Here is a 285,801-nt window from a genome sequence, read left to right as displayed (position 1 = left end):
AGGGAGTGTTGAAGTGTTGGGAGAGGCAGGATGAGAAAGCAGCTATGGTGCTTAGGCGGTTGTTCTTAGAAAAGCATCGTTGGCAAACTAGCACAATAATTTTTCAAAAGAAAAAATTTCTTGCCCAGGAAGGAGAATTTTGCTGACATGGTGTTAAGAAAAGGAATATCTGCTTTTATTTCATTCTGTTCTCTAAAGGGATTTAGCATTTTGCTGTGTAGCTCTTTCACACCAAACTAACTTTCAAATTAAACCCGGTTTCTCTGCCAACATACTTTTTAAAGGTGCAACACAACTCTCTTTTCAGAACTCCATCTTGTTTGAAATATGTTGAATTTGTTGTTTTTTCTGGCTTAAAGTGAGAGACTGAGCTTTAGGGGCTCCTACAGGAGTCAACTGTGGACAGAAGTTGCTAACATTAGGTTGTGTGTGGCTTCCCCCAGGATCAGAAGAGACATCGCACATGGTTTCCTTAATACTGCTTGGAGGCTGATCTCCGTGCTCATCCCTCTATGCCAGAGGCACAGTCACTGGGCAGCGTTGGGGAGTGTGGACTCTCACTTCTAGTGCTCCAACTGGATCATTGGCGTCAGGATTTTAAGGCGTATTATGGCAGTGCTAAAAACCAGCATTATTGGATTACTGAAGTGCTTGGATTCAGCTCGTTGGTGTGGCCTTTCAGTAAATTTGGAATGGGAATAGAAAAGAAGAAAATAGTTTTGGCCTGTCTTTCTCCTGAATTGTCTGTCACCATTAAGAGCCTGTCCCGCTGATGTGAGCATCTGTCTCATGGGGGCCGAGAAGGGTGTTTTTTGTATTCAGCTTGTATGGACATCGGAGCACTTGTAGTTATTCCCCCATCAAGACACACTAAGTAGGGATGCCTCACAAGATGATATAAGCGCTGTATTTTATGACCTGAATGCAAAACCTGTATTAGTTTCAACCTGTTTCTGGTAACATGTGTCTAATGCTAAATTACCTCTTTTATGTGGTTTGTGTATTACACGCTAACCTCAGATTGCTTTCATGTGTTCAACTTTCAGGAGTTCAAGAGTTTTGCAGGAAGAGCAGCAAAATGTGTTTTTGTCAATCTCTTCGGTTTTTGGGCCAAGCTGGGCTTCTAATGGGCAATTTGAACAGCAATGACTGCCTGGAAAAGCAGGCGTAAGCAGCTTGCGTGGTGCAGACACGTGTGAGTTCATGTGCATGGGAGGCAACTACCAGAGGAACCCATTTGGGAAGAACTGTAATGGTGTGGGTCAAAGCCTAGGCAAGCGACAAGCAGAACAGGATGGATTGGGAAGTTGCATTACAGAGTCCTCATTTTCTTAAGCAGCCGTGCTTCTAGAGTTGTAGATGTGAGCACGTAAATGATAGACCTAGCCATGGCAATGCTGTGCCGCAGTGGGGGTCTGGACTGACAGCTCTAGGGCTGCTGTGCTTACTTCCTGCTGAGCTGCCTGAGCCTGAATCAGGTTTTTAGAATAAAACTAGCGTTTTCTAAACTAGTTTTAGAGGACTTGGGAAATGTTTTTGGATGGCTGACCCCATGGCTGGTTATTGAGATAGGGTTAGTACCAGCATGGCAATAGTCACGGGGACTTCGTGCTTGTCATGGTGCCATGTGGATTTCCTAATGTCGTGCCTTTAAAGCCAAATATCCACAGTCCTTTATGCTACCTGGGCCCATAGTGGTCTTCCAGAGACTACCCATATGGAGGATGAAGCGAGCAGTTACAGGGGTTTGTATTAATGCCCATGGTGAGGCAGGAGAAAGGAGACTGCATTATGGTGGGGCAGCACAGTGGTTACAGCAAGACCTGGGGAGAGGAGCAGAGGCATGCCAGCGTGTCGGGGCTGCATGCAGGGGATATTCCTCCCATGCTGCCCGTGGCCAAGGGCTGTCACTAATGATGAATGCCATAGAGTGGGATGGCAGACAGCATGTTCCCTATGGCCTGTCTCCCTCTCTACAGCACAAAACGGGGATCCAAGAAATGAGGCAGCGGGAAGCCCCGAACATCCCCGCTTGCAGCACCTGCTTTGCTCCTCCATGCCGCGAGCCGACCCCGGAGGAAGAGGTGGGACTGCTCTTTCTCTCTCTTCCTGAGTGGGATGATCTCAGCATGAGTCACTTGCGGCACGATATGGACCCAGTTTCTTTGGAAACGGCGCTCAACTAGCAGCTGCATGGCTCAGCACATCTCTGACGCAGCTTCTGGAATAGGGCAGGGCACCTTCCTAACTGAAGCATTCAAGGGCAAGGCTTGAGTGTGCTCCAATTTTGCGAATGGTTCTCGCCTGAGAGCAGGATGCAATGAGTAGAAGAGGGTGGGGATGCTGTGGATCCATTTCCCTCATTCTTGGTGTACACTTGGTGCCTACAAAGTGTTCGCTTGTGAGCCTACAGGCTCTCTACTGGAGCTATTAGCTGTAATACAAAGGGAGATCTTGGTTTGTTGGTCACTGATGTCTCAGCGGTGTTTCAACGGCTGAGGATTATTCCTGAAATCTCCACTTGACTCCCATCCTTTTTGCTGTGGGAAGCTGCCTTGCTCCTGCTTGAGTCTTCTTCTCTGGTCTTCTTTTTTAATGTATCTCATGAGATTCTGAAATATCTCCTAGACCAACACCTTCCTTTCCTCACAGAGGTCTACCCTTCCCTTGAATTGTTGGAAAACACTACCCCAAAGCCATTTGCTTGGGCTGAGTGACATGCTGGGCAGTTAATGAACCAGCACAGCTGTGTTGAAGCATCTCAACAATGAATACAGGCTAAAATAGAAGCCACAAGCGGGAAACATGCAAACCCTTCCTGTGCCAGAGACAAAATCCAGGGAATGCTGGGCCGGATTGCTGGCTTTTCACGCCTCTCACTAATTAAATCCTAGTCTGTAGTCTGCTTGTCCGCTCCGTCCGAGTTGGTGTCTTCTTAAAAGCTTTATGGAGGTATTTCCATTGGGGCATCTTCCAGTAACAACAGAAACCCTCATGCATCACCTTTAAGGCAGACACACGTAATTAGGTTGTTTTTTTGGAAGGTTGGTTTGCTACAGGCAAATGGCCCATCACAGAGTTTAAATGGCCAGCTTGTCCAGTTTTTAACCTCACAAAGATTTTGTTACAGTTAATCCTTTCCTGATGGTTCCTGCACCCTGTTCCAAGTAACTTAAATGATACAGCTTAAGTCTATTTAAAAGGAGGGGTGGAGTGCTTGTCCCGCTCATTCCAGCAAAGATACAAACCCAGGCCAGTCTAAAAGTTCAAGTAAGATTGGGTGATACTCGAAATATGAAGATATTTGGGTTGTTTAACAATCCAAATGTGGTGAGTGGAAGAAAGTTGTCTAGTTTTTAATCAACATTTGTGTAATGCTGCATGCAGAAGCGGGAGTAGTAGTTACTATGTAGCCAGTTCTCATAATTTTATCCTGAATTTTGCAATGTGATGCTTTTGGAAAAAATAATCTGTAATTATCTAAGAAATTACGTTCTCATTAAAAAAAAACCCAAAAAACAAAGAAAAGCCAAAAAAAAACCCCGGGCCCCAACATCCAAAATCTGTTTCTGGCCCTTACGCTTATGTAGAATATGACCCAAGTACACGCCAAAGTAAAACAAAACAAAAAAACTTGACCAAACCTCATGGTTTTGTAGTCAACCCCTGTACGCTCATTTTGCATTTGGCTTTTTTTGTTGTTGGCATTTCTGCAGCTATAAGTCAATGGATGCCCTGAAGCAAAGATTTGATCTTTCTTGCTTGAGCTTGCCCTGCAAAAGGCTATCGGCACTAAATATTATCCCAAGTGACTGTGGTGTAAGTAATGGCATTCCTTACTCAAAGATCACCCCAAAAAAATCACTCTCTGTTCGCCTCGGGAAATATTCACGACGTGCGAATGACCCTCTTCTCTGCTCTTGGTGTCAGATACAGCTCACCTCTGCAATAAGGACCGTGTTGATCTAGAAGGTTCTGAGCAATCTCTAGTTACTGACCTCTTCCTCTGTTTTGCTGGTGAAGCCCACATCTGAGGCTGTGCTCAGACCACCTTCTTCCTTTCCTACAAGCAAGTACTGAAATGGCAGCTCCCTTCCCAAGGGGGAGCACATGGTACTTTCCCTTCATTTGGCCTGGCAGCTCAGGCCAGCTGTGCGCAGCTGTGCACTGTCCCAGCAGCAGAAAGGCCAAGTTCACTCTTCCTAAGCAAAGACTGATGCCTTGGGCCTGAGCCTGGCCGACAGCCAGCAAAATGGAGAGGCACGGAGGGCACCAGACCCTGTGTTTAAGCCCAGCCTTGGACCCACGTTTTCATCAGCACCATCACTCCAGCATTGAACTGGAGAGGTTTCCACGCAGACTAAACTGTAAGGTAAGCCCAGGCACTCCCCCCTTCATGGCCCATGAAAGATGTCACTGGTGATCCTATAAGGAAAGAATGAATCTCCTCTTTTAGTACTCTTTTTCTTTCCTCTATTGTTTTCAAATATACGTGTGAGAGGGTGGGAGGACTTGGAAATACACTGGTCCATCTGTATTTTTAACTAAGTGCTTTGCATTTTAGGCTTCCTTGTAAAATATAATGATAGATTTCTTCAGTAATAATTACAGTGGGAAAAAAGCTTTGTCCAAGTTGCGTAAGAGTAGCTTTATCCAGGCATGTGGTTTTATAAGAGTTTAATTGTTGATTATCTAAGAAAGGCCACAAGCTTTTGTTTAGTGATAAGGAGGGTCAAAAAAAAATTTAAGGAAACCCAAACCATAAAGGTTTTTTTGTTCCACCACAGTACACTAGTGATTCTCAGTGGAATCAGTGTGTGGTTCTCTTATCTTGTGGTGGGAAGACAGATAGTCCCTGGGGAAAGCAGTAAGCTGCCTGAGACTTTGAGTCAAGTGATGGAAAACATGGAGTATGATTTTCAGAATCTGTATCCATAATCCATCCTTAAATGTTCCCATAGTTCTGTGCAGTTTGAATTCCCTTAATTGCATGATGGATTTACAGTTGAACATTTCAGATGTAATTACCTCTATTATCAAAAACAAAGGAGACACGTGCCAGTCTGAAACAGTAAAGACATAGCCTCAAGGAAAGGGATTAGTTTGTCTTGTCTCTTCCCCTCACACATGCACATGCAGATATTTCTGCACAAATCCCTGTCTACCTACTTGTCAGTGCATTCATTGTCCCTTGACTTCCAGGGCTGCCCTTTCTTCGTGCCTTTGGGAAGGCTCCTAGTGGTTGAAAAGTCCTTTGATTAAGTTCATGGTCATCATCACACGCCCAGTTACCAAAAGAGGTGCAGCTATTTGACCTTTTCTATATGTGGCACGAGCAAAATAAGCTGCTTAACAGTGCTTCCCAAAGTCTGGAGAACTGGCAACCTACAGGCCATCAGACAAGAGCACCAGGGCACTCAGTGAAATCACTGTATCTGGTTCATAGAGAATAAAGTTCTTCATGTGAATGCCCACTGTGAGAGGCAGTTCATTAGATCCTCTCTCTGGAGTCCTTGTTGCATTTGGGACAGGCAACTTGTCTGCAGGATCTTACAGACCTCACTTGTTCTCTCACTGGAGATGTCTCCAGAGTTACTACTGGGACCTGTCTGCTCAAGATGATGACTGCAAATGGAAGCAGGATAGGACTCCAAATTTCTGTTTGCATTTAGATGTTTTTATGAAAACTATTCACTTACGACTGTTCAGTCCCAAGCTATTTGAACCCACTCCCAAAGACAAACATGATGAGTATCACTCTTTGCTATGCATGGCCATCATTAGGATTGGACCATGAGTAGCAAGAACAAAACAAAATAAATATTCTGGTGACTTGGAATGTGCTAGATACAGATTTTGGTCTTTCTTAACTCATTTTAAGGTAAATAGTGCTGGTACAACTGAGTGGTATTGTGACAAAGGACAGTGAGGTGTATTTGTGTGTCTGTATATATATGTGTCTAGACACATAGCTTTTGAGAATGACACTGGAGAATTAGAGAGATTATAGCAGGGTGGTGTCATTTTTCATCTCTCTGCACCCCATGCCAGGAATAAAAGTTTGTGATGATATTCAGTGGCACACAAGCAGCTACCTGACGGTCCTGTTGTGTATACACCCGCAGATGTTGCTCTGGAGACCATGCGGCGGCGAGGGTGGCATGCCTGTTTGCATCCAGATGCTGAGGGTTGCTTGGAGAAGCCCATCCATCAGGCAGGTTAATTGGGAGCTTCGTCAACGCCTGTCCCCCTCACTGCGCCGCTCCTTGCTGTCTCTGCAGAGCTCCAAGAAGGGAGCAGCAGAGTTGCCAAAACACACCGGGAGCAGAAGAGAACTGGGGTTTGGGCACTGGTTTTTGCATGCAGCCCATGCATGACTGTGCAAGTCAGCCAGGAGTGAGGCCACTAAATCCCCATGGGGGTCTAGACCTCCTTTACCTGTTTGTAGCACTCTGCCCTGCTTCTTGAGGTGGTGTCAGAGGGCCTCCTTGGCACAGCACGTGGTTCTGTGAGGGGGATTCATCCCACCAAATGTGGACACGGCAACGCCTACACCCAAGCTGTCTAGACATCCCTTCTAACAAGCAGAGAGCAAGAGATGTGTCTAGGGGCTGAGTCATCTTAACCTCATAGCCCAAACAAGCCTGGCTAATTTCCCCTAAAAATATGCCTACTTTTCTCCAGCAGCTATGACATGAGCCCAGAGTGCTCAGGTCGGATGGAGATACCTGCACTGTAAGGTAAGCTGAATCCCTCTCCCTGTTCACCAGGGTGGTGAGACACTGGAACAGGTTGCCCAGAGAGGTGGTGGAAGCCCCATCCCTGGAAATTTTTAAGGCCAGGCTGGACGGGGCTCTGAGCAACCTGATCTAGTGGGAGGTGTCCCTGCCCATGGCAGGGGGGTTGGAACTAGATGATCTTTAAGGTCCCTTCCAACCCTAACAATTCTATGATTCTATGATTCTTATGTTGATTGTGGCCATGTAAGCATTAACAGAGGAGAAATCTAATCATTCTGCCCTTGTCCAGGTCTTCTACTGTCTCTGGGGATGAGAATGGAACAGCCAGTGTCCCATCTTGAATTTTTATATCTCCGTCTTTGTCTTATAATGAACTAGACGTGTGGGGTGTGCCTCAATGATTAGTGCAACCAGCTGGGAACAGTGCTGATTGTCTTTCCTCTTTCTAGGATGTCAGACTCTACTGAGAGCTACCATCAATTACACACAAAGTCCTCAAATCTCTTGGTATCTCCTTTGCTCAAGTATAAGACTATGCTACAACCTATTGTGCTGGGGGGATGTTGGGTCCCGTGGTGAAGAAAAACCCATAGCACCAGGCGTCAGTCACAGAGGGGGAGTTTTACGTGACTTTTAAGTGTGTGCCCAGGGGGCTGCCAGCTGTTCTCCAGCTCTGTGCCACTTCCAGACCCTGGTGACAGACATAGGCATTCAGCAGAGACTCTACCAGCCAGTCCGTCAGAGCAGTGGTGCACGGGCCAGGGGATGGATGCAAGAAGTCATCAAGGGTGAGGAGCTGGCTTTAGTGATTATGGTTGCACACATCTGAAACCTGGCCACTGTCCGTGATGCTAAGCCGTTTTCTGTGCTTCTCATTGTGTTGTGCTCTTTCTGCCCATAATGTTTGTATAAAGTATAAGCCTTTGGGGCAGGACTTTTGTTCCTTTGACACTCCTAACTCATTGTTGCAAGCTTACATTTGTTGTTGTTGTTGCTGCTGCTGTTGTTGTTGTTGTTAAGTAACCAGTAATAAATAATGTTTTGGTCAAGGCTCTTAAAATGTGTAGCCGAACCTCAAAGCATCTCTGAGTTGTCTGTATCATGAGTACCATTGCTTGTGATTTACGATTAGGGGAAGCATGGCATAGACAGGGCACCTTAAAGTGAGGCAAAAAATGAGAATTTGTGCTGTATTGTATTCAGGGGAATGACACATTCCCCTCCAGAAACCCTGCACACCTGGAGGTAGACAAATGAAGAAATGCCTGAACAGACTAAAATAAAACACCTCCTTCATCTAGAAAATGTGTTTAGGAAAGGAGATTTTTACCTTGTGCCCCTTGTTTTAGGTTAGAGTTGAGCAAGCATTTTCCTTCCAGAGACACAGGGTTCCTGTAAGTGGCAGAACAAAAAATATTGCAGGGAAAAAAACCCTTGAATTCCAAAAATACCGTCTCCTTTCAAAGTAAGATTTATATGCAAGAAGACAATTTCTCTTACAGAGTTTTTCCTGTCGCTCGGAGTCCGCTCACTGGAAACAAGCACACGATTTAAAAAGATATTGGAAGAACAGCTTGGACACAGAGAAAGGAATGACCTGGAGTCTTAAAAAACAGACAAGCTTTTCAGTAGCTTGGAGCTTGGAACAAGAAGCTAAAAGTCATGTAAGGCCAGTAAAGTTTGGGGCGTTCTTGTTACCTAAAAAATAACCATTCTTGGCTTCCCTCATTAGTGCTCAGGGATTAAGTTAACTGTTTTGCGGGGAAGCTGGATGCAAATCTGCAGCTGTGGTGGTGAGTTTTCTTGAATGTGTGAAGGGTCGGGATGAGTGGTTAGGTTATTTGAGGGCTGGTGTTCCTGAGCCCTTTTTGTCTGGTATCCAGACGAGCCTTCCTGTTGAGAAACACTGGCCTATTTCTTCAGTGCAAGACAAACAACATACCAGCTCCTACTCTAGCGGGGCAGTGGAAGTAGCGAGCTATTTCCATTTAATGCTACAAGCATGTAGCGGCTTCTGGAGGTATCTAAACAGAAGTAGCACAGCTCCTCTCTCTCTCTCTCTCTCTCTCTCTCGGTCCTTCGTTTTATTAAGACAGTTCTGGCTCTTGAAAAATGTTAGGAGATGATGTGGGGCCCTTGTTGCAAGGAAAAGGTTTGGTTTTGCTCTCATACTGTGGCTCCTGAGGATTAAGTATGCCCTGGTCAGAGCTAGGGATGCCCATGTGGGAACCTGTGTACCTCCAGGATGGAGACGATGGGCACCACCAGCTGTGTTCAGGGACACAGCTTCATCTGCAGCGTGAGCAGAAGGCATGTGGGAACGCTTATTAGCATTTCCTAAACAAACCAAACCCCCAAACTGCCCCCTGACCCCCCACTCCAACAATAAAAAAACCCCAAGCCCCACATGGAGGCATATGTGCTTTAAAACAAACAGTCACAGATAAAAACTATCGTTTTGGAACAGAATAGACCAACGACTTGTTTGTTATGCAATATGGCATCGCAGCAATGCATGGAAATGATTTTGCTGCTTTGACGTGCTGGTAAGAATCTAAGCTGTGCTCTGAGGAGCACTTTCTTTGCTGTGTCCCGTAGGAGGCACTGTCTAGGAAATGGGGAAAGGGATACAGAAGACGTTTTGTGACACTTTTGATACTGGTCATTTGTGGCTGTAACTTGGGCTGCTTTTTTGCAACTTTGTCCGAGTGGTCATGGGGCTGCTTAAGAAACCTGAAGATCCCATAGTACGAACTACTACAATGGCTCTCCCCCGTTCCACCACAGATTCCCTGCAAAGGGAGAAAGATGGAGAGAATGTTTTCGGTAGTGTTTGGTTTTATTCTTTTGGGTTGTCTTCTTTATGGTATTTGAATGGGATAGTCCTTTCATGTCCTGCCTCTTATACACCCTTGCGACGGTTTAAAGGGATCAACAAACTGCCTGTATAAGAACATGTGTGCACACAGAGCCCATATATTCTATTGATGACTACATAGGCTATTACATATTTAATAATTGCATCACATGTCTAGTTTTCTGTATATGAAAAGCATAGAGGTGCCTATCAACAGATATAAATGCATACTAAAACTCTGTGATGTGGTAGAAGGGCTCTTAGCAGGAGATGTGTGGGAAGCGCTCTTTGTTATGGCTGTACCAACCTTGACTAGCCCAACTGTGATGAACCCAACTGAAGAAACCTTTGTACCACACAGTATTTTCCAGTTAATTATATATATTTGTACATCTGGGCGTGTATGTGTGGACAAGTGAGATCATCCGTTCCTTTGAGACTTTTTTTTATCCTATCCAGAGCATTTTTCCTTTCCAGGAGCTCAACAACAACAATAGAGCCAAGAGCATTCCCTCTCATCTGGTGTCTGCAGTCCTGTGTCTGCTCCGAGGCGTGGGCTCCAGGCACTCTGGTGGTGTCAACTCCAAGGACTGGTCCAGCTTGAGTCTGCTGCATTTCCAAGCTCAGATAACATGGGATGTTTTCAGGACAGCCTGGCTGCTGGCCAGGTTCTTGCCAGAACTGGGAAATGGGAACCAGCAAAACAAATGTTTTTAATATTATTTTTTTTCTTTGTACGTGTCTGAATATGAGAGAAACATAACAAAGAAAAACTCTAGGTTTTGACCTATTCAGCATCCATTAGTGGTGTGCATTCAAGGGTCTAGCTCACCTTTAATTCAAAAAGATTTGTTCTATAGTTGTATTTGAAAAAATCTATTTTAGTACTTGCTAGAAGTTTTGGGGTTAGTTTTGGTTGCCTTTTATAGAGGTGAGTTGGTTTGTGTAGGGTTGGTTGGTGTTTTGGTTTGTGTTTTGTTTTTTTTTTTTCAAATGTCATTATTGTTTTTCCCTTCCCGTATTTTCTTGGATCAGAAGGTTCACTGAGATGCCAAACTATGGCTGGCTACAGCTCCAGTACATCTTGTAACAATGCAGGCCATGACATGCCAGAGTGATGGAGCGTGGTATGTACAGTCCAGGAAAGATGTGACAGATTAACATTGCTGATAATGTTTCCTGCTCCAGATCTTCTACTAAAATCCCCTTCTTCCAGGTAGTTTAACCCTTGAGACACTGATATAGTGAGTACCTAAAGAAAAGAGATTCCTGCAGACAACCACGGCAGTGGTGGACAGTTGGAGTATTTTGTGCTCCATCACAACAATATTTCTTCATTGTAGAGCTGGGCAACAGTAGAAATGTGGGTTATTCTTTACTAGCAAGGGAACTGTAATTTCTGCTTAATTTCTGTGTAATTTCAGGCAGTGTGCTGGCTGGGATCTGCATCCTGCCCCTGCTTCCACAAGGAGTACGAGGAATGCTAAGCAGCACCCACCACGGCATGCTCCTCTGCAGAGTAAAGTGTGACGGCCCCAAAATACAACCTTGGTCAGAAAGGTCATGTTGGGGAGGAGGGTTGTAGGAGTATGAAGAAAGAAAACAATCAATGTGAGGGGGGAAAAACCCCTTTTCTTCCTCTTCCCATTCATCTTCTCCCACTTTCCCCACCTAGAAGGCACAAAGTGGTGTGCAACACCTGCAAAACTTATGTAGCAATAGGCCAGGTTTTGCAAAGGTACTCTAATTAATCCTGGGTTTTGGGATATAAACAGGTTACAGTTTTGCTTTGGGTGAGGTGCTCAGGAACCAGTGAGAGTCCTACAGCCCTGACCTACAGGCCAGCCCACAAAGGAAGGTGACAAGCCTGGATTACAGGTTCATTAGTTCTTAACCTGAAACAAGAGGGATGTGCAGGACGAACAGATGTCAGTGTTTCTGAAGGAAGCTGCACTCTCACGTGATGAAGTCTTAACCTGGTGGGAGGCAATGAAAGTTGATTGCTGTACTCACCAGGCTCATGGTTTCCTTTGTAGTCTCTTTCTTTCACTCCCTAAAGGTTTATAACATCTATCTATCTAACTAACACCATAACTATCTAACATGGATAGAAGAAGAGACTGTAGAGATGGTTTGAATATCAGGATTGCTCACCTGCCCCCAAGGGCGGGTCTGGAGCACTTGGAAGCTTCCTCCTGCTCATCTGAGCAGTAGCAGGGCTTTCTTGGTGAAGCTCCATTCCATTTTTTACGACAGGAGGTATAAGCAGTTTCCAAAATTTGGAGAGGAAATACACGTACAGCTCTCCCCTCATTACAACAGTGAGTGGGAGGAAAGAAAGAAAAATCCTGCAATGATCATTATTGAGTTGAAAAGAAAAATCTCCAGGCTGCAGGCTGCCCTAGCCACTGGGGTTAGGCAGACAATGATTTTCCACCTAGCATTGGGCAGGCTCAGGACAGGCTCTGGGCTGAATCCTTGATTTGGGATGATTCTTTGATTTGGGATAAGGAGCCCTGTTGTCCTGGATTTAAATAATTTATTGGGAACACACTTTTCAACAATTACATCCAGAAATTCTGGTCTTATTAAAGTCACAAGTGGAACTCGATGAATTTTGCCTGGCAGGATCCAGAGATGGAAAAGAAAGGGAAGATCACCAGAAGCAGTCTTAATTCAAATAGTTGTGTTTTTCTGGAAGAGAGAGGAGAGAAGGAAACTCTTGGTAGTTAGTCATTTTTCCCTACCTCTTCAACAGAGCCGCTAGTATAGGGAAACTGGTGCCCAAACATTATTATTTGCAAGCATTTATTAATATTTGTATTTATTGTTTTCATGAAGCAGAATCTCCGCATTAGGTTCCATCCCTTTCCATTTAGCTTCTTGATTATCTAATTGTGTCCATGACTAATGACTATGGCATCGACTGCTGCACATAGTCCATCCATCCTTGCATCTATGCTGGAGAACAAAGTTACTGAAAGGTCAGTTACTGCACAGATTTATTGCACTTTATCTGTTCTGCTGTACCTAGCCACACGCATGCCCTCAGCCAGCAGCCCTCAAAGGGCAGCCTGGGCCATGTTCAGCAAGGACGTAGCTGCCTCCTCTGGTCCCAGGACAAGAGCTGGCAAATGGGAAGTTACCTTATTGTAAGTGGTGTGCTCTAAAATTACACCCTAGCTTACCTTGCGGTAACTTGCTCGTGTAGTCATGGCCTTAAGGTTTTTCTTTAGTATCCATGGCCACAACATCTAAGCATTTTATGGTACAGCATACACTAAACATTAATTTCAAATTATTGAGAATATTTTCATGACTCAACAACTTTCTAATGACCGTGTACCTTATTAAAGTCTTGCAGCCCTTTAATAACAAAGTTTTCCCTGATCCCTTGGCATTTAAACACCCTGTATAGCTGAAATTAAATGCATAGCTGAAGTGTTTTTTTAGGACACTCGATTTAAAGTGAGCCCAAAGCAGCAAAGGACTCTTTGAACATCTCTAGAGTGGACGCTCCCAGAGCTGTCTGTATACAGTTTGAATTAATTATTCCCTTCATGGAAATTGTACAAGATGTCCCCCAGGCTCTTTTTGACTGCCTTGCTGCCCTTTTGTGATAATCCCTTGCTATCCTCTGGGCTTTCTGCGGTCCTAAACTTAACATATAAAGCTATTTTTATCTAGGGGCTAGGGTGTGAATAAATGCAGAGAATGTCTCTGAACATGACTTTGTGTTTGTGAGCCTTCCTTCAGCTTGATTAGAAACGCTCAAACTTTCTTGCAAGCTGCCTTTGAGCATCCTCCGGTGAAATAGCTGTAGTTAAGAAGGATATCTTCTCTCCTGGGTCACATGAGGCAGCAATCAGCCAGGAGCAAAAGGGAAGCTTGGAGGCAGACTGGAGGCTTAGGAGGTGAGGCCTCTGGTCTCTATTCTTCCGTGCACCACTGCTGCATGAAATGACCTTGGACATGTCTCCTCGACACTCTTGGGTAAAGTAGGTGTGACTCAGGCAATCATCCCGCAGCTACGCCAGCACCCCACTGTGTGTCTTTGCTGGGCTCAGCTCAACTCATTTAGCTGGGGTTACAATAGCACCTTAGGGAGATGGGTTCCCAACCCTCCATTAATTTTAAATGGTGACACAGGTGCCTCAAGGGTTCTTAAAAAATCCAGCCCTTAATGTTTTATGGAAAGGATATAATGTGCCAGGAGAAAAGAAGGATTTTGTTCTTGTCATTAGTTGTGATGAGTCCTTAGGGTGGAGGCAAATAACTTCGCGGCATTGCAGAGATCCTTACAACAAGCCCCACAACCTCTTATCTTTAATGACCACCAGCAGAGAGAGCACACAGAACAACTGCTTTGTACCAAAATACCAGCTCAGTCAGCCAGCAGCTAGCCACAGGTTACCTGCCCCGCCAAGAGCCTTGCCGAGCTCCTCCTGGCAGCAGAGCTGCTTCTGAGATTTTAAAAAGTGTCCAAGTCTACTTGTTCCATCATTTAAACATCAGTTGAGAAATTTCTGATACACTTAAAAAAAAAGAAAAAAAAGAAAAGAAAACACAAAAAAAATCCCCCAAAAGCCAAACCCACCAAACCACTGTATGCAGCTTGGGACCCAACCATGGCAGGGCTGCTGCTTGGGGTCAGCCGGATGGGTGTCCTCAGGCACTGTCAGCTGTGCTCCATCTGTGCTGGAGACTGCACTGGCAGGTTTGCTGGCCCAGCTGAGCCCGGTCTTGATACTGTCTCGTACCCGCCTGGCCCAAGGCTTGCACAGGGGTACTACAGAGACCTGCTAAAAGCTAGACTGGGGTAAAGGCTAGCTTAGAGCCAATGTCAGCTAGCTCGTGAAAGGGACAAAACACCTACAAGCTCCACAGAGCACCAGGAAGAACCCTACATGCATTCAGAGAAATGGTGGTCTGAGATGTTCTGGGCCCACGGGAGCTGCGCTCGGTCAGTTTGGGTCACAGGTAACGTGACCAGCGTTCTTTCAGGCCATCATCCTTCTTATTTCAATGTAAACACTTCCCACCTGTTCCAAATATGCATGCCATTCTCCAAGACTTTCCAGCATTGCTTACATTTGCAGAACTTTATTCCCCGCTCCCTGTGCCGCATCTGTTCCCATCACAGCTGTGGCCACCCTGTTCTGTCTGGCTGACACCCCCGGCCCCCCCTTCCCCTCCAAACCACCTCCCCCTCCGAGATCAAAATACTCTGTTTTTATTTATTTACCCTGCAGCTGTCAGTGTTGTGTCTGGGTCAGTGCACTGCAACGTGGAGGGACACACGATAGGTGGAAAATCCTTAAAACTGCCAATCCTGGTAGTAACCAACATACACACCATCAACAAATATATCCCTTAGCCCTTTGCTCCTTTGAAAACAACAGGTCCAGGCAATGGAAGAAATGACGTTGTTGGAGGCTGGTACAGACATCCTGGCCTGAACCAGCACCGCGTTTGCATGTGGTGAGGGAGAAGAGGCAGGGCTGAAGATAGGGGCTAGCCCAGGGCTGCCCACCACGATGTTTTTTGGCCCTGCCCAGAAATGCGCAAGGCAGAGACAGGGCTGTGAGACGTCAGCCAATGGCTCTGCTGTTGGCTGCCCCACACACTGCTTTTTAAGATGAAGGGCAATGCTGTAAGTGTTGCAAAATGGAAGATGCTGTTGAGGAACAGGAAGCATCCAGGATGGCACATGGTGGCAGAGGCAGGCAGAGCAAGGAATGAGTCTGATTTTCTTCTTTTTCGCTGCTGAATTAGAAGCTCAGTATCCAGACACCAGCTTCAGTGGGGGTGAGGCCTCAGCTCTGTTCAGCCACAACATCCTGTAAAGACAGACTGGTATACGTGTGCTCACCAGTGGACCTCTCATTCCTACATTAGTGCAAATCTTGCCCCTGGTGTAAAGACAAAAGTCTTTACCTGTGTAAAGCAATGAGTATGACTGTGATTTAGGGTTGGAGAGAAAAAGGAAGAATTTTTAAGTAGACAGTGCCTAGTAATATAGGTGCTTGCTGCTGACCACTGTTAACTGATACAACACACTTTCTGTGTTTTCAGGAGGGCTTGCACAGTGGCTGGATGAATAGACTTGATCAAAATTCCCTGCTGTGCTGGTGATACAGAACTGCAGTGGATCTACTTCATGTTGCCCACCCCGTGCGGCCCAGCAGCCACAAGTGAGACCATGTTGTGCAGGTGCTTGTGTTTCTTCATGGAACGGACCTGCAGGACCAGATGCTGGCGGATGTGCAGGATGCTCAGTCTCCTCTGCTCAGGGTGTGAGATATGGAGTTGCTCTGCATGCAGACCCGTGAGTTCAAATTGTCCATCTCACCTGTAAGGAGATATTCAGAGGCCCTTCTCTCTTTGAGCAGCCTTTTGTTTCTGCACAGATGCACAAGGAAGATAAGTTAATGATCCAGTAAACTCCAGATGTTGTGTGGCATCCAGGACCCTACTGCGCTGCAGGCAGAACATTTCATTGATTGTTTTGGGAGGCTGTTGTGGCCGCATGGCTGTTGGGAGCCAGGGATGGATTGACTGGCTCAGGGCTACTGTGTGTCAGCGGCGATCATTTTTTTCAGTATGCTGGACCCTGTTTTTTTAGGCAATCACTTCATATCCTCTACCCCACCAAAATGCAAATGCCTTCTAAAAAATAACTGTAGTCTCCCCACTGTGAGTGTCCCCAAAGACACTCACCTATGTTACAGCTACACCACTAAACCAGGGCTGTGGTTTCCTGAGCACTGGGTGCAGCTGAAGGCAGCGTTCCTCTGCAGATCCGGGTGTGCACTCCTGCTGGCAGCTGTGATTCAGGCTGAGGTAGGACGCACACCGCAGCAGCTGGGTGAGCGGCTGGAAACCGGGTCTTCTTCAACTGCCAGACACTGCCCCAGGCAGTGCTTGAGGCCACAAGAACTGCTCCCCTCTTTAGCTCCAGGATGACATTAAGAAAGGTTGGCATGGAGAAAAGGATTTCCTCCCCCCCGCCCTCATTCTCCTTCCCTAAGAACAGCCAGTTTGTAGGTCTGTCAAAAATTATAGCAGGAAGTAAACTAGAACCCAACTGAGGAAGGAGCTGGTAGCAGCACTGGGACCAGATCACAGGTGCCCTTGGCCAACCTCCTACTTGCTGAGCATCACCTGCCTTTTCACTGGCACCATCCCAAGTGCTGCAAGGCAACTAGCAGGTACCTCAACAAGAACCTTGCTGGAGTCTCTCCCTTAGACCTCCAGAAAGACGTGCTCTTGGTGCCCAGGGTCTTGGGATAGGGGACAGAGATGAGCGGGCAGGCTGTGGCAAATGGCTCCAGGTAGGTGTTATGGAAGCTGCAGGGTGCCTGGAGTCTGGCATCTAATGTGGGAGCAGGATTGGGAGCCTGAATTAAAGAGTGTGTTCAGCGGGGACATGCTAGCTGCAGGAACCAAACTTGCATTGTCATAGCCAATTGAGTTGTCACACTGCTATCTCTTCAACCAGGGGTGGGATGTGCAGGACCCTAAGGGCTTCAGAAGGCAGTGGGAGGACAGACCCTGTGTCATGCCGTGACTTCCATGCACGCCTCAATCTCTGCAGCTAACGCAACTCGAGAACCGCAGCCCAGACCACGACCGCCCGCCTCGCATCTCTGCCTTTTCCCTCCCAATCTGCAGGACTCATCTCCTTGCATTGCTGCCTCCTCTGCGAGCTGCAACCCCACATTTGGGGGCAGTGAGGAGAACAGAGAGACATGCAGGTGATGGGAGGTGGGAGAGAGGAGATTACTTTTTTCTGGCAATTCAACTCCTTTCCCACCTGCTCTTGGATCCTTTCTCAAAGGCATCCTTTGAGAAGGCATTACCTCTCCCAGGAGGTTGTGATCTACATTGATATTTATCTATTACTGGTCTATGGTGTATCTAAGTGATGAAAACAGCTACCGACAGCCTAGCACGTTGAGCAGAAAGAGATTGCCTGAAACTACAGGTTCACATCCCAGCAGTAATATTTCCAGTCCTTCAGATGCAGCCAGACTTGTAGCTAGCAGCTTGCTGGGTGTTCAGAGATTGACGTTAATGACATGCTATGCAAAAGTATCTCTTCCGGGACAGAACCTTATTCCTCCTAGTGCAGCACATGCAGTTATTGCTGTCTTCCACCCCAGAAGTGGCCACATGTCTGATTCTGGCTACGTATACAGCAGCTTGTGAAACATGCCAAGACTTTCCAGCATGCAAGGCATTAGAGAAATGTAAGACAGGATCTGAGCTATGACAAGCAGAGTGCATGGCATCATATTCCATTGTGCAGCAGGGGAAATAGGGATGCAAAATATGTTCTTGAGCTGAATAAGCCATTTGGACAAAAATAAGGACTGAGGTGAACTTTAGTCTCCAAATTTAAACCAAAACTGGATCACAAGTCTTTTCATGTTGGTGTGTCACAGTTACCTCATGAAATTACCCCACCTCCATTGCCATCAGCTGTTTTCTAGTGTAGGAGTTTAATTCACAGTTCCATTTGCTGAAAAACACCCAAAGATTGGGGCAGAGCAAACAGGAAATCTGGTAGCTCGACTATGGCAGGGTGAGTCATTTCAGTACCCTGTGTGCTGTAGAACCTCAGACCCTGACAATTACTTTTAATTTCTCTTTTGACCTCATGGGACTTTTTCTGTTTTTTGGGGGGGACCTGCTCTGTGAGAAAGCGTGTCAGATGTGAAATGTGATTTTTTTTTTTTAGGTCTTCTTGCTGCTCCACGATTTGTGGTTAACACAGTGCTCGGAGAAACCCAGCAAAAATCCCTCCGGTTAGCCCACTCTACCCTAATCTAGTCCAGCTGCAGCCCCTGCACACCCAATTGCAATATCTTAAGATTTTTCAGGCCAAGGACCGCCTCTTCCCATCCAGTTACCACCTCCACCTGGAGCAAAGGGAAGGGGGGAGCCCCACCAATGGGTGGATGATGTGTTTGGGCTTAGTTTGCGTTTGTGGGGCAGGGAGCCTGACTGCAAAGCAAGGGAAGTGACTCTCTCCGCTCTTAAATGGGAGCTGCAACAGTGTTACCCAGAGAACCTGAACTCTCCATCCCTTAGTGGCTACAGTGGGGAGGCCATGGAGCCGCATGCTTGCAGATACAGTTTAGCAGCAGGTATCTGCAATCTGCGTTTCTCTTTGCGGTGAGGAAGGCTTGGTGGGTCCGATGCTGGCCGTTTGGAAGGGCACGCAGAGGGCGACGGCATTACTGTGCCCTCTATTTACTGGGGCCCTCACCACAAAAAAGTCATTGAGGTGCTGGAGCATGTCCAGAGAAGGGTGATGAAGCTGGTGAAGGGTCTGGAGCACAAGTCTTATGAGGAACGGCTGAGGGAGCTGGGATAGTGTTCAGCCTGGGGAAAAGGAGGCTGAGGGGAGACCTTATCGCTCTCTGCAACTACCTGAAAGGAGGGTGTAGAGAGGTGGGGGTGGATCTCTTCTCTCAAATAATGGGTGATAGGATAAGACGAAATGGCATCAGGTTGCACCGGGGAGGTTTAGACTGGCTATTAGGAAAAAATTTTTACAGTGAAAGAGTTATTAAGCATTGGAACAAGCTGCCCAGTGAAGTGGTTGAGGGACCATCCCTGGAGGTATTTAAACGATGGGTAGACATATTGCTTAGAGATATAGTTTAAATTAGTGATGGTTTTTGTCAGAGTTAGGTTGGTGGTTGGACTGGATGATCTGAAAGGTCCCTTCCAACCTAGGCGATTCTATGCTTCTATGATAGGGTGGGTGTCATTCCTTAAAACCTCACAGGTAGCAGCACTGGCCTGCACCAGGGTTTCTGCTTGCATAGACTGGAGTTACCATCAGAGTAGCTGGCATAGGTGGTGCTGGATGTGCAGACGGGACAGCTGGCTTCATGTGTAGCAGTAACCCGGGAGTTCACCCAGCTTCTCAGGAAGGATTTGCTGAGCTCTCTGTTATGTGGCTGCCTGGCTAGACAGTTCAAAGCTGCTTTGGCTACCCGTGCATCAGCTGTGCTTGATGCCTAGAGTCACTTGGGGATGTTTGTTTGATTGTCAAAACATTTTGGTGTCAAGGGCCTCTCCACGCCCTCTGGTGCGATGTGATCCCTGATTAATAGACCGAGCTTGACTGTTTGGGAGCCCTTCCCCCCCCCCGCCCCGTGCACAGAGAAAGGATAAGATACCACTGCCTCGAAATGATAGCTGGTGATGCTATCATTGATGCTACGATGGGGTGAGCGGAGCCCTGGATATGCAAGTAATGAAGTAATGAGCAAGTATTTGAGCTCATTCATCTGCTGTGCCAAGTGATGGAGCTGAAAGCAAAATAACCCAGACCCACTTGTCCTACCAGGGCCTAGTGGTCTTGAAGATGACCAGAGTGACTGTTTCTTGTTTTGGGATGTTTTGTTTGGTGGTGGTGGGTGTTTGTTTGTGTTTTTGTTTTTTTGTTGTTTAGTTGTTTTTTGTTTTTTGTTTTTTTTGTTTTTTCTGGGGGAGGGGGATGTCCCTCTGCTTTAGTTCTTATAGAGTCTTGATCTGGCCTTTCCCAGAAGCTTAGCCACAGGCTTGGGTCCCTGGTGCTTGACCATGGCTCAATGTGCAAAGTTCAGCCGTTGTCATGCTGGGGTTGGGCACAGTTCAGCTCATTGTGTGCACTCTGGAGGAGGAACTCACGGTGGAGCAAAACCTGCTTCCTCATCCAGTTCCTGGGGGAAGAATGTGAAGCCCATGTGAGTAACAAGTGGCAAAAGCTGGCAGGTCTCAGGTGCTGGTGCTCTGTCCTCCCCAGCATCTGGTGCTGTGAAGGGGCACAGACACAGGCAGCAGCTGCTGACCTTCGAGGGTGCCCATCTCCATAACTAACCTGGCGATCTCCCTGCCGATCCCCACTCCGTGCTCACTGAGATGTCACAGATATCAGCAGCCCCAGCGACTGGTAGCAGCAGCCCGGTGACTCACCTGGCCTGGCCCTCCCTGCACTAAATCCTGCTATCGAGCTGATGATCTGCTGGTAATTTTGCTCCAGCTGAGTGCTGTAGACCTGCTCTCACGCATCCTGCTCTCCCTGTAGGCAGAAAGCTTCCCCCCAGATTTCCCCACCCTCGCTGGGTGTACCCACAGCCTCTGGCCATTCTCCAGAGCATTGTCTGTTTTAGAAACCAAAAACCTCTGCCCTAGTACCTAATTTCAGGAATTAGGCTCTGGAGGCCAGTGAGGTGCCATGGAGAGATGCGGGCAAGTGCATCTTTGTGGAGGTCGCAAGGCTGAGGCCATTCCTCATTAAGACAGGGAGGTGATGCCCACGCTGCCCTGCTGAGCACGGGCGTTCTAGTTAATACTGAGCAGCTTTTCTTTAAAAGCTCCCTCCTGACCCCATTGTGCCCAGGGAAGGACACGGCCCACCATGGTACGGCAGCAGGAGAGGGCCTTTAGAGCAGCTCCAGGGCACAGACTACAAGCTGTGAAATGCAGATGTGTATCACTGCGCTACTAATAAGCACCGGTCATGATCTTGCTTTGCTGTGCTGTCTTCTCTATTCCTCCTGTCGCCCATTTACCTCCACTTTCTTTTTCCCTTCTCTCCTCTCCTTCCTTGGTGATGTTATATGTGATTTAGGGGCTTTGTTCAAAGAGGATGCTATACTGCAGGGCTGGGCTGAGAACTCACCAGCCCATTTAATGCAGGACACTGAAAAACTGTCAGTCTACCCTGCTTGCGGACAGTAGAGGTGCAGAGAGATGCTTTAATAACTGATTTCTCTAGTCTGACTTTGGGATTCGGGGTCTTTGTGAAAAAAGGGCCAAGTGTTCATATATAGCTCCTACTGCACAACTAGTAGCATTTAAGAAAAAGGAGTAAGAAATGAAATGGCTCTGTTGCTTCTCCTGGTTCCCGCAAAGAGCTCCACAATGAGCACCTGAATGATTTATCAGTTTGGAGGGGGGACCCTTCATGTCCTTGGAAAGGGACTCCGGGTCATCTCCTCTGCTGGCATGGAGTAAAAAAGGAAGTGAACGATGCTGAAGGTAGAGAGCTGCGCCACCAGCCCCGAGGCCTGCAGTGCCATTTCCAGCGGGATGGTGGGAGCCTCACTGGAAGGGTTTCTGCAGGAGGTAGGCAGACATCTCTGTTCCCAGAGATGTCCCTTATCCGTAGGGACGTCAAAGCTATTAGCTATGCTGAAAGGCCTGATAAGTTATAAGAGAATCTTGGGGCTGGTTTAGAAGCTTCTGGGGTTTATCTTAGCTGGGATTGTGAGACTGCTTAATGACGTGTTTCTGTTTCACAGCTACTAGTAAAACAGGAAAGCAAATATCCCTTTCATATGTCAATACACAGGCCAGGAGTAAAGTTAAGGATTATATGAATGATGTCTTCTTGCATATCACCTTCCTGTGCCCCTCTTTGATTTAATTTATATTATTATTTGTTTCAGGGTGACTAGTGTTCCACCTTGCCAGGGAGATCAATCGAAGTTCAGCTGCCAACTTCATGAACAAGATTCCAACTCATGTCTGTGATTCGTGATGAAATGAAATCCACGGCTTGAAATCATTTATCCAGCATATCCGATCAAACACAAACATCCTCCGTGCTTTAAAATAAATGAGGGTTGGAGCCAGCTAGGCTGCTGCAGGGGTTTGTGATAGATTGATGAGCTGAGAACAAGCTGCCACCCTCCACCCCCACCATCAGTGACTTCCCAGCCTGGGGAAGGGGACGCTGAGGCTAGAGGTGAAGGATATACTTTCTGATAAGTGTTACAGTGGGAGGTGAGAAATATGAGCTCCCAGAGGCAGAGAAGAGGAAAGAGGCAGGCACCGTGCTCTGTTAAGCAGGGTACAGCTTAGACACAGCAGCTGCTTGACAGGCTTCTGGCACGAGGGTCAGGGCAGGAGCAGCCCTGTGCTTGCAGCACCTGTTATTGAATGCTACCCGTAGGTACCAGGGCAGTACAGCCCATGCTTTCTGGCTGATACAGTCTTTTTCCAGTCGTGTGTGAAGGTAAGGGGGCTGTGAGATGAAAGGAGAGAGCCGGTGAAACGGCTGACAAGGTCTGCCCTCCGTGAGATACAGTAACACCAGCAGCAACGCAGAAGGGCTTGCATCCAAGTGGCTTTTTGGTGTTAAAGCTGAAAATAAAGCCTGACTTTGAGTTCCAGTGTTGCTGTTCAGTGATTTTTAATTGGGGAATTCATGTTACTTGCCCTTTCCTTTTTCCCTCCATAGCATGGCAGCTCCAGAAGCACAGCAGAGGGTTCGGGCTCTCACAGTGACACGCTTCCCCTGCTGCAGAGTAGCTGCACCGTCGGCTGAATCGAGCTGTCATGGTCGGAGTGGGAGAGCTGTGAGCCTGTGGTTCTGCTGGGGAGCAGTTATGCATTAAGCCAGAGCCAGTCAGTCACTTGCACTTTTCTGCCCCCATCTCAGTGTTCATTAAGATCAAAGTGAATTTCTAGTCCCCACATGAGCAAAGGAAAGTTTGAAAGGATGAAGCATGTGTTGCATGAAAGTGAAGAAACTGGAAAGGAAACCTTTAACTGATGATTTTTGAGTACGCATTATTTGTGATTGATTTATTTTTTTATAACTGGGGCAAGCCATACTTCAGAGAGACTTTGTGATATGGGGTATTTTACAAATGATGAGCTAATGCTGTAGGTTTTACAATCAAAGAAGATGAAAGAGACTTCTCAGGGCTGAGAGCCTAGGTTGAGCTGGGTGCTTAGTGGGCGAGGGATTTCTGAATTCGGTGACACTCATGTGCCGTGTGCTTAAACACGAGAGTGCTGTGCTGGTGGACAGCTGGCAGGAGAAGCTGCTACCAAACACAGAGCCAGGGGAGCCTGCTAGGGCTGTGCCCTGACAGCACTGCATTGCAGGCTGTCTTCTAAAACATCCTCTATCAGCGTGTGCTGGAGATACACGACTGCAAAGGGCAGGGGAAAACGCTGTGCTGATCCTACTGAAAGGCACCGGTCACCATCTCCTGCCTGTAGACTCAGATGGAGAAAGGTGGCGTAGAGTTTTCTCTTCCTTCCAAAGGCAGCAGACAAATGAAGCTGATTTCATAATTTAAAACAGCTTCTGGAGCGCTCTAATTATGTATCTTCATAGGTGCTACCTCTGAAGCCCCAAAACCACACACTTTGAGTGATATGAGTAGCTCCTGCCATCTGCCAGGTGTTGCATCCTTTCACATCAGCCCCAGAATGTTCCTTGGGTGGGGTGGCTTGGCTTTGCCTTGCCTGCTGTAAGGTCTCTTCACAGCCAGAGGGTGAGAAGGAGGCACCCAAGAGACAGAACTGCATCTGCCACCAGGAGAAGGGCTTATTAGACCCGTGAGACTCGCTATGCAGAACCATGCAGAACCCCTTTGCTCGTTCCTTCAGCAGGAAGCAATGTAGGACCGCATGGCTTTGCTTCCTCAGTGCCAAATCAGCTCCACCGGCTGGCTGTACCTAGGGGAATTTTCTGGGAGATGTCTGAAGCTGCCGTACCAGTGACTGGCTGGAGTCTGGTAGCTGTGGGAAGCAGGTGCCTCTCCCGCTTCCTCGGACCAGTCTCTGGAAGCGCATCCCTGTGAGATGAAAAGAGCCTCATCGCTGGAGCCCAACTCTTGCTCAGGGGCATGGAAGAAACGTTGGCTCTCCTAAAGCACTGTCCCATAAGTTCCGTTGCAATGAAATGCAGAAGAGATTTATTTTTAACCCAAATCTAATTTAAAAAAAAAAAAAGACAAAAAGGAAGTGGTTAAAGGCATATTTTACTGTGCACTAATGAACTGTGAAGGATATAGAGTCTATATTTTTCAGACGTTTCGAAAGCAATCCCACAAAAAGCAAAAGCACTTCACAGAAATCTCTTTGATTTCTAAGTAGCTTCCTACATGTTGGTGCTAAACCAGATACTCCTTAAGCTGAGGATCTTTCCTTCTCCCCTTCCCCGCACCCCTCACTGCCTTCTAACCACTGACAGTGGGTAAAAATATTCATGTTTCAGTCCAGTACTTTTATGCGCGTCTCCCACTGGAGGTTTTTTTCCATTCCCCTGGGGTTGGGCAGGCCATGATTATCACTCTAATAGAGTTAATTAAGAGCCTTGAGGCCCTGGTGTTTTGTTTTCTTTGGGACCAGACCTATGGTTTGGGCCTCTGAGCTACCCACTCTGCCCCAACCCTTTCCCTGAAAAAACCAGGCAGGCAAAATTCAGGAGCCGCGTGCACTCTCCTGCCTTAGCGTGTGCTAGGGAAGCAGATGTAGATGTCTTCTCCTCCGTGGCATATAGCTGAGCTCCACTGGGTGCGGTGAGCTCCCTGGAAAGGGATAATGTGTGCTGATCTTTAACTGTGAATTGGGCTATAGCTCAAACAAATAAAAATAACCCTAGGAAATGAATCAGCGAGATAAGGCACGTTCCCAGGAAGTCCATCTCCAGGATAGGCTTGATGCTTGGGATGCTGGCAGAGCAGTGGTCTGTTCAGGGAGCAGGTGAAGGCCATCAGGTTGGGGCTGTAATCGCTTCTCATTAGCACCTGGGAGAGCCTTCCCCCAGAGTGAGGTTTCCTTCTTGTCGCAGCCTCACTCAACTCGACAGGAATCTCTGAGATCAGGTAAGGACTTTCCTTTTTAATAAACGCAGGAGCATAGGGTCGCTCCCACATGTGGAATAAAATAATAAAAGGCTTTTATGTGGGAATCTTGCTGTCCTCTGGAGAGTTATAAAGATCAAAGACTTAAAACAGTGGCTAATTGAAGGTGAGGTTACTACTGTGAAACAATTAGCCCATGTGCGCACCTGTGAAAATGGAGAGGTGTGTTGCTAGCAAACTGAAATGTCTGCTATAAAACTGTCCTCAATTTTAGGGGATGTTAACTATTCCCTTGCCAAGTTATGATTCTTATAAGTGAACCATTTGAGCCCACAAAACCTAGTAGCCCGCTAGATCCTGTCCCCTTCCTAGGCTTGTAAGTGGAATATGAGTCCAACGAGCAAGCACAGGACTTAAGAGATGGGGGGAAAATCCCAAGGAAAAACTGCCGTGGCATTCCGGAGAGGAAACTACGTTTAGTCCATCAGAGCTGTTAACGTGGCAGAGGAAAAAGGAGATTTGAAAAGTAGAACTGGGGGGGTCTCGAAGTCTTTGTCTCAAATCTTTACAGGGTCATTCAGTAACTTGAAGGATAAGAGTAAACTATCGCTATGATTTGAAACTGCCAAACCTACAAAACCAGGATGAGAACAGACAGTTTTCCATAAAGCTGGAGGCCCCCAAGGAGGTCTCTGAGCTGGGCAGTCAACCCTAGTTTGTTTACTAGTGCTGTGGAAACTATGATGAACTGTAGGAAAAAAAATGGCATTAAGAGTAGTGAAGAGGGGTTTCAAAGGGAGGGAGCTGAGCTGGTAATTGAACAACAAAACAGCCTTGGGAATTCATGCCTGAGAAATGTGAGTCTGGAAAGGATGACCAGAGCTGAACAGGCACAGCCCTCGGATCCAGGGTACCCGATGTTCAGGAGACAAGGCCTGGGGCTGGCTCTGTGGTGAGCTTTGTCTGCTCAGAGGAACAGACCAAACATTAACAGTGAGGGGTAGAAACCAAGACCTGATGTTTTCACAAGGGTCTTGGCCTGATCTGGGGTCCAGTGTTTCCCCCTCAGAGTCTGAAAAAGCCAGGGAGAAGGGATGGAGGCTTGGAGCACAGGGCGTAGTTCTGCGTCAAAGCAAAGGGAAAGACTCTGCTTATGAGAGTTACTGAGATAGTGCAGAGCATCGTGAAGAAGTGATGAAATGGCAGTTAACAAGGAAAATATGCCTATTTTCCCTTTGTTTTTCTTTCATGTGAGAAAAATGTTCAGTGAAGAGGTGAACGGCAAGCGGGTTTTCCACAAGCTTGAAAGTAACCAAAGAAAAGTCTTCTATTAGCTTGTTAGGCAGGTTTGGGGTTTTTTTTTGTTGTTTTTTTTTTTTGCTAGTGTCTGTGAACTCTCCAGACTGATAAACTACGAAAAGGCTACTGATATGCAGCCGAGCCTGGGGGGTGTTACAGACTTTTAAAGGTGGCACTAGTCACATTGTGCAGTCACTTGAGTTCTCTGTTCAGAGACAGGAAGAAAAAAATCTGTATCCTTGTTCCCTCCTGGGCTTTTCCAGTTCTGCTTCACATCCTTATAATGTCTGAGGCAAGACACCTGTCCTCTGAGCTTCGAAACATGGCTGTGGCTGCTACTTAACCCTTCTTTTCACAACAGGTATCTCCTCTCCTCCCTGCACCAATGGCCTAATTGCATGCGTGCATGTTGACACAGGGTGGAAAGAAGAAAGTCTTTAGTTAAGCAATTAGTTGCTGCCATTGCAGGCCCTGCCACAAGATAATTGAGTGCCATTAAGTAATGTTTGGTTCTGAAATGTAGCAATTATCTCGGTAATTGCAAGGACGTTCCTTGAATTCTAACCCATTTTTATTGACGTTTGTGTTGAGTGTTTCTGCTGCCCATCTAAGCTGCTGGAGTGCCTGTTGTGAGACAGCGGGGGAAGCAAGCAGGGAGGAGGAAGGAAGCATGTTCTCTTGGAGAGCCTGCCAAGAGCCCAAATTTGGTGGTGTTTTTTCTGTTGCAAGCACCTGATATCGAGCTAGCTTCACCCTGCTCTTGCCAAGGCCTCTCAGCCTGAGCAAGGGGTTCTTCTGCTTCCTAAGGCCAAAGCGGAGGCAGGGTGATGGAGCACACTCTGCCTGGGCTAACGCTTGACCTTGCTGGATCTCTGCCTCCTTTCAAATGTGCAAGTCATTCTTGCACAGCACCAAGCTGGTTTCTCGTCTTGAATGTTTGCAGTCCGACGCCTCTGCTCTGCCAGGAGCAATGACCTGAGCTTCAAGGGGATGGGATTGGCCACTAGAGGGTAGCACAATTAAAAGCATAAAGAAGTCTTGTTTCTTGAAGTCGGACTGGCTGTGCTGGGGGATGTGCAGCGGGGACGGTCAGACCTTGCAGACCCTGTGGACACACAGTGCCTCCAGGCCACCTGCTCCCTGATGGATGGGGGCAGTGCAGGAGCAGAAGCAAGCTCATGGTGAGGAGAGGACTTGCCATGGTGAAGCAGGAGTGTGTGGCAGCAGAAGCAGAGCAGGGGACCCAGTGCTGCTCCTCCTCTTTCTGGACACCATCCTCCCTGCTCCCTCCTCACCAGATTTCAGGGTCCCAAAAGAGCCTTTTGGCTTGGCTCTACTGTTGGCTTAATGTAATTTCTCGAGCCCTGTCTCTGAACCCAAGCTCAGAACTGGGATACCACCAGGCCAGATGGACAATACTAAGGTCTGTCTTTGTTTTCTGAGTTAGCATATCTATAAAAGACTTTTTAGGTTAAAAATACTAGAGCATGTACTGCTCTTCTGTTGGCCTCTGCTGGCACATACAGACTGCCATGCACACTAGCAGACGATAATGTGACCAGTTCTTAAAATCACACTATTGTATGAATGGAGAGAAATGAGTGCTGGGTCACACAAGAAGCAAGGTTTTAATTTTAAAGCGTGCCTCTGGAGCCAAAGGTCAGAGTGGAGCCATCCTCCCTTGAACAAAATCCCCACCACGACACTGTTAACATGATACTTAAAAATGCAGCTGTGCTCTCGGGTTAAAGTCCTGGCTCTGCAGAGAGCACACTCTGGCAGGATCAGTTTCGAGGATGGAGAAATGTGGTGTCTGACGCACACTAAAATGTCTGTCTCCTGATCCACTGCACAGTAATGCATCAAGCACGCCTTGAAACATGGGCCAGCACGCGCCAGGGACAGGGGGTTAGTTATGGTGTTAATGTAGTTAATTGGGGATATGGAGGAGCCTGTGAAGGAGAAGACAAATGCTTTTCTTACGGTTGTGTGGCTGATTAGAGCAATTGCATAGCACTGGCAGGGTGAAAGAGCTTTTTCTCTTCAAGGGTATTTGTAGCATGCATGAGGGTCACGATGATGTTTCCTCGCCGTGTTTTGGGCAGCACTGGGACACGAGCAGGTGCCCTGCAATAGCACAGTGCAGTGATATGACACTGTTGCGAAAGAATCCGAGTGACTCAAGGTAGAAATTTCTCATCACATTGAAAAGGGCCAACTTGAAACTGATCCTCACTAGCTGCGGGATGTCACCACTGTGGTGGCAAGACACAACAGCATGGATCGCAACCCATCAGGTTAATGTTGTTGCTGGTCAGCTGACACCAAGGACAGCTTAATCTGCTTTTCCCAGATTACCCTAATTGTGGGGTGACTCCCTGCCCACTCTTGCACATCAGTCGACATCCAGGAATCCTTGTAATATTTCATCTTTTGAATGCATTTTATACCATTTCCCTTCTCGGATACATAATCTAGGAGCAGCAGGGGAAGCCGCGTACACTTCCCACCTTCCAGGCTGCCAGGTGATCTGAGGCTCTTGAGTTTGTGCTCTGGAGAGGAGCGTGTGTGTCTGTGCAGGGTTACAGTCATGTCTACAGTGAGGTTCACTGTCTTCTGGAAGAAAGGTGTCCTTCCTAGGGACACGGGCAAGGAGGCAATGGCCCTTGAATGTACAAACTCCTTGGGAAGTAAGCTGCACATTCCTCTTGTGCCTTCCCTGGCAGCCTCCAGGTCCCCTATGCCTCCTGCTGCATTGCTCTGGGCTGACTCTACAGGGACAGGACTGCCCAGGGGTGCCGAGCAAAGACCAGGAGGCTCTGGAGTGCCTTGCTGAAAGAAATGACCGTTCACCAGCTGGCAGCATGGGTGTGAACCTCTCCCCTGGGGCATCTGAAGCACGAGTACAGTACAGTAGTGTGTTGAGTTGCGTGGGGTGGCTTTTTCCTTGTTGCCTTAGGGAACAAACAAGTCTCTCGTTAGCCCTCGGGTGGCCTGGTCTGAGCTCTGTATTCAGGGTGGCACACTGTTTCCCTGGCCTGACCCTGACCCTGGAGCGCAGCGGGAGGAAGATGACTGCGGGGGGGAGAGCATGGGGGCTATTTTTGCTCTCGTATCGCTATCTAGTTAGACTCCAAGATGCTGTCCTTCACTGCTGTCTGCCGCCTCGCTTGCACTGTGGCTCTCAAGTGTTTACCATTGACAGGCTGCGAGCAGATGGACTGGCAAGAAGAGATAAATTTGACTCAAGAAGATGTCATTTGAGGAACAGCTGAGGCTAGTGTTTCACCAGATGTCCCAGCTTTAACCCATTAGCAACTTCAAGGAACTCAGCATTGTCAATGGCTTAAACACACTGCGTTACCACACAGGCAGGGCACAAAGGCTATTGTTAAAATATGCCCAATAAGCAGATATTTCGGGTTTTCCAAGGGGGCTGCCATGAGTTCAAGCCCAATAGGGGGGTGCAGCAGTGGTGTGTACCATGGTTACATAGGTGTCCTCTGCAAGCTTGGCTCAAACAACTGGAGGTAGTCAAAATGTTACCCAATTAGTGCTAAATGAATCCGTTGGTGCATGAACCAGCAGATACTGTGTTATGACAATGCTGACAAATGCTCTCAAAGACATCCGCATGATTGGGGTAGCTGGTTTTCCCCTTAGCGATTCTGTCCGTATTGAGCATCCCAAGAGACAGTGCTGCTTCTGCTGCCACATTAAATGTGCTTGGTGGCTGTGTATCTCAAGCTGTGACAGTGTGGGCTGCTCCTCATCAGATCATGCCTAGAAAATATTGCACAGCGGCGGGTGAGCCCACATGAGCGGGTGGATATGCACACACAGCAACTGAGCGAGAAAGTTCACATGTAGCTGTACACAGCACTTTTCAGTGTCCTCGACTGAGAGCAAGCGTAGCACCAGAGCAGTGATGGCTCTGTATCTGCACCGACTGTTTCTGTAACTGCTCGTGTGGTCCTCCAGGAAGGGTTGTCATCTGGTGTTTAGATAGGTTTAATGAATCACATTGAAACTGGTAAAATGAAGTTGTGGCTGTAAGGTTATCCCTTAGTATAGAGATGTGGGATTTACGGGTATTTGAGCCAGTGAGACAAGCCAGCTGTGGCCTGATTGCGGGAGTACCTCCCACCATGGCATTATCTCCCACCTTCCACTGATGCCTCAATGATGGTGTTTGTTGGAGGTGACTTTACCGCTGGTTTCGTTGGTGTGGCAGCTCCTGCCCCGGGACAGTGTTGAGGGTAGGGGGAACGCAGGCAGGTGTCTGTGTGTTATTTGCCCATGCACCCTTTCTTCTGTCAGGGTTGTGAAGAGTGGAGCATCTTGGGGTTGTTTCATATGTGAAGTCTGAAAAAGACCAAGTTTTCAGTGTCTTGTGTTAAACCCCAGCTGGTCACCTTTACCTCCAAAGAATCCACCCGAGTACATGCTCCCAACTGACGTAGCCAGAAAGACCAGGGGAAACTGAGCACCTTCCCATTAGCTGGTGTTTGTTAATGGATGTGTTTTACCCCAGGCAAGTTTGAGCCTAATCAAATCGCTGTCTTCAAATTAATTGCCTTGTTCAAGGCTTGATCTGGGAGGTGGAAGAGCAACTTCTCTCCCTTTATCTGGGAGAGTGTGAGGCAGCGTTTGGCACTGTATGAGCCTATTTCAGATGCGGTACTTCTCTTGCTGGGCACGTACTGGGTAATTTTGGGGAAGCCACAGGTTCAAATTTGCCTGTGTTTTCTCTAAAGCCCTGGGCTGGAGCATCCCTCTTGGCAATGGATCACGTAGTTTTCTACTAATTTTTTTCCGATATTTAGGGCTGGATTTTCACCCAGTATAAATAGTGTCCCCAGGTCCCCATAAATCTGTCATATATTTCTTGACCTATTCCTGCTCGGTTGGGAGGATGTTAGCACTGAAGTCAGGGGGCAAAGAGTATCAGCAATGTCTTTCCTTTGCAGCCACTTTAATCTGTGCTGGTCTCTGGATTTTCAAGGAAACCACTCCTGAGCTCAACCGTGAAGCTAAGGGTTCCCTACTGCAAGGATTGCACCACAGACAATTTTTCCACTTGAGCAGGGCTCCGAATGCTCAGCCACAAATGCCAGCGCTTACAGAAGCTGCCCAGCTGCTTTGGGATGTGTGTGCTGTTTACATGCAGACTCCAGCTGGTTGCTACAGTAGGATTTAGCCAGGCAGGGTCTGTTGGGGAAAAGCTTCCCTCTGCTATAGAGATGAGGCAGCATCTGTGTTGGTAGTAGAGCAAGCTGGCTGATTTTATTACCCTGAGACAAGAAAAGCCACAAAAGCTGCCCCAGGAAGGAGAAGGAGTTAATGGTGTTAATCTACACAAGACATGCCGGCACTCCCAGTGCTGGGGTATTCAATGTCTTTGCCTTCCTTGAAGTGACAGCTCTGTTGTGACTGGGGAGGGCAAGTAAAAACTGAAGAACAGAAAGCAAGAAATCTGTCTTCCTGCCCTAGCAATTATGATTTTGGAAACAAAATGGGATCTTTTCCTATGAGAGCACCTCTTTCCCACACTCCCAGTCCCTTTGTGTGGCAGGATGGGAAGACAGAATAATGGGGACAGGCTTTATGTGAAATAGTGCTCAGCTGGGCAAAACCAGAAACTGTTGCATGCATTGGGCTGGGGAATCCAGCACCACCGTGGGACGACCTTCCCAGGCTGTCCAAATGTGAGTGAGTGTTTTAAATACCAACATTTTAATGGCATTTACTTCAGTGTTTTGTTCAAGAAGGATTTTCTATTCCTCCCGCTCCTCTCCCCCCTCTCCAGTGTGCTGGGAAGTTCATCCCAGAAAAAAAGCAAAACTGGAGAACGTGTGTCTCTTGGGGTTTTTTTGATAACTGATAAGAATTGTGGAAAGTCCCATAGGTGAGCATTTTCCTTCATTACTCAACAAGACTTGGCACTAATATTTCTTAGGAACCTGCCGCTCTCTGTGTCTCTTTTCACACAGCTTGATTGTTACAACATGTACAGTAGCTGAAATTTAAAATCCATTGAACTGGGGCCAACATCTTCTAAATAGCCACTGATTGGGAATTCTGTGATTTTTTGAGAAACCTGATGCGAATTGTTGACCCCTGCCTTTCCAGAGGAGCTGAACATTTGTGAGTGCTCTGAAACGGAGCATGCCGTGCTCTGAGGTTAGCAGTTTTAATGAGATCTGTGGAACAGCCCTGCTCTGCAATCTCGTTTATTCCACTGCCTGGTAATCGTTAATGGGAATTTTCTTTGCAGAGAAAGTGAATATTTTGTCAGAATAAAAATTGCTGGAGCTTATCAGCTTCTTTCTGACTGGCTTCATCAGTCAACATTTTCTGATTAGAAAAAGAATCTATTGAAAATGCCACATTTAGGAAAACTACTCTTGACAAGTGGAATTTTGGGAGCTTGCTGACATCTTTGCTTGACATATTTCTGCTGTGAGATGCAAATTGTTTTGTTTAAAAAATTGTATGAGAAATCTTGAGTTTGTTTTGTTGGGGATTTTTAATTACTTGTTTCGGGTGGGGTTTTTCAATCGAACGCAAAGCAAGAGAAAAAGATGCTTTCCCCCCTTGTACTGGACAGCAGTGTTGTGTGTTCAGTAGCTTAACTGTATAGCCCATACTAATCAGTAGAGCAACGTTTTCTTCTTGATGGGTAGTGGAAGTGAGAAGTCAATTAAGGCCAGACCCTGCAAGGGCAGAAGCACAGTAACCCCCTTGTGGCTTGTTGATGTCACACGTGCTGTATTTTGGGCAAGATGCCTCGCCCGCCCCTCAGCCCATGCTCTCCTTCGATGTACGTTGCACGAATGCAAACCCACATGTGGGCTGTGGCTTCAGGCGACCTTCTGGGAGCAGTGGGGAGAGAAATCAGTGCTCCATGCTGTCCCTTAGCATGCGCCATCCTGCAGTGCCAAGGGCACAGACAGGTTTTGTCTGACCTGGCTAGCCGTTGTACCTCCTCCCTGCTTGCAGCAGTCCCAGGTGATCAGAGAACTGTTCTTAGGAAGGTCCCCAAGAGCTGGTGGGGTTGGTGGTGCTCTCTGATCAAGCCTCCCCCAAGTGGTGTTGGACACTTGCTTGCAAGCCATGTGCAGCCCCTTGCCTCGCTGGGGACCACATGGTGTTTGGCCTGGCCTTGAGGGTAGCCCATGCCGAGAGTGGCAGGTGGTTTCCAGAGCAGCCCTTACGGGACATGCAGCTCAGGGAATGGCTGGGTTCACCTCCGGGACGGCTCTCGGGGGTTCACTGCGGGCCAGGCGGGAGGAAGTCACCGCCGCTGCCTGGCTTAGATCTTCCAAAACTGCTGAAGGCAGAAAGGCGAACAAGCAGCAGACAGCAAAGGAAAGATTAATTGGCTGGCTGCCTGAAGGGCTGGTTGGGGTTGTATTTCTTGTTCTTACCCTTGCAAATTTCTACAGGATTGTAAATCTTGAGCTGCTTCCCAAATGGGGAGACTTCAGGTGTGTTTTTCTAAATAAGAAAACCCGAGCATACTTAAGTTCTTTGACTCAACGCACAGGAATTCCCATTGGCTTTATTACACGCTGACAAGCGTGCTGGGGAAAGCAGAACAGATCAATGGCTGCGTTTGAAGCGGGCCATAAATCACTCATGACACCAGGCAGCAGATTGACTGACTAGCCTTGTTCCTCCTCCCCTCCCAGCACACCAGCACTGACCCCGGCTTGCCACCGAGGCGTCTGGGAGGGTTGCCTGTGATTAATGCTGCAAACGAAACCCCGGCCCGGTCGGCAGCAGGCAAGCTTGAGCCAAAGGTCTCCGGAGGGAGAGGTCAGAGCACGGCGTACGAGTTAGACAAAGAGTAAATGTAAATCGGTTAAGTCCTCCCCAGCTCCCAGCACCATTGCCCCATGCTGTATCTGCTCTTTTCTCAGTGCCCCTGTGAAATCCTTGCTTTACATGAATGTCTATCCCTGCCCCAAACACATTGTGTGAGTGTTTAATATCACAGGTTAAGCAACAACGACGTTAAAGCTGCAAAATGGAGAGGAGGGTTTCTGATGCCAGACGTGGGAACTGGGCCTCTGACGGGTTTTGACTTTTTGGAAGGAGCCAAGATGGGCAGATGGTTTTGAATTTAATATTTTCTTCGCTGGAAATTGTAGCCTTCGGGTGATAGAAAATCAGACGTAGCCCTGGTCTAGACAGGAGAGGGGTGTGAGAACCTCCAGAGTGCCAAGCACTCCCCTCCCCTGCCCCCGTGCGCCAGGGCTGGCGTGGGAAGGGAGGGACAATAAGGAAAACTGCTGGAAAAATTGCACCATTCTCATTTGAAGCTTTCAGACCGCTCTTTTGTTTCTACTGATAGGTTGAGATCAAAATTAGGGAAATTATAATTAAAAAATGAAAACAATAGAAAGCAAAGCCACTCATCCAGTTTGCTTGAAGCCCTTCATTTTGGTGGGAGGAGAGAATGAGCAAGATCTAGATTTTTCATCCAAATTGAAAAATAAACCCTCTTCCAATTCCAGCAGTAGCTTGTCACCTCCCTTTGGAGCTGTCTCTCTGAAGGAAACAGTTAAGCAACTAAAGAAACCCATCCCTGCTTGCTCCTTCCATGGGAGCACAGGATACTGGGAGTGCCTTGTGCTGGTAGATAAGAGTTGAGATGCCAGGGCTGTGGGTCTGCCCACAGGCAAGATCTTAATTAAAATTTATCTATATTATATCAAATATTTTTCTGAAATTTTTCAAAGTTGTTTCCATGTCTTGTGCTACAATGAAATTAAGGGAATATTTTACAGGATCTTGACCGTCGTACATTTTTTCATCTCAATGATATTTTTTTTTCTTCTAAAGAGGTTCAAGCCCTATACTGAGGCAGTGTTTGGTAAATAAGAAATCTCGCTAACATTGACAGCAATTTAAATTTCTTTTTCTTTTCTTTTCTTTTTTTTTTTTTAAAGTAATTTAAAGAATTGTACAAGAAGCAGGGAATGTTGTTAATGATAGCATCTTCAAGGCTTTCCTTTTTTTTTTTTTTTTCAAAAAGCAAACCTGTAGTGTACACCCAAGGGCCCTGACTCGCCTGTGCAAATAACCTCAAAATACAGTAGAAATCAGCCAACGTCAGGATGTGGCCCTTCCACCTTTTCAGGCAGCGCAATTGTGCAGTGTTAACACATTCCAGAGGATTTCTGCTGAATGGAGAAGAGGGAGTTTGATGTTCGTGGGCACTTTGGTTCCTCTGCTCCGGGAGTGGGCAGGCCTGGCCAGGTTGCTTTCTTTTGTGTTTTTTTTTTGGGGCAAAGTGAAGCATTCAGAAATGGAAACTCTCGGTGAGGAGATAGCTTTTCTTTCCCTGCCATCGTGCTCCTCTCAAGCACAGCTCAGTTTTACTTTACAGGGTTTCCCTTTCATCTGAAACCTTCCAATTTCAGGCAGGTTAACTTGCCAAGGTGCACCTTCCCTTTCATAAATATTGCAGTAGCTACAGGCTATGGAGAGTTAGCCAAGCAAGTTCTCTTCATCTATCATGATCTCACCCCTCCCTTAACCCCCTCCTCTCCCGCCCTCTCATTAAATAAGAACAAAAGGTAAACCGTAACCCTCTCACATGCCGCATTAATATATGGTATAATTTTCCAGTTCTGCCCAGTTCTGGTACGGCAGCTTTGTGGTTGTATAGAAAATGGGGCATCCCTTGTGTTGGGAACACTTGCCATCTCCTGTCCAAACTTGCTCCAAGCTGGAACATCCTGGGCTGCCCAAATGCTGCTGAAATAACCATGAGGTATCAGGCATTTTTTATGCCCCTGGGCATCAGAGGTTGAAGGACCCGTCCCTGCTCCCTAAGGAGCAGCTTCCCAAACTCCCGTTTCCCTGACCTTCAGCTCATCACGGGTTAGCAGAGCTGCTCTCTGTGGTGTTTCACGGGTCAGTCCTTTGGGGAGCTGTCACATGCCCTGCCCTTGCCCGTGTCTGAGGTTTCCTTCTCTCGGGGCTGGCTGTGCTGGTGGCCACCCTCTGCCTGCGCGGGGGCCACGGGGAGCTCTGCAGCTGCATCCCTGCCGGCAGCGAGGGCTGCTCTGCCTCCCACCTGGGTTGCAGGGGAGTTCAGCTTAGTTCTGCAAACAGAAATGACTTGAAATACAGGTTCCCAGCGCTCAGCTAAGTAGAGAATGCTTTTCTTTCCCTGTGGCCTTCTGGCACTGCTAACGCGGGGGAGAATGGGGTTTGTGTGCGTCCTCACTGCAGTTCTGTTTGAGGCTCTATACACATGCACGCGTGTGTGTACGTGAGTGCATAAAGGCACACTTTAAATCAATATTCTTTCACCATGCTTCAACGATACAATTGCTTCTGGTTAAAGAAGCCAAAGCCAAAGATAAATAACGAATGTATTAGCTCATGGAGCCATTCCTTTGTGCTAATGTCCCCAACAGAGGATACACCAGATGCTGAGCTCTGCATAGTCCTATCAGTGGCTGCATTCCAGCAGTGCCCAGGACCCAAGATGGTCCGACCGTGCTCAGTGCTCTGCGTAGTGAAGTTTACACATGTATGCAAGCCTGAGAACATAAGATGATGAAATGGGTGAAGGATCTGTAAGACGATACAAAGATGTTCTTCCTCTCAGTAATTTCAGGCACATGAGGAAGCACAATGAGGAAACAAATTCTCCTGTCTGCTTCAAATTTTTTGGGGAAAGTTGCTATAACTACTGTTTTCTTTTTCTTGGAAAGCACAAACAATTATACCGAAAACCAAAACTGTCATAAAATCTTAGAAATTCGCCAGAAGGTAAGCTCAGATCTTGCAGCTTACATGAGAAATACATTCCATGGAGGCACAGGGGTGATTGTGTGACAGCTTTGTCCCAAAAACCATGTTTCTCTTAGAAACTTTTTAGCAAGCTCTGATCATTCCTAGACTGAGCAAATTAGGTGGAGGCTGGTTTTGTGTGCTAACATGCTTTGCTGTTAGTACCGCTCTCCATTGCTCCCAGAGCAGAGATGCACTTGCTCCACATTTTCTCCAGCCCCTAATTCCCTTTTACTCCAAGTAGCTTGCATTTTTGTTCAGCGTTGAACCTTTCATCAGGGGGCTCTGCTGGACTCTTCGTTGCTGCCGAGAGCGGTTTTCCCTTCTTCCCTGTTTCTAAAATGCCTCCCCTCACAAGCCCATGCTTACATCTGTCAAGGACACCAACAGGTGACACCTTCCTCCTCCCCATAGCGTCAAGGCTAGAAAAGGCCGTGGCAAGGGGAGCACTTACAAATAAGGCCAGATTTGGTGACCGAGGTCCATGATGCATTTTTTTATTTATACCCATGCACGCACACTTGTGTGCATGTTACAATGACTTCAGGGGACTGGAGGGGACTTTCCGCAAGGATTAACTGAGTGTGCCTTCAACAAGGTAATACAACGAACTTGCTTCGGCTGCTGTGTGCTTAATTAGGGCTTTTCGTCATATAGAAACTGTTTTTTAAAAGAGCTTAGTGTGGTTAGCAAAAGATACCCTGTATTTGGAGTGGATCCTGCAGTCCTAATTTGGTGAAACTCTCCCTGGAAAACTAAGCAGGTTTGTAATGGGTCTTCACTCAAAATTGCTGCTGTATTCTATAACTGATAGTGCAGTACTACAGGGGTGGTGGCTGCTAGTTGCCATACGTATGTCATGGCTAGTTGCCATGAGTCCCTGCTCCAAAGAGTGCATGGATCCAGATGTTGGGTTCAATCTCATGGAGGGTGTAAAAGATCCAGAGACTGAAAAATATGCGGAATTTGTGTCAAATACACTTCTCTCCCTAAAGTCCAAAGTAACAAACATTATCGTAGAAACATCAAATGGTTAGAGTTGGAAGGGACCTTAAAGATCACCTAGTTCCAACCCTCCTACCATGGAACTGGGTCCTGAAAATAAATTAGGAGGGAAGACTGTGGGCTTTCCTTTTGCACTACACTTCCCCCTGCAAACACTCGATTCACCAGGTGCATATGTGCAAGAAGGTGACCAAGCAGTGGCCACCGATAATGCCGCTGGTGGCATAGTGGGGGGAAGAGCCCAGTGGTCGGTCCCTCAAACACTGAGAAGAGCTATCTGCCATCTTTTTAATGTCCATGGCGCTCTCTTGCTGTATCTAAACTTCAGTAGAGCATCTTCTGAAAAAACGTTTCTAGCCTATAGTAACTTCAAGGTGCACAGACTCTGCTCAGTACCTGCATTATCTATAAGCTACAGAGAACTGAGAGCACCACTTCTTGATGGTAAAGGCCACTTCTCTTCTGAGGCAGAGACTGAAATGAGAAAGAGGAGTTAGGAAGCTGTGAATAGCACTTATATATGCGTGCAGCAGTACATGTTCTCTCCCACATAACTAGCATTCGCCCATGGAAGAAGCAGGAAGTGCCCCTCAGACATTTGGGGTATAACAGGGGTGTTGAGCCGCTGAGACAGATTTCATGCCGTGGGTGGTACGCTTCCATTTGAAGGCTCAGGGTTCGGGGAGCCTTTATGAAGCCTGAGAATACTGCCACCGACATAATGGGGCCAAACTTCACTTTGATCCTGTATGCAGGCCTTTGAGTCTGAGCCATATGTTATGGAAAAAGCCAGTTTCCAAACCAGAGGTTTGGTGCTGACCTATCCCTGAAACCGTCACAGATGCGGGGTAGAGAGCTTGCTGGTTAGTAGTTTTGGGTGCAAGAAGAGGAGCCGGTTGTGTTGGTGCCCTAAATTGGGTTGAAAATGCTGTCAGAGCGGACTTCCTGAAAAAAAAAACACAAAGCCACAGCTAGGTCTCTGGAGTTTATGTTACAGTGCTGGAGAAGGACAGGGCTGATGCAAGTAGGAATCGAGAGAACTAGAGGGCGTGAATTTAGACTTTTCCAAAGCACAGTTTCATGTGCTGCAGTGACCTGGCGTAAGGGAACATTAGGGGTTGTTTTTATTCCATCCCCATCCACTCACTGATCCTTGACCTCATCTCTTTTGAGAGGTTGTCAGCTGTAAGGTAGGGAACTTCCCAGCAGGAGTGGGATTCCTGATGTGAGTTTTCTCCTCCACTCCGAGCATTAGTGCAGGAGTTGCTCCGCAACAAAAGACTTGCTGTGGTGCCTGTTAGACTAGCCACACTGCAATCATGGGAGTAAGAACCTCATCCTCTACTTCACCTGCTGTCTCCGCAGCTCCTTTCATGAGTTATGCACAAACTGCATTCACGAGCACGAGCACAGGCAGACAGTGGAGAAATAATTTAATAGGGTTACTTTAGACATCCTGACCCCAGCATGTTTCTGCTCATCCCTGGAGCCAGCTGGTATTGGTAAATTATGACTTGGACTAACCACATTCAGTTTAGTGTCTGCAGAAGCACTTGAGGCTCTGCAACAACTCATACTTGCAAGAAACACCTGCATAGGGTGGCCAGGAAAGGTGAACAGTGAGCACCTTATCCTGCCCTAAAACCCTGACGTGCCGGAGAGGAGTGACTCAGCAGAGCGGCTGCTGACTGCACCTACTCTGCAACGCTCAGCAGCCCTTTGCTCTCCTTCCTCCTCTTTCCCTGCCTGATGTTTAAGCTGTAGGACAGACGGGTAACATTTTCGAAGGCACATGGTCCCAATGGTGACATAAGGATTTTTTCGGCTGAAGGACATTCTTCATGGAGCAGTACAGTTTTAGGGTGGCTGAACCAGCTACTGCACTGTGGGGCTCAGGTTCCAGTACTTCATGGCCTGGCCAGGCCACTTCCAGTTGGTTATTTCAGGAACACTGAGATGTCTGTTCTATTAAGCTGCATCAAAGCTCTTTGCTTCTCAGTGGGAGATTAATGGAAGTTGGGCTCCTAAGGCCTCAAGGGTTCAGGGCGCAGCTCACTCCTCACTCTCCTGTCCAGCCTCATCTCCAAAGCTTGGGATGGTTGAGAGTGGTGGTTCCTGGTGACTGAGAACTTAATTGTACTCCTATGGACTGAGTATTGATGGGTGAACCTGAAAAGGCCTGGCTATCTTGCGTCAAGGAAGTATCAACCATTTGCAAAATTAGCATTCTTGGCAGTTTGGTCTTTTGATGTTTCTATGAACAGTATTGAATTGAAAGGGTTTTCTTGCTGGGTTTTTATTTTCTTCTTCTGTTGTCTCCTGCAGATGAGAAGAGGTAGAAATGAAATCTAACCTTTACAAGGTTCAATTCAGTGTTGGTAGGGCTGAGTCACATGCCTGTTCTGACCGATGCCATCACACCCATGAGACACATAACATGTTATTGCTCAGTGGCTTAGCAACATGCACCGTAGCCTGCCTTCTGCAAGCTTCTCACCTTTGCTTTCCCTTTCAGGGCTAGTATTTAGCAAACAGAATTTGCAGTGCCATGGTTACCAGCAAGCAGAGCTTGGGACCTTTGAGATATTTGCCAGTGTCTTGAGTGATATCATCAGCTTATAATATTGTAGCACCTTTTGCAAATTCAGCTTTTCATAGAATTAGAGCTGCTGGAGGGGAATAGAATATTGGGGGAGCTCTCAGGATTGTGTCATTTGGTCTCTCACTGAAATGACAGCCGAAGCTTTCACATGCTGAAACCCAAGAGAGAATCAGGGGATCTGTGTTTAAGCTTTCCATACTGTCTGCCAGCCCTGACCAGTGAACTATAATATCCAACATGTGTGCTTTAATACAATGAACATTTAGGCGGTGGAAGTGAAGCAGTTCCAGGAGGAGAACTCCAGGAGCCCCCAGGGCCACTAAGAAACGTCCGTACTGGCTAAGGATTTGTGTAGCTCAAACCCTGTCTCTGGCTGTACCCATTTATGGCTTGGAATAAGTCTGAAAACAAGACAAGTAGGGGTGCCTGCCCCAGGTGCTTTCCCAGACCATCCCGATACTTTCTTGATACTTAATAGCTGCAAATTCCATGAATGTGTTCAGTCACCCCTTCCACTGATGTTAGCTGTTAGTGACCGAACTGGCTTTCCTTGAGCTGACCCCGGCCTTGAGTGTCCAGCATTGCACACGACCACAGTGACATTGTGCTACAGGAGCTCACCTGCTTTTTTCTTAATATTCTCCTTCTTTTAGTTATCAGAAATCCCAGTTTGGATGTTAGAAACGTGTCCAACCCAAGGAAAGTTTCATGGAAGTTGGATTTTAATTGTGTGTAACATTTGGTAGAGAATGATAATATTCAGAAAAATAGAAAATCTTAAAGAAAACTCCAGGTTTGGGTGTAAGGGACAAATTATGTGCTGTTTTCTGCCTTGAACTTATTAATCTGTCAGGGGCATCAGGGCTGGACCCATGTTTTGAGGGTGAATTGGGAGCCTTAGAATCCTGTGGGAACTGGCCAGCTGTTAGCACAGGTCAGGGCCTCTGCGGGGCGAAAGGATTTTCTCCTCCTGGGCACGCCAACTCCTGTGCCCTCAGGCTCTGCCACTCAAGGCTCAGAGGCTCTCTTTTGTAGCCACTTTGCCATGGTAAGTGCCCTAAATCAGTCAACCTGAGGAGCACGGACGGAGGCGGCTGCATCCTACAGGAATGGATGTTGGATAAGCTCATCGCCGATGAGGGGACATGGCAATGCAGGACCATGACAGCCTGCACAGGGAATGTGGTGAAAGCAAAACAAATAGGCTACCCAAGGCCCTTTCCCTTCATGCTCGGGGTCTGGCAGCTGCTTGCCTTGACTGATGGATGGCAGCGTTGCCCAGGCACCTCCGCGTACCCTCCACTCCTTCCCTCTCATCTTTCACGCTGTGCTGTCATTCCCTCTGTTCCCTGGATGACCCTTTGCAGAAGCAGCCTTGTCAAAAAAGCTAATGAAGGCACTTACAGTCCCTTGGGGTGTTAACAGGCTTGCTGGCCCTCAGAGGCCTGCCACCCCCACAATTCAGGCTTGCTTGTGGGTTTGGGTTTTTTTTACAAGCTCAATAAAAGGTCCGGGAGACAGATTAGCAGGAAAGTGCGCTGATGCCCTTGGCACGGGACTGCTAGAAAAGCATGGCATTCATGTCTCCTGCTGGGTTGCTCTTCCAGCTGCCCCTCAGTGGCAATGTGTTTTCCTGCTGGTGGGTGGTAGGATTAACAAGTTTTCCTTGCATGTGGGTTTGCAGCTTGTCATCCTCCATGCTGGTATGAAGACATAACGGAGCTCATCTGCGAGGCTTCCTAGTTACCTGGTCAAAAGCAGCATGATTTGTAATGCTGGGAGCCTTCACCATGGCAGAGAGCCAGCCATGATGTCCCTAATGCAGGCCACCGGCCTTGCTCTGCAGGTTCAGGTGTGTTTACATAGAGTCCATGGATCTCCTTTCCTCTTATGCAGTGGCCAGTTTTTCTGGAAGGCAACCTGCTGCTACAGCTGACAAATGGGAATGTGTTCACGTGCTCATACTGGAGACACTATGTACTTTCCCTCCTTGCTGCTGGTGCTTTTGAGCAAGTGATAACTTCCATTTGTGGCGAGGAGGAGTTTTTAATGGGCTTTCTTATGTTTCTGTACATCCTTTTTCTTTTTTTTTTCCCTCAAAGGCAACCTATTTCTTTATTTTGGACGAGAAGGACGTTACTTTTTTTAAGGTGATGGTGAATTGTTTTCATACTGGGGAAGAAATCAAGCTAATAACTGCTTGGCAGGTGGTTTCTGAGAAATTTGCAACTAGTATCCAATCCTACGAAAGGAGTAACATCTGCCTCTCAGAGTTCGCAAAGTACGTAACAAGGAGGGAAAAATTGGTATGGTCTTCTGTAGTCCCACATTCAGACAGATGGAGGATAGGCAACACTGGAGATCAGAGCAGCAGTTGCCCCAAGCACAGAATTCAAACTGCTCTTCTGGAGGGGAGATTAGGGAAGTCTCTCTCTCTTTCTCGCATATGCATGTGCTCCTTTTTAATCACATGGAGAGGGTAAGAGGGGAAGGTGGAGATCCTCCTTCCTGCTTACGCCTTTTGCTTTGGAAGCATTGAATCTGGTGTGAAGACTTCCACTTCTTCGTGCAGAAGTCTTTGCTATCTGCCTCTTCTCTCCATCGGCTGCCTGTGGTCGCTCGTTTCTTCTCTTGCACCTTTAGTTGGGTTCGTAAGAAGTTACATTTTTCCTCTACTTATTTACTATCTAGCATAGTCCAAGTTTCTATAACAGCCAATCACCGAATCTGGCTACCAAGTTCGCATTGTCTATGTGGTTTTTGATTTGGTCCTTTCTGAGACAAGAATGAGCTGTGATCTTTGGATGAAGGTCCAAAATTTCCATGAAGCTCACAGCTGTCTGGGTCTGGTTGGGAGGAGTTCTCCATGTATTGCTTGGGGTATTTAAAGTGTGCTTGGTCCTGCTGTGACACTCAGGTAGTCCCCCACAGTAGTCAGTATGCTTAGGACATGCTGCAGGCGGTGTACCCCTGGAACATGGCCCTTACCTGATAGGCCATGGCCCTTTCCATCCCAATGGCAGTCAGAACTGGGCTAAGGTCAAGGTGTGTCAGGCTGGGGGCTCAGCAGAGGAAAAGGGGGGCCTCGACTAGAAAAGTGACTCTTACAAAACGTCTCCTTTTTGTCTCTGAAATCCAGTGCAACCATCACTTCTTACCTCAGCAGACAAAATTGATCACCAAGTTTTGTCCTTAAGTATGAGCTTATGTTGTGCAAACAGACAGTTTTACAAATTTGTTTGCGTGAAATTATTCACCCCGAGTTTGTTGGCCGTGTACCCACCCTGCTGGTTATTCAGACGCCCTTCACCGCAATGATTGCTCTGACTACACGCTAGTCATCAGATGATGTGAGGAGTGTCTCATCGGTCACCTGCCTGAAGAGCACAGCTTCCTCTCCACAGCTAGCTGAAACCCACAATGTTTTAATGATGCCCACACAAAACACTTTCAGGGAGAATGTGCCCCACTGAAGAGTGTTTGGGACCTTCCTTGTCTTTGTCCAAGGACCTTTCCAAATGAAAAGACACCCCCCTCCCCCTTTTTTTCTGTAAGGAAAAACGTCCTCCGTTGCACACAAAGTGAATGTACTTGAAGCAAAATTGTTCTGTGAAATTTAGTATTTATCCAAGTAAATGCACTTGAAGCAAAATTCTTCCATGAAATTTAGTGTTTATTCAAGACCACAGATGCAGGTATTTAAGCACCAAAGGTTTCATAGGGGCACCCAGAGGTGCCAGCCTTCAAACATTTCTTATTCTGCAACACCAGGGGTTTGTCAGTCAGGAGGGGTGAGATGGAGTTTGGAAGACAGACCAATTCTGAGATACTATTTAGTCCGTATTGTTCTCTGTAGCTAGAGTATTTTACAAACAAAAAGCTAAGAGTTTGTGATTTTAATGCCTCTGGGGAATTGCAGCTCAATCTTCTGTCTTGCTTTATGCATCATGTTTTCTATGTGGTCTTGCTTATGCTTTGCAGGATTTCATTTCTTTGATCAAAATCATGGAGCTTTAGCTCAGCTGAGACTGACAACAACTCATGAGACTGGCTCCCAGTGCTGAGCTTTAGACATTAGGCACTCGACCCTGTGATTGAGTTGCAGAGAGAAGAGGTGTCTAACTCAAAAAGATTTTTAATATACAAGCAGTTGTCAGGAGAGCTCTAGCTGGTTGCTTTTCTGATTTTCAGGACCTTTCCTTCCCCAAGTTGTACAAGTGATCTTCGCTCTTTTCAAGCTTTATTTTTCCCGTGGCAGTAACTGCTTTTTTTTTTTTTTTTTCCCAAATTCATCCTGTTTTACAAGACACACCATTTTACAGAGTTTTCATTCAAAAGGTTGATTTCTTGTTTACTGTGTCAAATGTAGCTCCTTAGGAAAGAAAGAAATAATTTTCAGCCAGTTCACCTCTTTACCTAATATAAATAGGAAGAAGAGAGGAGAAAGAAAAGAGAAACACAAGAATAAGCTATGCTATGTTCAGTATGGGAAGTTGTTTACAAACTATTAAGTACATAAGGCTTGTGCCTCACAGTGAATTGATCACCAGGTGGCATTTCTTGAAAAGCTTTTCTGGCCCCGTGAAATGCAGGTACTAACACCTTTTGTGTTCGTGCCCTTGACACAGGGACCCAGCTCCAGCAAAGCATGTGGCCACAAAAGCAGATTTATTGACTTCAGTTAGCCAGCTTGTACGTCAGCCAGCGTGTGCTTACGTGCTCTGTGAGGTCAAGCCTGCCTTCCTTTGTGCCAGGAAGGGCATAGGCACTGTTCACGTTACAGCAGCTCAACAATATCCATTGCCGTATGATAACAGCACACACAGGGACACCTACTTTGCAGCAAATTACATTTAACGTGTGAGGAAAGAGAGCCAAGCTTCATTTGCTGCAGGCAAAGACCAGGCCATAATCACTTGCACCATGTCAGATGATGTGCAATAGCTCATTGGGCAATAGCAACTTCATCATGCACTGGAGGCTTGCATCCTGACCAGCGTGGGAGGAGGACGGGAAGCAGACCGTCTAATTTCCTGGTATCCTTGTGTGGTTGTGTCACCATAGTAGCTGAAAATCTATCTTGAAGGTATTTTTCCTCAAAACTTTTCATTCTAGCACAAAACCAATGTTCATGCCTCTGGTTTGAAAGGAAGCCTGCCTCAAAGCCAGGACCTGAGCTCAGGTCTCCCAGAGTGACAATAAAAGTTCTCCAGACACCAGGACCCCTATCCAAAAAAGCCAAATGCTGTCGTACTGCCCTTGGAGGCACCGACCTGTGCTTTGGTCTTAACTTAGCATCCTCCCGAGGCGATGCAGAGGTCCACCTGTGCTCTTGTGTGCCCTTTGTGCTGGGATCACAGCATGGGATATTTTTGTAAATTATCTAATGACCAAACTGAAAAGATAGTCTTTCTAAGGTTACCGCCGAAGGGAGGACGTGACTCCAGAGCACAGTATCCAAGCATCTTTGCTTACTATGGGAGGGTGATTGGCTGCAGTTTTTTCCCTCTGCACCCAATGAGAAGGGCTGCAGGGCCCGAGTTAGCAGTATCTCGGTGATATGAGCCTCCATAGGGTTTATGTCATACCTATATTTCAGAAGTTACAGAACGTGAAAGATATTATTACCTAAGAAGCATGTTGCAGAGCCAGCTCCTCTAGCCTAACGACACCTTCTTTTTAAAGGTTTCTATGTAATGCAAATTTAAAATAAGGGTTGTGGAGTGGTTCTTTATTAGAAGTAAAATGAATTCCCCTTGTCCCATTACGTGGAGAACGGGATGGTTGTGTAGCCGTAAATTGACCTCAGGAGGAGTCCAACGTACAAAGCTGAGGTCTGGTTTGGGAGAACACAGTATTAGTGAGGACTGGTCTTGTGTTGGCAATTACGCTCTTGATTTCCCTTCTGTAATTGAAGTGAAACAAATTATTCCAGGACACGAATACTGTCATATTGATCCTACTGATGCATCTGTTAGCTAAACACCCTGTTCAGATATGATAGTGCTGGAAGTCTGGTATTTTTTAATGATTGAGAAGCCAGGCAAAATGTTTGCCCCTGTTGTTTAATGAAAAATTGTAGATTCTTTGGTTTGTGATATTAAATTCTACTGAATTCTTTCTTTTGTTTATTTTTGATTCCGTAAAATTAATAAGCTTGGAGTAGACCTAAATAAGGGGTTTAAAGTTCAGGGGGGGTTGGCTGAAAGAACAATTTTGTCTAACAATTTTCTTCTCACTTTAGTTTATACTGTAGAGTTTGAACTTTTGTATTCTTTTAAGCAATCTCTTGCTGGTTAACCAAAACATTTCGATCAGAAGCAAAGAGTTGCTCCCCATACCTGCTGCTCAATGACAACAGCGTGCTTCTGCCTGCATCCCAGCACAGCAGAAATCTCTTTATTTTGACTATCAAAATTGCCGGTGACCAGAAAGCAGTGGTTTTAGTAGTTCTGGGCCTTGGGCTGAGTGAGGGCTGCTGCCCCCTCCTGGAAGGAATGCCAGATATCTGGTCACACCTGAGACCGTCAGTTCCTGCATCTGGGACCAAACCCCTGATCATGGCTGGAGCATTTAAGACTAAGGCACGAAGCATGACAAATGTGGTCTCAGAAGTGTGTTTGCAAGCAGCAAATTGCAACCAAATATGGGACTGTGCACCAAAAACTAAGATAAGGAAATTCTATGACTGGCTCTAATGGCACAGCAACTCTATTCCCACTTTTTCTATAACTATATGTGCCCAAGTGGCAGCATCTTCTATTTTGGGGAGTGGAGAGGTCTGGAGGTGTATCTCATCTCCCAAGTGTGATGCCAAGAAATTGTTGCAGAATGATTCAGAAAGCCTATGATTGCCTGTGCATGGGCTAGTCCTCATTGTTCCCCTGGCCTTGGGAAGCCAGTGGAATGACTCACCATATCACCTCTTTGTAAAAAATGGGCTGCTGCAAAGGATGACCCCCCAAAAAAGTGCAGCAGAGAAGGAAATGAGGGAAAAGTTCTCAGTCATGGCTCTGAATTAGCAGAAACTTTCACTGTGTAAAGGTGGCAAGGCAAAGAAGCCAAAAGGCTCGTAAGTGTATGTGACCACTTGCCCCTAAAGCACTAAAGAAAGTTAAAGGTAGGATACCAGCGAGATCAGGTCATAAGAGAAGAGTCAAAGTTGGGGCATTATGAAAGTTTCACCTGAAGTTCATCTGGGAAACTGTTCGGCTTTTTGGGAGAAAGGGGCATACACAGATGCCTGTCCTTTGTAGGGATAGGGTTGTCCTCCTGCATGAGACATAAAACCTCTCTGGATGCTTAAGATGCCTTATTCGGTTTTAGAAAAAGAAAGGTGCTAAAACATTTTTCAGAGGACAGAAAATGAGGTAACATTGGACTTGGTCCACCTCCAGTCCTAATGCTCTCTACAGGTCTTTGCCTTTTTGACATTTTGTCTAGCCCTTTTCGTTTCCCCACACCATCTGTGAAACTGGTTGGACTATATCTCATCTAAGTGCCCGATTTTCTGTGCCTGACAGGCAATTCTACTTCTCCCTCCTCCCAAGAGTCATCAGGCCCAAGGGGATGGCAGGCAGGAGTGACTGTCTGCAGGATGACACCAACTGGAAGGTCCTGTGAGGGTCACCAGGTGTGACCTAAGGCTTTTGCGAAGTTTTGTAGGTTTTGAGGAACAAAACAATAGAAGCCCAAAGTGTGTTTTTTGCTTTCTCTCTCCCAACTTCATTTACTTGCTCATTAAATTCAGAAGCATGTAGCCACACCCATAGAAAATTACTGTATTTCGTAACCTTTAATTGATTTGTGTATTTATGGGGAAACTGGTATTTCGGGACTATCCAACTGTGCCATCGCTATCACCTTTTCATGGGTCTCTGTCTTTTTGGTTGCTGCAGAGAAGCCCTGATGTGTGTCTGCCTGGCATAGACCTGGCAGCTCCATAGGCTGAATTCTTCACTGCAGGTTACTAATACTGAAATCGTGAGAGCTCTTATTTGTAGATGGAGCAGATATTTGTTGCAGCATGCTCCACTCTGTTTGTTTGGCTGGGTGTTGGTATTCCAGCAAGATTTTGAAACACCTCAGTGTGCTGCATGCTGCTAATTTCTTTTTTATCCCATTAGGAAAGGAAGGGACGTTGTAGGGACAGAAGTACTTCAATCCACAGTTACTGACATGGGTGTAATTGCTCCCTACATCACTTCTCTCAGTCTCCTGGGATTTTCAGGCATTGTAAATTCAGGGATGCATGAAATGTCCATGTGGGCTGGGAAGGAGGTGAGGGTCTTCCCAACTCCTCGTCTGTCTCAACGTCACGATTGCTGAAAATCCAGTTCAGTGGCCCCAGCCTTTGCCTTGATGATCACAGCTGCGAGAAGGCAGTGCATGACAAGCAAATTCTGCTTCATTGGTCTATTGACCTCAGTTTTAACTTTTATTTCTAACTTCTGAGGTTGGAAAGCCTTGCAAATAAGACATTGGCCATGAAGAATGATCACTCCGTGTCCTTTCTATATCTAATGGCCCTGGTTTTGGAGTTGGTTATACTGCTATCACTGTTGGCATGAAAGGAGTTGCGTCAGGCTTGGATGTTACAAGAGTTTTGCCCTGAATAAATAATGATTGAGCTGCCCAAAATATCCCAGGACAAGAACCATCAAACCCACAGCATATGTATGATATGTCAGAACTGATGGTCAGCTTCAGCCCCAGCTGAGGGGTTTGCAGCTGCTCAAAGATGGTGGTGGGCACCTGACTCAGAAAAGCAAGCTGTCATCTCAGGGAGAACATAGTCACAGTGTCCTCTGCCCTGTCTCCAACAGGTATTTGGAAGACATGACCAGTGTGGGGACTTGCTATTGGGATGTATAGACCTTCTTGGTGAAGCTGCAGCCAGCATGAGGCAAACACAGGGTGTGCTGGGTGATAACAATGTAATGGTGGCAGGCCGAACCACTGCCTCTGCTGTTGGCTTTAGTAACTGATGCCCGGCCATGTTGCAGCATTGGCAGGAGGACAACCACAGGAGGCCAGAGGTTTGCCGGGGAGCTGAGGCCATGTGAGACAGCGGTGAGGAGAACCAGATGCAGCCCAGAGGCACCTGAGGTCACTCTGTGGCAGCTGAGATTTACTGAGGCTTTCAAACTAGGCTGGTTCACAGCAAGCTAAGGGCACTGAATGACCGTAACATGACCTGCCCTTCTTCTTAACCCAAGACCACGAATATTTATTGAATTTTCTATGTCTGGTGGGAAACACCACTCTTCAGGAACTAGAGCTGATGCAAAAATGCTTTGTGGAAGGTCATTGCACAAAGAGCTTTCAACTCTAAACCACCCTGCCCATGCAGTGGGACCCTGCAAAACTGTTAGCCCAGGGCTGCTTTGTAGCAGCAAACTAGAGCTCTCTGAGGGGAATGTGCTCACAAGTGCAAACCCAACAGAAATGCTTGAAAGCATTTCCAACACTTCAGTCTTCATCTTTTCTGTTCTTTTTTTTTTCTCCCTTGTTCCTCTCTTATCTCTACATCCATTTTCTCTTCCTTTTCTCAGTATGTCTCTCTCTTTCTTTGCTTTTTGGATGCAGAGCCATGTAAATTTGTCCAAGCGTTTCTGCACGCCCCAGTCTGAAATTAGGCATATTGCGTAAGAGCCTCTTTTCACTTCATCCAAACTATGGTCCTCAGAGAGGCTACAATGAATGAGGCCAGAGGAGCTGGTTCCTCCTTTGTTGCACCTGGCCCAATGTCTGGAGCTTATTGCTACATCAGAAGCCATCACATACACGCTCCCTTGAGAAAAATGACCTCAGGCCAAGCCACCATCTCCATGTTATCGCCCGCTAATTGCAGGACATCCTGGGGAAGATGGTGGCGTTTGCAGCTTTGATCCAAATGCTGCAAGGTTGGGTTGTCTCTTCTGCAGGCTCTGAGTGAGTGTAGGTGTTTGCTTTAGGCTACGATGACATGAGAAATACCTTCGTGAGGCGAGGCGTGGGTGTATTGGGGCGTGACTCAGAGGAAGTCAATGTACAGGGATTTGTTTTGTGTGCAAGAGATCTATTCACTTTAGTTACCAGCATGGGTGTAATTAACTTTTCTTTTTACATTTTATTATTTTGATTATTAATCATGGCTTAAGAATGGCTGAGCCAATGGATCTTTCATATGCAATTTCAAAAGTCCAAGATTTATAATACCAAGGGCTGTCTTGAGGGAGCCAGAGAATTTGATGACAGTTCACTAGATTCTGATGAGGAACCAGTGCAAATCAAAGTGGCTGGTAGCCTGGGGCAGGATATCTTGCTTTAGAAAGAGAGAATAGTGAAGGACATACTTAAAATTGGGCTTAGAGAAGTCTTACCAAGACAATTTAGGAGATGATCAGTATGAACACAGCAAGATGAAAAGAAAACGAAGCCGCTGTGTTTAACTAGTCCAGATTTCCTTGGCTTTGGAGCTGGACCTCTTTTTCTCTTATTTGTTTTAATTGACAATAGATGAGATTAGCTACAGTTCTTATGCAGGGTGAGGATCACTCTGAGGTTATTCAAGTTTGCAGTGCCTTTAACCTTGACTTAAGGCATGCAGAGTCAACATTTCCACAGCAGACAAGGCTGCATAGGTCAAAAGCTTGCCACAGTTTGGGACCCTATCCTGATTCTGCTTGTGTGCCAGTAGAGTTGCTGTGGTATGTATAAAACAAATCTAAGTGAGTTGAATGCACAAGGACCACATGGCTTTGCTGCAGGAAAGCTCTTCTTGTCCCCACCCTGCTGCATTCTGCAGTGAGATTGCTGTAGCAATAGAACAATTTATGCCAAAACAGCTCAGTGAGCAGGTTGCAATTCCCATAAAAGTTAACTTGAGAGAAATATGACTTCAAAGTAAATGACGATTCATTTTCCAAGAAGAGGAGGGTGGATTGAAGTGAGAGGCACATGAATCATGCTGCCTATATTTGACTTCTGCCCCAGTTTGAGACTAAAATCGATATGTTAGGAGGTGAGCCAAGGGAAGCAACTGGGGCATCTTGTGCTAATCAAAAGCAGAAAAGGTTCCTACAAACTCTGCATGCCTAAGATATTCTACTAGTCATGTTCAGAGCATTTTTTCATATAGGGCATTGACTGGATTCTTTTGTTTTCATCCCAGATTGCCATGTTGCTATTTTTAATGAGAAGCACCTTTTAACAAAGGTGCCCACTTTCCTAGTAAATAGTCAACTCCAGGCCCTAATATGCAGCCGACAGATTCAAGTGGCTAACAGAGCAGAACTGGAGAGGAAAGAATATTTCCACCCCTTGGGAAACTCTAAGGTGTGTTTGTATTAATCCTAAAAGGGAGAAATAGTGTCAAGATATTCAGGAAATAATGAGGGTTTTTTTGCAACCAAACACAGTATGTTGAGCTGGAAGTATTGAATAAAACTTCTATAATATATTTGATTGAAATTAAACATTTTTCTGTATCCACAGATATTAAGTATTCTAGAGCAGTTTAAAGTTGGTTTAAAATGAAAATGTTTTGGTTTGCTTAGAAATTTCAATTCAAATTACAGTTAAGCCAAGACAGGCAAGAGAAAGAGAGAGGAGAGGGGGACCAGGTGGTTTTGCCATGGTAGAGCATAAAATGGGGATCTGTCAACTGAAGATATGAGCCATAAGTAAGTTCAGGCTAGAAAAGTGCCATTTCAGCATGTTACTCATGTCCCGAAACAGTGATTGGGTTTGCACGATGGTGCCTGGAAATGTGGCCGGGACATTTCCAGACTCAATCTGGCTGAGTGCCATGAGCACAGAAGTATCTGTGATGCCCTCATCGATCCTGGCAATCCAAGGCCGCCATGTGCAGAGCCTGCTTGGTCATCTCTGCACCTATTGTGCTGACACATCTCTGTATCTATTGAGTTTTGGGGACTTGACAGTCTCATTGCAGCCTGGATGGTTGTAGGTCTCCTCCTAGAGAATCAGTTAATCTTCTTTCCTCTTCCATTTCCAATGTTTTCTCAAGTGAGGTGCCAGTGTTTTCCTTTTTAGTACTGAAAGAGTGAGTGTCACTGCTGGTGTTGGATACATTCCTGCAGAGGTATTCGCAGCCTATAATACAGAAGAGGAAAAAATGGCAAAACTCTCTTATCAGGGGCAGAAAGGGGAAAGAGACAGAAAGAGGACAGTGGTGGTCAATGTCAGGCACAGTGAAGACCAGGAAAACTTCCAAGCTCTTTCTTGCAGTTTGTCAAATCCCCAGTTGACTTCTCCACAACTCATACTTGTACCTTATAAATAATACTTAAGTCAACACAGACAATTGTGGCTACTGGTAAAAACCACAGAGAGCAGCTAAACACAATGGAAATGACTTATTCCACCATTTGTTTTTACTTTGGAACAAGCAAAAAACTTTTGAAAAGAAGTGAGTCATTTTTTTTCATCCATCTTGGCTTTTGTCTGCTCAACAACGTGTCCTTTTTGTGTGTAGTTGTGGTCTTCACATTTTTGTTGTTTTTTATTTATTTACTTTTTTTCCTGCTTCGCTTTCTTGGTTTAGGATTGTCTCCCAGTGACAACTGCTAGCACCACAGGGCTAGAACCTGGTAAAAGACAAAGCAAAACCACCATGCCTTTGGGGAAATGACTCTGCTACCCTGCCAAGAAACATGTTTGGCAGGTTTATAAGCCAAGGTGGAGTTGGAGTTCTCTGAGCCCTTCTGCCCTCCTTGAAAGATGTCAGGTGGGAACCTCAGCAAAGCTAATATCTTGAGTAGCATCTCCAGGGTTGGGCAAACTGGTTCAGGTAGAAGAAATTGCAGCTCAGACTGAACCTTTGCCCATTTCTTGATGGGCTGAGCCTGAATTTTGTCTTCTTCTACCTCACAAACCTAAACCTGGAACATGCCTGTCCTTAGAGCTGAACCTTCATAGACATTGTGAAAAGTATGGCTAATATCTTAAAATCTTTCTCCTGCACGTCTGCACCTCTACCCTCCCCTGAGGTTAATTATTTGAACATCAGCCAGTATTTACTCCATGCGCACTAATCCCAAACTGGTGTGGGCTTCAGGCCTCCGTTACAGATTTACTCCCCACAGGACCACAAACCAATGTGTCCCTTTGGCTTTGCCAAGAGTGTGTTAGAAAGTAGGGGCTGTGGGGATGCATGTGGTTAGCCTAAGCAGCCATTTGTCATTGTTGAAGCGTCTGTGTGGTTTTTATGAGGAAATGGATTGAATAGTCTTCCTCTGAGTTGACTCAAAAAAAAAAAAAAAAAGAGCAAGGGGCTGAGGGTAGAGATGGAGGGGTTTCTTTTTGCCCTTAAGGCAATCTTCGTAATTATAACTCCGCAAAGAATAGGTCTTTGTACAACAAAGGAGCTCTACCATTTTCAGTTGTATTAGCCCTAACTCGCTGCTGAAAGGGTTATCAGCTGCTCACCCAGCCCTTGTCACAGCCGCTCTAGGAAGAACAACTAGCTTGGTTTTGTAAAAGGACATTTGGCCTCTTAGGGAAAGCCTTTTTGAGAGGTACTTCCACAGGAGTAACTTGTTAAACCATCAGTCCCTCCCAGGCCATGTGGTATGCGGAGCAAAGGATGGCCCAGCGATACATAAAGAGCTACGCCCAAGGAAAGGACCCTCTGGGGAAGTAGCTGAAGGAGGATTTGTAGAATACGTGTGGAAGGAAGAGCTACAGGAGACAGAGCAGTGGGAGACGGCATAGAAGAGAGAAAAAGTTTCAGGCAGGATAATCTGAAGTATTTGTTGGCCCAGCATCTTCTGACGCTTATTACCCTCGGGTGAAAATGGTGAGTGACAAAGAGCAGGGATATGTACTATATCCCTGAAATCTGAGGTAGGCTCTAGACCAAGGATACCTGTGTCCATTATTGTCAGTAAGCCACAATGAGCAGGACAACGTCAAGGTTTTAAATCAAATTAGGCATTTTGGTTTAAAGTGTCTCAAAATCCAGACTGCCCTGGTTTTATTTGGTGATCTGGCAACTGCAGCTGAATTTGTAAACTTCTGCTGCCTCTGCCAAAGGGGCAGAGGCACTGCTTTCCAGTCGCTCAGGCCTATAACATCAGCAGCTCTTCTGAGCAGAAAAATCATTGGGATAGCAGAATAATGCTCCTCTGTCCTTAAACTCAGCTTGAAAGATGCTTATAGGGCTCCTCATGTAGCTGCTGCCCTGTTGCAAATCTTCACAAAGCAGAACGCCTTCTGTTTATATTTTTACTTGCAATTGGCAGGGGTTGGCAGGTTATCTGGATACTCTATCTCTGTCTGTATTTGCCTACTTCTAGATCTGTTGACAGTATAAGAGTGTCAATATTTTTTTCCTTGTAAGGCGATATAAGCAGCTGCCTAACTGTTGACTCAACTGAGGATTACTAATTTCAATAGCTAGTTAACAAATCAGCCTACGCTCCAGGTAGAAGTGCAGTGCCTGCTACTTCTGAAAGGGTCCTGGGAGGCTGACAGTGATCAGCTGCTTGGAGCCTGGGCTAAGCCAGGGTGGAGCACAGTGATGCTCCCTTGGGCAGGTGAACCACCTGCCCAACAGATAAGCTGGGCTGTGGGGGACACTCCATGGGATGTACTCTTTCAGGATGTCTCTTCCTCTGGCTCTTTGGATGGTGACTTCCTGAAATTTACTTTGCATTTAAATTGTGGCTGGTAACTGCTGGATTTCCTTTTCTCCTCTTAGCATGATTTTATAAAATTTACCCAGCTAACTTGGGTCTCTTTACACAGGGAGAATGGTAGGGCAGGCTGTTGTGAAGGTTTGTGAAAGTGTTTGCAGGGGGCTTGCTGGCCCTAATCCCAGCTGGCTGAGTCACAACCGGGGGTTTTTTGCCATGTGGCAGCTGTGGAGTGCATTTAAGAACTAGGTTAGTTCCATCTTGTGCCTGGCTCCACACATGCAGGCATTGACACTGAATGTGCACAGTGTATGCGAGACCTGTGCCCACTCAGCAGTGCTTCTACTGCAATTTTTATTTTTAGTCATCTTTGAGATACCAAGAAATGGCTCAGTAGAAATCTATCTACTCCATTTCCCTTTGCCTTAAAATGCTCTTGAGATGGTCATGAGAATGTAGCGCGGGCTGTCTGTGTTTGGTTGGCTCTGCCCTGCTTTCTATTTGTTCTGCAATTATCTTGTGAAATGCTGTGTTTATATTATATTTTTTTTTTCTTTCCATCTCTGCTCGTCCCTTTATTTTGCACACATGCATTTACAGTTCATTCTTTCTAATGGAAATAATGTCCCACAAAGGTCTGGGGTTGAGGGAAAAGGAGGAGCTGCATATGTGCTCTTTTCATTACATTAGAAATGAGTGTTGATCGAGTTCCTCTGGAGTGAATTTACTTGTATTTCCATGTAACAATAGCCTAGAAAAGACTTTTTGTCTTTTTTACAGTTCTACCACGTGTGTGGGTAAAACAAGCTCAGAATCAAAATAAAAGTTGTTGTGGTGTGGGGAGATGTCCATCTTCGTAGTTTGTGCACATGTCCACGTTGCTGTGTTGGTATTCAGCCTGACATACAGTGGCTCTAATTTAATGAATATTTTTATCAGCTTCTGTGGAAAATACCCCGAACTTATCAAACCTATTCTTATTCTCTGTCAATGCTGGGAGACACCCATTGTGCCTACAAAGCTTCTGTTTAAGGCATAGTTTAGTTACTGGTACCCATACGTTACGAAAAACTCTGGCTGCCTTGTTGTTTCACGGCATCTTTTACACGTAAAAGGACTTACCATCTAGATGGACAAGACAAACAGTGGGAGAAAGGAAATCTTGTCCCTGTGTTTCTGGTGGGGAAGCTATTGCCCAGACAGTATCAGCTATGCCGGGGTTGTGTGGGGAGTCTGTAGCCAGCTCTGAACTGCGTCACAGTAAGTGTGAGAACATCCCCCCTCTCCCTTCTGCAGGGCTGAGGACAGCCATGGTGGTGAGGTGACAGGGAGAACCACGCTCCAAGTCTGTGGACAGTCCTTGAAGGACAAAGCTTCTTGAGGGCCTCTAGGTCTGTCCAGAGATAAGAACCAGCATCTCCTGCTGACTTGCCCTAGGGCTATTTTGAGCACTGAAGACCTTGATAGTTTGGACCCGTAATTTCTCTTTCAGTGATTAAAAAGTTCCTCTCTAGGCTGGCTGGGGAGAGCGTGTGCTCTGTACCTTCTTGACAAGAGTAAGAATCTCCCTGCTTATCTCACTTGAAATCATCTATTTCACATTCATCATCTGAATTCAATTAAAAATAACCTGCAGCTGTAATTGTTAAGGGCTGTTTTTAACTGAACTCCCTTCATCCCAGAGTGTGTGGGATTTCCCCCTGCAGTTTCAAGAGCAGGTGGTCAGTGGGAAATTCCTACGAGCTCCTCAGTGTAGGGTTGCTCTTGGGGGCTAGTCACGGCATATCAGATGTGACTTTGCATTCATCTCTACAAAACAGAAGGCTGATTGCTTCCCCCACCCGCTTTCTATCAATACCTGACAGAAGCTATGTGAAGAGGGGGGGCAATGGGATGCAGATCTGTCCTTGAGTTTTTGCAGTCCGTGTGTAGGCTGTTTGTAATACCGAGCCAGAGCATCATCTCAAGATTGTCTTCCAACAAGTTTGTGCAGCATGCAGTACAGTGCAGGGACGAGATACACCGCAGAACCATTTGGGCTCATTTTGAACATATAGAATACAAGTTTCCCTGAAACACTTGTGTGACTAGCATGGTTTATATCATAAAACAATTATAAGTGAATGGGTTTGGAGAGCATTTAAGCATTCATTCGTCATTCTTCTCTTATTGTTAATGGGAAGCTTCCTGTTAAGAACTGGGTGAGGCACTGCCTTGCAGAAATGTTCACAAGCAGCGTGAGATTCTTGGTTTTGTCTCTACTGTGTGGGAGCTCTGTGAAGTCTGCAGCTCAGTCTGAACTTCTGCAAAATCCACACAGAGACATAACTCACTGTAGGAGAGAAGAGGACCCTGATTTGGCTCAAATTGTCTGAGCTTTTCTATCCTCTGTCCCTGTTTTCAGGCACCCTGGTAAAATTTCCTATGCATTTTTTTCTTTTTAATTAGGCTGAATTTTTGTGGAAGACTTAAGCCTCAGCGGTTTAACTCTCCTCTCTGACTAATAGCAGAGAAAAATGTTAAAACTTGTTACTCTTTCTTTTTACTCAACTTGGCACATGAGGAGCAATAGTTTACCCAGAGAAAATTTGGCAAAGAAACTATCTTGATTTCACACAAGGTCTTTGAGTGTTGTGGTGAAAATGGCTTTTGATTAGAGAAGTCAAAAGCCCTTGAAATCCTCATATGTACAATGTAAGAAGTGGAATCCTCTTGCAAGTTGTCATCGCTGCATAAATGTGAGCTCTGGCTACCCTTTGCATTGGCTTTGAAAAGGCTTTGGATCCAAGAGCTGCTCTTAGGGAAAAGGCTTCTGCTGTGTGCTGGTTTACATGGCAACGTGGCCTTTCTCTGACTCATGGGCCAAGACAGAAGTCCACTGTGCACCTCCCACCCCACTCCAATAGGAGCCTTCAGCGTGGAGCAATGCTCCCCCCAACCCACGCTGAATCTGGGATTGGCTTGCTGTACAATCCTTCATTTTGCAGCTTGAGAAGCTGCGTTTCTGCTTCAGCTGGGCAATTCAGTCTTCTCCTTCCCCTGCCTCCTTTTCTCTTAATGCAACACTAAGAAATGATACTAATTTAAAAAGATACTTGTCATCCCAAAATTACACACCCATACTGTAGCTCATCCAAATTTACATCTCCAAAGCAGCTAATCCTACAGCCCACTGATGATTCTTTTCAGTGACAGGGTGGGTGTCCTTGGGGCCCTGGGGTGCATCTTTGTGGTCATTCCCTGGACCACAGTGCAACGTTCAGCTGTGTGTCCCTCCAAAAGCTTGACTCTGGTAGGCAGTTTCATTGCTGTGATGGGGAAGCAGTTGCAATCAGAGCTGCAGAGCAGATAAAAACCACCTTGTGTCATTTGGGTTTTGCGGGACTTCCCCTGTATAGCCATATCTGCTTTGTGCATCACCAGGCCAGCTCTTTCGTTGCAGCATGGGTGCTGGGGTATGAGCCCAGAGTTGCTTCCTCCTGCAGAAAGACCACCAGCACCAGTTCCATCTCATGCAAGTGGGAAAGAAAAGCTTGTAAAATTAGCGCATTCCCAGGCTCTCTTCCTTCCCTGCTGGGACAGACCATGAAAACTTTAAATTTTAACGATAGCCAAATGGGTTCTGTGATTGGCATACAGTGAAGTCAGATTTCCTAGGGCTTTGTCGGGTGGTTAATGCAGGGTTGGTTGGTTTTGGTGGTTTTTTTGGTTTGTTTTGCCAGAACTTTCTTTCCCCTAATGCACCATATTGAGGTTGCGATGCAATAATAGGCATTAAAAATCCACAGCTGAGAGATCCCCTGATGGAGGAATGCTATCTAATAAAATAGTCTCCCCCACTGGTACTCCTACATCTTAGTTTTATAAATGTTCTCATTAAAATTGTCTTAAATCTGGTAAAAGCTGGACCACTTGCAGCATTCCCTTGAAAGAGCACAGGGCACTCGTGTTTTCTATCTACCTGGCCACCAGGTGGCATAAAATTTGTCAGAATTGAGTATTTTTCTAAACGTCTGTCAGCAGTGGTGGGAACTGGCCAGTTCCAAAAGCAAGGAGAGTATGGATGTTGTAGAGGGAGAAGAGGAAAAGCATGCTATCAACACCTTCTGCTGAAACCTTTGTAAGGAGAAATGGGAACACAGCATTCGGACACGTTACAGTGAGCCAGATCCTGAAGAAAGGCATCTGAACAGCTCTCTGGAGGTTTCTGTACACATGCTGTAGGGTTGCAAGTGGGAACACATACTTCTTTTTACTTATACTTGAGAAAACAGCTCAGTTATTGCAGGTCTGTCTCTCTTTAGTGGCTTATATTTCCTGACCCTTTCCCCATGTTCTCGCATTCCTAGCTAGCACCACCACGTACATAACTTATACAGAATGACTTCCACTCACTGATTCCCGATTCCCAGAAGGTCTTAACAAGTAAGAAGAGCCGCAGCATCTGGATGTGGTTGGCATACAGACCTTACCTGAGCCAAGGAGTGTCTCCCTACTACGGCTATTCTTTGCCCCTTTCCATCTCTGTCTGATACATCTTAAGGGATGTGTGTACATCTCCTAGTGCTGCTTGAATCCCAAGCTACAAGGCTTTACAAAACCATCCAAAGCAGTCCAGTAATGTCCCTTTACTCTGTGCTCATCACATGGCAATTTCAAATGACTTGAGCATTTCACATTTTTGTGTAATCTCCTTAATGTGGGGGCACTTTGGGAGCTCTCAGATTGCAGGGAGTTCAGGGTAATTTTAACTTGTTGGAGCACTACAAGTTTCCACAGATCTGAGCATGGAGGTTTGATGGGGTTTTGAGCTGCAGTACTTGCCTGGGAGATGAGTGGTGGGGGAGGCAGCAGGTCCAATTGCCTTTCTTCTAGAGCAGGCATCCACTACGTTGGTTGGCATCTAATAGCTGCCTGGGAGAAATAAAGGCGCAAGTGACCCAGGGAGATGGGCATGTGTTCATTTGCAAAGGTGACGTTTCAAATTGGACTGAATAGTGATGCTGTCCTTGAAAGTTGATGTAATTATTTTCTGGAATTTTGGACTTCATTTTACAAGGTTGCTATTCAGTCATGTTTTATTGGCAGCGTATTGACACACAGATGACTATGCAAACGCTCTGAAATGCTTATCTGTGGTTTGACACGGCTGATCTATAAACAGTTATAATCTCCCTGCCTCTATATCTTTTCCTTCTATTGGGATTCGTAAAATGTTTCAGGAGAAAAAGCTACTTTGGTGTGGCGGTTCCCTACCCTGAGTTCCTTGCACGTTGTATTTCCCAGTGATTTCTTTTTTAGGAAGCGTTTGTCTCTGGTAATCTGGTCAAACTTCAAAAGAATCAATGGATGTGCAAAGACATGAAGCAGTTCCGATAAACAGCTAAGCAGGTGAGGACTCCAGCCTCGCAAAAGCGAGGGAGAGGGGAACTATCTTAGGAGTCAACTTACTGGTGAGTGTCATGGAGAAGGTTATCTAGAATCTTCATACTTGCTTAATCTCAGTAGCTGGAGTATAAAACTGGACTGGCGGAGAGCAACCCAAAGGAGACAGGGCCTTTAACTTGCAGACAGGCAGGCTCTTTCCCCTCATCTAACTTGCTCTTCCTGGCACACTGCGCAGTTACACTGTGTAACTTGTTACCAGAGGTAGCTGTTGGTGCAAAAAGTTTCTTCCAGTTTAAAGTTAGATGAACTAATGAAAGATAAGTGACCGCGCTACTAAATGCAACATTAACGGCTCTGGCTTGGGGTCTCCCAGAGCTGGAAAACATTGAAGCCTGGTGAAGTGCTGCAGGCAGGGACCTGCTGAGCCTGGTGTGCTGTAACCCACTCCCTTAACCAAAGGGTAGACTAGGCCCCTCTCCCTTAAGCTTTTGCTCAGGGTCAAAAGGAAGAGTAGAAAATGTGGGAGGTGAGTTGTAATTGTCCTATTTCAGCTACAGGATAATGAGACTTGCAAGGCGCCAGCTCAGCAACAAAGGTATTGCTGTGACTGAGATCCCACCATCCTTGAGTGGCTGTGCAGAAGGGAACCCGTGTTGAAGGCTGGGTTGAGTCCCACAGGGCAGATCAGTGATGACAGGATGATGTAATAAACTTCTTCCCCTCCTCCCTTTTCCTAAGGAAGCTGTATTTGACTGGGCAGAACCTTCATGTACTCTTCCTCTAGCCAAAGTCCAGAGCATGGGGGTTTTTTCTTGCCCTTGGGATACCTTGAAGAGAAAAAATGCTGAGCCTGATTGAGTCTCCTCCAGCAGCCGGAGAAAGGGAGTTTGCAGGGGTATGTGGGACACCTGGGGCTGAACACAGCAGTGACAAAAAGCAGATCATGCTGAAATACAACGCTGAATGCACGTAATCTTGCTGCAAAGAAGTTAGTTCTCCCTGAGGCATTAGTTCTTGTGACAGAAGATCTGAAGTCCAGGAGGCTTCCTGCGTGCCAGCTGTTCCCGAGGCCTGTGGGCATCCTGATCACGCTCCATGCTCGACTGCAGGACACTGCCAGCATCCTTGCCTCTGCTGATGCCAGGGAGAGATGCAGGGAAGAGGAGCTAGTTACCTTCAGCTTACTGCTGCAGCTGATTGTCAAAGGCAGCCTAATTTAATTAGAGCTGAACTGGATCATTATTTAATGACAACTGAGACTAATTAATTTTTGGAGTCACAGTACGAAAGATGCTTTGTTCCTTTTGAATAGGTAATTAAGTGAGGCGTACGCAGACACCCTGCGCTGTGCTGCATTTGCAAAGGGTTTATTCTCTTTCTTATCTCCATCTAATTTCTATAAGACCTTTGGAATTAGGAATTAATTGTTTTGTTGCTAATGGTGTTGGGTATAATTATGTTGCTTTAGAAAGGCAGACTGTCCAAGTACCAGGGGTTTTGCCTACCAGAGGACAATGACCAGACCAGAATTGTTGTGTGATGTAGTTCATGGGTACAAAACAGAAGATGAGCTGCCCGGGGATGACGAGTTGTCTTTGAACTGCTCCGAGCTAAAGCCACTTCTGCTCAAGCGCACAGTGGTGGAGTGGGAGCCGCTGCAGAGCGGCAAGTGGCAGCATTTCACAATCCCAGCTCCAGTTGGTTTTGCAGTGTAGACAGGTTAGCTTTCATGTGGCTTATCCTCACCTTGTTCTGCCAGAGCAGTACGGTGTCACCACAATGTTTGGCTGCCTGTCTCTGGCAGGAGGAGTTTTTGTCTGTTCTTCCTTTGTTTGTAGTGGCTCTGTGTGCATCGCTGTGCTGCCCTGGATCAGAACAGCTTGGCTGTTTCGTTCCTCACTCTCATAACGGCCTCAGGGGCCCCAACGTTTGCAAACACAAGTCAGCATCTTATTAATTGAAGTGACATTCATTTGCAAGCCACGCATTAATATTTTGAGTTCTGATGTTTCTGGAGTAGTCTTGTGTGACTCGTTCCTCGTTGGCACCAGCAACTAACCCACAACGTTCAAAATCTAGCAGGTCATTTTCATTAGAAAGCAAACTTGGTCTTTGAGCCCAGCCTTTCTTAGGATGTTCTTGATGAATTCTTTTCGTTTGCGAAGTTCAATACAGAGCGCTTCTCGGTTCCTTGCATCTGAGTTAGCGCACAGCTGAGAAGAACTTTCTCCATGATTTTTCTCAGGACCTTCCTTGTTTTGCATATTTTGTGGGTTTTCTTTGCTCCCTCACTGCATGCTTATGTATATTGTGTACAGGGCATCTGTATGAGTCTGTAAGGAAACCATGTGATATTTACAAAACTCTTCATCCATGTGCATGTGCTTTCTATGCTGAAGCCTGTTGCAAAAGCTCATTCTTTAAAGGTTGTAGGTTGGTAAAAGATCATGCTGTATGACCAGCTTAAGTCATTGATATAGCATATGTACTAGAACTTCCAACATGACAGGACCTGCCTTACCTCAGCTTGTCCCATTAATCCAAAAGACTAAAAATTGAAATTTCTTGTGTGACCCAGCACTATTGTAAAGAAAAGGAATAGTTTATACTGACAGTAGATAGAATTTAGGGCAATGATAGCATGTCCCTGTCAGGATACTTCCTTGCCACATCCCTAGATTGACTTTTTTTTTTTTTTCTCCCATCCATATCTTTGGAGATCCATTCTCAAGTTCCAATGACTTTCTAGGATGATAGCAAAAACCTCTTTCAGAGGGTTATTGTAGAATGGTGGATGTCTCAGACCTGTTGCACAAATGGGGAATGCACTGTTGATCCATTTCTGCCAGCCTCAACTTCTACACCTATATTTTTGGCTTTGTAGGAGACCTGTGCTGAAATGTGTCTTCAGAGAGTCCCTACAGCCTTAACTCTGGGACTCCAGCCTGTCTTCTCTGCTGGGGTCTGTCTGTGCTGGATGCAATCTCTCCTATAATCATGCTTTCCTATCTTACATTGCTTCAGGCTTCCTTTACTATTCCTTGACAGAGTCATTAATTTTTTCCTACTCTTACATATCTTTTTCTACACCTTTCAGATGGTCCAAACCCCCTTTGATTTTCTTCAGAAACTGCTAGCAAGAGGCATTCTGGCATTCTTACCTCTAGGGCTCACTCTAAAAAAAGGCAGTTGCCTATATTAGCCGTCTGCCAAAACGGCAAGTCAGTCCTGGTAAGATTTGATCTCCATATCTCCATGCTGGTGGCTGCACCAGTTGTGTGCCTGCTGAGGGGAAACCTTGTCCCATATGGCTCTTGCCGGGCAAGTGATGTTTTCAGAAAGGGGCTGTTTCTCTCTTTGATCCTTTCCATGCAGGAACAGAAGCAGCGACTGCAGGGTTCTTTGCCCTTTCTTTTACCTGTCCCAGCTCTGCCTCTTTCCCTGCTCATGCTCCTGCACTGCTGGGAATTCTTGAGCTGCCTTGGGCATGGAGAGGTGCCTCGTGCTTGCCTTGATGTGGCAGCACGGGGAAGGCGAGGTGAGGGCACTGAGGGCTGGAGCAAGAGAGCCTGAGAGCAGGTGCACTGCGGTTAGGGCAGATGACTCCATCCAGTTACTCAGCTCAGAGCAGGTCTCCACTTATTCCTCCCTCTCCTCTTCTGGAAAGTTACTGTTACATGCATATTTGCGATGCTTTCTACCCCTGCAGGCAGGATGACTTGTTTACTACTGTCCAATCACCCTCAAATTACTTGCTTTAGGTCAGCCCCATCATCTCAGGGCAGCCTGAATCTGCTGAATACCTTCCCCAGCCTGGTTTGTACAGTTCTTGGCCACTGTGAAATGCAAGAGGTTCTCCTACAGTTTATGGATGGTCTGACCTGAGATGATGCTGGATGTGTCACGAGGGCTGAGGCATACCCTGAGCATGGAGCCTTGCAGGATCAGAACTTGCTAAATGGAGAGGGTGGCAGTGCAATGGTTGCAGACAGATGTGAGCCCCTGTCTGGTCTGGACAAAAGCCAGCGCTGGTCTGAGCTGTGAGGCCATGGCTATGTTGGTGCTGGGTATATTGGCCTGGGCTTTCAGCCAGGCTCACGAAACCGCATGGCTTTTGGTCCTGAGCTGAATGTCATCTGGTTAGGGCAGAGCTCGCTGTGTGCCTGCTCAGAAGAGCAGGGCAAAGCAACTCAATGTATTTGCCCCATAGACATGCCAACTGTGTGTCTACAGAAACTAGTAATAGATCCCATCCAGATTCCTCACCATTAATCTTCATCTCCATCTAGCATCACACGTCTTGAGGTCAACAGTATTGAGATCAGCCAAAATCAATAAAAATCTACATTGTTAGTGTATCCTCGGTGCAGTGCAGCTGTCCTTGCTATGCAGGGAGCATAACTTAATCTCCCAGCGTGTCGCGTTGAATTTATTGCTTGGTGACATTCAGTGAATATAGAGTGGTGGGTGGGGAAAATCCTGGCTTTTGATTCAGAATTTGTACTACATCCGTGAGGGAAAACACACATCTGATGCGCTGACTCAAAGCAAACGGCTCCCACTTGGGCTGCAGTCTTTCACTGTGCGGCTTTTTCCTCCTTTCTCTGCGCTTACAGTATTGATCTGGCTGCTTCTGGGTGGAGGCAGAACCTGACAGGGTGGCAAAAAGGGAGATCCGAAACAGCAATCATATTGAATAAAACTGCTCATTTGTGAGAAGGGGAGTGAACAGGTTTTTACACACTTATGTAAGGGGGCGTTTGCTCGCTGTGTCAGCTTCTTAGCACAGGGCAAGTTGCTCACAACGCTGACTCTTGTGCTAAGAGGGATTTCCGAATACCTGTTCCCCAGGCTGGGTGCTTGTTGAGTTACTCCCCAGGGCATAAAAAATGGGAAAGTACCAAAAGGGGAAAGATATAGCTCTAGTCTGTTAATTAAACTGAAAGGAATATCCCAGTGGCCAAAACCCTACTTAAGTAAGTGAGGAGTCTGTTGTGACTTGAATAAGGATGGAGTTTCAGCCCAGATCCGGATCCCACGTGTCCTGTTAATATTGCTTTTGTTCCATTTGAACCTCTGCTTCCATTTGGGTTTTGAATTTCAGACTGCACTCTCATCCATGGGCTGCTCTTTTGGGAGTTGACTCTGGTCACTTCTTGGCTGGTTACTGAATGCGACATCAAAGTCTGAATCAAACGGGCATCTGTGGTGGAAAGGGAAGCCACCAGTTTCCAGGACCTTTGCAGAGATAAGTAAGATTGTGTCTTGCCTGAGGGCAAAGGCAACTCAGCATATGTCTCTGGAAGGCTTTAGGAAATCTTTGGAAAATGCTTTGGTCTGCTTCTTCCTTGAGGTGGAAGCAACTGATACTGTTCTGCTGTTGCTTTCTTTATGGGTTAAAGTTGAACTAGAATAATAGACCAGGACTTTCTGGCTTTAGCTCTGGGACTAACTTCAAGGAGACCATGAAGAGCTGCTTTTTTCCATGCATGGTGCCTCCTGCAGGGTTATTCTCAGCGTGCATGTTATCACCTTTTGTGATATATAATCACCCAGAGGCTAGGACATGCAAGCACATGGTTATGTGTACCCACAGAAACACTGTGATCCCTTGCCCTGATGCCGGAGATAAATGCTTTGACTCTGGACTCTATTATATTCTCAGAACCAAACCACTCAGCAAACCTGCCTCGTGATTCCACTCAACCCTGTCATAATGATTTTAGTAGAAAACCACAAGAAACGCGGTGGTTTTGGGTCCTTGTCAAAGCACAGCAGAAGAGTGTTGGGTGATTACTTTTTTTTTAAATTCATTTTAATGCCACATTCAGAGTGAAAGTCTGGGCATATACCCAAGTGGACTGAAATGTAAAGAGGGTCTTACGTATGATTGTGATGAGAAATCACTAGATTTCATTGGAAAACTTACTGTGGATGCAGGACATGAGCTAATTTAAAGTATAATTATATGAAATCCCACTATGAAAACTGTTTGTGCTTCTGGGTTACCCTGCCATTTCTTAGCTTTCTCTTTTCGTCTACCAAGCTCTATTTTCCTGGTACACTAACAAATTCAAACTTCAGCTCTGTGAATTCAGCATTCTCTTCTCCTGTCTACTTTCTTCATGCTTTTCCCAGACACACATAAACAAAAAGTAGCCCGTGGCATGTACCTGAAAAGGAGGTACCTTCCTCTCCACACCTAGGTATGAACGCGGTTGCAGACAGCTGCTGTTAAACAAAATCTTTTTGTGATGAATAACCTTTCTGGAGGTCACTGGGCATCTGTCTATTTACTGTTGGTCAAGGGATTGCCCAGGTCAGTGGTGGTGTGCGTAATTACAAAACACTGGGCAGTTGCCCGGGTGGTTTGTGTAGGCACCCTATAGCTATAAGCGTGCTCGAAGCTCTGAACTGGGCAGTGCTGTCGACAGGGCAGGGAGGAGGTGGTGGCACGGTCAGGCAGCTGCAGCTGTGTCTCGTGACAGTGGACAGAGCTGTTGGGAAGGTGACCGAGGGATTCCAGGGTCTCCAGCAATTTTTTTCCACCTGGGCTGTACACCAGGCTATGGGGAAGGGCAGCCAGCCGCAGCTCTGCGGGGAGAGTTGGTAACAATGCTCGCACTAAGCAAGCTGTGCTGCATGGTAGCTCCAGATGGTTAGGGTGCTACCACACCTTCGTCCAATCCTTCTTCCTGCCTGGCCATCGTGCTGAGATGGTTATTGCTGCGGCAGGTGTGAAGGGGACAGGATGGGGGCTTTGTCTTCAGCTGCTGCTGTTCACAATATGATGTCTAAAGACACTTCCACCTTTCTTGGTGTTGATGAGACACTGGTCCAGGAAGTGATTGTATTGGGTCTGGCTAAGGTGGAGTTAATTTTCCCCATAGCAGCCCTCATAGTGCTGTGGTTTGTATAGGTAGCTAGAAGGGCGTAGATAGCACACCAGTGTTCTGGCTACTGCTAAGCAGTGCTCACACAGCATCAAAGCTACCTCCTCCACCCCAGGAGGCTGGGGGTGGGCAAGATCTTGGGAGGGAACATAACCAGGACAGCTGAGCCAAACTGACCAAAGGGATATTCCATACCATATGATGTCTCCTCAGCAATAAAAATGAAGAGAAAGGTGGTGGTAGTGGGCACACTGTTTGACATTTGTCTTCTGGAGCAACTGCTACGCATCCTGAAGACCTGCTTCCCAGGAAGGGGCTGGATATCACCTGCTGATGGGAATTAGAGAATAAATCTTTTGTATTCCTTTTACTTCTGTGCCTGGCCTTTTCTTTTGCTGTGTTAAACTGGCTTTATCTTGACCCACAAGGTTTTTTCTTGACCCATCTTATTTTCTGCTCCCGCCCCTGTCCTGCTGAGAAGGGGACTGATAGAGAGGCTTGGTGGGCATCCAGCATCCAGCCAAGGTCAACCCACCACAGTGATACAGCTGAACCACTCAAAGGGACTCATCCTAGTAAAATACATGTGGTGTGATAACAACCACAGCAAGAGGAGCCAAGCAAGGGTGGAAGCACCTTTAGTCTCCATAGGGAAAAAAAATAGCCCAGAACTTATCTGGCAGTCCTTTCCAAATGCTGTAACTGGTGATGCTCCAGGGTACGAGCCTTTAACAGGAGACCTGAATTGCTCATCCCTCTTCTCAAGCTCTTATGATACCAGCAAAATTTGGGTTAGAGGCCACCAGCAGGTAGCACTAGTGTGGCCCTCTGTGCCCTGGCAGAGGGCAGCCTGCAGTCCTTCCAAGAGGTGTGAAAGCTGATGTAGCAAAGGCTTCCTGGGGTTACTAACAACAGCGGGCTTCATGTGCAGAGTATTCTTTCCTCTTCCCCAGCGCTTTAGACAAGAGCGAGAAGGGTCCTAACGAAGCCAGCTTTGCACACCATAGACTGAGTTCCCTTAGATCTCTTTAACGGTTGGAATTGTGAAATATATGTTGCATCTATAATTACGGAGTAGAACAGATGGCTAGAGCTTAGTTATAATTAAAGTCTAATGCACAGTAAAATAACCCAATGCAGCCAGTGATTCAGCAGCAACCAAAGAATTTTAATTCGTTCTTTGCTGGGCTTAAGCTTCAATTGCAGGAATTGGGATTTCAGGGAAAGTCTGTTGCATCACTTATTACGTAGGGACATGGCTCTATATTAAAGGATTGTGTGGAAATTTTTGATTGCTATGTATTAAGTTATATTGTGTGGTCTCACTTACCTTAGAAACTTGAAATCATGTGTGAAAAAGGCATGTGAATTATTTTAACAGCACGGAATCTGCATGTTGCAATCTGTTTTAGAAGAGGCTTTCTTAAAGCCTGTCGGCCTAGTAATTGATTGCTAATGCTTTAGGATAAGTTATTTGGAAAGAGACATTAATTAGGTGCTCTTAGACAGGAACACATTTTATTTATAAAGCTGTTTTAAATGGTGGTATCAGTAATAATCATTTATCATATATTTAACACCACTTTCAAGCATGGATTGTTAGAGACCTCGTGACACTAGAACTGGAAGCGCGTGAATAAACTTCTCATTTCCTGGGAGACGAGGCATCAGGCAGAGAAAAGTGAAGAGCAGTGTTATTGTGAGCTTTGCAGACGGTGGAAATGTTTTGGTGGTTTTTTTAATGTTTTGGTTGGGGGGGGTGTGGCGTTTTGTTTTTTCTTCTACTTATTTATTTAGGGCGGAGGGAGGGCTCTAATACAACCTGCCAAGAGTATGAGAGGCCAGCTCTCCAACAAGGAGAACAAGCACAGTTCTGGACCATTCCTGGAGGCTGAGAGGACACAAGAGAAAATGTTTTTATGAGAAGGCTAATTTTCCCTTCTTCATCTTCTCAGAAGACTTACTGAAAAAATTCACCCGGATCTACTTGGGATATTGGGACATCCATTAGTAGATTAGTGATGTACTTGTCAGGGCTAAAGCTGACGGAGAAACTTTGGAGGCGTCCTTTCCTTCCCTCCAGCAGGCCGCAAAGGGCTGTGTTAAGTGACAGGTTTTTCCCAAAGCTGAGATCATCTTCGAGTGGCCCCTGCTCTTCCAGGAGCTGTTCCAGGAGGATCTGGATGGTGGTACCTCTTGTGTAGTGAGCATGAAGGGAATGCCAATTACCTGATGTTTATTGTGGATTATAGGCATGCAGGCAGCCTGTAACTGCTCAGTGGTTGATGGTGACAGCATGCCACACATTTTGTTTGTCCCTCTGGTGTTGTCTTAAGCTGCAGCGTATTTGGGTGCAGGAGCTGTGTGTATGGTAGCTGAGCTCCACAGGACTTGTAAAAGCTGCAATTTTTAGCAGAGTTCATGCAGATCGTGGATGTGCTGCCTGGAAATCCTTGAGCAGGAGACAGGCAGCGTGAAGTTTTTCTCTTCAGAAAACTGATGTTTTCTGAACAAGTTTAAACAACTTGTACTGTGCATTGGAGCCCTAGCCTTAAGAAGGGTGACTTTTTATTAAAAAAAAAAAAAAAAAAAAGTCAGAAACGCTTCTCATTGCATTTGTCTCAAATGTGGGCCTAGGGCTACAATAAACTTGTTCTCCAGGGCTAGCGCACCCCTGCAAGACAGAGCTGACCTCTGCTTTCACACCCATGGAGAACATGGTCTCCAACTGAATCTGGAACAGCCCCTGGGAAATTATAAGGAAAGTCAGGGGGCTGCAGAAGGACCACAAACAGCAGGATTTGGCTTGCTCAGCCTTTCGATGAACAGTAACAGGATGGGGAATGGAAGGATTGAGCTCAGCTTTGCTAAAACTTATGCTTGCAGGACTTTTTCAGGCAAGCTGGTAGGCAGCAAAAGAGAGAAGAAAAAACAAACAAACAAACAAAAAACCCCCCAAAACCAGAGAAGAATCCCCACCCTCCCTTATTCCTGCTCCCAGATTGAGTATTTCTGACCTGCCACTGCATGAGATGACAGAAGCAGGGCTCAGCAGCGAGACTTTTGCACAGGAGTGTCTGTTGAGCACCTCAGAGCCGGTGTCTGGGAGGTTTGGGTGGCCGTCCGTGAGGCGGTGGCAGAGATCACCAGATGGCACTGTTACGTGCACTGCAATAACTCGCTGTCCCATACGGCAGATGTGCGCTGCCCTGAAACGTGTTAACATCGCTGAGGTTTTTCAAGAGGTCGATTCTTGGAAATATCTGTCGGTTGTCAATCTGCCCACTGTGTGCTGCACCTGGTACCAGCATGGCTGCCTGGGGGAGGCGTGATCCCCCTAGAAGGAGGGACTGGGTTTCTGAAAATGTAGTGTGTGTTAGGTACCCCTTGTTCAGCTGGTGTTACCATGTGTCGCTTCTGGCAGGTCCGTTTCCTAGTGAAGAGCGATGCTGGCTTCTGCTGTCCTGTGGCATTGGGGAAACTGAGAAGCTGAAGGCTGAGTTGGGAGCTTGGGACAGAGGGTTAATCTTTTGCCTCCTTCAAGGGCACAGTGTATGACATACTTAGGCTGAGTCACAGCAGAAATTGTTTCACTTCGGAAAAAGTGAGGTGCAAAGTTTTGATCGTATCACATATGAGGTTTGGGTTTTTTCAAGGATGCATACATGGGCTATTAACTTCAAAGTGCAAGGATGGGGGTAATGCAAGAGACTCTCCTGAAGTCATTATCTTCTCCATAAAGGCATGAAACACTGGCTCTTCAGCTTTCTTGAGCTTTGCTCTGAGGGGAAGGGGGGGGAGTTTTATTAACTTTCACAGGTTAAGTGGCACCAAACCCTTACTTCACGCCCACATACTTTACTGTCACCCATTAAGTGGATTTTGCGCTCCATCCTGAGGAGGACGGACTGACTAGCAGAGCTGAGCATGTCCTGTCCTTACTGTTTTTCAAGCCGTAAGCCTGGAAAAAGACCCTTGTGTCCCTAAACGCAGGCATTCTCTGGCTGTATCTCCAGCACAGTCAGAAGGGCAATTATTACCTGTGTGAACACACCCATGTTAATGGTAATCTGGGTGAGCTGGATACTGCTGGCTGGGGAGGTGTGGAAGTGCAGGCTTCAGCAGAGGATGTGCAGGTTTGCAACCAGGGTTTCCATCCCTAGTGGTTAATGCTTTGGGGATTTTTGTTCTAATTGCTACTGGTTCTTGAACTGGCTTCAATCCCATTAGTTTGGGTATGCCTGCAGGAGCTGTGCTTGCACCTCAGATTGCAAGAAAGACGTAGCCATAATGCTGGGAACTAGAGCCCTGCCAGCCAAGCAGTGAGATTTTGTTGTATCCTGTTTGGCTGTAAGAAATTCTTTTGAGACCGATGCTTTTGCATGGAGCATTTATTTTCTGAAGCTGCCAAAAAGGACAGAGAGGTTTCTGCTCGTGCGGAGCATGCAGGAGATGACAGCAGCAAGTCATTGCTACGATTCATCTCAGCTCTCATTCGCGAGGAGAACTTGGAGCGAGTGAAAGGCAAGTGGTGCAGCGAGACTCAGTCCACTGCGCTTCTGTGTCCTCTATTGAGGCTGACGGTGAATGCCATCCTTGCCAGTCACTTTCTCTCTGAGTGAATCTCTCCACGCAGACAACTTGCTGAAAACTTTCGCCTTGCTTCACGTACAGCAAACCTCTTCTTCCATTTGCTTCCAGGCTGGTGTTTCTGGCTGTCACCAGCTCTTCAGAAGCTGATATCCTCGATGCCCGTGCACCAGCCTCGGCGGCTTCTGGTGTGGAAGCCTGGAAGATGGGACTAGAGCATCTGAAAACTCTGGGATGGGTCTGGGCTGAGAAGGATGAGTGTGACCCTGTGTTAAAAACTGAAGGGAAAAATACAGGGAGCTCCTGGTCCTGCTCTCCTCTGCCACCCTGCACTGCAGAGCTGGGGCAGGCCTTCACACGTGAGGATGTGGTCACCAGGGTTTCTGTCCCCAACCTGGGCTTGACCCTGAAGGGCGTGATGACACTGTGTGTATTTGCGGCGTGGTTCTCACCAGAATGCCAGACATGTCGCGTGGCAGCTGTATGGGGAGGCCAAGCCTTCCACCTACACAGCTCCTGCCACCCCTTTGATATGCAATCCCGACCCCATGGCGGGGTGTTGCCACCTGTCCCGGGGTGCTCCGGCCCCCGGCCCAGCTTTAGCCCGGGCTGTGGCCCCGCTATGTCTCAGGAACGCCTGGAGATGGTGGCACAGCTGCACTGACGTCAGGGAGGGAAATTCCCTCTGCCCAGCAGGTCTGTCCCTCCCGCAGGAAACTCACACTGCCTGAGGCATCCCTGCCTCAGGAGTTGCATCCCTCGGAGTTGCATGGTGTCCTGCCAGCTCTTGAAGACAGGGCAGGCTCTCTTGGGAGCGGAGCACTGCTGGGGAGCTGACTGCAGGAGGGCAGCCTGCTTTTGGTCTTGTTTCTGCTTTATCACTATAGCCATTGCTCTCTGTCTCACTTTCTTCACACACCATGAAATTTGTTTTTTGCTTTTTCATGGCACGCCAAGGAGATGGAGTGAAATTCCAGTTTGGGGTGTTGGTCTCAGACTTGTTTCCTTTTTGCTCCCTCTTCGTAGAGGGAAGATCCGTAGTGTTTAGTGACAGCCAAGAGAAACCCCTCCAGTGTTCGTGTCTGCTCTTTACTGATGGCATTACCCTTACAGTTAGATTTGTTTGACTCCTCCTCAATGGTGAGGAGGTTTTACCATCAGTGATATAGGATATCTGTGATATTTACCATCTGTGATATAGGAGACTATATCTCTGGGGATCTTGCTGGGGGATCAGTGAGATATAAAGGCTGGTGCGTTAGAAGTGAAGCCAGCCTCAGGCAGGATGTTTGGCTTGGAGTAATCCTGAGGAAACATACAGAGCTGGTACTTGTGGGAGGCCCAGAGCACAGTTCCAATTAGCCTGCCGAGATGGGTGCTCTGGGCTTGCTCCTAGCACCAGTCTCTGCCCTGGGACCTGGGAGACAGGAAAGCCTGGAGCTTCCATGGGAACTGGAAGTCTCCATAAACATGTGGTGGGACAACTGGAGAAAAGTGAAAATTGCTTTGCTAGAAGCTGTGGGGTTGAAGTAGAAAGGGAAGCAGTGGGAAGATCCTGTTGTAGCTGTTCTAGGTGACTTGGAAGCATTAATGGTTTCAGGTTGCTCAAGCAGAGGACTATGTTATGTCCTGACAGGCAAAGACTACGAAGTAGGTGATGGTGAGGGGGGGAGAACATGAAAGACTTCAGCTTTTCCACTGTGGGATAGTCAGTCCTACAGTCCCCCTCATCTGAGTCCCTGCTGACAAGATCATGGGAACAAGTGCTCAAGAAGTGGTTTGTGCCTCATGAAACCATTTGTTATCCCTGTAAAGGAAAACACCGAACTATACTGTCCTTTATTGTGAGTGGATGACGTTCTGACACTACAGATGTGACAGAGGAGATACCAAAGGTAACCAAACAGCTCTGAAAGTAGTCCTTGTTGTCCTGTTGAGCAGGGCTGGAACTGTGCCTGTTTCTTTCCAGCTCTGTGTAACAGTTGATGGCCAACACGAGGATAGTGCAGAGCTCCAGGTGTATGGAGAAGCTCCAGGTGTATCACATGCAGGCAGCAGCTTGAAACCGGTGTGTATGTTAAAGTCCACAGTTGTTAGCACCGATACGTTCAGTGCCTCCTCCTTTAGCTGGAGGAGGAGGATGTGGGGAGCGGTACATTAAGACACCTTTGTCGGCTTCTTTTTGAATGTCCCTAGGGCTGTGCTGGACTGCTCGCTCACTCAGCTGTCACCCGTCCTGGGCCCAGACTTGGTCATCAGTGACCAAGCATGCCCTGGACTGCAGCTGCATTCGCACAGCTGTGTCGCAGACCTGCTGCCTGGGCTCAGCCCCTCGTGTCCCCACCAGCAGCTCTGGGCTCCCTGTGCAGGGCAGTGCCAGCATGGAGGGCTTGGGGTATGAGTAGCTTTTTTTTTACTAGTTTATCTTTGCACTAGAGACAAAAGGTGCTGGGGGAATTGGGAAGATTATGTGTAGTTCTCCCTGTCCCTTGGCTCTCAGTGTGGAGGTTGGGGATGGAAGGTTTGTATGACCCAAAAGTCAGAAATCTGACACTTCTGAAGCAGTGAGATCAGAGCTCCCTGTTGGCTGGAGGCAAAATGTGAGTCTTTACGGAAGCTTTTTCCACCATTGCTGCATTTGGATAGATCCTGTGAAGGTCATAATCCTGTTGCTGCTTTCCCTTCACTGGAGTTACTGAACAGTTTTCTTTCCTCTGCTTGCTTCTGTTCAAGAAACTCATAAAACCTGAGTGGTTTTGAGACCTTTAAACATCTGTAATACTTAGATGAAATTGGAAAATGTGCTCAAAAGGAACACTGACATTGTGTATTTCTGTTCCCTGGGATAGCCAAGACATCTTATTGCTGGTGGGAGGGAATTATTTCCCTCTCATCAACTTTTTCTAACAAAAAAATCCCCAAATATCCCACAGACATCTTGCTTTTAAAAGAAATCCATTTTAACTTAAAAAAAAAAAAAAAAAAAAAAAAAAAAAAAAAACCCAAAAAAACCAAAACGACCACAACCACTCCCCTGGAAACCCCAAGCTGCGAATGAAACGTTTCATCCCCTGCTGTAAAGGGTGGGGCTGATTCCAGGCAAATCCTGAAGCCAGCAGTTGCAAAGGTGGCTCAGAGCAAAGCTGGCATCTCCCCTTCCCCGTCTTCCTTAGCTCCAAGCCGTTCAGAGGTCCTCAGACCCACAGATCGGGACTGGAGCTGCAGAGATGTCAGGAAACTGTCTCTCCCTTTCAGGACTGGGGCTGGCGCACAGGCATCCTGGCACTGAGTTTGGGTGGTGGTGGGGAGACCACTATAAATCCCCAGCAGTCTCCTCCCGAGGATATAAATGTTTGCTTCTGCTAAAACATAATCTCGTGGTCGTTTCAATGACAGCTTAAATTGAAGCTGTAGGGAGGGTGCACGGAGGGGTAATGGGAGAGTAGCCCACAGCTGTTTCTCTGGCTGTTTTTCTCTCCCAGACGTGAAAGCAGCAGTGGCGGAGCGATGCCCTGCATTCTTGCCCACCTACACACATGCTTCCTCCGCATATCCCTGTGCCGCCTGCTCACCGCAAGCGCTAGAGGCTCAGCTGTAAATCCGCTAGCCAGACAGATCCCTGACACCCCAGCTTCCGCCCCGCTTCTGCAGGGCACGTGCCTGCTGCCCTTAGATCAGCATCACCCTCGTTGCTGGCAAGGAGACCTCCTCGGAAGGGCAGAGAGCACTGAGGATATCACAAGCCCCTTTTCTTTCTGAGCTGACGACCTTTGAGATCTGCTAGCGTGAGCTCCCCCTTGCCTGCTCTTCCAGGCTGCCGTGAGGAAGTTTGCTGGTCCTTGTATACCCGCTCAGACCCCTTCTGTAATCTTCAGCTCTCGAGTGTCTCGGGCTCCATCTCCCCGTAGATTTTCTTTAAGGCAGTGCAAACGGGGTTGGCCAAATACCACTGAGCCTTGGGAGCCTCCCAGCTATGCATGGGGTACTGGCAATACACGCCCTGTGGCTTGTGTTTCCACTGCGGACTGTGCTATGCAAAGGAGCGCCTTGCAGCTGAGAGGAGTTTGACGCAGTCTGACTGCAATGGTAGATATCTCTGCCTAGATTCATGGTGAATCAACCCGCAGCTAAATGTTGGCTGCAAGCAGGGGGGCGAAAAGGAAGCTGGGGTTGCGGGGGAAAGAAATCGTGGGACTTGACGGCTTTTGCAGGTGGTTTTTGTGCACCATCACCAGCAAGTTTCCATGGCTCCATTTTCCAGATGGGAAAAGTGAAAGACAGACCTTCTGAGCTACTCCAGGACATGTCCAGATCTCTGGGGGAGGCTGAAAACGTCCAGCTCTCTGGGAAAAGCATCCAGGTGCGGAGTGCACTGCCAAAACGAGCCAAACTGTGAGCCATTTGCATTTGCCCAGCCCCAGGCATGAGGGCTGGTAAGGACCTTGGGCAGTTGGTGGCCACTTTTGAAGTTTTTATGGAAATGTCCTTGCTAGACACCCCCTCCCATTGGTGCCTTGTGAGTGAGAAGAGAGCCCTGCCCCAAGCAACTACTTCTCATTATGATTATGTGGTGCTTCTTTTTTAAATTAATTATGGTTTTTCAGGAGAAGTCATTCTTTTGGTGTGAATTGCGAGCTGGAGACTGACTGCCTCTTCTCGACAGCGGTGCTGCTAGACGTGTTCGACACTAAAAGCAGGAATCACAGGCTTGGTAGTTTGGGCTGTTGCAGGCTTGTACTTAACGTGTCTGAGGTTCCAAAGGGTACTCTGCTGTGCAGAGTTAAGGTCGTGTAAAACCAGGGGTCAGGTTCATCCTTGGAGGCGGAGGTAGCCCAGCAGTATCAATTCCAAGAGCTGCCTGTTGTACTTCACAAAGCCCCTGGGATGTGTGATCTGGGCACACTGCATTATGTGGGCATGTGCCAGGTGAGGAGACTGGCCAAAACCAGGAGAACGGGTCTGAGTCTCCGGGTGGGAATTGTCCAGCTTTGCCCTGCTCCCAGAATGTTGGCCCTGGCACCCAGGCCATGCTGGGAAAGACTCTTCTCCAGCTCCTGTGGAGAAATAGGTAGACTAGGATTTCACGAGAACAGCTGTTTTCACACAGTATGTCTGTTGCATGAAGTTTCTTCCTTTTAGGCTAAAATCTATCAGGAAAGACAAACTCTTCTAGGCTGTTGGGAGAGCACACAATGCATAGCTGCTCCATCATGAAGCCAGGTCTGCAGAGGTAATGGCCAGTCCCACCACAGGTGTGGTAGAAGAAATCCAACAAGCTTCTGGTGTGTCTCTAGGAGCAAGCATGAGTTCCCAGCAGTGCACCCACAGCACAGCCTGCGGCCCCCCCAGCCAGGCTGGTTATCCATGCTCACACCCATGGGTCCAGATTGAAACCAAGTCCTGGAGCAAGGCAGCACGGACCCAAGCTCTTGCTCAAATGGTTTATGCAGGGAGAGGACTGGCCCGGCGTGTCCTTGGTTAAGGGTGGGTGTTCAAAGCCTAGACCGGAGCCAGGCTGGCAGTATGGACCACAAGTTTGCGCTGGCCTCTGGCTCGCCTTCCCCATTCCCTGGAGGTATTTGCTGCCATGGGAGAGGGGGCTGCATTGGGGTAAGCCCAGTCCTGACCTCAGCAGCAGAAGGGGATGCAGCCGCTCTGCAGCCACGCTCCCTGGGCTGCATCATTTGCACACAAGCCCTGGTGTGATTCCCTCTCTCCTCTCCCCAGCAGAGCATGGTTTGGATATTTCCACGCTTCTTCCCTAATGGGGTTTGGTTTTTACTCCAGGGCTCAACCTAGGAGAAGGTGGTGTTTCATATTACTGCTCCTCCACAGGCCAGGCAGAGGAAGCAGTGTCCAGCAGCAAGGGAGCCCTTAACTTCAGTTAATAAATACATCCTTCACTTCCAGCCTCTCTTCTTTAGTGAAGGCGGCTTATCATAACGAAAGCTGCTTGGACTTGGCCAGGGATCAGCCCTGCGAGTTTACAGGATTCACAATTCACAGATGTTAGGAACTATCAGGCTGAGTGTGGGTGGAGAATGTCAAGTCTGAAATAGCTCCCCTGCCACCCTGGCACAGGCAGCAAAGAAAATGTTTCCACATGACATTCTTCGAACCAAAATTTCCTACAAGGAAAACACAGAGGGGAAAAATAAGAGGCAATCGCTGCTCTCTCGGAGGGCTCCTGGCTTTCGCTTGGGAAGGTGGCATTTGTGCTGATACCGGCACAAAAGATGCACTGGGGGTCAGCTATGGGGCAGCCCTTTCCCCTCTCTTCGTATACGCAAACTTATACGTCTGCTTGAAGATGCAATCCCACTGGTGCATAGATACATGGACGCTATTTTTTCCTGCTGGAATCCATTTTAATTTAGCTCCTGATTCATATTTCGTTCATTCTCCAAAACCACAAAACCAGGATAGGTTTACAGCCTGTACTATTTGGATGAGCCATGGAGGGGGAAAAACAGGGGAACAGACCAGGTTGCTTTCCTGAATGATTCTCTGTGTGGATTAAAAAAAGGGGCAGGGGAGTGGAATCAAAGTCTTCCTTTCTGGCTTTTATTTTCCTTCAGGAAAATCATAGAATCATTTAGGTTGGAAAAGACCTTTAAAATCATCGAATCAAATCTGTTTTTTATCTTTGGTAGTTTGTTTTGGTGGACTTCAGTTCACTCTTGTTTCTTTAGGCTTTAGTGGCCTGAAAAATATGACTTCTATTTTCTTTTTTCTTACTTTTCTTTTCTTCTTGAGATACTCAAGACTTGTTTTTTTCATGAGAAAATGCATGTATTATTTGCAGAACACTAAAACAATGAAAGATTTCTATATTGTCTCAATTCTCTTTGAAAAAAGGTCAAAAAACATAGAGGGAAGCATTAACAATTACGTCTGATAGTCTTCTTGGGGGGAGGAGGGCAGGAAGGGGAGGTAGAGGAGCAAAAGTTCAGAGTTAATTTTAATTGAGGAATTTCCCCATATTTTGTCATTCAGCTTTTGAAACTGTGACCACAACAGACTGTTTGAACTGTGGCGCGAGAGAGACTGAAAATTTCCCCAGGCAACTTTACGCAGGTATTAGCCGCAGGGTTGACAAGGAAAGCTTTTAAAGTACGATGAAATTCAGCCGGGCGCTGCACCCAGCAGAGGAAACTCCGGCCATCTGGAGACGAGGATGACCAGCGGCCGCAGCAGTTTGCAAAATTGCAAGAGCTGCCAAAATTAAACTGTGAAGTCAGGCGGGAAGGCAACCAATGACCGACGAGATCAGAAGTTCAGAGATGCCCCAGATGAGCTCCCAACAACAAGTGTGGCCGACGCACACCAAAGTTTATTAAGGATGTTGAGAGGAGGGGAAAATATCCGTGCAGAAGATGCCCAGCTGGCGAGGAGGGACTGGTGCTGATGCTCAGGTCACTTGATGAATCCCATTGGCCAAGTCCCTGGGAGATCCCACCCATTCGCAAGTGTAAAATAAATCTCTAAAGTTGTACCTCGTGTACCACTTGGCCTTATTGCTTTTAGCCTGCTGGCTTTATATCTATTTATTTATTTTATTTTGGTTTGTACCCGAGGAGGGTCTCGAAGGAAATGAACTTTGAACCGGCACCTTTCACCACCTTGCAGTACTACCCTGATCCCTGCATCCAGCGGTGAGTCTCCGAGCGTGACGTAACTCTCTCCTATCGCGGGTTTGATCTGAGTGTCTCGTGTAATTGTTAACTTTTCTGCTATCGTCCGGTGGCAGCTGGGCTGCACGCGGAAAAAATGTGCCGCTCTCTTCACGCTCGGTGGAGCTTATTATTATTTTTGGCTTTCTAACAGGTTACTGTTTAATTATAGGCATCCGTTTAAGATATCTCCCTTTTCCTCTTTGGCACTAGAGGGGAAAAATATATGATAAATAACATGAAAGCTGATAGTATCTTTTCCCTGTGTTTTGGAGCAGAAGGTTACTCTGTGCTTTGGGCAGTGCAAGAATTGCTTTGACTTTCTATGGTGTGTTTATTTGTTCCTTTAAGTGAAAAAGCTCCTGGAAAGAATATGAGCTTAACAACTAAGCTCTGAGATTTTGGAATTTTAAGGATAAATAAATAATTTCAAAGAATTGGAGAAGAAAAAACTGCCTTCTGAGAGAGAGCGCTTCTCCAAGAATATTTTTTCATTCTATCTAACAGCCAGCCTCAGAGCCTGACAACCACTCTTATTTTAGCTTTGTTGTTACGCTGAGTTTTATAACTTTCCAGCAGATAAAAGAGCATGTCCGCACAAGGTATCACAGTATCACATTGTCAGGTTGTTTGTTTCTCCCAATAGAAGATACTATATTTAAGCATGTAAATGACATGTAGATGGTATTTTTCCAGTCGTAAAGTTCGGAGAGGTGAAATCCTCTGAGCGCAGTCACTTGTTGAGCTACTTTAAGGCTAGCTTCTGGCTGCGTTTTGAAAAAGCCCTGGCTGGTGTCTCATCCTAAGGCATTGGATCCCCAGAAGGGTTAACTGTTAACTCTGCATCCTCTGCAGGGTGCTGGGGAAGGCTGCTTGTGTTGCATAGCTGCCTGCTGAAGAAAGGGCTTGGCCTCCGTCACCCAGCTCACGGCATTACGTGCGGCTTTGTGATCTCATCTTTTTCTTTTTTTTTTTTTTTTCCTTTTCCCCACTATTATGATTTGTTGCAATGTTTGTAGGGTTGTTCCCCCCCTCAGTCCGCTGGGTGCTCAGTGCCCCTGCTGTGGGACAGTCCTGGGGAGGAGTGTGGAGACCTGGCAGCGAGGAGGGGCTGCCTTTGGGGCCGGCGGAGGGGAAAGAGAGGAGGGGAGCTGGGAAATAGCACACGGTCCTTGGCCGCGCTGCCCTGGCAGAGGAATGTGGAACGAAGCTGGGGGTATTGGTTTCCCCAGCGAGACCTTCCACAACAGCAGCCCCAGGGCTGGCCGGGCACACGCAGCCACGCTCTGATCTCCTGCACACCCGGCCAGCCCCGCTGACCCCGGTGGGGATGTGCGTGTGGCCAGGAGAAGAGCAATACGAGAGTGATACCCACCCAGGGAGGTGGGTTCAGGCTGGCAGCAGTGGGGTTCTTTAGTGGGTGGAGAGGTTTTAGTGTCTGGAAGACACAGCCAGGCAAATTCCCAAATAGAAAATTTAAATTAAAATAATAAATGTATGTATATGTGTGTGTGTGTGTATATATATATATTTATATATCTATATATATAAAATAAATAAAAAAAATTGGAAAGCGTAAAGATGCACTGGGAAGCATAGCTGAGCTCTGGGACAGCTTCCCAGCCCCTGTGAACCCCTGTCAGTCACATCCCATCCCATGTCACAAAACAGGTTCATAAAATTGGTGCTGCGGCTCAGGAAAAAAAAAACAATCCAGCTGAATTAAAGAAAACAAACAAAAAAATTCCCTTGGCTGCATTCTGTAGAACTTTTAAAATGGGCCTTTCTCCCCTTCAGATCTGCATTTCTCAGGCCTTTCACTGGAAATGCTGCTCCTCGCCCCATGCCTCAGCAGCGTGATGAGTTTTTAAGTGACCGTTGTGGTGTGGGAGCCACAGGACAGCTTGGGACAGATAGAGTTGGTGACACCCCTCAGTGATAGAACCTGATCAAGACGTAGCTTAGAGTAATAACGTGTCTCAGCTGTTATGCGTGTCTGTTTACATGAGCCGAGAGTGGCGTTTGTCCAGTTATTAGCGGCAGTGCTCTGCCACAGGTCAAAAATCAGCTGAAAGCTGGTCTCGGAGATACTTTTCTCACTCTGAAGACATAGATGGTCTCCCGCCTTAAGTTCCATCAGTTGGATATTCATGATGTGCCGCGGGACAGTTGTCTGACTGATTTAACAGAATTGAATAGTTTCATAATTGCATTTATTCTACATAGTTTGAAACACTTTTGCTTTGATGTGGTCAAAGTGCTTTATATAGCTGATACCAGTGTGCTTCTTTGCAACTTGAAAATTACATCTAGTAATAATCTGAACTCCAAACTGATAACGTTGAGCTGAGGCATGCTGGCAAAATAACAATAATGAAAAATGTTTGAAACCCTGTTAAAATGCGGGATGCCGGAATGGGGTGTTACACAGATTTCCCTGTAGGTCAGTGTGGAGGGGGGAAAGCAGTTATAAATCCCAGTTAGCTCTAAGATTTGTGGCTCAGATTTACCCGGTGTCGTTGCTTCATCTATTAATCTCTTCCCTTTGGGGGTGTCCGGCAGGCAGGCTGCGTGGGAGCCAGCTAGAATGTTTCCTCTGTTAAAAAGTGAACACGGATCACGCTTAGGAGCGCTAACTAATGTGCCGTTATAATGCTAGTGTACTTACTGCCTGTCATTTCACAGCAGTGAAACTATGCGCTGCTGCTATGGTCTATCCAAACAATGCAATAATTCAGTGCCCCAGATGAGGAAAAATAGCTGGGTGCCCAGACTCCCGGTGCTGTGTGTTATCGTTTAGGCTGCTCTGTCTCAACAGCCCAGCTCTCTGGTTTGGGCTATTTGTTTCTCTGTAAGCGTGGGTATCAAAGCAAAGCACCCCCTGCATCACACAAAAGCACAGATAACTCAGCTGGGGTGCAGGACAGCATCCCTCACAGCCCCGCTTGCTGCTGTGGGCACTGGGGTTTCAGTGCCGGGGAGGCACCGAGCACCGATGGGGACGTACAGCCCTGTGCAGAAGGGAAGGGGGGCAAATGTAGCATGTGAACGTCTGAAGTGAGGTTGGAAAGGTATATGCTGAGTGTGCTCATCTTTCTTCTTAAACAGAAAGAACTAAGAGATGCTAAAATTCAGTAATAACAGAGTTGAGCAAAAACCTCAAAGTTTTTCTGCTTCCTTTATAAAGGGATTTGCATGGAATGCTTGAAATCAGTGAAGTAGGGTTGGTGCTCTGGCTCCTGGGCCTCGGAAGGTGCTGCTGTAAGGCCAGAAGCACCAGCGTTGAAGTGCCAAGTTGCCGACCCCCATGAGTTACTTGTTTGGATGGTACCGTGGGAGCTCATGTTGCGCTGCAGAAAACCCAGGCTAGATCTGAGTCATAAAATGAGCTAACTATCTGAAACAGGCGGGATTTCCACCTTCCAAGAAGTGCCCACCTAGCTGCAGTTGAAAGCCACTAACGTAAGATGAAGGCGGCACTGTAATTATGATCAAAGTCCAGCTGTTGAGAGCTATGTAATTAGTCTCTCTCTCCAAAGCTGCTTTTTTTTTTTTTTTTTAGCTAATGCCTGGTTGGGGGAGTGATGTTTACAGATAAGTTACTTGTGTTCTTGGAAATAATGGTCATTAGGCCGTGTTTTATCCAGGAGCTCTCTTCTGCCGGGACTGCACCTGCTGCTGCGCCGGACTGTGGTCCTGCCTGCTCTGCTCGCCCCTCTCCCCATGCCCAGGCTAATTGGTGGCCTTGGGATTTCACGTCGCTGATGTTTGCTGTGGCTCACTCCTCCTCCCTTTTGAATGAGAGGCCTCTCACGCAAGCTGCTCTTTCCTCTTTCATTTCTGGCTTTGTATTCTCAGTATAATGTGATACGGCCCAGCCTCCCAAATCTGGGTAATAACAGAGGCTCAAGGAACAAACCTGAAATCCTCTGGTCTCTGCAGCATCTGTGCTGGAAACCTGGTTTCTCAGACGTAATCCCGGATTTTAAAGCAGTTGCCAAAAAAAAAAAAAAAAAATTAAACAAAAAATTTCCCAACCAGGTATGCGTGGGGTAAAGAAAAAAAAAATATCTTTTTTTAGAAGAGGATGAGGGAAACTGTCAGCAATGAGTTGGGAGGCCATGGGCCATGGCAGCATCATCTATTGGGTACTGTATCTGGATTTTGGTGAGCAGGGTCTAGTTCCAGCCAGCCAGAGCTCCTGGGTTCAAAGAGATCTTCTGTTGGGAACACTGCATGTGTCACTTCCCCTTTCTTCATCAGTTCCCACATGTATCAAACAGGGCTGGTAAACGGACTGCGATTATCAGATAGGAGTCTCGCCAATGTTAATGCTTGCAAGGCAGCACAAAGGTGAAAAACTCACTGTACCCAGAGCTCATCATTACTAATAGGCAGTAATCAAACAGCAGGTTTCTTCCCTTTGGGTTGGGAGGTGGCACATTCAGGCAAAAACGTGCTGGCTACCCCTCCTGATCACACGCAGCGGCGTGCCGAGCCCCTTCGTGGCTGTGCATCAATGCTGGCGTAAGCAGCTCTCCTTTCACTCGGGCATTAGCTGGGTGACATTGTGACACAGCTTTGCTTAAGCTGTCATAGGGTAACCTCTTGCAAGGGTGCTTCATCCCGTGGACAGGCTCCACAGAATCCTTGTATTTGGGCAACCGCACGCTTTTTCTCTTTCCTTGTACTATGTTTTGCTGAAGAATAACTGAGCTCCTGCTAAGACAGGGTGGACGAATCTCATCTGCCTTCACCTTTGAGATGGGAGCCCAAATTTGCTGTGCCGGCAGAAGGACCTGAAGCCAAGTAAGGCAAGCCACGTGACTTGGTATAGGTCTATTTGCAGAAACAGCCAGTGATACAGCAGGTACTTTCCAAAGACTCAGAGAGGGGCCAGAAATTGTACTGAGCAGTTTGTGGCGTGCTCGGAGCAGTTGGTGATTTCTGGAGGAGCAGAATTGCCTCCATGCAGGAAGGAAGGAAAGGTGAAGGGGAGACAGGGAGGTGCTTTTTTTGTTGGCCTAAATGAGCTCTCCTGTAGGGTGGTGGTCACCTGCGTGGCTGTGCCGTCACCCCTGGTAGAGAGCCCAGGGGCAATGTCCTTATCTGAGTCTGGTGAGGAGGGGAGGGTATTTATCTCGTCTTTGAGGTCTCTTCTTTGCTTGCTCTCCTGCTTTTATACTGCAGTCCCATCAGAAGATGGGATTAGAAGATAGGATCTTCGCAAAACACCGCTCAGGAGCAGCACATTAAACCCTCTTCTCTTCTTTCTTCCTGGCAGAGCCCCTCCAGTCTGCTCATCCCAGCTGGATCTCTTTGCTCTTTGGCAGAGAGATGTCCTTGTGCTGAGGATGTCGCAACCCCTTCGGAGTCATTACCAAAGACACCACTTTTCCTCTTTAAAACAGTATAGGCCACTCAAGAGTGTTATAAGAAAATATTTGTCTACTTGGAGGTCCTTTTGGTACTGCTTAAAGGATTAAAAAGGAACCAAATCCACCGTTTTCTCTTTTTTCCCAGATCTCAAAGGACTGTAAGGAGAACGTGTGAAGTCTTTCATGTGGTCCTTTTTCACTATGAGGAGAGAATACCTAATTTGTAGGATTTTGCTCAACTTCCAAAAATACTGAGGAAGTTAAAAAGGCGAGTTTTCAATGGCTCATCATTTCAGAGAAGTTTAGGGTCTTCATGGTACATGTCTTAAGTTATAAACCCCTGCTGATTTGTGTGGTACTTTTTGCTACAGGTGAACTTGCAATGGCTCCTCTCAACAAACATAAGGATGTCTGGCCTGAAACAGAGCAGAAGGGCTCAGCTTCAATTTTGGGAAAAATAAAACCCTCTGATGTCCAACAAGAATCCAGAGGAGTATTGAACCCTTATAAAAAAATGTCCGTAAGTGTCGCAAGGCATTGCAGAGGAAGGATGAGGAAGAAATCAAGGAAGCTTGGCTCTTAATTTGGTGCTTCCCTTTAAGCTAGTTTTGGACGTACATGACAACCTTCAGGGGAACTTGGGCATTGTGGTGGGAGCTGATGGCTACACAGCCCTACAAATTTTGATTTCTGTTTAGTTTAAAATTTTGTAGCCCTTGACCAAAACAAATAATCAGAAGGAAAATGTTTCACTATAGCAGATTTCTGAGGTCTGTTTGACTGGCTCTGCTGACAATACATAGATAACGTCCATCCATCTGCTTAGCTAGCTTCATGAAAACATCTGTATCTGTTCCCAGCGCTTGCTTAGGAGTTTTTGGTGCCTGTTTGTAATCGCTTACTCTTGCGTAGCAGACCATCTCCCCACAGGATTTTGCTGCTGAGTCATCTCCAGTCAGGTTTTTGAACGCCAGAGGCGTCCTGATGGGATAAATACTGATGCATGTAAGATAGGGGAATTCAGCTAGTGCATGGAGCTATAAAGAGAGCAGCCACCTCCAAGAGTGAGAAGGGGGAAACCCTGCAGTAAATGGTCGCGGGTTCAGTAGGCTCTTTGCAACATAAAAATAAGTCTGCTTCCCAAACCTTGCCCTGGGAGGGTCAATGCCGCTCTAGTTTGGTAACGATGATATGCACCTAAGTCAGTGCATGCTGAAAAAATGCATGGAAAGAAGCTTGCAGTGTGCTGGTGAGCTGGACGCTGCAAGCAGCAGCTGCTCAGCTGTGTATTGCCAGAACAGTCTGCCTCCAAACTCAGAAGCAGGAGCCAGAAGTGGTGGTCCAAAACAGTGGGATTGCTGGGATTGCTGTCAATGAGGCGGCTGTGACAGCTGTGAAATCGTAGTTCAGCTGGCTCTGAGAGTTAACGTGGGCATTAGGTGGTCAAATATCGCAGGATTAAAAATCTTAAAGTGAAACAGCAGAATTCCTTTACACTGTCTTCCAAGTTTGTTTGTTCGTTCATACCTATGGATTTTCCTCTTGAAATATACAGGCTAGAAACATCATTCCTGCTTTTGACAGAACGGGAGACACTGATGTATTCATAGCACTCCAGGAGCTGCTGCTTTAAGATAATCACAAGCAAAAATCATAAATCCCATTAGGTGTGGCAATGTATTGATAAAATTATAGGGAGCCAACCCTGTAATTTCTTAACACCAGGCACAGTTGCAAAAGCGAAGATCCTGTGAACGCTCCAGGTAGCATTCCCTTACACACCAGCACCATTTCTGATAAACAGTTCACTTGTTCCTGTCTTCCAGGACTATAATCTGCTCTTAATTCTTTGTCCTTCATCTGCTCTGTCTTGCAGCTGCTTTGTGACACAGAGAAAGGTTTTTGCAAGTGCTCTTATTTGTGAGAGGAGGATTCTCTGCCCTTGGGCTTAGCATTAGCTGACTTGCCAGAGGGTTGCTACATGCTGGAAAATGCAGCTAGCGTGGTATTTAGCAGTAGATTTTTTTTTCCCATAGGAGTATCACTGGTGGGGAATGGAAGTTATTGTTTATCGTCCAAAACACATTGGATTTAGCAGGTTGGCTGTGAGGGCAAGAAGTGTGAGTCTCAACTGAATTCATATTACAGGACTCTGCACCTAACATCTGCTTTGCTGGTGTTTCTGTTTTGCATTTTAATTATTTACTGAAACACAGGATGCTGCTGTTTACAGTTTCCTGCTTCTAAAGAGTTCTGGGGACTTTCTGCATTATCGTGATGATTTTTGTTACGTTTTGGTAAAATTCAACCGCCTCGAGAGAGTTTGGCAGAGAGACTTTGTAAGTCCACCGAGCAGTTCACAGAGAAAAGGATTTGGAACTAAAGACTGAAGCAGCTTTCATAAGGGTAGGTGCCTTAGGGAGCCAAGAGTCTTACCTGGCTCAACTCAAAATGTCATGACTCTTTTGCAGTAGACAGTCTGAGACCTTCCTGTCCTAAAAAAGCATCACACATTTCATGTTCTCTGTCTGGGGAAGCTGTCCCTCTCCTCTCTGACTATATTTACATCACCAAATGCCCTGCCATGCATAGTATCGGGGGGCTGAAAATCAGTGTGGGCTGCATGATTTCTCTTGCTTTGCTTCCTTGTGGTGGGGGACTGCGTTGAGACCCCTGTGGGATATCCCCTCACCAGCCTCTCCCTATTGCCCCCTTGCAGTGGCCAAATTTGGGGAACGCCTGTCCTGTGTGAGCCAGGGCAGAAGGAACTCAATACCTACTGCTTGGCGTGCAGGGGTGCCCAGCGCCTTCCCCGGGGTTGTAGCTGCAGCACCCTGAGCGCTTGGGCAAAGAAACCCCACAAGCTGCTGGGAAGACCCTGGCAGAGAGAGAGGATCCAATTCCTTCACACATGAAAAAGGCTCAAATCTCAGCACGTTTAAAAGAAACGCTGTTTTTGGCAGAGCGCGTAAGTGTCCTGAGGAATGTGCCTTTAATGCTACTGATAGTGATATGGCACAAGCAGGGAAAAGGCTGCTTGCAAGGAAACCTGTGCCGGGCTTTAAGCAGAGCTCAGGGCGTGCAGCAGGGCTGCAAGCCCAGCATGAGCAATTGGGGATGCAAGCACAGCCAGAAAATCAATCCCATGCTATGTGCGCCTCTGCCGTGCTGTGGAGCCTGGGTCTTCCCATTGGTTTGGTCCAGCAAAACGCACTCAGTTCGGTGGATGCAGTTGTAGTGGAGATGGGAGGGAGCTGAATCCTGCATCTCTCATTTTGTTTGTCTCTGAAGGGTTTTGGATGGTCTCAGTGCTTGGGAAAGCTTTGAAGGGGATTGAAACTTCCTTACCAGGGAGAAGAGAGGCAGGAGCCCCGTACTTTCTCTCCTGCTGGCTGGAAACACCCCAGAAATGGTGTTTGGTGCAGGAGGGTGAGGACAGGTGCTCAGTTTAGCCCATTGTCAAGACCAGATGTGAGAGCACACACGGTCCTAATCCACAACTCTACACCCAGCAACTCCACCCCGGGCACATGGACAGCAGTCAGACACCTGGAGTTTTGAGCTGCGCTTACCTGGTTTTCCCAAGTCCATGGTCACATGCTGCAAAAGTCTCCTCTTTCTCTGCTGAGGCTCCCAGCAGCAGGCTGGATGAGACACGCGAGTTTTGTGGTCAGGAGTGGCCACGTGCTGCACCAAGCTTTCGCAGCTTCCGTAGGGCTGCCTTGCAAAGGACTCCACTTAAATGCATCCTATGTAATAGCAGAGTCACTCTGACAGTTCCCATACGCTGCAGTTCTATGTGCATCTGCCACTAAATAGAGAATACTGTGCTTGAAATGACCTATTATCTGCTCAGCTGGGTGCTATCTGTATACCATGGTCTGGAAAGCAGCAGCGTGAGAGTTTCTCAGATGGTGCTTCGTCCCTGTGCTCCCTGGGAGAAGCACTGAGCCTGATTTCATCTCTGCTGGAATGAGCATTGCATGTGAGATGTTGCTGGGTTCTCACTGTGGCTTTTAAAAGAGGTACAAACAAATGTGGTGGGGTTTTTTTCTGATTTGACCCTATTACTCTTTGGGAGAAATACTGCTCTGGCTTTGCTCCTTAGACCATAACAGTTGCTCTTTGTTGGCATCTCTTGAAAATGACCTCACCCGCTTTCATTTCTGGGGCTGTTGCTTTCTTTTCTTTTAATATACCCTGATACTGCAGGGATGTGGATAACTGGAAAGGATGTAGTTAGATGTTTTTGGCTGTTTTGGGCATTTAACATATTCTCATTTTTATTGTGCTAACAAGCAAGCCAATCAGGAATACAAAGAGGTCTCTGTGGCAGCTACCCAGCACGGTGCACGTCCTTTGGTTTGGGGGACTGGCCGTGCTTGTGGTGAACCCTTCATCTGGGGGGTTCTCTCAGGTTTCCTTGGCAATGTGCTTCTTGTGGCTGGCACTTGCTCTGATGGCACACAGTCCTTAGGAAGAGGTGACCTCAGGACATTTGGTGGTGGACTAGACTGTAGGAAGCTCAGCCTAGACCATACCTAACTTGTCCGTGCTACGTAAAACACGAGGTTTGGCTCAACAGTGCTCACAGTCATTTCCTCTCCAGACAGCTCAGGCCAGGGCCATGTCTGAAAAACCTGCTTGCATGTAGATAAGGGATAATACACAAACCAGACCTTCAACCTGGGCCGGAGCAGTGGTGTGGATGTAGCCGAGGTCATTCCTTGCTGCTATACATTGGCTGCAAGTGGAACTTTTCTGTTGTGTTTGTTGTTTTTTTTCCCCTAGCTCTGGCCTCTTTCAAAGCCTTGTAGTATCTAATGAGAGCCTGACAGCCTAACCGCCTTTCTGAAGCTCTGATGCACTTGGCTGAATTATTTCACCATCTGTAATAAATAAAGTAATTTCTCATTCTGCGTTGTGGTCTCTGTGTTGGTGTGATGGAGGTAGACCAGTGAAACTTGAGAGATGCTGCTTGCACTCAACACTGCAGAATTTCAGCAGACAATAGTTGAAAGAGCCCCATTTCCTGTGGGAAATACTGAAAGCAAGTTCCTTGTAAAAAATAGACAGCGATGAACTGCTGCAGATATTGTTATGGGGTAAATGCTGTGCTCACAGGAAAAATACTGATGAGCAAAGCTCAACAGGGGGAATTTGATTCAGCAAGCCTCAGGAAGGTCAGAGTTCTGGCCATCACCTCTTCAGAACTTCTCAATTTTCCTTATTATGTGGCTGAAATCACTACAGAACAGTAGTGATGAAGGCCTGTAATAGCTGTATTTTGTCATGACTGTCATCTCTTGAAAATGACCTCACCCGCTTTCGTTTCTGGGGCTGTTGCTTTCTTTTCTTTTAATATACCCTGATGCTGCAGGGATGTGGATAACTGGAAAGGATGTGGTTAGATGTTTTGGGCTGTTTTGGGCATTTAACACCTGCCTTTTCCCCCCTCCTCCTTCAGAAAAGATGAGGGGTCTCCCCATTCTGTGCAGCCGAATGCAACAGCAGAGATCTCCGAGTCTCCTCCTTCCCTGGCAACTTGTGGACGTGCCCCAAGGCACTTGCTGCAAACCATTACTGATGGTGGATGAGTGGGTCATGGGGTGATTTGGGGTTAGGCAGTCCCCCCAGAGGCAGAAACGATGATCCCTGTTGTCTTTAATTGTAGCTGCAGCTGGGCAGCCGAGGTTGGCATGTGGCAGCAGAGCTGGAGGCAGCACCCACCCAGCAGGAGACCTCTCAGCAGAGATCTGCGCTCATCCTCGCCTGCACTGAGGGGAGGAGGCATCACTCCATTTGCCCTGATGTAAAACTATCAGGGATCACTGACTGGCTGCAAAAAGTCTTTTGTAAACTTTGAAAGATAGACCCCAATGCATGTTCTCAGCTGGGTATCTAAAACGGAGCAAATGATGTCCGTTATGTAGACCAAAGAGATTTTATTTATTTTTTAAATGGAACTTGAAAGTGTTTCGTGGCTTCTGACCAGTTTGCCTGTAAAGTTTATCTTACAATACTTATTTTTGGACTTGGCTCAAAAATACCTCAGAATTTTGAGGGCTGGGTCTGGATTTTCCACTCGTGTCGCTTTTGAGAAGACTTTCTCACTCACTGCAGTAAAAGCTCTCACCTCTGCACGGCAGCTCTGACTCCTCCCTCTCCAGATGGGCACTGCTTTTACCCGTTGCTGTAAATAGATTTGGGGAAGGGATTGACTGGAAAAGCGAGTTGCAAAATAATACAATCATAACTGCTTTTTAGTTGTTTTGGGGTTTATCGCTCTTTAAAAATGGATGGAGATTTAAATTTTCTTTTATTATTTAAACTCGGAAAGTCTCAGGACCATGTTTCCCTGGAGATGTACTGATGGTCAGCAGGTCTCTGCGTGCTTTACAGAGTTGGTGGCACCAATATTCCTCAGGAACGGAAGAGCAAAGGTGGACAGGTCACCCAGGGGCCAGGGGTTGAGCTGGGTCTCCTGAGTTCCAGGCTTGCGTTCTAACTCTGGGCTTCCACCTGCAGGTTGCTCAGGCTCCTGGGAGATCTTCTGGAGGTTACGAGAGCTCTGTACCCCAGGTTAGAATGCTTCAATTGCAGTGGGCGGCTGGAGGAATTGCTGTGGCAGTGCTTTCACCTTCGCCAGAGCTCCATCTCTCTCGGCGCCTGCTGAGAAAGGGAGTGGGTGTGAGCAGAAGGGGAGGGGATGTCCACAGCTGAGTGGGGAGGTAGTTTCCAAGGATGGGTGAGAAGGGGGTCTCCAAGGTTGAGTGGGAGATAAGGGAGGTCTGGCAAAGTTCACAAGATGCTGAAGGAATCCTTGGAGGAAAAAAAAAAATTAGGGGTGACTTTGCTCCAACAATTAGGGGATGGTGCCTCTGGTGCTGGTGGCGTAATTAGCTGCCTGAAGCCCTTAGGACAAAGAAATGCCTCTATTATGTAGAAGTGGTCACTGTTGTAGCAGCTGGTAACGATGACATGTAGATAGCAGATGGCATGAGATGTAGATAGTAGATGCGGTGGGTTCCTGAGATGCAGGGGTTGCTGATAGCAACCCATTCTGCTTCCAGACACCGTTCCCCAGCGCTGGAGCGGGGTGCTGGCATCGGGCCCAGGGCTGCAGTGATAGAATGTGCTTTGAGGGGCCGCTGCAAATGTTGCATCCACTGTGAGCATAGTCTTACTCAAGATGACTCTAACCGAAAGAAGATTATGAACGGAAAAAATGTGCTTTTCAGCATAGTGAATTAGGAGGATCATTCTGTGCAGCCAGTTTCAGTTTCTTTGGTATAGGTCAGTCTTGCCTGTACACTGAAGGCTCGAGTAAAGAGCAACCAGAAAGCCAAACCCTTCCTTCCTACCCCTTTCCATTCTGCTCACAAACATATGCTTCCTAAAGAGAGAATTTAAATCCCAGGGAGATTGGGAGGCACTGCTACAGTAGACTCTAGCAGAACACAGAGTTTTTATAAGCCATGCAACCAACTTTCCTCTGAGACAGAATTGCTTTAATTCCTCTAAATATCATATATCTCTCAGTTGAAACAGGGTGTGCACAATGCAAGTGTCATTTGCCTGGAGAATAGGAAGAAATTAATGGTCCTCCCTAGGTTGACCTCAATGGATGCTGTAGGACACCGGCAGTGTCTCGGACCCCTTTGCCACTGTCACTCCCAGTTCCTTCTTGTGTTATCTTGGTTTGTGGCTACTTCTGAGATCGGGGTTCACACTTCAGGCAGTCAGCTCCTTTCATTTTCTAATGCATGTCTCTGTGCAACTGGACCACTTTTCTCGTGGCCGCCCCTCCTCGTAACCCATACTGCTGTCCATGTTTTCCAGTGAGATTGTAGCACAGCTCTGCGAAATATCAGAAAAATCCAGGATCTGGGAAAAAAGAATGGACATTTGAACCATGGGTGAAAAGTATATTCTGTCTCAAAAAAAATTCCTGTGTGTCAGTGTTTGTTGTTCCTTACATTTGCCCTTTCAAACCCATGCATCCATCACTCTTCTTCCGGAGGTGTTTTATAGGACTAACACATAGGAGTAATGTTATATAGGAGGAAAATCTGAAGGATTTAAAGAAGTTACTGGAAGTCTGGATTTTAAAAAGCTAAATCTGAAAGCAGGGCTGAAAATCTAAAGGAGAATAAATCCTTGTGAGTGCAGTTCAGCAGAACCTGCCTCTGCTGGGATGGGAGTCAGTCTTTCTTGGGCTGTCGTGACCTTGGAATATGAGTTAGAGAAAGAAGTGGGAAAATGTGTAGTAGAGAGCAGTTCATGCTGGGAAGGGGGGTTGCTTGTTGATAAAGTAAGCACAGAAAGAGGCATAGAGATAGAGGTGCAATACTGATCCCCAAAATTCAACAGCAATCTCCTCTTTGAGGGGGGGAGAGCCCACCTGTCTGCCCGTGGGCTTTCATCTTGCCCCCCACCCCCGCCGTTTATGACAGTGAACCTGTTTGGTCACCAAAGGTCCCTAATGGGTGCTTCCAGGGTGTGCTTTGCCAGCTGAGGGGGGCTGATGCGGCCGTGGGGAACAAGCGTGCTCCACACTTCGGGGAATTCCAGATGACACTGACAGCCAGGGGCACGCTTGTCCCGTGCTGCCAGACCCCGCTTCCTTCTCCTCTTGAACAGCTGTGAGCTTCATTAGGTAGCGATGTCTACAAATCACTGCAGTGTTAAAATGCAGAGCGGGGGGAATTCCAGCAGGACGAGGGCTGCCAAGTTCCTCGAGTTTTAACAGCACGGTCCGAAAAGGAGCCCCCTCCCCACTCAAGAACTAAAAATACAACTAACACCAAGATTCAGGCAATTAAGCGTAATGCTCATGAACTTTAAATCATTTGTTTACCGTGGCTTTGATGCCCTTCAAGGTGTAACCAGAGAAGGCAGGGACCAGCAGATGGATTGGGATTGCTGGAGCTGAGGCTGCTGACTTCTCTGCTCTGTGACTTCTCTATCTGGTCCACACCCCATGACAGTTGAGGGCTAATGTATTAATCTGTGTGTGAATTAAGGGCTGTTAAGTGGTTAACTGCTGTAAGCACTCAGGAAGAAAGATTAGTTTTTAGTCTGGGCATCTGTGTCTGAATTCTACTTCCACCCTGAACTCTGAGCGTGATTTACAGCTGGTCACACCATTTCTGCAGCCTTGATTTTCATTCCTGGGCATCACCATTTTTGTGCCTGAAAATAAATGTTGAGTTTGGGGGTTTCTTGCTCTAGGAAGTGCAGCTCATACTCTACCTGAAGAAAGTAGGGCCGTTTTGAATTTCTCTCTCTAGACACTCAAAATCAGTAGTTCCTTTTTGAGAAGCACCAGACTGGAACTCAGGTGACTAAGGCTGTATTTCTGGCTGCACAACTGTCTTGCTGAGTAACGATGAGTAATCCTATGACCTTCTGGTGCCTCAGTTTTCCCACAGGTAAAATGGGAGTAATTAGACGGTCTTCCTTTGTAAAGCACTTTGAGAGCTATGAATAAAATGAGCCATATTAGATATCATTATATAGACGTTATTAATTATTCTTAGGGTTCATTTGTATAATGGGGAAGTGCTTTCTTCATAAGAGTTAGACGTTCTTCTCTTTGCATCAAGGTTTCCCAAGTACTTCACTAGCAGTTCCTTTAGTGGAATATATCTTGTGAAAAAACAGCAAAATCTGTAGCTTACAAAGTAAGACTTCTCTGTCTCCACCTCCTTGTCCACTGACTGTGGACTACAGACCCAGTGACAGAAAATTGTACACCATTGACAGACATTTAGTGGGGAGAAGCAGAAAGCAACATCTTGTCAGTTAGTAAACGAGCAGAAAAAAAGCTCCAAATAATTTTGCTTGTCCCTCCTGTGAAAGATTTCTCCTCACAAGTTTTTACATGGTGGCTTGACACCAATATCAAGCAATGAAGTCCAGCAACTGTAAACCACACTTATTGTTTCTGAGTTTTCACACCATGCAGGACAAACACAAACCACCCCAGAGCTCCAGCTTCTGAGGGAAGCTAAGGAGAACTGGAGGTGCTTGGATCTCTTGAAACCCAACCCAGAAGCTCCTCTGAGATACTTTATTCGTTTCTGGTTTCCCCATAAACTCTACTATTAACCAGGGGGCAGTTCAGAGTGTTGAAGCTCCAAGCTTATTTTGGATGAAAAACCAAAGAAAACCATGCTATCTCTCAGTTGCGACAGTCTTTTGTATTCTTGGAAGCAGGTTGCTGGACTCACACATGCACCACAGAGCTGCACTCTGCATCAGATCTGACCCTCTATCAGTGAAAGCAGGTGGCATCTGCCTTTAAGGTTAGGGCTACAGAGGAGGGGCTGTGCACACTTCGTATCAAACCTAGGTCTTGCTTTCCTCAGGAGCTCCTGTCTTTTCCTCAAGGGTAAGTCAGACTTTGTGTTTCGGGTTTAGCCCTTTCTGAGAAAGCTTGTTTGCAGTGAAAGGTTGCTGTTTGGGTGATAAGTGTTGCTGCATTGCAATAGTTGAGTTTAATAGTTTTCTGTCATTGTTTTCTGGTGTGGAAAGTGGTTTGGGGGTTTTGGTTTTGGTTTTTTGTTTTGTTTTTTTTCTTTGTTGTTTTGTTGCTTTTCTATAATGCCTTTGATGTGAAAGTAGGAAGGGGGAAAATGTAGCTTAGAGTGAGATAGCGGGAGCCAAAATGTTTTGCTTTCTCTCTGGTTTGCTACCACTTTTTGTTGTTCTGGGCCAAGCAGTCAGGTCTTCGTCTCTATCTGTACTGGGACCTTTGGCTCCAGCGAAAGGCAATAGCAGGGCAGATGGGCTAAGGGCTCTTAAAAGCAAATGCTGTGCTTGCTAGGGATTTTTGGTTGTTGGGTTTTGGTGGGGTGGGGTTTGGGTTTTTTTTGGGTGAAGTTTAACATTCCCAGCCTTCTGGGAGACTCTGAAATCAAATGCTGCGGGGACACAGCTACAAGGGGCGTGTTGCTCTCACTGCCATAATTTGCAGAGGTCTCCTTCACCAGCATGATGGCAAACGGAATCAGCTGGGAGTCGGTCCCACTCTGGTGGGCTGCAACACAGCACTGCTGGGGAAATGACGAGCAGGTAGCAACACAATCGGCTTGGACAAGGCTTCATCCTGAATCTGGAAAGTGCTTTCACCTGGGGTCTGGGCTGCTCTTGCTTCTGCAAAATAAATAGGATGGAGCTGAGCTAGACCTCAGTGGGAGTGTGTTGCTGGCTGAAGCCTGTCCTGAGGTTCAGTGGTGTAGGAGCAGTGTCCTAGCACTGTGCCAGGAAACCTCGTAGCTCTTGGTGAGGTGCTGCTTCTCAGAGAAGGTTTAACTTGCTATTTCTGTTGATTACTAATCTGCTGGTGGTTTTTAAAGGAGGGGACTTGTAGGTGTAATGTCCTATTAGGCTTATGGTGTGATGGGGGCTATGAATCCTCCTGTAGTTCTAACCTCGTGCATTTGGTGCTCTCTGATGCTTGTGGCAAGCTGCCTGCCAAATATTTCAGCAGTTAATTCAGGGAATTAAGCATATAGCTTGTAGACTTAAGGCAGAGGGCAAGCTAGAGAAGAAATACTCTCATGCTTTGTCCTATCATAGTCAGTGGTTTGGTATAACAGGCTGTGTTTGGTAGTGTTATCCCCTATGATGCACTTTGGGATGAGTGGTTGTGGGTAAATGGATGGCTTTTAAATGTCTGTTAGTTGTTTTTTCTTTTTTTTTTTTAAAAAGGCAGCTAGTAGGAGTAATTTGATGCAATTTGATCAACACAAACTCCTGCTATTTTGTGATTAACTTTAGGCACTTGGCCATTATTTTACTGAAGCTAGAGTGTTTGCTGATGTGGGAAAAGACACTTAACTAGAGTAGTGAAATTTATGCGTAGATCTTGCTTAGGCTTTAGCTGTTATTTTCTTGTGGAAGAGCAAATTTGGACACTTAGGTATGCTGTTTAGTACACAGAGGGTGCTCCTCTACGTTGAAGGCTTTTTGTTAATGAAAATGGCACTAGGTTTAGATTTTTATTAAGATCACAGGGAAGGAGATGGTTTAGCTTGCATGTAGCTTTGTGCTGAACTGAACCTGGTTTTCTTGCGGCTTGACAGCTCTTTCCCAGCTGAGAGCAGGATGCACCAAACTGAGTAAAGACCTGTGCTCATTACGTCTGTAATGCTGTAGCCTTCATGCAGCAACCTTGAGAAGGTTGGCCACCTAACCCTGCAGCCTCCTTTGGAAAGAGAGTAGCAAACGTGTTGTAAAGAGTCTTGAAGGAGTCTCTCAAATTTTGCTTCTGTGAAAGTATTAATGAGAGAACATGCCTTTTTGGCCATCAGGTAAAATCTGATAACGCTTTTCTTTGAAACTCTAAGCCAGCAGCTTGAATGAGTACAGGGACAGAGATGACACAGGTGGAAAATGCCTCCCTCTGGGGAAATTTGGACTTGAGTGTTTAGTGCAGCACTGGCTGTGTCCTTACCTGGTGTGACTCTTTCCAACAGCTCTGTTAGCTTTAGAGGCATAGAATAACCAACCTGGCTTTATCAGTCCATGCAGCCAATACCTCCTCCCTCTCCTGCACTGCAGGCTGTAGGCTCTGTGAAGAGTGCTTGGTTGGGGTAGGTTCATGAGAAACAGCTTCAGCTTTGCTGCTGAATGGGACCACAAGGGCCAGAGCAGGCAGAGCTGAATGGTTGCTTTGCCTTCTTGAGATCTAGGACTTCATGCAGCTGTGAACCAGAGCTGGGGCATGTCATGGCATGCAGGAACATCATTGCACTGAGACTTCTTTGAAAGGAAGAAGGTTTCTGAGAAAGGTCTGTTTTGTAATAACTCTTTTTGGTGAAGTTGGTTCCTGTGTACATAATAATGAGCTGGTGTGGATGGCTGTCACTAAATTTCCTAAAAAGTGGGTGTTAGTGTTAAAGTCAAGGGGAGTTGTGATAAGTGGCAAATAACTGTTAGAAGCGAGCACTTCAGTGGTTTGGGAGAACCTGTTGTGAGGTTTCTCTGCCCATTCCTGGGAGGTCAGGACTGGGTGCAGGGTATTGAGCTATGCCTGAGGTCTGTGGGTTTAGTGGCAGAGTGGGCTGGGGAACATGCACTTGCCATTGCCCTCCTCCAAAGCTCGTGGTAGCACTGGTTCCCAGCTTATATAGCAGACTTTAGGCCAGATCTGTTCTGGGTTTTGGTATGGCACTTCTGAAAGCGCCTTACGAGACTGAAAGCTTGAAAGGAGCAATTTCTGGTATTTTGTGGGATAACTGCTGTTCTCGGAGGACTTGTGATTATTTATTCGCATGTAGTGTGGGTATGTGCCCACATCTGTGAGACAGAGCTATTAGCTATGACACTTCTGAATTTTATTTTTGTCTCTGTCTGTTCACGAACTTGAAAGGGTGTTGGGTTTTCTGTGAATCACAAAAAGGATGAGTAGCTGAAGTGATACTTTCACCTATTTTGAGGCATGCTCAGATATGGCTCTGGGGACCAAAATGGCTTTGATTTTTATTAGCTTAGGAAAATTGTTTGCTCTTTTCAGAGAGTATGCAGTTGTGCGGTCAGCGGAGGCAAGGAAAGCCCTGCTCTTTGCAGACCAGAGTCTTCCTCAATATTTAAGAGGCCATACAACTTCAGTAGAGAGAGCTAGATCCCTCTCTGACAGCAGCCAGAAATAGATGCTTCAGGAAAAAGTAGAGGAAAAGAACAACTGTGGTGTGATCCTCTCTCTGAAACGCTCTTTCTCTATTTTGGCAGCTTAATAAATTAGGGTCTTCCATGCAATTTGTTTAGACCATTGTGTTAAAAAGCACCAAAATGTGCCAAACCAAATGTTAGTACAATTCTCTTTGGAATCCGTTGATAGCCCTGGCTTCTGCCACAGCCGTTCCCTTGGCAGGGAGCACGGCTGTTCACTTGCGTTGTGCCGGAACAACTCTTTATATGAAAATTTTGCAGGGTGCCCCTGTCCTTGTAGCAGGAAAGGCGGTCACCTGCCTGATGCTCTACGTTGAACCGAGGGTTTTTGTCAACAGCAAATATACTAGAGACATTCCTCCCACTCCCCCTTGCATCCCTGCAGCCGTTGGGTATTTTGACACGGGCGTAAAAGCTGCTGCATTTGAATTTAGAAATTGGCCAGTGGGATGAGAATGTGCAGCTGTGGAAGGCGCGAGTGCTCCGGCTTCGTCACTGCTCCTCTTGGGCCCACCTATTTCTGTGAGGCTTGTGGGAGCTTAAGGGGATAAAAATGGCCAAGGTAATTAGCAGATCCAGTGGAAGTCAACCGGTCGGGCTCAGAAATAATTGGAGGGGAGAAGGCAGTAGACAAGCAGATACAATCTGATGTGGTGGAATTTATTTCCACAGAAAATCAAGCAAAAATAAGACTTATTATTATTATTAATTTTTTTAAAAAAATACTTATTGCAGTCGAAGACCCCGGCTGCAGTGGCTGGGTGTAGGAGAAGTCGCCTAAATCATCCAAGGCCATGCAATCTAGAGAGTCAAACAGCCAGGGAGAATGGATCGCACACCGCTTAGTCTTTGCAGCAGGTGAAGCACCTACCTGCTTTATACGGAAAGATGATTATTTGGGGGTAAAATGGAAGGTGGTGGTTTTGGTTTGGTGGTTGGGTTTTTTTTGGCTGTGTTTTTTTGTTTTTCCTCTGGAATTCTTATGACACAGCATCTGAGAAGACTCTGAGGGGTATTTAACTTATCGGGAAGGGTGGCCAAATTCTCTCCTGTCTAAATACAGCATCTGCAGCAGCGTGGAATGTGTGTTGTACAGCTGTGAATGTTCCAGGCATTCAGCGTGTCTCCTTTTTCACACAATAGGTTCTATTTATGGGTTTTCATCGAGTTGGCCTCATGCATTCAACATATCTTTCTCTGTGTGTGTTCTTTTCTTTTTTTTTTTTTCCTTCTTTTCTTTTTTTTTTTTGCTTTTGTTTTTTAAGGTTTGTAGAAACTCCGAGCCACTTCTCCTGGAAGGAGAGTTACTACCGATCGGCCATGTCCCAGAGCTCGCAGCCCAGGGAATTCCTCAGCCCAGAGGTGCTCCAGCATATCTGGGACTTCCTGGAACAGTAAGTAGTCATTACGCGGAGCCTGTGGAAGAAGGTGTTTTGGGACACGATGCCTCTGCAATTAGGTTGCTCAAAGAACTGATGTTGAAGCTTTTGGAGTCTTCCATACCTGTTGATTGGAAGATGTGGGTACAAGTCTGTGATGACTGACAACTCTTGAGCTCTCAGGATGTTCTTCATCCAAGCCACGGGGAACAGATGCAGAGATGACCAGTGACACTGACTCTCTTCAAGACCTCTGGTTGCTGAGCTGACTGCTTTCCAGCACATGGTCTGTTAAGGTGGATGGCTGATGTTTTCCCCTAAGGAAATGGGGTCGTTACTCTATGTTCAGGCTGCATGTTTTCCTCCTTTACTGATGCCAGGGAGGGAGAGGAGGTGTAGATGGTACAGAGTTCACTCTGTCAGGGCTGTTGAAGGAAAAAAAAAAACTGGTTCTGTTCCCATGACTGATACTGATGTTGAGATGGTTGCTGCTGTAAATCCTCCATGAGTTCTGTCTCTGTGATTTAACTTTTTTTTTTTTTTTTTTTTTTTGGTCAGGCAAGTCCTTCCAGGCCCTGTCCTGTTCAGGGGCTGCTGTTAGCATAGCCGGTGATGACGTCATTGTTCATTAGTAATTACTTTGTCCTGAGACTGATTTGTGGTCCTGGGTGACATCCTAGGACGTGGGGTGGGGAGGAAAACATAATTTGGCCAATTCTAATTGCATTGCTTTGTTCTTTTTCAGGCCAATATGCTCGGTTCAGCCGATCGATCTGAACTTCATCGATGGCCCATCTGAAAATGGTTCTACAAACAAAATAGAGATTAGCATGGACTGTGTTCGGGTGCAGGATACGGAGCTGAATGACCCAATGTGGGTGAGTAGTGAGAAGAACTTCCTTAACCTTTGGGGACAGATGAGGAGTTTTTGCAGGAGGTGTCCTTGCTGCGTTGCCCTGGGGCCGTCTTCCTCTTCTTGGTGATGTGGCCGATGCCTCTGACCGAGGAAGCCCCTTGTTGCCTTGCCTGTTGTGTCCCACCTCAGAAGCTGGTTGGGAGCATGGCTTTGCCAAGTGACTGTGGTGGTGGTAAACACCAGTGTCTGTACTTGTGGCTAAACTGGACGGTGTATGACCTGTGGAAAGGCATCACTCCTCTGTGCCTCCCCGAGGCTACAAGGGCGAGCAGGCTGGGTCCTTACCTCCTCTCTTTTGGCAGCAATGGCAGGAGAGAGGGATGAGGCAGCTGAATAAGCAGAACTGCTGAGGAGTCTCTTGCACTCACCTGGCTGCTCAATCGTCCCTGCTTAGAGCTGGTTTATGTGGCCTCAGGGTTAAAATAACTGGTATTCTGGGCACAGTTGCAACTTTGCTGACCAAGGGCAGGGGTTCTTCGCTAGTTTTTCTTCTCTTGTAGGTCAGATATGGATGAAAACTTGGTTTCAGAAAATGGTTGGGTGTTTTTTCCTCCTGGGTCTCCAGATAGGCAAAGCTAGAGAGTGTTCGTAACAAGTTTTGGCTGCGGGTGTCTCACCAGTATGGCTTCAGACTGGAATGCAGATGAGGCACACTGGTGGTTGCTGGTTCATTGCCTTTGGCGCAAACTGACTGGCTTTTTCTTAGCAATAGCTCTGGTGAAGAAGCCAGCTGCTGTTCTCACAGGCTGGAGCAGGAGGTATTTCAGGAGTTCAGGCTGTTCATGTCCTGTTTCTCTTCTTCCTGGGGTTTCTATACTTCAGACTAAAAATCACATGTAGCTTGAAATTTGTGTCGGTGTCTGTAAACCTTGTTCCTCTGCATTTCCATCCTGAGAAATTGTGTTGGTTAACTCCCCGGCTAATCAATGCCCATTTTTAATGTGCCTAACCATGGCGTGCTGGTGGTCTGCACCCTGGCAGTGTTTGTAACCTGGGGGATCGCATCGGCAAGGAAAGAACTCCCAGGTCACACTGATTGCAGTCCCTGGTGCCAGAAGGTTTGACCTGTTATTGCCTCTCTGGTCTGACTGCTCTCCTCTCTCCTTGTGAGATTACGAAGGGTAAAAAGGCCACTTCAAGGTTGGGTATGGGCTCGGCTGATGTGGTGAAGCTCCGAGTGCACAAGAAGAGGTGACTGATGTCATGTCTGCTTCTCTTTTGATTCTGTATTCAGGTTGGGTGCAGGGGGGTGACGTGCAAGCCTTCAATCAGCATCTGGACGTGAAGGGGCATTTCTTAGCTTTTTCCAACACTGTAGCACAGCTCGGTGTCTCTTCAATACCTAGTGCAAAAGATTCTCCGTGTTTAGAGGGGCTCCTACTTTTCAAAATAGGTGGTAATGTTCTGTTTGAACTACCTATGTCCTCTTAAAATACAATCAGCAGCAGTTTAGAGGTCGTCAGCAGAAAATTTGTTTCTTCCACACGCAAAGTTTGATTTTGCTGCGTTGAGTGCTAGCAAAGCCTCCCCATCCTCCAGCTCCTCTGAGCTGTCAGCAGAGCACTGTGGTAGCTGACAGGCTCACTCCAAGCCCTTGTTCACAGTCTCCCTCTCCCGTCTGTGGTGCAGTGAAACATGAATGGAAAATCCCTTCCTCTCGTCCTCTCTGAGCACCACTGAAGCGAGTGCTGGGGACAGGAGAGGAGTGCAGGCACCTTTTGCTAGGCATCTACCTCTTGCTTATGATGGGTCTGATCCCAGCCTTTCAGGAGGCATTTCTGGAGAGGTCAAGCTGCACAGCGACTTTTTTAAGAGGTATTTTTTTGCTGACATGACAAGCCAAAGAGGGAGAGGGGAAATTCCATCCCATCCTCACCCTTACTGTGAGGCAGCGACTCAGAGTACGTTAATGCATGTACATTAATAAATGTTCCAGTTTGTCTTCAGTGGAAGACAGCACCTTTGCTCAGTTGAATGCTGGACAAAAGCCTTTACAAAGCAAAATATGCATTGCAAACCTGTGCAAACAGCCTGTCTTTTAAGATGAGGAAGGCTCTTTTTTACTCCCCTTACCACCACCACCTCCCTATAAATTTGCAAACATCCCTGACAGGTGACAACTCCCCCTTGCAGAGAAGTCCGTGTTTGCTTTGCTGTTTCTGGGGCTCGCAGCCGCTGCAGCTTGCATTGGCAGAGAATGTGTAGCCTGGGGCAAGGTGTTTTCTGTTTGTCGGCTTTAATCTGAAATACCTTACAACCCTCTTCCCCTCCAGCTTCTCTTTTCCTTTGGATAGCTTGGGGGCAAGAGCTCCCCTTGCACCTGTCTCTCCTGTAACCTCAGCCATGTCACTTCTAGACACAAGGTGCCACACGCAGCTGATTGCCGCACAGAGTTGAAGAGGGCAGATAAACACAAAGGAATGCAGCAGAAAGAGAGGGGCCCTGGGAGAAGAACAGTGAGATCAAGGCAGAGTGCTTTTTATTATTAGATTTGTCTTAGGAGAAGAGCAAGGCCAGCTTTTCTCCAAAATGTACCGCCATGTGAGATTTAAATGGGTGCAAAGCAATTAATACTGGTTTATTTGAAGCAATTGTCCTTACGTGGACTTTAAGGCAATCCTAATCAGCCTTTAAAATGAGCTCAGCACCTTCTTGCAACTTATGGCTGAGGAACGAAGCTTTCAGCCTTAAAAGATGTCCGTCCTTGATCCCAGGAGTTGTGTTGGTGAGAGCTATGCCTTTTTTATTAATTAATCTGTTGGAAGTTGCTTGGAACAGTTTGGAACTGTTGAGTTCCAACAGGGGGTTGTTTGGGACAGTTGCTTGCTGACAGTGGGGAAGGAGCTACTGTGTTCAGAGCAGTGCCTGAAGAAGGTGTCCTACTGGTGGGCTGTAAAATGAGCATGAGTCCTGCCCTGCTAAACGCCCATCCGTGGTGTTTGTTGCGTTGAAGATGCAGCTATCTGGGGAGGGAGCTGAAGAAGGTTGGGTGACAAAGAAACCCCTCTAGTCTGAGCTACAGCTCTGTGTCTTGCTGAGCTGAGACCTTGCAGTTCTCACACTCCTGTTTTTAAGGAAGAAATATTCTTCCTGTGTCCCATATAGGAAAGGGGTAAGAGAAACTGGTGCTCAGCAGTACCTTGGGATGAAAAGACCTGGAGGGGACAGGAAGAAGGTTTGTGGGTCTGGTGTAACATTAGACAGTCAGCAGCCTTCCCTGACCATGTGCCTTGTGACCGGCTCTTTCTCAATGTCCTGGGTGACCAGCCTGTGAGGCTGCTGGCTGTGCCTCTTTGTCTCCCATGGCATTAACCACAGACAAGCTGGGAAATCCCAGCAGAGATCTGCCTTTTTGCATAGCCAGAGTGAGGGGCTGGTGGTCCCTGTGGGTACGGAGAACATTTAGTCTCTGACATGGCCTTGGTGCGGGAAGGAGCTGTGGATGGCCAGGAAGGTAAGTTGAATGTGTGTCTTTTGTGGGCCACCTGCCATTTGTTAGGCTTCACCAAAGAAGGTGGTCCCCAGCTTCTTCCCTTTCCAAGGATGTAGCCCGCAATCGTGGGGTCAGTGGTGGCCACTGCACTCAAGAGGAACCCTGGTCTCAAAGGCTGCATCCTGCAGTGCTAGAAACTAGGTGATATGATATGATTTTTTTTTTTTTCTTCTGACTGATTAAATACCCTGGAGCTGTGGGGAGGAGGGATTTGGGGACCTCTCTCTAGGAAGAAGTGTGTGGCAGTGACCCCTCCATTACCCTGGAGCCCTTGCTGCACGCTGTCAGCCTGCCATACCAGGTGCAAAATTTCTCTCCTTCACCATTCCTCAGAAGTCTTTTAAACTGCTCGCCAATGCTAAGAGATGCTAGTCTGGACCCAAACGAAGCTGTTTTGGTCTAAGGACTTCAGCAGGCAGCGTCCGGATAAAGGTGTTGTTTGGGAGCTTGCAGGGTCAAGAATTCTCCTGCCACCAGCCCAGCAGCGTGTCCGGTGGGAGCAGGAGTGCTGTCCGGAGTGATGGAGCAGCTCATCCCCCTCCCCCTGTACATACCTTCCTTTCATGCCCCTGAGCGAGCCGTCCTCCCGCAGCCCCTTGCCTAACCAGTTCAGTGGAATGCCTTTCCCCAGACAGTCGCTGTGGTCAGAGTTTTCTTAACCTGGATCCATCCCTCCCTACAAAAGGGAGAAAGAATTCCTTGCCTCTTTTTTTTTTTTCTTTCTTTTTCTTATTTGTCCTTTTCCATCTTCTGAAAATCATCGTGGGGATTTGCTGTGTGTGGCTTGGTTAGGCACGACTGGGCTCTCCGTGAGGTGGATTTCTCCCCGGAGACAGTGGTGTGGGTGCTTCAGACAGGGCTGTGCCCATTTGTGTCCTCAGCTTCACAGGCTGTGGGTGTCCCAAGTGTGGTGGCTATAGAGATTTTGGGGGTGCAACATGTGTTTCGTGGTTTTAAGTGACAGCTTCAGCTCTGTAACTTTGCTGTCTACCTTTATACATGGAGTGGAGGTAAAAATGGGCTGTAGGAAAGACTAGATGTGGCAGATGTAGAACGTGGAGGTGTCGAGGCTCTCTGCCTCAGCCGTTGCACCGATGACATGTCTCAGAGTTGGTATTTGATGCTTTCTCGTGGGAACAAGTAACTTTTACCAGGTTTAACCCGGTGTAGGCTCATGCAGGAGCCACCCCAGCCACCATGCACAGAGTACCTTCCCACGCTGCAGCCCAGCAAGCTGGAGAAGAGTGGGGCTGAGGCCCCTGCAGAGCCACCCTGGCCCAAGGTGGTCAGGGTAGCTGGTAGATCTCTTTTGCATGCTCTCAGTCTTAGCACTATGTAAATCAGTTCAGTAATTCATTTTTGGTGGCCATGCACTGAATTTCTGGGTCTTTAGGAGCCCATTACCTGTACAAGCTGGGGGTTGTGGTCAGGATCAGGTGTGCAAGAATATGATGGATGGATATTTAAAAAAAAAAAAAAATGCTGTCCAGAAGGACATCTGGTGTATCCTATCCAATGCTGTAATATCGAAGAGCAGGCTCTGATTTCAGTTAACTTTAACTGCTTGCTTAAGCGTTTTGCTGGGTCAGGAGAAGAGAATTCCACTTGCTGCGAGGTAATGGCTGAGGAATCAGGTGAAAGCTGGTGATGGGACTGCGGGACAGGGAGGACATCCCTGTGTACCAACAGCAGGGCAGGGAGCTGGCGTGGCATGCACAGCGTGGCTGAGCGGCGCATGAAGAGTGTCTTGGCGCAGGAGCTGACTAATGTGTGATGTGTGTTTCCCAGGGCTCTGGCAGGTGCTGCAGCCCTGCTTTTTGTTGGGAAATGGGTTTGCACCTGGAGGATAAGGCCGACTTGATAAGTAGATGCAGCAAAGTGGGTTGTGTGGCCGTCTGTTTCCATGCCTAAGTATTCCTAGACTGACCATAGAAAGGAAGGAAGGACTTTGTACAGCACAGGGATATGATCAAAGCTTTTATTACTGTCTGGTTTGTGCTTGAGAGAGTTTGAGGCTTGCCAAGTTTCTCTTCTTTGTGGGTATTTCTTCGTTCCATAGCTGTGCAAAGAAAGTTGAGATTATGCAAAGGCATTTCCATAATGAGCAAATGCATTATTCTGTTGGAAGTTTCCCTCCAGCACCTCTCTTGTTTGCAGCTGAACTCATAAGCTCATTTAGGCTTGGCTTTGTAATCCTGCTGAATGTTTAATCTTCTGCAGTGTAGGTCCCTCCAAATGATTTAATAGCATTTGAGACTGCAGACCCAATCCAGAAATGGTCGATCCTTTCAGATAAAGCATAGGGAATGTATTTGTACGTTCAGTTTGGCCGAAGCTTGAAGACTTCTCTCACTCTGTCTGTACTATGGCTCTAAAGACATGTTTATGTTTCTTTAAAATATTTTTTCACTAGCTCCCTTTCCTGTGCTGTTTTGCCCTGGTTCTGGCTGCAGACCAGGGCTGGCTGTCTTTCATTTTGTAGGAATGTAGCCAGTTGATGAGTATCGTTACACCAAGTGTTTTATTTTTAGTGCCGCTTCCCTGAACTCTCAATGATATTGAAGAAAAGCAATGGGTGATCTGTCTGCTGCAGATCATTTTGGAAGAGCATTTAAAATTCCTTTGAGTATTTCTGCCCTTTTAGTATTTTGCTTTACATTCATCTTGAGAGGGAATAAACTGATTTTAAGCTGAAAAGCACAAACCTGTCGGGAAAAGAGCCATGTGCGATGGGGTGTTTTGTGTTCGTTCTGGCCTGGCTCTTATGGAGGGCTGGCTTTAAATCCCCAGCTCTTATCGCTACGAGCACTTGAGGTGGAAGTGTGTCACAACTTCGAGCCCTGTCATCTGCCTACATGCAAATACCTCTGAACAAAAGAAGCAGCCGCTTTAGAAAACACCTTTCCCAAGCAGCTAGGCCTGCCTCCAAAGGTTTCCATGGCACTGCACGTGCTTCTTGCTTAAGTATGGAGCAATAATGCGTTAGTGCTTATTTTACATCTTTGAAAGGTCTGCACAAGCACTTAATTAAAAGGGATCTTGATCTTGGAGCAACAGGCTGCAGGCACTTTTGCCTCCAGAGCAAGTTTAAGGTTTCTTCTGTCTTTCTGGGAACTTCACTGTAGGTTTCTATCTAGTCGATAGGATTCTCTTCTTTCCTTAAACTATAAACATACTTCCCATATTATTTGTTGGGAACACTTTGGGCTAAAGCCCGTTAAGTGGTAAACCCCTTGGACAGCTGGCATTTCATCAAGCCACGAAGCACACTTTGAACACCACCAGAGGTGGAACGGCCATTCCCAAAGTTCACATTCCTCTAGACTTTTTTATTTTTTAAACCAAATTGATGGCGGGAGGAAAATGAGGCCTTTCTCTTGTTAGCTGGAAGTAAGGTGATGCATCAAGCTGTCCCTTTCCAGCTGAACTGAAACTTTGCTGAGCTTTGTGGTACCCCTCCCCTTTGTGGGGCGAGATGGATGGAGGATGGAGAGCGCCTCACAACCAGGTTGCGAGCTGCAGTGCTGACAGTGCCTGGGGAGAGGTGGCCAGGCTCACGGGATGCTCCTTTCAGAGAGACAGCCCTGGGAGTGTCCCGCTCCCCTTCCTCGTCCGACACGGCCAAAAAGTCTGTGTTGCAGTGAGCTGTGGGGTGTAGCTTTTGTTTTCAAAAGTCCTCTCTTTCATTAATTGGGATTCTTGCTTTGAAGAAAGCCTTATGCATCCAGAGTCTCACTATATATGTTGCTTTGTGGTTCTGCAGATCCTGCCCACAGCCCTGTTAATAACTATTGTTTTTTCCCTCCGATATTTCATGAGGAGACTTTTGGACTAGGTAATGTTTTCCTCTGGATCTCTCTACCATCTGCTTTCCACCTCACTGTCGCGGATTCGATAGCATTGAAATTAACGAGGGAGTGAATTGTCAGGCAGCCGCAGAAAATTAAATCAATCTCTGTGAAGCATAGATTAGGGAGTGCTTTGTGGCCTGGGTTCATGTGTTCGCTGCTGAACGAATCCTTTTCTACCCCGCAAATTCACATGCTGATACTAATGAAAGATCAGAGGAGTTTTTGTTACAGTCAGCTCTAAAAACATGGATTATTTTTTTTTATCTCCAGCCTCCTTAAACACAAGGAAAAGGTACCCTGCGGCACCCTTCTTTCTCTTTGAGGACATGGATGGGGATGGTGAACCACACGGTGATGTCCGATTAGACAAATTGGAAACTAAAATGATCAATCTTCTGGGGAGGGTCCCCAGCCAAATAACTGAACCCTGTGGCTGTTCACCCTCTGGCTGTTGCTGTGCTGGTGTTGGACGTGGCAAGTGAGACCAGGCAGAGGACAAGGGGACAAAGACCAGCACTGAGAAATTCAACATTTCTGCATAGGAAACAAGGAATAAACAGGCTCCCTGGCTGCCTCAGGGTGTATGTTGTGGCACAACACACCGGGGCAATATAGGATAACGGCAGTGTGTTCACATGAGAAGCATGAATGGCCATCAGTTGCAGGGAGTCAGGGTTTAACCAGAGGTTTGGCAGACTTCTCAAATTATTGCAAGCCGATAACTTTTTAAAATATGGGATTATTGTAGAAGGGCTTGGATGTGAGGGAGCTGGCAGCGTCGCGGAGGCTGGCTGGAAAGAGCTGCTGTGATTGTGCATTTATGAACAGTTGTGTGTTTCCCGAGAGCAATCTGTAGTTTATACAAGATAAGGGAAGAACAACACTTTCCCCTCAGCTGCTTGTGCAAGAACAACCCTGGTCTGTCAACAGTTGCTCCTCTCTTGTAATTAAAAAACAAAGACTCTCTAATCTGTCGCTATCTCCTGCTCTTCCCTTTCTCTGGCCGGAGCACCCTGTCTTGTGCGGGGTTGCAGGTTTGTGCCATGCCCATCTCTCACCTCCAGCTGGATGGATGGGGCTGTTCACGCTGCTCAGGAGCAATTCATGTGATTTTTTTTTTTTTTGTGTAATTTTCTTACTCTTGCAAAATATCTTACAAATGTGTTGGGGGCAACATGTGTGTATGCTGTCAAAGGTGCTGTGTTGAGCGTCCAAAGGTCTTCATCGGGCAAAAATGCAGTTTGAACGTTGTTACTCTGACAAAAGTGCTGCTGATGGCTTGAACCCCCAAATTCCCCTGGTCATGTCTCCACGCGTGAGTGTCTGCTGACCTGTGGTTTTTCACTCATCAGTGCAAAAGTGTCAGCTCAAGTGTCTGCTGGCCAGTGGTTTTGCAGGCTGATCAGCTGCCCTGCAAAAAAAAATGTGTCCAGATAGTTGGTGTGTTGTTTTTTTTATCTCTAAGCATTTTTAGTGAAAGCAACTGGTCTTTAAAGAGAGTCACCTAGGGTACAGAAAATGGAAAAAAAATAGATGAAAGCAGCACCAGGAATAAACAGACGACACTTTTTTGACAATAAATGACTTGTGTGCTTAGTTGGCATCCTGCATTGTACCCCAACTGTGGGAAGTGATTTCCTGCTGGCGCTCTGGTGAGAATGACCTCCCTTGATGGGGCTGGAGAGGTTTTCGTTGTGCAGACGGTAGGGAAGGTGTGGGGACCTTGCGTCATCATGGCTGGAGAGCTGAATATCTCCAGAGAAGTGTCTTGCTCTCTTATTAAATGGAGCTCGGCAGCCAGAGGGCAGAGTCCCCGGGGGCTGCGTACGCCCTTCCTAAACCAATATTGCACAGCGGTTGTGAAGGGAACTGGTTTTGTTTCACAACTCCTTTCCACCTTCCCTCTCCTTGCTCCCCCCATGTAGCGTTATCTCCTGACATGATGCCATTACCTCTCTAATTAGCCCTAGGGGTGTTCTGGGCGAGATAACAAGGCTATAGGAGCTCAAATAAGCCGCGTGCGCAGATGTTTACCCAGGGTCGGAGGGCAGGGCTGTTGTGACAGGCGATTGCCTTGGGGAGGGCATGCTCCTTGGGAGAAGGAGAAGCCGACCTGCGCTGTGGGCAGAGCCGGGAGCTGGGCTCTCCTCCCGCCCTTGGCGAGTCTGTCTCTTCACCCTGCACTTTTAAAATAGGGGCGGGGGGGGGGGAAAGGGCAATTTGAAGTCCTTGGAAGAAGGGATTGGTCCTCAGTACTAAGCACTTTCAGCCGGGCTGTGTTTCTAGTTTGAAGGTTCATATGCTTGAGTGCTTTCTAAAGGAAGTTCTGGGCATCAGACCCATCCCTGGCTCAGTGTTGGGGAAGCCAGGAGGGCAGGGAATTTTTGCTCATGGGTATAGAAGAGTGGTTAACTCTGCAAGAGCCAGGGGTGCCCATCCTTCTCCTGCCTACGGTTGAACTGCATCTCCCATGCAGTGCTCCGGAGCAGCTTCCCGGGATGTGCACGAGGCTGTACGCAGTCAGTAGCAGGCAGGATGCTGCCTTTCAGCATCATCTCTGTTGTGTTTTTTTTTTTCTTTTTGTTTTGTCTTACCATAGATGATTTTATTTTTTTTTTTTTCTTTTGAAGGGGAAAGCCCCTGTTTATGTGCTGGGTTCTTTTTCCCCTCTTCCTTGTGGTTTGAGCAATAAAGATGAGCTCTGTGTAAGTTTTTAGGAATCAAGGGTGACTTATATGGGGCTTTTTTGAAAGTATTTTCTCTTTGCCCTTTAACCGGGCTGTCTGCTATTGCAGTCTATCGTGTCCGTCTCTGTAAAGTCTTCACTGGAAAGACTCACAAGGCCAATTGGTAGAGGCTTGGGTTTTTTGAGGATTCAGCAGTTATTCAGATGTAACAAACAAAACAAAACAAAAAAACAACCCATGTTCTATTTTTTCCCTCCTCCTCCTGTTATCTCAGTCCTAATTTATAAACAGTTCTGAGCTGAGTGAATGTCGCAGTCCGTGGTGACGCGGTTGATCCAGGTGCTATTTTTATAACAGAGCGGAGAGGTCTGAGCAGATTTTTTTTATTTTTTTTTTTCTTTGATCTGCAGGAAATTCTGCATGAACCACCTAACGCGCAGGCAGGTGTGCGTGCACACACACACACCCCCTTCCACAAAAAAATTACACAATCTCCAGTTAACACTACAACTGTGGCAATGACATTTTTAGTTGTCGTGGTATAGCGTGCTTACTTTGTGTCCTGGAAGGGTTACTGGAAAGTTGGAGTGGTACTGGTGAGAGCGGCTAGGGCAAGCTGCGTAACAGCACCGGGAAAACGCAGTCAAACAAAGAACCTGAATCAGCAGTTTGACTCGGCTGATACCTCCTTTTGGAAACTTAAGGGTCTTGTTTACTTGTTAGTTTGTTTTTCAACATGCCAGCAGGAGCCACAAAGCATTGCCAGAAGCTTTCTAGAATATCTGAGTCAGACCTGGGTGGGTTGCACCTGAAATTTTAAAATCTAACTAGCGTTTATTATTTTTAGTTTCCTACAGCATTGGAGATAGAAAGGAAATCTCTTTAAAGTGAGCTAAAGGCTGAGCTGCTTTGCATTTTTTTTTTTTTTTTAAGTTCAATCCAACTGAGTGTTCAAAGTGTGTAGTGCCAGGCTTTGCATAATTCCTGATGGTTTGGGTTGATTTCTTTATTTTCTAGTTTGTTCTTTTCCGGTTTGGAGGGGGAGGAGCTTGTTTGACTAGAAGAATAAAGTTAAATCTTGTTCATCAGGCCTCAAAATGAAGTAATTGGGGTTTTTTTTATTATTTTTTTTTTTTAACATGTGGAAGGAAAGCCTTTACCTGGATGTTTGCTTTTGCTGACTAGGCTAATTGGTATTATCTCTAACAACAAAGATTGGCTTGCCGTAACTTTCGACCGTCACATTTGCAGCAGGACTGATGTTGGTGTTTCCCTTGGAGACCTGTCCAGAAGGCTCAGATAAATGATAGCTATCACTGCCCCATTGCTGAGGGGTGAGTGTGCAGTTTGAGGAGGGGGGGGGTGTCCCTGGGATGTCCCTTTGGTTTTATGACTCAGCCATTTAAGCATACGCTATTTGAGGGAGTCAAGTTTCCCCTGGGAGTCTCTAAGAGCTGCTGCTTTGCTGCTATTACGTTGTTGGAAACTCATCTATGTGAAACTTTCGCATCTACAAATGCGGAGTATCAAAGGAGACTCCAGGAGCTTTTCTTTCTCATGGTAAGGTAGAAGGGTCAGTGATCAAGCCCTCGCTCTTCCCTTGTGCCATCAGTGCCCATATGAATATTCAAGGCACGACACCAGCCCATGGGACAGGGGGAAGTGTCTTGTGAAGGGGGTGCATCCAGGTCTGAAGGCAGGGAACAAAATTTGGAGCCCTGGGATGATGAGAGGGGTACACGTGTGCTTGGGCTGCAGCAGGGTTGGCGGACACGGTGTCTTCTGCGTGCTCTGTTACCTCCTGCCACCCCTGTCAGGGTGGTGGCGGCCTCCTTTGTGTCACTTGTGGATGACTGATTTGCAAAAAGCCACTTGTCCAGCATCCACTTCAGGGTGACCGCACAGGCGAATGCCTCTGAAACACTGAGCCAGGCTGGGGCTGTGTGTACAGAGGGCAGGGATTTGTGCTGACACGTCAATTTATTCATGCTATATACACTTCTCCTCGTGTTTGACATGCAGATCTCTTTGGATAAACTTCCACACATCTCTGTGTAATGCATCTGGGTGTTGCTTCACCCACAACCACCTCCAGCCACCTGTGGGATGGAAGATAGCAGATACCCAACACAACAGTGCTGCATTAATGACTTGGAAAAGGAGGATCTTATGAGTTTCATAGCACAGCTAGTAAAAGAAGGTTTTGCAATGACTTGGTGAGGTTGGGGGATCTCTCTATCTACCACCTTCTCCTCTTTCTTTACCCTCCATAGCTTTTGAACTCATGGGCCAGGATCAAAAACCTGACAGTATTCAGGGGTCAAAATTTTTCCTCCTTATTAGACAGCAGAAAATCCACAGAAGACTTCTAGCTTGATGTCCAGCTCCATGCAAGCTCTGCAGTGGTGCTGCAAAGGGACCCATTTGGCTAACGGTGCTGTGGCTGCTCCCTGCAGACCTTGCCTGTATCTCCAGATTAGCGCTTGTGTGGCTTTTTGACTCGTGCCCATCTCGGGTGAGATCAGGTGAGCACCAGGCGTAGCCCCTGGTGTTAGGTGGTGCCGGGGAAGATGGAGAGGAGGGGAAGGGGCTGCGGCAGTTGTCTATTGAGTTGTTCCTGTGACATAGGAACCCTGCTGCGTGCTCAGCAGGCTCCTGCTGATAGTTCACGAGTGCTGGGGGTGCGCGTGGCCGCAGCCTGAGGTGGGATGTTGCTGGTGGTGGTAAGTAGGTTGGGGAGGGCTCTGCGCTCCTCCCTGCAGCCCGTTCCTGGAAGCACCTCCTCATGTTGTGCTCAGCAAGGAGGAGTCAGGAGGGTGCACTGGAAATGCTTCCAACCTTCTGCTCTTGTGCCCAGCAGTCCTCCATCGAGCTGTACTCACAGGGTGAGAGCTAAATAAGACACCTACCCTGCTTCTCATGGCAAGGAGCTGTTGCAGGGTAGGGAGGGCCCTGTGATCCTCTGCTCTGTTTGCTCTGGTCTTGGTTCTTGCATAAGGATGTGTTTTGCACCATTTTATTGGTGGCAGTTTTGTGAACGCTCTGCCTGTCTCCAGCCGGGAGAGAGGCTGGTGTGAACTCGCAGTGTCCAGATTGTCCAATTTGCAGGTGGGCAGGAAGTCAGTGGTGGCTCCTTCTGCTGCCGTGTGCTGGAGAAGGCAGCCTAGAGAGCCGTTAGCAGCCTGAGCAGCACAGCCCGCTTACTGTCATCTCCCTGTGAACCTGGAGTCCCCTCCCCGTGTGCTCAGAGAAGTTGGGGTTAAATGATGCCCAAAGGCGAGGGAGTCGCATGGCGGGGAGCAGCAGCAGCAGCTCCTGGGCAGAGGCTGGGCTGCACAGAGGGGCTGGGGCTGTGGGTGGGTTTCAGCCCTGTGGGGGACCCCTCTCCCCCTTGCAAAGTGCCTGTGGGTCGGTCTCTTACCCCCTGCAGAGGGAGGTCCGAGGGCCCACAGTTCATGCAGGTACTCTGCAATTAGGCACCAGTCTGCATCACCGCAGGTCCTCAAATAAAAGTCTGAAGCGCTGTCATTGGGCTGGGAGGGCAGGCAGCCGTCCTGCCATCGGGATGTTTGGTTTCCTCTCTTCCCCCCTCTCCCCACCGCTTTAAAAAGGTGTTTTGTTTCCCTGTGCTCAATGGCGCTCACCCCGCTCTTTGGGAGCAGGAAAAAAGAGCCAGCTTTTGTTCTGGCCGCGCATCCCACTCGCTCAGTGAGGCGGCGGCAACGGAGATCCCCTTCCAGCGGCGTGTTCCGGAGCCCGGGGTGACCCAGCTCCGTTCCCGGGGGTTGCTGGTGCCTGGACCTCACACCACCAGAACTCTACGCTCTGGACACCGGGGCAGGACGAGGGATTTTGTCTGCTCATTCAGAGTCAAATTGCAGCGGGGCTGTTGGTGATCCGCCTGTCTGCTCGCTCTGTTCTCCCAGATCGAGTCCGAGTGGGCTGAGGAGTCAGTGCTTTTCCTAGCTGTCTTTTCAAAATCTTTCATTTGCTATGGACATGGTGTCCAGGTGGCTTTTACTGAATGGTACCTAACAGCTTCTCCCATATATTAATTTAAAGTCATGAGTCCCTTTGGATGAGTTTGGGGTTTTTTTATTATTTTTGTAACATTTCATGTTTTAAGTGAGATCATTTTAAGGTTTGTTACCGTGGCATGAGTTAGAAGCCATTTCCAAGGAGGGGAACAAAATGTAGCTGGAAAGATGTCCTGCAAACAGAGGACCTGTTGGCTGTGAGCGTGGGGTGAGAGCGCACAGATGACGGGGAAACACAGCAGGATTACAGCGTGTGAAATGGTGATTGCTTCTCAGAAAGCTCCTTGCGGGTTTTGTCCCAAGCCTGCATGCTGCAGCAGCCAGAGGCTCGGCTGCGTTACTGTACCGCGTTGCATCCCAATACCTTCCCAAACTTTCTGGGCTTTGGTAGCAGCAAAGCCTCTGCCTGAAAAACAAAAAAAACCCAACACCTGGAGTCTTCTCAGAAAATAAATAAATAGGAGAAGTTTCTCAGAGCGGCTCCTTTGGAGTAACTCCGCAGCTGTCTTTTGAGTTCCCAAACTTGTAGAAAAGTGACAGGGGAAAGTTAGCTTCCTTTTTTTTCTCTCTCTTCCCCCCCCCCCCCTTTTTTTTTTCTTTTGGTCATTTCCCCCCCCCCCCCTTCCCTTCCCTTCCCTTCCCTTTGCTTTTTAGAGATTGGTGATAAGGAATTCTAACTACTTAATGAGCTGGGAGAGGCCTCTCTCCATTGGAGTGGAGGACTCCAGGTGGCACTTTGACAGATTGGACAGGTAAGGCAGGAGAGCCCCACCTCCTCCTCCTTGCCTATAGTTAGGTATATAAGGGAAACTTCAATTATGCAGAGAGGCACACTCCGAGTCCTGTTATCTTCCAAGTAGCATCATACATTTTTAGGGTCTTCTAGGGGGTGGGAGGTGTTTGTCAAAATCCTGGAGCCAGAAGAAAGAACAGCAGCATTGATCAATTTGACTGCTAACATGTTGTACCTGGAAAACAATGCCCAGTCCCAGTATAGCGAGGTAAGGATTCTAGGTTTGAGCTATGATATCTTTAATATGTTTTTATTTTTAGTGAACGCGTGCGATTTCTTCATCCCTGCAGTCCTGAAGTTAAGTGTGGAATATACACTAGCTTTTTGAAACTTTTGCACTTTTACAATGGGAAGCGGAGTTTACTGGGCGAAATATCTGAATGGGAGTGAACTTTGAGTCTTGACATTTGGGACAACGAATTTGTTTGGGACCCTTGATCCGCCAAACACAATTTTTGTTTCATTGGAGAAGCAAAGCAAAGCAGTCGCTTACTGTGGGCAATGCATACAGATTGCGTTCCTGTAGCAGTCCGAACACCGTCTGTGTTGACTGCGTTATAATTCATTTACTAGTCTTTTATTGCCAAAATTGCTGCGCGTTGTTAAAAGTGGATGGTGCCTGGGAAAGAACCAAAAATGCATTATAAACCCCTTCTGAGGTTACCTTTTCAAGTAAAATAATATGCAAACAAAGGTTCTCTGCTGTAAATGTTGCGTTAGCGTCCACACCAATGACTCTTTTACTCAGTGCTGTTAATACCTTGCCTTGTGACTTGCAGCAGCAGCAAGATATTTTATACAGGGTGTTTGTCTAAAGATATCATATGCGGATGAATGTGTGTACAATGGATGCATTTTGCTTTCTACAGCCCTCTGCGCCGCATGGGTGCGAGCGGAACGCAAACTTCAGATGCAGCTTTGATTATTAATTTTTTTTTTTACTTAATTGCTTTTAACTAGCTGGGTCAATGCTTTGTAAGGTGGTGGCAGAGAGAATTGCTCCACGCTGTGCAAATCTCTGAGGAAGTTACCTGGGGTTGAGGGAGATCTAACGACAATATTGGTTTACATTCCAGCAGAGACAGCAGCTGTGTTGACACTCGTCGGAATGGCAATACAGCAAAAGCTCCTCTGTGTGAGTGTGTGTATGTGCGTATTCCTGGTGAAAATGCTTCAAGTGGAGGGCACGGGGTGTAAGACCCAAAGCAGATAGAAGCTCAGCCACTTGGAAAAGAAAACAAAATAGGAGTTACAAGGCCAAGAGCGCAGCTAGGAGATGCGATAGCTGGCGAGGAAAAGCCTGTTTAAAAAAAATACGCTTGGGGCTTGCACGCCTGGGACGGCGGGTTAGTGACTCGGGGAGAGCGAGGGGTAAGCTGAAACCGGTGTGCTCTCCCCGTCCCCCCCTTCTGCAGGGAGTGCAAACACCCGGCCCGCATGTGGTTCCTCGTGCTGCTGCCGTGCAGAAGACCCCAATTGGTGATTTATTTTTTTTTTTTTTTTAACTAGGTTAATTATAAACTCTTAAATGTGGAGAGAGCACTTCTCGGAGTGTTTGCTTGGCGTTATTTGTCTGCTGCTATCTGATCAACTTTCGCTGAATAGCAGCGGTGGGGCTGTGGAGTCCCTATGGTTGACTTGCTGGGCTCATCTGTCAGAAGCGATGCGCTCAGGAGCGTTCCCGTTCCGCTTAAACGACTCTCATCACTGTTGCTGTCGGGAGGTGGGGGGGGGTTAAAAGGCTTCAGCTCTGATATTATTTATTTTTTTTCCCCTTCTTGGCCTTGAACATGGTGCACTGACTTCATTCATCCAGCGAAGCGTTGTACGCTGGGGAAGGAAAACACGATTAGCATCGACTTGGCTTGGTTTCTGAAAAGAGCAGACTTTCTAACGACTTGTCTCAAGAGACGGAGACTTGTTAATGCTCTATTAAAATATATTGGTGATGATCAACCTCGCCTTTCCTAAGCCTGAAAACAAGATGTGGGGTTTGGCATGGTTTACTTAAAAAAAAGGAAGGCGTCAAAAAAGAAAAAAAGCTCTCATTGTGGAAATAGAAGTAGCGATCTGTTGCAACTGGTGCTTGCTGCAGGTCAGATTTTAGAACTGTTACTGGGTGCAGCAGAAGGTGGCCTTACCAACTCATGAAAAACTTGGCATAGATTACAGTTTGGGTTTAAAAACAGATAAAAGAGAGGGTGAATTCAATTACTTATTTATTCCCCGCCCCCCCCGCGGCATTGAAATACAATTTTAAAATGGAGAGCAGGGAGTCCTCTCCCACTCAAAGCCCATTTCTCGGGGTGCTTTTCCCAGCCACCCTAGGATGCTCGCTGCCTGCTTGTGGATGCCGAGCTCTGCCCTCTGCACCCGCCGGCGGTGCGGCGCGTTCCACTCCACAGCCTGGGAACCAGCCCTTGCGCAAGCCCCAGCGCGGGCTGCGTGGTCAAGGCGGTGAGCTCGCGCCATCGCCCACGGACCTACGGCACCCATGCCTGCAAGCGTGGTGCCAAGTGCTGTGGTGAGATGAGGAGCTTCTCTCAAACAGGCGAAATCTGGTTGAGGAAAGCTGAGAGAGGGGAGAAGGGTGTTGAAGTGAATCACAGCCCTGAAAGGCTGGAGGTGGAACCTGCCCCAACCACTTTTCCAGCTTAGTCTAACCCAGCATTTGATCTGGGTTGACTATAAGAACGATTAAGCTCTTTGTTGGCAGAGAACTGGACTTGATGACCCTGGAGATCCGTTCCTGTGTGTTTATGAGTAGGAGATGTGAAAAGGAGAGAGACGTTGGGGCGGTTATAATGGAGTGATGAGGTGTTGGTGAACAGGAACCCTTTGGATCTCACTGTGTCTTCCTACCTCACCTCCACATCTGGAATTTTAGGTGTTGCGCCCAAATATTTGCGGGGGAGCATGGACAAAATTGGGTGTGAAGATGATATCTGCAAGTTTGTCCAGTCTTGTCGAAGTTTCCTGGGTGCTGGGAGGGGTGGACGAGAGCCAGAGATATTCCGTCTGAGGACTCTGGATTCTGCAGTTTGGCTGAGACGGTGATGCAGAGTTTGGAGTGTTTGCTAAAATCAAATTAAAGCATTGCCAAAAGAATAAATGCATCTTGTTCAAACACTGATAAGAAATATGTGCCGTGACTTCTGATTATATCCTTCAGCCTTCTCAAAGATCTTCCTGCTCTTTATGGGAGAAAGACAAATTAAAAAATCTCTTTCCGTTAAGATTTTTATCATAGTTATGGGAGGGGAGTGGGGAAAACTACTTTTATACTAAAGCATCTTGTGCTCTCCCTCATGGCTTTTTGGCAGCATTCCTTCACACTGGAAATCAAGAAAAACTGTATGCAGATTGCTGCACATACCTTTGAGGGTTAGGATAGCCTGTTCAGAAGGGTGCATTTTTGGGTTTGTTTTTCTTTTCCCTCTTAGCTTTTTAAATAATAATTCAGGTGCATGTGTCTGAGCTGTAGTGCCCTGGATGCAAGTCCTTCCTCTTTGCAGGAGCAGACATGTAGGTTTCTGGGGTGGCCTGGAAGGATGTCCTGAGTGACCTGGACCTCCTTGGTGAGAGGAACGTTTCTTTCACCTATCTGGGATGTTGGTTCAGCAAACATTAGTTTAAGGTTAAGGAATCTGGGAATTGAGCTGTAGCTCACTTCTGAGCATCAGCCTCATCAGTGCGCACTAAAAGCGTGACTGGGGTCTGTTATCCTTGCTGTTAGCTTGGATTTGGCTGCGAACCACCAAAAAGCGCAAAGCCACAGCCCCTCTGGTGCTGCTTTCCTTGGCTGGTTTTGTCTCATAGCAGTGGTCACCCTGACTGCGTTTGGCAAAGGCTCTTCCCCTTCTCTGTGGCCCTCAGCCATACCCTGGGTGAAGGAAGTAGTCTCTGAGGGATCCTGCATGGTGACTGCCCAGGAGAGCAGCCCACCTCCAGTCTGGAGGTACCAAGGAGAAATCCTCATCTGTGCAGTGCCCTCTGCACCCCATTTCTTATCCTACCCCAAGATAAAAGCACTTGGATAGATGCTATGTGAAGCCTAAAGAATTTCTCAAAGGAAGGTTTTGGCTAAACCCGACCCTCTCTCCTGGTCCTCCTTCCTCCTATTTGTGACGGTGTCTTGGGGTTCTGTTGGCTTCGAGTAAGCAAACAACTCCTGATTCCCGGGGGGAAACCTCTCTGAGCTGTGGAGGGTTTCAGGTACAAGTGCAGTGCCTTTCAGTGGCCTCTCTCTGTTGAAATGGTACCAACACCCTACACTTCTGGGTGCAGTCTCTCATTAGGAGCAAGAAATATGGAGATGCATTGATGGTTGTGTTCCTTGACGGTGTCCAACTGCTATTCCAGCTGCACTTCTTGTGTATCGTGCTTCGTTTGTGCTCTAATTGCACTTAAGCGTCTAAAGTTTTTTGTCACCTGACATCTTCTGTGCAGGCTTGTGAGGCACAGGTCCTTGGGCTTCTAAGGTCCTCTGCAAGGACATATAGGCTCTGTATAACCAAGTATCTTTTCCTTTGGGAAGCTTTAAAACTGCATTCTAACTGCAAAGGTTTAACCTGAGATAGAAAAACCTAAAGTTAGATATGCATGTATCTTTTTTGTTTGGAGAGACTAAGTGGATGCTACTACCCTGTTTGGGTCCACCGATGAAGAGACTGAAGTAGCCTAGAGAGATGGGCAGCGGGAAGCTGAGACCTGCCTCTTGCTGTGTACTCCCGTCTCCCTCCCAGCTGAAGTAAGAGGACCTCTCTGGGGGAGAAACGCAGGGAAGGGGAAGAGTTGAGCGCATTTCAAACAAGAGTTCAACCACTTGTTATTGGAGCGAGTTTTTCCATGCCATGGATGGTCTTCTGTTGTTTCATAATAAGGTGCTGAAAAATCTTGATGCCATCAGTCTGATGGTAGAGGTAACGTGACCCCATGTTGAGCAGTGAATTGGAGATGTTACCTGGAGAAATGCTCTCCTTGCTTTAGATGGAAGAACCGGACCTCACCAGTCTAAGGCTGTGGGTGTAGCCCAGAAGTAAGTGATTGTAACCTGCATGTGGGTGGAAAGAATGAATGAGTGTATCCTTTAATAGACAAAAATGAAACCCAATGACATTCTGTTTGTCTGCACAGCTTTAACTTCTCAGTGTGTGGTATGTGACGCTTCTGCAGAAATCAGGATAGTTTGCCTGTGTGTACTGTCCTTACTGCTCAGTAACTCGGATGTCTTGCGGTTTGCACAGTAATGCAAGGACACTGGACATCAGACTGGAAAGTGCATCTCCATTCTCCCATTTTCTGTGCTGAAAACAAGGGTTAATAAGAAGTATGCAATTAGGGACAGGGGATCTTCTCAGTTGCTGGCAAATCGTTAGCTTGCTTCATTTGCCAAGAAACTAATACCGGATGTTTTCTAGAATGAAAAGGTTTTCACCGTGAGAGATAGGGAAGAGCCGCAATTCCAGCGCAGTGAGGGCATTTTACGTCTTGAACCAGTGATTATAACTGATGGCCCGTTTTTGTTTGCTGTAAATTGGCTTCAGTTGGGACGGGACAAAATTATCCATATATTTTCAGTTCAGGAATACTCCTTAGGGAATACAAGAACAGCTGTTCTGACTGGTTATTTTTACCAGTATGGTGGCTTGAATCTTCCACAGTGTCACCAACACCTGAATTCTTTGATTTCCTCTGACACAAGCCCCATTGTGTTATTGCCTAGCTCCCTCAGGAGCTATTTTTCTTTTCTTTTTACTTTGTCTTTTTTAATAATGAAGTAACGGGTTTAAGTCAAGTGAAATTGTTTTTCTTCTCTCCCCTGTCCCTTGAGCATCGAGATACAACAAAAGGAAGTTTTGTCTGCTTTGCGTATGTGTTTCAACCCATCTGGTGGCAACCTTTTGGGTTGCGTCTGCCAAGACATGCCTAGCAGAAGGGTTTATTTCCAATCGCGGCGCTCTTTTCTGTGAGACAGAAGCTTCACTACTTCCATGAGGAAGATGTGGCATCTGCAACAGGAAAGCTGTGGATGTGGGATGTGAGAGGGTGTAAACCGTGTGCTTTGCGCTTGCTTTCCTCTGGAAGACCTTAGCTATAACTAGTGGAGAAACTACTCGTTTCATTATCGTGAAGGGATGAATAAAAGCGGGTGTTGCCTGGCTCAAGGCAAATTTTAAATTCTATTTACAAAATGTTCCCACTGAAAAAAAAAAATACAAATCTGGAAACGCTTCAGAAAGGAGCTCTTGCACCGATGGATTTGCGCTAGACACTGTTAAGCCCTGTTATTTTTCTGGCACTGCCTCCAACGCCTCTTGAGAATGTGCAGAGTAGGCAATAAAATGAATGCAACTCTTTTAAAGCAAGGTTGCATAAATCATCAGAAAGGAGAGGAGCTTCTCATATACCAACACTCCTCTCCATCCTCTCCAGCAGAGAAGTGAGCTCAAGCTTTCTGTTTGTGCCACTTGGCCTGGATTAGTGTCAAGTCACTTTTGGTATCAAGTGGAATTAAGAGGAAAATATTTTCTTTCCGAGGGTGTTGAAGTTCAATTTTTTTTCACTTGAAAGCATTTCCAGATTCTCTGCTGTCTCAGTGCCATGCTCACTCTGCAGTCCTTTGACAACTAACCGAGGCCACGATCTTAGAGTGATACGTGAGCTCAGCCATGGATAGGCATGTGGGTGGGTCTCTCCAAGTGAATAAACTTGCTGTTCTTCAAAAACTTCCTGTTTTGTTTTGGTTTCTTCAGTTACAGTATTAAATGATTTCTGAGAAATCTTCCGGTCTTTGGTCTTCCAAATGGAGATGGAGATTTTGGTCTCCCAGAAAGATGCTGTAATTGTCAAAAGGTTTAGAGAGCTGTTTTCCAATAGGTGCAAACCATGGGGTAAAACCTTAGTAGAGCAGCCTAGGGCAGAGTTTGCAGGTTGTGATTTGGCTGCGAGCTACTGAGAAGGAAGTGCAGTGAAACACAGGGTGAACCTATTTTTTATGAACCGACCGGCTCCTGGGGGAGAGTCCCAACTCTCTTCTAAAGAAGAGCCCGTGAGAGGCTTTCTAGGTTTAGCTTACCTGCTTGTAGCTCCTTCAGCAATGAGCAAATAAAGTAGGATGAGAATTAAGGCAGTTGGGATTTTATTGCTGTAGGGCTTCTAATGTATGGAGCAAAATCGGTAAGAAATGACTGTTCAGGAAGTCTCAGATAAGACACGTGAAAGCTTTAGTTCCTTGGTGTTGGCAAAATAAACTTGAATCTTCTTTGGGAACTTGAATCTGAACTTGATGATTTTGTTTGAAATTGCTGACCGTTGTTATGAGCTCCATGTACAAGCAAGCAACAAAAACATGGGATATGGGGGGGTTTGTGTTTTGTTTGGGGGTTTTTTGTGTGGTTTTTTTTTGGTTGTGTTTTGTTTTGTTTTTTTTTAATTTGTACTAAGTTTGAGTGATTTGGGAGTTGATCCAAGAGCACTCAAATGATATCTTGTATTTCTGCAAATCCCCTGCCGCTGCTGTTTCACCTGGAGTCTTACTGGCACAGCTGAAGGAGCAGTGTTTTAACCAGGATGTGTGTTTTAGTATCTAGAATAGATGGCTCGAGGTGTGATGTATTTCTGGGCTTGTGCTCAGTCGTCCGCTCTGTTTGGAAGTGGACCCAAGCGGCAAGGCTGAGCATGCTTGAAAATTAATGCATTGATTGGAGCCCAGCAGCCTCTTGGGATTGATTCCAGGGTTTGGATCCGGATTAAACTTTCCCCCAAGGACTTTGGGAAGTGGTAGACAAGGGGACCTGGTGAAATTTGAGATGAGTCCAACTTCCTCAAGATGGCAAGAAGATGAATGTTTTTACCAAGGGCAAGACAGCGGGAGGAAACGCCCAGTTTAGGGAGGGAAGGGGAAATATTTTATGGTGGGGTAGTGTCTGGGAATGAAAGGGATGGATTGTGTCTCGGCAGATATGAATCTTTCAGTTTTAATCCACATCTAGGAAGTAAATACAAAGAATCTTGCCGACTTCTGGGAACAGGGAGAGGGGAGGAGGTGCAGCGCTGGGCTGTGCTGCTGAGGCAGAAATCCCTGCTCTGCAGAGCCGCAGTCCAGCTGCGTAAGGGATCTGATGCACAGGGCTGGTACGCGATGCCTCAGGAGCAGAGGTGAACAGAACAATAGGAATAGGTGGATGCTTTCAGCCTGTAGCTTTATAGGACTTAAGCATGCTGCCAACAAAAGTGTGGAGTCAGCAAGTGAATCTCTCTGCTGCATGGGAAATGACAAAGTATTTCATCATTTTGCTCGTTTGTTTTTTTGTTTTTGGTTTTTTTTTTTTAGGTAACATCGTGATGTCTTGGTTGTGCATCACAAAATACCTTTGGGGGGTGTGATTGCTCAAGGGAAAGCATAGAATTCTGACTGCTCTGTAAAACTTGGATCCTGCAAATTTTTAAGTTGTGTGTCCGAGATCCTCAATTGCCTTTGCAAGCCTTTACTGTCATTTCTCCCTGCTGCAGTTTGTTTACTCTGCATTACTTAGCTGAAGAATTAGCTCCCTGAGGAGGGCTGGTGGTGATTGACTGGAGCTAAGTAGATGAGTGAAATTACCTCCACCCTCTTTCACCAGCAGATAAGCGTACAAGACGTTCTTAAAAAGGAAACTAGAACATACACTGGCTAGGTATGCTCAAATATTTTGCACACGGGAAACTACTACTTGAATATTAAGGTGGGAAAATAGTTGAGATGAGCTTTTGTCAGTCCACTGTGCTGCATGTTTGAAAGGAACTGTGAATGTTCAAGTTGGAGGGGTAGGGAGTTAAACATGGTATTCGATGGAAATTAGCAGGTATGCTGTTACTCAAAAAATCTGGAAGAACCCCTTTCTGTATTTGGCTACAGAAATCACATGCAGTCAGCGTAACTTTGGGGGCAAATGACTAGAAATGCCTTGCAGTTACCTTGGCTAACGTGCTTATTGCAAGAAGCAACCACTAAAATTATAAAAGTTCCACTTGAGCAGAAAACGTTCCTGTCTTTCTGTTAATGTGAGCTCTTCCATATTGAAGAATGAATCTATCAACTTTTCAGTTTAGATAGTGAAAGGTCTGTCCAGTGGAGAGCCTCAAGCGTAGATCTCCAAAGCTGTGCCTTGTATTAAATGAAAATGGCACTGTGCGTCTTAACGTTTGCTGAAGTCAGCAGTATTGGGCAGGGAGGGAAGTACTGAAAAGTGGGTTTCGTTGTGGTGTTAGACATTGAAGGGTCCATACCAGAGAGCCCCATGGAAGCCCTTGGTGTGCAGAATATGGGATAATGTGATTTAAATGGTTGGGGGAGAATGTTCTTGATGGTTGTAAGGCTGGTGAAGTCACTTGTGGAAGAAGCGCTGCCGTTGCGTGCACGTTGTCTCCGTATATACCCACATGCACACATCCCCTCAAAGACCAGTTTTGGGGTTTAGAGTGTGCACAGCCAGGTGTCTGGAAAAAGGCATATCAAACTGCTGCCCATCTCCAGAGCGGGTTGCAGCAGTGGTGTGAAGCTGTGCTTTTGCCATGTACAGCAGAGGGAGGGTGGTTAGGGTGGTCTCCCAGCCTTGTGCATGTCACTCTACTGAACCCAAACAGATCCTAGGGTGCAGGCAACACCAGCATGGTGCAGGCAACACCAGCGTGGTGCAGGCCAGGAGCTGCTTTAATATACAAAATAAAGCGTTGGAAGGCAAAGCCCTGCCTCCTTTTGTTCTCTGCAGTTGGGGAATAATCAGAATTTGGCAGCCAGTCCCCTTGAAGCCCCACTCAATCTTGAAAGCTTCTCAGTCGATGGTGCTGCTTGGGTCTACTCTTTGGTGTCTCGGGCTTTTGAGAACGTCATCCAGGAGTTTTCTCACCTGATTCGGACAGACAAAATGGCCAAATACAATAGAAAAATCTAATAGACTTTCTTTTTAATCTGTAGGGACTCTCGTGCTGCAGTGTAACCCTTTTCCTTTGCTTGCTCTAACTTGTTTTAATTTGCCCTTTGCCCTCCTATAACTCTTCTTATGAATTCTTATATTCCGTAGTTGCACCACGCTTCAAAGAGTGGGTGTGGGGGGGTTTATGTGTGTGGCTGCTTTTTTTTTTTTCCTTTTTTTTGTGTGTGTTTAACTGCTTGATTTATTTAACTTGCAGATGATCTGAATTTCTTGTTCTGACTAAAATGCTGCCTAACTGGAGTATTTTACCTTGGTGTCTGAAAGCTGCCATATTCTGATTTTTATTGAGCATAATGGTGAATTTGAGAGCTAACTTCAATTCCTGGTGCTATTCTGACCCTTATTATTCGTTGTCCTTGTGCCCTATGGCCATATTTTAGTGGTTACGGTGTCTGCAGGCTTTCACTGTGGATGACACACAGATATCCTGTCCAGCCCAATGCTGCCCTCTCAACGCAATAAAATGCTGCACGTCTGAAATGCCTGATAACCATCGGCGGTTGCCGTCCAGTAAAGAGTTCAAGAAACAAGGCAGCTTTAATCAGCTACTGGAGTTTTCTTCCCCAGTCCCCGCTTCTCCTCCCCCTTTGTATTTTAATTGCTTCCTCTTATATTTAAAGATTTTTAGTTTTTTCAATCCAATTTTTCAACATTGCTGTACAAACTCAGTGTATAGGATTTCTCGATACCCTGCCGAGCTGCGATCCTACAGCTCTTCTTAGCTGCAAAAATGCCTTGCTGAAATCTTGCTGTCTTTTTCTGGTTTTCCCGCTGTAGGTCTTTGTCTTCAGTTACGTTTACCTCTCTTAGGAGTGTGAGGGGGGCTGCCTTTCCAAATCGTCTGTACTTCATGGCTCTTCAAATCTTTGACATTGTGTTGTCCAGCTGGTAATAGGAGAACATAGGAAACTCTTGGCCTCTGTTTTAGTTTTAGGAAGCTGAGTGTTTGGGTTATTAATCAATTTGCTGTAAGATCACTGAGTTCTGATGTCTCGTGATTTCTGGCATCTCATAGAGATGATATTGTATGACTTCCCCCCCCCCCCCTTTGTTTATATGTTTTCCAATTACATGTCAAAGAAATTGCTGTGCACAAGCTCGGAGTAAAGAAATGACTATCTGTGTGCGGGGGGGTAGATGTTCGACGACTTCCTGTTTTAAACTGTCTGAATTTTCAAAATAACTAAGCATAGCCTAGATACTCTAATGAAGGCCTGTGTAAAATCTTCTGACTTTCAGAAATTAAGGGTTTTTTTCTGCGCAAGGGGAACTTTTTTTTCCAAGGGCCCAATTCAGAATATTTTTTTTTTTAACTAAAAGCCTAAAACACAGCTCTAAGGAAGCCAGTAATATTATTTTTATATGCGTTGGGAAATACTTAGAAATACTTACACAATATAGGTTGTCCAGACTTAATATTTGTGTGAAGTGGGATGCACTGTCATTCTGATAATCCTCGAATTAGACAAGCTCTTTTACGTGAACCTGTGGCAGGTGGCAGGAGTCAGGAATTACAGGCATTCCTGCTTTGGGCTGTGCTTGTTTTAAAAGGCACCCTGCTTCTGGCTGAAAAATACTTCTTGCTGAGTTAAAGTAAATGAATTAACCAAGGGGCAAATCTCAAAGTTTAGCTAAAAAGCAAAACAATTACAGCTGGAGGGAACAACTCGACTTGAAAGCTTACAGCCTTTATGGGTAGACAGAAACTTGCCCTCTTGTTACTCTTTATGAATTTGTGTTATTCTCCAAGCCTCCAAATACCTGCATATGTGGACTTTTACTTGGACAAGAAGTTCTGCTGAGTTTAACAGAACTGCGTCTGAGTGGAAATGCATGGGCTGCAGCCTTAAAGGGTACGGCTCTTAAAATTGTGCTGCTTGTGTAAGCCTAAAGGGTGTAGGTGCGGCATGATGTGCAGGCTGGAATAGCTAATCCTGGTGAAAATCACCCAGACTTTCCTCCCTCCCCCCCCCCCCCCAGTATAGAAACCATAGTGTTTTTCAAGTGTGATGGTGTGTGTTTGTAAATTACTGACATGCACTGATTTCTCCTGTTTAGCATAGCTAGTGCGTTGTTTCCGAAGCTGGCCGTGGCCAAAGGGTTGATTGGCAACTGCTGAAGGGAAGGGATGCTGTGTTAAGTAGGCAGAGCAGGCAAATTTTTAAGCTTATATATCTGAACTTTAAACATGGTGGCACGAATTCAGTTGGTCACTTGTGTTTTGTGGGTTTTGAGTGTTTTGGTTTGTCTTGGGTTTGTCTTCCCCCCCGCCCCCTCCAAGCTGAGTGAAATGAAGGATTCTGTTTTCTTTATGTTGTGCTTTATGTGTTTAGGTGGTGATGGAAGGTGTCCAGACAACCGGCTGGGGTTATTCTAATACTTCACATGAAATACCTGTGCAGGACTAGAGAAATATGTATATACTCCAAGACTGTAGTATATATAAACACACTTTTTTTTTTTACAGGAGACTTGCCCCTTTTGGAAGGGGAATTTATTTTTGTTCTTTACAATTCTTTAGTTCCTTAAAATTGCTGTGATCATGTTTATTGCATAGCCCAATAAACCCCAAATAGATCCTCTTCTAATTAATACAGGAGACGGTATCCAGAAATACTTGTATTCCCTGCTTACAGGTGGGATTGAGCTGAGGGACATTAAATGTTGGGTTACGCTGCAGCGGGTCTAATAGGCAGGACTAGAGTTACTGACTCCAGGGCCTCTTCTAGTCCGATGCACTCCGTCATACTGGGATCCTGTAATGCTACTGGGATGAGAAATAGTCACCTCTTTTTGTGGAAAAAACAATGACCCAACAGTAAGATACCTCAAATCAGACTGATATGTTATAGTGCTAAAAGCCGTGATATGTGGTAATTAGAGCTTAAGGAGCTATAGTGCCTGAGAACCTATCTTGGTAATTGTTGATATCTTTGGTTGAGCCAAAGTTATTTGCTCCCTCGCTCTTCACACTGAGTGCACATTATCGTTTTATCTGTGGGCTTATGAGCGTTTGATATATTTAACTGCACAGTAGCTCTGTCGAAAAACCTCTTCAAAACAGGCTTATGGGATTTGTCTCCATTTTAGAAATGGAGTTGGGGGGAGTGTGGAGGCTGTGAGACCTGCCGCCAGCACCCCGGCTCTCCCCGGGGATCTGGGCATGAGCTGGTGTTGAAATGACTGTGTGTGTCTTGCCCTCATGGCTTGGAAGGGACCAAAGTGATGTCCAAACTGAGCTTGTTCCTCCTGAAAGGACTTCAGTCCAGATGTATGCGATCTGGGTGGAAAGTCTGACGCATGAAGAATTTTTTCAGTCTCTCTTCTTTTTTTTTTTATTTTTTTTTTTTTTATGAGAAAAGAGGCTAGAAATGCAAACCAAATCACATCTTGCATTGTGATGAGTGAGTTAAATATCTCTTTCGGCTTTAGCCCTGATCTTAGCTGAGGGGCATGGGTGGAGCCCTTTATTTCTTGGCACTTCTTTGTAATGGCACAAGCAGTGTGCCTACATCAGGTATTGTATCAGCTGCCGTCTGAGCAACTGGCAAAGCTACGTGGTCTTGCAGTCAGCAATATCTTGATTAATAATTATGATAGAACCACTTCTGTTGAGCTTAAGTACTTTATTTCCACCTACTAAACCCTTTGCTAGGAAGGCTTGAAAAACTAGGTTGAGGTGTTTGAGGTGTCTGTCTTCTGATTTGGATAGGCATTGAGCACTCTGGAAAACATTTATCCTGCTGCTTTTGAGAGCTGTTCTCCAACAGGAATCTGAATCCTTACCTGATCCAGCACTGAAAAGTCTCTGTAAGCTTCTTCCTACTAGTCCTGCAACTGTTAGCCCTGGTACATCAGTCGTGGTGCAGTCAAGGACAAAGCACAGAATTAGCAAAATGCCTTGCAAAATCTCATTGCTAACAGCCATGGTAGTTTATTAGTTTCGTCATCTTGTATGTTTGGGGAATAAGCATCGGTGGTGGTGTTTTGCAAGACCTTTTGAGGAGCTGGACAATGCTCTTGAGCTGCATAGATACAGAGGTGAAAACTCAAATTTTTGTTGGTACGCGTGCACGACATAGATGCGTATTCTTTTGGAGATACGAAGAAAGGTTTTGATAGGGGTGGAGGCATCTAGGTGTTCTATACCTGCAGATAGCAACTTTTCTTTTATTTTCTCAAGTGGAGAAACTCTCAAAACTTTCTCTGAAAGGTTGATAATCGGGTAGTTAATAGCTGGAGCTGTGTATTTTAGGGGATTTTTGGTGTGGAAGTCCCCTTGAGAACTCTTCATTTGCGTTACTTCCCTCATGCCTTTATACTGAGGGTCTCTTTGCAGATCTATCTCATAATCTTATCAATTGACATTATGGACTTAAAAGCAGGCTGTGGCTGAAGAACTGGGGTGGGTTTTTGCTGCAGGGCAGGGTGAGAAGGGCCTCGGTTTGGGTGGGTTGAGGAATCTTCCGTGGCACAAAAGCTCAACCGTGCGTAGTGGAGCATTTGCATTGCCCTCTTGTGGCAAGCACCCTGGAGCCGCTGGGGTCAGGAGGCTTCTGCCTTACCTTGTCCATGGCGTTCGTTAGGGAGGTCTGTCCTCCCGACAGCAAAACCGTGATTAAACAATTCTGCAGTTTTCAGTCTGGTTTTGAATTCAGCAGCCTCGCCAGTGAAACCATGGTTGTCCTGATCTAGAAGCGTGAGTTAGCGTGGAAACCTGAAAGTGAAGCTGATGGGCTGTAGAAGTGAAACCGATCGTTCAAAATACATTATTGAAATGATATCCCAAAATACATAGTCTTAAGATCTAATTGTAGCGCTCTAATTATTTGCAGTTAAATTCGCCTGAAGGTTTTTTAATGCCTCAGCAATATTAATAGTTTCAGAAACTCGATGGAGGGAACAAAACAGAGAACAAAGGCACTGAAAATTAAATAATCTGTTCTTTCAGCTTTGCACGCGTTTCTCTTCTTTCCACCAAATAGCATTCTCCTGCCAGGAACTGGTGGTGGGACTACATCCTGCAGCTGGTTAAAACAACCCCGCAGCAAAACATGAGCATGTGCTAAATTCTGGGCTACCAACCTGGCAAGAATTAATTTCTGAATTGAATGCTGTTGTGTTTCTCTCTCTGTAAACGGTGAAAGGAGGCTGTGTGTGTGCCAATGTGTGCCCTGCAGATCCCTCCTGGAGGGCAATGCCTTGCAGAGGTGCCCGCAGCCCCTTGCTCTCTTTGTTCTCGCCATCCCCAGCCTGGCTGGGGCGAAGGGGTTTTATTGCATCGGCGGCGAGTGAATTCCTGCTCGAGCGCCTTCCCCGGGCCTGCTGCCCCTCTAATTGTTGTGTTGTCAGAAGGCGTGTGCCTCCAAAGCCTTATCTGATTCCTCCAAAAGCCTTGCAAGCAATTCAGATGTTGACCCCTTGAGCGCAAACAACTCTCCGCCTGCCTTGGGGCATAGCTGCGAGACAAGCTTTAGTGCTCGTGTGTGTGTACAAACCTGGTGTCTGGCTTTGTCACGGGGGATGGAGCACCTGCCTGGGGAGGGGAGTGAGAGGCCAGGGAAGGTGAAAGGCTGGTGGGACTCGGAGGGGGAGAAGGGGAGTCCAACAGCTGCTTGTGTCAGCGCAGGGATAAGTGCAAGGAGATTAATAGTTATTTAAAGAGCAAATGGGGACATGGCATTCGGCTGTGGCATGTGAGTGTATAAATGCAGTGGAATGGCTGCTCCGCTGGTAACATTTAGACAGATGGTCCCTGGACTGAAAGGAATGAGAAGGATCTTTGATTCTCTTAAGGATATCTTGAATTTTAATGGGGCACTTATTTTATTTTTTTTTTAGTTGACTTCCAGGCAGCATCTTCAGTGTTTCCAGACTGTGCTGTCTTGTTAACGCCGACTACTCATTTGGTCATCTTTCTGCAGCATCTTAAATAGCTTGGGATTAGAGGGAATAGTTTTTAAGTGAAAGCTGAAACACTATTGTTTTGCTGTCTCTCTGTCTGAGCTGGTTTAGGAGACTATTTTCATCACAGCCGTCTTTTCATCATTCTGCTGGTTAGGGAGTGTGTCTGATGCTAATCTCCATGAGAAATGAAACAACTGAGCGATAGCTCTACATTTTTGAGAAGTCCTCAGGTCTTATTAGGGTATTCTGGGGCAGGAGGGCAGGGAGGTTTGTGGTTTTTATTAAATACAAAGTAGGAAAAAGACTGTTCCTGGTGCAGGACACCAGCATTGTGGCTCTTTCCGTACAGAAGTGGCTTCAAGGGAAAGCATGGACCAAATGTCCGTTAAATAGGTCTTGGTAGGCTGAATAGCCTGCAGGAGATGAGACATAACTGTCATCTGTATTGCCAAAGCTGCGATCTCCTTTGGGAGAGGAAGAACCAGTCTGGATCGCTTTCTCCTGTGTCAGCTATTTGGCATGCTTTGAGTCCAATTGCGGATACTTGTTTGCCCATCTAAGAGGGGTGCTGGGCATCTATAACAACCCTGCTGTTATAGATGGGGAAACTGAGGCAGGGAGGGCAAATGACTAACCTGAGGCAATACAGAGAGTCACTGGTTCGCCCAGGATTAAGACTCAATATGTAATTGCTTTTATTACTCTGCTGCCTGAAGGCCTCAGACAAAACGGAGGCCCATTAAGCAGAGCACTTTTTACATAGCGAGGAGCAATCCTTGCCCTGCAGACCTTGCTGCCTGAAGTAGGCTGAGGGTGGAGGGGGAGGCGAGGTGGCTTGCCCAAGGACACAGCGTGTCGCTGGCAGAGCAAGGGAGGGAACCAGCTCTCCCTTCTCTCTGCAGATCACTCCAGCTCCCAAAATGAAATCCCTTGTGCCATTCCCCACCAGACCTTCTCTTTCGCACCACGGCTCTCATTAGCAAGCTGATCCATCTCTGGAAAGTCCAATGTGCCTTGGTGAAGACCCAAGGCACCAGGCTCAGCTTGGATTTTTGATTAAAACCCCATAAAATATCAGCCTCTTACAGTGAATTGGAGACCAGAAGCCCAAGGAAGAGCTCTATTTGGTGGCTCAGATTTCTCTATTTCCTCCTCTTCTGGAAGGAGAGCTGAGAGCGCGAAGTGTTTCGGTGTAGGGAGGGACCAAACTGTTTTCCTCCATGGTTGAAATGACTGGAGAAACTGGGTGTTAAATGGCTTGTCCAAAGTCCCTAGGAAGGTCAGCAGGTAGCTTGTGCCGTTCTCTTTCAGTTTCTTGGAAGAGCGATCATGTGCTTGAAGCTTCATTAGGGCTGGTGGGACTCCCGGTATTGGGAAAGCTTCTTGCTGTTCGTGCTCTGACTCAGGGAGCCTTTGACATTTGGCTGATAATACAGAGCTCTCTCTGGAAAAGGAGTAACTGTTGGAAAGAAGAGGGAAGTCTGGAGCAGACTGGCTGAAGTACTGAGAGATGGGATTGAAGTTGTATGATGCAGAGAGGTTGTGAGGTGCTTGGGCCCCTTGAACAAGGGGAAGAGCCTGAGCCCCTTCTGCCACATCAGCTGGTGATTGCAGAACCAGGTGTGTGTATTGCTGTGTGTTCCTGGATGATCCCAGAGCTGGTGGGGATGGGTACCACAAACGTTTTTTGGATAATGCTCTCCCTAAACTGGGAACAAACAATGCCCTTTGGACACACACACTACGTGTGCCTGGTTGAACCCTGTGTACCAATGACCTGGTTCACACTCTTCGTGGTGAACGCTGGGTCCTTTGGAGGAATAAAAGATTGGGGCAGTTGTGTAACTCTCTCTCCTCAGAGTACTTTCCCAGCTTTCAACTGTTTGTGGTTCAGACTTTTAAAATCAGATATGCTGCCTTCTCCAGCAGAAATTCTGATGCCTTTTTGAACATATGTAGGCTTTTAGTATCCACAGCATTTTGTGGCAGAAAATCCATGTTTAATCTGCGGGCTTTGTGAACTACCACTCTGTGTGCATTTAAACCAAAATCCTGCTCAAGGTGTTTTCATGTAGCCCAACTCCTCTATTAAGATAGCATGAAAATTAATTTCCTGTTTGCTTTTTCCCCCATATTGTTTAGGAATTTATCCATTTCTGTCATACTGTGTTCCACCTCTCTCGTCACTGGCTCTTTTGCAGGCTGAAAAGTTGTCGTCTACTGCTGCATTACAGGGAGGCATTGAAAGAGTTTGCTCATTCTTCTCACCTTTCTCTGAAATTTGTTCCCCTTTCATCTGTTTGAGTTGGGGCACCAGGGTTGCACATGGAGTTTAGGGCATTAGGCATGTGATTTTTCCTGCTCACCTCTCCGTGATCTAACCTTTGCCTTTCTGTACTCCGTTCTCTAGCCTTCATTTTTATTTCTTCAACTGTTTCATATGTCACTTATACCCGGAGGATACTTTTGGGGCACAATCACATCTGCTCATTTAAGTGCTACACACTGTGCAACTGCTGTTGCTGAAGTATGTGGGGAAGCCTTCCGTGCTGTGAGGTACCATGCTGCTTGATGAGAACTTTAATTCCTCTCTACTACTGTCTGTGACAGTCACTGGGAATCATCGAGTGCATGGTGTAACCTGGCTAAGGGCTATGAACCTTTTCTCACACTTCAGTGCAGTTACTACCTGAGCAAGAGATCCTAAACGTCACCATGCATAGCAGGATCAGATCCAAAGGAAGGGGAGCGGTTTTTGTGTAGACTGTGAGACTGTCGGAGATGATGTGGCCTTGTACAAGCTACGGCCAGTTGCACTGTAATGAAGCTGGTGAATTTTATCAGGTTATAGCAGTCTTTTCAAAAGGGTCTCGGTTCTGGTGTTGTTAGACACAGGGAGCCTGTCTCCTTGTGACGATTGCTGCCCTGTGAATCACCTCCTTGTTAGTGCTAGCTCTTTTCCCAGCTCGGTTGTTGATCTGCTTTATGGCTGTGAGAAGCTTTACTTTTTTCTGTTTCAGTCACCAATGTAAAATGGGGTGTGACAATCCCCATTGCAAATCTCCCTCCTCTCGGTGTGACATGTGTTCGATGGTGCTGAGATCATGCTGTGCATCCTCCATCGTGAAGACCATGCCGTGGCTAGCCAGCCTGTGCTAACGTTGCTTCTGTAACACTTCTGTGCATCTCTTTGCCTCTAGCCGCAGTACACAAACCTGGGGCTCCTGAACAGCATGGACCAGCAGATCCAGAATGGCTCTTCCTCCACCAGCCCCTACAATACGGAGCACGCGCAGAACAGCGTCACGGCCCCCTCGCCTTACGCCCAGCCCAGCTCGACTTTTGATGCCCTCTCACCCTCCCCAGCCATCCCTTCCAACACAGACTACCCAGGACCTCACAGCTTCGATGTATCATTTCAACAGTCCAGCACAGCAAAGTCAGCAACGTGGACGGTAAGGTCGCAACATCGCTTTGCTCCTTCTCCGGCTGTGGTCCTGATGCCAGTGGTGACATTATTCATATGATACATATCCAGGCTTGTGCAAGAACAGAGTGACCTGTGTCCTCTCCTGTGCATGACATGTCATGCAGAAAGGAGAGATTTATCTTGGCTGCTCCGGGAGGGTGTGGTGGGAATTTAACCCTCAATAATATCACTAAATCCCAGGTGAATAAAATGCCTTGCAAACAGATAGTCGCCTAAAGACCGTACGTGATGAAACAGTGGCTCTCCGTTTGGGTCTGGCAGGTGTGCTGAAGTGAAACACAGGGTGGGCATAAGCACAGCTTCAGCGCTTCCCTTTGCTTTCTTCAGCATCCATGGGTTTGCGTGAGGTTTGGTGCGTGGGGCTGTGCCAGCAGGATGGAAGTGGCGCTAACCCACGGAGCGTGGGGCTTTCTCTTTCTCAATGTGCATCCCCTCTTTCAGCTGGTATGGGAACTCCAGTGCCACCAGCTCAGGCCAGCCCTGTGGTACTTGGGTTGTTTGGTTGTATTGGGTGGGGTTTTTTTGGTTTTGTGGAGGTTTTTTTTGTTTTATTACTTAATGCTCTGCTTTTGCTGTCAGAATTATCCCTTTCTTATAAAAAAAAAAAACGTATGGAGCTTGAAGGCCAGCTCTTGATTCTTGATCGTGGTGTCTTGATTTTTCAAGCTATAGAAACTTCGTAGCCCACGACACAGCACTGCTGGGGCTGTACCTCCTGTTGTGGTTTAGGGCTCTAGAGTAGAGCTGTTTGCAGTGGAGAATATTACTGTCTTAAAGATGTTCAATATTTGCCTTCCTCGCCTTCGGGCACTTGGAGTAGGCACGGTGAATAACGCTCTACCTCACGCTACCTGAATAAAAGCAGGGACTCAGTTTATTTCTTCTTTAACTTTTTTTTCTTAAGAAAAAAAAGATACAGTTTTTATCAAAATCTAAGAGCATTAAAATAGTGTGTATTTTCTCCTGCTTTTTTTTTTTTTTAAATCTGAGGAACTATTATGATCTCAAATTTAAATACAATCAGGTAGGAATTCCAACTAAAAAAAAAAAAACCTCCCAGAGAGTGCTGCCGGCAAAGCAGTGGAGCCCATGTGCTCCGCTGTGGAAAAAGATACCAGATAACAGTAAATCGCTGTAAGTTTGCACCCTTTGTATTTTAAAAGCCTTGCCCAGCAAAATTTGTTTAAAACTGGTAACAATAACTTTGTCTAGGAAATTGGTTTGTGGGGTTAAAATGCGATAGGTCTGCTCAAGACCAAATTTTTCATTTCTTTATGCATAAAAGGGTGAAGGATTTTTAAGTGAGGTTGAAATTGCACCTTTTCCTTATCTGCATTGGGAGTGATACCCTGCTGCAGTTCATGGTTTCTCTGGTTTCTCCACTTATTCATGTCCAGGTTTCTCCACTTAGACTATACACGCTATTTATTTTCACTTCCCTTTAAGTAAGGGAATCGTCATTCAGTTCTACTTTCCACTTCTGTGAGGAAGAAAATGCTGCCCTTGGTTTTTTGCAGACTGCTCTGGAGAGGGTCCTTTGAAGGAGATACGAAAAATTGTTCTCTTTTGATATGTATGGTACAAAGAATCATCTAACGCAGCTGCAGGGAACCCAAGCGTTTGATGCCGTCCTTTCAACTAGGAAAAGCGGTCTTTTGAAAGGAGGTTTGAACATGTGTAGTAGTCCGTTCCAGCAGAGCTGAAGACAAGCGAGCTACTTGCAAGCTTAAAGTTAAGCAAGCCCTTGAGATGTTCCACTGTAGTGACAGTGGCTTTCTGGGGTAGAAGTGGACGCTGAGTTTTAACGTAGATGTGGGTAGTAGTCAAAGATCAGGTTACATGCTGGCTTTAAAAAAAAAAAAAAGATTGCTCCTCGGTGACTATAATCACCAAACGTGTGCAGCCTGGGGGCAGGCACGTTTGTGTCTCCCCTCCTTTCCTTTTGCCCTGATGTGGGCCATGCAACCAACAGATGCAGCTGTGCTCTCCGTAACTGTTGCAGCCTGTCTAGGGATAAGTCCGTGCATTTTGCTAAAGGACTAGGGTCCCAAACAGCTGTCTGATCAGGGAGTAGCGAATGCAGTCCAGGTGTCCCTGCGCTGAGCCAAGCGACCTAGATTCATCTGCTCGTGCAGGAGCTGGCAGCGCGCTGTATGTTCGCAGCGGATGATGACAGCCTTGTGGTGGTGGCTGGGGACCTTCAATCAATACGCCTTTCACAGCAGAGCATCTTTCCATCTTCAGAGCTCTGCCCTGCTGCTAATTAATCCACCAACTCATTTCACATGGGCTCTTGAGCGGTTGGTAATATATGTTCGACAGCTTTATCAGTGGGGTGGGTGGGGAAGGACGTGAAGGCTCTCTTTCCCGCTGCCGTCCTGAGAAATGTGGAAACATGCGTGAAATGTTGATGAAAGAAGGAATGATTGCCCCATCCTCTCAGCAAGAGCAAGTTCTCGGAGTTGCTCATCCCCCCCGCCTCCCCCCCCATGTGACTTCATATGCTTTGATTAATGCCTGTTGTCTTTTTTTTTTTTTTTAATGATGGATTAGGAACTTACCCAACTGGAAGAGTTTCTTCCACTGCAGTGACCTATTAAAAGCTTAATTACTAGATGGCCCCACCCTTATTAAGAGTCCAAAACTTGAAAGCCTTGTTTCTTAGTTCTTTTTTTCCCCTCTTGCTGTTCCCCAGGGCAACAGTATTAAGCAAGGAAATCCATTGTATCATACTTTCCCCCATTTGGGAGTGGATGAGCCAGGCTGACCCACCTTGCCCTGCTGGGAAGGCTCGGTGGTGACTGGTAGGGGATTCGGTGTCCTGGCTGACAGCACTCTTCACCAGAGCTCCTCCGAGCTTCTTCTGGGCTGACTCATGTCGGATTAGGCCATGGGAGAGAAGGTTGTGGGCTTGGTAAGAGGACTGGGTTATTTCTCTAAAAAGCATGAGCTGCCGTGATGGGAGGATTAGAGACCTGTGAAGATGCTTCAGATTTCTCTTTGTGTGTTTAGCTCCCGATCTGCGCGCTTTGCAGGCAGTAATCCAGAATAATGTGCAGGTCTGCAGGTTAGATCTTCTGGAGGTGGGGAAAAGGAGACCTGCAGAGTATCTAAATGCCATGTCTCTGAAAACAGCCCTGAAATCATATTTTCTCCTAAACCCCGTTTTTTCAAGTTTCCCAGACCCCTTCTATGGGGCAGGTTTATTGTCCTAGGACAGTGGGCACCCTTTGCCAAATCAGCAGTCTTTGTATAGGACAGGCTGGGAGGGCGAGGAGGGTAACACCAGGGCTGCTTCTCTGCTCAGGTCTTTGACGGGCTCCTAATTAAAGGAGGGGGAGGGGGGAAGAAGAAGAAAAAAGGAGGGAAAAAAAAAAAAAAAAAAAGCCAAAATTGCAGAGAGAAACACTAGTTGCTGCTAGGGGAGAGGGTAATCTCATATGTATGAGCAGCTCACTTTGAAAATATTACAGATTTTCTCTCTGAAGTCTTTCATGACCTTAAGTAGGAATTCCAGTAAAACATGCTGTCTAATCAGGTTAGCTCTTCATTTGTATGCAATGTTGAGCTAATTAATGATGACAAATTGAGATTGGATTGCAGAGGACTTTATAAGCATCCTTGATTATTTTTTTTAATTAATGACCTGAGAACACAAGTAAGAATATAAGCAGGTTAATCAGTCTTTTCAGAAGGAAAATCTTTAACAAATGAAACTCCACTGAAGTGCTTAAAAACAAAAGCCTTAATAGTCTGAATTGAGCAAAGTTTCTCACATGCGTACACATGGTACAACAAAACTTTCGTTAAAACCTCGCGGTGAAGGAACAAGCAGTTATCGTTTTGTAATGCTGAGTTAGAGAGGAGGCCTTTGAGGTTGAGCGAGAAGCCGTATCAATTGGGCGAAGTAAGAACTTATCCGGAACTGTGTGTCTTTTACTGTGTGATATTTCCACCCCAAGAATTCCCATACTCCCATGCCTGGCGATACCTCCTCCCATTTCTGCAGCAGAATAAAACATGGCATTTCAAAAGCGTGCCACCTCTGTGTCGATCTTCCCCACCCACTCTGAGTGCAAATAAATAAATAAACGACTGCACTGGCTTTTTCCCCTAAAAAAAGATTTGGCAATCACCTATCACTAGCAGAACCTGTTACATGGGGAAGAACATGGTTGCAGTAGGAAAGTAAAAATTAAAATTGTACGTCAAGGTAAGTAAAAGTTAACATTACTGCCAAACACGAGCTATCAAAAAAATGAATCAGACCCACCCATCCCCATAAGCAAGATACCACCTTATAAGTCATGAGACACCTTTTAAAGACAAACAGGTTCTTCTTATTCTCCCCCAGGTTTTTGAGCCTCTAGGGTGCATCTACTAAATCTTTTAAAGCTTTTTTTTTTTTTGGTAGTCACGAGGGTTAAGGAAAAAGAAAGCAGAAATAACTTTAAGGTGTTTTTTTTTTTTTTTTTTAAATGAAAACTGAAATTTATTTGCAAATTTTTGATTCTGCTGAAGACACCCAGCCCTGCAAGACTTGCATAATTCAGGTGTTGGCAATACCTGAGTTCAGCACTTTATTCTCATGCCCTGCAGTAGGCTGGAGCTGGGCTGGGTTGGTCCTTGCAGGGCTTTGTTATGAAACGTGGAGCTCTGCAAAGCTGCAATCCACGTTCCAGTCAGGCTCCCTGGGTCTCCCCTTCTCGGTAAACTCAGCTGTACCTACAGCTATAAGAAAATGTTCAGATGTCAGACTTCCTTTGCCAGCGAAGCTGGATAACATAACAGTGAATGGAGTGTGTGTGCTGGCTGGTGTTAGTGGCTCTGGGAAAGCTGTGTTTTAAGGAAGGTGAAAGGAATGCACTTAAATTTGTTCCTTGTGAGCAATAACAGGTTTCCGTGGTTGAGAGTGTAGATTCCTTGGCTGGGTTATCTCCCTCTTTTTATTTCAGATTGGTTAATTCCATTTTGCATTTTAAATATGTTCTGTGTCCTGAGCCACCTGGTAAAATTGGGAAATTTTTCCCAATCCCTATAAAATTAATTAGAGGACCGTGCACAAGTGTAGTGAAGCAGTGAGAGGGCAATTAGATGTGCGCATCGCCTTGACTCAGCAGTCCTTAATTATGTGTTCAGTGTTCTCTTAAACAATCTGTTCAAATAGTGCATTGTTTCAATAACACTGTTAATGTCCTGGCTGCTGATTATCTGTCTGCATCATACATGAAACCTTTTTTTTTTTTAAAGGCTGGTCACTCTCCCAATGAAGATGCATGTGGGGCTGTGCTAGGTGTTCATGCGAAAACTTAGCTTAGTTACACCTTGGTGGTGTGTTGGTCAGTGCAATTGGAGCGTTCCAATTTTTTACCTTTTGATGTTATTTTTAAAGCTGCCAGGAGAAGGCAAGTGGAAGCGGTCTTGTTACAGGATTTTTTTTTTATTTCCCTGTCCTCAGAGGCTCCTAGTCAGCAGTGATGTAGGCTTTAGCTGTTTGCATGGGCCAGCTGAGAAGAAAGACTCATTTGTGCAGAGGGTCTGCAGACCTTGCTGAACACTGAAATCACCCACTGGCTGGCCACTCTGCTAATCCTCTCATGGCTCTAAACGTAGGCTTGCTCTTCAGCCCAGCTGGTTGCCCGCCAAAGTTCATTTTGCTGGTGATAACCACCCCTTGTTACAGCAGGAGCGAGGAAGGGAAACAATGCCTGTAATCCAAAGGGAGAGAAGCAATCTGGAAGGGAGGAGCAAGCAGAGGAGGAGATGGGGTTGCAGCCTTCAGATGCGCACGCTGTAGGCTGGGGGAGCTGATGCAATGGTGTGAGCTAAGGGCTTGGCTCTTCACTGAGCTCAGGGAAGCAGGAGCGCTGCCGTATTTGGGCATTTGTCTCTGGTGAGAAGTGGCAAGAATTGGCTTCCTCGAGCTCCCTGCAGCCGTGCCTGCCTGAAGAGGCTGTTTCCAGTGTGCTCTGCCTCTCTCAGGGAGACAGGGTGGGTGTTGATGGCCATCGTTGCTCTCATGCACTGAGAGGTTGTGATCACGCTTTCCTGCTTGAAGAGCTTGTGAAGTGTGTTTCCCTCTGCGTGACATTACAGGGCATAATGCTAAGGCTGCTGAGGCATATGCAACTTGTCCTAGGTCATCTACCTGGAAAGAGAGAAGCCGGGCTTGTTGTCTTTGAAGGACGTGCCTTTCTCACGGCAGGGAGGTGTTTTCAAGCTAGCGAAGCTGGGAAGAACCAGTTCACCTGTGAGAACCAGCCAGGAGGGGCCTGCTGGCTTCTGTTTGGGTTTTTATGCTTGAGTAAGAGTGCATTAGGTTCCCATTAGAATGTCATTGTGCTTTTCCCCCTAATCTCTTTGTCATGTATATTTTGTTTTTACTAGCAGTCATCTTCTTCTGTTACTCCTTACAGGCAGCTGTACAGATCTGTGTCAGAGCGTCCAGAAAATGTCTTGTGATATGAACTGTTTTGGGGTTTTCTTGCATCCCTTATTGTTTTGTAAGTCCTGCCAAGGCAAGGTAGCTTCCCTATATGAACTGTTGTTGTTGTAGTGAGAAGTTTTGCTATCCGTTACTAGACCAGCGCACTCTGTGAGGGCAGAGCTGCGCTGCGGTGTAAGAGCACGCCGTAAGGGGCAATCCGTACCCCCCTGCAGCTAACGATGCCTAGGAAGGATGAGGAGCGAAGTAATTTACTGACTATATGAACTGGTATCTGCCAGCACTGGGAACAGAAAACTGGGGTCTCTTGCCTTGCAATGGTGTGTGCTCTGCTCTTCAAACAGCACAGTGGTGTTGGGCACCCAGCACGCCCAACCCGCTGGGACAAAGTGTGAATATGGTGTGAATGCCCTTCTCTTTCAAGTAGGATTTAGATTCCTGGTCAAAATGTTTGCAGCTGATTCCCTCCCAGTATAAGAGGAGACCAGTTAAAGCTCGCTACAGGCTTCCCAGGATCTGCGAGTGGAAAAACACGGAGACATTAGGGTCGGACATAGGAGGATGGAGAAAAAGTGGTCATGGAGACGGGTTGTGTCCTCCACAGGGGCAGCAGATCCCTCTGCTGTTTTGCACAAGCAACTTCTAGTTGTACTGACGGCACACTTTTCTCTCTTTTTTTGTTGTTGTTTGTTTTGGGGTTGTTTTAATCTCCTTTCAGAAAAAGTTGTCTTAGGGTTTTAGCTATTTTTGGTGGAAAAAAAATTGGAGGGAGAGAATTAAGTGCAAGAAACTTTTTTGAGTTCTTAATGAGAATCTTTTTGTGTCTCTGTGGAGAGGAAAAAGTGTTAATTAAACATAATTTTCATCAACGCAACTGGCACAAAAAAGCCCCACCTACTTTCATGAGAAAGGAATAAAGAGAATCATAATCCTGGATTAGGTATCTTTCACTACACATATATAAAAACAACACCGTGTGAAAAGGGGGAAAATATATATGTATACACACACACCAAACATACCAATGCGCCTCCAGCAGTATTACCAAAGGAATTAACTTTACAAGAAACAGCCACAGCCTGGAAAGAAGCCATTTTTCAAATAAAAGCTGAATGAGACTTGTGGTTTCTGAGAACTATGAGAAGGAAGGGTTAAAAAAACATTTACAGATAAGAATAGCTGGTGTTGGGAGATGAGTGAACATCTTGAAGTAGGGGAGGGTCACTACTTAAATCACCTCTTCTTTTTTTTTCTTCCTCCTCTTAGTTAAAAATTGGCTTCTACTAAGAACAACATGTAGGATTAATGTAGTACTTTAAATCTTCAAAGTGCTGCACAAACATTACTTCCCTAATCAGCAAACACCTTTGCTTGGTAGGCAAATCAGGAGCGTAGTCGCCATTTTAGAGAAGGGAAACCAAGGTGCCACGAGTGCCAAAATTTCCAAACTAGCAGTTTTATGGAGTGGGGATTTTTTTGCCTTTTATTAATGTTTGGGGTTTCTTTTTGTGTGTGTGTGTGTTTTGTTGTTTGGTTTGGTTTGTTTTTTTTTTTTTTCTTGGTAGCATTCAGCATGGGGACTGCCTCTAGTCTGGCTTGTAAAAGCTGCTGAGCTCTCCTGGATTCCACAAGTGCTAAACATGCAAAGCAGACCAGCAGAGCTCAAAGGAGACATTGGAGTGGCCTCCTTACCTTTCCAGAGGTCATGGCAAGCTGGGCCAGAAAGAAGGCAGCCCGCTCTGGGGCAAGGAGAGGGTTTCCTAAAAAGTTGTCCCCCATACCATTGAGCTGTATAGCTTAAACTGCACCAACTGAGCGCTGTCAGAAGATACTTAAACTCTGCAAAAATTTTTGTGTAAAAATATTTGCATAACTGTTTAAGTTACTTTTTGGGCAAAGGTTTTCAGGTAGGCTGGTGCAAGAGGTATTGTTCACCTCGCAGACAAAGACTGCCCTTGGGCACGATCATTCCTTTCCTTGGGTCAGCTGAAATATCGCAGTTGTCACAGACGTTATTTCCCCACCAACTTGATCCAGAACAAGCAGCAGTTCGGCGGTGTGCTGAAGCAAGGATAATTTGGTGTGTGTTGCCTTGGTGGTGCTGTGTACGCTGAGGATTCAGCTCCAGTGCTTGGCAGACCATATGCTTCAAAGAAATGTCCTACCTTGCTTAACAAAAAAAAAAAAAAGTGTCCTGGGTAGGTATGGCTTCTGTATAGAAAGAGCATGAACTTTATTATGCAATGGAAATCTTTTCATGAGGTTTTGCTATGTGCAGGTGTGTCAGATTTGTTATGGTAAACACAATAGAATAACTACACAAATAAGAGCTTAGATCCTCTTGCAAATAGACCTGAGTATTGATACAAACTTTATCATTTCCAGTTGTTAAAGATAACACTTAAACATTGGAGCAAAAGTTGGTGGAGCCACAGGAGGAGAGTGCTATTTCTCCCTCATTTTGTCTCAGCTGTATTCTATAGGAGTGTTTTGCTTGTGTTGTGGTTTTTTTGGTGTTTTGGGGTTTGTTTTTTTTTTTTAAGGAGAGCAAAATATTACTTGCCTGATGAAAAAGGAGTGTTTTATGATCTGCTGATACATATTAGCTGCTGAAATTTGTCTAAATTCACCTTTACAGAAAGCTGAAAAACATGCTAGAGGAAAGGCAGGAAAGCAGCACTGGAAGGCTGACCAGTCCCTTCTGAAGGAATGAGATGGGACTTGCATCTAAATTTTCTGGCTCTGTTGGTTTCCCCGTTAGCCGTGATGGCCACGCTGCCTCGCAGCGCTGAAAGAAGCTGGGAGGGGAGCGTCCCTGTGGGGGCCGCAGCTCGGGGCTCTCCTCCCCGCCGGCTGTGTGCCCCAGGGAGCACCAGGCTTTCCTCCTGGGCAGAGAAGCTGTGCTGCCCGGAGATGCCCTGCTAGCGAACAGCGCGGACGAGCAGCGGATTTGTGTCTGAGGCCAGCCCCAGAGCTGCTCCTTCCCTCTGATTTAGATGTAATCTGGGTTGGGCAAGTCATTCCCTCTGCCTCCGTTCCCCCTCTTCCCCCTTTCCACATGCCCACCCTCAAATTTGGAGCTGTGTCACCATGATCCCGTGCTGTAAAGCACTTAGACCCCTGATGTGAAACACCCTGGGGGGGACAGCTGGGGGCTGCTGTTTGCTGTGCATCCTGTATCACTAGCCTTAGCTTTCAGGCCTCTTATTTTGACTTATTTACAGGACACTAAAGTCTTTTTACAAACTAGCTTTTGAAGGAACCAAAACATATCTCCAGGCTAAAGCTTGGAACTACCCGAGTGCTAGTTGGATTATTGCTTCCCCTGCTTGATATCTCGAGTTTTACCACCATCAGGGCCACTAGGTGTGGAAATTACTGACGCAGAGGCCGTTGCAGGGTTACAGCATGAAGGAAAGCCCTGTGTTGTTACGTAGTCAGAGCACGATGCTGCACCAGGGCAGCTACCTTAGCTGCGGTGCTGAGCCTCAGCAAACTCACCCTGCCACTTGTCGGGGCTTATTAGCTCAACCACAAGAGCTGTGGCTGGGAGCTGACTTGCTCCTGACCTTGCAACGGGAGCAGAGTGAGCCTGGGTTTGCTATCAAACCTGCACCCAGAGCTCCTTGGACCTCCCCCTTAAAACGTGGGGCTGGAAGAGGTTCCCATGGGGAAGGGATGGGAGAGGTGCTGCCAGGCTTGGTGCCCAGCCTGGAGGGTGTTTGCGGGGCAGGCAGCACCACCTGCTCTGTTGGCATTTGAGCATCAGCATTGCCATGGGTGGGAGAGAACAAGTCTTCCTGCGAGACGTTTGTCGGGTGGCTGAGCGCTGAATGACACCTGTTCATTAATCAGCGAGGTGGTGGCTGGTTTTGTGATGAGTTCCTTGTCTCCCATTTCTTCTGCTACAGACCACTCGCATCACTCGTTCTTAGTCATTTCTTTTTTTTCTGACCCATCCTTGATGCGTTTGTGTAGGCATATGAGCAAAGGGGACTCTGACACAAAAGAGTCTGTGCCTGGAGAAGTGAAGGCTCCAGGGAGACCTTATAGCCCCTTCCAGTACCTAAAGGAAGCCTACAGGAAAGATGGGGAGGGACTCTATCAGGGAGTGTAGCAATAGGACAAGGGGTAATGGTTTTAGACTGAAAGAGGATAGATTTAGATTAGATATTAGGAAGAAATTTTTCACTATGAAGGTGGTGAGAGACTGGAACAGGTTGCCTAGAGAAGTTGTGGATGCACCATCCCTGGAAGTGTTCAAGGCCAGGCTGGATGGGGCTTTGAGCAGCCTGGTCTAGTGGGAGGTGTCCCTGCCCATGGCAGTGGGGGTGGAACTAGATGATCTTTAATGTCCCTTCCAACTGTAAACATTCTATGACTTTTAGGTCTCCTACTAAAATCTTTTACAGTACTTGGACCCATAAAAGAAGTGGTGAGGCTCCTAGGAAGAGCTTCAGAAGAGTCATGGTTAGTTCTGTAAGGTTTGACAGAGACAAAGCACGTGGACTGATCACTTCGTGATACAGTTTCTATAAGGAATTAATAAATTTGACCTTTATTTGGCATCCCCTTTATGTGCTGACTTCTCTGAGTCATTTTTGCCATGCCTCTTTAAAAGGGCTGTAGAAGTTGGAGTCTGTGTTTCTGGGTTGTTTTTTCTTCAGCAGACCGATCTGTGCAGGACACAAATGGGGAGAACTGGGCTGCTCTGGTCCTGCTGGTGTTCAGAGGGAGCGCTGCAGCATGGTCCCTGCCCGACGGGAGGAGCAGCTCCACGGATGAGCCAGCTTCCAGGTGGAGTTTGCAGGGAAACGAGCTGGAAGAAAACCGTTTCCATGCTGCACGTCTGAGGTTGCGAGCACGAAGCGCTCTGATGCTGTTAGTCACCCTGCTGATCGCAATCTGCTTAATTGGGGTTATTTTGTTTCAATAGACTGATATTCTGGTGTGTGTTTTGCAACTTATTTCAGGGAAGCTTCCTAAACGCAGAACTCCTGGGGTCTTTCTCTTAAGTGGGGTGGCTTGGTTGCGTTTTAAGGGGCTGATAAAGGCTGAGATTGACTCTGTGGGTTAGTGATTGGGAATGACTAACTCGTAACCACTTCCCTCTCTGCCACGCAGGTCTGAGCTGTTGCCAGCCACCCCTCTTCGCCTCTGAAAGTCGAACCCCTGGGGTGCGCCTTTCCCTGGACCCCCTGCATCACGCCGCATCCGCGGTGTGACCCCAGCGTAACCTGCTGGCTGGGGAAGTCAGCGTTTCCCTGCTGCTGGGAGAAGCAGGGCTGAGCATGCCGGCAGGCGCTGGCTGCCAGGGAGTGGTTCAGGATGGCCAGGTATTCCTGCGGGCCGGGGGCTCTCCGGCTTTGTGCAGCATGCTGCCTTCAGCCTGCCTGGCATGGCTCAGCAGGGGTGTAACAGTTCACTCCGCTGCTGCTTTTTTTTTTTTTTTAATTTTTTTATTTATTTTTCCACTGGCCATACCAATCTGATTACACCTTTGAGGGATCATCTGCCCCTAAAGCTTAATTAAGGAGCTCTTGTCTGACTCGTCACTGACTCACCTGCCACTGTATGAGCTCATGTCTGACTTGTCCTAGGAAGATAGTGAAATATGTCAGGCTTCTCTGAAATATAGCAGGTTTTTGTTTTATTGCACCCCTGACATTGCTGTTGGCTGCTGCAGAGGTGAACAGAAAGATGACTGCCCCAACTTGGTTACATTTATCTAAACTTAGTCGCTCGCCTCTTTGTGCCTTGAAAAACCAGATGGGGTTTTGCTTGCACAGCTGTAGGTATGTTAGAGTTAATAAAAAAAAAAAATTAAAAATTAAATAACCTTTGAGTTTTGGCTTCAGGCAAAGTAGGTGAAATGATGTGTTTTGGAGATGAATGCTCTTGCAGGAGGCAAGATGTAGCTTGCAGGAGAACATCTGCAACCAATCCATTCTGTATGAGATGGGGCCAAGACTTGTTTGTATCTCAGTACCTGTTCAAACATGTTGTAGCACAGCAAAAAGAGGTTTTGAATGCATTGAGGGTAGGGTGGGTAAGAAGGGAAAGAGACATCAAGCTGAATGTTTGCTTAATAGCTTTGATTTCTTCATTAAACTTTTAAGCACTTTAATAATTTGATTAGCAGCTTTCAGAGCACTGTAGAATCCTTTCTTTCTTTCTTTCTTAAAAGAAAAGAGGAAAAAAAAACCCTACTCATCCTGGTGCTGCAAAATGAGCTTGCTTTCTGGCCTGGAGCGAATCTGGTAACCGTTCGCTACCTTTGCGTACCCACCCCGAGGACTGTCGGTGGAAGGATGTTCTGTAACACATTGATCAAAGAGTGCGCAGAGATTCAGTTACCAGGCTGACTGCCTGGACACCAGAATGCAGCTTCCCAGTCAAATGCTGCTTGCCGGCTACTCCCATCCTCTTTGTTCTGTAAGGACTGAACGTAGAAGGAACATCTAGCAACTGCAGTTTGCAGAGCTCGTTTGCCTGCCTTTAATTGTGCACTTGAAATGCCTCTTTCTCAAGGCCTGTGGCAGCGTAGAACAGTTATATGACTCAGGAGCAGCTGAAGTGGTGAGGCTGGTAATAGAGGTTCTCCTATTGAGGTTCTCGTATCATCATACTGATGGTTCTCATCATCATACCGAGCTCTGTGGTTTTGGTTTTTTGGGGGTTTTTTTTGTTGTTGTGTTTGGGTTTTTTTAAGCCGACCCCCAAGATGCACATGCAGCTGTATTTCTGGTTTGCACATATAACTAACGTGAGTTTTGAACGTGCAGACTGAGTGTGATTGGGATCTGTTGTCAGTGGAGTGTTGCAACCGTTGCTCAGATCTTATTCTTTGACTTAGAGGCTGGATTCCTTGCCAGGGAGCTGGGGGGAACTGATTTGGGCAGAGTAAGGTGGAGAATGTGAACATAGTGCCTCTAAAATTCTACCGAGGGAGAGGAGCATGCAATCAAAGTGCTCCCTTCTATGTGGATGGGGCTGTAATACTACCTGGGTAGTATTTTGCTGGTGCTTAAAACCAGCAGGCTAAAATTTTTTACTCCCCCCCCACCTTGCATGAAATCCTGCTGTGACTATGCCAGAAGTGCTAGCTTAAACAAGGCAGTCCTGGTCACGTGCTGATGTTCTTGTCCTGGCCCCAATGCACAAGTGAATTAAGGAACTGCAAGATGCAGAAATGCCTGTCCTCTGCCTTTGATGCAGTCAGGGCTCTTCCATTGTGCGTTTCCTCATCAGGGTGAGGTTACTCTCACTCCAGTGTTTGCATGCATTTGCCGGGTCCATAGTGACTCTCAGTGCTGTTCACCTGTGTTCCCTGGCCAGTTACCAGGAAGGCCTCCTACGGCTTGTCCACGCTTGGCAGATGGACACCCATGGTAGGGATAGCCTCAGGCTCCGTGCTCTGCTGCGTGGACTTGACAGGCTGCACCTAGAAAGAGAACTGCTGTGTCTGTGTGGTGTTGCGGACATGGGTCAGATTCATTAGCATGTGGCAACTTCGGCGTGACAGTCTGGGGGCTGTGCAGAGGTGGCTTGGCCATGTCTGAAGTTCTTTCTCCTGCGTGTCCCACATGGGGTTAGCATGTGGCAAGCCAGCAGTCCCTTCAGCTGCACCGCGGGCCTGCCTTTAGCAAGCCTTGAGCAAGAGCACTGGTTGCTTTTGCCTTGCCCTGCAAGGAGCATCCTGACCTAGAGATGCTGTCAGTGCTGTCTGTGTTCAGGTGCAGGTTGTACCTCACTCCTTGTCCTTCCTTGGGTTTGCTGTGCTGGAGCGTGTGAAAAGCTTGGTGTGTAATTCAAGTTGCCTGAATGGATCTCTGTCCTGATGCACGGGTGACTCATGCAATCTTCCTTTTCTGCCTTCAGAGCTGTGTTGCTGTGACACTCTTGAGCAATAGCAAGAGCTCATCTCTGGAGAAATTTGCTGTTGGAGACAGCTTCCAAAATGGTTGTCTATCCGAGGGTTTGTTTGCTTGCTTCAGAGCTCCCATCCCCAAATCACTGCGGAAGGTGGACAAAGTTACATGATGGGAATGACACTCTCTTGCTCAAGCATTGGCTTAGCTCTCCGTTTTTATCCCTCTCCTGTGCAAATGTTGCCTTGTCCACAGATTCCTCCAGCCAGCCCCGTACCACACGTCGAAACCTCTGTTCGCTCTTTCTCTGAATTGTGTGATATAATTATGCCTCCCAGCCCACTACTGCAATGTGAAAATGCGTCCCTCTTGTTTTTTTGCAACGCCTTTTCAAGGAGCTTGCTCTCTGGAGAGGCAGCACATAGAGGAGCATACATTCCCTATGTGGGAATGGGGGGGGGGAGGGGGGGGTGTTTTGTTTTGTTTTTTTCCCCTTGGCTACACGAGCAGCTAAAACCTGTAACCTACAGGAGTTGGAAGCTCCATGCAGAAAATTAGCTTAGGTTGGTGGAAGAGTTGAGATCGCATTTTTCTTGGCTAATTAAAGGATTAAAGGTGCAGAGATTTAGAGTGAACTGTCAGTGTGCTACAGAAGAGAGCCTTTGATGGTTGAATCCAACTTGAGATTAAACAAATTGCATTTAAATAAGAAATATGTGGCAACAGTTACAGTCTAACTGGGTCTCTATCATTTGCTGTCCTCCAGGGTCAGGTAGCTGGTGTGCTGTGACCAGGGCTTCTCCTCCCTCGCCAGCCTTCTTCCCAAGTGTCTCCCTCTAGGTTGGTTCAATCTGCTGCCTCCATGCTTTGTAAAACTGGATTTATTTCTTCTCACCCGGTGCTTTGTGCGGAGAAGCCTTGCTTACACTACCTTACAAGATAATGATCCTGCTGCCCATCATAGCAGTAGCATGGTCGCATCCTCGTAGTGTGTTTTGTCGTATCTCTGATCCTATTTAAGTTTTTTTTTGCATGCTGGCACTTTGCTGTCTGCAACTGGGCAGCTAAATACTTGTTTCCCTGTGGGCTCTTTTTTGTTGTTCAGTTGTGAAGCTGGTGGATGGAAAGAGTCTTTTGGGTTACGCCAATGGTTTAATGATGTCTTATTCTAGCAGTGGTGGCTGATAAAATGCTGGAGGGGTAGTTAGCTTCTGCACGTTCAAAGTCCTTGCTTTCTTTGGTGCCAGTTGATTGTCCTCAATAGGCCACACTAGCAAATGGCTTGCCAGTGTTGATCCAACTGTACTACCGCCTTCCCATTTGGATAGCATTAAATTCAGAGCTGCTAAGGGGATAGTTTTAAGTCTTACCCTTGATAGCATTTGCAGTGGTGCAACCTCATGAGATTTACAGCAGCTATGGCGGGACAAAGCTTGCTTTCTGCAAGGTCAGGAATTCACCTGCACAGCATCATTTGGGGCAACAGCACGTTCTGTCCATGGAGGCTTCGTACCATTCTCTGATGCATCATGTATGAGCCGTAAGGAAAACGGGAGTGCCGGACAGTGTGAGCCAATAACATCTTGTGATGTTGCAACTCTGTCTTGTTTTGCTCCATTTTGTTTTATTTCTTTTTACAGAGGAAGGGGCTTGCCTTTAGTTACCTTTATCCCATATAAGACTGTGAGGGGGGAGGCTGTTTCCTTTTTTTTGTTGGGAAGATGGAGGAAATCACGAAATTGAAACTAGTGAAAAATCTGCTGGGATTCCATAATCACTCAAAAACATAACATTACTTACTAATTGGGTGTGGTTAGTTGGGAAATCTGACTTTAAAATTGTGTTTCCCAGGGAACTATTCCTGTTCTCATTGTTATCCTGTAACAAAGACTGCTTTTTGTTTGGGAAAGCAGTCTCGCTTCGAATGGGATAGGTCTTTTCACAAAACATCCATGGCTTGGGGTTCCTCAGAACTTGCAGTTTACAAATGGAGCACTGCAGATGTAGTGAGGTCTGCAGGGACGTAGAGCTGCTTGGCGTTTTTCTTGGAAAGCCATTTTCAGATTGTGGTCGTGAGGATTTGCATCTAAATCCACATTCATTCCTGTTGTGTTTCCAGTTAGGTCATGCAGACGACATGATTATCTTTCAGTTACCAAGTGAAATAAATCAATTGCTAGGTATTGAGAGATTTACTGTAATCTGTTTCCAATAACTTATAGATCTGTAACTATGTCAAGGAGTGTTTGGGCAATTATTCTTGATGAGTTCGCCTAGCAGGCTTGTAGATTTGCCTGTAAAGTGCATCCAGGTCCATGCAAGCTTGCTTTATGCACTTGTGCATTCTTGCTGAAATTATAAAGCAACTGAAGAATTGGTTAAAACCAGCGTGGTGGACTAGGCTGTGTTCAAGCCTTCCATTTCTCATGCGACATGTTACTGCACATCTTCCTTTGGCGTACATGTCAACTAGGATGTGGTTTTCCATTCTTCTCTTGAGGGGTAGAAGATGCAAAATGGAAGATTTTGATTTCTATGAGAGGGATAGAAAGTCCAGCTGCTAACACTTCCCAGACTCACTGCAAACCTTCCTCCCTTTCTAAATGTTGCCCTGCAGAATGGCTGTCTTCCCTTAGCCGCTGCAGTTGCATAGCTTCAGGGCTGCTGGCAAACATGAGAAAAACTGGAGGAATACCCCAAGCCTGGGATGGGCTTGGTGCTCTTCCTTCCAGAGAAGATGCCACAGCACTACCTCACTAGCTGCCCGGGGCTGAGGTGCTGTGCTGTGGAGCTGGGGAACTCTTGATGGCCTGATGGCTGCAGCGGCAACACTGCTACGTTCCTCAGCGTGGTTCTTGACAAGCCGTTTCCCACGGTATGTAGGAAAATCAAGGTCTCAGTTCTGTAAGGCACTCGAGCGAGTGCATAACCTCTAGCACGTGAATATTCCCTGTGAAATCTATTGGGTTCTGTTGGAGTCAGCAAGGCTGCTCCCATCCTTAAAGGTAGGCATCTGCTTAAACACCTTGCTGAATCATGTCTTGACTTTGAAAGCAGGCTCAGGAGAAACCACATGAGTTGACTCAAGGACTGTGCTTAGCTAGGGCTGAGAAAGAGGAAGATCTGGGTGAAATACAGATCCCAGAACATTGCAAATGCTGGTAATAGCTAGTGACTGTGTTTTTGTCTGACTTTCTCACTATTCATCCCCAAAGCTTAATTGTATGAATAAAAGGTTTAAAGGTTTGACTTAGTCACCACTCATCCTAAGTATGCTGGAGCTGCTGTCATGCTTTATTGATCTAGCTTAGATCTGAGTTACTACATCTTTATGTGCTCAGTAGAACTATGACTTGCTCAGTTAGGTGTGATTTTTGTATCTCCTAATCTTTGTTTTCTTTGTGACTCAGAACTAGAGTATGGTCTTGTTGGGTCAGTAAATCCAGAAAACGGGGACATTTGCAGAAATGGTTTGGTTCAGTTTGGATCCTCTGTCTTCTAGGAGGAGGAGAGGGCCCTTATCTGATAGTCTTCACACAGAGGAAGAAAATTTGTCCCTGCTTGGTGTCTGCGTGTTAATCTGTTGCCTCGCTCACCATCCTGGCCAGAAAAGCTTTGCTGGCTTTTCAGTTTAATTATCAATGAAATGCTCTGCAAGCAGGAGAACAATATTTGCATAGATGTAATTCTGGAAATTGAGCGTAATGTGATCAGGAAATGGGACAGGCCCTGGCTGTTATCATGGAAGAGACTTGCTGGTACCTGCACTTTGTTTCGAATGTAATAAGATCTGACTCAGGCAAGTTTCCTGGACGCTAATAGAGAAAACTCACTGCCCTTTTGGCAAGGGACTGGCGCTAACTTTTCTGCACTGTAACAAAAGAGAGTTCTTGCAAATTCATAAATCTGTTCTGAAAGGGCTGCTCATAGTACGCTGAAGATTTAGAGGGAAGTGGTCTCCCTGGGAGCAGAAAGGCAGGGGCGTGTGTGTGTGTGTTCAGGACTTTCTTTTTCTGAGATAGAAGCCAAGGAACAAGGCGCTTGTGTGCGCTGCCAGTGAAATCTCAGCGGGAAGACATGATGCTACTTGCAAGGTATGCACAAGACAAGACCAGAGGCGCCGCAGTGCTTGATTACTGTCAAGGGCTCAGTTGGAACTTGCCTTTGCTCTTTGGCCTGCAGCATTTATGTAGAAATTGGGGACGCTGCCGCTTGCTTCCAAAGCTTTGCCTTGATGGGTCCTGCCCACATCTTAGGCGGGGAGGAAAGGGGGGGGGGGCGGGGGGGAGGCGGCGCTCAGGGCCTATGAAGTAAATAGGAAAATTACTCACCTTAATGATGCATTTCACTGGCACTGCTGCTTTGAGAGCCTGTCAAATTTAATACTTTCTGTCTTTCCTCCCATCACCTCCCATAGGTGTGATTAATACTTTATTAGAAGGATGAAGTGGAGAGGTATCTGTACTTTCCCTCAGGTACAATAAATGGGGGGGGGAAAGGGAGGTAAAGGAGGAGAGAAAAGGGATCGCCTTTTTCCATCAGAGCCATTCAGTCTTTGTCAAGAGCACAAATACAGCAGAGAGCTCATTGACTGACTTGGCTGGTGGCCCCTTTATTTTATTGGAGCATTCAAGTTCACAGCGGAGACCCTTGGCCTCCCGGTTAGCTGCCAGCCCTGCTCCATGGGGTGCAGTGGCTGGTTTCCCACTTGAGGGACAGCCAGGGAGCAGTCCTGCACTTGGTCATGGCTCGACATTGAGGTAGGCGTGCCCAGCCAAGGAAATACCCACACAGCCATCGACCCGCTCAAACTGCTCAGTCCATCGTAGGGGCAGACAGGATCTTGCTCGGTGCTCAGGAAAGACCTAATGTGTTTGGCTTTGGGTTTTAGCATAGGTTTCACAGGGGCGGTCTTTGATGGTTTTGTGTTTTCCAAGCTGGGCTGGGCTGTGGTGTTCCGGAGCTCTCACTCGCTCTGTCTGGCCTATGTCTTTGGATGGAAATTTTGGATGAAGAGAAGAGCTACAGAGGGCTACTGTGGGAGAGCCCTGAGCTGTCATGTGCACAAATTCAGGATCTGAAAGTGTCTGTTCCACCATCTAAGGAGACAGGAGCATTCAGCCATACCTGCCAGCTTTCCTTCTGGATGAACGTTGCCGAAAACTCTCCCCTTTGAAATAAATCTAGCATCCCTTTCTTGCATTAAACTACACTGGAGATGTCCTGCAGTTTGTGTCAGTAATGCACTCGCTGGCAGGAGGGCTGTTGCTGGGCCATCTGGAATGAGTCGGGAAGCTGATAACCTGCATGGGTTATGGGGGAATGAAAGAGCGATCTCTCATAGCCAGGTGTACAAGGCTATAGAAGGTTTAGGAAGGCAAATAATAGCTATGTGAACTTCTTTAGGAGTTATTTGTCCTTTAAGTAGAGTCCACTGAATGTAAACCCTAAGTCAAGAAAGAAGGAACAGGAAAGAAAATGTATCTGGGCAAAGGTGCTATGCATTGAGAAGTCAGAAGACATTAAACCTGCTTTTAGCTTTGAATCACTTGAATTTTCTCCCCTGTAGCCACCTGTCAGAATGAGAGTATCCAAAGACAAGCAGCGTGCATCTCTCTGAGCCCATCAGTGACACAACTAGGAAGATGGACTCGTATTTGCCGCATGTACTCTTACCCTTGCAATATGTTGACCCTGTGGCAATTTGCAAGTAGGTCAGCCCTTTGGCATGAGCCAGAATTTGGGTGGAAATCTGTCACCATTTAGCAAAGTGTCCTGCTTTCCAGGGTGTTGAATGGCTGGTGCAGTCTGTGGCAGAGTGCCTCATACCTCCGGGTCTGACTCTGCCCCTAAATTGCAGGCTTGGGAGGGATGTTGCTGATTGAAAAGACTACGTTGCCAGAACAACTTGTTGTGTTCTTCTTTTTTTTTTTTTTTTTCTTAAAATGTGTTTTCTCATCCAGCTTGGCTTCCCTCTGCTGTAACAGGTACTGTACTAACAAGTTGTTTACTTTCCTTTGAGATATTAATGAAATCCCCCTATTTGCAGATGAGGGAACTAAAAGGAATTTTGGAGTTAGGTCTTAAATCCATCATTTCCTTGTACCCTGCGTCCTCCCCTTGATCTTCAGCTGATGTGGAGCTACCTGAACCTGTGACTGTATCCCATATTGCTGTGGACTCAAAGCATATATCTACTCTCTATAGGGCTGCAAGGCTTGATCTGCTTGTCTGGGACTCTTACAGCTGATTCACTTTGACCCAGGCTGGATTTGGTGGCAGCAGGCTTATTTCGGAGAGTTTTAGAATTTTTGCATTCCCATTTGCTTATCTTAATTGAGCACGTACAGAAGCAATCAGTAGGGACAACCGCTATGTACTGCTGGGGTTCTTCCCTCCGTATGGTTGATTTCATCACCCTTTGACTTTCAGCAGGGGACAAAAGTGACTGGGAGATGCACTAAAAGTTGGTGTCTGATTACTCCAGACAATGTTTCTTCTGGCTGGTTAGAGTTTTTGGAGTTTGGCTGGTGGGATGGAGCATGCTGGAACACGTGGACTTGAAACAAGAGAGATCTGGGAGGCTAATAGGAAGCAAACAGCAGCCTTCCTCTTTGGCTGAACCTGAGAGAGATGACTGTAAGAAGGCATAATTCCCCCATGGCAAGCAAGGAGGAGGTTTGAAATGGCTAACCTGGGCTTTTCTTAAAGCAATCCTTGAGCAGAACAGGTTCTGGTGCTCAACATCTGAGGCTGATGTTGTGCGCGTGAGACGGCAGCAGTATGTGATGGGGTGGGTTTGCTGTCAGGAGCCTGGATATATTCTTTCCAGTTAATTTTTGGAGTCCTTTATAAGAAAATTCTGGTTTCCTTTAAAATAAAAATGGAATCAAACCTTTCCTAAGTCTGGATTTGGCTTCACAAATGCCCTTACACAGAGGCACACTGGCTTAAGCAGCCAGGGGTTAGCAGTACTGCCACAAGTTATGTGCATATGCTGATTTTTATTTTTTTTTTTTTTTGTGCTAAATCAAGTCTGGGAGGTTTTTAACCTGTGGCTTTGGTGAATATGTTCTGGTGAGATGAGTAGAATTGGCTGAAAGGATTATTGCTGGCTATGTCACTGTCGCAGTCTCTAGCTGGTGTGACACTTGGTGTCGTACTAATCAACTCAATTTCATGTAAATAAGCACAAGTGGTCATACATGTACCACCCGTGTTACCTGCAAGAGGGTGTGTGTATTTTATATAGGAGGACATGCTTCTACCTTCAGTGTAGCACTTCATTTGCCGTGGGTTCCCCTCCAGCTAGGAGGATGTGGAGCTGTGAAAGGAGGGAACAAATGCAACGAAGCTGCCCATGGAGCTACTTCTGCATTCACTGTAGTAATTAGAAATCTTGCTGTCAAATTTTGACTCGCTAACGTTCAAAACCTGAAGCTGATGTCTTTCAATTCCGATTTTTACTAATATTTTAGTCTAACTCTATCTGCTCCTTGCTCTTCTGCCAAATGTTAATGCCTCATAGCCTTTGGGTGAGTTTGGGTAGGACGAGAGTGGGCTTCCCACAGTGTGCGTTTATAGTGTTGTATCTTTGATAGTCCAACGGGTTGCTTACGTAGTTGCGCGTTTATGATACAGAAGACACTGGAAGACCTAGATATCAACTTGAGAGTCTGAGAGTTGAACAGGATAAAAAAAGCCTGTGTCCAGCCCCCTCCCAGGCCCACCAAAAACCCCAACAAACCAACCCAAACTAAATACTGATGCTTGAAGTATAACAATGCAGCACGAGGCCCCATGCATGGGAGGTTTTATTTGTGAAATGATCCTAAAAGAAGAAGAAAGGAGAAACCACGCTGTGTTTTATTGATGGCCTGTAAATCGACGGTGTTAATGTCGGTTAATCAGCAGAGCCCATGAAAATAACATCACAGGGATGTGCAGAGTCACAAGCTGGAAGACACGGATCCCATGGAAATCAGTGCAGTGTTCAGAGCCTGATATGTTTGCAAAGTGCATGTGTTTTGGCCTGTTACACTGCATCAGAGGGAACCGTGCTATGGTTGGGATAATCCTCGGCTGTTTTGTGTAGCTCAGATTTTGGGTAATAATATAAAATGTATGCTCCCTGTGAAAGTTACTTCGTTCTGTGAAAATTCCCACGTTATTTTGTAAGGTGGGATTCTACCGTCAAAGGGCATTTACTGTGTCCCACAGGGGAAGATGTTGTTTGGCATTTGCTCAGCTTTGGCTTTCAGTGCATTCGCTCTCATTTCATATCTTCACCTCACTTGCAAAGTTTCCCGTGCGAAGTAGCTTATCAGAAATGCAAATTACTAGACATTGTTAGCACCTGAAACTTATTTGGTGCTGCTAAAGTTTCAGTTTAGAAACTGGCAGTGAAGCTGGATACGATAGACAAGCAGAGTGAGAGCTGGGTACGCAAGGTAAAGGTCATTTGACTGCAGGAGTCTTATGATTTTGGTCTTTAAAGAAATTAATTTCAAAAAGATTTAAATAAAATAAAGTAGACTAGCAAAGGAAGACAATTTAAGTAACACAATCAAATAGTAAAGCCTTCCTTTACAGCCATCACTTTGTATCAAAAAACATGCATAAAATAATTCCCAGCTTGCCTCTGAAGTTTTCCATCAGGGTTGGTTTGTTGTTTTTTTCCCTCTTGAAACAGGATACTTTTCAGTTAATTCTTTTTGTTGTTGTTGTTCATTTAAAAAAAAAAAAGGTATTTTCAAGCCAAACCTCAAGAGGGCTTCATTTGTTGATGAAATAAGCCTGTAGATATGAAACTTCAGATGTGAAGTTTTCAAATTTACAACTGCTTCACAGTGCAAAAGTAGTATGGGGAAAATATCAGTGTTATTTCTGTTATCATTGTGGCTTTGCTGGCCATGTTAGGTAGGAGTATTCCTAAAGCAGATAATACATCCTGATCAGGGTTGTTTTGAATTACAGTCTCTGGGGAGCCTCAAGCGAGATGCTGAAGTATTGTGGCATGAATGAACAATCTCATTTTCCTAAAGATGGGAGAATCTAGTTGGATGCTCCAAATTCAATGTTTTGGGGAATTGCAGGGGATCTCCTACAGTATGATCACTTGGGCATGTCCATCGCCATCCTCTGAGATGGTGCATGTGCCTGGGGAACGGGGATTTGCGAGTTGGTGGTAGGGCACTTGTGGGTGTTCAGCGCAGAGGAAATTGCAGGGGTTTGTACGGGGAGGGGGAACACGGGGCTGGTTTTCTCTGCCAAGGCGAGCTGGGTGGCTGCGCCCGCAGCTCCGCATCTGCCAGAGTTGGGGGCGGGGGGGTGGCGGCGGAAAATCTGCTTTTTCTCTCCCTTCGCATGGCGCAGGAGCCGTGCCAGCTCCACCGAGCTGCCCTTTGCAGCGGCTTGGTGGGCAGCCCCGCTATCCCCCAAATCCCTGCCCGTGGGCGAGCCCCGCGGGTAGCCACAGCCGGTGGGGCGAGGGCGAGCGGCTCCGCTGCGGGCGGGGAGGGGGCGCGGCGCGCCAGGCACCCTCCCGCTGAATCCCTGTCCGCCGGCTACGTTTCTCCGTTCTCCTCCCTGCCACCCCTCCCCTCCCCTGTTTACCTAAGCAGGTCAACACACATATTATATAGATATATTATTTTTTAAAAAAAAAAAACTTTTTTTTTTTTTTGTTTCGCTAAGGTTTCCAAGGTGCCGCACCAGCTGCCGCCGGCGTCCGGTCCGGCGATGGGAGCGCCGCCAGCCCCGGGGCAGCGCGGAGCTGCACCGACACGTTCCTCGACGCTTCTCCCATTTCTCTTGCGGTTTTTGGCGGCGCTGCCCGTCCCCACGCAGCTCGTGGGTCGTGTGTGTCCCAGTCGTCCCCCCCCCCCCCTTCCCCATCCCTCCCTCCCCATCCCTCCGCCGTCCCCTCCGCGCTGCCGGCCGGGGGGACGCGGGGCCCACCTGCCTGATGTCAACATCTCGGAGGGTGAGGCCGGGGGAGGAATGTGCCGCTCCCAGCCCGGCGCAGGTAATTAATCCCCGCGACTGACAGGTGGCAACAGGCGGCCTTTGGCTGCGGCTCCTGAGGAAAAGCGCTCGGAGGAAGGATTTTAATAGCTCCGTCAGCAGCGTTCGTGCGCGCCCGGCGAGGCGGGGACGGGGAGGGGGCAGCGGGGCTCAAGGGGAAAACGAAGTTTAAGTCTCCGCAAAGGCGGATGCCCTTGGGCGAATCGTTGCCCTTCCCCAAGGAGGAAAAGAGGGTGACATGGCTTTTCCTTTCCTAAATGTCTGCAAAGCGCTTGTGGGGCTGTGTCAGCATCCCCTCCTGCTCCCATCCTCACTGGCCGTCGCACGGTGGTTTCCCCTTCAAGCAGGGGATGCTCACAGATGGTCTCACCTGGTGTGGTGGGCTGTGAGTCTGGGGGTTGGACCTGTAGGTACATCAGGGCTGATGATCTCCGGACCAATCTGTTGTGCCCGTGACTTTAATGTCCACTACCTGCGCTAGCAGCAATCTGTCTGTGTTTCTCTGGAGCCTGGTGAGGTAGAAGACCTCAACTTGGAGCTGCAACAAGTCAGCTGGTAGGTGGTGGGGTTAAGGTTATACTGAGCCGACAGTTAAATCTGTCAGGAGGTGTCCATGTCCATATCAATCCTGGTAGAGCTCTTGGGCTTATCTGCTGGGTACAAGTCAGTTCCTAAGAGCGTGTGTGCATGTGTACACACTCTTATCTGGTGTCCTCCCCATACCCCCAACATTTTTTTGTGAATGAAAAGTTAAATCACTCTTCATCAAAGGAAAAACACTTAAAGTGCATGCATAAATCTCCATTTTTGGTTCTTAGTAGGGAACTTCCTTTCTTCCCACTGCCTTTTTTTCTCCTAAAGGAATAAGCCCTATGCAGGTGACTTTTCTATTTCTTTGCGACTTTGTTCTCATCTGCAAATTCTTTGGTGCAAGTTAATGCTGCATTCCCACTCTTCTAACCTGTTTTCTTTTTCTCCTTCATGGAATTAGTTTGATAGGGGAGAAAGCACAGCTAACTGACAGCTTTGAAAACGCCAAGTAAAATGAAGCTAGTGTTTAACTGAGTTGAACTAAAACGTGCCTTCTTGAAAGAAGTTTGCAAAAGATTTGAAAGACCTGTTGATCTGAGCAGAAGGCGCTCAAGGAGCTGCCACACCGTAAGCCAGGCTCTGGGATCACCTTCAAGTTGACATCTGTCAGCATTCGCAGAGATGGCTGAACCCTGCTCCTTTTAAAGACTTAGAGGCCGTAATCCCTGGGCTAGATCAAATGGGAAGACCGATATTAGAGGTAGATTCCCAAAGTAGTGCTTGGGGGATTTCGCTGCAGTAGAGTTTTGCAAGGGAATTGAATGCTCAGTGAGAAGCCATTGCAGCCTGTATTGCACCCAGCACTTACTTTCAGGGGACTTCTGTCCTTTCTAGCAAAAATTCTCCCTTTGAGAGGTGAAAAGTGGTGATTTTTCTCCTTTAAACCCTTTGTTGACACACCTTCTGGAGAAGGGGCTTGCTGAGAAATCAGACAGGTGTTGCCTGATGGTAGTTGGCGTGTGTGTATTGTGATACTGAATTACCAGCCAGGGTGCCAAGAGTGGGTAATACAGTATGTCTGCACAGGCAGGTGGGAAGGGCAGGACTGAAGGCACTGGAATGTTTTCTTCTTTCATTTTAAAACATATTATTAAGCAAAAAGCTAAATTCACTGTTGTTCTTAGCAATCTCTTGAAGTCTGCTTATTTGGGCATGACGCGCAGCACTTGAACCCCAAAGAAAAGTCGGAGCCAGAGCTCTTTCCTCTCCCTCTCGAACGGATAACACGTCACCAGGCTCCTCTCTTTTGTTTTAAATAACTTTCTGGTCCATACATCTGGTAGAAGTGGTGCTCACACTCCTCAGGCTGTTGGCGCAGTGTTTGTTCCTGCTGCTAGATCATGCCTACTGCCATCTCACTGAAGGACAGGTTTGTCGATTGGGTCAAGCTCACTTTTGGTATTTTTGCTCCTAATTGATTTAATTTTCCTACGCTAGCAAGTAAGAGAAGTGCATTGATTAATGGTCACGGTCTGGATTTCTGGGAATTGCTTGTCCCATAGCAAAACGGTGGGCATGGGGACTGTCACCTTCTGTGAGGTGGGGCGGTTTGGGGACTGCTAGGGAGAAGCACCTGTACTGAGAGGGGCGACCCTTGCTTGCAGGCACTGTCTGGATGCACAGACAACTCCTGCCTCAGGGTTGTTTTTTTTGTTGTTTTTGTTTTGTTTTGTTTTTTCTGATGCTTGTTTGCTTTGAAATCTAGATACAATATCCTGTCTTGCTCAGTGGGTATAGTGATTATCACCGATCCGGTACGAAGTCACCATGACCGAGTTGTTTGCATCTATTTATGCCAATAGATGGCTGGGCATCAGGTTACCCACGGTTGCAGCAAACTTGGCAGGGTGGGAAACTGAAGCCCCTTACTGTCTGACAGCAGGTACCCCGTGGACAGATTTACACCGGTGTTAAATGACCGATTACACACTCGCAGGCGGCTGTGCCTGGGGTAAATGTGAAACCGTGGCAGTTCGCCACGGCCCTGAGCCCTGCGTAGTGCCCATGAGGCTTGAACTGCTCTTGCAATCGGGTGACAAAAAGGTGGCGCAGCCCTCCTGCTGTCCTGTCTGTCTCTGAGCTGGGCGCTGCTGCTTGCGTCCCCATGCCCTGACTGTGTCCCAAAGCAGAGGTGGGATCCTGGTCACCCTCCTTCTCTGACATGCCAAGTTCAAAGTGTTGGCCAGAGCCGCGAGCTCTTGAGTCTGCCCTGTGTTTTGGGGACACGTATATATGTATATATTTCTTTGTTGCACAGGCTTGTTCATTATCACCCATTAGCCCTTGGATGTTTGATTTGTGTGAATTTAAGATCCTGGTCCCATGCCTTCCTTGCTGGTTGTAGTCTGTCAGTTGCAGTGCCAAAGGGTGGGCAAGGATCAGATCCCTTCCCCTGCTGGCAGAGGGGCCACGCTGTTTGGCTGGAGCCTCGGCATTCATGCTTATGTGTTGGGCATGTCTCCTGTCCTTCCGAAAGCAGTGATTTTTTTTTTTTTGTATTATTTTTTTTCCCTCCCTTCTTGTAACCTCGGCTTTCTGTCTTTGAAGATATCATACATAAAACTACAGCGAACACCAACGCTCCTGATCCGTGACCAAGGGGTGTGTATCTCCTTCCATTTGTTCAATTCTCCGAATGCCTGCAGACACCGGACACGTTGGCTCCTGGCGTGTGCTGTGCCCTCCCTGCGCCATCGCACTTCCATATTTATGCTTTCATTTTGGCCCACCGCCTTTGGGTGCCCAATTTCTTTACACTTCAATTATGCTTAGGCATCTAAGCGATTAGTTGGCTTTTTGAGACTTTTGAGGCTTTCTGTCCTTAAAACCTTCACAATGCTATTAGCAAACTGACATGTTAAGGGAAACAATGGTTTCTAAATTTTCTTCCTCTTTCAAATAGAAGTGATTCTTTTCCTGCCACTTGAGATGAAAAGACAACATAGTGAGCTCACCCTTACCTTCAGTAAGGAATTGCTTTTTAATTAAAAAACAATAAGGAATTTCAGGTTAAAAAGATGTACGATATAAATCACCACCGAGATCTGTTTCGCAACGTTTTTTTTTGTAATTGTTTGGCATGTTCCCCATTTCCGCGGGCTGGGTAAATCCTTTGTGGGTTTAATCTCTAGCCTGCAGGCACATAAAATACATTGCACAATTTGGCCTTTGCATTTTACAGAATTTTTTTCCTTCGCTTAAATACCTGTAGCATCTTCTTCGCCATATGGCAGGGTGGCGTTGAGTGAGGAGGGAAGGGACCGGCTTGGCTTAATTTTAATCCCCCTCTCCTTCCCGGTGTCTCTCTCCCAACTTTGTTTTTTCCTATGTTAGCAGAGTATATACTTTGAAATGCAAATAATCCCTGAATATTGCTAGCTAATCCTTCTGTTGCCACGTCACCCACCACCCACCCATGCATGCGCCAGCTCTTCCCATCCCAGCAGGGTGGATGTCCAATTTGTGTGCTCGACCTGTATGAACCTGCCAATGCTGTTTGAACAGTTGGGACTGTGGCTGTGTCGGCCACGGCTGCTAGAGATGTTTTTTGAGACAACAACAACAACAACCTTGAGGCTTTCACTTTTCTTTCTCTGCAAGGACCGAAGATATGGAAGCGGGGAAATGCCAGCAATTCCTGTGGGTTATGTGGTTAGAGTTACTGGGAGAGCTCCGCGTTTGCGAATGTGCAAGCACCAGGAGAAAACTGAATGCCTCTGGAGTGGGGTACTGGTGAAAACTGAGGTATTTTGGGACAACCTTGTGCAGCACAGGAGACTGGAGAGTCTCCTCCACAGGGGACGTCCAGAAAAATGGGTTAAGGTTACGTTGTGCTCAACTACATTAGAGTTTCCCTCTCATCTTAACATCTTAAAAGAGGAGGATCTAAATTAGCACAGTGAATAAAAGCATCTTGTTCTGCTCCAGGTGTTCACTGCCCACCCCAGGGCAGTCACAACCTCCCTTTTGGATGCAGCTCCTGGGTTGTGCTCTAAGTCCCATCACGGATATGGTCTTTGGGCTATTCGACTCTTCTGAGCTTTGAGATTTATTTATTTATTGTTATACTCTTCCCCTTTCTTCATGGACACAATACTTTGAGTTTAGAAGTGGGGACGTTGCCATGCAGAGGTATAAGATGCTTTTAAAAGATGACTGAAACATCAGATTTGGCATAACTCTCAAATTGGTCAGGGTCTCACTTTCCGATGTTGTTCGGTTCCGGGGTTCATGGTTTTTATTCCTTCCCTCTGCAAAAGTAGGAAGGCTTCTTACAAAACAGGATGAAACACTGTATGTGTGTGGTTTCCAGCGCTTCCAGGATTAGAGTGTTGTGAAAAGACTAGTGTCCGTTTTGTTAGGTGGGTAATGTGTGTCCCTTGGAAGAGGGGGTGTGTCCCCAAGAGAAGTAAAGACTGTATTTGTTCATGTAAAAGCCATGCTCTTTATGTGAAGGCTTTTGCCTTTGGGAAAACTAAGATGTAGATTTATACTCTGCTGTTCCAAAAGAGGTAAAGGTCTATGAGTTTTGCCGCTTGTCTGGAAGCGTGGCTGTTGTGTGAACAAATGCAATGTACCTGCAGTAGCTGGTGCATCCAGTTACATACGTAAACCCATGTGTATCCTTCGGGTATGCCTCCATCTCTAGCTGAACATCCTGACTCTCTCTTGCTCTTTTTCCCCATGTAGTATTCCACCGAACTGAAAAAGCTGTACTGCCAGATCGCCAAGACATGTCCTATCCAGATCAAAGTGATGACCCCACCGCCACAGGGAGCTGTCATCAGGGCGATGCCAGTCTACAAGAAAGCCGAACATGTCACTGAAGTGGTCAAACGCTGCCCGAACCACGAGCTGAGCCGGGAGTTCAACGAGGGTAAGGAGGGCAGTGCTTTGCTGGCAAGTCCCTCTCTGAAGCTTCTTGGCTGACGAGTGGCCGGTGCGGGGACTTGGCAGCAGCTTCACAGCAAACCCGCTGGAAGCAGACCTCCCCGCAACATCTTGTGCGGCTTTTTATTTCCTGTGCTTAGCAGGAAGCTTCATACTGTGCTTTAGCTGTCCCTCTGCAAGCACGTCCTTGGGAAGAAAGTACAAAAATAAACCTCACGCCCGCTCAGGTTGGATGGATGTCTGTCCCCATGGCAGGCAGTGCCCTTCTGGCAGCATTTCCCTGCTCTGCTTTTGCTCCCGCCATGAGAAGCAGCTGTTTTTGTGCTCAGGAATGAGCTTCCACGTCGCCGGGACGGGGATCTAGTAACAGGATGCAATATCATCTCCAGTCCTTAATCCACGCCTCAAAGACAGAGGGGCTGTTTATCTCTATCAGGATAAAGCTAAGTGCCAGCATCAACTGTAGGCCACCTTCCTGTACATTTAACGCTATCATTTATGTTCAGTATTAATGTTTTAATCTTTTACTTGCTTCTCCTCATGTTAGTGAAGTAGCAGCTGTTTTAGAAATGACCTGGGGTTTTCTGCAAGCTCATGGGCTGGGCTCCGTTTTCCCTTGGCTGCTTAAGTTCACATAAGTTCAGATGAGCATCTGTTTTATTCTACGTGCATTATTTATCTCCTACTGTAGAAAAAACCCGGTTGGTGTCAGTTAGCGGGATGTCTCAGGAGCCTGGATCCCTTTGCTGGTTACAATGCAGCCAGCTAGACAAGCCCAAAAATAACTAAGGACTTTGGAGTGTAAAATCAGAGCGGAGAGAGACGGTTCTTTGAAATAGTTTTTTGCGTTAGAAAGTGCTTTTCTGACAGAAGCAGAATTTTTGAGGGCTGACACCTGCTTCAGTGATGGAGTTTTAAGAAAGAAAAAACCCTAAAACTACAAATTCTTATTCTGAAATTATTATTTCTCTAGAAACACACTGTATTTTGAGTAAGAAATGAACAGTTCAAACACAAAACAAATTCTTTGCATGAACCTGTAACAGGCTTCTCTCCTCAGAATTTAGTTGTATGTTCTAGAAACACTGAAGAAAATTTGCAGGAAGGAAACTTTTTTAATTATTGGAAAGGGGCCTATAAACAAAAATCATGTTCCCCTCTGCTGCTGCTGTAAGCAAGTGTGATTTTTCGAGTTGATTAATTAAATGCATATTTCTCCCACTGCTTGAGTCTGTTCTAGCTACTTAGAATCAAGACTGATTCATGATTCTGAACTTGCTAGCAAGCGGGTTAGCAGTTGCTGGGGAAGAGAGTAGGGATTGAGACTTGAAGGAATTTGCTTTGTGTGCGTATTAGGGAGAGGAAAAGAAAGGCTTTCAGCTGGTGTGAAAAGCCACATGGAGTTATCTGCTTGAAGAGTTGCTGTGAGCTGCTATTCAGTTGATATTTGGGCTTGCATAGGCTGGGATCTTGAAGTCCATGTCCAAGTTTACTCACAACTGTCCAGCGTGAGCTTGAGAAAAGTCTGCATTGCCTTTCCTGTCTGTCCGTGGGAAGGAGGGATGCTTTAAGGGCTGGGAGACACATGTGTGCTCTGCTAGACCTCTGGGGCCTGTTGCGGGGCTTTCCCTTGGTGGAAGATCTTGCTGCCCTGTGTGTGAGCTTGCTTCACTCAGCAGTGTCTCTTGGGTTTTTTGCCTCTTTGCCCTTGCAGGACAGATTGCGCCTCCCAGCCACCTGATCAGGGTGGAAGGGAACAGCCATGCCCAGTACGTAGAAGACCCCATCACCGGGAGGCAGAGTGTGCTGGTCCCCTACGAGCCACCCCAGGTACGTTGTGAGCTCAGGGTGGTGGCATCCCGACACACAAAGGGGCGGTCGTTGTAACTCTAGTTGAAGGATTTGGGATCTTATGCTTTCCTCATCGTCACCACAATGAATCCCTTCTTCCTCTTTGTCAGAAATGGGGTTTTAAATACCCCTGTGGGAGTTCTTCATTTCTTTTAGGGAAACCTTGTGGTGGGGCCCATTTCATGCTAGTCTGATCATAGTATCACAGTATATCATAGTGTAGCCAAGGGAGTACAAGATGAGAGCCTGGAAAAAGCAGAGCTTTCTGTCCACCACCTCTCCTGCTCATCCCCTTTGTCTCAACCAGGTTGGTACGGAGTTCACGACAGTCTTGTACAACTTCATGTGTAACAGTAGCTGCGTGGGAGGGATGAACCGTCGCCCGATCCTCATCATCGTAACGCTGGAAACCAGAGAGTAAGTAGTGCATCACGAGTCCAACCCTTTGCTCGTGAAGTGACCTTCCGGTTCCTCTTCTCCTCAGGGCAACACTGCATGTCCTTAGGGACAGTTTGACGCGAGGGGCCATAGGATATTTTGAAATCTTTGCAGATCGGAATTGCCCAACACCTGGGTTATCCTGACTGGGAAATGGGGGGTTTGGGTCTGTTTGTGAACAATCTGGTGTGAAGCCAAGGGGTGCTGCTGGCCCGCATCTGAGCTGACGTTTCCTCTTTCACCTCTCTTCCCAGTGGGCAAGTCTTGGGCCGCCGGTGTTTCGAAGCCCGCATTTGCGCTTGCCCAGGCAGAGATCGCAAAGCAGACGAGGACAGCATCCGCAAGCAGCAAGTCTCCGACAGCACAAAGAATGGTGATGGTACGAAGCGCCGTAAGTAGCTGGCAGAGCTGGGCAGATCGTGCTGTCACTGGGCGCAGGTGCGACCCTGGCCCCTGTGCCGTGGGGACGGAGCGGTGCTGTGCATGGCCTTGGAGGCAGGAGGGCTTTAGATGTCTGTTATCCCAGGGTGAATCAGCCTGAGAAATGAACTGGTGCTCACAAAACAGCATTTGATAATCTGGGTTTGCGGGCTCCCTTGTGGCACTGCCTGGGTTAGATTAGCCCTGCCAGCAGTGGCTGGAGGGGGTGTTTATTTTCAAGGTATGTGGCTGGGGCTCTGTAACTGCTTTTGGAACTTCTACTGCTTGTTTGGGACTGTGCTGTCGTTCACTGCTCCTTCAAGACAGTGTCTCATGCTGTGGCATGTGTCTTCCAGCCACAAGGAACCTAGACTAAGACTGCACATAAACCCTGCTGTGTATTGGAGGGGCTGCGCCAAGCGGCCTCTCTCTGTGCTCCAAGGAGTGCAACGTACTCATCAGACATGCAAGATGTGGAAACCCAGCTTTGGTTTCCCACATGCGCTTAGTGACGGCACTAGGCTGAACAGCAAGGCAGCAGGTTTTAACAGGAGGCAGATTGGAGGCGAGCTTCATTTTTGCTGTGAATTCTGCATGTTCCCTGCCTGTTTTCTCTCCTTTGTGGATCACTGATCCACCAACAATTTACAAGCACTGTAATACCTCGTAGTACTCAAAGCTTGCAGTGTTTCCTGCGAAGAGCCAGTGCTCGTTCTAGGTACGGCTTGCTGCTGTTTTGCCATATATCCAGTGCTCCTTGGCTGATGTGTTTCTCCAAGAGATATAGCCACCCAACGTCTGCAAAGTCGTGCCTGCCTTATGGAGCCAGGAGCTGCAAGCACAGTTCTGGAGTGACTCAGGCAGAGACCCTTTCTGGGCACTGTGGACTTGAGCTGGCCATGCTCTTCATGTTTCTCCTTTGTATCTCTCTTTTTTTCTTTTTCTTCCTTTTTTCTTTTTTCTTTTTTTTTTTTTTGTTTTAATGGGATGCTTTTGGGGTTTCTCTTCCAGCTTTTCGACAAGGAACTCATGGTATACAGATGACATCTATCAAAAAAAGACGTTCCCCAGATGATGAGCTCTTATACTTACCGGTGAGTTCTCTCTGTCTTTGCATTTGCCCTATGTTTAGTACCTTCCTCAGTGCCTTAAGGCAAGTCAGCAGCTCACTTAAACCTCAGAGAGAACTGAGGATGGGGATGGGGTGTGCAATATATTTTTAAATCCCAAGAGCTATCTATTTTCCCTACATATTCCAAACAGAGAATATGGAAAAATCCTGTTATCTGCTGACTGAGAGTGGCTTGTGCAAGGCATATGAGAATATCCCAAGGGATCTATCTGTCATGGTGGAAACTGTTTTGGAGACGTAACTGCTTTCCTCCTCTGTCATTTCTGGGTCTGTGGCACTTGAGCTTTCTCTAGAGATAATGGGACTTGTCTTGCTGGCAAAGGTGGATGCTTCTCTGGCTTTTATGTGTATTACCATTGTAATGTAGTGATAGAAGTGAAATACACCATATTGAGTGTAGGACCAGAAAGGGCAAGAGGTATCTGTAACTGGCCATTTAGCTGCTTCCCCATGAGCCACATCTAGTTGGATAAATCACAAACCACGGCATGCTTAGAGGAGAAGGGAAATCCAAACCCAACACCCAAATTCAAGTACCCTTTTTTCCCCCAAGGCATGTAAGATTCATCACCAGATCTGCTTACATCTGAGGCAGGTAAAGACATTTTCTGTCTAACAGATTGGATCAGAATGTTGTTTTCAGTTGGCATAGATTAACATCGAGCCAGATGACAATCCCAAGACATTCATGAGCCGGCAGTGTCAGATTATCGCTCTTCAACATTATCTGCTGTACCTCTAGCACAAGGCTTAACAGTTTTATTGTGTATGCATAGTGTATGAACAGAGAATTTGCTCTGGTTGTTTACTTAACTTTATCGAAAACTCACTAAGGTGGCTGTCACTATAGATGCAGTCCTTTAAGACTTTTCTTCCCCCCACTTTCCTTTTCCCGTGATCCAGGTGAGGGGACGGGAGACGTATGAAATGCTACTGAAGATCAAAGAGTCCCTGGAACTAATGCAGTACCTTCCCCAGCACACGATTGAGACCTACCGGCAGCAGCAGCAGCAGCAGCACCAGCACTTGCTCCAGAAGCAGTGAGTATGAGCGTGCTTGCAGTGACCTGGGCAGTGAGGACGGTGGGGAAGGGGGAGAGAGGAGAGAGACACAGAAGAATTCTGCACAGTTGTTGGTAGGGATATGGTACTCAACCGAGGGCCAAGCACTCATAGAGTACTGCATTGGCAAAACCTTTCCCACTGCGTAGCTGCTTATTAACCCCCTGGGCAGAGCTGGTAGAAATTGATGCCAGGAGTTCAGCCAAAGCCAAGTTTCTGGACCAGAATTTAAGAGATCATGAGTTTGAGATTCAGATTTCATGACCTGTGCGATGGGACAAAGCAGTCTTCCTTCCCCAAGCGTTCATCCTGACTGCTTGTGAAGTCTCTCTCTAGTTTCTTGTCCGACGCAATTCACCTTGTGGCCTTGGAGGGTGAATGAGGACAGACTTAGCGCCTCATTTCTGACTTCCAGCCAGAGCCCAAGCCACAGCAAGACAGGGCTGTGGGAACGGTGTGCGTGCACGAGCTGGGGAGCGCAGGGTGGGTGTGATCTTCTCTCATTAGCTCCGTGGGAACAGCAGTGAACGTGGAGCCATCTCCACACCTTCTCCAGGGTGTCCACCTGAGCATCTTGCCAAGAGCATGTGAAGCCGGGACTGTGAGCACCAGCTTGGCTGAGCGCTGGGATCTCACTGCTGTGCATGTCTGGTGCTGTTGGAGGGCTGGTGTCTCAGTGGGCTGTAAATACTGCAGGTTCTTCAGCTATAAAAAGGGAAGCTGAAAGTTCAGGAGCAAGGATGAAACATGTAAGAATATTGCTTTGTGATCAGTAGGCACTTTGAAGAAAGACCCTACATGTGCATTTTTACAGTGGTTTTTAAAAACTGTACTTTGTTACTGACTCTCTACACTGTGCATGAGAAACTTTCCATCTGGGCAGACGTAGTCCCTGTCTGAACTCAGCTGGCAGGGCTGCACCAGGATTACTTTGGATGGTGCAAGTGGTAGGAGGATGGGGACAAGAAGGGCCAAATAAGTGTCTGGTTTCCTTTTTCCCCTCCGTTCCCAAAGCTTTACAGTTACAGAGACTGAGTCTGAGAATGACTTCCCAGACAGACCGTAAGCGGTGTCATTCATGGGCATTGCTTCACCTGCTGTATCGGGTGACAGAAAATAGCCACTTGGGCTGTAGGTAGCCGCCAGCGGTAGTGCTTAGGATCTCATGCGTTCCTGCTGGTAAGCTCACGCGTCAAGAGGCTGTGGGTATAACTCATTGCTCTGCAGAGGTTAGCACAAGGCCAAGGCACCACATAAGTCCCACTTGAGCCTGTAGGGATTTATTTCGGTGCCTTGGCCTTGTCTCAGGACTTCTGCAATACCACGGCTTTCTGCCAGATCTCTGCATGTGTTCAGATTTCGACCTGTGTGTTTTTAGTGTCAGCTGGAGTTTTGTGAAGGTGTGAAAAAAGCCTTGTGCCAAAATGGCTGAAGCATCCAGGGGCTCTGGTCTCTTTTTCGAGGCACTTAAAGTTCTCATTATTATTATTTATTTTTGTCAGTCATCTGTGCTGTTTGTATATACTATACCTTGTATTTACTAGCCCCTAGGCATTGCGGCCTTTGTGCGCTCAGCTGCATGTATTCAAAGCTCCATCTGAACTACAGCCATTTCAGTTGAGAAATGGTTTTGTAAGCAGAAATGGATGGCAGCAGATGACAGCTTTCACTTGGTGCTGACAGTTGCTTTGCCATAATTACTGTTTTCATTCTTCCTATATCAATAGGATGGCTTCCTGGCAACTGAGTTTGCCTTTTTGTTTGCCTATTTGTGTTACCTTTAAGACCAGCGTGTATGAGTCCAGCCATTTAATGTAATGAGACTTCTTTCAGCGTATCTCCTGGCGCTTGTCCAGTTATGTACTAGTTTTTCTTAGCTGCTGAGTGTGCTCAGATATTGGGGAGAAAGATTAAAAGCTTTTAAGGATGCCAGGAGTGGGGAGAAAAATAACTTTCAGTGTTTGTCCCGAGTTGCTGCAGTTGTCTCCACCGACAGCCTGCCATCAGGCAGGGTCCTCTCTAACCTAACAGCGTTAGCTTGTTAGGTGCAGTTGGGTTCTGATGCTTTTTCCTCAATAATCCAGGGTATGACTTAACTTTGGAAGGAATGTGTTGAGGGCAAAGGAGCATTTGGGCTGAAAAGTCTCATAAGTTGCATCCCAAAGAAGAATTGTAAAGGAGCTTCAGGTCTTGTGAAAATGGGGAGAGAAGACACTTTGTAGGAACTGGTTTGGGTAAGAGAGACCTTGTGTGTGAGCAGGTTGCTGGGAGATGTCCTGCCACTGCTTCCCCGTCAGGTTGGCCAAACTCAGCAGCACGGTGACTCCTTTGCGAGTCTATTCTGGCTTTAAAAGAAAATGCCTTTCACTTTATAAGTACAGAGGTACTTTCAAAACTCAGTCTTGGTTCATTTTCATTCAAAGTGTGTGTTAAAACTGGGAGCTAGGAAAGCACATATGGAGTGACCAGGTTAGAACGTGTAGGAAGCTGTAGGTCCTACCAGGGCTCTGTAGGGCCGGGGTGTTTGTGAGTTACCCTTGGCTTTTTCTTCTCAAAATGGAGCTGCATCCACATGTGCTCCACAGTCAAGCCTTGGTGGAAGAATTGCTTGATTTTTCAGTTTACTTTTACGAGCAATGGTTAATGTGAAAAGCCTCTAGGTGTGTGGGAAGAAGTTTCCCTTTCATTCCTATGGCATGGAAAGCTTCATCTTTTTTGAAGAGTAGGAAAAGCAAGGGAGGAGATTATAATGGTGAAAGGTAGTTTTAAAAACATGTATCTGTCATTTTGGAAAACAACTGTTTGCTCTTGTGCACATAGAGACCAGCGTTGCGTTTGGCAGGCCAGCAGATGCAACTGTCTTACTGTTCTGGAATAAAAAGGACAAATCTGGTCACAATCAGAAAGCTTTGTGTCCCACAAGATGACCAAAACACTGCAATGGTCCACGTTGTGCCAGACCACAGTCTTTCTCTGTCTCATCTCCTCTCTCTGTTTGCTCCTTTGTGCATGGTTTTCTCTTATTTACTGTTATGCCAAATACCTTCATGATCATAGGTGGGAAGGGGTTTTTGCTGCAGTTTCTATTCTTCTTTTTTCCCTGCCAAATCTTGGGGCCCATATTTGAACAGCAGCACGCACATTTATTTAGAAGACTTCCTTTTTGTGGTCTGCCACCATTTGTGTAAAACACGGATTTGCCAGAAGATACCTGCTGCCAGGTATACCAGAAGTGGCCTGTGCTTTGTTGGGGAAGGAAGGTTTCTTCGATGCTCTGCTGTGAAATACGTTTAGAATTAACACTCCCAGGGAGTAGCTGCGCAGTCTTTAAGTGTTTCACTGGAAAATACTTTTTCATATTCAGGAAAATTGCTTGTGATGAGTTTCACCCTGCTGAGCACTGTTTTCAGAACAGTCTTTATTTCAATTGGCCATAGCACAGAACCATAGAATAACTCGAGTTGCAAGGGACCCATAAGGATCATCAAGTCCAAGTCCCACGATTGAATGATTTTCCCAAGTCTTCCAATGGCTACCAAGAAGAGGGCTCTTATGTCTGAGAGGGATCTTATATCCCGGCAAACATTTCTCTCACATCAGCAGGGCTGCAGCTACCAACCCACTGTCTGCCCTTCAATCTAGTGAGCAGCACAGCTCATTATCCAAATGAGAAGGAATTAACCTTCTAAGTGAGGTATGACAAAGCCAAGCTATCCAGTGCCTGGAGTGCTCCAGTTGAGATGGGAGCCGCAAGGATCCCGACGCTTGCTATCACGGGGAGGGGGCTTGCAGAGAAGGTATTCTTCAGACTTCCACCTGGTTATTCTCATTTTTGGTGTGGATTTTTGCATGGTTTCGTTTGGTTTTGTAGTGCTGTGCTTGCATGCGTTGTGAACTCCAGGCACTTGGAGAGTGTTCTCCCTAGAGAACTGCCAAGATTAAAATAAGCAAGGAAGTGTGGGAGTAGGTATACAAAGACGTTCTGCATTTGCTTTGCTGGCTTTTAAGGTGCAGTGCCTTCTGCATCAGCTGCAGCCCAGGGACCCCTCGGCTTTAGTGCAGAGGGTCCTCTGGCTTTGAAAAGGGGAGTAGTTGAGATGTAATCTATATGGCCCTTTCACAGTAGGCTCTGTCTTCTCTCCCTACCGCCAGCTTCTGGTTTAAGTAATTGAAGTGGGCTCAACGGAAGCTGCTTTTCTCATTTTCCCCTTTGGCTGAGTGCGTTTTTTTCCTTTTACATTTGTCACTGGGAATAGTATCAGGGCACCATTTGCACCCCTGAGACGGGGACACAGAAATCGGATTTCTCTATCAGCTAGTTGTTTTCTCTTCCTGGCCAAGAACTCGCTTGTACCTGTGGCTTTCTAAATCTCCCTGCCACATGACCTCACTGTAGGTGCTAAGACATCTGCTCTTCCCCTCCTGTGATCATGAAGGTGGAAAGTGACTGTTTCTCTCTCGGTGGCTGGAGAAGGGTTCTCTACATTCATCTCTTTTCTTTTTCTCTGGTTCCTTCTCTACAGTCTCCTTTCAGCCTGCTTCAGGAGTGAACTCACGGACTCAAGGAGAGACTCTCCCAAACAGACCGATGCCATCCTAAAACATTCCAGCCCCCCAAACCCATCAGTATATCCATAAACCGAGCTGGTGGGATCACTTTGCCCAGCTGGCAGGACTAGGAACAGTGGGGCAAATATGCAGCCTGCTAGCAACAGAGTGAATAGTGAGAGTAATCTCCTGAAGGGACTCAAACTTTGCAAAAACAACAGACACTTCTACAGACCTCTTAGCTGTAGCCCATAGCATTGAGAGGTCAGGAACCACAATGTTGTCTGTCTTGGTGTAACGTTTTCTTCCTGTTTTTGTAACCTGTTAATACTCTTTCCTGTTAACTTCTGTATTTGTGAAACTTGGCAGGGTTTCTCTGAGCAGGTCTCAATTTTAAAATGCCTCTTGTCTTGTTTAAATTAAAAACTTGTTCATGGGCTGGGGCGGGGGGGATAGAAGGGGGTTGGGTGCGTTTAAACAGTCTGTGAGAGTCAGTTTGGCCTGTTTTAATGCTGGTCATGCAGTAATAGCACAAGTAGCTGAAGTATTTGTACTGCTGGACAGAGAGAGCTAATAATTATATGAATTGGCACTGGTAAGAAATCACTTTTTTCCCTGTAGAAATGCCCACTAATTTGGCATCATTTTTTTTTTTCCCCCCCCTCCCTTATTTCTAATCATAAAGGGTCTGATCTAAGACACATCTAAATTGTAAGGAAGACTGGGTGACTTTGACTTTGCAACAGCACCGCTGGCATTAATACAGTTTTGCTGAACTTAGAAAGGTGTCTCCTGACTCTGTGGGCTTGATCCAAGTGGTGGGACGAGCTGCACAAGGTGAACGTGAGGTTGGAGTCTTTCTGTGTAACGATGACCATGTGTGACCAGTGTCCCTGTCCCATTGCAGCTGAGCATGGAAAGGGTGGAGTGTCCAAAACTGCTCACTGCCCTACCTGCGTGAAGGGGTTTGTAGCTTGCAGACGTTTAGCAGTTATTAGATGTTGCTTTAGGGTATTCATCAACCCTACTACATTTTACCCCATCACTACAAACCTCACAGTTCAAAGGAAAGTGGTGCCAGCATATGTTGCAGTTGATTCAGCCAAGTGGCCTCAGGACATGCCCACCTTGTCTATTAATTCTGCAATCAGTGGCCTTTGCTTTTGCTTATGATGTCCATAAAGTGCGTCCTGGCTTAGCAATTCCTACACAGGAGACCGTTTCTCTTCAAGGACTTGTAAATCCTCCCACTGCTTGTATCAAAGTCTACCTCTGCAAGCTGTTTATGTGAGGCTTGACAAGGTGGATTTGAATCCTTTGGAAATGTCATCTTTAAGTGTTGCACCCAGACCAGCACAAAGAAGGAATGATCAACAGGCAAGTAACATGCCATGGAGTTAACCCAGCATTGTGGATGGTGTGGCACTACGTGTGGATACTGGCAATGAGGGAGGAACTGGTTGAGGGTGGGCATGATGCCTGCTGTGGCTCTCCCCACGTAGAGGTCAAACATCATTACATGAAGAACAGCCCCTAATGCTGGTAGAGAAGCATCCTTCAACCCACACTCTCAGGCAGTGACATCTCTCCTGAGGAGCCCTCAAATGTTTATGGCTGCGGGAAAAGGAATTGTGAGGAAGTTACTGAAGATACACCAGGAATGGCGCTCCCTGCGGGCTGGTGTCTGCCCAGGTCAGCAGTGGTTGGGGAGCAGAGCTCAGATGTAAATGCCAGTGATCAGCAACCCCTAGGAAACACAGCCTGGAGGCTGGATCAACACTGATGGGGGGGACCTCTGTGTCTGCAGCATAGTCGATGCTGGACTTATTTGGGTCAGGTGCGTACCCAGCTCTGACACGCTTCTGGTTAGGTGCAGCCTGAAGAGAAGGTGCCTCCCAAATGCAGAGCAGGCCTCCTGGCCACCCACCAAGGAACAAAGCCTGATGCAGTGGGAGAAGACTGTTATCTCTGAACATCACATAATCCGCTTCCAGGCAGCAGAGCTGTGATGTGAGCAGGTGATGACTTGTACTAACATCTCCTTTGAGAGCCATATCCCATCTCTGCATATCTCCTTCATTGTCTTAGTAAGACTTGTTCTACCATAAGAGTGGGGGGGAGGGCTGATGGAGAAGAGCCCCCAAAATTGTGATTAAATATAAATAATAACTAATTAAACACTGGCAGTGACTATTCTGTACACTTGCAGCTCCACCATCATTCCTTGTGTAAAGCTAGCCAAATCAAGTGCTTCTCCACTTTGCCTGGAAGCTCCAGGAAGCACTTCAAGATCACAAAGCAGATAACTTTTGCTCTGTGCCATTTTATTTGGGAGAAGAAAGGGAATAGCATTCCTTTCTCTGTGAGAGGTGGGGATCTGAACTGCCAATGTATCCCAGATGCAGGATTATGCTTCACGCTGTCAGTCTGTCCTTCCAATGAAGGTTTATTCTTGGATCTTGGTCTTGCCTGCTTGTGGATGGCAATACAAAAATACTGAGACAAGGACACACTAATCTGTATCTAGTGATCTGCTTCAGGGCCTGTCCACCAACAAGTTTGAGGAGGCAGCCCAGCAGAAGATACAAGGCATCCACAGCCTGCACTGGGAAATTCCAGCGCACACTCCAGTTCATCATCTGGTCTGACCTCTAGGAAATCTCTCATACCACGTTGGGCAATACAGCACCTGGGACTTTCACCAAACAAGAAAGTAAATTATTTGGATCCCACTGTCCTCCAGAAAGGCTTTCCAATTTGTCCTTCTTACATATAAGGATGATGATTGTGAAACTGGTCTTAATGGTAACTTGATTTGCTCTCCAGCTACAAGGTGGTTAACTTAGTGCGTTTTTATTTATTTATTTTTATCAAATAATCTGGAGCTGAAAGCAATTGGAATTTCTTCATAGCCTGTCCTCTGCAGATAAAAGAAGAAAACTTTTTCCCAGCTGTCTTTTGATTCCTGCTTTGTCACCTCTGGGGCTTCAGAAAAGTAAGCCTTCTCCTTTCAAAGAATAACCAAGTGGACTGATTGGGCCTCATCAGTCAGTCAGGTGCTACCGGTCTATGTCAACCAGTTGATGTATATCCACTCCCTGTATTTATAGTTCCGTTCCCTGGAGAGCAGATTGCATCCACTGCCTGCCTTGTGAAATTCCTATACCTGAAGTCTAAGGGCAGTTGTTATCCCCACCCTGTCCCTGTGCTGCAGTTGCTGTTTCCATAGTGACCATCAGAGTTCAGAGTTCTTCCTTTCCATGCCCTCCATTGGTTACCAAAACTACAAACTACTTGAATGGTTGAAAAGATGCACTATTACTTGCTTTAGAATAGCAGCTGTTTGAGATCTGAAGGACAAGTAGGCATCTCTCTGCTTTTTTTTTTTTTTTTAGTGTCTCACTTCATAGGCCTTCAAAGCGGATGAGTGCAACTGAGCATCATCTGTGTCACTCATGTGCCATTACTAGACTACATCAGTGACATCCCAAGGTTATGCAGCCCAGTGGGCAACCTCACTTGAAAAAAAATATTGCCGCTGGGCATGTTGACCACCTTTGAACTTGGGATGTAATCCTTGCTGCACTTGATGTGGCTACTGTAAGGAAAGGCAGATCCAGAACTGGACAGCTTCAATTCCACTTGGGTCTCCTTGCGTCATGACTAGCTCTAGGTCTTCAGGGATAGCAAACTGTAGGCACAGGGGCTTAGGTGAATACTTAGTCTCTCTGAGCCTGAGCTGCCCTTTTCTTGCACTTATTGAACTTTTGATGTCACTTGCATTAAGGCTGCTTACATGACGGTGTGCTCACCTAATGTGAATGAGGACTCTAGGACTTGTCTACCGAATCAGGTAATTGGTCTATCCAAGCAGTTTCCTACCTCTGGTGAAGGGCTGATAACCCAGTGAGCTGGGAAAGTGCAAAATTGTACAAGGTAACCTGTGAACTGAACTGCGCTTCATAAGTGGGAGAAGGAAGTTCCTTCCTGACCTCTTGAGATGATCAGTATATGCCTCGAAGCATGACAGGTGATTGCCCTCATATAAGCTTGCATAACTACAGATGTTATTGGCTAAATAATTACATAGCCTCTTGAAGAGAGAAAAATCAGTTGCAGAATGTGACTCAGTGCCTTTCATATCAGACTGTTCCAAGAAGTATAATAGTCTCTTAATTGAAGTCCTTATACCTTGATATTAAAATGCATTTCATTGGCATTGATATCAAAGAAATGTTAATGCTCTAATTCTAATCTCTCTTGAGACATAGTAAGTATAATTTTAATGAAAATCACTGTGCATGACATTCTTATAATACCTGTTTAAAAAAAAAAATTGAGAAAAAAGCAATATATTTTAAATGAATCCTCAAACACCATGTAGTCTGTGTGTTTAATATCAAAAATATTTTCTTGTATTTCTGAGGCTGTTGCTATATTGATGTGTGACATTAATTTTCAATAAAATTTTGCATCTTGGTTTATCTTGGGACTTTTCTTTGTCTGGATGGCTTTCTCTAGACCTTTTACATGGCTCCTTATGTGGTGGCATAGTTTAGTTGAGACGAGAATGAGTATGAAGAAAAATGCTTTTGTTTCTTTCCTGTTTTATTTACTTGAGCTTAGTTGTATTAAGAGAGCTGATCTTGATTCTTATGAGTAGGAACGAGAGGTGAATGGAGTCCTTAAGCTGTAAGTTAAAATATGCTATAAGTTAAAGTTTTGTATAGTGTAGGGTGCTTTGGGTTGGCTTGTGTTGTTTGCTTCTCCTCCCCCCGCAAAAAAAAAAAAAACAAAAATGTTTTGTAGTCACCTGTCTTCACTGAGATCTCTGTGGTGCAGAGAGAAAAGTTAGGCCCGTTGCTGACCTCTTCGGAAAATCTTGTTTCATAGCAAGAGGCGTTTTGTTTTGTTTTGTTTTTTTAAAAAAAGTGTTTCTAATCACAAGCTGTCTGAATAAAATCTTTCCTGAGCTTAAACAATGAAACTAAATCTCGTTTGGGAAGTCTTTATTGATTGGATTTGGAATTTCACTGTGTATATGGTGACCTCCTCACTTGCCTACCATGCAGATTTTGCCCTAAGAGACTACTCAGGTGTGTATTTATTTCAGCTGAACCTGAGTTAAGATAGGTGCCTGAACCTGTAAAGTTCTCATTTTGGTCCTAAATCCAGAAGCCTCTTAGTTTAAGGGTGGTGTCAGCCTGACTTGATTTCATGGCTGGCCTCAACTTTTATAACTGCCGAATTGAAACCTCAGATCTGAATCATTCCCTTCACCCTGAAAAGTTGGGTCTGAACTTCATGGCTCGGTTTCACTTCCCCTTGGGAGTTGCTGCCGTCATTAATATTAATTTGTGAAGCTTCTTGTGCTTTCCACTTCCTTGAGTCTATGAAGTTTGCTGGATCTTGTCCTTCACTGCCAAAGGACAGTTCACACCCTTCTGTACCTCCTGTAATTGTGTAATTAGGTAAGATTTCTTCGGGGCCTTAGATACTCCAGCCTGTTAGCATAGATGTTTTCTCCACCCAACGCTGCACGTCTTAAAAGTGCAGGAAGCTGGAGACAATGTAATTGTATGAAACTTGACCTTGAGTGCTGAAGGTTTTAATAAATTATCTAGGAATAAGCCTTTTCTTTCCTTTACACTTCGCTTATTTGAAGTAATAACTATTCTGTTTGCATAGAAGGAAAGCCAGTTCCCAGGAATTGGTGTAACCAGTTATACCCAGACGAACGAGTTTCCCAATGGGAAATAAGATGGGAATGTGCCCTTGCACATTCACCGTGGGGTCACCGTGATGTGGATGAACAAGTATTAGGCTCTACGGCGAGCCGGGTGACCTCCATTCTGCTGGGCGAGCATGATCTGTGAGGGTACATCGTGTTTGGGAAGCGTGCCCGCTTCCCCAGCACCTTTGCCAGTCTTGCAAATACTCCTGGTGTCGGGGAAAGAAAAGCCCGCTCGCTTGTGGCATGGCAACGCTCTGCCAATTGCACTGTTGGGCCCGCTTTAATGATCATTTTCTGCATATCCCAAATAAGACCCTACTCCAGATGGGATGCTGCAGCCGTAACTCGATCCGGGAACTGGGCTGCCGTTCAGAAGCGGTCTGGTCTTCATGCTCCGGATTGTTTACGAGGCGGGATTGCAGCTGGGACCCTCGGGGCTGGGGAAGGGGAGCTCGCCAGCCAGCCTCTCTGGCCTGGTTCGTGGATATGCTGGATGGAGTTTGGGGCTGTCTGGACTTGAGGGAGGTTAGTGCTGTTGAGCGGTAGTAGGAATCTGATACTCTTTGCAAGCAGCCTGCGGGGTTTGGATACCAGGTTCTGCTTAACACCAGTAAAAGCTGCGTGTCGGCGTCCCAGGCAGCTCTGACCATCTCAGTAGTGGTCCCTAAGGTGTACGGAGTCTGTCTTGGGCAAAGGGCCTCTGACTGCTATATATACACCTGATAAAAACCTCATTATATGAATAACTAGGAATTTTGGAGAAACCAATGTGATAAGTATGACCAGATCTGAAAATTGTTTCTGCAGTCAGGTTTTAGGGGTAGTTAGGATGGTTTGAGATGGCTTCCTCAGTTCTTGTTCTTATGAAAAAAAGTGTTTGATCATAAGGAGACCTTAAAAATATTCTTTTTGGGTTTTGGCAGCTGTTTGCTGGCTTTGATATGTTCTTTTGAACTGAAAAACTTACATAGAAACTTTTCCTTAAATAAAAAATTTGAACTGAAACTGAAGCTTCCCTTTGTTGGTTTTTCCCCATTTGTTTTTTAAATGCCCAGAATATCTGGGAAACTTCTTATTTCCTGTTGACTCTCTCTCCAATGATCTTTATCTGCGATGCTCCCATGGTGTCAGTGATTTCATTGGCAGTAACTCACCACTGCCATGAGCAGAAAATGTAGCTCCTTGGATGCGCGCTCTTAACAACCAATTGCTGCGATTCCCGTCCTAACGTCTCCTTGGTTTGCAGGACCTCCATGCAGTCACAGTCATCCTACGGCTCCAACTCTCCACCGCTCAGCAAAATGAACAGCATGAACAAGCTGCCCTCGGTCAGCCAGCTAATTAACCCCCAGCAGCGCAATGCCCTGACCCCAACCACCATCCCTGACGGCATGGGAACCAACAGTAAGAAACTCTCGCTCCTTCTTTTCCTACTCTGTGCGCACACCCCACTAATCTAGGGAAGGAGGCTTGGCATCTCCCAATGGCTAGTGTTAGGCTGGGGATCCTGGAGTTGTTTTGTGGTAGCAGGTCTGGGAACCTGCAGAGCCAAGTATTGCTCATTGCTGTGCCATGGGGCAAGTCACCTGCTTTCTCCAGGTTTCAGCGTCCTGGGATGAACAGAGCTACTTCTTGCTGCAGATCTGGCTGGCTGTACTGTCATCTGTCTTTCAGGACTTATTTCTTCTTCCTTTCCCAGCAGAGGAAATGCAAGCATTGGCGAACTTTTTTTCCCCTCAGTTCAATTAAGACACTTCTTAGCTTCAAAGGAAATATCTGCATCTCGCAGCTCTGTAACCTGCTTCCTCCTGGCTGCTGGAGAGTGCCCAGCAGCCCTGTGAAACCAGGATGACAGACATGGTTCTGGGGGCTGAGTTTTGTGTGGTGTGTTTTTTTTTTTTTTTTTTTTTTTTTTATTTCAAAAGCGCTGGGCTCTTGCCCACACCTGTTGCTGATTCCCTTCGGGTGCGCTCGGTGCCTCTAAAAACAAAGCTGTTTGGCTTCTGTATTGGGTTACTCTGCTGGCCCTCTCCTGCTCCTCTCCTGCGGCAGGGAAAGAAGAGACGCCCGCAGCTTGCTTAGGTTTCTACCGAGCCTGTTTGTACGGGAAGGTGACAAGGTGGCGGCGACAGTGAGGGAAGAGCTCCTGAAGGGCTGTCTGTCATCTGGTCCCTGTGCAGCCATTGCCTGAAATTCCCTGTGAGCTCGCTCCCTGCAGGGCTTTGGCAGGGGATTTAAGGCTGCTTCGGCTGCGGGTGCTGTCCTTTTGGTGCCATGCTGGGGGCAAAGCGGGGGTCCGGGGACGCCTGGGTAACAATGTGCTCCTCCTTCTTCTCTCCTCCAGTTCCCATGATGGGCACCCACATGGCCATGACCGGTGACATGAATGGCCTCAGCCCCACGCAGGCGCTGCCTCCTCCCCTCTCCATGCCTTCAACATCCCACTGCACCCCCCCTCCTCCGTACCCCACAGACTGCAGCATCGTCAGGTGAGCGGGAGCAGGCTGCCCGGCGCATGTTTCCCACCCGCAGGGAGCAGAGGCCTCGTGTCGGGAGCATGAAGGGTCCTGCTGGGTCCCTTGCCCCGTTCTCCTGGAGCACTGGATCCCAGTGGGTCTTGGCAGGCCCAGGGCTGGCACCCTCTGGGCACCAAGCCTCAAACCCCCACCTCTGAGCAGCTGAGAGAAACAGGGACATTAGGACTGCAAAAATCTAAGGGATGCAGCATCTGTTGGACTGGTGGAGCTGAGAGCACCAGCCAGTCTTGCATACATGTCTTTTGTCTTTTTTCTTTTTTTCTTTTTATCCCACCCAACCACCCCCACCCCCTGCCCTTTGGCCACTTGTCAGGCCATGGCTGGGGTCAGAAGCCCCTCTGCCCTCCATGGGGTCAAACAGGTTGAAAAAATGCTGTCCATAAAGGAGGAATCCTTTACGCTTAGGGAGGAATGTGCTGATTTGAAGTACTTTGTGTGCATGATGTGTCTGAGACCCAGACCCACTGCCTTGCTGAAGCCCTCTATCCGTGCAGCAGGTTGCCATGGGCTCAGCCACCTCCTCAGACACCAGGGTGAAGTGACCTGGCAGGAGGGTCCACGTTGAGCCTTCCTGCCCCAATATCCAGGCTGTGTAGCACCGGCTCTTGACTAAGGCAAGGTGCTGCCACGAGGGTTGTCTGCTAGGCATCTGGACTCCCTCATGTTTGATGTGGCAGTGATGTGGCTTGCTGGCCTGGGATGTCTTGGAGAAGGTCAAGCCAAGGGTGAAAGCTCTGTTTCCTGTTGCTGCAGGTTGGCTGAGTGTTTGGTTTTTCTGTGGTTTGGGCTGTTGCAGCCAGGGTGATCCTTTTTTCTCTCTCCTTCCTTCCTTCCTCCTCTGCAGCTTCTTAGCGAGGCTGGGCTGCTCATCCTGTGTGGATTATTTCACGACCCAGGGGCTGACCACCATCTATCAGATTGAGCATTACTCCATGGATGTAAGTAACTCCTCACCGTTTCCTTTGTTTGCACTCTTGGCCCTGCTGTAGGAACGGGTCAGAAATGCAGAACCAGCATATTTTATTTTTATACAATTAGTTTGATTTAAGGCTGTTGCATACAGGGAAGACTTACTGTGAGGTGAAGAGAGGCTGGACTCAGGGCCAGCATTTTAAACTGCCTTGCCTGGCACAGAGAAAGAGCATCTCCCCTCCCCACCACTGTCCATTTTAGCCCCCAAAGTGGCCCCAGCCCACGCGCCTGTTAGTTCTGCAGGACTTGGTTTCAGTTTACACTGCTCTGAAACACCTCACTCGCCTGCAGACAAGTTGGCTGTCCAGAAGTGGTCTGCGTTTTTCACTCCCTGCTTCTGTTTTCTGGCCTTACCTTAATAATCTTCCCTTGCCACTGGCATCTCAGCCCAGCTGGTTTTTTTTTCTCTTGCATGGCTTTTGCTGCAGGGTTGCTGCTTCCTCTCCTGTGCCATCGCTCTCCTCAGAGCTGGTTGTCCCAGTTTTTTGCCCCGAGACTTTGCAAGGCTATGGTGCTTTTGTTTCCTAGCGTGGCCTGCCTTCCTTCTGCTCCTGCTTTAATTAGAAAAGCTGACCCAAATTAACCAAAACTGGTTGCTAACTTTTTTTTCAGAAGCTGATATCACATTTCCCAGAGTTTAGGTAATGCTACCCTCAGGTACTGCACCAGAGATGATGGGGCCTCAAAGTCCAAGTTTTCTAAGGTTATGTGTCTGTTCTTAAATTTTGGTTGTGTTCAAGTAATTAAGGCAGTTCCTATTGAGTCAGACCCAGAGCTTTGAATACTGGAGCTCAGACTTGGATATTAAGATCCTTTTGCAGGTTTTGAAATAAACACGGAAGTTTTCAAAGATGTTCAACGTCTGCAGCCCAGCATCCCCCCCAACAGACAACCAGCAGATACCCCTGAGGTTGTCTTGGAGGCCTTGCAGTCCAGTTCAACATCTATCTTTAGAACACCATATCTTATGCATGAACGCATGTTTTCTGTAACTTCAAAACAGACCTTGTGTCATTAGCCCTTACTGCCTCATGGCTACACATGCTTGTTCAGAAGTGAACCACCACCTTCAGGATTAGTGGTTTGTCTTCTACAGTGCATGATGGCCATCTGGATTTTAGCAGCTTTGTTGGTTAATAGGCATTTGCCGGGTGGCCCAGAGGCTGCTTCTACTCCCAGAGCCCAGCTTGCCCAGTGATTGCCCTGTTAAGCTCTCCACCTTACCTTGCAGGATCTGGTGAGCCTCAAGATCCCAGAGCAGTTCCGCCATGCCATCTGGAAGGGCATCCTGGACCACCGACAGCTCCATGACTTCTCCTCCCCTCCCCACCTCCTGCGCACCCCCAGCGGCGCCTCCACCGTCAGTGTGGGCTCCAGTGAAACCCGGGGAGAGCGGGTCATCGACGCGGTCCGTTTCACGCTCCGGCAGACCATTTCCTTCCCACCCCGTGACGAATGGAATGACTTCAACTTCGACATGGATGCCCGGCGCAACAAACAGCAACGCATCAAGGAGGAAGGGGAGTGAGCCCTGCGGACCCCTCTCCACCCTGCCTCGGCCACAAACTGCTCAGCCCTTCATTTGTCTTCCTTCTGCTTGGTACTGCACCCCTGGACAAAGGGCGGAGGGAACCTTCTTGCTCATTCATGCTAGGTTATGCCCTTGATGCTGTCTAGGTCATACTCCTGGACCGCAACCTCCACCCCAGCTCTTGCAAGGGGAAGAGCTGAGCGAAGGGGGAAGGCGGGTGGTATTTCCTTGAAAGCCGTTGACCTTCTCGAGAAGGTGGTGTTCTTGTTTCATGTTTTCCTTTGGGGAGAGGGCTTCTTTTCTTGACTTTTGAATCCTCGCACACCTTGTGGGCATCCTGACCTGCAAACTTGTCTCTCTCATCCAGCGATCCTGCTTTGAAACGCAGGAAGGTTAAAGTAATTTTTTAAAAAGAAAAAAAAAATAAAAAACAACCAACGCAAAAAACAACCAACACCCAAAATCCCCAACCTTGAAACAAAATGCAAAAAAAACCAAAGGCACCAAACCCTGAACTGGTAGTTCATCCGAAAAATAAATGGGAATCGGTCTGCTGAACGTTGCACTTAAACAGCCTCTTCCCACGGAGCTGAGTGCTCTGTTCATGTGTAATATTCTCCAGCGGAGACAGCACATGCACTTTGCTGGGCAGGCCAGCGCTTACGGCCACCTGCAACCCACTTTTTCCTTTTCCTTTGCCTTCTCTGGGGGAAAAAAAACAACCTGCTGTCTCTTCTTGTTTTGAATTCACATTCATGTGTATGTCCTGGCTTGCTTTTTCAGGATATAATTGCAAATACAGCCATCTGCCGCTCCTAACTTCTGTTCACCACCCAACCATTAGCCATTCTGTGCAACTACTGACATTTAAGCTAGAGAATTAGGCTTTGCCACATATGTAGCCTGGCTAGTTTAGCATGAGGATTTGCCTGCCTAACCTCCAGTTGAACAGAGGACCAACTGAGAGCTACACACTGATTTTTAGGGCTTCATCTATCCTACACCCGGACAATCTTTTATTTAGACCATGCTAGATTGGTTTTCTGCCAAGTAGAACCGTCTATAGATATATATGTAATAGGCTGGAGCCTGTTGTGGTTAGTTGCCGGTGACTATAAACTAAGTGATGAGCAACTAGAAGTGGAGAGTAAAACAAGAACGAAATTTCCAGCTGCCTTGAAACAAGGACCAGTTCCTGGTAATATGAGTGTTGCCACTGAAAAATAGTCGTGTTTACATGAGAAATTGATTTTTCTCTGTTTTTTTTCTTTATTGGTTCTACAGCAGCTGTGTTCTCAGGCATTTCCTCTGACTGCCAGTGTTCCTGTGGACAAGGAACTGAACAGAGTGTATGTTTTCACATTCATATAGGCCAAGGTAGTGAGACGCTAACCTACACAAAACAAACCTTACCTGAGGAGCTTGGCTCAACACAGCTTCTTTCAAGTTGGCTTGCTCTTTTTAACAGTAAGCTTGTCTTTTTTTTTTTTTTTTTTTTTTTTTTTTTGGCTGGGGAAAGATGAAAAAAACGGCTTAAATGACTTGTCATCCTACCTGGCTACAACCAAATAGTCTCGTTTCAATGCAGCGGCTGTTTTCTGGGCCCTGCTGTGTGCCACGTATTTCATTACAGTCCGATATTGTTAGCATCCTCCTCCATCTGCCTGTTGTGCCACCAATGTTGCATTCAAAGACTGCCTTTCGGTAACTGTGCAAAAGCCTATTTTGGATAGCTCTAAATGGTAATGCAAGATGGTTACCCTGTAAAGTGTGTATATAAATATTTTTTTGTATGTGTAATTTTTGTTTCCTACAGCATAACATGCCGATTTTTACTTCTTCTTGGGCTACCGGGTCTGACAGAACCACAATGAAATGTTGTTTGTTTTCTGTTGTTTTTTTTTTAATTATTATTTTTATGCCGAACGCTTACAGTATACTGTGTAACAAATTACCACTGGACAGATGTATTTGTATTTTTCATACTGAGATTCCTGTGTTACTTTGCAGCTGAGGGGGGAGGGGGCAGGTACTGAAAGCCTGTTTTATCATTTTATTTTGTAACACTTCAAAGACCAGCGTCCTAGATTTCAAAGTATTTAACATGCTCAGTGTGAAAACTTACTATGTCGTCTTTTTTTTTTTTTTTTTTTCTCCTATATGCTACAAAAGAAGCGAGTCCTCCTGCTCTTGACTTGATGCAAGAATTAATTCAGCGGGGCAGTGTTTAGTGCGGGGGAAAGAGTTAGTGCAGGTACTCTACAAATTCCTGGAGGTGAACTAGGTTGTGCCCTTCTCGCCTCCGAGGTTTTGCATCTCCATTGTGTAATCCTTCTGAGCTGCTTCAGTATTGTACAGATATTGATGCAAAAATACCATTGTTTTAGGAACTAGGAAGCTTCTGACTATAAAGGTAAATGCAACTAATGCTGTGCCCAGAGTCTGGGTGCAAGAACTTCAGTATCTGCTTTTCAACTCAGCAGTGAGATGGAGCTTTTCTGCTGCATCACTAATGATCAAAATATATGCTGTGAAAACCTTCTTTCTACTGTATACCACTATGGAGCCCACCTCTGTATAACTGGAATCTTCAAGTGAGTTTGAACTGCTGTAGCTTTTACCCTCCCCTGTAGAGCTGTGATTTTTTTTTTGTTTGTTTTTGTTGTTGTTTTGTTTTGATACATCCAAGCGTATGGGTTAATTGAGCTGAGAATCTGCCAATGCTTGTAGCAATGACAGCGTTGACTGCACCAAGACCTGTGTGTGTTTTGGAACACCTTGTTGTTCAAGTCAATGAAAATAAAAGCCAAATTGAAAATGACACCGAGTTCCCACAGAGCTTCTTTTCTTGCCTGTGCACCTTTTTGGAAGTGAGCAGGAGACTTTGCTGCTGCTTTCTCCTCTGAGCACCTGGGGCTTAGTGCACGCTTTGGCCTTGAGTGCAGTTTTCTCATCCCCACACCATCCGTGTCACAAGGATGTGTTATAAGGTGCCATCACGCACCCCTCTGCCTTCTTTGTGGCAGATCTGATGGGTCAGCCCCTGGTAAGCCTCTTGCTGAAATCACAGAATCATAGAACGGTTAGGGTTGGAAGGGACCTTAAAGATCATCTAGTTCCAACACCCCTTGCCATGGGCAGGGACACCTCCCACTAGACTAAATGTGAAGTCTTGTGGCTTTTACGTCATTTGCATGGCTCTTTTTTTGTTCTTTCATCAGGTTTCTTTATTCTGTTTCTGAGCAGAACACCGGGAAGTGCCCTGTGTTCAACGTCCCGCTCAAATGCGATGGAGCTGTGACTGCTGTGTGCCCTGGCCGGGGGGAGGGAAGGCGGGCGTTGAGCAGGCAGGGTCAGCGCTGCCCTTTCCTACCTCCACACTTGTGAAATAGCCTTGCACAGCTATCTCCACCACTCCGCTCAGAGCTTGGGGAGGTTTGTCCTCCTTATTTAATGTAAACTAAGGCTTCGTGCATCACCCTGTGCATCCCCTCTCCTACCAAAGATGTTTCCTTTTCCTTTGCATCTCAGTTCCTCTTCCAAGGATTTGGAAGAAAAGCAGCTTGGAGCCAGTGGGGTGGCTGTCCTGAAAGTGATGGAGTGGCCTCCATCGTGCAGGGGCTTCAGTCTGTCTATGGACCGCCATGTCAACAGCCCAGCTTCATCTTGATGCTTGATGATCTTAAAGGTCCCTTACAACCTCAGCAATTCTATGAGTCTATCAGTGGTTTTTGTATGGGGCCACACGTCTCTCCCTCTCTTACAGTTTTCTTGGGTTATGGTTGGGGGAGGGGGCTTGGGAATGGGAAGTCAAAAAAAAAAACAACCCTGCAAAGATCTTGAAAGGGGAAAAAGCTTCCCTTTTCCTCTGGGAAAAGGGGGAATTTTACTACTGGGGGAGGGAACAGCTGCCTGGTTTCTTTGGTTCTGGTCACTGTTTCTTTTCCTTTTTCCAAAGGATTGGAGAAGCAGTTGCCTCTGGATATCAATATCCGGAGGCATCGGTTCCCTGGTTCCACTCTGACAGTCAGGGATTGCTTGAATGCGACATTAAAAAACTGGCATGTTGTCTTCAAAGAGAGAAGTGCTACTATAATGACTGCAAGAACGTGCTGTTTCAGGTGATGGACTCCTTGCATCTAGAAGAGCAAGCTGGGTCAGGTAAAAGAAGATTTCAGTTTCCATTAACCAGGTAGGCTTGAAACACGTTTGCTGATGGTTACAATTCCTGACTGCTGTGATCCGCTTTTGCATTGCTTATGTTACAGCAAGGGTTTCAGTACTGAGGAATCCTAAGCTTGTGCTCTCCCTTTTGCCCTCCACCCATACCCGCTGGAATTTTGTCTTTGGATATTGGGATGCTTCGTATGCAGGCATGAAATTTTCAGGGCAGGGATCCATCACAAGCTTCCAACTGTGTTTTGCAAGCCTGGGTGGACCTCTGAAGACATGCATATGCCCTTCTATGTTGTTTTCTAAGTGTGCTGAAGCTAGCAGTCCCCTGGAATGAAACTTATCCGGACACAACAGAACTTGGCAAACATCTGAGTGGAGCCTGTGAAGGGTGTCTCGCTCATCACGTTCTTCCTGTCCTGTGTGGCTTAGCAGAAATCCCTGCCTTCCTGATGGCAAAATGGCCGCCTGCACTGCAGTGGGGGGTTTGCAGGACCTGACCTCCCACTCTGCCTCTTTGCAAGTTGTTTCTCACTGGGAAAACCATTTGGGCACCCCAGCCCTAGCGCCAAGCAGGAGCTTGGGCTCTTTGTCCTTCTGATTTACTGAGCTATAAAATGTGTAGCTTATCCCAAGCGCTGTGTGAAGGTTAGGGAGGAGCTACGTCAGGCTGTGCTTTAGTCCCGCAAAGCTCCCTTGCATGGGCTGCTCTGTGGGGCAGCGGTGCATGGCCACTACCCAGAAGTGGAGCGTGGCCACCTGGGCACAGGCCATGCCTATGCTGAGCCTTCACCAGGCAGGTTTGGCAAACAGCCTTGCCTGGCTGCCAGGCTCGAGCTGGTGGTTTCTGGGTCCTGAGCTGTTTTGACTCTCTGTGACCCATGACAGCAGTGAATCACTTCCTGAGTGTATAGCAAAAGGGGGAGGCTGGAGTTTTGGAGCCAGATACACTGCCCATGAAGGTCAAATGAACTGGAGGGAAGCTAATCTTTATACTCTGTTGGCAAGGACCGGCTGTAGCTTTCTCCCAGCTTGCTTCCATAAGATTAAGGAGCCAAAATTTTACTCAGAGGTATATGGCAGCAGCCATTTGTTACAGCTTTGCTCTCCTGATCTGGGCCCCATGGGCTGGTCACTTTTCCTTATATGCCCATCCTCTCCCAGCTGTGTATACTATCCCTTCAGCACAAGGTCTTAACATCAGCCCTGTGGAACCAGGTGGTTTTGCTTTTGTGTGTATGTGTATTTCAATTAGTAGGTGCCTGTCATTCAGTGAGGACTTGGAGGCCCTCCACCTGCTCGTGGATGTTGCAGGGCTGCCCATCGCAGCCATGCCCTGCTGCAGGGGAAGTGCGGCTGTGTGCTTCCTTGGCTCAAACTGGTCAAAGTCCATTTTTGGGGGAGGTGGGGGGATCAGCTAGTTTTGTTAAAATGCTTTGACTTCCTTGTAAACACTCCTACAGTGTCATGCGTTTTGTTTTGAGGAAACATCAGCTCTGCCTTCATGAAGCGAGCCAGATGCCTGGGACCACTGGTGAGTGGTCCTGGAAGGACCTGGAAGGTCTCACTGGAAAGGCAATGTGAGATTGGGGGGCAGGAGATGCAGGATTTAGGGTGGGACGAGGGGGCTGCAGCTGCAGCCCCAGGGCATGGGCAAGCACTGAGGGGCATCTCTGGGGATGGTGTACAGTGACTGTGTGCCTGAAGCATTAAAGCCAAGGGCTGAAGGGTCCCAGCCGCACACGAGGGCATTGCTTGCGGCCAACATGTTTCTGCCTTGGTGTCTGTGGTCACAGCAGTACCACACTTGGCTCTGCTCCCACAGCAACATCAGACACAGGCCCATGGGCAACTGGGTTTCAACTTGATAGCTCTAAGATTGTTTGGTAAGAGTCTTCATGCAGCATTCAGCTGAGTTTCTCACTGCCGTTGCAGTGCGCTGCCCTTTGCATGCAGTGATAATGTGACCACTGCAGCTGGTGGCTTTTTTGGCTGTGCCGCCTCCCTGGACGATGGGGATACATGCTCCAACAGGAGGTGGGTGCCTCCTGGCATGCTCAGCAATTACTCACAGGCAGCTGGGCTGATACCAACCATTACAGCATGCAAGGGAGATGCTTACATTGTCTCTCCCAACTGCCTAGGGTAGGAGATTAGGCTTCCTGCATCATCAGTGGCAAAAAAGTCCCTGGGGTGCCGTTCAGAGCATATTAGCTTCCCACTCTGAATCATGCCCTGGAAGATGTTGTCTCATTATTGGCATCAAGGCCAAGGGAAGACTAACCTTTAAGCTTGTTTGTTAATATTAAGCAGCACAGCTCAGCCTGTGCACTCAGCTTTGCTGAGCTCCTAAGGCTTGTGGCTGCACCACGAGAGACACTCTCATGGCACAGCCATGTGCAATCCCGTGGCAGGGCTCTGCGTGCGGTAAAGAAACTGGTGCAGGGTCTGAAGAGAAAAAGGGAAAAAACTGAAATAAAATAGATCGGCAGTCCTGGGGAAGAGATGATGCTTTTCCTCTTCTGTTTTAACTGACAGCACTCTCGAAATGAGTGTCTAGCAGCAGACTTAAAAAAAAGAGCGAGAAAGAAAGAGTACAAATCCAATCTGGCATTAAAAACAAACAAAAAGAAAAAATTGAGACAACGGGAGATCTGGCTGCACTGAAGCCAAGGCGCTTCCGAGTACATAATCTCCCACCCCGTTGGTTCCTCTGTGAAAGGGATTTGTAATGCGGTCTTCATAAAAAAGAAAAAAGTCTAAAAGTGCGGAGGGCAGCGGTGATGCGCGGCCCCGCCGAGCCGAGCGCAGCCGGGCGGAGCCGGGCGGGCGGCGGCCGCGCTGCCCGGGGAGCCACTGCCCTCTAGCGGCATCCGCTCCGGGCCCGGCCCTGCTCCGAGCACCGGGGGCTGCTCTGCCGCCGGCAGCACGAAGTAGGGGTGCAGGGACTTGCTGCAGCCGCGGGTGGCTGTGGCTGGCCCGATGGGACCGGGGCGGGTGGAGGCTCATGGTGCCTGCCCTCCTCCTGCCGCCCTTGTGGTCCCTTGCTCTCCGCCACGGGCAGGTGCAACCCGAATCACCCCCTCTCAGCTCCCCAAACAGCTCCTACGCTCTCAGCATGGACATGCGTTTTATAACACTGCCTTTTTCAACACCTTTCCCCTCACATCCTGCATGTAAGAGCTGCAGCGGCAGCACTTGTCTGTTTATTTTGCAGGGGTGGAATAAGCAAGTGACCTATTAGTGTTTTAAATCAACTTTTACTCTTGGGAAAGTTGCTGCTCTCCTGCCCTTTGCTGTGCACCCAGGGCATCCCCGGTGTCGTGCCCATGCCAACCAACACCAGCACAAATAAGAAATTTAGAAGGCGAAGACCAAAAACCACTACCTGCCAAACCGGGAGAGTCAACTGCTCTCACCCCAGGCAGCTTGTGGGTGCAGAAAGCCTGAAGCTGTGCCCTCCATTGGTGAACCTTCTGCCCAGAGATGCCTCCAGAGCCTACCCCCCCCCAAGAGGCTGGTTGGAGGCAGGCAATCCTGCATGGTTACCCTGTGCTGCAACACCCTGCAGCCACGGCCAGCGTGCAGCAGCACCCTGGGCCCCCAGCACCATGCGTGCCCTGCCCAAGGGCATGAGAGGTGCTCCACCTTCCCTCCACGCACACACACAGAGCTTGGCTGCAAAAGTTCTGCTCACCAGAGCGATACGCATCTCTTCTTCCAGCTGAGAAAATACCACCAGGTATTTTGCAGGGAGCACACGCCGCAGCCAGGAACTCCCACAGCAGCACCTGGCTGGAGCACCGGTGGCTGGCTCCGGGCTCCCACGCCGCCGCGGGAGCCAGCTCAGCCAGTCTGGGTGGGGAGCCCGGCACCCCGCCAGGGACAACCTGCCTGCGGCACCCAGCACCCCACTGTTCACCTGCATGGCTCTGCAGGGTGCCGTGCACCGAGGGGGGCTCTCCCTGGGGGCTCCCCGCGGGCTGTTGGATCGGAGGCCATGAGCTGGCTCCAGCTCAGTTTGCTGGTGCGTACTGTAAAATCTCGCCCTGCTCGTTTGGCCCATGTGTGGGTCTGCCCCAGGCGATGCCAAACGTGAGAGCAGCTCCCAAGCACTGGGCAGGCACCCCATGTTTGCAGCTCCCAAGGAGAAGCTGGGGAGCTGGAGAAGATGGCATCCACCTTGGCAGGCAGGTGGGGAAGGATGAGCTGTACTGGCAGTCATAGGCAGCGTTTGTGCAGGATCTGGGCTCCAGGGCCATGCCCTGCCCACGCAGGCTCCTCTGCTCAGCACTGAGGTGTCCCCAGTGCTCACTCCTGCCCTGGCCTCCATGTCCCAGCCCAGTTTTCCCGGCTGGGGTGGCGGTGGCCTGCTGGGAGCCCAGAGGAAAGAGTGCCCAAACCACTCATTGGCACACAAAGGTGTGAGCTGGGTGCTCGGCTCCCAGGTGTGGACAAGTGTTTGCCAGGCGTTTCTTTCCAGTTATTCATCATTCAGTCCAAGTGTTTCCAGGCTCTCTCCTACTTGGCCATCTCCAGTCTTTACCTGCACTTCCTTTCCCCCATCAGCAGCTGCAATATGAAGCTGGGCAGGAGCAGGTCTGAAAGGGGAGATGGTGCAGTGGTGCCTTGGTCCCTTGGAAGGGATTTTTTGGCTCTGTCCTAGAGCACTGAACTCTGGCAAGGTGTTCTCCAGTTTTCTAGGAGAGCCTCTGATTCCCTCCAGTGTTTCCTGAGCTTCCTAAATGGCACCCCAGGGAATCTGCTGACTTTTTCCTATTTTCTTCCTGACGTTGGTTTTGTTAGCTGTTTTTGTGGGTTTTTTTTTTTGTTTTGTTTTGTTTTGTTTTGTTTTCCCAAATCCTTCTGTGAGCCTCTGATTAATTCAACTTCTGATTCCTTGTAAATTGCCTCTGGAGACAACGCTGAAGATTTCTACACATGTGATCCATCTTCTTCTTGGCTGCATAGTCCTCAGTGCTGGAATTGGGTAAGAAATGTTACAACAGATCCTAGTGCTCTGTAGCAGGGATGTTAGGAAACAAAAATATTGCACAGTGCTGCGTGAAAAACTCTTTGATTAATTAAAGGCGTGGGTGGCTACACAATTGCATCAAATTCCCCTTTCGCCATGGCGAAACGCAAGATAAATGCATTGATTCCTTATTGCGAGGACAGGGTCAAGCAGCCCTTGCTGAACCTGGGGAGAGCTGCCAACCTGAAGGTGAACGTGCGTATTTTCACGGAGGTGTTTGTCAGAGAAACAAGAGGTAACGGGTCACCTCCAGCACAAGATGCCTAGAAGGTGCTGCAAAGCCCATGGGTATGAAGCCTGGCCCCAGAGCAGGGTCCAGCACCCTTCCCCCAGGGCAGTATTTGGCCCTCTGAAGGCTGATGCAGAGCTCCCGTGCGCTGAGCAAATACCCAGCCCTGAGCATCGGCGCGTCTGAGCTGGTCCCTTCCCTTCTGGCATTTGGGCTCTGGCCTGAGCCTCAAACCCACAACATCCTTGGAAAGTCCTGAGCAGGGCTTCCCTTTTCTAGAGGAGCAGCCTGTGGTGGTGCCTGCCTGCCACTGAGGGTGACAGATGGAGGACACAGACCTCACTGTTTGCTTTCCCCAGAGAAAAGTTTTCTTCCAGCTTTAAGAGCTATGGGTAGCAAGACAGTTAGTTCTACTATAGTTTACATTCTAGCCTTTATCGCTGCTTAATTAGAGACTTGAACAGAAGGAAGCTAGTGTTTAGGAGCTATCAGCGGGTGGGATTGTGCTGTGCATTGAGGTTAAGGGCTCCCAGTAAAAACACATGCACCAAACCCACACACAAACTCCATTTGCACAACCCTAACAGCAGCCGCTCGGCTTGCCCCAGAGAAGAGATGGCTGAACGTGTTCCACCTGGCCCTGAACCTTATCATTTCACCCAAGGGGAAAATATTAGCAAGCACCCATTAAGGCAAGTACATTATTGTCAGTCCATGGGCAGCAGCTGTCTCAGATTATTTCAGCCTTGCCTCAGAGGTGAGGAAATTGGACATGACTGAAAGCCCTGCCAGGGATGCCAGCAGCCAGCTGAAGACAGGCAGGTGAGGAGGTGAAGGTGAAGGCCCTCTGCGTCCCATGCAGGCTGCGACTGGTGTGGCTGTCTGGAAGGGTCTCAGGAGCAGAGAGAGAAGACTGAAATCTGATTTTTAATTTTTTTCTGTTGTTTTTGTAGGGCTGTCCCCATGGCCAGGATGCAGCACAGAGTTACTGCGGCATTTCACAGAAGATGAAGTCCAGGCAGAGAGTCTGGCTGGGAAGACATGGAGCGCAGACTGCAGCACTTGACTCTTTTTCACATCTTCAGGAGGAACAGAGTAGAGCCTTCCTTCTGCTCCATCTGAAGTAAAGTGATGCTGGGCCCAAGGAGCATGCTGGTTAACCCTTGCATGCCTGGTTGGGCCAGGGCATCTGGAATACCTTTGAGAAGGCACTCAACTGGTTGAGACAGCCAAGTGAACCCAGTGAGGCTGCAGAAAAGGGTGCCCAAGACAGACAGCTATACTAATACAGCCAAATTTCCTAAGCCTGGTTTTCTTCCCATTCATGCTGCTTTAGCTGGTTGGCAGCATCTGCCTTGCAAGTGAGAGAAGAGCAATGCTGGCCGGGTTGGCCAGGCGTGACAGGGAGAATTATAGAACCATAGAATCATAGAATGTGTTGGGTTGGAAGGGACCTTTGAAGGTCATCTAGTCCAACCCCCCTGTAGTAAGCAGGGACATCTTCAACTAGGTCGGAGAAGGTCTGGGTGATGTTCCCAGAGCTGGCCTGTGTTCCCAGGCAGCACCCTGTCCTTTTCCCCCTCCCAGGGCAGAACAGGAGGACCCCTCCGGTGCATTTAGCCCTGTTTATATCGAGTGTGTCTGCAAGGCAGAGCTACCTTCAGACTACCATGGCCCAGCAGCATGGTGACTAATGACTTGCAGAGCTGCTGAGGAAGGGGAAATCAAAGAGCCCTGTTGGGTTTTCCTGAAAACTAGAAGGTATTCAGGAGAAATCAGCAGCAGCTGTGTTAGCCCTTGGGAAGAGTGGAAGTGCTGGCGATGAGATGCAGTTTAGACTTTGAAGGCAGCAGCAGAGCCCAAGGCAGTGCCTGGAGTGTGCCGTGCAGCACTTGGGTCTCCCATACATGCTGGTACTACTCGGTCTTCACAGCTGGGGCAAGGAGGTGCTGAGGGATGGTAGCTCTTCTGCATAGCCCAGAGCATGGGCTAACCAGCAGGAGCTTCTGACCTGGAAATTTTCTTTTGCTGCTAGGCCCATCACGAGAGGAGGAGAGATGTTTGTTATCTTTTGTTTAGTGGCGCCAGCGGTTGAGCAAGAGGAGCGGGAGGCCGGCTGCCGGCATCTGTATTCATGCCATCCAGAGCTCCGACCTAATCCTGCTGGGCGGAGGACTCTCAGTCTTGGTAACGTTCCTGGTATGGCGTATCTCACCTTTTGTTTCAGTGTAATTAGTCTGAAAAGGGAGAAAGGATGGAGCACCTTCCACCTCAAGGGGAACTGCTAAAGATTTGTTATGCTCCCAGAGCAAACGCAATTTGTAGATTTGGCCTGATTCCCCCCCAAGCGGCGATGCTGGCAGCTCCAACCAGCGCAATCGGTCCCAGCAGCCGAGGCTCGGCAGGAGCGCTGGCTGCTCTCGGCCATGCAGTCCCCGCACTCAGGCTGCTTTCGGGGCACTGGCAGGGCGTGGGTCATGGCTGCTGGGTCAGTGCCGCAGCTCCTGGGGCAGATGTTGAAGGAAACGGGAAGGAACATGCGTGGTGCCAGGGTGTGCGCTCATCAGCCAGGCTTTCTCACTCCCTGCAGTGCCTGGGTTTGGTGCGGGTACCTTTACTTTCCCCACAGCCTCTTGGGTGGCTCCAGAGGGGTGGGCAAGCCCAAGCTGCCAGGAAAGCCCGGTGGCAGCATCGTGGGCTTGTGGCTGGCAGGGTGGACCTGGCAGTTTGCTGGGCGCGGGAGAGCACGGCACATCGGTTGCTCGTGGCTGAGCTTTTGGAAGACACACGTGAACATCTTTCTCTTCCTAGCCGTGAGAGAGATGGGAAAAACCCTTCTGGGCTTCTTTGCGTGCGGAGGTGCCGCAAGGGACGGGTGAGTCACCTGGGGAACCACAGGACACAGCCAGGCGCAGGAGAAAGTCCGTATATAATTCGTCCTATCCCTAAGGGTCACTGTTGGGGCCACGTTTCGATGTGGGGATGGTTATTCTGAAAGTGTTTGCTTAGAGCACCTCAGGGTGTCAACCGCACACGGCTCAGGGCTTTCCCTGGGGACCTTCAGTGACAAACCCCTTCCCTGCAGCTGTGCGAAATGAGACCAAGCTACGAGGCCAGAGTTTTCACCCATCACCCCACTGCTGATGAGGAGCTCACAGCCTGCCCCATCCTCTCCCAGTGCCACGGGCTGCCCATATTAAAGGCTTCATTTTCCTTTGACCAATTGGGCAGAGCAAGGAAGGATGGGCTCACACTAGAGCCTTTTTCAGTGTGCTTGGGGAGGGGGCGGATGGGGGAATAAAAAACTGCTGTGTGAGGTGGCTGAGGGCTTTCCCCACCTGGTCAGTGAGCTTGTCCCCCTGCACCCAGCTCCTCTGCTTGGAGGAGCCGGGCTGTGGCCCCGCCGCTCCAGGCAGGTAACTGTCACAGAAAAGATAGACGTGAAACTACTCAGCTCCTCTGCCTCACCCAGGGCCAGAAGGGTTTTTTGAAAACAAAAATAAAGGGGAAAATTCAGTCTCCACCCATCCACCCAATTTGGCCGGCAAATCAAATAAAACGATCTCAGAGCTGGCACCACAGGAGCAGAGAATGCCAGCTCCCAGTCTCTCACACAAGGTGTTGAAACGAAAGGAGATGAACAAACAATCCTCAGGTGCCCGGGGGTAGCAAACTGGTTTTAAGATGCTGGTGGGTTGTTTTTTTTCCTGTGTGGTGGTGGGAGCAGCCCCCTGCAATCCCCCCTGGTACTGGGCAGCTGCCCCCCAAGGCACTTGGACACCCCTGTTCCATGGACACAAGCTAATGGGGCTCCACGAGAAGGGTTTCATGCAGAAATGCACATCACCACAGATGGTTTTCATGGGCATCCTGGCATGGGGAGGTGCGGCCAGTGACTAACAACGTGGTGAAGGGGACATCGGGCTTAGGCATCACCTCAGCTGTACGCAACTGCTGCAGAGAGCCCTCAGGGATGAGCCTTGTGCCAACGTGCCCCACAGCCCTGGATGGGCACACTTGGCCCGTATGTGTCTGGCTACTGCGAATAATATGAAGCTTTTAAAATACAGGGCTTTTGTTTCAGTGATTTTCCAGCCAAAACTCCCCTACTAGAGCTCTGTATGCTCAGAGGTGGCTCTGGGTTTGCCATGAGCAGACCTTGTCACAGGTGAGACAAAGATCTTTGCAAAATTTGCCAGGGGGTCCACATTCTCCTCTCTATGAGGGGGATCATATGAGAGTTTCTTCTCCACCTTTGCTACAGTCCAGTTAAAGTCCCGTGAGCAGTTGGGAGGTGCCTTGCAGGGCACTCACACTTCTTTCCAGCTTCTGCCTCATTGCAGTTAAATCGACCACTTTCATTTCTTGCATTGGAGCTGCCCATAGCACATTGGTGCCAAGTGGTGGCCTCATTTCTCACTGACAAAGCAGGGACCAGCCTTTAGCCTGGCGCTTTCAGACAACGTTGGGTGCAGCAGCACTGCAAGGAGGGGATGGTGATGCTGGGCTGCACTGGGAGGTCAGCCATGGTCCTGGCACTGCTGGGAACAGCGGGACCAGTCCAATGTAAGGCGTTTTCCCTGACCTTAGGAGCAAAGCCACCCTAAGGCCATTGCAAAAAAGCCATGTGTGATAAAAGGGGTGTTTTTTCCGGTGTTTTTCCCCTTGTGCCGGAGCCGTTGGGCTCGCATGCAAGGCAGCGCGGGAGCTGCTTATCAGCTCACCCCATCGTGGCAGCAGACTGATGGTGCCGCCACCATCTCTGCTGTTAATCTCATTACAAATAAAGGAGGGGTAGAAGCTAAACTGAGCTCATATTAATTCCCCCTGCCCTGCCCTGCTCAACCTCAGGAAATACCTACTAGAACAGCCATTCTCGTTATCCAAACCACCCCTGGAAATGATCATTAGCTGACTTGTTCCTTTGCCAACCGTGTCCACTCGCCAGCCCGGCTCCGTTTGCCCATGGGGGCCCTCCCGTTGCCTGCTCCTGCCACGGCACGCACTGCGGTTGCCTGCACCTGTGCTTTCCTGCCGCGGCCTCGCACGCTGCCCGCTGCTGCCCAGCTGGACTGAAGCTGAATCCCTTTCCCCTTCTGCCCCCACGGCTCTGCCGTGCCCCAGGAACAAGGTGAAGGTGGCCAGGCAGCTCTCCCAGCTGCCCAGTGTTTTGCACTCTCAAGTTCCTGCAGTGTGCTGGGATTATTTTTGGCAGGGTTGGATGGTGGCCAGGGGGTTGGGACATGTTGACATTTATGATTTATTTTTTTTTTTATGATTTTTTTTTTTTTTTACATAACAAAGTTTTGTTAAATGAGAAGGAAACAAACTCGGTGCCAGTGTTCACCATGTGTTTAAAACAAGATAAAAGTAATGCTGGGCTGGCCGTGGCATCCACTAGACTTGTGGAGACAGCAGTTTGCTCGCACAGCGTGTGCTCTGAGGACAGATGAGTGACCCACGCACACTACGCCGTGCTCTGGGAGGGCATGGGAGGGGGCTGTTGTTCTCAGTGGCATCTGTCAAGGTCAAGTGCAAGCTCCTGCACCTCAGTCATGGCAATCCCAGGCACAAATACAGACTGGGCGGAGAATGGCTTGAGAGCAGCCCTGAGGAGAAGGACTTGGGGTAACTGGTGGATGAGAAGCTCAACATGAGCAGGTAATGTGCACTTGCAGCCCAGAATGCCAACCGCATCCTGGGCTGCATCAAAAGAAGCATGGCCAGCAGGTCAAGGGAGGTGATTCTGCCCCTCTACTCAGCGCTGGTGAGACCCCACCTGAAGCACTGCATCCATCTCTGGAGTCCTCAGCACAAGAAGGACATGGACCTGTTGGGATGGGTCCAGCGGAGGGCCACAAAGATGATCAGAGGGCTGGAGCACCTCTGCTATGAGGACAGGCTGAGAGAGTTGGGGTTGTTCAGTCTGGAGAAGAGAAGGCTCCAGGGAGACCTTATAGCCCCTTCCAGTACCTAAAGGGGGCCTACAGGAAGGATGGCGAAGGACTCTTGATCAGGGAGTGTAATGATAGGACACAGAGTAACAGTTTCAAACTGAAAGAGGGTAGATTTAGATGGGGTATTAGAAAGAAATTCTTTACTATGAGGGTGGTGAGACACTGGAACAGGTGGCCCAGGGAAGCTGTGACTGCCCCATTCCTGGAAGTGTTCAAGGCCAGGCTGGATGGGGCTTTGAGCAGCCTGGTCTAGTGGGAGGTGTCTCTGCCCATGGCAGGGGGTTGGAACTAGATGATCTTCAAGGTCCCTTCCAACCCCAACCATTCTATGACTCTATCTATTGCACCTGTCCATATGGGTCCCTGAGGCCCAAAGTGAAGGCAGGGCTGAGCTTGGGGTAAACAACGGTGCAAGCTCTGGCCTCATGCACGGTTGCCCTCCGTTGGTTCTGGTGCTGTCGCTGGCACCAAGGCACCTTATACTCTGTGCCTGGGTGCCTGCTGTGGAGATAGGGTGGCGGGAGGAAAAACCCACATACACATGTGCCCATCCACACCTTGGGGAAGAGCCCAACATCGTGGGACCCAGTCAGGGTCATACCCCGATGCACAGACAAGCAGCAACATTTCCCGCAGGAAAAGGTGGCGCTTCTGGTGGGGCGTGGGCGTAGGAGCAGTTGCGGAAACAAAAGACATGCATGCTTCTTTCCTTTTTTAATATAGTTCTTCCCCAAAGCAGGACTAGCCCATTTTTATCTCACTGCCAGCGCTATTAGAGCCAGCTGTCTTGTTTTGGTTTGTGTTGTTTGTTTTTTTTTTTCCCCCCAGGCTGGGCAAGGGTGTGGACAGGAGGAAACAGCTTTTTATTTTAATGACAGTTTTTCATGGGAAGATGTTCAGCTGCCTGAGTGCGCTCAGGTTGGCTCTGCCCAGGTTTAACCAGGAGGGATAAGCAGTACCCAGTGCAAACTCCATGTCTTTCCTCCGCTCACATGTTTCCCCTGGCCAAGTCACTGCAGATCACAGGCGGCCAGCAGCTGTAATGCAAAGGTGACAAATGCAAGGTCCAGGCTCTGCTCCCACCCATGACCACAGTGCCTCCGAGGTGGGGAGACCCTTGCACAGGAACTGGCCAAGCTTAGGTGCAGCAGCTGGCAGGGATGGTGCCACCCAAATTATCCATCACTAGGCAAGAGACCAAGCAGCAGGGTGGGGAGATGGCAAGAGGGATGCGGCTGCAGGGGGAGATGGAGTGGCAGCAGAAGAGGGTCTTCAGCCAGGCTGGCTACTTGCAGGGTTTGTCACTGCGTCTCCAAGGGTCATCAAGGCTGCTGTATTTTGGGCTGTTGGTCTAGCTCGTGGAAAACAAAGGTGCAAATACACCATATTTTATAAGCTTATCATGCCTCAGCTTGGAATCAAGGGGATTAGTCATCATCCAGTGGAGCTGCTGGAGACTGATTTGTCCACATGACCCTAAGCCTCCACAGCAATATTGGTGAGGTTCAGTTGCTTAAAATTAATACCTCAAAAAGTCTTGCTGGCTAATGCCTATGGACATGCACAAGTTGTATTAGACTCTGTAGCCACGGGACACAAAGAGCTTTAGGGATTCAGAGATTTGTAAATACCCACAAGACTGATTTTCAGGTGAGGTTTCAGGGACAACCTTTTGGCTGGAGGGAAACTTGCAGTAAGGCATTTAGAGTCCAAAGGGGCTCAGCCTCAGACTTTCTGCTGGCCCCCGCTGGTGGTTCTTTGCCTGTACGAGGTGTTTTCCATGCTCCTACCCTCTACACAAGGCACCAAGTGCCTTGTTGGGCCACTGCTCCCCACGCCTCCGTGCCCTCGCTGCCGCTGGCCCTGCACGCTCAGCTGCCACATCCCTGACTGCGAAGTGCAATGATTCAGCTTCTCCTTAACGAAGCCATCCATTTAGTCTGTACTTTTTCCTGAGACTTTACTGATGCCCCATTGCTGGAGGCATACCTGTGTCACAGACCGGGCTTTTGCAGCTCCCCCCCCGCCCCACCTTCCCCCAGCAACCCCTATCAGCAGCCTTGTGCAAGGGGTGACCAAACTTGGCTTGGGCCCACTGGAACGCCAAAACAAAAACAAAGCTCCTTGCTAGCAAAGATCCCCCAGCATTGAGTAACACCGCGCAGGGCTTCACTTCGGAGCAACAGCCGCACCCAAGCGCGCGCGCGCACACGCACACATGCAGCCACTTCAGTTGTTGTTTTAAATACTTTCAAATTCTGTTACGTTTCCTTTGTGAGTTGTTTTCTTTTTCTTTTTTTTTTTTAATGTCATAAATCAACCCTGCTAATCCCACCCTGCATATGTTAGTAGTATTAGGAGGGGCACGGCAGAGTTAACAAGGAACTAAGACACGGTTCAGGCACCTCCATCTCGAAACCGCTCCCATTGCCGGTGGTACAACCAGGGCACGTATAACAAATGGCCAAATATAAGTAGGTTGTAGTTCTCTTCAGTGGCCAAGCCTTGGCTAGAGGAGCTCAGAGCTGGCCTGGGAGCCATGAAGCTTGCTCTAAAATGCACATCAGCTTTATTCCCAGTGGCATGACTTCGGACACTGCCTCCTTGGGGACCTGCTTCTTGTAGGGGCTTTGGGAAGCAGGAAAGGGCAGAGGTGAATAACAAATGTGAGCCAATGCAGCAGGAAGCAAAAAATGTTAGTGCACCAGGTTGTCCCTGAGGCATGTTTGACCAAGGAGGAGTGTATACATTTGTTTTTTGTTGTTAGCTTTGTTTTTCCAGGGATGCAGGTGCCCTGTGGACAGTCTGGATGTGACCCTGACAGCTCTGGCAGATACCAAGTCCCTACATCAAATCTAAGAGTTAAAATTGATTTCTCAGAGGCCAAGCCACCCTGGTAGCAACCCACCCCACCTGGCTACAAAAAAGACCCAAAAGCCTGTACTGTATTTTGATGCATGTCCCAAAGAGCTCTGTAGCTCGCTCCTGTGAGGCTACAGTGTGCCAATAAACTTGGCAACCACCTCTGCTGTTGCAGCAGAAATACAGATCCACCTCTGAGCTAGACTTCGCCAGAGCAGAGTGATGGAAAAACAAACAGGGAAAGTGCCTTTGACTCACTGCATTCCTGTTTCCTGGCTTCAGCCTGGCACGGGCCACAGGCAGGTCTCGGCGGCACAGCAGCACGGTGAGCGGCACGGCCCAGGCAGCCCGGAGTCTTTCCCCTTCTTGGGGGTTTGGAGTTTGTGTTTACAATTGCGTCCCCAAAATGTCGCATCCTTTTGAAGCTGCTCCACCGTTCTCCACCAAAGCCATTCACCAGGAGCCAGCCACCGCCCTGCTTGGCTCCCCAGCCTGCTGCACACCCCAGCAGTGCACAGGGGCTGCGACTCCCTCCTCCTGCTCTCCAAATTGCCTGAAGCATGCCAGTGGTGCGTAAGTTACTACGTGGCTGGATGCAGAGCAAAGGTGATGGACAGGCAGGCAAATGCACACACACAACTTCGCTTAATCCTGTCCACATCAATGTCTCTGATGCTCCACCAGCATGAGGGATGTGTCCATACGCCCTAGGGACTGGGGCAGGAAATCCCAGGGAGAAGCACCATCATGAGACAAACCACATACCCCTCCAGCCTCCCCCTCTAATATTGGCTAAAGAAAGACAAAGACAGGCCCAGGTGTTGTGTTTAGTTTATTTCCCCCGGATTTAGACACAGCTCTGGCTAACCACCACAGCAGCAAACCAACAACCACCTGCGATGGCCCCCCTCCCCTCTTCTCGGCAGAAGGACCAGCTGGTGGGATCCCCACAGCCCCTGGGAGGGCAGGGGCTGCACCGAGCTGCTTGGAGAGGGCAGCTCTGCAGGATGCGCTGGGACAGATGCAGTTGTCAGGGGGGTGGCCGCACAAACTCAGGCTGAAGGTGCAGCATGTAGGAGTCAAGCCTTAGAGGCAATAGCGTGGTGCAGATGGGGAACAACAAAATCGGCGTTTTGGCTCTCCAGCTGCCCTCCTCTCCTTCCCTCCAGCTTTTCCTCTGGCTATTTTAAAAAGGGGCGGTTAAGCACTTACTGGGGAGGCATTTAAGCAGGAATGAGTCTCTGAAAGCAGAAACCAGTGGGCAGTTCTTTGGGGAGCCAACACAATGAATCTTTTCATCAGTCTATGAGGAAGATGAGATAACCTCCAAGAAACACGCTACATTGGTAGCTCAGAAACACTCAGAGCTTTATCCCCTGCAGATTCCACATCAAAGGAGGTGCAGCAAATGAACTTTCCATCATTTTCCAGGTAGTAATGGTGCCCCCTTCACAGTCTGGGCATTTGTTTTTCCATATGAACTGAGTTCCCCTTTATCTGGCCCAGGACCAGCTTTTGAGGAGGTCTCTACAGAAGGACCATCCCTGTCTATGGGCCTTTGCAGCCAGTGACTGGATGAGAAGAGGGTGCTGCTGAGCCTGGAACATTTGGGAAGGCCAAAAGCTGCGTGAACAGAGAGAAAAGACAATTCCCTATTGCAGATTTTAAGGCCTGGAAATGCCAAAGCTGGCAGAGGGGAGCAGAAAGGGACTGAGGAAGTGTCAGTGCAGCAGGGAGCTGAGCAAAGCTGCTCAGGGATGCAAACGCCAGCCAAGATCCCCGCAGTGCTTTCTGGAGAGACAGCAGCCTTCCAGTAAATTCAACAGTAAAGATGGCTGCAACCTGCCTTTTAGGAACTGCTTTCTAGCAGCAGAAGCAGCTCTTGGGTCAAAATAAAAGCTGTCCCTATGTCTGGGATGTGGGCAGTTCTGTGACTTCAGTGTTCGTTCTGACTGAGGTAGGGGCTGCTCTGATCCCACACACGGGAGTTGATTTAATGGTGGGAGAGGGATGATTTACTAGCTTAGCAGCAGTTCCTGGCATAGTAAATCTCTTGTGATTAGCAGCATTTTCTTTCACTGCAACACCCTCAGACTGGGTGAGAAATACTCTGAGCAAATAGATGCCACCACACCATGAGCATCTGCTGCTCCTGCAGCGTCAGGATGTGAGGATACAGCCAGGGCATCCGCAGTACAAAGCTGCACTATGATCATCCAACACTGTAACATCCCTGAGCCTTTCAGCTGCCTTCCAACACGGACCTGGAAAGGATGATTTCCAGCCTTGGGTTTTACCAGCAGCAGCACTAGGCTGGAAGCTCAAAGGATGCAGTGTGAAGCAGTTTATTCCATGCATCCCAGGCCGTTAGCAAGAGCAGGGACTGAAAATGAGTGACAGGCCCTATTTCACCAGAGTCAGCTGCAAATCAAGCCCCTTTTCACCTGTGCACAGTTCATGCCCCTGCCCAGCAGCCGGGGAAGCTCTGCTCAGAATTAATGCCCAAATGCCAGCTTTGCATGGCTCCAGAGAGACGTACATTTTGCTAGGACCTGGGTTTTGCTTTTTCAAATGGTGAAGTGCTCTGAGACGGAAATAACTGACTTGTGCTCCAGTTTCCCCCAGGGCAGCACCGTCCAGGTCTTCAGCCAGCACTTAGCAGAGGCAGGAAGACCGGTCTGTTATCACACCTGAGACATTTCTCTAGCAGAGGCTAAAGAGATGCAGCTATTTGTGGCTGAGGAAAGAAAAAAAAGGGGTTCTCCAAGGGGGTACAGTGGGCCTGAATAAGTCCTGAGAAGTGCTAGGGAAGGACAGGGAATCCCAGAGGCAGAGAGATGCTGGCACAGAGATGAGGGGTCCCAGAAAGAGCTGTGCTAAACACAGAAGAGGCCCTCCTGACACTCCACAACCATATTAACCTGTTAATTTATACAGCAGCTCTGTACAAAAATAGAAAGGTTCTAATAAGATTAACAATATTAAATAAATATTTAATAGAAAAAGTCTTTGGCCTAGTTCATAGCTCATCCTTTGGGTTGATGTTCATTTCGCTGGGTCCTAGATGCTCCTGGTCCAACATTGCGATCACTTCATCTGCCTGGATTCGCTCCTGCAAGAAGGGATGGGAAGAAACCATTAACAGCTGAGCTTCAGCATCTGCTCTCAGCTTATTCAGCACGGCCCCGCTGGGAGCACCCACAGCAAGCAGCTCCTCCAGGGACCAGCAGTGTAGCTGAGAGGACAGGGGAAAGCCTGGGTTTGACCTGGGGATTTGCTGGGCAAAATTAATCAAATCACTTTGCACCTCATTACCTAATTCCCTCCTCCCTCCAGGGGCTGCAGTGGTTGGGGCAGAGCTCTGATGTATTGCTGTTCCCTTAACACGCTTCACCAGCAGCCACTGCCACAGTGTACCCTTCTCCTGTCCCCTCCGCTAGACGTGGCTGTCCAGCCCCCTGGGCAGGGCTGAGCTCTTTCCACGGAGGAAATTCCAGCTCACGCCAAAAAGCAGAGCGACAGCAAAACGCATGTCTGAAAATAAGCTTCTCCTAAAACCTTGCAGCCCATCTGCTTCACAAGGCAAAGGCACAAGGTTTTGCTCTTTCCATGTGTTTAGTTCTGCTTGGTCTTTTATCTTTTACTCTTATAGACCAGAATAGCTATCAAAGGGAGACAGGGGCTGGTACAGCCGGCTTTTCAAACAGAATTTGGAGGTTGCCTGTTGAAAGGCACCACAGCCCAGATCTCCCGAGGTATCCGGGTGCCCAGGACCATGGATTTCAGGCTGCAAAACTGCTTTTGAGGACCCGGCAGCAGCCATGCATCACTGGCCTCTGAGCTGTGGACGGCTGTGGAGAACTTCCCCGTTCACCAGGTTATTGCCACTAGGTGTCAGAAATGGCCAGCCCAGCCCTGTGCAGAGCCCTCCCACATCCTACTCAGCACCCCATCCAGGCCCCACACCCCATGGGACCAGGGTGATGGGTGCCCAGAAGCACGGCCATCAGAGAAAACCGGTGAGTCCCAGGGCCACCAGTTCATGTCCCCATGGTGCAGTGGATGGGAATGCTGCCGCCGGGAGGATGTGATGAAAATAGTTGTGCTGGGACCAGAGGCTGAAGATGGTCCAGTTTTTTTCAGGTTGCTGGGTACCCCCCAGCTCTTCTCACATCATGATGGAGGGACTTACCAGCTCTCTGTAAAGCGGGTCCAAGGTGAACCAGAGCGCCACAGCGCACCGCTGGCCTTTGGTAACCGCCTTCACCCCATGGGGGTTCTCACCACCCGACGAGAAGCTGATCATTCTCCCGCACTTGGGCTTGATGGAGGCCTGTGGGAAAACAGTCAACACCTGGGTGGCGAGGAGCAGCACAGCTGCATGCACTGGCCACACCTCAGCTTGTCGTAGTCCAGGGCCTGGGCTCTTAATGGGCATCTCTCTGCATCACCCCAGGACCCAGTGAGCGGCTCTGGAGGATGTGCAGAGCTCTGGGCAAGGCTGTAAAAATGTGTGGGGTAAAAAGGGAGGTGTGGGGCTTGGTCCTGCTGCACAGCCATCATGTAGAAAGGAGATGGTGGCATGGAGTCCTTGCAAAGCCTGCAGGTGACCAACTACAGCAAAACAGGGCCATGGCATAGCTCCAGGGAGGTTAAGGCTAACCCTGGCATGGACTGTGAAACGCCTTTCTTCTGTCTGCTGAGTCCACAACAGGTATCCTGCAGAACTCAGGGGCAGAAGTGTGAACCAAGTCAACCCTGTGGTACTGGTCTTAGGTAGATGCAATCTACCCTCCAGCATCTACTGGGCTTCAGAGTCCCAGAATGGTGACAAAATATTCTGTCCAACCATGGAGGGGGTGCTGAGCCTCCTAAATGGCCTCATGCAGAGGTGAGGGCTTGTGCCGGAGTCCCATCCCTCTCAGGGACTGATGGCCACCACCGTGGCCTGCTCTGGGCCAGACACAGCATATGTACAGAAGCATTTCTTCATGTTTGGCCACGAGATGGGGTGGGAGCTCAGCGGTCCTCCAGGCAAGAAGGACTCAGCCATCCCTCTGATCTGCAGATTTCCTGCTCAGCACAGCCTCTGGGCAGGGCACAGGTCTGTGCACCTCTGCCAGCAGGATTTTGTAGGGGCTTTTTGCAAGGTAGGAGCCACAGGCTGCCTGAGGAAGGTCAGAGGCCGGCACAGGCTGTTGAGGAATGGCATTTGGTTCACAGCCCTGACTTACCGTCACAGTTTTGGCATCCATCTCGGTAAAAATGAACTCGCCTCCTTCAAAATCTGCATTCATGTACAGGAGGGCACTGGGGGAAGAAGCGGGAGACCCCTGTGAGTGGAGCAGCAGGGAGGGCTTGGGGCTGACTCCCTCCTCCAGGGCAGATCCTGCATTGCTCCACTAAGGTTCAGGTGAGGGAGCTGCCAGGCAGGGGAGGTCCTGCTGTTCTGGGTCAGGGCCACCCAAACTGCCCCCATTTTGGAGCTACAGCTGAGAACCAGCAGATGTCTCCTTGGCTGGGGAACAATTCGCAAAATGTCCCCTGGGTCCCACTGGCTCTCACCCTCCTGTTCTGCACCTGTGACAGAGGCACAGCCCTGTGGGCCACAGCTGGGATCTCCTGACCCTAAAATATCACAGAGCCATTACAGTTAAACTCTTGCTTGAAGCTTAACCACAATGTTTGCTGCCACCAGAAACTACCTGCTGGATCTCACTTCTGCCATGGCTGGGATGTATCAGCTTCAGGTCGGTGAAGCAGGAAGGACCCTTGGGGAGGGTCCCCAGGTACCCACGGGGACAACCCCCCTTTTTGCCTACCTGTAATCCCGAAATGTGTAGGCAGGAGGTTCTTTCCAGCACTCGTTGGCCTCAGGGTCCAAAAGGCAGTTGTCAGCGTGGATGGGGTGGCTCAGGTCATTCCTCCTCTCCTGCTGGCCTAGGCAGGACCATGTGGAGGAAGGGGGAAGGAGAAGGGGTGGATGAGATGGAAATGCCATGCTCTGTGGGGTCCATCATGGTGGGGAGCCTGCCCCGACCCCACTCCAGGTGGTGTTCACAGGTGAGAGGAGGAAAAGAAAGGCTGGGGAGAAAAGGCAACATCTGAGGACTCAGATCTGCACAGCTCTGCTTGTTCCTTACTGCAGGGAAGCAAGATGGAGAGCTGCGAGGGGTGGAAATGAGAAGGAACGGTGAGAGGAGGCAAGAGAAGAGGGAGCAGAAAAGAGGAAGAGCTGGAGGCGTGAGAAACAAGAGACACCCCAGAAATGAGCTGCTTCAGGACAGCAGTGCCCACCCTTTGCTGCTGTGGGGACGGTGACTTTCCCTAGCCTTCAGCCACTAGTTTAAGCATCAGGCAAAACAGAAACACTCTCAGGCTTGGGTCTCCCACTTGTAAACCCTCCAAGGTGGGGCTGAACCCCTCCTGTCCTCCCAGCCCTGCCCCACCACCAGCACCCTGAGCCCTCACCAGAGAGGGCGGTACGGCACACCAGGTGGGTGTAGGAGAAGTAGAGCGTGGAGTTCAGCATGAAGTAGGACTCAACGATCCTGCGAGCCTTCTCGCTGATGTCGTAGAAAAGCCGGGCGCTCTTCAGCGGGACACGGCCCTCGTAGCCATACTAGGCAAGGAGAAGAGGCGAGAGAGGGTCAGCGCTGCATGCTGGCTGGGAGTGAGGGCATGGGAGAGGAGGGAGGGAAGGAGATGTACCTTGAGGGCTTTGAGGACGGTGGCTCCTTCAAATCTCTCGTTTGGGGTGTGGGGGGAGGTTTTGCCCCTGTAACCATCTCCAGCCAACATGATACCCTGAAAGACACAAACATGGATGAGGGGTGAACTGGTTGCCCAGGAGAGGGGGAGCTGCAGTGGAAGCACCTGGCACCCTCATCCCCAAATCCCTGAGGGCTGCATTCACTGGGACAGGTAAGTTGGGTGGGAAGGCACTGCAGCTCTCCATGAACACAGTCCGTTCTGAGATGCTGGAAAACAGCCACCTACCTCCCAGCTGAGGATGTTCAGGCACCCTCAGTCTCTTCCCAGGCTTAGTTGACGATGAATGAGAAGGCTCAACCAGGCTTGTGGATGAGCATCCTTTGGGGTTGTGAATAACATGCAGCAAAGAGCTATTTCTGCACGGGCTTTGTCTTGCAGCATGTTTCTAAGAACAGCCCAAGACGGAGCAGCAGTTCATATGCTGCAGTTATGGGGATAAGCGTCTGACTGCTCTCCATGGGCACGCTGGCATCAGCTGCAACACTCAAGGCATGAACCCAGAGCCTCCCCAGGCGCTGATCACTTATTCAGCTCTTACAAGCCACCAGGCACTCAGCCCAGGTGGCACTCATACCCCCCGCCCCGGGGCATTGCCTACTCACATTGGCCACCCTGTGAAGTTCTCGGCACTGCTCCTCTGAGATGACGTTATCCAGTAGTACTCGCTGAGTGCCGTTCAGCTGCTGCGAGTTGTAGACAAACTTCACGTCGCTGTAGAGAAGCGGACCCCCTGATGGAAAGAGAGACACAAAACGACCCTGCTGAACATGTCCTGGCCTCATCGACATCTTGTACCATGGCTGCAGGCCAGCTGAAGTCACCCGGGTGCGCTGCCAGAGAAAGAGCAGAGTTTGGCCTCACATCAGCAGCAAAAGAAACAGAAGCAATGGAAACACCCGGAGACAAAATCAATTTGCTGCAAGAGCATCAGCATTTTCCACCTTCTCATTAGCTGCCTTGCAAATGCAGGGACCACAGCCTGAAAATGCCAAAACCCGATGGGCCACAATGAGAGACATGGACACCGGCTAACTTGGCTCTCCTCCCCAGCAGCCATCTTCAACGGAGGCTATAAGTTTCCATTTGTGCTGTGTGGCTCTTGCCGGCTTGGCATGCAAAGAAACTCTCTGCAATTGTCATCAGCGGGGTTTTTTGTCTTTTACACACATAGAAAATCTAATGCGGTGCTGAGCTTGCAGCAAGCATCACTTGTTTTCCACCAAGAAGAAGGGCTGGTAGTGGGGAGGTAGTCAGAGGACCCTGAGGACAATTATTCTCCGCAGAGGCAAAGGAGCTGCCATGGTTGTCCCTGCCATCCCTCGCTCCCTGTCTCTGACCTGCCTCCCTCCGCCTGCTGGAAGCCAATGGTTTCGCTGCATTTTGGAGGTCCCACGTAGCATCCCTGGGATGGGAATACAACCATGGCTGGGCTTGCACACTGCTGGGCTCCCGCCAGGTATGGGGTGGCTGAGCCTTGCCACGTGCTGAGCGCACAGGCAAGGAGAAGAGAGATATTAGCTCTTTACAAGAAGTTTCAATCCATCCCCATCAAATTTGCCTGATCAGAAGAACATGGTGAGGCCACTAAATCACCATCTTCTGAAGCCTCTTCTTCTCATCTCCTCGAAGAGAGAGAATGAAAGAAATGGCAACAATAAAACTTAAACCAGATGTTTCTCCAGGAGAAAGGTGACATGCATCTAAATTGTAGGAAAAATTATCTGTTGTCGCAGAGCCGCAATAAAACAGAGGAAAGAGAGCCACAGAGCTCCTCTCACCATGTGGCGCAAGGAAACTTCTCTGTTTCACTGCTTTTATAATCACTACTTTTCCTGTCCGTTGAAGCACATTGTGTGTTTTTGGAAGGTCTCCTTGGCCTACAGAGGACACGTAACCCTGAGGGCAGAGCCCCGCTGCTAGCCCACGACTTTATTTCCGAAGGGTTAGGTTTCTTGGAAACGGAAAAGGTGGGATGTTCCTCATGCTAACTTTGCTGTTCTTGTTGCTCAACAATAGCATTTATTATAAATGCAGCTGGATCAGAAACAGGAGCCTGAAATCCAAACTCCTGGCACACTCCAACTCAGGACTGAGTTTTCCAGCTCGGATGTTGCTCTTCCCCAGCCGTAGGCACATGAGGGATGAACCTGGAAGGCATCACTCACCACTTCCCCGGTTTCTTCTGTTCCTCCCAGGGAACTAGCGGGGGCTGCCCCGTGCTCTGAACACTGAACCCTTGTCCCACACCAGCAGCACACTCCCGGCTGCCTTCCTCGCCCCCACTGCCTCTAAGCACCATCAGAAAGACCTGTTTCTTGTGTGTACACTCTGAAAAACACCCCAAAGAAACTGAGGCATTCTTTGGACTTTTGGGAGTGAAGGAATTGACGGAAAAGAGGAAGGGGGGAAGGAGAGAATCACAGAAGAGGAGTACAAAATTAAAATGGACTTTTCTTTTTCTCTTTTGGCCTTTTCTCTTTTTTTTACCAAGTGAAAAGAGAGAAAGAAAAAAAAAGACAACAGAGAAAGGAAGCAGCTGGATGGACAAAAATTCCATTTTCTTTTTGAATTGTTTCAGTTTTCTTTGTGAAGTTGAAAACATTCTGCAACTAAACCAGAATAAAAGCATAGAGGGAAGGAAAAAAAAAGATAAAGACGCACTTTGAAATTATTTGGTTATAGAAGGCAAACAGGCCAACAAATATAAATCAAACAGCTCTTGGCTTAAGCAAGCTCTTCAGGATCTTCCTATATTATTTGTCTATTTTATGTATGGCTAGAGTAGGGATAACAATACTCTCAACACGACACTGAGCAGCTGGAGCCAAGTTGGGCTATGGAAAGCTGTGAAATTCCCCAAAAAGCGCAACCATTCATTCCATTACAGGGAGGTTTAACTGCCTGCTGCCCAGTAGAGACACAAGACACCTCCTCTCTTGAGGTCCCATCATTTTGCAGCGAGGAACATGCTTTGGTACTTGGCTACAATATAGTTTTTCAAAATTGTTATGGGGGGAAATCTTGTCTTTAGTAGAAGATGCTATGGTATTTTCTGTGGTTGCCCAAAATGAGCTGAAATGTCTGCCAACAGGCCTTAAAACCAAGTGATTTGACGTAAGCCAAGACATGAAATCACAAGCCAGTCTGCAAACAGAAATGGTCGTTAACATGGTGTCATCCAGCACATTTAGCAAAGCATCAGGACCAAAGTTCCCAAAACCTAATGCCTCCAGCAGCCATCCTTCTGCAGCCTGGACAACAGGGAACATTTTAATCTTAAAAGCACCTGGGGGAAAGACTACTGTTTGCTGGTGCCACCTTCCCCACGGTGAGGAGGACCCAGCCTCCCAGCCCCATATCTCAGGGCTCTGTACTGAGCAGCTCAGCAGTTGTGAAAAGTAAATCCAAGAGCAGAACAGTGCTGCTGGGGTCCACAGACCCAGAAATGTGGCAGCATTGAAGACTTCTCTTACTCTTAAACAAAACTTCAAGTCCCTCAGATAGGACTGTCCCTCACTGCTCAGTGGACAGCCTTTGCAGTCTGCAGTCTCTAGTAATAGGAAAAAACCTTCTGATTTTGTTGAAACATCTTCATCAGACTTACCCTCTTTCAGCTCTCGATCTGGTTTTGGCATGGGTTTCTTTGCCAGGGACAGCCTGGGCCCATCCTCTGGTTCACTGCTAATACTTGATGGGACACTGAGGAGCAAGAGAGAAGAACATCATGACTTTGGCCACAGATGTCCAGTTCTGGGAACTGTGTTGTTTTGCACCTTTCTGAAACCAGTACATGAAAAAAACAACCAAAAAACAGGCAAATGGGTACTTTCTACAAATGTCACAACCATACAAGTAGAAGCCCTCACCCTGTCCTTTGGCAAACTGTGTTTTTGTGGTAATGGGAACAACAGGTTCCACCAGCAGAGAACAAACACCAAACCTGAACATCAACACTTGCCTCATTGACCAAGTTCCTTCTAGATCATTGCTGGTTTTGAAGCACTCAGCTAAAGTAAGGTGCTTGTGGGAATGTTTGTAATGGTAAGGGGCAAAGGGTCCTAATTCAACCATGATGGTGTGCTGGGGTGGATGGGCAGCACCCCGCAAATGGCAGGCTGGTAGCCCATGATGGGCACATCCCCTTAACCCCACTGAGGGGACTGGTGAAGCTGTGGGATCAGCTGGGGTGGGTGGTGGCTCACCTGTGCTCATCCTGGCGGGCGCCGTACCTGTTCCAGTAGTTCTGCAGGAAAAGAGAGAGGTCATGCTTCCTCATTTAATGTTCCAGCCGAAGCCAGAGAGCTACCTGCTCTGTCGCACACATGAGGACATCAGCCAGCCTCTCTGGTATGGATCCATCCCACACAGCTTTGGGTCACCAAATTGAAAATGTAACCCCAACCCAAACTGGCATCGTATGATGAGTAGAGGGAGCCCAGCTCACCCAGCCTTCTCTGTCCCACCCCACCACCACCACAGTGGCTGAGATAAAGCCAGGCACCATGACAGGAGAGATGGACTAGGCTGCATCCGCTTCTCCTTCACCCTGGGAATGGCTGCCTCCCTTGCTTTGCCGTCACCCATAGGGAACAAACTGGGCCAAGACCCAGCTCCTGAGTCACCTACAAGGGACTTGCTTTACAGGAGAGAGAGGCAGGGGAAGCTGGTCCCATAGCTGTGAACTCCTAAAGGTCCTTGCCATAGCCGACCCAGGCATTACCGGCTCTGTGTAGGTGTATCCGAGGCCGGCCGCAGCCACCTGCAAGAGGTGAGACTCCAGCTTATGGCGCCGCAGCAGCGTTTTTGCTTCCTGAAAAGAAGAGGAGAAGAGGAGTAGTTGTCTTGATTTTCCTGGAAATCAAGGGAATGGAAAATCCAATTCCTGCCTACCCTCTGCTTATGGCACAAGGGGAATGAGCCTCATCAGGGCTGTGATGGGACGGGGAGGATAACTTCTCCGTTTCTGCATCATGAGAAAGGCAGCCCCAGGGCTGTAGATAAAGGCTGTCGGACCGGAGAGGAAGCCTCTCCCGCTGGGTGACTGAACACATACTGTTTGGTTGTTTGACCCCAACCTAACCCTGTGATAGCAAAGCTGCTCCCTGCAGAACAGGCCGAGCGCTGAACTCCAGGCTCAGTGACTTGAGAGTAAAGCTGACAGCCCAGCCTCCCCTTGGGAAAATATTTCTCAGCCCTCTCTTAACCGAGGTTGCCCTCTGCTCACTGCTTCATTGCATTCCTCCTCCACATCTCCGGAGCACTGAATGAGGGGATGGTTTACATTGTTGAGGCACTCGGTCATCGCCCTCCCTGCCCTTGCTTGGGTTTTGCTAAGCTGAAGTCCCCGTTTAAAGAACATCCCGCCCTCCAGCTTCTCCCCCACAGCAGTGACTCTGGACTTGCACGCTGGCAATTAGCTTCACCAGCTAGTCCAGCATCTCCACATCTGTTTTCAAAGTGGTCCCACTGTGGGAAAGCTGCCAAGCTGCTTCTATTTCCAGCTGATGCTTTTGTTAAAGCCTTCCACCAAGGGCTCTTAGGTGACACTCACTCTCACCTTTCTGGGTTTGACCGTGTCTGGATCCATCGTACCTTCCAAGAGGCCCTCGTAATAACCTGCGTTCTCCAAGACATCTTCATCATCCGGGTGGAAGAGGAGGTAGGACTTGGCACACTCCAGGGCTTTTACATAGTCACCAACTGGGAGGCAACACAACAGTTCTCAGGGGGGGCAGATGGGGGACACAGCTCCGCCAGCAGTGCCGGGGGCTCACACTGAGCATGGTGGGTCAGAGCCAAGGAGGGGAGCCTGCAGGGAGGGCAGGCACAGCCTGAGCTCTCCATCAGCCGAAGGGTGAGCCTGGCACTTTACAAGGCTCTTTTGATGCAACTTTGTCTTAACCACTCCATTTCACCAGCAGGGAAACTGAGGCACAGAGACATGACTTCTCTGTGGTCATGCGCAGGTTGAATGGTATCCAAATTGGATCCAACTGGATAGGCAGGATGTGGATGCTGCCCGGCAGCAGACTGCTGCTGTCCTGTGCAGCATGTGTCAGGGCTCTGGGGGGTTTTACCCACCACATTAAACCTCTAGTTTAGAGGAATAAAAAAGCCTGCACACCACACCCGAAACACTGCTGACTCCTCCAGCTTTCTTCTCATCACATTGATGAATGAAGAACCTTTAGGTTTGAGAAACAATTTTGACCCTCCCACATTCTGCCCTCTTCAGGAAAGAGCTCTTAGCACAAGCCTGAGATAGCAAAATTCTGCCTAGATTTTGTGTAACAGAACATAATAAAGTGCCATATAGGACCATACAACTGGCAATATTTTATAGCACTGCCAGCTCCTGATATTTTGCAACGTTGCAAACTCCTGCAACTTTACTATGAATCTTAAAATATTCCATAATTAGCAAAAATTGGCATCTCTGGATAAGCCTGGGCTAACTTGTATATCTGTTGTATATTGACTTAGAAAATGTATCAATTGGAGAAAATGTGAAATATATAAATCCCCCGAATGTCAATATCAAAAGGCAAATGAAAGGACCCTAAAAAGCATGATAATAATGTTTAAGCTAAAGATTGGGCTTTTAAAACCTGGCTGATGTTTTAAAACACTTTTACAAAAACACTTAATTGCATTTCAGTCAACCTGAAAGGAAAAGGACTTTTGAAGAGACAATTTCCACTGTCCTCTGCTTCCTGACTCTTTCAGACCATGCCTCTGCATCGCTGTAGCACAGACACCATGGGGAAATATCCCGATTTCCACAAGAAGCAACTAAAACTTGCACAAAATGTAACAAAACTCCACAAGCGCTATGAGGAACAGAAGAACAGCCTTTACCTCTGTAATAGGCAAACTGCAAGTAGTCGTAATGGAGGGGAAGGAAATTTTCGATGGGCGAGATACGGCCTGAACGCGTGGCGAGTTCTCGGACGCAGTCATGTTTGCAAGCCAGGACTTGCATGTAGTGATCTGCCAAGAAAAGGAGAAGATGGTCTGAACTGAGAAGGATGGTGATGGTGCCAAGATGAGGACAGACAGAAGTTAAATCTCCCCAATGTGGGACACGAAACTCATGCTGCTCTGGTCCAGCAGGTGGCTGCGCACCTGAAGAGCTCAGGCTCCTTCCCAAAGTCAATGGAGAGTTGTATTCACATTTTTGCCCCCACTGAGAAATGCCTTTCTCCTTCTGTCAACTGTAGAGGGAGCTTGAGCATCTCTTTTGTGTGCCGGGAGATGCTGCTTCTGCCCGGGAAAGGGGGATGGGTACAGGGACAAGCAGGTGGCAGGTAGCTCTTCAACCCCAAGAGTCAAACCAAAGGTGAGGACACCCACAAAGCAAGTGGAGATGTGAAGACAGGGTGGCCACGTGTGCTGCCACACGAAAGCCACCTCCACACTCCCTTCAGCTCACCTTTAATCCTCTCCTTTCTGCAGCAAGAAAGCTCTTGAAGGTATGAGGAAGTTCAGGTAAGAAGGGTCAGAGCATCTTCCCAGGCATGGGAGAGCAAGGGACTTGTGCCACAAGTCTGAAAGGTGCCAATACAGGCAGCAAAATCCCTGCGTTTGCCGCTTCTCAAAGATGAGATATCTCCCAGAGAAATGCAAGCACGTGGTAAACATCTGCCGTTAGCAAGGTTTCTTAATTGGTGGGAGTCCATAATATAGGCGTTGTATCAGCTGTACAATTTTGAAGCCAGAGCTGACATCTGATTCCGGTTTGGAGCCTTTGCTGCAATGTACTTAGAAATCTACTTTGCTTGCTCTGTCTCTGTACACCATTAAAAACCTTAAGAAAAAAACACAGGCTTGGAAAAAAAACAAAAAAACCAAAAAAAACCAACTAACCACGTGCTCAGCTACCAAAGCACTTCTCAGAGCTGCCAAAAAAACAGCCTGAGGAATTTGCAATGAAATCAAGTGGAAACTCAAAACAGCCCCACATTCGCTCTGGGCAGGTAGTCTGAGTAGTTATCATCTGATTTAGTATATACAACCAGGGTATTACATTAGGAAAGCAAGAAGGAAAAGGACATAAATAATTTTGTTGTAATTTAAACCTATTTGAGCATCCTAGACCTGGAATAATCCATCACTGAGAAGCACTGCTTTTTCTTGGTACTGTCAAGGTGCCCTAGAAACAGGCTATATAGACTGGAATCGATTCCCTGAAATGCATCTGTCCCTGGGGTGGAGAGGTGAGAGTGTTTCGACCCCACGCAGCAGCACAGCAAGGCAGCTTGGGATTGAAAAGAGAAACGAGTTTTGAAGCAACTTCAACTCTCTTTTCTTCGCGTATTAGTATTCCCGCTCCCTGCTGAAACATCTGGGGCTGGGCGCCCTGGACCCAGGGTAAATTCTGGATTATGTTGTCCTGTAAGGAACCACTTAGTTCCCTGTAGCAAAGCAGTTGCGTTACATATTTTATCTCCCTCCACGTGCCCTCGCTTCCCTGTTTCTTTGGGTGCCTGAATGGCCCTGGGGTTTGGAGTTGTTATTTCCAGGCATATCTGCCCAAGCCAAGCCACAGCACCTGCAGAAACCATCTTCTTCTCACTCCCAGTTGACGTGCTGGGTTGAGGACCACCACACCATGACCACACTCTGCATGGTTCGGCACAGAAACATCTTCTCTGCTCACTGGGGCTGCACTCAACTTGCACAGCATGGAAACAATTTAAGAGAGACCAAAACCTTCTTGACGAGCAGCAGCTTTCAGTGAGAAGGAAGGTGGGTTTTCTTTGGTACTGAATGCTGGTCTCTTGGAGGGCTTGATATGGCCCTTGGTGTCCTGGTCAGGGTTTTAAAAGCAGGCATGATCAGCTGACAGTTACACTGGTATCAAGTCAGCCCTTACAACACTTTTCATACTTTTTCCGTGGATAAATAAATCCAACAAAGGCAGCTTCCCATCCGGTATGTTGGTGGTTTCTCGTCTTGGTCATTTCAATTAGATTTCCTGTCTTGATATAAACAGAATTATGCAAAACCAAAAAACAATCTGCATCTGAGTGAAGTATTTTCCACACAAGAAGCAAAACTCCAAGAGCTTGATGCAACTCCAAGACCATGAGCAGATAAATAAGATTTCTGTCACCAAACAAACCTTAATTTATTGCTCTTCTTTCCCTTACGACTAATTAAATGTAATCTCATTTCTACTGAGAATGAACCATTTTAATCCCCTCTGGCTCAGAGCCACACATGCAAATCTGAAGATTACATAGCAATGTTCAATTCTCTCCAGAGATTTCAGTCAAGATCATAATTAGGTGGGCCTCTGCTAATGACAAATCCATCCTTTTTGGATGGGGAGGAAATCTATGTTCTGAGCCTTTTTGGCAACTTTCCTGGCTGTCTGGAGCATGGCCAAGAGGACTTTGCTGCTTTTTTATATGCACTGAAAAACAGAGAAAATATAAACAGAGGCCAGCAATGTCGAGATTCCAGTGAGGTATGTGAGACTCTGTACAAAGGGAAACTGAGGCAGTTTATGTTAAAGCACCTATACTTTCAGCTCTAATGGAAAGCTGCAAATGCTCTTCACATCTGGAAATGCAATTCTGCTAGCTCAGCTTCTATTCAGGACCAAAACCAGATGTTCTGTCTCCCTGTCCTCTGGATTTGCATTTTCTGGCCTTCCAAGTGCCCCACCAGCAGCAGTGATAGAAGGGAAGACATCTCACCAAATCCAGCCAAAGGCCCAAACTCAATAATTAACAACATTACAGAGCAAAGGGTGAGAACCCTAAAGATGCCAGAAGATCTCACCTGCAATAGCTTCATAGAGGCCAGCCTTATACTCCAGGTACTCGTGCTCCTCAAATCTCTGCGGTCCCTCGCACATGAGCTGGCAATCTTCATCCTCAGAGTAATACCCTTTCAGTGCACGCTCCAAGAAGTCAATGGCCAGCTCGTACTCCTCCTTGTCATAGTGCCTTACTCCAGCACTGTAGTCCTCCTGCAAAGTAATTAGGCAGAAGACAAGACCGTGAGTGGGCTACACTGCTCGGACCACAGCATCCTGCCCTTGCCAACTGCAGGTGCTTCTATTAAGAATGTAAAAGCGGGCAGCGACAGAATGGTCTACCATGTACCTACCAGATGTAAGTGTTTGTAACAAACCATGTTTAACCATCAATGGACTTTTGGACCAGTGGAACCTCGTAAACCTGCCTAAATGCTCTGTTGAACTCCTCCGTACTTAGGAAATCCTTAGTGCCACTGCTGGATTATCCATTATGTGAAAAACCATTCCTTTTCTTTGTTATTACCCTCCTACCCAACAACTGCACTGAATGTCAAGGGAAAAGACTGCTCTTGACCCAGGCAGATCTGTCTCAGGATGGCCCCTAACGAGCACCTCCATTAATTACACCAAACAGCCACTCCATCTTCCTTGTGTCTTGCGAAATCAAAAAGTTAGGGGTGGTCCTGGCATTTGTGTTGGGCTTTGGCTTTGGGGAAGTGGAAAAAGTTGTCACTGTCCTCCCTGCCACCCTGCACTCTCACCAGCACAGCCACTTGTGTGCATGTAACCTGCCCAGGTGGGAGAACCCAGCTCAAAAGGAACACGCGTAAGCCAAGATCTGTCAGTGCCCACAGAGCACTCATCAAAGCTGCCTGCTGATGCGGGTCCACAGCCATGAATGACTCCAGAGTTCCCTGAAGAGAGGGACCAGGGTGGGGACGTAGCCATCAAACAAACAGTAGAGAATGCCTTGAAAAAGCAGGAGCTGGCTTGCCTTTAAGGAGAGCACTGAAAGGGAGAGCTAGTTTTGCTGTATTGTAATACAGACCTCAGCAAGTATCTCCTCATTCATAGATGATGCTCTCTTGGCCTCCTAAATCTCTTCTCTCCAGATGCCTGACGCTTAACCCGGGCTTCTCTTTAGCTCAGACTCACCATGTGCTGCCTGGCCTCCCGGTCAATCAAGTCAACCTTCCCTGCTGTGGTCTTGTAGTTCTCAATGTCCTGCTGTATCTCCATGTGCTCAGGGTTTGCCATGAAGAAGGTGTGAGCTGCATTTGCTGCCTCCTCCAGCTTGTTCAGCTGTAACAAGATAAGAAAGAATGAGTGAGTTGGTGATGTAGGACAGTGAACACAGGCATTTATGCTGCACTCTTTGACACCACTGGACTGGGAAATGATGGGATAACCAAGGAAAACCTGAACGCAGAAGTTAAAGAAAACAGCTGAAATGAAAGGAAAGGCCAGCACAAGGGAAATTGGAAGAGCTAGAGTTCCCGAGAGCCAGACAGGTCACTTATCTGTCTGCAACATGGTCTATCAACAACGGGGTACAGCCTATTTTCCAGCTGCACATCCTTTGAACTCAGCTGCTCCAACCCCCTGCACAGTCTCAGGTGGAGGGATGTTCTCATGAGATATGAGAGGGAGAGATGAGGGGAAAGCAGCTGCTGAGGCTGCTCTCTCTACAAGCCTTGGAGGCTGAGCTACATCCAGGCTGAGGGGCTTCTGGTTGTAAATGGGGACCTGGGACCATTTTTTAAGCTCGGCTGCCTATAGCTGCAAAAAGCCAGACTCTGCTGGTAGTGCCAGGGATATAAAGAGGAATTTATCTTGGTATATCAAGTTACTTTGGATTTAGAGATTCAGAACCGAGACCAGACATTAGTTTCACCCTGGAGAAAGCCTTGTAAACAAACAGAAATGCTAAACACATCCACAGTGGCTGCCGGGATCTGAGGGAGCAGTACAGATGTTCAGGTAAAACACCTGCATGACCTAGCAGGAGAGAGGCCACTTCCATGGCTAATGCACTTGCTCCTCGAAGAAAGCCAACACCAGTGAGCACCAGCAAGGTGCAGAGTCAGGCCCCTGGCATACATCTGCAGTCTGAACAGGCTCACCCAAGCTTGTTAGCCAGGACCAAGCTAATGCTAGCCCTGGCAAGACTCCGTCCAAGTGCTCTCCTTGATAGCAAAACCCAAACCAAATCCTGTGCCACCGCTGCTAGGCTCCTCCTGAGGCACTGGAGCCAGTGAGCTCAGGCACGTCTATGCTATGCTGCTGTTATGGTACGACAGCTCACCTGCAGAAACCTGCACATTTTCCCACCAGACAACTCGACCAGCAAAACAAGAAATGCAAAAGAGACCTGCAGAGAAGCATGAGCTGCACAACCTGTCACCCTACGCCTGAAGCAGGGCAGAGAGCCCATGTGAGGTAAGGTGAGGCCATGGCTGCCCTCAAGACCCTGCTCGTCCCCAGGAGACAGTGGTGGCTTCCTTGACATGCCTTAACACTTGATTAATACTTGCATACACTTAATGAGCATCAACTATAGCTTGCCTTTCAGCCAAGCCTTGAGAAACACCCTAAACCTCTTTCAGTGAGCCCTTAGGAACTACCTAGTACGTTGCATTTCATGGGGGCTCAGAGAGGGCATACAAACACTCATCACCAGCCAGGCATATAACAACTAGTTTCATCTTTGACTTATGATTATTTTCAGAGATGTGCCAGAACTGTCAATTGTCTGAGCAGCCACCTCATCACCGGGTGGCTTCTTACCTCCGCCAAAGTGTTTGCAACCACCTTTAAAATCGAAATACCCATCCAATAACACATGAACTCCTGTTGAACCAAGTAGGATTGACATCCAGGTGAAATCATGGATGCCCTCAAGGGATGCCCCTGCGTATGTATATCCTATGGCAATTTTGCACAGGCAGCTTGTGAAAGCTTTGCGATGAAAAAAATGCAAAGGATTTGCTCAGGGCACTTGGCTGCAGCAACAGCATGGCAAAAATTCCTTTTTTATGTCAAACGCTGCTCTGAGCAGGAGTAGCTGGACTGGGGCAAGAGCAACTGTTTCAATTCATCTGGACAAGGAGAGTTCACCTGGAAGCACTGAGCCAACACCACATCACTCGGCAAATCTGCTCCTATTTGGAAAGGGGAGCTTTCTGCCAGCAGTAAAAAAATACCTCGGTTCTTTACCTGGCAGAATGATGCCTCCTTTCCTACTGCACGTAAAGCTTGGCAAGGCTCGGGAAAATTCGGGGTCAAGACATGCATTATCTTTGTAAGGTAACCTTCTCTCAGGGTGGCGTGGAGGGAGCGTGTTTTGGCTGCGAAGGAAGCAGCTGATGCCCTTTGAATCTCCACTCTCAAACACCTTTTTCAAGTGGCAAACATTAAAAAATTACCGTACCAGGTTTCCTTTGGCTTTTCCTCAAAACAAGGTGGAAGTAGAAAGTGCAGCAAGCTGCTGAAAACAATTTTTGCTTTAAAGAATGGAGATAGATAGATAGATAGATAGATAGATAGATAGATAGATAAGATAGATAGATAGATAGATAGATAGATAGATAGATAGATAGATAGATAGATAGATGGATGCATGCATAACGGTGAATGGGAGCCCACCTTAAAGGCAAGGGAAGCGGGGAAGATGCAGAGCACAGCAGGACAGGCACGCAGCAAATCCCTCAGAGAAGCACCCAGCGCTTTCATCTGGGCTATTTAGATTAGGACGAGCGCAAACACAGTCTGCAGAGCAAACAAGGGGGCTACCGTGAGTCAAACTGGTGGCAACTGGAGACACCACGGCTGTTGGGAATCACTGGCTGAGCTTGTCAGGGATGCCTGGGTGATTCTGATAGGGAGACACTGAATGGGAGCAGACACCCAAATCTACCCAGGGATTTGTCAAATTGGCACTTTTATATCAAACGAGCCATTCCAGACACACTCTCACATTGCTCACTGGGCCATGGAGACATTTTGAAAGCAGGTGCCCGGATACATGAAGACCTTTTGGAGAAGCCCAGCCATGGCCAGGGGCCAGACCCACGCCAGGCGGGCGCTCTCCTAACCCCCCTCTGCTGCTCCAGCACAGCCAAAGTTGCTTGTCCAGTTCCCAGAAAGGCCAGGGCAGAGCTGTCCAAAGAAGCACGCATGAATACCTCTGAAAGGAAGATGAAAGCTCCGGTCAGACGGCATCTCGGCCCGCTCCCCAGAGCTGCCCTTTGAACACCAAAGCACTGCTGTCCTGCAGTGCTCACAGAAACGCAAAAAATTTGCCTTGTGTAAACTTCAGAAGTTTTTCAAGATTAGCTCTGTGCTGACAACGTATGTAGGGAAGCCAGCTTTTACTGCAAAAACAAGATCTATTCCAGTCCTTCGCCTGGAGTTTTCCTAAGGACGACACTCTCCAGCATAACCCCTTGGCTTCCCAGCAGCCGGGCAAAATGACTGTAAGAATTTTTTATCCAGGACAGCACAAAAGAATTCCCAAATCCCTTCAGTGTAGAAATATTATGTTTTTTAAAAAGAGACACATTCCTATTCAGAAACATACATCCCATGAAAATGCTTGTCTCAACATAATCCCATCCTGGAAAAGCTCATTGCAGCTGGGCAGCATCTGATACGGGATAAAGGACTGACCAGAGCATCTCACGATGGGAATTTTCAGGTCATGCTGAGTGTAGATGGGACTGCTGCTGCAGCTGGTAATTAGAGAGGTTGAGATGGGGCAAAAGGTTTGTTGGAGACACATGAGCTGCTGACCTGATCCAGAGGACTGCTATTTGAGTTGCTCAGGAGAATTGCATTCTTCCACACCGCACCACACCGCAGATTTCTATTCACAGACAGCATCCTGCCTGCGCAGACTTAAAAAGGACAAAATGCATCTCAGCCAGGGAACTGGTCCCGCGAGACGCAAGCTGCAATAGTCTGTGGTGGGATGTTCTTTTTCACTTTGGTTCTAGCTCCTTTTCAGAAAGCTGTCAAAAACTGTCACAGATCCTATGATGGGCTTAGTTCTTCCTGGATTAAATCCACCCCTGTGAGATAGGAAGAGTCTGATTTCTAGACAGAACAGAAAATCCCTTTTCCACCCTTGAAACAAGGCTCACACTGCTGTCTCTTCATAGCAGAGATGACCTTTGGATTTTGCTAAGTGGACTCAAAGCAGAACATTTCAACTCAACACTTTTCAATTTATCATGTCCCATATTTGTGCTAGAAACATTCAAGTAACACAAAGAAGCCAACAGCTGCTAAGTTTTGGGGAGTTTTTAAGTGGATGCGTGTATATAAAAGCAAATTCCTATCTGGTAAGACACGTTCAGAGACTAGCACTGACATTAATTATGAAACACTCTAGGGAAACTTTTGCCAAAACACTCCGAATTCAAAAGGAGCGGGATATTTTGGTGCTTAAAGGTCCGGGCTGCGACTCAGGACACCTGGATTCAGTTCCTGGCCCTGTCGCAGCCATCGGAAAATACCATTTTGTTTTCTTTATGCCTGATTTTCCATTGTTTTAAACGAATAACAATAAAAATAATAGCATTTCTCCCACAGGGTAATAATTTTGTTTATTTAGATGGCAAGCAACTCAGGGACCATAAGCATATGCAAGAATGTAACACAAGGGGATTTTGATCTTTGTACAACGATCACAATGAAAAATCAGCAAGGAAAAAATGACAACTGTAGAATCACAACCTTAGTATGTGCTTTAAGGTCTGCTTGTTCACCCTGCTGGAATGAGATTGCTGGACTATCACTGCCGCTTTGTACCAAACCCTGTGTATTTCATCCGACCACATGAAGCCAGAACACCAGCACTGAGAGAGCCCTGGGAACACTCTGTCGCTTTTGATCTCACCATGCCAGCGACTGGACCCAAGAAAGGGAGACCACAACATTTAAGTGCTTCTGGGTTTTGACGCTGAAAAATATTTTTTTTCCTCATTTGAACGGTCGGAGTGTTTCGTTTCACGTAAAAACAGGAAAATTATTTTAAGCAGCAAAACCTCAGAATTTCAGCAAATTGCAAATGCCCAGCTTCATTCCCATCTGGGAGAGTGCTGGCCTGGACTTCAATGGAACTGCGACTTCCAACCTGCAGTAGTGGCAGGATTGGATTAGAAAGGCTGTTTTAACCAGAGCATTAGACAGGACCAAACACAGGCTGGAGAAAGGATCTTGAGCATCACTATACAATCGATGCCAATTCTCATTGATACCATTTGAGAAAATCCTTTATGGAGCTTTCATGGGATGCATGATGAAAAATGTAATATAATGTTAACAGTCCATTAATAGTTCATCGCCAGTCTTGTACCTCTCAAACTACATACCAGCCAGAAAACCCCATGCTGAGCAATCTAATTTGTACCTATAAGGCCACTATCCCAACCTGCCATGGTTAGGAAATAAACTGCCTCGCCAGAATATGTCTAACTTGCTATTTGATTTTATCATCGCTTCAGCTGCTGAGTCCCTCAAAGAGAAAAACAGAGGATTCACCACATCGCTAATGCCCACTCAAAATCAGCTCAGACTGGCTCAGCTCCACTTGCAGGCACATGCTCTGAATTCACACTAGCCATCGCTATTTGCAGACAAATAAGTTCTGACCAAAGCCTCTCTCATGCCAAGATGCTCAGCCAGCTTGTATAAACCCCTAGCCCCTGCCCTAGGGGATACGCCACACAAGAGAACCATGGGTTTAGCTACAATGACCCTAAACTTGCAGTCCTTAAAGTTTGCTCTCTGGTGCTCGGCAGTGGAGATAACGAAGTCGAACAGGCATCGTGCCAGGTCTGTGAGATGAGCATCGCACAGCTTTACAGTCCGGTCTTGCACTGTACCACCACCACTTTGCATACGTTGAACACCGACATAGTGCAGTTCATGGGGGGAAGCAGCTATAGCCAGAACATCTACAGGTGTGTAGGTGCTCCCAGCTCACCCTGCAGTTTTCATGGCAAAAACAAAGATAAAAGAGGTGGAAAAGTTAGAGGATTTCAGAGAGAATGTAGACCAAGCAATATCGATTCTGACTGCCTGAAACAAGGGGTCACAGGGAACGACATAACCAAGACCTCAGACTGCTGTTGATGATGAGTTCCCATTTCATTGAACGCATCAGATATTGGCAACTGTCATCCATTCTGTGTGACTGCCATAATCCAACCTGTTTCTATATTAAGGTATCTTCAGCACATAAGATATTGTTTGAACTAAAATTTCTTTTTCAGGAGGGCGAGAGAAGTAAGGCTTATACACTGGAAAATGTGTGAGATCCCTCAAAACCCCAGCGTTTCTTGCCATGCCAAGACTGGACCTACCTGCACATAACCTCCGTTGATTGCTGAATGCATGAACCTGGCATGGAGCTTGTGAGAAAAAAATTTCAAACCATTCATCTGACCTAGAGACCAAAGTTTCAAACCTTCAGACAGCTCCTGGTTTGCTGAACAGATATTGTTTTTTTAAACTTTTTTCATGGCTCCACTGCTGGTGTGTTGTATCAAAGGCTTAGTGCACTGGGCTCTGCAGAGGAGGGAGGCTCTGGAGTCGGTAAGCACCGATAACAAGAGAAATAAAAGGTTCGGTGTCATGAAGGATTAATCTCGTTGTGTCTATGCAGAGCTTACTGCCTGGGCGAGTAGAAGCAAGTAGCAGTGAGATGGCTATAAATAGCATGTGACCTCGACTCAACTATTTTATTATTGCAAATAGGGAAGGGAGAAATTCTCCGGAGAAGTTAATCTGGAATTTTTCCCTCTGCTGATGGGATTGCGCGTTCACAGAAAGGTGCTTGAACTGTCTGCAACACACTATCGCACCCACTGACCCCTCAGAAACACTAAAATCGGACAGCAAGGCAAGCATATGGCAGAAAGGGGTCTCAGCCAAGTGCAGGGAATAGGTACCAAGTGACAAAGATATGAAGAAGCCTTAAAGTTCATTAACACACCATGCCCTGCTCTCCAGAGTCTACCAGTTCCTTGGCTTCCAACTCAAGATAAATAGGGTTGTTCCCCAGTCCTTGCTACCAGTGTGAAGGGGGCCAGTAGTGATGCCTTCCCAGAGGCTCCACATCCATCTTTTCAGAGGTCTTCTCCATTTTCAAAATGCAGACAATCTCCAGTGTGCTTCAGAGGTTCCTCTCAGACCACCCCAGCGCGCCTCGCTGTGTGCTGCTGCTCACCAGTCGCTCTGGTAGACCCAAATCCAAAACAGACGAAATTTGGACAAGTGGCACAGGGAAAACTTCCCATGAGAAAGAAAACCTAGGAAGCATTTGGGGTTTTTTGTTATTCCAACTACCAATTTTTCAGTACACAAACATATGCAGATTGGTAGGTACATGGTCAAAAAAGCTGACTAGATGTTGAATTAGTCTCCAGAAAGTGGCAGATACTTGGAAATTTAAAACTAAACTGAACAAAACACTTCAATATTGTTCATGGAACAAATTCTTTCAATTAACCAAGACAGAAATCACATTTCCTAACGAAACTCTCACTTGGGCCATGCTGGCAGTATTTTAAGTAAGGGCACACACGTACGTGCCGAGCAGACTGATTGCATCCCCCTGCCTGAAAAGAAGAAAAAGCAAATTAGACTGAGACCCTTCCTTCCTTCCCCCTCTGACATGCTCCTCTTAAACTGTTCCCAGGCAGGTAAGAATGAAGATTTTCACACATTTCTGGCTGTGCTTCAGTGCACACATGGTGGTAACAAATACCACACAAGGGGCAGGGCATTACTCACACCAAGTGACTTGCAAAACCGCTTCCCAGCAGGGAAGACCCTTCCCACATAAATCTCGAACACATTGAGACATCATAGGATTCATCTGCGGAGCAAGCAGTGGGAAATATGTTTGTGTTTACTGAACCTTCACTCTGACTGATTGGGAAAAAACACTTTAAGCCAGATTTTGTCCTGTGTGAACACTAACATAGTCTAATGACAGCTAAGTCGTGTGTGAAACAACACTTTCAACAAGGAAAAACTCCTAGAATATGCAATGTGGACTATTCTGGCAAAAAAACCAAAACCCCTAGGACTGTTTTTTTAAGCTTGGGCAAGAAACCCCTTGTAAAAGGGATTCTTCCCTCTGTGCCAGTACACAACAGCCGAGAGCACAGGCAGGAACTGGCAGTACATGGATTTCAGCACACTATTCTGTACCCAAAAAAGTGCCATCAGCAGATAGCTGGCCACTCGTCCCCCTCCCTCCAGCTGCAAACACACAACCATGCTGCCAACACACAATGTCCACGCCGCAATCAGGGGTGCAAAACACCCTGAACCCTGGGCCACGGGAGGGCTCTGAGCAGCTCCTCCGAAAGCCGTGTCTGGCTTAGAAATGGGCTCCTTCTCTATTTTTAAGGATACTACCATAATTTGAAAGCTAAGTAAGATCTTCCCTTACAATTTTCGTTGGAAGAGGCGGGATGTATTCAGCCCTCAGGAATCTGTGCAGATGGTTACCCATGAGGCTCCTACACCCCGGAGTTTTCTTTGGACAGGTAATTAGAGATGAGTAGCATGGGAGAAGCAATACGCTTACAGACTAATGGCAATGAGCAGTGCCAGATACTAAAAGGTAGGGGGTATAAAGCCAGCCGGACTTTCCAGAGCCGGCCAGACTTTCCAGAGTGGAGGTTTTCCTCATGTCTTTCCTTCTGTTATAGCACCCCTGTGGCAGCTCCACTTGTTGCACACCTGGGAAAGTATCAGTCAAAGATTAGCCCGTGTGTTTTAAGCTAATGAAATCAAGCAGATGGTAACAAGCAGTACGTGACTATCCCCTCCTCATGGACCACCAGCAAGGGTCCCGTGGGCCACAACCTGTTAGACAAACAATGAGTTTGCATCTGATATATTGGCTGATAACAGACAGAGAGGCAGGTGGTCCCCTGCAGAGAGTCTCCGAAATACCTGGGAAGAGAGAGGTGAGTCTTGCTAACCCTGCCGGCAAGGAGCGAGGGAGCCCTTTGCCCATGAAGTGAGGAAGGTCAAGGCTGGAATGCTTCAATCTGATCAAGGCTAAAACTGATCACATGCTTTCAGGGGAAAACAGAGCAAGCCAAACTTGTCAGGCAGTTAAAAGGACCGGGGGGTGCATCACGCAAGTGTGAGTCACAGGAAGAAGTGGACAGGGCACCCTCTTGAGCAGCAGAGATGCCTCGGGAATTTAACAATATGCTGTATTTCCACAAGTTCTTCCAACCTCAGGGACCCAAAGGCATTTGATTTGGGCCAGAAACAAAGCAAACTCATCTGTGATGAAAGAACTGAAGTGATGACACAGAGATGGAATGGGGGATGCTTGGGAGACGATAGCTGGACGGTGCTATTGCAGATAGTCTTACGGTGTTTAAGATCCCAACACAAGTATAACCCACAACACAGAGTCATCAGCACAGAAACAAACTTAACAGTGTTTATTCTAAGAAGGATGAAGGCCAAAGCACACCGCAGCACGTCTCTATCAAAAGACTTCCCATCAGATAAGAATTTCATTAAAACAACAGCAACACACAACCTCCTCTCCCAATGAGGGGATGAGAGCTATACTCTTGTGACTGAATTGGTTAACAAATACACAAGCAAAGGTGAATAACCTGGGGGCTGGGTGTGACAGGCTGATGCCATCCATGTGCCTGCAAGAATAAGGCAAAGCAGCTTATTCCAGCAAACTTCTGGACGTTAGTAGTTCTGTCTGGAAAATTTCAATGGCATTTCTTGCTTGCAAGAATGCAGCAACCCAAGTCGGAGACTGGATCCAAAATTAGCAGAACTGTCACATATTCTCTGTTTTCCAGATTCTGTGTTTTTCCTGCTTTTATGTATCTTCTTCTCTGAGACCCATAGAACAGCAGCTTTACAGTTTAGATGTGAATTTGCTCTAGCATCCTGCCACCTTGGACATTGCAACTGCACTGGTTGATAACATCAGGCACTGGGGCAGACTCCTGACCAAGCTGTCTCCGCGTTGATATCTCTAGAGAAATAATTACTAAAACACTTAAGAAAAACACAACAGAAAAATCCGAGACAAACAGAAAAATTCTGACAGCAGAAACTTTCCTCCCTTTCCAGGGTTTAGCAATGGCTCAGCACCTTTTAAAAGAGTCAGACATGATGAGCTGTTGAATGTCCTTTGGGAGCCAAAGTTTCCTGTGAAAATATACGTGCTTGTCTGCTGTTACTCAACATCATCCAAACAGCTACGCGTGCCCTTCCCCTTTCTGAGAGGACGCGTGGATTACTCATGACCATCCTGGAGCCAGGAAGCCACACTGATCTGGTGATAAAATGATACTCCCTTTTGCAGGCCTTTTCTGATGTAAATAGAATTTTGTCAAATGGCTTATCTAAACCCTGTCCCAAGCCTGAAGGCTGCCTCTCCCTACCTTTTCCCTGAGCAATAGAAAGGTCATCTCCCACAGAAGGTACTGAGTGACCCCAACCGTGATTATGGTCAGTTTATTTTATTAACAAACATCAGAATGTTTGTTTGAAAAGCAGAGTGTGTAGCCCTGAGGGTGGGCTGCAAACAGGACTGTGCTATCTGAGAAAGAGGTTGTTATCTCTCTCTGCCCCGAGCCATGGTGGGACAGCAAAGGGAGAAGCAAACAAACCTTAATTCCCAAGGAGAAAGCAGGCTCATACCATATCTATGCATTGTCCCCTCACACAAAATCCTTGACAGTCTTCAAGGAACTGTTTTTAATTACCATGCTTTTTTAGACACAAAAAGGAATACCTTTTCCAGGGCTCCAGTCATAAAGCCATGGATGATGACTTGCAACTGCAGAATGCTTGGAAACCATCGTGATGGTGATGGACACTAGGGCACCACAGACAATTAAGTAAATCGTTAGATAACCCTTCCAAATCAACAAGCAGTTTACAAAGAGTAAAGACGATCTACAAATCAGGGGCAGGCTCTGTTGACCAGGAGGGGAACTGACTGAACTTAGGTGACTTTGGAGAAAACTGCCATCTTTGAAAAGAAACTTCTATGCTGATCTGATAGATTCACGACTACTGGGCCAGCATCGAGGCATCGCATTTACTTTCTGCAAGGAAGCAATGCTTGTAGAGAAAGAGAGGGAAGTGAAAAATATATCCGTAGTTCTGTAATATAATCTCAGTCGGTCTGCAAAGCAAAGGAAAGGTCTCGCAAGGGCCACTACCTGCACGGGCTGCCAAGCTAGTCCAGGCCAAAGGTTCATGTCTCCCAGGAACCTTACCCCAGCAGTGGCCAGGGGTGGACATTTGTGGGCAGAGTGTAAAGACGTGGCAGGTACACTGTGACCCTCACACACGGGGTATCGTCAGTGAAAGCAGCAGTTTACAGGCTTCCTGAATGAGGATTTGCCTCTGGACCACTGTGCTTAAAAGCCACCGATGGACCTATCCTCTGGGGAGCTGTGTAATCCTTTCTGGAACACATTTATACAAGCTGCAATAAATAAGAGATTTGGGAGATTTTAAAGGCATCAGTATATTATTTCCACCAGAGTAGATGTGTGGCTGAGAAAGACCCACTGCTGGGCTATGTTAGAGTTTTCAGAAGACATGGGGGTTGCTGCAAATACAGCTACACACACGTTTACACACCTGGAAGGCAAGAGCCATTGCAGCAGCACTGCAAACTTCCTCAGGTTCCTCCAACATTCGTTACACTAAAACTCAAACCCATCTGAGTGAAACAGGGATGGGTTTTCCCACAAAAATGCATCTTCTGAAATGAAGGCAGACGAAACAGGGCAGGGGAGGGGGCCTGCAACCCACCCTCTCATCCAGGACACTAAGGGCACATCAGTTCTCAAGGGTGCTCTCTTGATGGGCAGGATGACTACGCTGACATGAGATGGACTGTATGGATTTCACAGCGTAGCGACTGCCAGACGTGTTCTTAGCAAAGTCTGACCCTGACAATTCTGGAGGAGAGGTCCTCTTTCTTAAGAGCTTCTGACTGCTACAGCTGAGGTTGACACACCGAATGAAAGCACTCCAAAGAACCCATGCTCTTCCATCTTCAGTTTATCCAGCACTACTGAAGAAACGGGTGTTTCATTGGGGAGGATGTAATTCTACCCTTGCAAATGTGACTCTTACCCTACTCCAGCTCCCCAAGCTTTGATGAGGACTGTTACTAATTTGAGAGAGGAATTACTGGCTTTGAGAAAAGAATAACACCCGTCTCCAAAATGACACCTCCAACACAGCCCAGGGCCATGTTACAGACATTGTCCACTGCTGCTCAGGCTCTTGGTGCAGCTCCAGTGTCTCTGGTGGAGTTACACCAGGATGAATTTGGCTCGTGCTTCAGCGAGTGAGGCCACATACCACTTGGACAATTGCCACCATACATGACACACACCACAAGTCTCAGCTGGATTTGCTGCTTCTGAAATAAAAACACTTTGCTCGCTTTCCGCAGCCATAGCTTGGTAATCATTACTAAACACTTATCAACTAGACGGCCTTCATTTCCTGAGAGCCTGGACCTAATTACACCAGGAAACACTCCGCTTTTTCTTCAGACACTGAGAAATGTTGGTTTCTGAGCCCTCCTCCTACAAAGTCAAGCTTTGCTCTGATTAGCAGAGGGGAGAGGAGGGGGAAAAATAATGCAGCCAAATCTCAAAAGGCGAACTGCAGTGATTATTCACAGAGATGCCCTGGCTTCACTCTACATCATTAATGATAACAATAAAATGTCACAGCTATTCCATCTCCACTCCTAACCTTAGCTGAGCCCTGCAAGGCCCCTGCAAAAGAGGTATCATTTTCCCCGGCTTGCAGGTAAGGAGCCTGATGTCTCACGGCAAATCAGAACCAGATCCCAGGGTCGCCGGCTCCTAACGCCATTCCTCGGAGTGAAACAAGCTCACTCAGCTCCATCTCTTTATCAGGACATTCGATCCAGCGGTGGGATGAAGGGGCCTTTGCCAAACGTGCTGTGCACAGAGCAGCCCTTTCAAATCCCTCCTTTGTGCCACAGGGCCAGCTGGGATGTTGAGTTACAATCGCCCGCTTGTAATAGAGCTCAGAATATCGCCATCAATTCAAACTGTTGGTTAATTAGTGTGTTAAGAAAAACCCCTATAAATGCACAGTAATGGAGTTAAAATGCCTGTAGCACCAAATCGCAAGATTTGCTGCTGCAGCAGCATCAATTTTCCCCTGTGAGCTGCCCAGGAGCTGCTGCCCGTCCCAGCGGGTGGCCAAGCAGCGGCTGCGGGTGCTGTATCCGATGGGAGCGACCTACAGCAAACCTGCCTGGGGGAGAAAGGCAAGGAAGACTTGTGCTACGGGGTAGTGCTTCCTCTGACAGAGGTTTCCAGGCAGAAGTCACATTACCCTGGCTTGGGAATGGGCCTACAGAAAGGCAGAGCAGAGCTTCACGAGAGTCAGTGGAAGAGCATGGGGAAGGTGCGTCAGCTCCTAGTTTGGCCAGTGCACGTGTGGTCGAAGGGTTGAGCCAGGAGGAAGCGGGCACATGTCTCTCCATGAAAGCAACTAACAGATGCGCCCTCTGCAAAGGGCTGATCAGCAGCACATCCCACATTTCTGTCTGGCTTGCTCTCCCACAGGCACGTACCTTCATTTCTCTTCTTCCTCACAGCCAAAAGGTGGAAATAAGACACAGAGCTATAACTCTGGGCAAAAGCAGTTCAAGGACTGGACTCCTGGGGACTGGTATAATGCAGAAGGGAGCACTCTTCTGGCAGCCAGCCCTTCCCATTGATCACTCCAGTGCTGGTGACCAAGCACCAAACTGGAAGCACCAAACAGCCCGAATGAAACAGAGCTGCGGTTTTTTGGTGCCACCATCCTCCCGAGCCTCTCTCACAAGCACATTGCCAGTGATGCAGTTTATTTATAACCCACAGCACACAATGCACATGGCTCAGAGATTGCAAGCCTGTGCCTGTATTTCCTTGGCGTGCCTGCCTGGACTTTCCCTGCAGATCCAGCGCACCAGGGAAGCGCTGCAGGTTTGGGGTGCTTTGGCAAAGCACCTCTTACACCTGACATCTATTAAGTCCTGACCCTGCAGCTCTGCCGTGCTTATAGCAACTTCTGTGGCCCTTTGGCAATGCAGATCTTCCCATTTCAGGTTGGCAGATGGCACTTCTGGGAGCACAGTGCTTTGTGGTGGGGGAAGAGCTCCGACCTCGGGCAGGGAGGCTGCTGAGCCTGGACACTGTGTCCCACATGGGCTGCTGCTCGGGCACAGGGACATCTGTAATGGCTGCTTGAAGAACAAGACTTCAAAGAGGAGACTTCTGTGTTCACCGCTGGAACAAACATAGAGACAAAATACACTGATAGCCACCACCAAGCAGATAAACCCTTGGTCTGCACAGATTCCTGTACCGGGGGCAGATATGCATAGAGTCAGGCTGGATGGCAGCCACAACTTGGACAAAATTAAACACATACAATGTTCAGCTCCAACTTCTGACACGCTCGTGGCCCTACTCACTGGAAACCCTGTAGAGACACGCTCCTCCACAACCTTCTTCACAGCAGGGGCTTAAAAGCACCCACGGTGGTGGGCGATCTTCACTGCTTTCCTATCCAAGTTCTGTTCCTCAGTTTCTCAGCGCTCACCAGCACCAGGAAGCAACATCCTCAAGGATGCGTGTGTCCCTTGTCGGAACAACGCAGGTGCTTATTCCATTACCGCTTGCTTCGCTCTGCCTGCCTGAGACGAGGAAAGCAGCTGCTTGGTGCAGCTCCAGCGGGGGACGGCAGCCCTCCGGAGCGGGAGCCCCGCCAGCAGCCGTGGGATGAACAGCAGCCCCGAGCCTGCGGGGAGCCCGGATGCAAATATTGCCCGGTGGCGTACATGGGGACAGTGTCTCTCGCAGGGATGCCGGCGTGGATCACTTTGCTTTCCCCTCCCCGAGTTCAGGCTGTTATTATTACTCACAGCACCGACATGTTCTGCATCCCAGCTCCCGGCTGCAGCCCCAGCACTGATGTCACCCCAGCAGGCTGAGAGACATTACCCGCTGTCTGGGGCAAAACTGTTTTTTAGTATGCTAAAAAATGAGGAGCTGTCTGCCCCCGCTGAGCACACGGCTGAAGCCAGTGTTTTCTGAGCACTTCCAAGCAGCATATGGGTTTCTGCTTTTTATTCCTGGCTCTGGTTCTAACATACTGTGAATTCTTCTACCAGTCACTAAGCATCTCCATGACTCAGTTTCCCTGTTAAACGGGAGCCCAAACCTTCCGGCCCTGGCTGCTGGGCAGCTGAATGACAGCATTTAAATACCTCAGATGACATTTCAGGGCTTAAGACATTGCAAGATTTTTCTGTTGATCCTAAAATTATGCACCGGTCTCCTGTAAGAGCTCACTCAATCCTCATAAGTGGCTCTTTGTCACTGTTCCCATCCACACCCTGGTTCCTCTTTGAAAGGCAAGTACCATAAAAGGCTGTTTATGGAGACTGAGATCTAGAAAGGAGAAGTCAAATAGGGTCAGGCTCGCTATGGCTTTGCTGCCCTGAGCTGCGGCCAGGGAGGGGTGGCTTCCCACTCCCCACGCCATGATCCACAGGGAACAGCAGCCCGTCTGTCTGAGGATGCTCTGACGTGGGTGGGTGTCTCCTGCCCCTTTGCAAAGAACCGTTTCATCTCCAGTGGAAATAGCTAAGACGGAAAAGGTGGGTGATGCCAAGATTAAGTAAGGGAATTAGGAAAATAGCAAGCGTCCCTAATCAATCACGCTTGGACAGTGAGGGTTTTATGTGCACAAAGACTTTACTTAAATTCTTTTTTGCATTCATCCGCAAGAAAGAAAAAAAGAATCTGGTGGCTGAGGAAATTGCCAGGCGTTGATTCACCCTTGCTTTCTGCAAATATTTCCATTTTGTTGAAAACTCAATTTGCAAGCCCAGGAACTCTCAAAAAAGAATATTTTTTAATTTTTTATTTTTTTTTAGAAAAGAAAACCTGCAAGCAGCTCCAACGACAGCACATGACGTGGAGGAAGGCAGTGGAACTCTGCCATCCAGCAGACTTCATGCTGCTAACTCTTCCCTGGCCTGGAGCAGCAGAACCACACCAGTCACCCTCTCGCTCTCTGGTACCAAGTCTGGGCTTTCCCTAGCACAGAGAAGAGAATGCTTAAAGAAGGAGGTATCTCAGTGCAGGGATTTTTAAAAGAAAATATGGCTAATTATACTAATAAACCTTATTTGTAACGATCCTAATCATAATCTGGTTCACAAAGGTCCTTTAACTTGCCTAAAGATGATCCAGGGCAACAACTGAGAGGGGCAGAGACTGAAACAGAAGCCACAGAAGGCAGCAAGGTAGCCAGGATGTAACAACATCCCATGGGACTCACCCCAAACACCTGAGCGGTAACCACGTGGCCTGAGAAATCCCATCACAACCAGTGAGAAAGATCTGCATTTTGCATCTCAGCCCAAAGACAGCATCTCCGCTACAGCAGCCCCTTAGAAAGAGCTCAGGGATTATTCCAGTATTAACTTTAAAAAGGCATCACTTTGGAAACCACCTGTCACTTTGCATCTCATCTCTTGTAAGATACAAAACACACCTGCTCAGCCTGAGTAATCCACAAAACCTACAGCCTAACCAGTAGCTGTGGCCTCCCAAAAAAACTAAACCTATGTTGTGGTCACAGCAGGCAATGGTACACCACAGACCATGCAGTGAATGGTGGATGTCCCAGGCCCTGCACCGCTAACAACACCTCAGAGCATCCCACGCTGCAGAGCGCGGGAGCTGCACCGCTTTCCAACATTTCTGTTCTAAACATAAATTTACAGCCAGCTATTGATGGATTAAATATGAGGGGGAAGAGCAAGTCACAAGTCTATTGTCTCATTCACTCACTCAGCCTCCTGGCACGTGCACCTAACTATAATACTGCATTTAATTTTGTTTTTGTTTTCAAAAAGGATCACTTTGGACTTACTTCCACAAAGTTCTTCTGTTTGATTTAGCGCACAACAGCTGTTCATTTCAAGAAGCTGTTGGAAAAACATTAATCTGCTGCCAGCCCAGACTATTGCTAAAAAAGCAGAGCATACTTCTAGAATAAAAAAATAAATTAAAAAAAAAAAAAAGCTTTAAAAAGTACAAATATCAAGACCTTTTGACAAATGTGTTTTGGTCATTGCTGAGGCTAATTCAAAACATAAATCACCGCAGGTGTAACTTCACTGGAAACATGCGGCTTTCCATCCAAAATAAATCTGGGCCACGGAATAAAACCCTCACAACATAAATGGTGACTTGGTTGGCAAACAGAGGCATGGGCAGACTTGCATAGCTAGCACCAGGATTGCATTCAGCCCTGCGGGTTACTATTTACAGATGCTTCCTATGACGGCAGCATCCCTCCCCTCTCACTCTTCGGGAACGCGTTCCCGGCGTGGGACACTCCTGAGCCTCTCCCCATGCGGGCAAGTGGGGCTCACCCAGCTGAAGCCACTCGAGCCTAGGCAGCGGGGAACAGGGCACAGGCCTCTCAGTTGCCCTGCAAAGCCCAGCAAAGCGTGGCACAGCAGGGCTCAGCGTGGAGCCCGTTTCGAAGCCCAGGGCCATTCCTGCAAGCCCTCGAGGTCTGGCAGAGCTCAGCTCATGCTGCGGGGCTGCGGCACAGGCGTGCGCAGCAGAAACATCCCAGGAATGACGCAAATATTAAAATAAATAAATAAATAAATAAAATGGTTTCCAGTGACAGCAGCAGAAAGCTCTCTGGCTGCCAGACCACAAACAAGCTGGAGACGTTTCCCTCCTTCATCCTACTTGACACGAGACCGGAGCCAAGCTCCTTCTTCAGCAGTTCTCCAAAGGGTTTAGCATGAGACCATCCATAAGTCTGACTCCTGGTTGCACATGGACCTGGCCTTGCACTGGCAAGGTGAAAAGGCTCTGATTTATGGGGCATTGGTGGAAGCAAAAGCACTGTCTTGTGATGGGTCAGGAGTGACAACACCAACCTCCAATTTTCCAGCAACCCTGGGCTGGATTTTACACCAGGCCACAGCAGCAGCAGCAGCAGCTTGTGACTCCTCTGGAAAAAACAGAGATGCTTTGAGTGAAGCACCAGGAAGGGCCAGAGCCCCAGATGAGCTTCTCAATAGCCTATGCACCCGGGTTTGCCTGGACAGGGTGGGCTTCTCACTGCAGCTCGAGATTCAAACTCTCCTGCAGGCATGGGCTGAGGGCTGCCCACCGTGCCTGGACGCCTCAAACCAGGGCTGCGAGGCAATTCTTGTATCTCACTTTGGTGCCATATCATGCACTTGTGTCCAACAGGTCGGCTGGCTTGCAAGCACTTCTGGTCCCAGGCTATGCAGGGAATCAGGTCAGACTTACATGCCCATTAAACACACAGAAAAATAAGTTTCATCAGCCCTCCCGTGGAAAGGTTGTTACTTATTTATATGATTACGGTGGTCCAAAGGGACAGCTCAGAGCAGGGCCCTCTGTGCCAGCTGGCCAGTGCAGCCCCAACACATACAAGAAGGTGGGTAACTCCTTCTCCCATGCCCAAGTCAACTGAAGGCTTTAAGAAGCTCACAATCTGGAGAACTCATGAATGAGGTTAAGGGAAGGCCCCAGAGACCAAGTCTGGAAGAGGAGGACAGCGAGGACAAGAGGGATACAATAAAGCTTAGCTTTTGGAAAGCAGATGGGCCCAAATCATGCAAAAAGGCTTTACGATCCCTCAAGCAGGAAATAAGTGATGACATACTGTCATGTTGCTGTGTCAACAGCTGACACATCGCAGCAGGATAATTTCACGGACTCCCACGTTATTTTAAAAGCTTTCTTTGAAATTGCAGAGCTAGGGCAGAGAAGCTTCAAGCCTTGCAGAGCAATGGCTCTGCAGAAGGCCCGCGTCTGTGGGAGACCTCGGTCCCTTGGGAACCAGCCGGCTTAGAGGAGCCGCAGCCAGCCCTGCCATCCACAGATGGCATCTGGGGCTCACCACAGACAGCTGCTGATTCAAGACCAAAGCACCAGCCTCCCTTCCCTTTCTCCCTCCAAGCAAAGAGTACTCTGACCCAAAATGTTTCAAAGGGTTCATTGTTGTCTGGCCGGCACACGTGATGCTTGAAGCTAGCCTGGAAGTCCTCAAGATTGTGGACAAAGTTCTGCATATCTCAAACAGGCTACAGCACTTCTGAGAGTCTCCTTTATCCTTAAGAGGGGCTTTTTGTTAGCTTTTAACATTGTGCACCAGAAGCAAAACATCCCTCCCTCCTGCTGCTCTCCCCCTCTTTCTTATCGGAAGCAGCCGCTTGCATTTTCACTGACGCAATCACCCGGCTGTTTTTCCAAGGGTCTGCATATATACTTTCTCTGCTTTTTTCCCCAGCAGTGGGATGCAGGAGCCAAATCTTTGAGGACTGGCCCACAGGGTCCCACCGTACTGGAAACCAGGAGGGATATCTCCAGGAAACCTTGGATTTCATAGCACTGAAAACTGGAACTGCGCTTCTGCTTCCAGCAGCGGGTTCAGCACAAGGCACAAACTCAGACATCAGCAGAAAGAACAAACCCCATGTTCCCGATGAGCCTCATGGAAAGGCTACACCTATTCAGCCAAAGTCTGCAAAATCCATTTGATCTCTAAGGAACAGCTTTGTTTACAATCTAGTTTAATTTTCTGGCCCATGGTGTTAGAGGCAGCCTCTGCGTAGATACATCTCTCATGTGCTTTTGCTTTTCAGGGTGATCCTGCCTTTGGGAGAAGTTTGCTGGAGTTACCAGGTAAGCACACACAGCCCTCTCCCCGGAAAGCAGCGAGTTAGGAAATAGTCCGGAGTCATACATCAGGGTAAGCTTTGTTGCTCATTAACCTACTCATTTACTCACACCAGCAAAGCCTCCCCCCTGCTCCAGGTTAGTGCCTCCATCCCCTGCAGCAAGCAGGTGCACACAAGCATCCCCAGAGCATCCCCAGCAGGCCTGCACCGAACCAGCCACAGCGCTGCCGGCCAAAGCGGGAGGCAGGATCCCGGCCCATGGCTGTGACTCATTCTCCCGGCCCTGCCAAAGAAGTAGTTTTGGAGCGAGGAAGTGACAGGGAGACTTAAATTAGAAAGCTGGTGAAACAAAATGAAAGAAAATACTCCTCAGCTCTCCTTGCTTGGGTCCAGCAGGGCAAAAGGGGAAAGGGTGTGCAAAGCGTGAGAAGTTTTTTGGATGGGGCTTTGAGCAACGTGGTCTACTGAGAGGTGTCCCTGCCCATGGCAGGGGGGTGGAACTAGGTGATCTTTAAGGTCCCTTCCAACCCTAACCATCTATGATTCTAGGTGTCAGAGCACAGTGTGGTGATTCCCCAACGCAGAGACGGGCCTTGGCCAGGTGACCTTTCCTTCCACAGGAGTGAAACGCCTTTTTCAGCATTTCACCATCTGCTCTAGTGGAGCGATGACTGTGACCACACTGCCATTTGGCACACAGCACACGAGCTGATGCACTTTATGGGCATGTCAACATGCTTTATAGGGTCCTGCTAACCACACTGTGCCGGGTGGGTTTCCCTCACTACCCTCTGCTGTAGAAGAATTAAAACATGTCTCGAATATCTCCCCCACCACTACATATAAGGCTGAATGGGTTTGAGCCCACATACAGGCACAGGAAAGCATCAGGACAGAACCACTACAGTCAATGACAAATCTCTAGCCCTAAGGGGGGCTCAAAATACAACCATAGGTAAAGTGGCACAAAACCCAGACACCCTAGGTTTGCCTATCCCTTCAAAGCCACTCCCCAAGCCCTCTCTCAATTTGGCAGATTAAATCCAGCTGTTGCTTACATGCTGGCTACATAGCTAGCTGCTGTGCCAGCTGAGCTGGCTGTCCCGTGGCAGCACAGACACACAGAAGCAGACAGGGTGGTGCTCAGCCACCAGCTCTGCTCCTCTCCACCTCATACTACTTCTGCGCAGGGACCCTCCTGAGAAATTGATGGCTGCCTCTGAGCATCACCACAGACAGGCAGGGTCATGAGGGTCCCTACACACCTTCTGGCCTCTGTGGCCAAGGGTTAACTCCACAGCTTATTTAGATGGTCATATCACATCTGCGGAGGGGGAGAGGGGAACTTCATAAGTTTCCCAGGGAGAAATCCATATTTCTCTTACTGTACTTTGAGCACCGTAATGAATGACCCTGACGAGACTCAACCACGCATTTAGTGGCAAGAAGGGGTCGGAAGTCCAGCAGCTCAGCATGAAGCACGGCCCACAAATACTAACGGAAGAAATCTGAAACTAGGACAAGTGCCCTGCCCATAAATCACATTGCTGTGAAGAAAGCCAGAGACATGGCAATAATGGTTTAGGCCAGCACTAGACTTGTAAGATAATTTCCTGCTTTGTTTTGGTTTCAGGCAGACCCCATTTTTCTGGTCTCTCAGGTCGAGGTCTGCTTAGGCAGATTAAGCATATAATGTGCTATTAATAAAGGTTAGAAAAAAGTATAAGAGCATCAGCAACTTGGACTTACAACCATGACACTGACCTAAGAGACCGCTGTGCTAGGACCCATCCAGCCACGTCTACCACAGGCTCAGTGAGGACAAAGCTGAGAGCGGTGCCCGTGGCTGCAGTCAATACCGAGCGTGATGCCAGCCCGCAGCAGCACAGCTGTGGTACGCACGATGCCGGGACACACGTGCTGGTGAGCCCTAGGAGCTCTTCCACCAGGACTTGGTCACATCAGCTCAACACCAGCGAGGACAGTGTGCAGAGTAAGCTCAGCCCTGGTTAGGGAAGTGCCACATCTCCTCACCTGGCCCAGCTCCCAACATAAACCCAGATGTTACAACTCCAGCATTTGCCAGTATAAATTCTGGTTTAATACACGAAATAAACCACAGCAATTAATTGCGCCTCTAAGCATCGGTAGACAGAGTTTCCAGCGCAGAACCTCTCATGTTAATTCTCCCAGCCAACCTTTAAAGTAAAAAGCTGTTATTGGGACTTCTGGGAAATGGAGACAAGTCACTTGGGTTCAGTCTGCAAGCCAAGGAGAAAGCAGGCTTGGCCGTGGGAATGGGCCTGGACCAGCTCTGAGCTGATGGAGTAAGTAGACCCTTGCTTGTGGCGTTCACAGTCATTACAGCATACATATTCCAGTACAGTTACAACCAAGGCAAACCTCATCCCTGGTACTGTGCTTATGTCCCTAATCCAGGATGCTTCCTACAACAAAATCCATTATATCCTGTCCCAAACACACACACACTTTGCCCAAATACCTTCTTTGCCAAGTTTCAGCCCACATCTGAGATTCGATAGCCAAGTTAATAATCCAGGGAGGTGTCAGTTTAGAACAAGGAGGATGACAAAGTCAGGCTCACTTTTTCCCACAGTCTTCCATGCCTGGTAAATGGGACAAGCATCAGAAACGGGAGGAGGATGCTGTGCCGCTGCCCTTGGGAAATCCCACTGCATGACCGGCCAGGCAGGCTGGATCAGCTCCCAGGCAGGCAGGGCAGATATTGTCAAGGAAAGAAAAGGTCTGATTAGGCCTTTCTACCACTAATAATATCAAAATAGCATATTGCTTTCATTGGCAGTCAAGCAGAAAATGAAATGGTGCAAAAAGGAGAAGCCACAGGTGAAGTGGACTGGAATAATGTGGTGTCTGCAGAAACGACAGCCTTCAAGTGCCCTTTATGCTTGAGTTTTTCTCTTGCACATCAGGAGGTCTGTGAGGTACAAGCTATCAACTCCTACTCACCACCCCATGGGAATCGTCCCACGCTCCTGCCTTTGCATTGCTAGTAAATTGGCAAGTATCTCCTCCAAACTACAGCAAGCCCCTGGGAAACACGAGCCGGATGGTCCTCTCGCCCACTCTGATGCGCTGGAGGAAGGACAGCCTCACTTTTCACCTCTGAGAGCCATTAAAGTGCGCTTTCTCCAGTGAAAAGGGGAGGAAAAATGCTTTTGGCTGGCACTTAATCCCAATAATGAATTGTGACTCAAGACTCTGACCCGTTGGCTCTCCGCTCTTAAACCAAAACCTGTAGAGGACATCTCCTTGCTGCTACACAGAATGACAGCTTAGACTTTGACAGTCAGACTCCGATGCCTTGGCTCTCCCATGCGGGGTCTGTCACACTCCGACCTGCCCCAGAGCCTGGAGAGAGCCTGGGCCCTCTGGGCAGGGAAGGATTGGTAACACGCCTTTACTCTGATTAACAAAATAAAGCGCTGACCTTCTGTGATTCCCTGCTGCGATGGCAGCAAAAATAAATAAAAGCAGGAATACCAAAGAATTGATTGAAGCAACTTATTGGAACTCCCTAGGGTGTTCCTAAATTAGCTTCTTTTTTTTTTTTTTTTTTTTTCCTGTAGATGCTGTGCAAAACCCAGAGCGCACAATGGGAGGGAAGCAGCATGGATATGAGAGCGCATACCTAGCAGGTACCCTGCAGCGTGGCATAAAAGCACCGTAAATTTGCAGGATGATGTTCCCAGGCCGCAGCTTCCTGAAAGCATTATAGCTCTTATCATCTAAACACACAAGCACCCTCATACACAGCAGCAGGCATGTTGGGACAGCGTGTGTACAAACTGAGTACCAAGTTTGTACAGATGTACACGCACTTACGTATCTTATGCATGCGTATATGCCCTTATACATGCATATATCATAAAAAGGGGCAAACTGTATGCCTAGAGTCAAAGCTAGGTGGAAAGGATAATTTTAGAGGTGGTGTGATGCACCTCAGCTCCAGAATTCAAAAATCTGGAGAGAGAGTCCAAAGGTGCTTTTCCTTTTTCCTCTTTCCTCTCTGCCTCTTCCCCCATCACCCTTACCCCTGGGAAAGGCTGAATATAAATTGCCTGCTAATTCACAAGAATAACGGAACAAACTGGGCTGCAGCAATGCTTAGCACACTCCCGAGCTCCGCGCCAACCCAAGCCAGCAGCAGCAGGGCTCAAGAAAGCGACTGGAAACCCGCAGGTTGTGATGCTCAGCCCTCAGCCTGCTCAGAGCCTGGGCTGAACCCGCAGCCCCGCGATCACCGAAGGGGCCGGGATGGTGGGAGAAGGCTCCGTGCGTGACCAATGCAAATCTCCCAGCCTTTGCAGGAAGGGGGCTACAGTGGGTTAAAGGCAGGGACACTGGTGGCTTTGGGTGAGCAGGAGGATGGAGCTGTCAAACCCCTGAGCCCTCCCCTTCTCTGGGATGCTAAGACCGGATAGCTTTTGCTGCTTTCAGCAGTCTGTGCGGAGAACAGATGCCTTTTCCATATACAAAACGAATTATTTCCTTGCTCTCAAGGAGGAGACACTTCCCTCCCACGCATCCATCTTGTTAATGTACTTTTACAGTTCCTCAAGGGGAGGGAAAGGCCAGGGACCCCCCATCCCACCTGGGCTGCTCTGCACTTCGCTTCCTCTGAGCGAGCAGCCCCTTTGCTGCTGGAGGGCAGCCTGGCAGGAGGGTCCCCTGGGAGGGGAAGGGCGGCAATGGGGGCCAGGATTCGGGTCAAGCTGGCTGCTGGCAGCACTTCAGCTGGCTGTGCCAGAGAGAAAATAAAATAAAATAAATTAAAAAAAAAATAAATAGGGAGCTGGGGAATAAATGTCATTAAGTATCTGACAGCTGGAAAATGTGAGCAGCCATTGTTTGCAGCCCCCCCTACAGCTCCTCCTGCCAAACAAGTCTGCTGAAAGCAGCAGTAATAAAGCGTGAAAGTCAAGACTGGAAATAGTGACTCCCCTCTCTGCCCTGCCGCTCCCACCGAGGGAACAGGATGGCTCTGAGCTCACCCCGGCTCATGGGCCCATGGCTTCCCCATGCCCCCTGTTCCCTGCCCTTGTCCCCTCTTGCTGCTTTGCGGCAGCAGTTCCCAGATTCGCGCCCAGAGGCCTGGGCGGGCCGAGGATCTTTCTCATCTTTCACCCGCTCAGAGCAGCTGTGCCCTGTCTCCGCACGCAGCACTCGTGTTGCTGCTGTCACTGCAGGGGTGGGCAAACTGCTCTGAGCGTGGCTTCTGTCCCCACTGAGCCGCCGCGGGGAGGGAGGGAGCAAGCCAGCTACACTCCACATCACCAAGAACTCGGAAACATTGCTCCTGCCCCTTCTCCCAGCTTGGGAGATGCTAGAGATCCTGGGAGCTGCTGGCTCCTACCTGAAACAAAACCGGTCCTCTGCAGACTGGGAAATGAGCCTTACACTGCGGCTTCACTGTGCATGAATGTTTTAACGTTGGCTGCATGAAAAGAGGAAGAAATCTAGAGCTTGAGACACATGCATCAGTTTCCACCAGCGGTCAACAACTCTAGGAATATCAACAGCTTATTTATCCCTTAACCTCCAGGCTATCTTCCCTTCTAGTAGCTGAACCTGAGCCCAACACAACGTTCCCCATGTGCAGGGGGAGCATGCTGGAGAACACCGCAGGGAGGAACACAGATCTGGGGAGGAGATTTTATGGTAATTTTGGGCCTTTTTTTCTTTTAAAGCCTCCAGAGGATTTTCATCAAAAAGTCTTCACAGTAATTCTGAAAACACAAACCTCAGGCACTGAAACTTCATCCACTTCACGTCCCAAAATGATGGGCAAGTAAACCAAAGATTCAGTTCCAGGAGGTACTTTCAAGCAACTCCAGCTGGTCTGACATTTCCAGAGGTGAGGCATGAACAGATGTTGTGGAACTCCTTTTCCTAGGCCCACAGAGCTGAATTCATGTTTGTATCTGACCACAGGCAGGCACCGTGCTCCATCAGTGAAAAGTACCTTGATGGAATTGCCGCTGGTCCAGTTCAATCTACTCCACACTTCAACAACAAGTGCCTTCATAGCAGTGTGAGAATTAAAATTGACCCATGTTCATACCTAGATGTTCCCTTTCTCATCTTGAGGTCTCATCTCCTGCATCCCACATCAATAATAAACTCACAACCCACCCACAACTTTTTCAACATCTCCTACATGAAGGCAAGCAGCAGTCGGGAAGCAGCACTTCTAAGAGACTTCCTCCTCTTGGTGGAAGCAAGCGGATTTGACAATTTTGTAATAACCAGCGGTTAAGAACAGACCCTAACCGCATTGCGTGGGAAGGTATAACCACGGCTCCTTCCCTCTTACACCCCTGAAAACTCCTGCGGAAATGTAGAGAAGGACCTTGCATGGTGTGAGACTTCTGCATTACCAAAAGATGTATTTTCCCCAATACATCCTGAAGAAGACAGCAGGTAAAGGGATGTTCAGCTTCGGCTGAACCCACTGGTAGGATAGAGAAAGCACCCTCATATTTCAAACAGTACCCTTAAAATATCCACCTTCCAGGTTTCAAGCTAAACAGCTGTGTGAGTGATGATGTGATGGCCAGACAGACACCCACTCCTGGTTGGTCACAGGGGAGGAATTATTTTTGGCCACAGCAGATTTTCTTTCCTGCAAATTTGGTAACTACTGGGTTCTTGGAAAAGACCAAGGTGGGACTACGCCTCTTCCTTGTGCTCCGATGCAGGTGCAGACCCATTCTTGCATGCACCACGGAACACAACTCTACTATAACCCTCTAATTTAAAGGTTCAGATGTTGTTTAACTGTAACTGCAAAAAATGGGGTGAGAAAATAATTGAGAGAAAACCTAGACTTCTGTCCTGGTCTTTTTCACCTCATTGTGTCTCTGTGACCTGCCAGTGTCCTTTAGGAGTTTGGTGACCATGTTTCATAAGCAATTGATGTCCTGAAGTGATAACACACACACACTGAGGTATCTCATTACCTTATTCATGTGGGTCAACCCTGCAAAACAGTGTGTGACACCAATACGTCTTGACCTTAAGAGCTCTTTGCTCAGCGCCTCATCAGATGATACAACTCCAACAGATCTACAGCAATAGCACGACATGTCCACACACACACATGTACATGCAATATCAATAACTGAGATTCCAGAGATATTCTTTTTCTCACCGCTTCTCCTGCCGAGTCCCACACGCTTCCGCAACAAGCAGGAGGATTTTGATCAAGGCAATTCACATGGGTATAAGCCACATTTTCCCTGGCATCTTCCTCACTGAACACTCACTAACTCCAAAATGAGCATCAGAGCACCTCACAGCAGCTTGTTTCAAAGCCTTTGTGCCTCCTCCCAGGCCAGCTGCCTTCCTCTCCCTTGCCTTTGTCCAACTGGGAAATACACATTTAATTACATTCATTTATGTTCAAACAGGCCTACTGAAAAATAAGTGGATTAAAAGCTGGTCTGGAAAAATAATTAAACCCTATTGCAGCACAGCGCAGGCTGCGTACTTGGACTGCGATGTAATGCAGGCAACGGGAATTCTTCCCTGCTAGAGGCATTGGGAATTTAAAGTTGCAGCACAGCCATCCCCGCTACCTGCGATGCATTTAGCAGATGTCTGAGACCCGCAGCCTCATCCATCTACCTTTGATGTTATGTTCCAGCCCTTCCTTCCAAGACTAAACAGCCATTTAACCGCTGGAGAGGCTCAGTGCATTTCTGCAGATGGATCTCAACTGCTCTCTGAACTCGCAAGGGTAGGAGCTGCACATAGTCGTCTCCATGCAGCAGAAGAGTACACCCACTCATCCAGACCCTTCACTGTCATCCAAGACCCACATATGGATATTCTGCTTGAACGTGGCCTTTCCATGGCAGCAGACGCTTAATGCTATAAACGAGCTGGCTGGGAGCTGGCTACTGAGTTTGAACATCAACACCTTCCTGTTCGCACTTCCCACCGGTGAACGTAGCCAGTTCACTGCTGCTCAGCCTCCAGCTTCCCAGGAGAGGACCCCGCCATGGGCGGCGAAGAGATCAAGATTATGCAAGCCTTTCCTACCTCTAGACCTCAAAGTCCAGCCACGCAAAGTAAAATGCTACTGAATATCCCCAAAACCAAAACAAAATGCAAAAGAAGCAATCAAACAAAAAAATCCTATGAAATTAAAGCCAAAGAGGCAGAATTGTGAAGCACCAGGCATGACCACCCCATGGGTGCAGACACAGCTGACTGTACGTAACACAAACTGACCACAGACCTGGAAGCAGTGGGACTGCGCAGCCCAGACACCAGGGCAACACAGCCGGGACAAAATAAGCCTATTTCCAGGATGCTGTGCTGAAACCAGTTCTGTCTGGAGTGTTTCTCAGCTGAGGGCCCAGCAGCATGCAAACACAACCGTACGTTTCCAGACCCAGGCAGGTCTGACTTGCTAGCCCAGGGGCTGGCTACCAGAGGACACCCACCTTCCTCCTGCTCAAAGCAACCAGGGGGGATTGCAAGAAACAAACCTCCAGGACTTGCTAAACCAAACACCTTCCCATCCAACCTATGCCACACCAAGCTGTCAGTTCTTGGAGTTGGCTCTGTGTGGGAAAGAAAAGAAAGGACAGGAGTAAGACAAATTTGTAACAGCTTTTGCAGCCCAGTGAAAAAGTTCAGCAGCAGTTGGCAGACCATTAAGACCTTCACAAAACCACTTTGCCCCAGGCTTCCTCTGAGCTTTCCCCCTCCTAGCTTTGCTTGTTTCCCTTCTCTAGCGCAGCCAGAATGCAGAGCTGGCATGTTCTTTTGTTTAATTAAGCAACAGCAATTAGGCAACACATTTTTAAGAGTTTCTCTCATTTCTCTCGCAGCCAAGTTTGCTGTTCCTTGGGAAAAGGCTGGCTTCAGCATTAAACCAGCAGCTGCGTTCAAAGTGCCAAATCACTGGGTCAGAAAAAGGGAGCTTGATATGTAAACAGCCTTGTCACTAATTACCCGGTGCCTTCGAGTTAATTGCTGTGGCTTCGCTCCATTAGAGCCATGACTTCCTCAGGGGCAGGGCAAGCAGGCAGGCAGGGATGCTGCGAGAAGCAGGAGTTTGTCTGATGGTTAAACCAGAGCCTGGTTAGCAGGAACAGCTTCACTGAACGTTTCGTGTCGTACAAACCCAGCCACCACAAGCCGGTTACATGGAGCGGTCCCTGTCAGCACGGGCTCGGAGGATTTATCCATCTGTCCCACAGGCTCTGGGCTGATGTTTATTACAGCAGGTTGCACAGGATAGAGCTTTCTTTCCCGAGTCCTTTGGAGCTGAATTCAGAGATTGCTGCCCCCTCCTCAGAAACTCCTTGGGAGGGACGGAGCAGATCAGGGGGAAGGGGAGGACTCCGTCGCACTAGCAGGGAATCGCACCCAGCTTTCCTCCTCGCTCCAGCACTAACCAGGGACTTCATGTGATCCACGTGGTGCTGAAAACATGTTCCAAAATCCCTGAGAAAAATGCTGAGCGACTCTCCCACAGACAGCGTTCAGCAGCTGCAAAGCAAGCAATGCCTGGAGGACGGCGTCCGAGGCTCCGGCTGGGACCCACCGGGAAGCAGCACAGGTCCCCAGGCAGCACCACCGCCCTCTGCCTCCTCTCCGAGCCTTGACTTTCACTGGGATGTAAGAGCAAGGCCATCTAATCTATACGGTCAGGGACTCTGCAAGCAAAATTCAAACAGATTTCCTGTTGGTTTTTTGTTTGGTTGGGTTTTTTTGGGTTTTTTTTGTTTTGTTTTTTTTTTTTAAAAGTAATAGCTGTTCCTCCTCTGCTTCAGTCAGGGCGAAGGTTGCCAAGGACACCCAGTAAATCTATCATACGCACATGCTCCACTTCTCTCTCAGCTGAATATTTACAAATTTCCAAAGTGCTGAACCTCTTCAAGCTGTTCAGCTTCTGCTTTCATCTGTAATATCTGTAGTGCTTCTGAGATTTTCCTGCAGCTATCCTAAATTAGCGAAGATCGGAAACTAGGCTTCATCCATAACCCTAAAGGTCAATCGCATCATTTTGCTTCAACATGACAAACAGACAAGAGGAAAACAAACATATGGAATTTCCCAAAGGAAGACGAATGAAGAGCCCTGCCTCAAAGGAAAACAAAAGCCCTAAACTAAGAAGGATAACTTAAAATAATTATTCCTATCTCTCTAGATAGTGGCAACACATGCAATGCCCAGGTGCTAGCAAGATACCCCAAGCTATGGGGTTTTCCTTGTATTTCCAAGGGGTGGTAAAACATTCCTTGCTATTTTGGGAGAATGTCACCATAAAAAATTTGCATTCAAAATTAAATGCAGTTTTGCACATCTGAGGGGAGTTTGACAGCCCCAGGACAACCCCAAGAAGCTTCTCACCCGCTCCAGCCCACAACACCCGTGTTATGCTGAGAGAACAGCTGCTGGGGAGGAATCCTACCCTGGGGAATGGGGTTTTTTTATAGCCTGAAATTACTACAAACACCAAAGAGCAAGTTCCAGATTAAAAGTCACTTCACTGGATAGCCACCATTGTGGGCAACAGCATGCACTGCATGTCTTGTGCTCCAGAGGTTGCCCCATCTGGTACAGCTCCTTAGGTTCAGTTCCCATGGAGCCAATGGGCACTGGGAGCATGGATGACCCACCTTAGCTCTGAGATGATGGTGTGCAGACTCCCAGCTACCCCACCATGCACATTTCAAGGATCCAGTACCAGCGAGGTGAAGGCAGAGCTACATCTCTGTCTATAAGACCAGCTACTTCTGCCCTTGCCACTTGTGAAGCCCAACAGGCTGTCACGCTCCAAGGGAGATGTCAAAAGATCAAGTGAAGAGAAAAATACGGTCACCAAGAGTTCTACACATGAGTTATGGGTCTGGAGGATAAAGCATATCAAAATGAGTAATAGTGGTCTGAGGGGACTGCACACAGCTGGAAAGTTGAGCTTTCTTGCTCCTGCCAAGGCAGAAAAGAAATCCAGAATCCCTTGGTAGCTTCCAAAAGAGTCTCTTTTTCCAACCACCCCCATTTCCATCTACATGTGACCAGCGGGGAGAAGTGGCTGTGTGTCACCTCTCATGGCCCATAACCAGCACCCACTTCATTGCTCCGGACTCTGTGCAGAAACTGAGACCGCAATCCCCACAAGGATTGCTCAGCCTCTTGGTGCAAGATATGAAATCACACTCCAGGTGAAAGCAGAATATGGATTTAAATTACATGCTTGCAAGCTGTGTTTTCTCAGCAGTCAAAATAATCAAATATAGAGAAGCACCATGAAAACTTCTTCAGGGACCTCCCTTTCCAGCCAGCTTTTAACTCTCAAAGTAACATCCCTCATTTCTAATTCATGTACTGCTTCATTGCCTTTAATAGCACTTTTCCCCCAATCTATGGTCTCTCTTCTGCTTAAAGCACTAATTTCCATTACCTCAAGAGGTATCAAATTCCAAACCTTTGCTGCAGCTTCAGGTTTTCACACTCTGGTTACAGACACCTCATTAGCCTCCCCACATCTGGTCCAGGCTACAAGGTGTTTGTTCTGCGACACGCCAGAATCAGTCAACGCGACCGTCTGATTACACACAGGCTCCAAAATGTCTCATGTATAAAGAAAAAAAAAAGAAGAAATTAAGCAGATGGCCTGTGGAGCACTGAGATTTGCAATTTTCTTCCTGGAAAACTTATGGTAACCCCAGTTCCAAAAATAATACTAGGAATTTCCCTCCATGTGGGAAGGAAGCATTTTCTAAAAACCTTTGATCTCTGTTTTCCAGAGGAGGGAACCGACACATTAATTAAAACATATTGCTGAATGGGGTTGCTATCTCACACCATAGGGCAAAACCAAAGCCAGTATTTAAACGTTGGTGGCCAGCTCCTGATAGAAACCTACTGTGGGTTTTTAATTCCTCCAGGATCTTTTTCCAATTAACAAAGCAGGAACATATCAGTCCAACTCTTCCATAATCCCAACTATCATCTGTCCCCTAAATCACTGCTTGTCTCCTACTAAAATTTCTTTCCAACAGTTCTCACCCTGAATTTTATGCACGTTTGTGTCTGCCCTTTTTTAATGTGTACGTATTATGAGACTTTCCAAATATATAATGAATTTATCTACGGCTACGAGCCTCGTTGTACAAGCGAAGCACTGAGACACCGTGGAGTGCAGGCATAAACTTAGTGAGAACTTTGGTGGTTTACATCCAAGGGATAAATCCTGGTAGTCGACACTCCAGCATGACCCCAGAGTGTCCCAAAACTCCCTGGGCTTAGTCACACCCACGAGTGCCCTCTTCCCACCTAGGTTTCATTCCAAGCCAGAATTTACAGGAAAAACACTTTGCAGGACCTCCTGCACACACATTCCTCTGCTTGACTGGTCACCACTCTCAGAGGACATCTATGAAGGACACCCATTCCTGTCCATCTCTTCCCCAAATCTTTACCTAATCAGTGTGAAGGGCCCTTCTCCTCTAATCCCGCCTCATGAGGAGGCTTCCTCATTTTGGAAACAGCATCTTCAAGTAATCGCTGGCCCCTTCTCCCCATACTCCAGCATCAGCAGAGCCAAGTCTCCCGACACAGGAGCACGTTGCAGAGCTCACGTCCTCTTACGGAATTGCCTCTGTCTGTAGAGGCCACAAGCTGACAGCACTTGTTTGGATTTCTTTCTTGGATCAAACCTTGCTTGAAACACTGCATTTTCTCCACTTCTTCCACTTTCCTTCCGTAACATGAAGCAATACTTTTTCCCCTATAAAAACTGAAATTGGGAGCATACAACCTTAATTTCAAGGTATGTATAATGGTTGGCTCACGCAGTCTCAGCATCACCCTGCCAAGCAGTACTTGCTGCTTGGAAGGCTGACAAAACGTGCTCAGCCATAAACAAATGAACTTTAACTCCACTACAGAAAAAGATGGGAAAGGACAGGAAAAGGGGAAAAAAGGGAGAAGGATTATGACCCTGCTGTGGAGTGACAGCACACTTATGGACTGGTCTGCTGTAATGTACCAGCAGTTTATGGTAAGTATGAAGCCAGGATGAGGGGAAGACAGGTTATCAGCTCTCTTTGGAGTCAGAGATACCAGAGTGAGGGGGGGAAAGGTGGAAAACACATCTCCAATTTTCTAAAGAGAGCTCATCAAAGAGCTTCAGCCCGAAGGAGCTCACATTCTGTGTGGCTTTATCGATAGACATGATTGCAATAGAGACACATGGGTTGAGCTGCTTAGTGATGCTTATATCTGAGAAGGGATTTAGGAAAGCTGAAAGTCAGCTACCCAATTTGGATAGATGGAATTTGGCATAGCAATCTGACCTATATTAAGTTTCCATCTACTTGAGTACTACTTGGAGGAAATTCTTAACCACTGTTCTTGTGTCCTGTGCTTCCAGTTTGTAAAACAAGTTAATTTACAAAGAATCTGAGTTACCTCAGAGGAGGAGAATGATGAGAGACTTCCTCCGTCTGGATCTGATAATTCGTTACCCAGTGGAGGGGAATTCACTTGTAAAGGTGACCACAGGACACTCAGTAAAACACTAAGGAACTCATTGCCTTCAACACTGGTTGCAGCTTCGTGGTGCTGCGCAGCCGGCTCAGCCCCAGTGCTATGACCTTATCCCGTTAACCAGCTCCCTGCAGGAGGCTCCCCAAAGTGGCATCTGCTTCCAGAGCGATGCCCTGCAGCTCTGCCCCTGCTCTCTGGACTCCTCCTTATGAACTGAGCCTTATTTTCCAATTGGATTGACAGGCAGCACCTAGCACCTCCCGCGTCTGCTGGCACAGCGGGGATTAAGCAAGGGCTCGGCACCATGAACTCTCCTGCCCTGGGAACTGGAGGATCCCACTGCAACGCTGAACAACAGGAAGTACTAAATCAGCATCTCCTCTGGAAAAATACCGCAAGAAACCACCCACGGGACTCTTCTGCCCTTGCTCTTTTGGCCCTGAATACAACTTCCTCAGCAAAATAACCATCCCTAACAGGAAATGCTGCCTTTGTCCATCCTATCGCCTCCGAAACATCTGCTCATCCGCACATGCAGTCAGCCTTCTCGAGTAGGCATCATCACCCCTTGGTCTGTATCTGACAGGTCCCTCAGTCCCTCCCTTCCCACAAGCACTCTCCTCCAGGAAAAAAAAATAAAAATACCTCTTTAGCCCTGCACAGTTTTAACCCAGCCTTGGACTTGCAAACACAGAGGATACACCTGCACAGCAAATAATCTGATTTCTTCAGAAACGTAAGGGCTAGAATTACTTGAAGAATGTGGGCTGCTCTTGCAAACAGTATCTCACAATAACATCAGTTTTAGCAGTCCCACGGCAGGGCACGAGCAGCAAGAAAGGCAAAGTCTATGCTTTGGGAAAAGGGAACACAAGGTTAACAGAGTCCAGCAGAGCTGGGGTTGCGGGGGGGGGGGGGAAGAGATAAAATCGCTCTAGAAGATCTCGCCCAGGAGGGAGTGCTGAAAGTAGCAGGTTTTCTCAAGCTAGAAATGAAAAAACTGTGAGGGGAGTCACCAATAAATAAAAAAACCATACATTTCAATGAGGGGAAGAAAGAGGAAGGAGGAGGTGAGAATTTCTGACCAAAGGCAAGGTAGCAGTCCTTCACACAGCATCATTCCACTTTGAAGTCCTTGCTGAAGGAGCTGTGGATGCTTCATGAAAGTTCATCAGCAAGCAGACAAATTCACAGAAGAAAAATCCAGTGGAGGCTCTCACAGGCACAGACACCAACCTCAGATCTAGGCTGCCCCACAGCCACCAGTTCTGGAGGCTAGGCAGGCAAGTGTCACACTATTTTCTCTGTTCTGTCCTTCCTTGAGTGCCCAGTGCTGGCTGCTCCTAGAGACCTTTATTCCAACTGGATACAGCTGCTCGTGTGTCAGTTGCCTAAAAACAAAAAACAAAAACAAACCTCCCCCTCCCACCATACCATTAATCATCTGTTTTCTAGCGCACACAATGTTACTAAGAGTAACAACAGCAATAACAAAAAGCCTGGGACAAATAGGTTTTCTCACTAGAAAATCCAAAGGTGGTTTCTGCGCTGCATGTCAATAGTCTGTTATTGCAAGGAGCTTCAAAGGAGCAGAATTTCAGGGAAGGGTTTATGACACATCTGGTACGGGGCTTGAGTTTATCTGGAAGGGATCTTAATTGAAATAGAAAATTCCTAATTAAGATCGGAATCTCTTAACAGCCTTCCCAGCACCCAAACAGGAAATTCCAGGTGGGAAACTGCATCTCTTCCAACTCTGCCTCCTCCTGAAACCAGAAGACAAAGGAGCCCTGTGTTGGCCGGGCAGCAATTCGCCTCTGATTTCGTGCTGCTCCTTGGCACCCTATTAAACCCAACGGTATAGACCCAGGAAAGAGGAAGACAAAAAAAGTTGTTTGGCTGATGTCGTGGGTATCTTTGAAAACACAGCAGCAGAAGATCAACCAGTAGTGCAAGATCAGTGCCTCGGGCACAGGCAGGCAGCCACTGGTGCACCACTGCCTTCCTCAACCTTCTCCTCAGCTGGTACCTCAAGCTTCAGCCTAATTTACTGCTCTCCCCCAGAGCACCTGTAAAGCCTCTGATTGTTTCCTCATGCTGGGACATTTCAGCTGAAGCATCTATTGCGTGAGAAGCATCAAGTCACTTGATGAAATTCAGATTAGCAATTCACACCTTTTAGGATAAAAATAACCGAAGGAAACTGGGATGCATCCCAAAGCACACTAGACAATTCACATTAATCAGGGGGTGATATACCTGTCTCATTTCCAATCCTTCACCTCCTCTTCTCCAGCAAGATAAATGGCAAAGAAAACAAACCAACACCCTCTATATTTTTCTTTTGCAAGGATCCGGTTTCCATAAGACCAGTCTGCCTTGGCTGTGAGCTGGAAAATAAACCAGAGCTCTGCTCTTTCTCAAGGGCCAAGATGAAGATGCTGTGTGTACAACCAAGAGTGAAAAAGCCCATGACTCTCTACATTTTCCAGGCTCCATTCCAGGCTGGTTGCTTATAAGTAAAGTTGTGAAAGAAGTATAGCTACTGTCTTCCCGGAAACAATCTCTTTTGGACAAATGTCACAATTCAGGGATCTTCTAGCATCTTCCCCATCCGCCTTTCTGAACCAGAGTAACTTCCCAGCCCAGCAAGGTTTCCCAGCTCCGGGTGCTGCTGTAGGCAGCATCACAGCCCAAAACACCACAGCCAGAAAAAGTCCTGACCTCCCCAATGCTGAAGCAGGAAGACAATCTGCTCTCCAAGAGGTCAACACCAATGTTTGCCTCTGGAACTTCAGTGTGAGGTTCACACAAACTGTCTGTGCCCAGGGCTTTTGAAAAATTACTTAGTTGCCCTGCTACAGAACAAGACACCAAACTGCAGGCTCCTGGTTTCAAATATTGTGACCAAACGGTTCTCAGTGAGAGTTTGGTCCATTCAGAGGCTTGCCAGACAAAGCCACGTTGGTAATTCTACTCTGATCAGTTCAGTGTCACTTCTGTTGACACAGTGCCAGTACAGCAATCCTCATATGCCAGTCAAGGGCTAAGTGTTGGGAGCAGTTCCTGGATTCCATGCATTGCAGGGCCACCCATCAGAGCTTCAGGTGATGAGCTGCTGAAGCCATAGGATCAACCATGCTTCCTGCATGGAAAAGGCATGAAAATCAAGGTCCTTCCTCTGCTCTTTCCCTGGAGGATGAATCAAGTCTCTTAAATTCTATTTTTGGCTGAAACCACAATGACCAACTTGGAGGTCTGCAAGGGTGGAAAAACCTGGGAAGTCTGAGATGCAACCTACATCATCCCTGGGCTGTGTCTGCTTGACTCAGCAAGCTGTAAAGGGGTAAGACCAGCAACTGTGGTAACCGAGAGCCTCCTCCTCCCCTTGCAAAAATGTGCAGTTGTGGGACAGCCAGGTTTGTAGCAAGCAGTGTATTCGGAGGTGAAAGGGAGGTGAAATAAAAATACTTTCCTTATCTAGCAGATTACAGAAAGGTTTTCTCAGCAGGGAGTGTGAAATGTCAGCTGTCTTAGTCAAAGCAGCTCTAGTGCCACAGCTTTTATGGTGAAATGGTTTCATTGCCCTGCCCACTGCATACCACACTTGAAACAACCAGAGAGAGACCTGGTGGCAACGTCAGCATCCGCTGAAAGCCACGACAAACCACCGTCTTGTGAATATTAAGGAAAGACCAAGAGTCGTTTCCCCCTTACACCCCGCTTGTGGTTTTGGTTAGGTCTATCCAGACGCACAGAGTGGAAACAAGCGTCTGCACTGATGAACCAGATAGCATCTGGCGTGGGAAGGAGATGCAGAAGAAACGCAACACGAATTGCAGGCAGCAATTCACACCTGCTGCCCCCACAACAAGTTTAGATAAAACATTCACAGCTTGCTAATGGAGAGATAATTCTCATCCACACACAGTTCAGACCCATCCCCACAGTACGGTGAAGCCTTCTTCTTTCTGCAGCTACCTGCAATCAAAATGAGTAGGACAAGACCTCCCACCTGCACACGAGTTTGAACAGCTGTACCTACATGACTGAAATCGATTTAAAAATTAATTAAGAAATTAATTCAGGACATTGGAGAGACCCATGCCATTCAGAGCAGGGCACAGAGCAGCCCCACCAGTTCATTTGCCATTGATACCCTTCTGTCATATATTGCTTTTGGGTTGGTTTTGTGGGGGTTTTTTTATATTTTCTATGGAAGGCAATGTCTTCTAAACGGAATAATTCTAACAAGTTGTGGTGTGGTCTGTGGCAAAGCACAGGAACAAACATCTAGCCTCTTCATATCACTTCATTTATTGGGGTAGTGGGTGTCTGATGCCCGGCAGGTTCTTCCCACAGTCGCAAACCGAGAGCAGAGAATTCCCTTTCCTCCTTTCACCTTGCAGAACTTGTACACTCACAGTAATTTATCTACCACATCAGTGCGAGCACTGCAGGCTCTTTGAGATGGAAGTCCATCAACTCCAGAAGTCTGTGTGCCTGTTACTGGCTCTGAGCATCCCATCCACTGGCAGGGAGCAGAACCGCACACTGGCTCTGGGCAGCTCACACACAAAAAAAATCATAAGCTGGAGAAAAAAAAAAAAGCCATCACCACCGTGAAAGAGAAAAGCTGTTAGATGAGCTTTGTGTGCGTATTTGCTCAGCTAAGGTGAGCTTCTGGCCTTGGACTCCCCGCAGCACAGGCAGAAGTAACAGCTTTTCTTTCTCAGGACTGAGATGTCTTCTCATCTTTTTTTTCATACCCCAACAACTTTGTATCCTATACGAGCTAACACCATCAATCATTTCTGTCTGATTGCTACCTTGCTGCTTAAGCAACAAATAATGTGATAAATAAATCTCTGAGGGGGAAAACAGAAGCTTTACTAAACACAAAACACCAGCTAAGCACTATGAACTTTTCTTAAATTGCCTAAAAATGAAGAGCAGCTGCCTGGCACCAATTCTCCCAGCAGCAGTAACTGCAGCATTCAAGCAGCTCTGGATGCTTCTGAAAATAGGCATAATCTTGTGCCAAAGAAAATAATCCCTTAATTTTATAGGTGTCTGAATAACAAAAAAAAGAAAACTGAAAATGAGATTGTCTGGGAAGGCACATATAATGCATTGCCTGGTGTCTAAAAAGGTCTTTGCCTCTCTCCAAGCGTCAGGCAAGTGGTACTTCACCGGATTTAAATTGAGAGTTCAGGGGGTTCAAATCAAAAACCTTTTCACTTGATGTTCAGTTTACCATTGTTTCAGTTGTTAGGGGTCAGGCAACTCAAAAAAAAAAAAGCGGGGGGCGAGGGGGCAAAAGGGAAAAAAATTAAAGTATTCACAATACTAAAGAGTCCTAGCAGCATCCTCAGCAGCTCCACAAATTGGCTGCTAGCAGAGGTTTGCCCAAAATTTTCAAGAGATTTCAGGCTCTCTACACTGCAGTGGCATATGCTGTCCCTGTGTGAAACCATATGGGATGAAAAGCTGGGGAAAAAAAATACATTTTTTTGTTCCTGGGTAGCTCTTCTGGTCTACATTAGCAGTAGCAGGAACAGTCAGGTTGGAAGAAACCTTGGTGGGGCTTGATGGTGAACGCGAGAAGGGGATGCTCACGCCAAGGAGGACATGGGCCATTCTGGGGAGGGCTGAAGTCCCTCTGCCAGGAAACCTGCACCCAGGAGAAGGAGTGATAGAGAAACCTTGTGACTGGCCCCGCCACGATGCCCTGCTAGCCCAGTGGTGAATCCCTAAAGCAACAGGCCTCTGGACGTCTGTGGGGATCAACTTCTGGAGAGAAAGTGGGTAAGGCGTGAAGCAAGAGCTCCCACCAGAGCACAACACAAAGCTCTGGAGTTATTTAAAGCATGGAAAATACCAAGAAAGGCCCATGAAATGGCAGCTGTTTGTGACTGGTCTTTTATAAGCTACTCTAAAGAAAGCACTGAATATCCTACTTATGTTGAAAATTATACAGGTCACCTTCCATATTTAGAGCAGAGATGCACAGACGTAGCCGGGGACAAGACACATTCATACTCCATCTTTAGCAGGACTGCCACCCAGATCCATATGTGGTCTTGGCCTCCTACCCTGTATTTAAACCACAATAAGCTGTGCTCTGCATTCAAGGAAAAAGGAAAAAAAAAGAAAATGAATCCAAACCTTTGAGGGAAGGGTTTCAGTGAAAAGGCTGGCTGCTTTTCTGTGGTTACTGAGGTAATGAAACTTCAACAGGGGCTTACACAATGTCAGAGTGGAAGAAATTCTAAGCATCTACTAGAAAGGTTTTAAGTTACTCAAAAGCCTTACTGATAGGATTTCAGAGCCAGCTACTCTATTCGGACACTAATGTGCGAGTGAACACGTCTTTCAAAACCACATGTGGCCAGGCTATTCATACTCCCAGTCTCGTTCCCTACCATTCATAAGTAGGAGTGTGAAGCAGCAGGGCAAATCAAATAAATGACTTCATTCCTCCAGGGATATGAGCAAATGCGAACAAAGAACCAAACATTTACAAATTCAGGATGCCATATTTTTGCCAAGTTTTCTTCCAGTGGGGAGCTCTGAAGGATTCAAGGAATACAACTGCTATTTTCTCTCCTAAAGCTCTGCGCCCATGAGTGCACACAAGCAAGCTCTGAGATCTCCCAAATCCACAAGACTCCCTGCACAGCTCTGCAGAAGACACCACAGAGCAGTTTAATGTACCAACACTTGTGTAATTGGATACAAAGACGTATGTCTCAGGTAAAGCAGAGTTTAGGGTACAGCATCGCATGCCAGGTAAGTGTAGCCCTTTTGCTAACACAAAAGCTCCTGGAAACCCTCACTTTGTAGTAGAAAGGATTTTTATGAATGGGCTAAGATGCTCCCAATTGCTCAGAGCCTTCATCAGACCAATCAGCTCCATTACGAGTTTGCTTCTGTAACAATAAGCAGACAAAATACCTAGCAAGTTAAAAGACACGAACAACAACCATTTACTTCATGCAGGGTCGAGACCCTGCACGATATTACCCTCAGCTCCCTCTTTACCAGCTGCAGCGGAGCCTGCCTGGCTGCTTCAGTCCCAGCACAAACTCTTGCTCCAGTTTTCTGCACAAAGAAGCCCAAATCCAACCTTTTTGCAAGTTCCTCCTTTCAAGACAAACCGAACCCATCACTACTTATCCTCCTCAAAACAGGACGGCATCCTTCTGACCTCTTCCTCTAGTTTGGTGCAGTCTGCCAAGCTCATTTAATGCTGACTCGTTTCCCCTCATATTCCTCTGCCGTTTCTGTTCCCTGCACCACTTTTCTCACTTACATTTCTCTTTTGATTCTCCCATAGGAGGAAGACAAGCTGAAACATGCTCCAGAGCTGAAATTACAGTTCACTCCATGGATTTGAAATTAGGCAGAATATCGACTTTCCAAAAAAAAAAAAAAAAAGCCTCTCAATGGATGTTGAAATAATTATTTTCCCAGCAGTGATTTTTTTTTCTCTTAAAGGAAAGCAATAAAGCAATATGAAAAATAGATAAAGTCTTGCTGCAAAGGGAGAGTCACTCTCAGCAACTTTCCTCAAGCAACACAGCTGTAGACAGGTCGAGCTGTCAGCCCTGCTCAGCCCCTTGGACGGCTGGGCTACAGCAGAAGAAGTTGGGTCCGATGCTCCTTGCACCAGCTCATACTGATTGTAGGGGTTTTGCTAATGAGGTTCAGCAGAAAGAAATACAAAGGTGTACAGGGCAGATTCCCAGGGGAATTTGTGGTGTCTTGATGGGATGGGGTGATGTGACAGAGTGACAGGACCGGGTTCAGGATGTTGAGGACCCTCACTTCACCTTTCATCCTTGGCCAGATGCGTCCTGCTCTGTGAAATGAAAGCTGGTGCCCCTGGACAAGCCAGCTGGCTTTCCAGATTCATTACAGGTCTCAACCAGAAAGTGTCTGTAACTCAGGAATCACTCCAAAAACACCCCTTGGGTCACATTTTCTACAGTGATCCTATCAGGCTTTAAAGCCCCAAAACAAGGAGAACCATTATTCTGCAGCCTGCTAATAATTAAGGGCTCACACTCATCTGAGATGCTCCATTTCCCCCAGATCCCACGGATGTCATCAGGTTTTGAGGGCCCTTTAAACAGCAGCAGCAGCAGCTCAGGGAAAAACATCTGGAATAAAATAGGCTGAAGGTCCTGAAGTCAAAAAGATCTCTGCAAAGGTAATAAGGAACACCTAACCACAAACGTTTGCTGTATGGAGTCCTGTGCTGCTGAGACACAGACACTGTACTGCTCCCTCAGAAGGAGCTTTAATGGAGAGTCATGTCTGAAGATCACCTGTCCTGGACCCACACGTCTGTCACGTATGTCTCCTCTTCCATATGCAGGACAGTTGTGACTGTTGACACCGCTGTAGGACCAGTTTCCACCGAGAGGACAGTTATCTCATGCTCTGCTAGTAAGCCAGGCAGCACTATTGACGCTGAGCAAACTGTTTCCATAATTGGGCTTTTCTCCTGCAGTACAGGACATCTTTAATTAATCTGCTACTGTTTATGCATGCTATTCCCATCGGAGCTTCCTCGCAGTGCACAGACATCATGCAGCGCATCTGAGACTCTCCAAACATGTGATGACAGTTATGTCTTACAATGCCGAGTGCCTGATGTACAATTACTGCCCATCAAACTCATTCCGCAGATGGGCAAACCAGGGCATGGAAAGCTGGTTTCCCTCCTGCTCCTAAAATGACAAAATATGGGCTGGAATGGACCAGTCCCTGACATTTCTGCTCTGCTTCTCCAACTGTTGGCAGTGGCCACAGCAGCACTTCTCTGGGTCACACACTCCCAAAGAAAACACGGTTGGGACCATCGGGTGGTTGCTACGCATAAACCGTATTTTCTTTCTGCGTAAGCTGTCACAGTCATTTACATTTATACTAACAACCTCCAGCTCAGTGTTTTCAGATTAAAGGACAGGCACGCCTATGCCATTACACAGTATAAACCTGCAAGCTTTATTCCTAATATCACCACTTTTCAAACCCAGACACCTGTGAGGACGCTCTGCTAAATCCATAATCAACTTACTGCACAGTCTGGCAGTCAGAGCGGTTGTCCTCAGGATGGACCAAGAACAAAGTGTGCAACTCAGGAGGCTCCAAACCCTGCTATTTTCAGCAGCGTTTGGTACATATATCTGCCTGAAATTCCCTAGCGCTGACATCCTTCTGTTGTCACCGGTCACTGGCAGGACAAGGTCTCTGCTTGCACTGAGCAGCGTCCTGGCTCTGAAACAAGAGATAGCTGAGCACTGTTTTATGGCTCCTAACGCTAAGTAAAAGCAGACCTCATACTCCATGCTCAGGACTGCTAAAGCACTAAGCGTGCATGAGAGCAGCTGGCACGTAAAAGGGAGAGTGTAACACAGCCTAAATCTACTGCAGTTTTGCAACAGAAGAATCTACAAGGATAACCTCCAAAAGTACCCATGGTCCTCCTGGCACTTAGGAAAAATTATGAAAATAGAAGCGGCTTCTCTCGTCCTTGTCTTTCTCCAAACTCTACCTTTCCTACCCCAGGCCCCAAGAGCAAACAGAGCAAAATTAAACATGGTTGAGAGCTCAGCTGTCTGGGCTTAGCTCTCCTCCCTCAATAGTAGAGGATTATCTCCAAACTTGGTGGTAAATAGCTTAAATAAGAGGGACTGTGAAGCGGCTCACATAATGCACTATTGACCTAGCTGTACCTAGAAGCACGGATAGCTACACCAGCACGCTGCTTCACTTGGCGCAGTAATGCCCATCGCTTCCCAAAGATGCTTCCTTGTAGGCTCGGGTACATTCCTACCCCAGTGAAATAATCCCTTACGTGCAGGGTCAGGCATTGCTGGCTCTCACACCTGAGCAGTCCCTCCCGTCTCAGGTGTGCAGCAGGGGCGAACGCCAGCAGGGTTCTCCCGTGGGTCACCCCAGCTCCGCGCTTGTCTGCGCACCCGTGAGCAGAGCCTGTGGTGCGCGCCCAGAGCACAACTCTCAACCTTGCTTAGCAGGACTTCGCCGCTCAGCACGGGCTGGCTGCAACACCAAAAGCAGCGCCAAAGAGCAGCACAGAAGATCCCTAAGGATGGCATGGGAGACCTTTCTGAGCACGGCTCCACCGCCTGACTCCGCTGACAGTTCCACTTGGGAGCTGAACTGTAACATCCACCGCGTAAAATAATAGCAAAGGAACAGGAATGTAAACAGTAAGCCTGAAGCACGCAAACCCTTCCTATCTAATACTTCTCAAAGGCTTCACGAAGGGCAGTACGTTTTCTGTGCTGTGTTTTCCAAGATAACTGAGCGCACTGATTACGGGCCAGACAGTGACAGCTTTAAGTGCTGTAACTTTCAAAGAAAAAGTCCAGGCAAATGCTTATTCAGGTCTCTCTACCTGGTTTGGTTTGATGCAAAAAAAATGAGAGGCTAAAAATGGTTTATTTAGGAGTCTGTAATCTAGCTAGATCTCACAGCAAGGATTCAAAAATAGATTTGGAAAACAGAAGTACGCTGATTAAAATAACAGTGATTTGGAGTTACAAACACTGCTGCGGGAAGCCTTATGCTACAGTGCAAAAGTCATTTTCCAGGGACAGTTTTGTTGAACATCTAAAACTCAAACAGTAATCAGGCTGGAAAGAGTCCCCCAAGATGGGGAAATCTCTTTTGTGAAGCTCAGACCTGAGCTCAGGAACATTCAAAGAATCACAGGCTATTTCAACTCCCAGAGGCCAGCCACCAAAACTGAAGCTCTCCTGCACATCCCAGGCAGCCGGGGACCTACAAGCTTTGTCATCTACAAACCACCGCCTTGCAGAGCTGCCTCCCCTAGACACCTCCTCTCACACTGCTCACTGCAGCCTTCCCATCATCCAGGCTTGAACCACCCACTCAGGCACTGGGCAACAACTGGGCTCAGCAGATGGACACCGATATCGTGTGTTGTGGTTTAGTTTACACCCAAGTCATTGAGGCTACTGGAGTGCGAGCCTAATCCAACATTAAAGATCTGAGTACATACAGGGTCTGCCCCTTTCTACGGTGGTGAGTCAGGTGTAGGCATGCTCAGGTCACAGCAAGAAAGATTCGGCCAGTTTGGGTGGTGAAGGGCAAACCAAGCAGCAGGAAGGATGGCCGGGAAGGCACAACACACAGACGCAGAAGCAGCAGGAGAGCATGAGGAACATGCTGATGGGAGCCAGAGGGCAACACCTGAGAATCATAGAATTCACACCTTTGGCTCCGCCATGCAGGTGAAAGTGCTGCACGAAGCCTGACTGGACCAGGCTGGAACAGGTTGCCCAGAGAAGCTGTGGATGCACCATCCCTGGAAGTGTTCAAGGCCAGGCTGGATGAGGCTTTGAGCAGCCTGGTCTAGTGGGAGATGTCCCCGCCCAGGGCAGGGGGTTGGAACTAGATGATCTTTAAGGTCCCTTCCAACCCAAACTATTCTATAATTCCATTCTGAGATACGATTCTATGACTGCAGGATGCACGTGCAGCTCAGACGCAGGCAAATCGAAGAGGCAAAGCTGTACGGACACTGCTGGGGCTGCCTGCCTGATGCAAAGAGGGGTGGGAGCCTGAGGATGTCCTTTGCGTCCTTACAAGACCCAGAACATGCTCACAGAGAGCTACCAGGAGCACGCAGCATAGCCTGGGCTGTACAGAGGGGACGCACAGTCAACAACTGCTGACTGGACAAACTGCTTCCTAAAGCAGCACACGGCTGTTTTATTCGCGATTTGCCTGCCTTAGAAAAGGATCCAGTCTGAAATCCAGTTTTATTAGTAGTACCCTTGTGAGCCAAGGTGGCTGGCTGGAGGAAGAGACAATCTCGAATGGGCTGTCACAGCCAGCGTGTCCGAGACTGACCCCGGAGCCACCAGTAGCTGGACACCAGGATGCAATGCTTATGTTAAAGGAAATGGAGTGAGACTGCCAACCAAAGGATAAGGAGAACTACCAGCTGCCAAAAGACATTAGTATTTAAAGCAAAGAGAACAGAAGTGACCAAATGTGAGAGCAATTCAACTCTTGCCATGCTGTCCGTGTGGGGAGGCTGTGCTTGCCGTCAGGTGCCCAGGTCCACACTGACACCAGTGATGCTGGTGCTGGGGGCTGTATTTTGGCCCCCTTCTTTCCCCAGCTGAGCCCATTTGGAGACAAACTGGGGGGACTTAAACCCTTCTGCACCATGCTGACCCGCCTCACAGAGGCTGCACGGAGCTTGGTGAGATGGGTACCCTCTGCCTGCCCCAGGGGTGGGAGCGCTGAGCAGTCCCTGCGAGGCTGCAAACCAGCTTCCCCAGCAGCCCACAACAGGGATTTGCAGTCACTGCGGCACCCTGAAGTGCCTACGCACGGCATACGGACTCTGCACCACGGTAACTCATAGCAGAAGATGCCGCAGCCCCGCTCTCCCAGGCGGCAGCAAGCCCTGCCCCAACCTCCTGCTCTCACAAAGGATCAGCAGGACTCGGGAACACCACCAAGCCTTTCCCAAAAATGATGCGAGTCCCCTCCAGACAAATGGCCTTCCCTCATCCACCTCCAGAGATCAGTGCATCTTGCTACTCCTGCGTAACAGCCTACAAACACTTCCCTGGGATCAGTGCTGCCCACACGTGAGACAACTTCTGTCTGTTCTCAGCCCCTGCAACACAGACCCAGCTGTTCTGGGAGGCAGGATGCTTTGCAACACAGCTGAAAGGGACATGGGTGAGGTGAACTCTCTGAAAATAGTGGCTTTTAACTAAATTTAGCTTCCTTACAATGTGGTTTAATAAGGTCTTTAAAAAAAGCGATCCCTTAGCACCTACCTACACATCTCCAAGAGTCCTTTTGCCATTTTTATCCCTAGAAAAACTCTCAAAAACAAAATTAAAGGTTTTGTTCAATGAAGCATCTCAGCAATATCAGTGCATTAAAAAAAAAAAATCCACTTACTACACAGCTCTGTAAGTATGAAAAACGGGGATAAGACACAATGTTCTTTCCTCCCCATCACTAAGGTATTTTGTTCAATCACGGATTCTTTGGATGACGCTGTCAGCCCTGGAGTGTTTTCCAGCAGCAGCGCAGTGCAATGTCCCACAAGTCAGCGCTCTTCCTTTCAGACTACTTCACTGAAACTTTGCAGTTTCTCATCTGCTTCCAAAGAGAGAGTAACTCAGGACACGGATGCCCCAGAATATATATAAGCCTTAGAACAGGCAGTGCCTTGGCAAAAAAAACACTTTAAAAACAGAGCTTTTTAAGCAAGGGAACCAACAGACTCTGCTTCAGACCCTGGGCAGTCACAGCAACACCTTCAGCAAATATTTTGAAGGATATTTTCCAAGCTCTTTCCCTCTGTACCACACTGATCTTTTCTGGGAAGGAATACGGCTGGCTCCGTCTTCAAAGGAAGTTGCACCCACAGCCCCGGGCTATGAACTTCAGCACATCTCCCCATCACACCCTCGGGAGTCCAGCCCTGACCTCAAAGAGCTGTGAGTTTAGCAGTGCCCTACCTGCAATACTCTACCTGCAATACTCTCATGCAGGATTTGATGTTTGTACGGCAAAGCTGCAGGCAGAAGACCCTCTGGATTCAAATGTTCCTGCCCCTTAACCTTGACGGGACACAGCACGGTCTCAGGCTTATCTTTCTGCAGGGACTTGATGTGAGATCAAGGCCACCACTGCAGCTGTTTTGGAAAACCCGTGGTGGAAAGCAGCATGTTGGTGTCTAACAATCATTTCTGTGATTTTTCTGATTATTTTTTTTTTTTGGTTTAAATTCCACTGCAAAATCCCTGTGTTCTGGGTGGGAGAGGAGCACATGCAGGACCCAGGGTGGCTTTGTGTCAAAAAGGAGCAGAGGGCTTGGCAAAGTGTCTCCAGCCAAAGAAGGAAGGTGTGATGCTGCTTGGCAACGCGGCAAGCACAGGTTTGGCTCTGCCAGGGCAAAAACCCACCAGCCTTGTGTGCGAGTCAGCGAGCACCCACGGAAGTACGTTAGCATCAATTGCCATTTATTGCAGTCACAGCGATTCCTGATGGCCATGTCGTGTCTACCCCCATTTACACCAGCTATATGCTGTGGTACCCACACTCACAGAGTTACAAACAGCTTGGGGACACGTGTGCCAGAGAGCGACTGCACGCAGTGTAGCATCGCCCTGAGCACACCCTGTGATGGGAGAGAAGCAACAGAGCACCTTGCTCTGCTCCCTGGAGCCACGAGCATCCCCAAAACATGCTTCTGATCTGCTACCAAATTATAACTCCATACTCTAAGGATGCAATTTGCTATAATGGAAACCAGATTTTTTAGAGCTGCAAATGTGAGTTTGGCTTTGGACCTAAATCCCAGGTTTCGAGCACTGAACACATCTCCTGTAGGAGCCTCTGTCATTCAGTGAGTTCAGGGAAACCATTCACCGCACAAATCTTATGTTAGTGCCTTGGTGTGCCACTGTTGGGACAGAGGTACATTTTGGTGGTGCAGGCAGTCCATTTCTGCCAATGTCACTGCATTTTCTTCTCCTTTAAGGGTTTTCTGACACCTCCAAGATGTTCCCCCCACCCTTAATAAAACTTTCAGTGCTTCAAAGATGGAAATTTCTCCTGCCTGTGGCTACCTCACATTTAAAACCTCCTGGCTGCCCTATTCCCCTGGTGCTAATGACATTCTCCCGAGCAGCCCATCTGCAAGCTCTGCCTGACCTGAGAACCAGCATCAGGGCAGGGAGCAGAGGGCGGTGGCAGCTGCCACCAAATCTCCTCTCAGTGGCCAGCCTGTCACCTCCGTGCTGCGTGGGGACACGTTCCTCAGCACAACCTCATGGTCAGCATGTTGTCCTGCACCCTATCTGCTTCCCATCTCTTCATGAGCACAGACTCAGCCTTTCATCCAATCCTGAACTGAAGGAACACGGTTTTTCTCCTCTCTTTTTTTCTTTTTTTTCCAAAGTGAACAAGAAGCTGCAAGTGAGTATTTGGCCTTCACAGCTGATGGGCTGCAGCCAAACTCTGCCATGTGTTCCAGCTAATACATGTGGGCTTTGCTTCCCATCCAAGAAAGGGAAAAAAAGGACGTTTATGAGCCGGGATTCAGCAGGAGTGTGTGGGAAGGAAGGGGTGGGGAGGGGATGCTATTTTTGTTGCTGTAATTATTTGGTGGCCAAATCCCTGACCCTTGACGTCAGCTCCGGAGGGTCTGTTTAACTGACCAGTTGTCATGGAAAGAAGGAGGATTGGTTGGGAGGTACAGGCTGACAAGGATCAGCTCTTTGCTGCCTGAACCCACACACAGGCAGACCCCCTGCCTTCGTTAGTCATCACCAGCTCGCCGCCAAGAAATAAAAATGTCAATACCTTATTGCTGATACATTGGCTGGAAACAAAAGCATCCAGGGAACTTTGCGCCCTCCTTCCTGCCATCGGTTACTGTTCAAAAGCACAGGCCAAATCCTGATCTCAGTTTCCCCAGGGTAAAGGCAGAGAAACTCCATGGCCCTCAGCTGGGTCACCCCGGGTTCACATCGATGTATCCAAACTCAGCCCGGCCTCAGTCCAGACTACACAGATGGAAATATGCCACGTGTAGAGTGCGGGGGTCCCTACTCCTCAGGAACAAACCCAATCACAATGACTAATTCATACCACCTCCAAAGGAAAAAAACCTAAGATAAATAACCCCTGAGTCCCTTGCTCCAGATGTCAAGCGCTGCCTCGAGCCCGGAGTCCTGCTAGCAAGGCTCCTGCAACGCTCAGGAGGTTGGCAGCGAATGGCTCAGTCACTGACGTGATGGTTTCTCATTACTGCCCACACCATCCACGATGAAATCACCAGTTGTACAAGGAAATGGGAATAATCCTTGCTGGAACCTCAGGCACAGCTAGTGAGTACTGGGCATAAGTTTGCTTAGCAGGGCTCAACTGCGTTGCTCATTCACATGCAGTTCATTATCAGCTGCCATTCGTTATTCCTGTGGCCAAGGACAACAAAAGGGCTCGGCAAAAGCCAGAGCAGAGCTCGCTAAGATGTATGGATGAGAATTAACAGGCAGCGCAAAAAGCCATTTAACAAATCCCAGTGCAACGCAGCACATGGATGGGGCGGCTCAGCAGCAAGGCTCTGCCAAGGAGCTGCCAGCAGAGGATGCCGTCATGAGGTGAGTGATGTGCAAGGTGCAAAAAACCACAGGAAGCTAAGGAGATAAAAGGACAGGGAAGGGGCAGGTTCCCAGGTTATAGCACAGAAGCAGGAATCTGTTCTCCAAAGCCAGTGGGCTCTCTCGCGCCATCAGTGCCCAGTTTTTCCTGAGCTGGGATGTTAGCCTAGCTCATGCATTGGGATGCCTTAGATCAAGACCTCAAAAGAGCCAGTGAAACTGTGTGAGTCACTGTACTGACTCCTCCATCACCCAAGCCACAGCACCAGGGATTGGCAAGAAATAAGGAGGAATCCAGGCTTACCTTTTTTCTCCAGAAGACAGGGAAATTTTACAGGCTGGGAGCTGCTGCCAGTATATTTTGGAGCCCTGGCACGACTGCATAGCTATGAGGTGAGGGAGAGGAACTCAGCAAAACAAAAAAGTGACCCTGGCCATCAAATGTCTGATTAGCAGCCTTCATGAAATGAGCTTGGTGGGTCCAAGACAAGTTTGTGTTACCTGGTTGTGTCCTGATTTGCAGCAGTGCTGAGCTGGGTTGTGCTAGTTTACCAACAGTTGAAATGATGTGGAAATCTGCAAACACCATAGTCTTGCTTTTGGATTTATTCTATAGAAAAAAAAAAAAAAAACCACACACCACAAAAAAAAACAGTAGAAAGTCACTACAACCATCTAGTCCAACTTTTAGTAGAGCACCAGCCCGAAGTCAAGTCTGAAAAGTCAAGACTAAGTTTGCTGTGAATACTCCGAGGGAGTCCAGTACAATTCTTGGTACGTTGGTCCAGCCACTAGCTCACCTTCACCACAAAAACATGTGCTTACCTTCCAGTCTGCATTTGCTAGTGTCAGTATTGAACCCCTGGGTCACCTCTTTCCCTCTCTGATAATACTTTCAACCCAGAATGAAACATTTCAGAAACATTTCATTTAAAGTGGTCAGGAAGAACCGGGGCAGGGGCAGTTGGGTCAATGACTAAATATCCTTCCCTAAACCCGGGACACTGACCCAACCATCAGGACTCTGAGTTTTCCATCCCATAAAATGAGTTTATTTTTGTCTACATAATTTTAACTTTCTGAGCACTAACATTTACCCTCTGGTGAGGACTAGGAATGCTCTCTCAGAAAATCTAAATAAAGAGACGTTCCAAAAGATTAGTTCTGGGATCTATTTATTTATCCAGTATCTGAGTAATACCAATTCTCAAGATTACAGATAAATAAACACCGCTAATCGTAATAATCCAAATAATAATGATTATCTGACAGTTCTACTATAGGTCTTTGTCTGGGATGTGTCCTATAAATCCTATGAAAACAAGACCAGCTAGCTGGGCAGACCTTGCAGGACAGGTGGCGGCTGTGGTGAGAAATAGCCTCAGCCGGCTGCTCCCACAAAGATTTTTAAGTAGCAGGGTTTTGTGCGTTATTCTGTGCCGCTACCCATGAGATGCCATAAGGGAAATCACCACCTTTCCCCCAAAGGCTGAGGTTCACCCCAGGACAGGACGCTATTATCTGCTTAAGTCTATGCAGCGCTGCAACATGGAGGAAAACAGAACAAATCATCCATGGGAAATACAAGCCCTTGAGTGAAACAAAGCAGATTCCCAAAGCAACTACATTGGCGTGAATCCAGAGTTACTCTGCGATTCCTAGGTAGGTAATCCAGATGTCTGTCAAGGAGATGAAAGACTCTAGCCCCGGTGCAACAGCCCAGAGATGGGCAGCAGCAGCAAATAGCTACTTGAGGTGGAAAGAATTCGGTGGTGATGTCTTCACAACCACCCCAAGGCTCGCTACAGGCGCTCAGAGGCAGAGGCCCAAGCGTGGCTGGTGGTAAGGCTCACATAAGCACGGTCAGAAGACAGAACGATCAGTCTGGAGTGGTTAGAGGTCTGGTTTTACATACACAGGTCTCCTCCCTTGAGCTTGGATTCCCATAAATAGGGAGCTTTCAAAGGCAGAACTGGAGTAGAGCAATAACAATAACAATAATCTGTATTGCAAAGGTTTCTAACTCCCTCTCTGTTTCATTTTTTTTCCTCCTACAGTCTTTCGTTGTTGTGTCTGTATTGCATTTCAGAAATCTTGCTGGCAGGGGTGGGCAGGAGAGCACGGGGCGACCCAAGCACAGGCTCCCAGCGGTGCCTCCAGCACTGCCCCATCAGCTGCAGCGTGGAGGACCCAGCAGGAAAGGCAACAGTGCCAAGTCAAAGTTGTCTCCAAACAAGACCGCTAGAAAGACTGAGCTGCTTGTATAAAGTTTGTGTGACTGAAAAAAGATTTTTTTAGAAAAGAAACAACTTTAAAGAACAAATAAACAGCCTGAAAAACCTAAACATGGTTTTACATTGGCAACACGTGAAATCCTGATGATAATGGAACTAAATCACAACTCAGACATGGCAAGAGGGAATTCAAGACAGAATAAGCAAGATCGAGTTGCACTCTTGCACCTTTTGTTCTACTTGCAGTCCCACATTACTAAGAGAGGAGCAATGTCCCATGCACTGGAAACTTGTTTTATTTATTGTTTTAAATGCAAGCACAGCCCAAAAGACCTTTCCTCCAGGGCTGGTGGTTACAGACTACATACACACAATGATTCCTGCTGTACTTCACTGATGTGCAACGGGGCATACAGGCAAGTGGGAAGATGACACCATTGCGAGTCAGTATTTACAAAATAGGAGCAAGTGCCCAGGAGCAGCACACCAATATACAGAGAAAATGAAAACTGGCTGTAGAGATCACCCAGCAAACAGGCCAGGGGATGCTCTGGCTGGGAACAAGATAAGATGAGAGAAAGAGACCTCGAGGGATGGGTTAGCAGGCTAGAAGAGAGGCAAGACCTGGTTTTGTAATTGATAAAGTGACCAACTTTTTCAGGTTACTTGTTATTTTTGGACCAGATTGACTTGCAGCAGTCAGCACCAGGACTGGAACCGATGCTCTGTCACAGGGTTCATGGCAAACCATCCACAGCAAGCTCCAACACGGCTACTGAGTCAGCAGCTCACGGCCAGCAAACGCTCACATGGTGTACATTGTTTCCTCCTTCTCCACTCGCTTTCAGAGCTAGAAAATCTCCCCAAAAGCAGGGTTAGAAACACGGTTCCTGCAGGCTAGGTTTTAACAGAAGCAAGATGACTAAGGCAGCAAAGTGAGGAGGATGTGATTAATAAAACATGTAAGAGGGCAAAGAGACCATCCCCGCACCCACCTGCCAAGCCTAGAGGGTATTTCACTGACTAACACCAAGCAGCCAGCACACAGCAGAGAGCCACCAGCATAAGGCAAACTGCCCTTCTGCCCATGGGATGTGACATCAGGAACCCACAGAAGGACCTTTTCTCTGTGGGCTGGAGATCCCACTCACTACACGCACTACAAGAGTTAAATCCCATGTTCTTATCACCACCTCTGTTTCCACATCTTCTCAAAACCCATCCCACTCTAACTGCCTCAGCCAGCTGTACCCAGTATATTTCTAAATCACCTGAAAACATCAGCTATCCTAGGAAAAGGAGGGGTCTTCCTATTTACAATACATATTTGGTAGTTGCAAAGAAGACTTGAGAGTGCATTTGGACTTGGGATGCTTGTTCAAAGCAATTTGTTTACAGTCTCTGTAGACACTGCAGTCAACCTCAGAGACCCGACGAAGGGCCTGAAGCCCATAGAAACCTTCAGCTTAATCCACAATCTGTCCCAGTCCTGCAGCAGCCACAGTCTCCCCTCACATCATGCTACAGTCACCAAAAACACTCAGATCCCATCTGTGAAACAGAACAGTGGTCTTCAAAAGACCACTGTTTCTATTTCAGAAAAGTACAGAGAGAAAAAAAAAATAAAATTAGGAGATAACTTGGGGAACTAACAGAATAACATGAGACTGATGGGACATGTTCTTGTACAGGGATACCATCGGCATTTAACCTAATCACATCGTCACCACCCTGTGCCTCTACAGTGCTCCATGAGGGAGTACCTCAAGCACTTGCTCAGAAGCAGGAGCAACACAGCCCAAGGCAGCTGCTGCTACAGTCCAACATGCAGCAAAGAAAATCCAACACCTCCAATCCAACATCGGTTTTCCACCAATTCACTGCAGAGACTAATTCGCGTCACCACGACTGGGCCAGGCGGTGCTGGCGCTTGCTCCGCAGTGAGAGACCGGAGGCAATGGGAGACCCCAGCCCGCTCCCAGGGCGCACGGGATGCCCCAAAAGCGTCAGCGGCACACACGGCACAGGCCAAAATTTGGCCTGCGCATCTGTCCAGCGGGACGAAAAGCCTTTGTTTTTCATACCCCACAGGGGTGTTGCAAGGATTAGCTCATGTTTATTCAGCACCATTTTTCAAAGCACTGCGCAAGAGCCAAACCCTTTGATTTTTTTTTTGTCTGTTCCTTGCTTTGTCACTCCCTCCCCTCCTGAAGGGACGCATTTCTCCCCTCCTGAGAAACAAACAAGCAGGAGGTCAGCAGGAGTGGGAGGTGGGAAGCACATTCCAGGCTGCTCCTCCGCTCTCAAACCACAAATGCCACCAACCCCTGCCGTCTGTCCAGCCCGGACGGTGCCCGGCATCCAGGCCTCCCCACGCAGCCCGGAGAGGGGCCGGACAGGATACGCAGCGGGATGTTTAACCTCATCTCATTTTCTTTTCTCTTCCAAGGAGCAAAACAGGGGGGTCAAACAGCCTCCCCTGGAGTCGTGCAGCCTGCCCACATGCCCACGGCAAGGGAGGGGGGCTCTGCAGAAGCCCCGCTTTGCAGCTCCCCTCCTCAGATGAAACGCCCAGGGGATGCTGCAGCCACGGTCTCCCCTGGAGGGTACGCGTGCTGATGCATCCCAACCCTCAGGGAACATGCCAAAGCCTTGGCACTCAGCCTTGGCACGAGGGGATGGTTCACATCCGAGCGTGTGTAAGTGCCAGACATTAGACCTCGTGTTCTGTGCAAGTGCGGGCAAATCTGATGTGGGGCATTTTCTTCCGCGCAGAGACTTGTTGAGCCAGATCAAAAGAGCAATCCTGGGAACAGAGCTCAGGCGCAGGCGGCAGCAGCGTGAGGATGTGGACAAACCCCTACGGGCTGCTCTGCGGGACCAATCTGATCAACGCACTGCTCACAAAACCCAAGAGCATCAGCAAAGGTTAAAGAAAAAGGTATTAAGAACATAAACGGGTCTATACAGTGCCCGAAACTTGGGCATCCATGCAAATGGCAAGAACATTTGCTACTCCATTGGAAAGCAGCAAAATCAAAGTGCTGGCATGAATATAAAATCTCCAGTAGTTGCAAAAGCGAATTAAGATGGCGCAACTAAGAAAAAAGGCTATTTTCAACACATTGCTTTGATAAGTTTACAATGCATTTTTAAACTAGGAAAATAAAAACCTTAGACACAGTAGAAACAGAAATGGAGGAACAGACCATACCCCAAAATTGTCTGGATTTTTGTATATCAATTTTACTGAAATGGGAGAAAAAAGCCCCATTCCCTAATTTAGAGGAAAGTTTTTCAATGAGCTCAGCATGAGCAAACCTTTGTGACTCTGGGAAAGACTTTGAATTCAGGAGAAGAAATCACTTAATTTTTTAGCATGACAAATTTAGTGTCACTTCCCACAGATGGTGACATTACACAGAGCATCTTCCAGGGCAAGGACCATAGAAAAATTCTGCCAGCTTCACTGGGATCACATAGGAGCCAAATTATAGTCCCAGTTCACTCCCAGGATTTCATTCAGGATCTCTATGTGGCACATGGACACTAGAATTTAAACCAGTGCAGTTCTTGTCCCTGACTTATAAAAAATGGCATTAAGGCAATAGCAGAAAAGGAAGCACAGAAAAAGCAACACAGCTATGGTTTTCCAAAAAGTTTTAAAGTGCAGTAGATGATGATTTGCCTCTTTCATGTGCTGCTGTACAGACACTGCACCCCAGGCACTGGCACTGCCTAGGACAGATGTTTGCTTCTCCAACTAGAAATAGATTTCAGCAGAATCACCCTCCCTGTTCTCCACTGTGCAGGTCTTCACCTATTAAGTTGCTTATAGCAACTAAAAGGTTATGAATGTGCTCAAATAAAGCAGAAACCCAGAGGGAAATGTTCCAGAAATGTTTTAAACATTCAGCTTGGCATGAAATAAAATTCCCACAGTTTCTGTCCTTACAACTCATGAAGGGGAAGACTTACTACAGGTACCTGGCTTGACAGAGCACAAGTCTTGAACTAAAAGAAAAATACCATTAACCATCCTGGCATGGGTTAGGGTTTTGTTGTTGTTGTTGTTTTCTTCCTTTGGCAATGAAGTTCAAAGAATAACACCATTTTCCTCAGGGAAAGTAACAGCTACAAGGCAGAAGTTACTGGGATAAGAGGATGATACTCAATATGCCAGAGGCTGCTAAATACTGACTGCACAGTGTCATGCAAAGTATTTCATACCACACAATAGGATAAAAGATCATCAGATCTCAGTAGCAGAGGTTGTATATCCCCCAGGTTCACACACAATCCCAGCTCCAGGAACAGAGCATCTGTTCGGCTTGTCTGAAAGCAAAACACCTCTGGCAGAGGACATCGAGATGTTACTGGAGGGGCTCTCGGGGCTTTTCTCTGCAACCTCTCCACCAAAGGCAGATCATTTTCCGAATTATATTATGTTACACTAACAGACAAACAAAAACATCCTGCCCCCCAGACAAAAAAGAAAAAAAAAAAAAAAAAACAAACAGAAAAAGCACAGGTAAGCCAATGCGAGTTGTCATCCAGGATGCTCTGTGTGGGGAACGGGCCATGACCACTGACACCAGTGAGAATGGAAGGGGGGGAACCACACCCGGGATGTTTTGGGAGGGTGGAGGAGAGGAATTGGGGGGTGGAGGGGAGAAGGGGAGCGGTTGGGAGGGACGGGGCAGGGGACGGCCCTGCCCGGGGTGGGGGTGGCGGGTGATGCCTACCTGGATGTAGGCGCGCTGCAGGTAGCTGTAGGGCACCCTGCGCTGGAAGTCGGCCCCCACCTCCTCGGCGGCGCGGTGGCGGGAGGCAGCTCCCAGCCGCGGTTCCTCGCAGCGCCGCAGGCAGCCGGCCCGCCGCAGAACCGAGCCGAAGAAAGGCAGGTCACCGCCGCCTCCCGGACCCGGAGCCGCCAACCGCACCTGCCCGCGGCAGCTCCGCCGGCATCGCAACCGGGCGGCCCGCAGCTCCCGCCGGCTGCGCAGCGCCCGCTCCAGGCACCGCGCCGCCCCCGCGAAGTCGCCGCCGTAGTACGCCTCCACCCCGCTGGCGTACAGCGCATCGAAGGGCTCCAGCGGGCCGCCTTCCCCCGCGCACCCGCCGCCCGCCCGGCACGCCGCCGGCAGCAGCAGCGGTAGCAGCAGCAGGGCCCCCCAGGGCCGGCTCCCGGTTGCCATGCCCGCCGCACCGGCGGTCCGTGCGATGGGGGGCCGGGGGTCCGCACACCGTGTTAGCGGGGCTCGGTGCGGTAGGGGCCGGGGAGCCGCCGCAGTGGGGTCCCTGCAACGGGAGCCGGGCACCGTGCAGTGGATCTCGGTGTAGTGGGAATCCGGGAGTTCGTGCAACGGGAGCCGACCGCCGTACAATGGCTCTCAGTGAGGTGGGGGTCTCTGCAACGGGAGGCGGTCACCGTACAATGGATCTCGGTGTAATGGGGTCCGGGGGGTCCGTGCAACGGGAGGCGGTCACTGTACAATGGATCTCGATGTACCGGGTTGCGGGAGTCCGTGCAGCGAGGCGCGGTGCAGCAGAGCCCGGGGGTCCGTGCGATGAGGCGGGCGCCCTACAACGGCTCTCGGTGCGGGGGTCCGTGCGAGGGGCTCCGCTGCTGTTCTGCCCTCGGCGGCGAGGCCGCGGCTCGGTTCCCTTCACGCCCGGCCCTGTGCCGCCCTCCCGCCCCGCCGGCACCTCTTAAAGGGCCCCGCACCGCCCGCCCCGCCCGCCCCGCCGGCCCGGCCCCGGCCCCCCCGCGGGGAGCTGGTGGTGCGGGGCGGGGTGGGGGGGGAGGGAGGGAGGAGGTTGGGGACGCAGTCACCGGCCGGGAGCCGCTCGGAGCATCCCCGCTCCGCGGCTCCCCTCCTGGCTGCAGGGATTTTTTTCAAACGACGTCCTGAGATTTAAATCGTCCCGGGGTGATTTAAAGGGCAGCGGCCGCCTTTTCTCCCTTTATTCCCGGCCGTGCCCCCCACCTCCTCCTGCTTCCCCGCATCCCCGCGGCTGGCATCGCTATTTTAGGGATGCTTTTCTTGCCCCTCTGCGAGGCCGTTGTTTGGAGCGGGATTTCGCCGGGTTCTCCACCCCCTGCCCCAGCCCCTCTTGCTCCCACAGCCTCCCGCCGCTGGGAATTCTGCAAATCAATGATCTGGGATGGGCACGGTGAGTGGCTGGTGAAGCCCTTTCAGCTCCCAGCTGTGTGTTTGTCTAGCGTTCTTCAAGGTTTCTCTCTTCCAACGCTGCAAAACCCTGCCCTGCCAAAAATGTTACTTTTTTTTTTTTTTGCATGAATTTTAAGGCATTCTTGTGACGAGACGTTTGGCAATGCAGCCTAGTGACACAAGAAAAAAAAAAACATCTTAGTTGGCATTTTAAATAATCTCAGTGTTGAACACCTGTCAGCAAGAAGTTTTTCATATTAATATAGTTAAATTGGCCAAAATCAGCTGTTCATGAGTGACAGGGAATGGGCAAATCCTGGATCCCATTAGATGCCTGTAAGCTGTTCTGGGCTTACATACTCCAAAGTCTGTGTGTACAGCACTGTGCAGTAGGCTCTCTCTCACCAGAGATGGTGGCTTTAGCTATTTCAGACATTTCAGGAACATCTCCATAGCTGTTGGCTGTCTTTTCATAGACTAAAATAGCTGCAAATAGGAGATGTTTGAAACCCATTTGGTCCAGATTTTATTATTGCTTTAAGCCAGATGTTCCTCACGACCATGCTGGGTTTTCCCCTCTGCTGCTCTATTGGCTTTGATCAAATTGTTCCTAGTTTATGCTGTTGCATCCAGGATCAGAAACAGGGCTCAGCGCCCTCTTCTTTGGGCAAGCGATGAAATTATGGAGTCTGGTTTACAACAGTTTCACATAAGGGAAGTTTTTTTTCCCACATGGCTGGAGATTTACTAGAGTTCTCGGTGAAGAGCTTTCCCATCTGGCAAAGATTTCATAACAATCTTCCCTGTTGCTTTCTTGCAAATCGTCACAAAATGTTTTAAAGGGTCGGGTGTCCCTCCGTCCTTCTGCCCTGACAGATTGGCATGCTGGGGAGGGTACTCACAACGGGGCAACCAAACACCCCAAGGGGAGATCTCCGGTGGGAGAGGTACGTGCGGTAACCACTTGCTCATGCAATATGAGTTCTCAGGTCCAGATAAAGCCTTTTGCAAGGGAAGGGTTATCAGCACTGCTGGGGAACAGAGGCGACGTTATGAGAGGGCCACTTCAACCTTCTCAAGGGTCACTTGAGGATTTCCTGCCTAGATATAAGACAGAGGTGCCACTGGTGACCGCACAAGTTTAGATTCACCCCAAATCACAGAGATAAAGCACCCAGCTCCTTGGGTGCAGTCTCTGAAGGATGCACCTCAGTTGGTCTATTTGCAGAAGTGCTGTCTAATTCCATATTGTTTCCAAGTCAGCGACACCTCTGCGTGTGCAGTGATAAGATTGAGGCCCTGCGTCGGAAGGAATGTAGAATGTACATGAGTGACTGGAGAGAGAATGAAGTAAACCAAAATGTTTTATTTCATCCTGCTGCGTTTTCTGATCCAGGTGTTTCTGTCATTAAAAATCCTTTTTGAAACAGTCAAGAAAAGGTTCTTAGTTCTGACACCTTGCAGCCCAATGCCGCTGAGCTTCCTCCAGGGTTTTCTCTTCAGGCACCCACTCACTCTATGACTAAACAGCCACCGCCCCCGTTTTGCGGTCCTCCTGCCTAGGGTCATGCTTTCTTTGTTCATCAAAGTTTGTGCTGTCCCTCACCTTGATGCTTCATTGCTACCTAATTGCAGCAAAGAGCTCAAGTATCATTGGCACATACAAGGCACACAGGATATCTCTAGGGCATTTGGCGCAGCTGCTTGAGCAACCACCCTTATTTTTATACCCCTGCTCACTGCCTCTATGAAAAGGCATCGACCAGATGGAAAGAAGTTTGCTGGTCCCCTGATTGGAGGTCGTCTTCTTGGAGAAGCTCTGAGCCACAACAACTCAGCAGTGCAGCTGCCACAGCCAGCAGCGCGGTAGGCAAGGTGGGCTTGCCTTATCAGAGTTGGAAAGGAGCTGGGTTTAGAACCCTCGTACATATAGAGGCAGGATTTCACCCAGCAGGGCAATTACTAGTTTAGGATGTTACAGCTCTGAATCAGGCCCCAAGATGCCTGAGATACCCCTCATGCATCTAATGAAAGGAATAATTCTAAAAATGTAACAACTCAGCCCGTGTTCAGATGTTGATCCTGGCCCCTGTGCAGTTGTTTTGAAAGACCTTTTCCTACATAAATAGATTCATCTGAAGCTTTTTTTTTTTTTTTTTTTTGAGAAAAACTCTGATATGTGGGTCAAACCACTGATGATTTGGCAACCAGATAAGAGCAAATTTTAGAATGCCTTTCAAACGTCTTTTCAACACGCACATTACGAGCAGACCTAAGTTTCAAGCCCTCTCTGTTTCAATTTGTAGACTTGCCTTTGCATTTAATTCATGGACAAACTTTATAATTCCCCAATCAAACACAGGTGACCTCTTCATCCATGTACCTTAGTGAGAGAGCGAGCTTTGGATCAGATGGAAAAGTACAACACACCCTCTCTGAAGGGCTTTGGTCCTTGCCTGATGTACAAAAGTACAAGTTTATTGAATATATCAAAATGATTAGTGAAGTACTTCATGATTTAGACACAAATCCAGACCTGAACTCTGTGGAATGCCTCCATCTACCCAACATCTTTTGTATTCAAGAAGGTGTGGGAGTGATTGTGAATGTCAGTAGATGTCGGGAAATTAATACCGAATAAATAGATGTGCTGCAATAATAACCACGCGCCACATTTTTGGGACTCTCCTTCTATGAAAAATCCATCATCAGAGTCACATAAAACTGATCTAGGCTCAGGAGGGGTGAAACGATGAGTGACCAAGGAGTAATTTTCTCTGCAAATTATTATTCTTGTTTATAGCACGATGAATGCACATTGCAACAGAGCAGGATATGGATGGAGAGGACACAAGGTGCATGCTGGGGATGCCACCTTGTCCCCCCAGGTTGTACCTGGTGTTTCTTTGCTGCTGACTTACAAGTCTGCTTCCCCACAGCTGTTCCGCTGCACTTCTGAGCCTGTCTCTGACACATTGCTCCAGAGGGGCCGCTGACGACTTGAGGTCAGCACAGGTGAACAGGTCGTCTTTAATTTTTCCACCTGAACCTTTTCACTTTGACTTCCTTCTGGCAATATTTCTCTAGGCTCAGGACCTGGAAGCAGCTGACTCTCTCGTTTTGTCCCAAACAGACATCTGACCTGTCATCAAACACTGTATGTTCTTCTTCCATAACCTACAATCACAAGAACCTGGGATGTCCTCTGTCCTAGAAGGCCTCTATCCTGCCATTTCTCCCAGGCATGTCCATCTCTCCCAGGCATGTCCATCTCATACCTTGCTGATGACAGACCATTTTTTATGACTTCCCCTTGACATCTGCAGAGACTTTACCTGCGCAGATGGACAAAATGTTTGCCAGCAAAGCTTTGCTTACAATGTTGCTCTGGGTGCACCACCCACTTGTATATCCTTCCTCACACACACTGTCAAGGTCATCTCATATCCCCCTTTGCAGCATCCAGGAAAGTTGCCTTGGCCCAGGCAGAAGACACGTGCTTGCCCACATCTCTCTCTGCTACACTCCATTATTAACACCAGCCTTGACAGCTCATTCTTTTCTTTGTTCTGGTCGGGCCTGTCTCTGTGTTTCATTTCATGGGACTTATTGTATCTCTGCCTGTTTTGGAAAACATTTTGTGCTCTAGAATTTGCCGTTGCTTCTCTGCTGCAGCGCAAACCAAAACTTAACTCCCCAAAGCCATCTCTGCAATGATCCCTCCATTGTGCCTCCCAAGGCTTTGGACACGTGCTTTAGTTTGCAAGCACTTTGTGATACACAGAAACCCCTGTGCTGGATCTGTTATAAAAACCTTAATACAAGAGCACAGACAAGTACAACACAAGGCTCGCTGCTGGCACTCAGCAGAGAAATACAATCATATAAATCACATAAGCAGAAGACGCTTGTGTCTTCCCATGTGTAGGCAACAGGATAACCTTCTTAGATTCCAAGTTCCCACATACTTTGCTTACTCGGAAACTTGGACTCTACTTTACTGCCATTATAAATTAGAACCCAATAAAAATAAAGTTGAAAAAGTACAAAGTACACAACACAGGGGCACTGGTGTCTTGGCCACATGCCTGTATCTTTGAGCTTGGATTTGAAATACCTCCATGGCCTGTGTTATTTAGGATGACAACAATTAATAGCACTAAGGAATTATTATGTTGCGCTCTACATAGCACTTTTCCTACAGTGGCAGCACTAGAAGTTTTATGTATTTAGAGGGGGTTGCTGTTATGAACAGGAAGGTACCTATAAATGCTATAAACTGAGAAAATTTAATCATAGACTCATATGACACAGTTATTTTCAATGCATAGTCCAGAGTTAATGAGACGTGTGAATGGTTTCATTGTGTAACTCTCTGAACTTCAGCTGTAAACTGTGGCAGTTTCAGTTTCAGAGCGTGAACAGGGTCCAATTCACGACTGCTGTAATTGGACCGAAGTTGGTGACATTGCCAAAATGATGGGTCAAGTGTAGAGCGTGTGCACGCACAGCCTGAGCCTGGCTGTAGCTCTAGGAGGTCCCACACACAGTGAATGGATGGTGGTGGGACAGGCTGGATAGAGTGCCCTGTTTGAGTAGGGATTGAAGGACATGAAATTCACCTAGGAGGGGTGACACTTCTTTCTGACGTGACTATGATACCCTGTGGTGGTCTGTGAAGGTAGAAGAAAGACAGGGGATGGAGGAGACACAGAAAACCTCCTCTTCTGCCCCAGATTAGGTTGTTGGTAGAGCTGAGAGTGTGTGGATGGAGTGGCCCAGGCTCCTGTGCAGTTGGTGTGGATGTTTGCAGACTCACCACCTCTCCAGGGAAGAGCTCCCCATGAAAACCATGACCATGAAAACCTTTGGGGTAAACATCTGGTGGCTTTGACTCCCAAGTTTCCTTGTGCTGGCAGCTCTGCCGCATGCAACAGGGCTGTTCACGCTGAAAGCATGAGGACTGAGCTGCTGTTGAGGGACATGGGAGAATGACAGTGTGTGAAAGCAAGATGTGGGCATCGAAGTGAGACAGTAGGGAAAATACTCAAGGACCCATTGAGAGCTCTCTTGAAGCAGCTTGTATCTTTTAGTGGAAATGTCAAATAAGCCCCCATTAAAATCAGTATAACTGTCCCCAAATCCATTGTGGCCATATTTTCCTCTGCATGACCTTGTGCTTATTTTTCCTACTCATTAAGCCATGATCTGGGTACCTTGATGAATTTATTATTTTTGTCATTCCCTTGATCAGTTCTTGTCTAGTCTCAAAATATAATTCAGCACTTAGAAAACATTTAAAAATGAGATTACGTGAAAGCCACCTGTCTGCTGAGCCAGCTCAGGTAGATGCTGCATCCTGCTCCGAAACGTAACCTGCAAACAATAAGGTTTTATCCACAGACCTTTCTCCCTGAGGAGCCCAGTGGTGAGAGGCTGGGTCTCCAAGAGTAAATATTTATTCTCCCTGCAGAGCTCTCCACATGAGCCAGACCCCAACTTATTGTGGGAAGAAAGAAGGAAACATCAGGCAGGGGGAAGGGGCCCGCTGGAGGGCAACCCGAGGAGAGAGAGAAAGGAGAGTTGTCGCAGGGGGAAGCCCAACGTCCTGCCCGTGAAATCAGAGGAGGGGAGGGAGCTGCAGGGGAAGCCCAAGAGGCGGAGAAAGCCCACTGAGGAAATTAAAACTAAATTTGGACACGTGCTGCGGAGAGGAGTTCCCTGGAAGAGGCACGGCTGAATGCCAGCAGTGACAACCGGGAGCAGCCCTCGGTGGGACCACAGCAAACACCAATGGCTCTCACTGCTGGGGGCACGGCGGAGGCAGAGGGGGGGCCTCTCGCTTTTCCCAATTTTAATTTTTATGATTCAGTGAAAAGGCGGGGGGCTGAGAGACTCTAAAAAACGTTGAGCTCATTTCTTTCACAAGTATCGGGTTCCCTGTGGCTCCCCTTTCACCGTCCATCTTTCTTGTACGTTAATGCAGTCCTGACTGATCCGACCAAAAGGCAGAAATCAACATCCACGGCCAGATCATCTACAACACAAGGGAAACTGGAAGAAATGGTGTGCAGTTCAGTATAAGTCGGTGTAGCTCTGTACCTGCTCCCTGGTCTCCTCAAAGACCCGCCCCGGTTAAAAGTCAAAAATCTTCATGAGGGTGCAGCGATGTTGGGGCAGATCATGGACACACTGTGCACGCAGAGATAGAGGCCTGGAGATGGTTAAAACTAAATACTCTCCAAAGTGCATTTGGCAGAATAATTTT

At 47.6% G+C, this 285,801-nt stretch overlaps 2 protein-coding genes across 7 annotated transcripts; one reads left to right on the top strand and one right to left on the bottom strand.

The window, feature by feature from the left end:
- The first annotated feature begins 54,576 nt into the window (after positions 1-54,576).
- Positions 54,577-188,708, top strand: TP63 (tumor protein p63). 5 transcript variants are annotated; one of them, XM_074592018.1, is made up of 15 exons: positions 54,577-54,730; positions 79,436-80,094; positions 100,436-100,564; positions 101,295-101,427; positions 135,411-135,665; positions 165,323-165,509; positions 167,238-167,353; positions 167,682-167,791; positions 168,067-168,203; positions 169,244-169,326; positions 170,268-170,404; positions 181,954-182,111; positions 183,052-183,196; positions 184,089-184,182; positions 185,448-188,708. In XM_074592018.1, exons 2-15 carry the CDS (start codon positions 80,033-80,035, stop codon positions 185,742-185,744), a joined length of 2,043 nt encoding a protein of 680 aa, XP_074448119.1. In that variant the 5' UTR covers positions 54,577-54,730; positions 79,436-80,032; the 3' UTR covers positions 185,745-188,708. The 5 variants fall into 5 exon arrangements, with proteins under 5 accessions (XP_074448119.1, XP_074448117.1, XP_074448116.1 ...); XM_074592016.1 differs by lacking the exons at positions 54,577-54,730; positions 79,436-80,094 and adding an exon at positions 95,789-96,779; XM_074592015.1 differs by lacking the exons at positions 54,577-54,730; positions 79,436-80,094 and having other exon boundaries at positions 99,788-100,564; positions 168,067-168,191.
- An 18,262-nt stretch (positions 188,709-206,970) lies between these two features.
- On the bottom strand, positions 206,971-279,025 carry P3H2 (prolyl 3-hydroxylase 2). 2 transcript variants are annotated; one of them, XM_074591912.1, is made up of 15 exons: positions 278,103-279,025; positions 221,702-221,848; positions 220,567-220,756; positions 217,636-217,767; positions 216,335-216,477; positions 215,498-215,587; positions 214,980-215,020; positions 214,382-214,476; positions 211,380-211,507; positions 210,715-210,810; positions 210,475-210,625; positions 209,826-209,943; positions 209,238-209,313; positions 208,196-208,336; positions 206,971-207,115 (listed from the first exon to the last, which is right to left on the bottom strand). In XM_074591912.1, exons 1-15 carry the CDS (start codon positions 278,553-278,555, stop codon positions 207,023-207,025), a joined length of 2,094 nt encoding a protein of 697 aa, XP_074448013.1. In that variant the 5' UTR covers positions 278,556-279,025; the 3' UTR covers positions 206,971-207,022. The 2 variants fall into 2 exon arrangements, with proteins under 2 accessions (XP_074448013.1, XP_074448014.1); XM_074591913.1 differs by lacking the exons at positions 206,971-207,115; positions 208,196-208,336; positions 209,238-209,313 and having other exon boundaries at positions 209,895-210,087.
- Between the last annotated feature and the right edge of the window lie 6,776 nt (positions 279,026-285,801).

This window comes from Larus michahellis, chromosome 6 (genome assembly GCF_964199755.1).
Source record: "Larus michahellis chromosome 6, bLarMic1.1, whole genome shotgun sequence".
Lineage (NCBI taxonomy): Eukaryota > Metazoa > Chordata > Aves > Charadriiformes > Laridae > Larus > Larus michahellis.
This window is presented reverse-complemented; position numbering and strand designations above follow the sequence as displayed.

Coding starts and splice junctions, on each gene's coding strand:
- P3H2 (XM_074591912.1), bottom strand. CDS start 278,555: ATGGCAACCGGGAGCCGGCCCTGGGGGGCCCTGCTGCTGCTACCGCTG. Junction 214,477..214,979: donor GCCCGCCAGGATGAGCACAG/GTGAGCCACCAC, acceptor CTTGCTCCTCAG/TGTCCCATCAAGTATTAGCA. Junction 211,508..214,381: donor AGATCGAGAGCTGAAAGAGG/GTAAGTCTGATG, acceptor TCTTTCCATCAG/GGGGTCCGCTTCTCTACAGC.
- TP63 (XM_074592014.1), top strand. CDS start 100,323: ATGGGTTTTCATCGAGTTGGCCTCATGCATTCAACATATCTTTCTCTG. Junction 167,354..167,681: donor TCCCCTACGAGCCACCCCAG/GTACGTTGTGAG, acceptor TGTCTCAACCAG/GTTGGTACGGAGTTCACGAC. Junction 183,197..184,088: donor ACAGACTGCAGCATCGTCAG/GTGAGCGGGAGC, acceptor CCTCCTCTGCAG/CTTCTTAGCGAGGCTGGGCT.